Below are 238,621 nucleotides of genomic sequence, written 5' to 3'. Positions count from 1 at the left end.
AACAGTGGTTAGAAAGTAATATACTGGTTATAGAAATTTGTGCTTACCTAGGAGTTAACTAGCACTGTATCTTGCTTACCCAGCCTGACACATTAAATGCTCAATGTATATGTTTTTTTAAAATGAACCTTGTAGTAACTGTGCCATTTAATGGTTATTAAATCTTGGCCAAACCACTTAATCTCTCTGGGCTTCTGTTTCCTCATTTGTAAAATGGAGTTAATAACAGCATCCCATATATTTTATGATGGTTTCAATCAATGGGCCCTTTTGTTCAAATGCATTGATATCGCTTTCTTCCCAATGGACACATTTTGTAGCTACAGCTTCAAAACCAAAACAAATCGAAAAGGGAGACAGGAAAGTCAGAGGTAGGGGAGATGCTAAAACATTTATCAAGACATGAATACCAAGACCTCTTTAAAAAAAAAAAAAAAAAAAAAAGCGCTACCTTATCTCAGAGCAGTTGAAAGGATTTAACTGCTTTGTAAATTGTAAAACCTCTTGAAAATGTAAATTAGTATCATATACAACCATAAACTTAAAACGTATAATTAATCAGGTTAAATTTAACGTGATCTCAGTTTGCTTTTAGTTATTTGCCTTTTGTCTCTTGGTATAATGGATAGAGGCAGGAGCCCTGGATGAGAAGTCTGGAGATGCAGTTATTGTAGTTGTGGCTGAGTCATTAGCTGTGTGTTCCTTGTTTCAAGTATTTTATCTGTAAAATAAACCAGTTACATTAAATGAGCTCACAGGCCTGTTGTGATACTCTCCTCTGCACTGGGCACTGATTTTGTTCCTCTCCATCTGTTTTCCTTTATTCTTATACTCATTAGTTGCCTGATTTTCTCTACCTAAGGGTAGATTCCAGTCAATTAAAATTTGATTGTCCTAAGACACAATCACCCACACCAAAAAAGGGATGGGAAGGAAACAGAGAAAGTGTAACTGTCAAAAAACAAAAACCAGAAAAGCCCTCTTTAACATACCGGCATTACTAAAACAAAAATCGTCCAAGAACAGTCCCTGAGCAGGAGCCAAGTAAAGAACACTGCAAATCAATAAATCAATAAAACAAAGTAGAAAGAGTGTACTTACATTTTATGAAACCATCTGACCTGATCATCTGTACCAGTCTGGCAGGATGCATTGCACCAAGGAAAACTAACCCAGGCTGATAGAAGCAGAAAAGAATATTGGGTGGGTTAAAGCCTTTCTGGGTGGGATAGAGATACAGGCTTGGAAAATAAGGTGAGCTTAGTAGCAGACGAGCACCTAGCCATGGTCATGCTACCAGAAATAGCCCTTTGCGGATGCAGCTGATCGTGCACAGCCAACGGTGGCACTAGATGCCGCCACTGGGACCACCACTGCTGCTGCATATGGGAAAATGGGCATAGTTGTGCTGCAGTTTTCCTGTCACTGCTGCTTGGCATTACTAGCTCCTGTTGCTAGACCTGGTTTGGATGTGTCTGACTAGTCAAACCTGAATCATATGCTACAAGTCCTGCTGCAAGGGAGTCCTGAACAGCCTGTGTCTGGCTTTTGTTGTTATTGTTGATGATGATGATGATGATGATGATGTTGGCTTCTTAGTGAGAGGTAACCTAGACTCATAAGGTGAGGAATTACCCAAACTCAGGAAGTGCATTTTGAGTTAGGTGGCCAAAAGAATGACAAAGATTCATTTCAGTATTTTATGCAACTTTACTACAATAATTACTTTTACTTAATAGAAACCAGTTAAATAAGCTGTGCTGGGTGATGGATAGCTAATCATTATAACAGCAGTAGAAAATATTTATTAAGGGCTTATCATGTCCTAGACACTGTGTCAAGCCCTTTAAATGCCTTGTTAGTTCTCAAAATGATCCTGTGTGGTAGGTACCATTATTTCCTTTTTAAAGCTGAGGAAATTGAAGCACCAAAAATTTAAGTAACTTCTACAAGGTTTAGTTAAGCGGTGCAGCTGATATTTGAACCCAGGCAGCCTGGCCTGAGCCTCTCAAGATAGTGAGAGAATTACTTTGTCATTTGTCACTTTGGTTTTGAGGCATGGTATCCATCATGCTAATTTCCTCATGTTTCCTGCTTGTCAGCTTCCTCTTTCTCTTCAATATACATTTATCAGGAGCCCCTTTGCACCTGGCATTTTGCTGAGGGTAAAGATGGATGAGGCAAATGTTCTTTCCTTTTGGGAGACAGTAGACAAGCAAATAATCCATTCCTGTATATTGTGATATGTAGATGTTAAGTGAGGTTTGCAAAAGATGCTATCAAAGCACTTAGGAAATAGGACAGCTGTGGTGACTCACTGTAATCCCAGCACTTTGGTGAGGCCAGGGCAGGAGGATTGCTTGAGCCTAGGAGTTGAAGACCAGCCTGGGTAACTGAGCAAGACCATTGTCTCAAGAAAGAAAGAAACAGAGAGAGAGGAAGAAAAAGAAAGAAAGAAAGAGAAAGAGAGAGAGAGGCAGACAGAAAGAAAGAAAGAGAGAGAGAAAGAGAGAGAGAGAAAGAGAGAGAGAGAGAAAGAAAGAAAGAAAAGAAAGAAAGAAAGGAAGGAAGGAAGGAAGGAAGGAGGGAAGGAAGGAAGAGAGAGAAAATGAACAAACTGTTTTAGGAAACAAAGAGCAGCTCTTAAAGAAGAGGGAAGACAAATCTTCAGGGGAAGTCACATAGCAGTGGAATCTTGAAGGCCAAGTTGGGTGGGATTCATTAGGCTGACAGCACATAGCCTGTCCCAGGAAGCAGTTCAGAGCTGCTGGGGCCCAGGATGCATGCGGTCAGATGCGGGGAGCAAAGGCTGAGAGGTTAGACAAAGTCAAGTAACAGAAGGATCTTGGGTGTGCAGCTAAGAAGCTTTACTTTGTGTGGACAATGAAGGAAAGCAGTGGGGGTGGGGGAGGGAGCAGTGCTTAAACTCTCAAGAAGTTTAAGAAAAGGGAGTGATAAAGATCGGATTTACTCTAGAAAATCCAGGAGCGATGTTGGGGATGGATGGAAGGGGTCTTTGAGCCTTGAGGTGATTCAAGAATGTTTCTGCGGTTTAGGTAAGGGCAGGGAATATGTAACAGGAACACCAAGCTTCTTTATGTCTGACCAAGGTGTATGTGTGTGTGGAAGGGAGGCTTGTCTGGAAAGGGATAAAATAATCAGGGAACTTGGCCTACCACTTGTCCAGCTAGATAACCTCTTGCCGTGGTTCTCATGGCGACTCTTTTCTCTACACTACTCCAGTCCAGATGCTGGATGACACTGAGAGACTGGGGTGGAGTCTACTTCTCAACCTCCACCCTGTGCCTCTGCAGGAAGTCCAAAAAGCTTAAATTACTCCTTTACTCAAGATCTCCAGTCATAAAATCCAAACCATACAAAGCGGAGGCTTGGGGAAGGGGCCTGAAAAGATAAGCTGCTGTACTCACTAGCTTTACCAGTGAACTCACACTTACATGTACCACACTGCTGACAGGGTCCTGAAGCCCACGTCTCCACAGTTATTTCCATATGGACATTCCCTGGCTGCTGGATGGGGTCCCAGAGACCCCCATACCCTTCCTCATCATATAGCCTTCCCTTTTCCACTCTTCGGTGAAAATACAAAGGAATAGCAGTTGTGGAAAATAACAAACTCTGCTATTTAGGAGATCTAGTAGGAAATGTCCAGTAGGCTCACAGAAATAGAAATATGGAGCTGAAAAGGGATGCTTGGATTTGGGAGTCAGCAGCGAATAGTAATTAGAAATCACAAGAGTTGATTAATTTGTGGAGGAAGAGTGTGTAGAGGCATAGGGAGAGTAGAAGGTAGAATCACGGTGAACATCAATGAATGGAGGAAAGATGAAAAGGCAGCAAGAGAGGCAGTGAGAGGTAGAAGGAGACACGTGGGAGGGCTGAGGGAGGAATGAGGGTAGGGAAGGGACTGCCAACCTGGTCTTAAGCAGCAGGAAGACCTGAGTGAGAACAGTCCTGGGGTTTGACAGTTAGGGAGTCATTCCTTTTGCAACAGAGAGGATGTGGAGATGAGAACAGACAGTTCTTTGAGGATCAGGAAAGAAGTAGCAATAGCTACAGGAGAATGAGGTTGGAGGGAGGGTTTGTATTTGTGAAAGGAAAATCTTGGGGCCCCAAAATTACTGAGCTAAAGGGAAAAGTCAAGCTGGAAACTGCTCAGGGCAAAACTTTCCTCCCATTCTATTCAAAGTCATCCCTCTGCTCCCTGACATAAATGCATATTCTGATTGCCTCCTTGGGAAAAGCTTATCAGAAACTCAAAAGAAGGCAACCATTTGTCTCTCATTTACCTGTGACCTGGAAGCCCCCACCCTGCTTCAAGTTGTCCCCACCTTTCTGGGTGGAACCAATGTACTTCTTACATATATTGATTGATGTCTCATGCCTCCTTAAAATGTATAAAACCAACCTGTGTCCCGACCACCTTGGGCACATGTCCTCAGGACTTCCTGAGGCTGTGTCACGGGCGCATGTCCTTAACCTTGGCAAAATAAACTTTCTAAATTAACTGAGACCTGTTTCAAATTTTGGGGGTTCACATATTCTTTTTAAAAGCTGGATAAAGGAGCTGGTAGAGGGAGAGAGGCTGACATAGGAAAGCAGTGAGTAGTGGTGAGGCAGGGGTTAGAATCAGGACTAAGCTGTGCGCTGAAGAGTCTCCTTTTCCTTTGTGGTGGGAAGGAGAAGAAAGACCAGATATTGTAGGCATAGATAAGTTTGAAAACCAGAGTGCTTTGTAAGTTTTCACATTCACATAAATGTAGGACTGCTATCTTTAAAACATTTGCTTCCTTAAAAGAAAGGCAACTCTATATTTAACATTTTTATGCTTTTATTTTAGGAAAAACGAAGGTAAGTGAAATTATTTAGGCATATACCAAAACTTCCTTATCTCCTGTAAACAGTTTCTGTAACAGAAAGAAATAAAATAATTATAGTCATGCCCCACACTATGATGTTTCAGTCAACTACCAAACAAATGTACGATGGTGGTCCCATAAGATTGTCGTGGAGCTAAAACATTCCTGTTGTCTAGTGACAGCACAGTCATCATAATATCATGGCACAATTCCTTTATTTTTAAAACAAATTAAGGTAGCCTAAGTGTATAGTGTTTATAAAGCCTACCCTAATACACAGTAATGTCCTAGGCCTTCACATTCATTCACCACTCACTCACTGACTCACCCAGAGCAACTTCCAGTCCTTCAAGCCCCATTCATGGTCAGCACCCTATGCAGGTGTACCATTTTTCAAAATCATTTATATCATATTTTTACTATATCTTTTCTATGTTTAGATATGTTTAGATACAAAAATACCATCGTGTTACCATTGCCTCTAGTATTCAGTACAGTATCATGCTGTACAAGTTTGTAGCCTAGGGGTAATAGCCTATACAGTATCGCCTAGGTGTATAATAGGCTATGCCATCTAGATTTGTGTAAGTGCACTCTATGATGTTCACACAACAATGAAATTGCATAAAGATGAATTTCTCAGAACATATTCCCATCCTGAAGTGATGCATGGCTGTGTATCTGTAAGATCTGTATTATTGCTTACACTACTTAGGTCTACATTTATTCCTCTTTTTTGGCTACTGAGTCTGTTTTGTACTGAAGGTAGTGTCTTGAAGTCTTTTTGTTAGTGTGTTTCTATCAGTGTTTCTTTGCATGTCCTGTAGTTTTTCCTTATAAAGGTTGCTGCCGAGTTATTTGGTGAATAGAATTCATAACTCTAGTATACCCATTGTGAACTGTGGCATGAAAACATGCCCTCCTTTGTCTCATTTAATGCATTTTGGTTTAAACTTTATTTTGACATTAGCATCACAACCCCTGCTTTATTGTTGTTTCCATTTGTCTAGTGTACTTTTGCCCATCCCTTTCGTTTTAGACTTTCTGAATCAGTTTGATTCAGTCATGTCTCTTATTTTCAGCATCTTGCTTTGTGAACAAAATTGAAAATCTCTTTTGCCTTTTTTTTTTTTTTTTAAACAGAGTGTCTCTCTCTGTCACCCAGGTTGGAGTGCAGTGGCATGATCTCGGCTTACTGCAACCTCTGCCTCCTGGGTTCAAGTGATTCTCCTGCCTCAACCTCCTGAGTAGCTGGGATTACAGGCACCCACCATCACACCCGGCTAATTTTTGTATTTTTAGTAGAGACGGAGTTCACCATGTTGACCAGGCTGGTCTCAAACCCCTGACCTCAGGTGATCTGCCTGCCTCGGCCTCTCAAAGTGCTGGGATTATGGGCATGAGCACATCCAACAGAAATCTTTTGCTTTTAATAAATAAGTTAAACTCATTCATACTCATTAATATGACAATTCAACTTATTTTGTTATACATATTTTATACTATAATAATCTTAAAACTGTGTTTTATTTGCTGTGTTTCTTTCTTTGCATGATACTTTCTTTGCTATTTTAATTTTAAAATTTATTTTTGCATTTAAGAAAGCTTACAGTTTATTCTACTGGTTATCTTTGTGCTATACCTTTTTTAAGAAACTTCATTCCCTCTTTTTTATTTAACCTTCGATTATCTGATTTTTAAATTTTAATATTGTCCCTTAATCCCTATCCATAGCCTGTATCACATTTGATAAGCTTATTCTATTTTCCTCTTTCTTGTTCTCTTTTCCCATTTTCAGTTGTGTTATTTCTACTTTGTCAGAATGTACTACACAAAACATATGCATTAGTCTGTTCTCATGCTGCCAATAAAGACATACCCGAGACTGGGTAATTTATAAAATAAACGAGGTTTAATGGACTCACAGCCCCACATGGCCAAAGAGGCCTCACAATCATGGCAGAAGGTGAAGGTAGAGCAAAGGCATGTCTTACATGGTGGAAGGCAAGAAAGCGTGTGTCGGGGAACTGCCCTTTATAAAACCATCAGATCTCATGAGACTTATTCACTATCACAAGAACAACACGGAAAAAACCCACCCCCATGATTCAATTACCTCCCAAGAGGTCCCTCCCATGACACATGGGGATTATGGGAGCTACAATTCAAGATGAGATTTGGGTGGGGACACAGCCAAACCATATCAACATATAACAATATTTTGTTATCTTTGTCCCCACCTTTGTTTAGTCTTAGGTCTACAGTTAAATAGATCACCATCTGCCCTTTTGAGAAAGTTTTGCCACTTGGTTGAGCAGAAATCACCTTTTCAAAGATTCTTCAAGAAGTGTTCATGTATTAAAAATTCCCTAAATTTTTTCATGTTTAAAACTCATCTTTTCTTGGCTTGACATTTAATACTTGAAGAATGGGTTGCCTGGAAGTCCTTGATTTACACTTTTTTCCTTGAGTTTTTTTAAAGCTGCTGTTCCATTGTTGTGTTGCTCATATGTTGTTTTTGAGCAGTCCTGTGCCAGTCTAATTCTCTTGTCCTTGTAATTTCTTGTTTTTTTTTTTTTTCCCTTGGAGATTTCAGGGATTTTTTCTTTATCTTTGAAATCTAATAATTTTACTTGCATATGGTTTAGAGTTGACAATTCTGGGTTAATTTTCCCACATAAATGATGAGTCCTTTTGGTATATAGATTTATATATTCTTTTATATCCTGAAACATCCTTGGATTATGGTCCCATATATTAGTTCTGTTCCTTTGTTGCTTGTGTATATCCCTGCAATAATTTGCATGTTGTTTCTTCTTTGCCTGTCTTCCATTTCAACTACTTCTCTCTGAAGTGTCTTCCATTTCAACCACTTCTTTTCTCTCAAAGCTTTTAGTTTTATATCTTCTTTTCATATCTTGGTTATTCTCCTGTCCCTTATTAAGATTTTGTTTAATTCTCTTTTCCTTTGGAAACTTTGCAATTTGTTCTTCACTTCTGCAGTAATTTGTCTTTTGCTTACATTTCTTTCTTGGATCTAACACACTCTCTTTTATTTCTTCCCATTTTTTGTCCATTTTTACTTTAAAATTTCTGGTTCAAAGTGTTTTTTCATATTCCCAAAAGCTTCTTTGAAGATATTTACTTCACTTTGGAGTTTATGTCAGTTTTCTTCTGCTTTGGATTGTTCTTTTGGTGGGGAGAGGAGAATTTTCATCAGCTGTCATGGTCTTGTTTTCTGTTTTCTTCTTATAATGGTTTTGTATATATTTACTCTGTTTTCACCTGTGGTAGTTAATTTTTTATGTCAACTTGACTGGATCATGGAATGCCCAGCTATCTGGTCGAGTATTATTTCTGGTGACTGTGCGAGTGCTTCTGGAAGCGATTAGCATTTAAACTGGGCGACTCAGAAAGCAGACTGACCTCCCCAGTGTGGGCTGGTACCATGCATTCCATTGAGGGCCTGAACAGAACACAAAGGTAGAGGAAGTGAAAATTTGCTAGGTCTCTGCCTGTGTATTGAGCTGGCATAGCAACCTTCACCTGCCCTCAGGGCTCATGGTTCTCAGGTCTTCACACTCATCCTGGAATTTGTGTAGTCAGTTCTCTGGCTTTCAGGCCTTTGAGCTATGCCACTGGCTTTTCTGGGTCTCCATCTTGCAGAGAGCAGATCATAAGACCTCTCAGCCTTCATATTTGTGTGAGCCAATGCTTTATATTAAATGCATTTTTCTAATCTATATCTGTATATCTATACCTGTATCTACATATACATATGCATATACTAACTATTGGTCCTGTTTCTCTGGAAAACCTTGAATAATAGATCATCTGTTCATTTCAAAGATTTGATATGGCTTATGAGATTTCAAGTTCAAGGGTATTCTCTTCTGCAGTGAAATACAGTTTGTCAGTGGATGGCTTTTGCATATGTACATGCATGCACATGCATGTGTATGTAGCTAAAGACTGCATATTTTTAAAGCTTTGAGGCCCGGTTCGGTGGCTCATGCCTGCAATCCCAGCACTTTGGGAGGCCGAGGCGGGTGGATCACTTGAGGTCAGGAGTTTGAGACCAGCCTAGCCAACATGATGAAACCCCGTCTCTACTAAAAATACAAAAAATTAGCCAGGCATGGTAGTGCACGCCTGTAATCCTAGCTGTTTCACGTGTCCATGTGAAGAGATCACCAAACAGGCTTTGTGTGAGCAACATGGCTGTTTGTTGCACCTGGGTGCAGGCGGGCTAAGTCCAAAACAGGAGTCAGCAAAGGGTGGTGGGATTATCATTGGTTCTTATAGGTTTTGGGATAGGCAGTGAAGTTAAGAGCAATGTTTTGGGGGCAGGGGCTGGATCTCACAAAATACATTCTCAAGGGTGGGGAGAATTATAAAGAACTTTCTAAAGGGTGGGGGAGATTACAAAATACATTGATCAGTTAGGGTGGGGCAGAAACAAATCACAATGGTGGAATGTCATCAGTTAAGGCTATTTTCACTTCTGTGGATCTTCAGTTGCTTCAGGCCATCTGGATGTATATGTGCAGGTCACTGTGGATATGATGGCTTAGCTTGGGCTCAGAGGCCTGACACCAGCTACTTGGGAGGTTGAGACAGGAGAATCCCTTGAACACGGGAGACAGAGGTTGCAGAGAGCTGAGATTGTGCCATTGCACCCCAGCCTGGGCAACAGAGCGAGACTTTGTCTCAAAAAAAAAAAAAAGCTTTGAAACTCATTTGCTTTACTTGGCACTAAAATTTCTTTTTACTTATTTTCCTCTTCACTAAGATTCAAAGGGTGTCTCTCAGTCCTTTTTACCTTCTGTACCTCCAGAAGCAATGCATTTCATAGACTGTTACCATGAATCATGTGCACTTTAAGAAAACATGTATAGCAAATGGTTTTATCTCCTAGGAATCTTTTCCAGTATGTTAGCACATACGATGGACTTTCTCTTTTTTCTGGTTTTCTTAGATCAATCACAGGCCTGTCAACAGCTCTCCTCTTCTCTCTTCTATTCACTTTCTCCAGGCTGCTCTGTATCTCTGTTTCTCAGAACTGTATCTCTGTGAAAGTTTATGGCAAGATCTTGGGACACAGCTAGTAGAGACTGGATGTTTATTTCCTACTTACAGATATACTGAAATTTGAACATTCTCTTTTAGTTATGCAGGTGGCATGCATTTCCTGGAGTTTTGTTTGATCTTTTTATTGTTCTATAGTGTGGTTTTCAGAGAATGAATTGGGAAATTCAGATTTATGCAGCTATAGCTGCTATTGCCTGGCGGCTCAGAAATTGTCCCGTCAGTGTTATCTTGGTGGAACTGCACACTCTGCACCAGGCATTGTAAAAAGAAAAATGTCCCAACTTTGTGAACAAAGAAGCAACCAGACCCTTCATTCTCCCATACCTTGTCCTGGGTTTGAAGGAGTGTGTTTATGGTTTGGGAATCTTTTCCTGGAGGATAGTCGCAAAGTTATGACAAGTACCTATCTTTCCCACCTTAAACAGTGCCAGAAGAGGAGGGCAGTCTCAAGTCTAATTAGGTGTGTGACTCAGGTTCTGAGTTATATACTGCTTTTTTTTCCCGCTTCCCTTCAACCTCCTGTGCCCCAGAGCTAGGATTGTTCTTTCTTTCCAGGAGAGCTGCAGGAGGGAGTAGTCACCCAAGGATTTTCCTGATGCTTCATTTCCACATAAGACCCTCCCTGCCCTCAGTCCACCATACAATTGAAAGCAGTCAGAAAGTGGGGTTATACCAATGCTATTGAGTTAAATATTTGGCCTTTGCTTGAACCTTGCATTAATAGACCATCAGGACTTTTCTCATTATGTCTAGACCCTGTGTTCTATAATCACCCCAGCAGTCCCAATTCCCCAAGTTGTCCACTGTTACCTGGGGCCCTCATCCTCATACTTCTGATATGTCCACTATTATAAGCGTGTTATGCCTAGACCGTTTGTTCCCCAAAGAAGACCACCAGAGTCCAGAGTCAAAGCCAAGCGGCAAGGATCTTTACTGCAAGTTCGAACTTGGTCCCACCATTCCACAGCATACAAGAGGGCCCCGAACAATGAGAGTGCTTGCTTTTTATAGCCCGATGTAAACAGGATATGTAAAGTTACAGGGGAACAAGGTAATTCTCTCGGTTACAGCACATTTAGCATTTTTTATTGGTTCCCGCTGTGTCCTTCTCGGGGATTTCCTAGGTGGTGTTTTTCCAATTTCCCACTCTTCCCATTGCTTCCAAACACCTCCACAGAGCCATTTAAAATTCACTTTTAAATGCTACCATTCTCTCTCTCTCTCTCTTTTTCTTTCTTTCGGATGGAGTCTTGCTCTGTGGAGTGCAGTGGTGTGATCTTGGCTCACTGCAACCTCCATCTCCCAGGGTTCAAGCGATTCTCCTCCCTCAGCCTCCTGGGTAGCTGGGATCACAGGCACCTGCCACCACACCTGGCTAAAATGTTACTATCACTTAAATTTTTTTTTAACTTAAAGTTATCTGTTCTTAGAGGTCCTGCTTCCACTGTAGACTTCTCGGGTGGAGACTACTTTTTCTCCCACTCCCCCCATATTCCAGAATCAGGAGGTGGGGATGGCGTTCTGTTTTCTCTCAATAGTGCTTCCAAACACTTTTCCCTTCTTTGTCTTTCTAAGCCCTAGGTAATTTTAACTGTATGCGTACATCTGGATAGAGGATCTCTCCTTCTTTCCTCAGTGCAGTTTTCTATAACTCTTTTGATCATCAATTATTGGTAACATTGGCTTCCGTTTCATCATCTTTCTCTCTATGCCTACTCATTCTTGTTGACTTTGTATTTATTTATGGTGATAACCCATCTTACAACCTAGCTTGCCATTTCTTTACAATTTTCACCTCCGCTAACTTTGTTTCTACCTCATCTCAGCCCAGAGCCTTGGCATTACATAACCCATCTTACAACCTGGCTTGCCATTTATTTACAATTTTCATCTCTGCTAACTTTGTTTCTACCCCATCTCAGCCCAGAGCCTTGGCATTACATTCATTGCATAACTTCTGGCATCTTGAATTCAAGTATACTTTCTGACCACTGCCTTCGATTCTTCTAGCTCACTTACTCTAGTATCCCTATTTGAATAATCCTTCAACTCCATTGAGATCTCAAATCCATTAATGTCACTACCTTTTCACTATGCATCACCACATTCATATACTTCCCTCCTTACCCATCTTAGAATGGATGATCCATCATGGTAATCAATCCTTGTGTCATACTACCTGGCTAAATCCCGACTCTGGCTGAGCCCAGGGTTATGTACTTTCTCAGCACCTGTACTGAAGCTGCTGAATGTTACTGGATAAAAGTCATATAACTGGGATGACTAGCTTGTCATCCATGTTATAATGATTACAATCCTCAAGTGGACACTCATCCCTTCTTAGCAATCCTACCAAGTTTCTATAGAAAGTTTGCTTTTCAGTTCCCGAGATAAATAATTCATACCTTACGCTCCTTCTTCAAACCTTTTCCACCCCTCATCTCCTTTACTCTCAGCCTCTGACCTTGCTTTAGACTAAATGGAGAATGCAGAAGCCATTTGGTCAGACTTTTCTCATCTCTCCTCTGTGAAATCTACAACTTACTTGAACTTAAATCTGTCTTCTCTGTTTTACCTCCTACCCCTGCTCTTGTCAAATGAAAATTGCTTCATTTGTGCTTTGGATCCAACACCTTTTGCTTTGCCAAGTATTTCATTCCTTCAGTTGTCCCCTCCCTCCCCTTCCTGCCTCACCAATCTCTGCCTATCTACTGAATCATTTCCATTAGCATAACCTGCTGGAACGACTCTCATCCTAAAACTCCTTTTCTTGACTCTTATCCCACCTTCACTACAGCCTCACTTCTCTACTTCTATTTACAGCAAAGTCTTCTCTAAAGGGTTACATCCAGTCTTTCATCTCCCATTCACTCTCCAGCCCATTTTTGGCTGGTTTGCATCCTCACCACCACATTGAAACTGCTCTTGTCAAGGTCACCTAGAACTCCCACAATACCAAATATGACGCCTTGATTTCTCAGTGACATTTGATATGAATGACACTTTGCTCTCTTGGTTCCTGTAACTCTATACACTCCTGATTCCCCTCCTTCCTCTTGGCTCTTCCTTGTAAACCTGACTTTTAAATGCTGAAGTCAATGCTTCATGTTGTCTCTTCTCATTTATCTCCCCTTTCTGCAGATGGTTTCATTTACTCTCATAGCTTTAAGTGCTTATACTTTCCAAATATCCACCTTCAACACAGAATTTTACTCCTGAGCTCCAGATTGACTCAATTGCTAATTGATCTCTCTACCTGCATGTCTGAAAAGCATCTGAATCTTAGTAGTAGTCCAAAACACAGCTTCTGATTTCTTCCCTCAAACCTATTCCTCTCCCATAATTCACCAACTCGGTAAACTCACTATTATCCCATTGTTCAAATTAACAATTTTAGAGATATTCCTACTTTTTCCTCTTTCCCTTAAATCCTATATATGGCAGCCATGAAGAAAATGTACTTCTCAGATCTCCAGTTGCAGGGAGCATTGTTGACTGATGCGTCAGCTGCTGTCCTCTGAAATTTATCACTATGTTCCAGGCTGCACTGCCTATTGACTGCTCCCAACCAGCAACTAAGCAGAGGGATTTAAGGCAGACCCACTCCTGGGAGACACAGAACTCTTCTGATATGGGGGACTTTGGCTTGAAGACTTTCCATTGGCTATGCTGAAACTTTCTCAGAACTGTATCATATCTACAACTTTTCCTACTCTTCCTTTCTTGTTCTCCACAAGGGTTGAAACTGTCTAATGTCTTTCCTAATTCCCCTCAGATGCTTCCCTATTATTACCTCACAGGCATTCCCTTCAATAAATCTCTCACATGTCTAATCTGATACTATTGTTTGCTTCTCAGGGGATCCATATTAACACATTGTATTTGATCCACCAACAAATTTTATGTCATGTCTATCTCCTGAGTACACCTCTTGCATCCATCCACTTCTCTTTATTGCCAACACCACTCAAGAGGAACTATGACATTTCTCCCCTGGATTATTGCAATAGTTATCTACTTCCAGCTCATACCTCTCCAATCTGTTCTCATCTCAGTAGCTGCAGTGATTTTCTTTTTTTAATAGTAAATCAATCGGGTCACTTCCCTGCTTAAAACCTTTCAATAGCTTCTCACTATGCTTAGAGTCGAATTAAACTTCTACCACAGCCACACAATACTTTAGAGCCTGGGCTCTTGCCTCTCTCTTCAACCTCATCCCATCTCATCTTCCCCTTTGTCCTGATGCCCACCAAGGCTCAAACATACTACTAGTAGCCTTTCTCTTCCTACAAATTGCTGAGTCCTTTCCTGCCTGAGGGACTTCCCACTTGCTCTCCCTTCTTCCTAAAATACCCTTCCTCCATCTCTGCAGAAGGTGGACTCATTCTCACTCCTAGCCCTCAACTTAAATTCCCACTGATTTCTTTGCACCTGTTATCACTATCTGTTCCCACTTTGCTTAGTGTCTGTTTCTCCCACTTGAACAAGGGCAGGCAAACTATGGCCCATGGACCACCATTTGTTTTTGTCTGGCCCATGATCTAAGAATGGCTTTTACATATTTAAGTGTTTGAAAAAGCTACATTTTTAAAGAATATTTTATGACACATGAAAATTATGTGAAATTGGAATTTCAGTGTCCATAAAGTTGGAACTAGCAATGCTCATTTGTTTAGGTTTTGCCTATGCCTTCTTTCAGACTACAACTGCCAAGCTGAGTAGTCGTGTATGGCCCACAAAGCCTAAACTATTTACAGAACAAGTTTTCTGCATGGTGTACTGGAATGTAAGGTTGAACGCCCATTATTTGTCTCGTCCAGTCCTTTACTCTGAGTGCTTGCTCCATAGCTAGTGCTTAATAATTATAGGTTGAAAAAACCTTCCCTCTCTCCTAAGACTGTTATATCTAAGGGGATGGGTTGACTTACCTCTCTTTGGCTTATTCTCTTCTAAGAGCCAGTCAGGGAAATTTGGAACCCAAAATTTTTGATTTTGGGGAAGCACCTTGAAAACAGGACTGTTATATTTTTCTTGAAATACCTAGCATAGTACCTTGCATAAGGTAAGATGCTACTAGAAACTGGAAGAACTCTTTTAGGGTTATCGTTAACAGGAAATTAAGTAGTGCATGCAAGCACTTAGCACAGTGTCAGGTGTACAAAAGTGTTGAATAAATGTTTGCTCTCGCCTCAATTTTCCTTGCTATAATGGGAAATAAATATCACCCTTTATATCACTGTCGCACAGACTAAACAAGAATGCTGTGTGTGAAAAAGCTTTGAAAGCTGCAGACACTATCCAGATAGACTTATCCAAGTGCAATATATTAACACACGTTGGCACTGAGCAGCCCTGTTTGGAGGGATGGGCACTGACCTGGGGGTGAGAACACTTAACATCCTAATTCTTGCTACTTATTAAGTGACCTTGGACAATCGCAACTTCTGTGGCTGTTTCTTCTCTTCACCTGTAAAACCAGCCTCTAAACAGACAAGACCGTCCCGCAGGGTTCAGCCCTGGCCTTCTCTGCGGTGCCTTTCCCTTGCCTCCGGGATGGAAGACCCACCCGACTCCGAGGCGGCCGGCAGGGGCGAGACCAGTCTGGGGGCGTGCTATTGAAAGGTTTTAAGCAGGGAAGTGACCCGATTGATTTACTATTAAAAAAAGAAAATCACTGCAGCTACTGAGATGAGAACGGATTGGAGAGGTATGAGCTGGAACACAGTCTGCGGTGTTATTGTAACCAAGTCTTGAGAGGGACAGACCAGTCTGGGGGCGTGGCGTGCCCGGGGCGTGGCCTCCCTCCCTCCCGGACCAGCCGCCGCCGCCGCCGCAGAGCCGGGCCGCACGGGGGCGCCGCTGGCACCGCTCTGCTTACTGAGTTGCCGAGCAGCGGAGAAGGCGTTCACTTCCGCGTCCGCCCAGCAGCGTCAGGCGGCCACGCCGAGGGTCTGGCGGGCCGCAGGTCAGTCTGGGAAGCTGCCGACCCGGCCCACCCTGCCGGTGCGGAAGAGCCGGGCGCGGGATGGGCCGCGGGCCCGGAAGGCGGCGGGGCGCCCTGAGGAAGGGCCCGGGCCGCGCTGGTAACGCGCGCGTCCCAGGCTGCAGGCTCGGTCTTCGGGCCGATTTGGGGGTCTCCAGGCCGCAGAAGACCGTGACGGGGCTTTCTGGCTTCCCAGCTCCTCCCGGCTCTTCCCGCTTCGGAAGAGGAGTGTGAGCCCCTTGAGCGATGTTTCTCAAAGTGGGGTTCGCGGGCAGATCCCCAAATCTTTCTGAGGCAGACTTTCTGAGGAGCTCTGTGCTGTGGCCTGAGTGTCTTCGTTTTCCCAAGCGTCCCTGATGGTTTTGATGCAGGTGATCATAGGACCGCACTCTGGGGGACATTGTCCCCGAGGGCTGGACACTTTCCACATAGCAGGGAGCCTAACTGGGTGCTTTTGAGGATGGGGCCTGCGGAGTACACCCCTGGTGTGGCCTTGGAATGGTGATGTTCTTTTCCTTAGGAGAGACTGCCTGGGGTTTGGGTAGGAGGAGTAGCTCTTAAATCCTGGGGATCGGGTGCTGCTGTGTTATTGTAACCAAGTCTTGAGATGGACAGATGCTTAGAGAGTGAAAGGGCTGGGTCAGGAGCCATAGGGGGGAAACAGTGCTGGAGGAGCCGGCGTGGGATGAAGCAGGAGGAACTTGGGGTCCCTTCTGCCGATCTGGATTGGGACTGGCCCCACAACCTACTAGCAGTCAGCCCTTGTGTGGCCCCTGTACACATCTCTCTCTTTTTTTACCCCAGGGTCCTCATCTGTCAACAGGGACGGTAGTTCCCATCCAACAGAGTTTTTGTGTGAATTAGGTAATGTGTGTCAAGTGTCTCTTACAATGACTGACACATCATAAGCATTCAGTAAATGGGAGTTACTAAGATGACACAGGCCCTGGCTTCCTTGGCCTACAGACCAAAAAGTAGGGATTAAACAAGTGGGGTAAAATGTGGACAGACACACAAAGTGTATTTGTAGAACTGTGCAAGGATTCAAACTTGGGGGTCAGAAGGATATGTGGGACAGTCATCCAAGAAATTAGGTTTGCTGAGGGCCTTGAAGAATAGATAGGATTCCAGGGAGCTAGTAATGAGGCAGAGGGAACTAGTTCCATCCCATGCCTCAGAGGTGGCTCTCACACATGGATCTTTGGAGTGCTGCTCCTGGGACTTCTAGGCAGTGCAAGATGTCACATCCATAAGTGGTTTTGGAAGGCTGGACCTTTGGCCCATAATGGTTTCTGTTGCTGAACGTGTTCTACACACATGGTCTTCCTTAGATTTTAATGGTCTCCTTCCATTTTATTGGAGACTGGCTGGCATCTACAAAACGATCTTAGTTGGTCACTGAAAGTGAATTGACATGGATGTAGTTGAGCCTTTTGGCAGCCATTTTAAACTTGCTATGAAATGTGTGGATACTGCAGATTCTCAATATTGGGAGTACCTTTCTCATCACAGTATTGTTCTAGGTGAGAAAACACCACAGTGTCACCTGTGGTTCTGTGATCTCCAGAATAGATTAAAAAATCCAACCCTTAAACCTTCCCTGGGCCAGGCGCAGTGGCTCACACCTGTAATCTCAGCACTTTGGAAGGCTGAGGTGGGTGGATCACCTGAGGTCAGGAGTTCGAGACCAGACTGACCAACATGGTGAAACGCCATCTCTACTAAAATTATAAAAATTAGCCGGGCATAATGGTGTGCACCTGTAGTCCCAGCTACTCAGGAGGCTGAGGCAGGAGAATCTCTTGAACCCGGGAGTGAGCCAAGATTGCACTACTGTACTCCACCCTGGTCTACAGAGCAAGACTGCATCTCAACAAACAAACAAACAAAACCAAAAACTTCCCTAAAGCTTCATCCATTTCACAGTGAAGAAGCTGGATGATTTGGATATGTTATTTGTAGTTCTAGACTAGTCTGCCTACTGGTATATGTAGAATTCTCATCTCAGGCTGGGTGTGGTGGCTCATGCCTGTAATCTCAGCACTTTGGAAGGCCAAGACAGGAAGATTGCTTGAGCCCAGAAGTTCAAGACTAGCCTGGGCAACACAGTGAGACCTTGTCTCATTAAAAAAAATTTTTTTTAATTAAAAGAACTCTAATCTCAATTGATAAATTATATATTCCTTAGTTACCTAAGAATTACAGTTATCATTGTTAATAATTCCTGCTCCTTTATTTCCTTACGTTTCCAGAGTCAGTATCAAGTCCCTCAGTAGACACTTTATGGTTAAATTTATATCATTATGCATAATATTTATAATTTATTGAATAGTTACTGTGAGCCAGAACTGTTCTAAATGCTCTTTTGCTGTTTTATATGTTCTTTTAATTATTCCTCTGATAGTCCTTTGAGGTAGGCATCATCACTGCCTCCATTTTATAGAAGAGGAAGATAAGTAATTTGCCCAAGATTCTAGAGCTGGTGAGGGGAAGAGCCTAGCAGCTCAATTCCATGCTGTCCACTGATCTCTGCAGTCTAGAGGCTCCCTCAGACTTACCATGGTTAAAAAGATATGTGAATACTGAAGATCATAAGCAGGCCTCACTTTGTTTGCCGTGTGACAGAGAGGGCATTACCATGTTTAAACAGTCATTTCAACAGCGATGATTGCGTTGTTAGTCGTTTATTATATTTTACAAACCCTCTGAGCCAACACTTTCCAACTTCTTAGCATATCTCGAAATTCTCTTATATTATATAAAATCCTTCAATTCAATATTGCCAGTACTGAGGAATTTATTTTCAGTCATGTTTTATTATCTATTTCGTGTCTTGTTGTAAATGGCAGGGATGACTGTCCTTTGTTTTACAGAGGGAGACGGAGACATCATTGTTTTGAAGTTTCTGAAAGTGTTGGGAGGCAAAAATTGAGGTGCCTGGGGGAGAAATGGAAGGCCACAAGGCAGGAGAAGAGGTGCTAGATGTTCTCCGACTGAATGTGGGTGGCTGTATTTACACAGCCCGGCGGGAGTCCTTGTGCCGCTTCAAAGACTCCATGTTGGCATCTATGTTCAGTGGTCGCTTTCCTCTAAAAACAGATGAGTCAGGTAAATGTCTAAAGTCTGAAAGCATGATCTGAATATTTATTAACACAAGAGCCCAGTTTAAATTCCCTTTGATTTTCCTAATTACAACGAAATGTACTAGATGAATATACTAATTACTGAGATCATTAGGACTCTATGGAGATTCATTAAGTACATGGAGAAATTAAATACTTTTTCTGAAAATCTGTGATCATATTGTTAAAAGCTGACAAAGAAGTAAGAGTTCATAAAGGCTGGTCATAACCTAATTACGGGGATTAACTATATTTTGAAACGTGTTACTTTCATGCAGCTTTGAGTGATGATATTGACAGTGATTAAATAGATTTGCTTCTCTCTGTGTTCTTCAAGTTAGAAAATGTGTTTGTCTGGAGAAAGCAGCTGCCCTTATTGCTAGCAGAGCAGCCATCATCATTGCAGAATTAGTGTTGGGCTCGCCACCTAGCCTAGCTGTGTAGTCTTGTTGTGTGGCCGATGTGCATGGCTGAGAAAAAGTCTGTGCAGTGATACCGTCAGGTCTAAGGAGCAGTGGACTGAAAACTGGGTTTCAGAAGAAACTGTAAATCACACAGGTAGGGTTCTGGGACTGCTCTCTGCTTCCAGTGCTCTGGGACTCACTGAACCTACTACTGGTTGTAAAGAAACTTCATCAATACAAATGAGGTTTTTTGCACTGCGTATGAGCCCCAGACCCACTCTTGGTTCTGTGTTAGAGGAGAACGATTGAGGAGTTTTGAACATAAGGGGCTGTTCTACTGTTAATAACCTGGTGTTAGGAGATTGCTTTGCTGGTTAAACGGCAGTTGAAAGACTGGGGGGAAAAAGTCACCAGTGGCTGGTGCCCAGGGCTTGGTATCTACCTGCGCAGAAAGGTTGTTGGGGCAAAGATGGTAAGCAGGGATTGAATTTTCTTCTTTGCCCCTAAATTTTATCTTCTTAATCCCTTCCTCATGCAGAGGTTTTCCTTTTCTTTTCTTTTCTTTTTTAATTCTGCTAAATTATCTAAGAAAAATATTTTATTATAAAGTAGTACCAGCATAGCGTTTCTTCTTTTTTAAAGTTTGGGTTCTCATAGTACAAAAGGACTAACCCAGTGATTCCAATCATCTGGCATGCGTGGAGCGAGGAACCCCGGGTTTGTAGTGTTGCTGACAGGCAAACACTGGACATAGTGATGAGCACCCCACATGCTCTTTTAGTGAGCATCTCCATATACCTGTTCTAGTCCAGCTGAGATAAGGTTGGGGTAAACTTCTGTTTCTACCAGCAGTGTGGGGTGCCCTTAGCTTTTGCAGTGGCCATTGTGGGAATATAGTCATTGCATCCAAAGTTCTAAATGGATCTCGGAATATCTTTTCCCATATGGTAGTGAGAATGCAAAGGTCCACCACTGACTCATTCAGTTTCTTTGTGTACAAGTTAGAAAAGGGTGCCCTTTTATCCCGGAAGATGCAGTTCCATGCCAGGGTGCATGGCTTGGTGGGCAGAGTGTGGGTTTGGTTTTAGCCTCTCTTGGCCGCTTGGCCTAGCATGATATATATAGTACACCAATACAAGCAAACATGGCAACCCTGGTGATACATGTTTGCATTCAAACTTATGTGCAATATTATAGAACTACAGGTGATTTTCCCACACAACTCATTCAGATTCTGTTTTACAATATCACCTATTTGTGAGCAGAGGGTTGCTGGTATATCATATTTGGTGTTTGAATAACCAAAAGTCTAGCTTAGATTACATAAACCTATTTGAACACTAGATGTTAACTTTCATGTGAGAAAGAAACATTTATAACTGTAGAGGTCCGCAGACCTAGTTTGATTTGTTGAAATCTTATTGATTGACAGAATCTCTACAATCGTTTTTGAACTGAATGTTTTCTAGGGGCTTGTGTTATTGACCGTGATGGACGTCTGTTTAAATACCTTTTGGATTACCTTCATGGAGAAGTTCAGATTCCCACAGATGAGCAAACCCGCATCGCCCTACAGGAAGAGGCTGATTACTTTGGCATCCCTTATCCCTACAGCCTGTCTGACCATTTGGCCAATGAAATGGAGACATATTCTTTAAGGTCAAATATAGAACTTAAAAAGGTCTTGGCATTTTTTTTTAAGTTTTTGAATATATATATTTATGATGCACAAAGCAATATGTACTATTTTGCTTAGCCTGTGTTTTCACATTAACCAAACAGGATAGTTTTTATACGCTTTGAAGACATGTTTCTTTACTACTACTTCTCATTTTTTAAGGCCAAAGTTCTTGGAAAGTGTATTGCCACTCAAAAGTTGATTCAGTTTATAAAACCCTCATTGAAGATTTAGCACTTTTTGATGGCTTTTTTATAGAACTCAGGAAATTCTTTTTAAATTAAGAAAAATACTATACTATGTGAGGGCATAGTGGTATTATTTTATTTACTAAAATGATTTTTGAAAAGAATGATCCTGATAAATAATAAAGCATCTTACTTGATTTAGTAAGTGTAGTAGTTTTTTACTAATTTAAAACATTAGTTTGGCTAATTCACTTTGAGATCAGTAAATCTCTTTTTAAGATGCTTCTATTTTAAATTACATTTTAAAGATCTTTACGTGATTTGAAAATCCTAAGTACCTGTTTTTGTCTCATTGAAAGTATTATATGTGTTATTAATTAGCACTTTTGAGCATCTAAGAAAAATATTTTTTCTTAGAAAATTGTTAATAGTGAAAACTGATCTGAACTGGTTTGAGTTCTTTGATCTGGATGTCAGTGTTTAGGAAGAAAGCTGATGGGTGGTTGGTTATTAGGAGTGCAGCATGAAGAGAAAGTTGGTTTGGTTCCAGATCCCCTTTAGGAATTTGCATAGTTATATGGGTTCTGCTACTGAAGTTATTCATGAACTATATTTTCAAACAGTAGTCTTTCCCTGCTGTTGCCACATCTGCAGAATGAGGCCTGACTAGAAGGTTGGGAGGGTTAATGCTCATCTTCAGAAGTCTCAGCTCCATCGTCTTTTATTCCTGGTTTTTATTCAAAAAGGACCCAGCATGCCCACATTCATGCTGTCAGCCAACACATGTTTATTTCAAGTGCCTGTGACATGTTTGGCACTGTACAAGGGGCTGTGTGGAACACCAAGAAATACAACATGCTGTTCTTTGCCCTTGAAGTTTATAGTATAGTTGGGAATTCTTGTAGATGTATGTGTAAGTAAAATTCCAAACTAGTACAGGAGTTAGATAGCAATATTAAATGAAAGTGCAAGACATGGTAGGGCCTCATTTTCATTCACTGAGTCAGTGAATACTAGGCATCTCCTTTGTGTCAGGCACTATTCCAGACACTTGGGATATAACAGTGAACACAACAAAGTACCTGTCCAGAGTACTGACAGCAGTAAAGCTGTTCCTCCCAGGGAAAGCCCTGGCAGCTTCACAGGGTGAAACCCTTCTGCTCTGTGCCCTGGAGCACCGTGTGGTCTCACTGGTGGCGCTTCTTTTTTTTTTTTTTTCTGTGAGATGGAGTTTCGCTCTTGTTGCCCAGGCTGGAGTGCCATTGTGTGATCTTGGCTCACCACAACCTCCGCCTCCCGGGTTCAAGCGATTCTCCTGCCTCAGCCTCCCGAGTAGCTGGGATTACAGGCATGCGCCACCACGCCCAGCTAATTTTGAATTTTTAGTAGAGACAGGGTTTCTCCATGTTGGTCAGGCCGGTCTCAAACTGCCAACCTCAGGTGATCTGCCTGCCTCGGCCTCCCCAGGTGCTGGGGTTACAGGCGTGAGCCACCACACCCAGTCCTGGTGGCACTTCTTACACAGGGTGCTGGCAGCTTGTTCAGTGTCTGTCTTCTGCATTAGCTATAAACTCTAGGAGAGCTGGGACCCTGTCTCACCATTGTTCATCGTTAATATCTTCAGGACCTTAGAGCTCAGCACAGAGCAGGAACTTAATATTCAAATGAATGAATGAATAGGTGGATAAGTGCCAAATGAGTTCAGGCAGCATATATTGAGTTTAGATATTGAGTTTATATATTCATATCTTTCAGTGTAAAAGAAAAATCAATCTGGTTAGTCCATGATTAGAATTTGGAGCTAAAAGTAGGGACCAACTATTGGGTTAGTCAGTAGAAGGTAAATGGAAGATTGTGTCAAATGGGAAATTTTGGGGAAATTACTCTAAAGGGAAAAGAAAAAGGTCTACATTTTAGTTATTATACGAAGATTTCAAAATTAAAAGTGATGTTGGCAGTGGAGGAATGATCTCATAAAGATTATAAAATTAAAAGTGATGTTGGCAGACTAAAGGAGTAAGAAATAAAATGGAATTTCCATGTGGAAAAGGATTCTGTAGATGAAAAGGTGTTCGGTTTTTGGGTGGTACTTTTTGGGATTGTCCTTCCCGCCCCGCTTTAATTCAAAAAAATGTGTGTTTGATTTTCAAAGGTGTAAAGACTAAGCTGAAATTTATAATCTTTTTATTTCCCTTATGACCAGCTAGAATTTCAGCTTTTATATGAAAGTAATGGAGCATATTCATTTTTATTTTACTCTAGAATTAAATTCAAATTTTGTATATACTTTTTGCTTCAGGCTTTAACAGACTTCTGTGATTCATATGGCTTAGTCTGCAATAAACCAACCGTTTGGGTTCTCCACTATCTTAACACATCTGGTGCAAGCTGTGAGAGTAGAATTATTGGTGTATATGCCACAAAAACTGATGGAACAGACGCTATTGATAAGCAGCTGGGAGGAAGAATTCACAGCAAAAGCATTTTTAAAAGGTATGTCCAAATTTAAATGTGAAAAAGAACAAAATAAAGTCTTGGTCTCTTCTAAGAGGTGTTTCTGAATGAAATGTACTTGACTAGAAAAGACCATTAACACCTCTCAGGAGACAGAGTGAGCCATCTTAGCAGTTGAGATAGGCCTGCTTCATGAGGAAATTATAATTAAGATCATTTCACATACAGTATGGATAAGCTGCAGGCCAGCTGCATGATCTAATGCAGTGGTTCTCAATTGGGAGTCTGCTTCAGAATCCCCTACCCCAAGAGGCTTAAAAAGAAAAGAAGAGAAAGAAAAAAGAAAAGCCACATGCCCGGCATCTTCCTAGACCATAGAAGCATTGGCAGAAGAAGTCAGCAGGCCTATTGAGTGACCCAGGGCCAGCCTGCCTTGGTATCTTCTTCTGAGAAATGACGAAGCACTTCCCTGGTCCCTTCCAGCTTTAGAAGTTTATGACTTGAACATGTTAAATTCTTAAGAGTTATTACTTAACATTTTTCCTGTAATCTTATTTACACTGGTTAATTCACTTAGCAATTTTTAAAAAAATTCTCTGGCAGGTGGGATTGGGTCGACTATTAGTGACTAATGCAGGATCATATAAGCTTGCCTTTTTAGATGATTAAATATGTCATCAGTTTCTGAATTCTTTACAGATAGGGATGCTTCTATGTAAGATATGTAAGTGTCTGGCATAATGCTGGTCAAAGGTGAGTAATTTCTAAGTTCATTGGAGTTTACTGATTTTTCTAAAAAACTTGATATTAAAGATGTGTTGATTTGTCTACATGGTGTATATTGTAGAATTAATAAAATACTCTACTATGGTAAAAAGAGATCAAAATGTAGGTTAGTATATTATATAATGTGTACATGTATATCTATGTAAGCATATGTATACTTAAGGATCACAGAACAACTACTGAGTGCCTACGTATTTTTTCCCTTAATTAACAAGCTCTTATTAAATGTATATTAGCTGTATGTATATATATACATCCATACCTAGGTAGTATATTTTCATTATTTTTTGCAATATTTCTAGAGAGGCGGGAAATAATGTTCAGTACATTTGGAGCTATTATTCAGTAGCAGAGTTGAAGAAAATGATGGATGCCTTTGATGCTTGGGAAGGAAAAGGTACAGTGCAATTTTATTTCATGGAAGCAGGTGGACTTTTTACAAAGAAAAAAAAAGACAAAGTAAACTCAAATACTGCATTTCTTTGTTTTAGAAAGTATTCTTTTGAGTGTGTCAATGTATTTGTCATCTCATGGTAACACTGAGGCAGTTTACTTACAAATCTTTAAATCCCATGAGTTGCTAGGTATTATTAATAGTTTATAATTCAGTAACTTTAAGTATGCTTCTGTTAGCTAGGCTTATTTAATTTAATTAAGAGTTCATTTAGTACCTACTGTGCATTGGAAAAATACTTCAAATTAAGCATAAAATATGTAATCAAGGAAAGGGAGAGAAAATAATGCTGGGGAGGATATCTAAAGAGCCCTTATAAAGTAATTACAATAATCTTGAAATGTACACTTTGAAAACTCATCATTTTTCTCAAACTACAGAGTGAGAGTTGGTAATAATAATGCTGTTTTATATCTCCGATAAGTAGTTTACATTCAGTATCTCTTAGTCCTAACACAATCCTGTACACCAGTTACCGTTCCTATTTTATAGATGAGGAAACTGAGTCTCAGAAGGGCTTTGACACTTTCATAAGGATCACAGAAGGGTTACATGTTCTGTTCTATGCCTAAGCATTTTTTTTCTTAATTAACAACCGTGTATAGGTGCAAAGTATCGTAACAAGTCCTAAAATTGGATCCAAAGATAAATAAGACATATTCCATCCTCAGATAATCCTAAAAGCTAATAAAGACTGACTGCCAGTCACATAATGAGTAAAAAAACTGGGCCTGGTGTCATGTACCTATTGTCCCAGCTACTCAGGAGGCTGAGGCAGGAGGATTGCCTGAGCCCAGGAGTTTGAAGGTGCAGTGAGCTATAATCACACCACTCCAGCCTGGGTGACAGAGCAAGACATAAAAGGAGAGGAAGAAGCTTTTAAAAACTGCATTGGCTGGGTGCAGTAGCTCATGCCTATAATCCCAGCACTTTGAGAGGCCAAGGCAGGTGGATCACCTGAGGTCAGGAGTTTGAGACCAGCATCACCAACATGGCGTAACCCTGTCTCTACTAAATACAAAAAATTAGCTGGGCATGGTGGCGCATGCCTGTGATCCCAGCTATTGAGACGCTGAGGTGGGAAAATGGCTTGAACCCGGGAGGCGGAGGTTGCAGTAAGCCGAGATTGTACCATTGCACTCCAGCCTGGGCAACAAGAACGAAACTCCGTCTCGAAAACAAAACGAAACAAAAACTGTATCAGCTGTTCTTCCTTCAGGTGTCGTGCTAGCTCCAGTCCTTCTTCCTTTCCTCAACTTTGCCCCCCTCACTTTCCTTCCTTTTTCCTTCCCAGTCATACCCCTTGAGCAGGCAGGATGACATCTTTCAGCTTTCTATTTTATATTTAATTTACTTTGAGACACTTATGCTTAAGTTGGAGAACAAACTCCATGGTGTTCTCTATGTCTCTGTTTGTGCCTCTGGACTGGCAAGATGTCCAGGAGCCCACTGACTTAGAAAGCTGAAGGAGGGCTGGGCATGGTGACTCATGCCTGTAATCCCAGCACTTTGGGAGGCCAAGGCAGGCAGATCGTGAGGTCAAGAGATTGAGACCATCCTGGTCAACATGGTGAAACCCCATCTTTACTAAAAATACAAAAATTAGCTGGGCGTGGTGGCACGTGCCTGTATTCCCAGGTACTCAGGAGGCTGAGGCAGGAGAATCGCTTGAACCCAGGAGGTGGAGGTTGCAGTGAGCCGAGATCGCATCACTGCACTCCAGCCTGGAGACCGAGTGAGACTCCAATCTCAAAAAAAAAAAAAAAAAAGTTTGAAGCAGAAAACTGGGATCAATACCTTTTAAAAAGCATGCGACCGATTTTATCCATTTTGCAAGCACGTGATGAGGCATCATTGTGATTTAGCAAAGTTCTGGAAGGCCTGTGAAAATCCATAAGATAGGAAACAGAAATTAGAGAAAAAAATATTGGAAAGGAGAAGAAGAGTCATTGTTATTTGTAGATAATGCCTTTTTAGAAAACCCCAAGGAATCAGCTGAAAATATTGTAAGTGCTAAATTTAGTAGGCTAAACTAGCTGGATACAATATCAGTATACATGGATCAGCAGCTTACCTATGATAAATCAATTAAAAATTATAAGGGAAACTCCCATTCACTATAGCAATAAGCGAAATGTAAAATAACTAGGACTGTCCTCGGGACTGACTACCCAAGAAATGCTTAGGTCTTTTCTGAAGAAAACTGCTAAAATGTATTTATCCATTCATAAAAAAGAAGACATGGAGATAATGGTGAGACATACCATGATCCTGAGTGGGAAATCTGAATATTATAAAGATGTCAGTTCTTCTCAGATTAAATTATAGGTCTATCAAAATATCAATGGAACTCTTTTGGAATCTTGAAGAAATGATTCTAAAATTCCTCTGAAAGAATAAATAGGTAAAGTAGCCAATAACATTTTGGGGAGTAGAAGTAATTAGGGGGATGAGTCTAGCTCTGTTTGATAGTAAAACATGCTACAGACCTATAATAATAAAAAGCATGTGCCTCTGATATAAGAATAGAGCAGAGATCAAGGGTAAACACCAGTAAAATTAGTAAAAGTACTATGTGGTAAAAAAGCATTAGATATCAATATTTTAATAAATAGTTGAGAAATATGCTTGGGAGGAAAAACAAAACTGTAACCTCATTATTTATCAAAATAGTCTCAGATGGATTTATGAAAGAAAAAAGAAAATGTAAGCAAATAATTGTTTTCTTAATAGGGAAAGAAATTAAAAGCTCAAAAATCACAAAGACAAAGATTAATAAAGTTAGTTGCATAACATTTAAAGTATTAGGAACTTTAAAACAAAAAAATGCTGGACATGTTGGCTCACACTTAAAATCCCAGCACTTTGGGAGGTCGTGGCAGGAGGGTCACTTGTGGCCAGGAGTTTGAGGCTACAGTGAGCTATGATAGTGCCACTGTACTCCAGGCTATGTGACATAGCAAGACCCTGCCTCTTAACCCATTTATTCCTGAGGTTGCAATGTTTTGAATTTTTGCAATCGGACCTTGGCGATGACCTTGGGCATTAGGATATAAGTAACTCCCACATGCTTAGTGTTCCAGTAATGGAACACTAGGCATAAATGTTAAACACAAAACAAAACAAAAAGCAAGAAACATTAAAAATTATAAATAAAATTTAAAGACTAATAAAAAACAAGGATAAATAATGTTGCATTAACTGGACAAAGTATATCCTTAATAGAGAGAAGGTTTATTAAAATTGATTAGAAAGGCAGCCACTACTACAAAAAAAAAAAAAATTACAAGGTTCATGACCATAAAATTCCCAGAAAAAGAAATAAACATGTAGCAGGAGGTTCAACTTCATTCCTTTTCAATGAAATATACATTTAATAAAAGCTATTTTTATATACCAGATGAGTAAACATCTCTCATTAATTCCTGGTAGGAGTAAAAATTGATGTAACTTTTGGAAAGTAAGTTGTTAGGTCACATCAGTAGCATCAAAATTGTTTATATTCTTTGACCCAGTAATTTTACTTCTTGGAATCTATCTTATCTATGTTAAGGACATAAATGCAGACAAAGGCTTAGGAACAGAAATGTTCTCTGGCATGTTTCATAATAGGGACAAAATGAAAACACTTTAAGTGTCTAATGATTGAAGGTTAAATATATTTTGGCACATCCACAGAATGGAATATAATAAAGCTATTAAAGTTATTTTAAATAACTTTTTACATAGATGAATGCCCATGATAAGAAATGATAAAAAGCAGGAAATAAATGTAAAGTATATCATATGAGTAGAAAAAAGACTGGCATGAAACATATTAGTCTGTCCTGAGCCAATGATTCCTGGTCTTCTGATTAGGAGTGACTTTGATTCCCTTATATATGCTTCTCTATATTTTCCAGGTTTTGTACAAGGGATGTGAATTACTTTATAGGCAGGAAAAAAAAGAAAGTTTTTAAACACATTGTGGTGTGTATCCATACAGTGGAATAGTACTCACCAATAAAAGAAATGATCATTGCTGCATTCAGCAACACGGATGAATCTTAAAGCATCATGCTAAAGAAGCCAGACACAAAAGGTTGCATTTTGTATGATCCCATTTATATGACATTTCAGAAAAGGCAGAACTAAGGATGGAGGGGACATTGATTGCTAAGGGGTATGAGGAAACTTTTTGGGGTGATAGAAGTGGTCTACATCTTGATTATGACTATGGGTACATAACTATATCCATTTGTCAAAACTCATTGGAATGTGTACTGAAAAGGATGAATTTTATTTTATGTAAATTATATCTTAATAAATCTGACTTTTAAAAAAAGCAAACTTAATGGACCAGATTTCAGAATGTTTTTATAGTATGTGTAGGTTTTGGAGTGTGATCAAGTGGTTCCAGAAAGTTAATTGTTTTAAAATGAGGATCATAGAGTTATTTGAGTATCAGATATGTCTGTTATTATAATGATTTATATGCCCAGCTTGCTAAATTGTTATTGTTACCAGAACTTTAATAAGAAGACAACACCAGATCCATTATTGGGACTTAGATTACTCCAAGCAATTTTCATTCAACATAATTGTTTGAGCTTTTTTCATGTGAATATATTTATGCTGCTTTTAAAAAAAAATTGAGATGGAAATTCACATAACAGAATTAATTAAAGCATACATTTCATTGGTATTTACTACATTCACAATCATTACCTCTATCCAGTTTTAAACATTTCATCACCCCAAGAGGAACCCCCTAAGTGGTCACTCCCCACTCCACTGTCTCCCACAGACCCTAGCAACCAGCAGTCTGCTTTCTGTCTCAATGGATTTACCTACTCTTGATATCTCTACAAATGGAACAATACGATATGTGACCTATTATGTTTGGTGTTTTTCACTTAGCATAATGTTTTCGAGGCTTCAAGAATACATGTTTTAGCTTTTAATAAAAAACATAACACATTTAAAAATTAAAATGAATTTGAATGGCATTTTTGCCTAACTCACTAGCTCAGATTCTTGTTGGAAATTGTGGTTATTGGGTGGTGATATCTCATATTTGTACAGTGCTTGTCATTTTCAGAGTAGTTCACAGAGTTCCCCTGATTTGATGTCACAGCAACCCAGTGAAGTAGTCAGGGCAAGTGTTACAACCCACCGCCTATACAATACTTACACTACTCCCTACGACTGTGACTGGGAATAAAGGTACTTGACAGTTTTTGAGTGCTTAGTCCGTGCTGGACCCTGTTCTAAGCACTTTGCATTTATTAACTCATTTAATCCTCACAATGGTCCTTCAAGGTACATAATCTTAATTGTCATCATTTCATAGCTGAGAAAATTCAGGCACAGAAAAGTAACTTTCCCAAGGTGACATGACTAGTGAGTGAGAGATGGAGATTTAGACCCACACAGGTTTTGCTGGAGCCTGAGCCCTCACTCTCAGCTGCCCTGAGTGTGCATAATAACCTGCTGAATCTTCTCAGCTAATCGGTGGCAAAGCTGGTGGCCCGCTCTTCCTGACCCAGGTCGTGAGCTGCGTTGCTCCCTGGCCCTAGCTCCTCGTGTGAGCGCTTCCTGTTCATGTTGTGCATACCTCCCTTTGCCAAATGGGAGGCATGAACCTCAGACTCTGGCAGGTCTCAGTGTTGCTCAGCATTTTGCAGTGGATGGTAGCTGTCTTAATTATCTCTTTTTACCTTCCAGGTGTTAGCTACTGGCGGGTGCCTCATGAGCTGATAGAGTGTTGGACTCTAGAAGAACGGCCTTTACTTGGAAGCCTGCGTCACATGGCTCCAATTCGAAAGAGGTTATCTATGCTGTGTTGATTATTTGTTTTGTTTTTTAATCGCTGACATTTTTACTGCCTTTGTGAAGGGGAAATGAATAATAATTCTTGACCTTACTAAGCTTATTAATCACCTATTTGAATATTGTGTCTTACCATCAAAATATAGATCTTGGTAAATATGAAGTTACCAAAACAATGTAAAAAGTGGGAATAATTCTTTGTAACTGCATGTGTAACATGTTCTTATTGAGAGACTGTGATTCTAAAAATGCTAGTGGACACAGTGGGAATGCTGTGGTAAATATTTTTGCCCCACAGAAGTGAAATCCCAGGCTTTATTGACAATAGTAAAAAAAAAAAAATCTATTTAGACTTAATGCTTGAAATTTCTTGTGGCTTATTCTGAGTTCCTTTCTGTTTCCTATTGCCACAAATAGCACTTTTATTTAATGGTATTTTCCTGTGTTCCATGAAATTATTAGCATTAAATTCACTCCACAGCTGTCTTTCACTGTGTTTTAAATACATTTAAAATCACTTTTTTTTTTTTTTTTTTTTTTTTTACAGTGCCTGGGTTTTATTCATGGCCTTCAGATGTTCTGATTTCTTGATCACATGTTCTACAATTTAATTGAATACCCCTATGGAATTTCAGACTACTTTCTTACGTTTGCCCTCTGGGTCTTTCACTGAAATGCAGAGATGCTTATTCAGTTTTTAGAACTTAACCATCACTTGTCAAAACAGATCTTATTTCTTAAAAGCCGTAATTTTATTATCATTTATTTTGCCTTTTGAGCCTACAATTAGCAAATATATTTTGAGTCAAGAGCAGTGGTTCTCAACTAGGGGTGATTTTGCCTCCCAGAGGATATTTGACAATGTTTGGCAACATTTTTAGTTGACACACTGTGGGGTGGGAGTTGCTACTGGCATTTGGAGGGTGGAGGCCAAGGATGCTGCTAAACATCCATCCTACAGTGCATAGGGCGGCCCCCAGAACAAAGAATGATGTGACCAAAATGGTAATAGTGCTGAGGCTGAGAAACCTCAGTGTGGAGTCTGGTGGAAGATGTAGACGGAAAACAAAGCAGGCAGGAGTGGTTTACGGAGACCCTCCTCTGTGTTGGTTATCTTTCCTCTACAGGTTTACGAAGCATCATTTTTGATGCATCAACAGGATAACGATGACGATGACTGAGAAGCACTTGTAAGGTCCCAAGGAGCCATCTGGTCACCAGAGAAAATGTTCAGTAGGGATTTAGGGTTGAATATATTATATTTGCATTCTTTGCTACAGATGGCAATTTTCAAATAACCATGTTATTATGATCCCATTTCCAAGAACGGGAGTTCACTAAGTTGTAATCGCCTCTAACAACACACTGATGCTATGCAGACTTGTAAGAGAGCTGTGAGAGGACTGCAGTCACCTTTCATGCTCCGGGTGGTCCTTAGGAAGTGAAGCTGAAGGAGCAGGCAAGGTTTTGACAATGATTGACAGTTTTAAGGTCATTTAAAAAAATGTTCCCCCTGTAGGCTTTTTATAATGAATGGTAAACTCAGTTCTGGAATCTTTGAAGGTTTGTCCATGACTATTCTGGTGTCCCCAAAATGGGTTCCAAAGAATGCAAATTTTACTGACCATCAAAGGTTTCACTATAGAATGATTGGGAAATACAGATATCTTTAGTATAGGCTTTTCATAATCTTTAATATGTTAACATGAATTTTAAAACTTCAGGAGGAGAAAAAGATATGCAGCAGTTTATTAGTTTTGCATTGCTATGAAGGAATATCAGGCTGGGTAATTTATAAAGAAAAGAGGTTTATTTTGACTCATGGTTCTGCAGTCTGTACAAGAAGCTTGGGGCCAGCATGTGCTTCTGGTGAGGTCTCAGGAAGCTTACAGTCATGGCAGAAGGTGAAGGGAAGCAGGTGTGTCGCATGGTGAGAGACAGCAAGAAATGCCAGGCTTTTAAACAGCCAGCTCCCACGTGAACGAATAGAGTGAGAACTCACTCCTTACCATGGGAGAGGGCACGAAGCCATTCCTGAGGAATCCTCCCTCATGACCCAAACACCTCTGCCAGGCTCCACCGCCAACATGGGGGATCACATTTCAACATGAGCTTTGGAGGGGACACGCAGCCAAACTATATCAAGCAATATTTTTAATATTTATTTGATTGTGAAATTTTTTTTTTTCTTTACTAAATCTGTTTAAACTGCAGTTCTGGGAAAAACAATTTGTGATATTTCTAGTTATCCTGTAGGTCACATCATGATACTTGGGAACAGGGTGATATATTGTATAATTCTTATGTAACATGCCAAATTTTAATTTGCCGGTATTAATATTATGTGTGAGTTTACATAATTTGTATTCAAATTGAGACCAATCTTTTGTAAACTTGCTTACTGACCTTGGTGGGAGATGAGAGATGAGGTAGGTGCCCATAAACCTCTTGACTCTTTAATTCTTGACCAAAACCTTTCTGTTAACGCTGAAGGTAAACTTTGGAGATGTTTTCATGAATTACTAAAACTGTACATGTGGAAAATGACATGCTTCTGTATTTCTAGGCGACTGATAACGTTCAATGAAGAGGACGAAGGTGTGAACTGTAAGACTGGTCCTAAGCCAGTTAGATTTTTGGGCCCTTCCACAAGTACCCAAATCAAAGTCAAGAACTCGGCCTCCGTCACGGTGTCTCCAGCCAGTGCCGTCCAGACGTCGGCTGGGGCGACAGCATACAGGTTTCAAAGTGGTAGCCGCAGAAAGGCAGCTCAGCGCTCTGCACCTTCTAGAACCACGGCCCTGGAGGGCACAGGGGCACCTGGGCATCCTCAGGCTTCCCTTGGGGCTGCGAGCGCTGAAAATGGAGGCACGCACTTACCTCCAGCTAAGGTGCTACTTTCCGACAAGAAGCCTACACCCCAGCGGGTGATAAAGCTGAAGAGGACACCGCTGTGCGCCACCACGCCTTCCCTGGCCACCCCCACGGCCGCGAGGCAGGCCAACTCCCTCAAGCCGCTTCCCGGCGACGCTGCCCGGGCCTTGGGAGTGCGGACTGAGAACGGGAAGGACAAGGGAAATTGATGAAAGTGGTGGACTTGAAATTTCCCGTTCATCTCCCAAAGCTTTCAACCCATTTGATGCAAAGAAGTGACACTTTCTTAATGCAGTAAAGGGGAAGCTTAGGTTTATGTTTAGGATTCTATTCCTGGAATTGTGTGAGCCAGGAATGGAGAAGGGGAGACTTTCAGTGGTTAAGGCTCCATTTCTCATTTTCCCAACTTTTAAATGATTATTTGTCTATGGACAGTTTGAATTTCTGGTTTTCAGTTTATTTTTTTAATGATTAATTCGTATTAAGGCAACAAGACAGTACAACAAAATAATCTCTAGAGAGGTCCACTTTGTTGCTGAAGTAAACGTTACTTGTTGCAACCCGAGGATGGGCATAAGATTTGGCCTTCGGTATTCCTGTCTGGCAAAATGGAGGGGGTGATATTAGCGGTTCCCTGTACTATATCACAGCCAAGAGAGATTAGAGAGAGAAAATGTAGATCAAGGTGAGCTGCCTACAAATTACTCTGTCTCCAAAGACAACATGAAAAGAAATGATGGGGAGGAAAAAAACCCACAGATTTAATTCGCACTTTGACTCTCACTTAATTGAACTATTTTCTTTCCTAGATTGGCTTTTCTTACTCTTTTCTGTTAGTAGATTTATTTACAAACATCGCAAGAAGATTTCTTGGGACAAGAATTATATAATACGTCTTTGAAGTAAATTGCTAAAATATCCTATTTTAATTTGAATAGTGAAGTTTTGAAAATACTTTGAAAAAGAGAAGTAAAAGTTTAACTTTTTAACTAAAGTTAGTATTTGTTTTTCAGAAATGACCACTGAAGATTCATTCTGATTATACAATATGATTTTTATGCATAAAATTTCCATATAACTTGAATTTAATATTTTTAAACAGAATATTTTGATTAATCCTCTATTTTTTCATAACTATTCAGTTGTGTGTGTTTATTCTTAAATGTTATGTTTTGTAATTGGATCACATATTTCTACTTTCAGTGAGAGTATGCCTTCACTATGTTAAAAAATAAGCTCATAAAACAGGGTACTTTTTATTCAAATGCTTATCATTGTACTTGCATTGCTTTGAAAGAGTAAAGTAAGTATACTCAAAACATTACCTTTTACAAAATCAAATAAAACTTTTCCATAAAAAGTGGCATTTTCTGTGACTGTACTTTTTAAAGCCGTGGAGCCCTTTAGTAGTTTGAAAACTTATTAGTTTATTTAGGTTATCCGTTTTCACTTACAAAATTGCTTTCTTGTGCAGATAAAGCATGACATAACTAAATCAATTTTGGATAACTAGATAGCTTGCTTACTTTGCTAGAAAAAGTGATTACTTAATTGAAGATCCATGACTGTCCTATGGAATACATAAAATATTCAGTCACTTTTGAAAATGCTATTATAGAGAATCCAGGCATTGTGGAAATCAAAGACCAAGTGAATTTTCACAACTACCAATCTGGACATTATTAGTATTGCTTGATTTAGGACATTTTGAGTTGCTAGACAGGAAACATGTTGATGATTAATCATGGGTGATTCTGTTGACATCCTCCATTTCTTTGCATCAAGTAGTTTAAGGGAAATCCATTCAGCACACTTAGTCTTTGTAAGAGGAGTGACTTTGAATATCTACTGAAGGCCGGGACAGCTGCAGTAGGGAAGGGGAAGATGCACCCTTATGGATATCAGGAGTCAAAGTCAAATTCAGCATGCTCGAGTAACATAAACATTACTTGGGTGTGGTTTCCTGGTGGCTAGCTTCACTTTACATGGAAAAACATTTTTCTTAATACCAGACTGTGCAAATACTAAAAGCGTTGGTAATTCATCATAACCCATTGCTCTTCCTAAAAAAAAAAAAAAATGAAAGCTTTATAAATAGTGATTTGAGAAGTAGGTTTATAAAGTTGGATCAGGAGGCACTTAGAAATACTTAATGATTAGTAGGATATTTAAGTATTGTTCATATATTTTAAAAAAGGTTAGTGACTATACCCTTTCACATAATCTGTGTTGCAAACAGGTTTGCCCTGATTAAAACTGGTTAGTTGTGTCATGGATAGCCTAAGGCTGGCAGTGGGGACCTAATGAAGGATTTGTTTTGTTAATAATGCCTTATGTTAGAATTCAGCACGTATTTTCACATATGTGATTTCATTGCTTTTTACATTTCTTTCAAATTTTTCAAATCTTTTTTTTTATAGTGACAGGGTCTTGCTCTGTCACCCAGGTTAGAATGCAGTGGCACAATCTTGGATTACTGCAGCCTTCAACTCCTGGGCTCAAGCAATCCTCCTACCTCAACCTCCGGAGTAACTCGCTGGGACTACAGGCATGTACTCCATACCCGGCCAATTAAAAAACCTTTTTTTGTAAAGATGAGGTCTCACTATGTTGCCCACGGTACTCTCAAACTCCTGGCCTCAAGCCATCCTCCCACCTTGGTCTCCCAAAGTGTTGAGATTAAAGACAAAGAAAATGAGTTTCAGAAAAGTTAAGGCTACACAATAGGGAGTGTACACATTTTAGCCCCATTATCTGATTTCTGCAGAACCACACTGCATCACTGAAAAGCTAGAGGGAGGAAGTAAAAGTGTGAATTTCCTCAATATTTGAAGTTTTTGAGCAGGAAAATATTAGATTATGTGACTGTCTTCTACTAAACAGGGACTGTTGTTTCTGTCCCTCTAGAGTCTGGTACACAGTAGGCCTTTAATACATTTCTGAACAGTTGAGGGCCACCTCCTATCTCCAAATTATTTTAGAAAATGTATCTGATAGCAATCTTCAGAGGGTATGGAAACTGCTTTTTGACCTTGCAGTTCCCCTCTGTTCCCCTTACTGTCAGGGTAACAAAGGAGGTGCTTTTGAAAATTCCTTGAGACAGTGAATATTGCTAATGACCACAATTACTATTGGTAATGACCATAACAGTTACGTAACTTTTCGCGTTGTTTGAAGTAATTTAGAGACATGCATCATCAGATCCGTGGCTGATGCTTCCTGACTTTCCAGAGAGGAAAGCAGAGGTCTGGCCTCCCTGCTCCTAATTCAGTGCATCTCCCGTGCTGATGTAAGTTCTTTTTCATTCACAGACTGAATCCCATTGCTTCCTTAGCAAGTGCTAACATTAAAAAAAAAATTGTTGATTCACTTTCCAGTCCATGGTTAAATACAGTATAATGACTGACCAGCTATACCTTGACTTTTACAGCAGGAATTAACATACAAGCATGTTCGGCTTTACTTGAGAAATTGTTCATAGAAAACCTTTGATTTAAATGCATTTTGAATGTGCACAAGGCCTGTGGTGGCAAGTTGTTCGGTAAAGGGAAGAATGCCGACATTTATATGAGTATGAGATCACCTTAGATAGGATTATGTTACATCTGCAGGCCCTTTCAATAGCTTTGATCTATATTTGGTAGGATGTTGGTTGGAGACTAAATAGAAAGTATGAACTTGGTAAAACATAGGGAAAGAGCTTCTATTATAGCAAATGAAAAGTATTTTCAAATGACTTACATGTGTGTTTTTGAAAGTTAAACAGGAACTTTTTAATTATGAAAAATTCTGTCTTTTCCATATGTTGAAACTCTCTCTTGAAAACTATCAACAAGTTACTGATTCCCCAGTCAGGAGACAGTGAGTAGATGAGTGGTTCTTTGTTGAGGGCCGCAGTTAGTATGCAGGGTTTCAAACGTGTAGGACGGCCAAAAACAGAAACATCATAAATAGCTAACAGGAAAAAAAAATTGCTTTCCAGCTGTTTCCAGAATTTCATATTTCAATTTGGTTGGTGGTGCAGTCTCAAAGCAGCCATTTTCACTTATATTCTTCTCAGCCTCATAAGAGACATATGGTTTACATTGTTAGAGAAAAGCTAATTTTTCTTTGTTCACATGTGTTGCCTCAGACAGCCCATACATGTTTTATATTTGCTAGCTAAATGGCTTCTGATGTAGGCTGTGGCTAAGACAAATAGAATTTTATAGTAACTGTCAGTCAGTATTCTGTCCTGCTTGTTTATTTAACAGCTTTTCATTTTATAACGTTGTTTCTCATGCTTTTCATTTGCTTCTTCCACCCTAAAACCCTCATTGCCTTAGTAAAATTCTGCTGAGCTCCAGGTATGAACTGGGGGGCCTGGGGCTTAGAAGAGAGACTTGTTTCAAACAGAGAGCCTGTCATGGAAAGAAAAAGGTAGAATATTTACTAATGATGAGAAAAGGCAAACTGCCTTCTGCCAAGATTTCTTAAGGTTTTGAATAGTTTTGTTTCAATAGCAGCTCTTTCAAGAATCTATTCCCTCATTTCCTGGTGTGGAAGACCTGGGCATTCGGTTTCTATGTAGATGACACTAGTAGTCCAGGGACATCAGAAATTGTACATTTAGACCCAGCTATAGGTCAGACAGTCTGGAGCTGGTCACCGAGGCTGAACGAGCCAAGAACCCAGCATAGCTGGAGGAATCAAGGAAACATGTCCTGGCTCATCTACTCAACTTCTGTCTCCTTTCTTCAAACCCCTGTACCCTCTAGATCAGGGTTTCTCAACAGTGGCTTGATTGACATTTTAGACCAAATAATTCTTTATTGTTAGGATTATACTGTGCATTATAGGATGTTTAGCTGCATCCCTGGCTAGCACTCCTGCCCCAGTCGTGACAATAAAAAATATCTCCAGACTTTTCCAAATGTCTCCTGGGGTCGGGGGGTGCATCTGTTATCCCCAGTTGAGAACCATTGCTCTAACTGGGTGACTTAACTTGAGCAGATTAACTGCCTCTCCTAATCAGGGGCTGTGGATCAGCAAGAAAACATCGGAGCTGTCAATCATAGGCATGAGTAGAGCCATGGGAATTGACGGGGAGGATGATACAGAAGGAAGGATGTCTCGTTTTTAAAAACTCCATCCTTTAAGCTCCCAATTACATTTCTGGTTTTGGCATAAAATTTGGAACATTTTCACTTGCTGTTCTGACCAAGCAACTACCTAATAAAAGGTAAGATGTACTCTTCTAATTCTTTATAAACTTATTTAATATGCTAACCCTATGATGCAGGTGGGCATTATTATCATCCCCATCTTACAGATGGAGAAACGGAAGCACAGAGGGGTTAAGTGAGCTGTCCAGCTGCTAGCAGAAGGCAAAGCTAGGATTCACATCCATGTCATCTTACTCCAGAGTCCGGGCCCCTAAGCACAACGCTAGGTCTGCTCTTATAGGAGCTTGCTACTCCTATTCCCAGAGATGAACTAGATAGGACTCAAGTCTTCTGTATGCTGCATAGCTATTTATTCTATTGATCAAACACTTTTTTTTTTTTTTTGAGACAGTCTCACTCTGTTGCCCAGGCTGGAGTGCAGTGGCACAATCTTGGCTCACTGAAACCTCCACCTCCTGGATTCAAGTGATTCTCCTACCTCAGCCTCCCACATAGCTGGGATTACTGGGGCCCACCACCGAGCCCAGCTAATTTTTGTAGTTTTAGTAGAGATGGGGTTTTGCCATGCTGGCCAGGCTGATCTTGAACTTCTGACCTCAGGTGATCCACCTGCCTCATCCTCCCAAAGTGCTGGGATTACAGACATGAGCCACTGCACCTGGCCTGGTCAAATATTCTTATAGAGCTTACTAAGGATATGTTGGTTATCAATTCATCGCCTCTTGTTTCCAAATCCACTTTTTATTGTGCTCCTTGTGATACTAGAGCTGGACCCTGTAAACACTTCTCTCTCACCAGCTGGCATGATGTTAAGCTTTGTCATTGGTGGGACACTGCAGAAGGGCCCTTTTCTTCCAGGTTCAGGGTGCATCCCGGGTCTGGCTGCTGCAGTGCTTGGTTCCAGTGTGGGATATTCAGTGGCTTTCACCCTCAGCAAGCACTGCCTCGTGCAGCTTCCTTTTGAGTGGGCCTCCCTGCTGGCTCCACAGACAATTCAACAACACTCCTGTGTGTGGTTTCCAGGTGAGTTTTGCTGGTGTTCCAGCTGCAGTCCCAGCAGGTTTAATGGCACCCCTGCAGGTGGATTCCTGGTGAATCTGAGTGGCTTCCAGCTTGCCAGCTCCAGCCTGCAACACCTCAGCAAGCTGCTCCATCCTCCAGTGGCCACAGCTGCGCCCTCTCCAACAAGGCCCAGTGTCAGCCTTGAGGGTGGGGGAAAGCTCTTTCAAGCTTATTCGTTTCTTGGGTACTCTGTCTCGCCTCTAGTAGTGACTAGTCCCTGTATCAGCGATTCCTGTTGTCTTCAGAGTTCTTACCCTTTAGTAGCTAATCTCCTGTTACCAGTTATTTCTGTCGATCTATCTTCCCCATATACATTGATAAAGCTTCCCTAGCAAATTATTCTGTGGTTACTGTCTCCTGCCTGGGATCTATATAAAGTGCCAGGCATTATTCCTAATGCTTTGCAAATATTAACTATTCAATCTTCATAACAACTCTGTGAGGTAGTTCCAGTTACTTGCCCCATTCACCTGTGGACAAACTAAGGTAAGGAGATGTTTACAAACGTGCCCAGGTTTACACAGCCAGGAGGTGGTGGAGACAGTGCTGGAATCCAGACAGGTGACTTTGAGGGTCGGTTACTTCAGCTGCTCTGCTCTCTTCTCCTGTTTGCTCTAGGATTGTTTTACTGGGTTACTCTGCACAAGTCATTTAGACTCCAGAATTTTCTGGAGGTATTGGAGTTGGTTACCTATTCATATCTTCTCTCTCTTCTAATCAGTGTTCCTTGAGTGCCTACTATATGTCAGGTGTTGGCAGAGGAGTAATGATGTTATTGGCTGACTTGTTACACAATGATGGTAACTTACAGAAAGCGGGTTCTTTCAGAGGACTAGGAACAATTAAATTGAATTCAAATCTAAGTATCTGAAGTTAAAAACAGGATAGCTGGGCATGATGGTTCAAACCTGTAATCCCAGAACTTTGGGAGGCCAAGGTGGGCAGATTGCCTGAGCTCAGGAGTTCAAGACCAGCCTGGGCAGCATGGCGAAACCCCATCTCTACTAAAAATACGAGAATTAGTCAGGTGTGGTGGCACGTGTTTCTGGTCCCAGCTACTTGGGAGGCTGAGGCTGGAGAATCGCTTGAGCCCAGGAGGTGGAGGCTGCAGTGAGCTGTGATTGCACCACTGCACTCCAGCCTGGGCTACAGAATAAAACCCTATCAAAAAAAAAAAAAAAAAAAAAAAAAAAAAAAAAAAGAATAAGAAATGGATATCTTTTTTTTTTACACTGCTATTTTTTTGTAGAAGTTCTTTGGCCATTGTCTCACAGACATGCTTCTGAATTTTTTTTTTTTTTTTTTTTTTTTTGCCAGAAGTCTACATAATTTCTCAGACAAATTTGCTTTAGAATATACTCATTATTCTGTAAAATTTGTTTGTGGCAATTCTTCCTATGAAACTGGAATTTAGTGGCAGCCCCAGAAGCTCCTCTGAGCTGTGGGAAAAAAGAGTTCTCAGACAAAGGGGCTTCTGATAATTAATCAGTAATGTGTAAGAACCTTGAGTGATGAGAGCAGCATTGTGTATTTCTCAGAAAGACTAGATTCAGACCAGAGAGCCTTTGCCTGCGGGGCTGCTGTAATGAGATTAAACACTGGTCCGCCAGTGGAGCAGCCTCCCAGGACTGGGGACCTGGTTCTTTGAAACTAAGAATAAACAGAAAACTTTGTTAGAATGTATTAAAGAAGCAAAAAGGTTTTTTAAATCCTCATAATGGATTGTAAAGAATAGTATTTAAATTATGCTTCAAATTCTTAGCTAAGTAACAAGAGAATCACTAGTACTTCGCAACTCTTCATAATTTTCTCACAAAAGCAGAGCCATTGAGATGGGTCAGTACTTTCAAGGAAATGCTGGAACAATGTATTAGGTGAATTGCTTTTTTTCCTTTTTTTTTTTTTTGGTCTTTTGCTATTTTATAGTTTGCGTAAGAAATTTAAGAACAAGTGACTGGGGTCGGGGGGCGGTGGCTCACGCCTGTAATCCCAACACTTTGGGAGGCCGAGGCGGGTGGATCACGAGGTCAACAGATGGAGACCATCCTGGCTAACACGGTGAAACCCCGTCTCTACTAAAAATACAAAAAATTAGCCGGGCATGGTGGTGGGCGCCTGTAGTCCCAACTACTCGGGAGGCTGAGGCAGGAGAATGGCGTGAACCAGGGAGGTGGAGCTTGTAGTGAGCTGAGATCCGGCCACTGCACTCCAGCCTGGGCCACAGAGCCAGACTCCGTCTCAAAAAACAAGTACGGCAAAAAAGGGTGCCGTTACGTAGGTCATTGGATGCTATCACTGTAATGTCTGTTGAGAAATAAACATTTTACCATCTGTAGACACATGAGGGCGCTTTAAGCAGGCAGCGTGGGATGCAGCCTGCAGAGGGAGGGAGGGAGGGAGGGAGGGAGAAAGCTTTGTCAAAGGTAGCCTGAAATCAGGCATCTCCCTATCTGGTTGCGGACCTGTGCCTGCGAGGGGGTGGGGAGCACCGAACTGGTCTAGGAAAAGAACTGCGCAGGCCCTTGATCCCCACTTCTTACGGTGAAATCAAGTTTGAGGTTCAAATCAAGGCTTTCAGAGAGTCAGAATTTCCAAATGTTACTTTGGCAAAAAACTGCTTTTAATCTGGTAACGTTTCCCATTAACCTCATTTGATGTCCTTCCCTAAGAATGTTTAATTAGAGTCTCTTTTTGAAGCCAGCAGAATTGGACTGCTTGTGAACTGAGCTTTAAATTGGACATGTTGTGTTTCTAGTCCTCCATTGAGGGTGAATTTTGCAGTAATTTGCGTTTAACTTTGTGTCTTGCTGCATTAAGCACTTCTAGACAGAGCTGGAGTATGCAGAGATTCTCAAAAGAAATGTAAATTTGGAATGTAATTGGGAACCCAACAGGGAAGTGTGGATTTCACAGATGAAGTCTTGGTGGAAGATCTATGTGCTACAATGTGAGTTTGAAGTTATTCGATTTTCATGAGTATTAAACTATTTTAACCTCTACTAAGCAAATGTTTAAGAGAGAAGAATCTATTCTTTTGACTCCTGTGCATTAAGTAGAGAGATTAGAATTTAAAACACTTTAAATGAATGGCAGAATAGGACTCAGTTCTCTAGGATCACACCAATAGTTCCACCAGACAGATGAAGATATGTAATATAGTGTTTAAGTGGCCTGACACTGGCACTAAAATATTGAAATTACTGTTTCAAAAATGCAAATTAATAAATGCTCACATGCCCAGGGTCTATAAGAAAGGCAAAAACCAGCCAGGTGAGGTGGCTTATACCTGTAATTCTAACACTTTGGGAGGTCAAGGCAGGAAGATCACTGGAGCTCAGGAGTTCAAGACCAGCCTGGGCACCACACTGAGACCTCGTTTCTACTAAAAATTAAAAAAAATTACCTGGGACATTGTGGTGCACACCTGTAGTCCTAGCTACTTGGGAGGCTGAGGATGGCTTGAGCCCAGGAGTTCAAGGCTGTAGTGAGAAATGATCACGCACTCCAGCCTAGGTGATAGAGCAAGACCCTGTCTCAAAAAAAAAAAAAAAAAGGCCAAAATATTGGAAAAAATGTAATCAGGTCTGAGCACTTGTTAGCATTCTTTTGTTTCTTTTCAGTGACATGGGAGTATTTGCTCTGTGCTCAGGAATGTGTTTGGGATTTCTTAACCCTGAGGGAGTGAGTCGAGGTCAAGAGTGGTTGGGTTCGACTCTGACAAAGGCAGGTGCACTCCTGACCTGGCAAATTCATTTTTTTCCCTGTTCGAAGAATTACTTGACTCATCTTTAAAGTGGTCACATTTACAATGATATTTTTCAGTGCAAGCAAAATCTTGCTACATAAAAAACTGTGTAAAATCCTTCTGTCTTGTAATATATAAATTCAGGGCCTCAGATGGGGTAAACAGGGCCTACAGCGCAGAACATTTATCTTTCTTATTTGAACGAACAACTCTTCCTTCCTTCCTGGAATGTGACTTAACATTTAGAATTCCTATTAAATCTCTGGGTACACCCAGAGACCTCGGAAAGCTCGCTACAGAGACAGCAAACATCCTCCTGTACTTGGCAAAAGAAGAAACAGATGCTTGCGTGGCTTGCAGGCTCAGCTGCTCGGGGCTGCTCTGTGGAGGAGAACCAGTGAACCCGGGTTGCCAGAAAAAATGTTAATATTGAGCTGAGAAAAAGCATTTGCACCTGTGAGGAGCCAACAAATCTGTAGGACACATGTGAGTGCAATGGAAGCAGCACCCAAACTGGACTGCCCTGCAGTCAAAGTTAGGGGAACTGGGGCTGTTTGGGGTTTGGGCCACCAGGTATCCATTTTCCCTTTCTGAGAAGTACCCCTTCTCCATCTAGCTCAGGAACTCTGGGAAGATGGCCACACCGCGGCTCCAGGGGTGGGCTCTGATTAGTCTATGCAAATTAGTTCATCCCATTCACTTCTCTCCACTCTTTCATGATTGGTTTAAGAGACAGGCCTACCAGCAATGGTATGCAAGACCTTTGCTGGAATTTCTGAGAAAGACACTTGCTCCATGTAGAAGCTACTAGGATAACTTCTCTCCTCTGGACAGTGTGGAGAATAGACTTGAGTCTCAAGAGTATGGTGGCCCTCTGCCATCATTCTGAATGCAATGTCAACCCAAGGAGGAAAGGAGAGCTAAGATAATCAAGAGATGGGAGCTGGCTGGGTGCGGTGGCTCATGCCTATAATCTCAGCAGTTTGGGAGGCCAAAGGGGGTGGATCACCTGAGGTCAGGGGTTCGAGACCTGCTTGGACAACATGGTGAAACCCTGTCTCTACTAATAATATAAAAATTAGCTGGACGTGGTGGCACACGCCTGTAATCCCAGCTACTCGGAAGGCCGCGTCAGGAGAATGGCTTGAACCTAGGAGGTGGAAGTTGCAGTGAGCCGAGATCTTGCCATTGCACTCCACCTGGGTGACAGAGCGAGACTCTGTCTCAAACAAAAAAAAAAAAAAAAAAAAAAAAAGGAAAAAAAAAGAAAAAGGAAAAATAAAAAAGAGATGAGAGCTGAAACCCTGATCAAACTGGACCAACTGGACTTTTCACTCACTGAACCAATAAATTCTTATTGTTTAAGCTGGGCTCAGCTGAGGTTTGTGGTACTTGCAACCAACGTTTCCAACTGCCCAACTGCCACATGGTGTGTCTAAGACAGTCAGGGTGCACATCCATCTATTTGTGTGTAATCTAATTGAAAAGACATATATATATATATATATATTTTTTTTTTCCTGAAAAAGTACTTGTCTCAAGAGAAACAGTATTTATTACACAGAGCTTTGCGCCACAACCTCTAGTCTCTAAAGTTTTTTTTTGAAAGCACTAAACAGTACATTCAATAACTAGGTGGGTATCAATAAAAGAAACTAGCCAGGTGTCAAATGCAGCATATTTTAATTTGTTTCAAATAAAGCAATATATGTATATATATTTTTTCAGAAAAACACCAGATGTTAAATTCTACAAAAGCGCATGTGTCCTCAGCAGATCATGTTTGTCTGATTATTAAGAATTCTTTTTTGTAACATTAACTCTCTAAAGACAATCAATGGACTGACATCACTGCTACAACATAGGTTGCTAACTGAGCCTCTGATCTTCAGTCACATCTTGATTTTCCTAACAATGAGTAAATACTGCCTGGCTAAAATGCTGCAAAGTCTTGATGAGAGAAAGCATCAACAGATCAAGCAAAGCCATGAAAGTTATGAAGCAAGCTAGAGCTGATTATTAGAATTAGTAAAAATGATTAAGAGAGGATGACACAACCATACAGGATTTGTATATTCTGATTGATTCTCTTTTGGCAGCGAATTGGGTCAGCACCTCGGGCAGGGAACCAAAACTGAATGGAAACTGCTCTTTTTCCTCCTAGCTCAGGCCACCAACGTCACAGCCGGGACTGAGAGAACTGCTGCATCTGTGGAAACTTCTATTCTTGTGGGGCAGAGATTGCACTGTGAAACCCTACCGACACTACCCCGGAAGGGCCTGGCCTCCGCGGTATCTGCAGCGTGCTGCCTTCGCCGGGGCTTTTCAGAATGGGCCGGGGCCTCGGGGGTCTTCATCCCTAAGGAGGCCTCTTGATTTTTGGCACCGCCTTTGTTTTTGGGCCGGAAGCCGTTGTGCGGCTGTCTTCTGTGTTCGTGGCGGTTGTTGCCCTTTCCCAGTGGATCGGCTTCATTCCCACTGCCCTGCGACTTGGCAGGCCCATTTAGCCTGTTGTTATGATACTGTGGATTAAATCTCCGTCTTTGGTTAGAAGATCCGTTCTACCAAAAAAGAAAAGAGATAAGTATCAGATGCCAGCAAGCCACAGATGACACCAGTAGACATCAGGGAAACCAAATCGCTAGCCACAGGTAAGTGTTTTTTTTTTTTTTTTTTAAATACACCAGAAGAATCAGAAAACATGAAGATGAGGTCAAGCAGATAAAATTATTAATCTTAAAAGAACAGTGGACTGTTTTGTAAGTGGAACTGAAAGAGAGGTTACAGAAGCCTAAGACAGACAATTCAAAAACTGGGTCAAATAAAATTCATAAAGATGCTTAAACTATAGCAGAATAAAATAGAAGCCAGGGGAAGAGTAATGATGATCCTGTACTACGCAGATTTCCAAGACATTCTGTAGAGACTGAGAGGGACAGGAGGCACAGAAATTGTAGACAGGAAAAGGGCGGGGTCCCTTGCCAAGCCCCACTCTCAAGCCCAAAGTGAGAACTTTATATTCCTGTTTTCCTGCTCAAATGTTGCCTTTTCCAAAACCACCGCTGGCCCACCCCACCCCACATCCTGTACCCATCAAAATCCCAGGCTCCACTGGCACAGAGCAGAGAAGAGGAGAAGAGGAGAAGCAGCTGCACGTCGGAGACTGCAGTCTGAGCCGGAGAGAAGCAGCTTGACTTTAGCGGGACTGCTTGATGGCAGGACTTCGGAGAAGAGTCCAGTCGGAGACGGCTGGACTTCAGGGGAACAATATGTTCTCACTCCATCGCCATTTTCCAGCTCTCCCTCCTGCTGAAAGCCACTTTCATTGGCAATAAAATCCCCCGTGTTTACAATTTGTTCATATGACCTGATTTTTCATGGATGCTGGACAAGAGCTCAGGATACAGGAAAGTGTCACACTGACCCTCTGCCTTCATGAAAAAGTAGGTTTATTGAGCTGTTAAACACTCAAGCCATCCTTGAACTGAAAAGCTAAAAGAGCATTGTAACGCATGCCTCTGGGCTCCAGGGGTCACGGGTACCACCCTAGGCGCTGCTGTGGGACTGCATGGAGTTTTGATCCTGCCAGCGCCCAAAAGTGCTTGCTCTAGCTCCTGCACCTGCTCACCTGCATGCTCTCCCTCCCTCAAGGGGTTGAGAGCTTCAGGCTGAGTAAGTGAGGCATCCCTGTTGCGAGGCCTGTGAAGGGGTCAAGGAAAATTTCCTGTTGAAAACCATGCATAGGAATTCTAATTACATAAGTGAAGAAAAAGTAAAATTCTGTAACTTTTCTTCTCTAAAGTAGCTTTTCTAATTTATTTCAAAACAAATATCTTTATAGTTCAGAAATATTATCTTAGACAAATATAGGGGTGAAGTGCATCTGGCAGGTCTTGGTGGCATGAAGAAATAAGGTGTATTTTCACAGAGGTAATTCGTTGTTTTTCTAAACTTTCTGCAGTCATAAGCAAATAAATTTTGAAGCCTCTATTAAAAAATCATTCCTTCAACAAATCAGTGGCCAGGAACATAAATGGATGAGTAGTAAGGATGCAATGGATTAAGCTCCTGTGCAAGGGAAAGATTTCTGAACTCCTCGAGGTCAGTAATAGCCAACACTCACTGAGTGCTTACCAGGCACTGAATGGGGTTCCTCACCATGCACTACCTCATTTAACATCAGAATCACCCTCTAAGATAGTTGCTATTATGTGCTTCATTTTATAGATGAGGATAAGGAGTTTCAGGGACTTGCCCAAGGTCTATCTATAGTTGGGAAATGGCGGAGCTGTTCCTACTTTATATACTGTCTCCTGACAAGACTCTTAAGTTGTAACATAAACATAAACCTTTTTTGAAAATCAAGCCTCTTACGAAAACATGAAATTTTATGAGTTACAAATATATAAGGTTCTTAATTTGTGCACTGTGACTGGATGGTATAGGTTTATGGCAGACCAACCCCCACTAATTCAGAGCCTAGAGCAAGAGTACAAATGTAGGTCCATACATCTGTTAAAGGAAAATAAATCTTGGGGCCCCCAAATCACTAAGCTAAAGGGAAACGTCAGGCTGGGAACTGCTTAGGGCCAACCTGGCTTCCATTCTCTTCAAAGTCACCCCTCTGCTCACTGAGATAAATGCGTATCTGACTGTCTCATTTGGAGAGGCTAATCAGAAACTCAAAAGAATACAACCATCTGTCTTTCATCTACCTAAGACCTGGAAGCCCCCTCCTCGCTTCCAGTTGTCCGCCTTTGCCTCCAGGAGTCCCACCTTTCCGGACTGAACCGATGTTCACCTTACACAAATGGATTGATGTCTCCTGCCTCCCTAAAATGTACAAAACCAAGCCGTGCCCCACCACCTTGGGCACATGTCATCAGGACCTTCTGAGGCTGTGTCATGGGTGCATGCCCTCAACCTTGGCAAAATAAACTTTCTAAGTTATCTGAGACCCGTCTCACATTTTCGGGGTTCACACACCATATGTCTGAATACTGTCTTTTCCTGCCTCTGGCTCCATCCCACATTGTAAGGGGGCCTTGGGCACACAAATGCAGACATTCCAGCCTGCACACCTAAGCATCGCCTCCACTCCCACCCTTTGGGCGGATGGGTGTGAAAACTGGCTATGTTGTTTGTCTTCAAGATGATGTATACAGGAAAGTGGTCCAGGCAGATCCTGTGAGCAGGCTTGGGCCCACGTGGGAAGAGAAACCCAGGATCTCGAGTACTGACTGGCAGCATGCTTCAGAACAAAGAGTGTAATTTCCAGTGGCCCTGTTTCCTTGCTCTCTCTGACTCCTTATTCTGCAGAGAGGGCCATGGCTGCAGGAGGATCAAGAAGGTTACTTGAAAACACAGTGCCCAGTCCACAGGCCCTTCTTGCCTGGGTCTACAGCGTTCTCACTTAGATATCTGAGTATATTTCAACTTACATGAGCCATTACCTAAAATGCTAAACCAGAGAACTGAAAAAGTATTTATATGGATAGTACTTAATCTGGCCTCCTTTGTTTTTAAACAAATTATGAAAAAGGAAAATAGATTAAATTTTAGACTTGATTATTAGCATCGTCTTTAATAATGAACAGAGGCCCAGGCACGGTGGCTCATGCCTGTAATGTTAGTATTTTGGGAGGCTGAAGCAGCCAGATTGCTTGAGCCCAGGAGTTTGAGAGCAACATGGTAAAACCCCATCTCTACAAAAATTATACAAAAAAAATTAGTCAGGCATGGTGGCACACACCTGTAGTCCCAGCTACCCTGCAGGCTGAGCCTGGTGGACTGTTTGAGCCCAGGAGGTTGAGGCTGCAGTCGGCCGAGATTGTGCCAAAAAAAAAAAAAAAAAGAACAAAAGCTGTGAAGATATATTTAGACTACAAGTGAAAACAGATGTGATTATTATCTTTAACTAATGAGATTATAACATGCGCCTTGTCAAAGTGCTATCTTACAGCTCATGAAGACTTCAGGGCCTGAGAAACACCTGTCAATGTCATTAATAAGAATTCTCAAAGGCCAAGACAACAAAACCCGACAACACACCTGTTAGAAAACCAGCATTTTAAAAGACTTACAAAAAAAAAAAAAAAAAAAAGACTTTTTCTTGGAGATAAAATGTATCTTTATAGCATAGCATGTCCAACTTCTATATCATCAGATCCATTTTTTTTTTTTTTTGAGATGGAATCTCACTCTGTTGCCCGGGCTGGAGTGCAGTGGTATGATCTTGGCTCACTGCAACCTCCACCTCCCAGGTTTAAGTGATTCTCCTGCCTCAGCCTCCTTAGTAACTGGGATTACAGGCATGTGCCACCATGCCTGGCTAATTTTTGTGTTTTTAGTAGAGACAGGGTTTCACCATGTTGGCCAGGCTGGTCTCAAACTCCCGACCTCAAGTGATCTGCCCATCTCGGCCTCCCAAAGTGCTGGGATTACAGGAGTGAGCCATTGCACCCGGCAGATCCCAATTTTTTGTTAATTCTCTAAGGATAAGGGGGAAATCACCTCCAAAAGATATAGTGGAGAAGCAGAAGGAGAGAAGGAAGATTGTTCTTTGGACACTTGTGCTTTTAGACGTCACAGTAGATAAGAATAAAGAATGTCATTTTGAAACGTATTCTCCTTACTGAAACCCCAAGAAAAGACTGCACTAACTTTAGCCTCTTATTGATCAGCTAAACATAAGTGGGGATTAAAATATCTTAAAAAACAAATGCCAGGTTTCCTCTCATTAGTGGTTTCAGTGGCCAGGTTCCAAATCTTGTTCCTGAGTCTCTGTGGGTCCCTTCCACATGTGGGCTGGTTTTGGGGCCCCAGGGATGGTGGCAGTCCTAGTCATGAGAAGAGCCGTGTCACCTGGGTGGACTCTGCTCGTGCGGTCAAGAGTGTAAACAGGCCACTTCCTCCACACGGGAAAGCACCCGGGAGGCATGGACGAGGGCAACCAGGGGAGTTCCCAAGAGGCCAGCTGGGCAGTGCTGCTGGGTGGGGAGTGGCTGAGGGCAGGTGGCGGGAGTCTAAGTGTGACCCCAGGAGGCCCAGAATCTAGTAGCTGCTGTTTCATTCCTCTGGAAACAGGTTCCCCGCCCCGGCACCCTGCACCAGTGTCTGCTTACCTGCTTGTTGGCCGGCATGGCCTGGTGAGAGGGGTCGGTGGTGCTGGGGAGACTGCTCACCATTTTGGGGTTTGCTGCTTTGCCTTCAGAGGGCTTATTGTGAGTGGAGGATTTTCGGGAAAAGTTACTCTGTTTCCCGGAGGTTGCTGCGTGTGCATTCAGCAGAGGCAGCAGGGAGCTGCAGGGCGTTCTTGAGGAATAGTTGTTCTTTGGATGTGTAACTGCAATAAGAAAGTGCTCAGTGTTATGAGCTGCACCTCCAACACTGCTGCCTCAGTAACCCATTACGAAGCGCTAGAAGATGAAGAAACTGGCCAGGAGCTCCACAGAAACATTAAGAAAGTTTTCTTTTGAAAGATGTTATTTGAAAGGGCACCTTGGTGCTTAAGAGAACAACCAAATTTCTCTTGTGGGAATCACTGAACTGTGATTACAGCATAATCATCCAAGTTGGGAGACATTTGTAGGAAATAAGACATATCTGAGCAACTTAAATATTATTCTTTAGGTCAAGAACCACCAAGGGAAAAGAGATAATGAAACTTCAAGGTTCCCTCTCTGGCCCTGTCTGCAAATGCACTCTGCCTCGTAGATCCCCCATTACCAAACCCATTCTTACCTCCCTGATCAGTTCCCTGGACCAATTGGTACTGCAGACACAGAAAGATTGGGAGCTATGTGGACACTCTGGCCTGTCAGATCCATGATGTTCTGAGAGCTTGGGAATGGGGTGATGTTGGATGTTAGGAATTCTGTTACTCTGGGTCAGGCATATCCCCCAAACACAGGGCCAGGCCCGCCAGCCCCTAAGGCATCTTGTATATTTCATTAGTGTTCCATGATCCCACCTTTAATCAACCCTGTTTCCTGCAGCCTCACTGCAGATATGCACCGCTTCCAAGGTTACAGGCAAGGCAGGCTGATTAGGCAGACACCCATCAGAGCTCAGGGCTCAGGGCTCAGGCAGGTCTGCTCAGCGTTTATTATGACCATTTCTGCTGGTTTTGAAAGTGGTGGTTTCTGCTGGGATGATTTCTACATGATTATACTGAATCGGAACTGGAGGGAATCAATTCAAGGATAAAGCCACTACTTCCCTCTCACAGTTCACCAGAATCTGACTGCCAGCTAGACCTTTCTTTGATTCTTAAAACTGTCACCAATTTTTGAAAGCAATTTTGTTTGCTCCCTTTGTTGGATCAGATTTAATCCCAGAGTTCTGCTAGAGGATTAGGCGGGATCAGTAGCGGTCATAATACAAGAGAAATGGAAAGGTCAGGGATGCATCTCCAGTCCCTTCAGTGTATTGGGAAGGTGTGACAGCAAGCTGGGGCTGTCCAAACGTGACCAGGAGATTTCTGTGGCTCCTGTGCTCACCAGATTCAGTTTCAGGGGGTCATTATTGTCTGCAGATCAGGGACCACTATTTCCGGTTCAGCACCTGTGGATTCTCAGTGTGCTCGCAACAAAGCTGGGAAAGAAGGGCCTTTGGATGACTACGGTGTCTTTCAGAATGGACACCTGGAATTTGGTAAGGGACCATTTTCTCCCACTAGATGGCACTTGAAATGCTCAGGAGGAAAGGAGGTGAAGGGGCACCTCTCCATCACCCCTGAGATCGGTGACAGGGCGTCACTCAGCATCACTGTCTTGGCTCATTGAGGGCTGAAGTGGAAAGGTGCGTGGAGCAAAAGCTGGGGATGGAGAATGGCAAATAGGTAGATTTTTTCATAAGGAAGATTACGGGGGGGTATAATTTTTAAAAATGCAGTCAGAAAATCAAATAATTGGCAAGGATGTGTGGACAAGGATGCTCGCAGCAGTGTTAATTAATTAATTCATTATTTTTTTGGAGTGCTCTGTTGCCCAGGCTGCAGTGGTGTGATTTCCACTCACTATGATCTCTGCCTCCTGGGTCCAGGCTCAAGCAATTCTCCTGCCTCAGCCTCCCTAGTAGCTGGGTTTACAGGTGCCTGCCACCACGCCCAGCTAATTTTTGTATTTTTAGTAGAGACAGGGGCTTTACCACATTGGCCAGGCTGGCCTCGAACTCCTGGCCTCAAGTGATCAGCAGTATTATTTTAATGGTGAAAAACTGGAAGCAATCTAAATGCAGCAACCAGAAGACTGGTGACACCAATTATACTTAGATAAATGACTGGTTAAATATATTGATATGAAAAAATGTCTACCATAGATTGTGAAGTGATAAAAGCAAATTGTATTACTATATATGTATGCAGTGTAGTATAGTTAATTATATCATAATAGGCAGTGCAGCCAAATCTTAATTTTTCAGCTGACTGCGAGGCTGTGGGTTTCTGCATCATTCACTAGTCCTCTCCTCCTTGCGGCCATCCTTAAAGCCGCTTCCGTGCTCATTCCCACCTCCCCTTGTGGGTGGGCTGGTGTGGGGGAAAAATATAGCAGCCAATTTTGTTGCACATTAGCTGCTCTAATTAAGGCTTAATAGGGAACAAGACTAAAGCTAATGGCTGAGTGAAGTCTTTCATTATCTGTAGCCTCACTCAGCACAGAGAACTAAGGGCGGAGGCTCAGGGCACTGCTGAGGGGCCCGTGCAACAGCTGGGCCCTGCACAACAATAACTGATTGTTCCCTGACATGTTAGGAAGACTCACGCTCTGCCTAATGAGTTTCTGTAGAACCAGGGCTGTCTGAAATCAGAGAAGCAGTTTAACTGGAAGTGCTTCATAAAAGTTTGCAAAAGGTATAAACTAGTTGACCTGTTCTATTCCACTTAATAAATCCTGGGGAGTTACTGATGGGCAGTGGCATTTGAAGACTCTAAGTTCAAATCTCAACATTTCTGGTGACTTGTGTCATGAGCTTAGACCATTAAATCTCTTTAGACCTCACGTTAGTCCCCTGGGGGGACTGCACACCTGACATTTCCAATAGCAACTCCAGATAGCACCAAGGTTACTCACACAGAATTATTTAGCAAGTATGCAAAACTCACTTTCTCCGCAGAGCATGATTTGGGCCTTCAGCTGTTCGATGTCACAGGAGAACCGGGCAGCTTTCCCGAGCTCTTCATCATATTTACGCTCGCTGACAAAGTGCTGGAGGAAAGAGATGGAAAGCAGGAACCCCATGATTACAGAAATGACTGAAGCACCCTGTGGATGCGTTCACTCTGCTCTTCCGGTGTCACGGCAGTGCTGACCTGGTGGGGATCTTTCCAGCCCTGCTGCTGGGAGGCTCCACGCTCAGTCTTAGTCCTGACCCGGCTAGGGAATGATCATCTTCCTGCCTGGGGAATATGTGAGGGGCCTGTGTTTCTCGTTTGGGCCTACATGGAATGTGTGTCTGACTCATCTATTTAAGCTTTTAGCACCCCTCGCCCTCCTAGTAATTTTCTGAATTGCGTTCTGGCAGGGTCTTCTGAGTTTGGCCAAGTGCCTGCTAAGGTATTAACCATCAAGAGAAAACATGTCCTCCTTCCTAGACCCCCATCCCTATTTTAATAGGGAACTGGGAAGTCCACAAAGCCTTTAGTGTCTGGAAGATATTATTTTAAATGGCAGGATTTCAAGTGGTGTGAAAGAAGTGAGAAAGATTATTTTTCAATTCCTTTAAAATTAAGATCTATGTGTAGAAGACAACGGTGAGAAATACAGAAATAACTGACTCAGTCTCTTCCTGAGTTTACCAGGGAGTTTAGCAATGGCAAGGAAAACAGATACCATTAACTACAGTACAAGGTGGAATGTGGTTGGTGCTTTAGGAATATAAAAGAAGAAGAAATTATTTCCTACTGAGGTCTATGGGGAAAGAGTTATGTAAGAGGGAACATTGAAAAAATCATTGAACACTTACCAGGCACTGGCCAAATTCTTACCAGATAATCTCATTTCATCTGATCACAGTATTACGAAGTCAGTACTATTATTACCTCTGTTTTACAGATGGGGGAATTGAGGTTCTAAGAATCTAAGAGAACACATAACTTATCCAAGGTCACAGAAATAGAAAATTTTGCAGCTGGACTGCTTCACTCCAAAGCCTGTGCTACTAACCATTTTATGATGGGTGGGATTTTGATAGGCAGAAATGAAACTCAGAAGATGAGTTGATTTCAATAGACCAGGAAGCTGGCAATTTTATATTTCTTACTTGATGTTCTAACAAGCTGGGATTTTTGTAGAGAGAGATGGAGGTCGGAATATATATTGAAGTCCAGTTGTGAATTTCTTTCTGAGGGGAAGGAGATAACTGCTTTGGGAGTTTAAGGCTGCAAGGAGACAGTGTAGGCAGAGACTAGTGAGGAGGCCACTGCAATTGGCTGGGTGAGAGGCCACAAAGGCCAGAACAGAGAAGGTGGAAAGGCCACTGACACCCTCAGCACCCTTGGGTGAGGTCCTCTTCCCCATGGGGCCCGCTTTCATGCCCAACCAGGAGGCAGAGAGTTGAAAAGTCACCTGCCACTGTCTATCATCGCCAAGCAGTTTTATGCCCCAATTTGCAATTTTACTTTCAAAGGTAGCAGCAGCTGTGTCTTGCAACCACTCTAGTTTCCTGGAAGTGGGTATGAAGCCGGAAGGCGTGTGTGTGTGTGTGTGTGTGTGTGTGTGTGTGTGTGTGTGTGGTATACTGGGTGAAAAAGAGGATAAGGGGAATTTTAAAATTTCTTCCTATTTTGTTGTAAACACTTACACTTGCCCTCCTGGTAACCATTTCCCCTTCTGGTAACTGTACCCTGATGCAGTTTCAAAGATCCATAGTCTTGGTGGGTCTGGCAATCAAGATGTCACACCCTCTCTGGGCCAAATGATGGACGTGACCCAAGTAGAGGCCAATCAGAGCCTCTCTCTTAGGGATCTGAGCCAAGTGGGGTGGTACAGGGCTGATGGTCCCATGACAGCGTGTCTAGTGATTATTTATTTTACCGGAACCACCCCAGTTCCTACCTAATTGTTGACCTGAGCTTTCAGATAGTGCTCTGCTTTGGTGAGCTATACTCACATCCTTTCAAATTCTACTTGTCCTTGAGGTTAGCCAGGGTCAGTTTCTGTTGCTTGTCAATGAAGGAATCTAATAAATACGTATTTATGGATAGTATTCTTAATACGAATGCAACTAAACTAGAAAAGAATATTAGGAAAGAAATCTCCACAGTCCACATGCTTTCTAATCTTCACCGTTACACTACGTTCATGCTTCGCGTGTGTGTATACATCTCTGGATGTGTTTATATGCATACCTATAAATCACAATGTGTGAAAATAACATCCCCCATCCCAGCTATAATTCATGGTCAAGTTACTTTATTTGGGTCAGTCTCTACTGACTGACAAAATAGCTTGTACCTCTCCTTTGGATTTACACATTTCTTCAAAGCACATTACACTTAAACACAGTGATTATGGGGGTCGTCCCCCTTCTGTGTTCTCTATTTCCACCCTGTGGAAGAGAGCTGGGTGTAGATGTTAGATCCTCAGAGAGCAGAACTCTGTGGATGCAAAACAAACATAATGGGGATCAGCTCTCTGGCTCAGGGTTCAGGCTGTGATATTTTAGAACTGACCTTAATTTCTGCCCTGAGTTCAGCCAGCTGCATCTCTGCCATCTGACTGGCGAGGTCAGTGAGTCTCTTCAGTTCTTCTGCTTTCTTCTGACGAGCAGTCAGGATTTCCACTGCCAAATAAGGAGGAGTCATACATTAGGGCCAGAGATTGAAACATATTAAATAACCTAATTTCTTGGAATCAGTTCTCGCTCCACAGACTGATTGCTTTGTTGGACCATGACTGTGTTTTCTGAGTTGGTCACGGAGGCGGGTTCACCCTCTGTGCCTATTACCAACAACCCAGTTCCTCCTGTCCTCCTCCACCAATCCCCAAGCCAAACACAGTCCCTTCTGATTCACTGTACATTCCCACTCTACATTTTCTCCACTGGTGTAGGACCTCACTTACGGAATTTAGACTTTTGAAGTTTGTTACTCTGAACAACGATCTCTGAAAAACAACACTTATTAAAATCCTCTCCGAGTGATACTGCAAAGACAAGAAGTCCACTAAGCAGAAATCATTCTATATGTGCTGCACTATTAAACTTTAACAGCAGCAGCCCTCTTGAACTTTAACACATACTCACTTAGGGTCACTAGTTATGTTATTGGAATCTGACATAAAACTCTAACTTTATTAGATTTTTTGTGAGCCAAAAATGTCTCTGCTTTTGATACTCTGCAGATATGTTTCCATTCAGCAAAGAAACAGAAGTTCTACCCCAGAGTGTCTTAGGTCTGTCTATAAGTGTCCCCAATGGAAAAATTTCGAGAGTGAGTTAGGCCAGCTAGAACTAGATTCGTGTGAATTTTTTAGCACCTGCACACGTAGAGAAGACACTGGGGACTACTCTGGTTCCAACATTTTCCCACATCTTCAGATGAACTAAAGGTTCAAATAGATGTAGTAGCTTATCAGTTAGTGTCTGTGTGTGTATACCTGTGTTTCCCAAAAGATTATGGTGCTCAGAAGCAATCAATACAAACACACAGGATGAGATTTAAATATGAAGTTGGATCTTTCAATAGATAGACTTGTGGCTAATTTGACTCATATGAATTGCCTTCATTTCTTCGGGACAAGCATTTTGAGTTATAAGAAAAAACGTGTTCATCTAAGATGACATGCATGTCGGAATCACATTCTATGCTTGGCTGAACAAGGATCAACTGCTTTATTAGACCAGATTCACAGCACACATGCAGGGCCAAACAATATGATTTCTGATTTTAACAGTTCTTATTATACAAAATATCAAAAGATAGTCACCGCAAAAGCCCAAAAAGAAGTACAGAATCCATCAAGAGTTAAGATTCCCTGCAAATCAGAAACCATTCTTTAGACAGACTCAAAGGCATTTCTTTCTTTTTTTTTTTTTGAGACGGAGTCTTGCTCTGTTGCCTAGGCTGGAGTGCAGTGGTGTGGTCTCAGCTCACTGCAAGCTCTGCCTCCCAGGTTCATGCCATTCTCCTGCCTCAGCCTCCTGAGTAGCTGGGACTACAGGCGCCCACCACCATGCCTGGCTAATTTTTTGTATTTTTAGTAGAGATGGGGTTTCACCGTGTTAGCCAGGATGGTCTCAATCTCCTGACCTCATGATCTGCCTGCCTTGGCCTCCCAAAGTGCTGGGATTACAGGCGTGAGCCACTGTGCCCAGCCCCAAGAGATTATCTTTTTATGCTGATATCAATATTGAGATGTTAATAATTAGTCTATAACTCATACAGCTTTATCATCTGCCAAACTATGCTAATCATGCTTTGATTATTTAACTGGGGCTCCTCCTGGCCCCCATTTACAATACCATGTGGCTGGGCAGACAGATCTGTGCCTAATAGTCTTTCTGAATACAGAGGAGCTAGTGAAAAACTTGTCTGGATGATGAGAGTGAAAGAAAGTTTCATCTCAATGTAGACAACATATTGCTAAATGATGTCTCAGGACACCCAGTTGGACCAAAGGTCACAAAAAGGTGGCTCACTATCATTTTCAGCCAGAGTACATATGTCTTGTTTGGTCCACACATTACATTTACAAATTCATTGCCCACATTTAAAAATCAGAAGATTCCATTTGAAAGCTGGCTCTCTGGCATTTCTTAAAGTACTGGAATTTCTGGCCATAGTTGGTCAACATTCTTACATGGTGACAAGTGGCTGAAGCCAAGAAGCCGCTGCCCTCTTTAGATGGAGTTGGGTGCCCAGTGTGCCACGGTTTCTCCCTGCCCCATTTAGCAAATTAATGTTACCCATCTGTTTCCTGCGAGCATCTCCAATCACTCTCGGGACTACGGTGTGAACTGCACTATGTAGTTCTTTGTGTCCATGGCACCTACTGCCTGCTCGGTACACAAGAGGTATGCAGTATGCTTGCTGAGTGAAGAATTCAATGAATGAATTAATCTATTACTTAAAGGGAATATCTAAAGAAGGATGGAAGTTCCTTTTCCACAGGGGTCACTTAAGACTGTTTAGGATCCATACCTTTGATTGGTTATGTTATTTGTTTGCCATTATAATTCAACATATGGATGGGACTAACATCTGCAGCATGAGAAAACAATTCAAGTAGGAAGATGAAATGAGGTACGTTCTTCTTGCAAACTAAAATAAAAAAATTAATTTTGTGCCAGGCGCAGTGGCTCACACCTGTTATCTTAGCACTTTGGGAGGCTGAGGCAGGAGGATTGCTTGACTTAGGAGTTTAAGACTTGCCTGGGCAAAAAAGCAAGACCCCATCTCATCAAAATAATAATAATAATAATAATAATAATAATAATAAAAATCTGAAGGCCCAGACTTGAAAAGGGGTCATTAGACCCTCAGTGATGACAGTCCAACAGATCTGACTTTTCTTCATGATCAGTCGTGACACTGGTGACAATTAGGGGTCATTGTTCTTTTTGATTAAGTAAAACTTGGGCATTCATACCAAACAAAAGATTTTGTAGACATAGATATAAATGGGCCCTAAAATAGGAATGCAGGTGCAAGATCACCAATAAATTCTAAGTTTACACTCACGCAAATGTGCATGGAAACGAATACTTTGCATCAGCAAGTGTTGAAATGCGTTTTACATATAGTCTCATTAACATTTCAAAGTCTTTCATTATGAACAAAGCCTTAAAACTTGAGATCTAAAGCTAATATTCTTTGGCTGGAGGGGGTGAACATTTTCACCTCAAAAACATCAATCACACAAACAAGAAACAAAAACAGATCAGATCTTAAGCTTCATTGATCCTGTAATTTACAATAGAATAATAAGTATGTTTTGGAAGCACCATCCTTTCAGAAATCTGTAGAGGGAGACAATTGTGTACAGCTTAGGTTTTCACTGCATTCAAGACTTAATTAATATTACGTATGTATAAACAGTATCTGGTATGCTGAAATCCATTTTCTCAATAGGATTTATAAACGCCTTCAAGTTTTTGAAACACATTGGAAGCTTGCTCATATTATCTGAACCATAGAAAATCTTAAGGCTGGCCGGGCACGGTGGCTCACGCCTGTAATCCCAGCACTTTGGGAGGCCAAGGAAGGCAGATCACGAGGTCAGGAGATCGAGATCATACTGGCTAACATGGTGAAACCCTGTCTCTACTAAAAATACAAAAAAATTAGCCGGGCGTGGTGGCAGGTGCCTGTAGTCCCAGCTACTCTGGAGGCTGAGGCAGGAGAATGGCATGAACCCGGGAGGCAGAGCTTGCAGTGAGCCGATATCGCACCACTGCACTCCAGCCTGGGCGACAGAGACAGACTCCATCTCAAAAAAAAAAAAAAAAAAAAAAAAAAAACTTTTTTTTTTTTTTTTGGCGGAGTCTCACTCTGTTGCCCAGGCTGGAGTGCAGTGGCCGGATCTCAGCTCACTGCAAGCTCCACCTTTTGGGTTCACGCCATTCTCCTGCCTCAGCTTCTCGAGTAGCTGGGACTATAGGCGCCTGCCACCTCGCCCGGCTAGTTTTTTGTATTTTTTAGTAGAGACGGGGTTTCACCAGGTTAGACAGGATGGTCTCGATCTCCTGACCTTGTGATCCGCCCATCTCGGCCTCCCAAAGTGCTGGGATTACAGGCTTGAGCCACCGCGCCCAGCCAAAGAAAATCTTAAGGCTTCTCAAAACAGTAACCCTAAGCAGAAAATATGCTCAAAATCCCAAGGTGGGGGCCAGGAGCCAGAGAAGTGGCTCTTCAAGCACAAAGTATTTTTTGAAATACTTTTTATTCCTTAAAAATTCTCGTGAATTTTGCATTCTAATTCATAGTTTGTTTGTGTTACTACAAATTTACAAAGTCACGTTTTCTTGCCATATCTCTAGTGAAATTGACACCTGTGCTTACCTGTGTATAAACATGAAGTTTGAGACCCTAGCACTACAACACGCTTGGTTTCTTGTATTGTAAAATCTGTGTAGGAATTGATCACATATTGTAGGGTTATTGTGGAAATATATGGAATAACATACGTGAGGTGTTTAGTATAGTACACTCAAAATGCGAACTCTGAATATTATTGATAAAGTGAGATCTCTTCATCTAGAATATACTTCCTCTTTTTTGCAATTACATGAATGTTCACTAATATCGGTTCCCACAGTCTATAGATACTGATTTATTTACAATAACTCATTTAACAAGTACTTATGAAGTACCTGCAGTATTCTCAGCACTGGGTTAGGTGCCATGAGGGATTTAGGAGCTTCTGTTATAATTGGGGAAATATGGTTTATAACGTCTACAGGAAATGTAAAGTGTGAAAAATACTCTTGAGACCACAGAGAACCAAGTTAAAGTCGGTGGTTGTAAAGACAGTACTGTAGTTAGTGGGGAGAAATTCCATGGTTCCTTCTATCTGTGGAGAAGACATAATGTGGATATAGGCTTGTCATTTGAGAGGTGCAATAGAACCCCTGACCTCCATTTTTTGATTGTAATATGGGGGGTTGGGGTAATTTACTAATAAGAGCTCTTCTCTTTTTGCACACATATTGCGTCAGGCCCTGTGCTAAGTGCCTGACATGTATTTTTTCATTTTATCTTTACAATAACTACTTGAGATGGATATTATTATTATTGTTGTTGTTGTTGTTATTATTATTTTTAATACAGGGTCTCTCTCTGTTACCCAGGCTGGAGTGTAATGGCATGATCCTGGCTTGCTGCAGCTTAAACTCCTGAGCTCAAGTGATTCTCCCCTCTCACCCTCTAGAATAGCTAGAACTATGGGCACATGCCACCACACGTGGCTAATTTATTTTTTTAGAGATAGGGTCTTACTATGTTGCCCAGGCTAGTCTCAAACTCTTGGCCTCAAGCAATCCTCCTGCCTTGGTCTTCCAAAGGGTGTGGGGTTATATGTGTGAGCCATTGCCAGGGCCTAAGGAATATTAGACTTTGAGAAGTCAACAACATGGTTCAGGGACACATAGCCAGTTAGAGATGGAGGCTGGACTTGAACTCAGTTCTGCCTGCCTCAAAGGCATACAAATGGGCTTCCCCTGGGCTGAGGGTAGTTAAAAAACCAGGACCTGCTGTGCCAATTACTGAAGTTATGTGAACCCTGTCAGCCAATCTAGCAGTTTCAGCTAGCCTGAAAGCTTGGTGAGTGCAGGCTCTACATTTGTCTGTTTGCTGTTTATCCTGGACACAAGGAAGCCCGTGTATTTACTGATTGAATAAGTTTTTAAAATGAATGCTCTCCAGAGATGCTCCAAATTCCACAGGTCTTGGCATCAAACACTATCATATCTCAAGAAGGAAAAATGAGTATATGAAACCCGAGGTCTTTTGTTGACCTCTAAGAAAAGTGATGATGTGCTAGTGACTTTCTATTTTGGTTCAAGAAGATCATTTGTGTCTGTGTTGGTTGTTAGCATTTTTATCATTAGGACATGCAACTGAAGTAAGCTATACTTGAGAAGTAGGGAAAATCCCAAGTAGTGTATATTATCTACTTTTACTGAAGATATCAACAAATTTCATAAGAATAAAATAATTTCACAATCAAAGAGATTGTTTAAGTACCTAAATAGTCCATAGCTTCACCCTGGATCACATTAGTTTCATTTAACAAAGCTTGATGTGTTTCACGATTCTAAAATGTTGCTTACAATTACTTAGATGCCTGACTAAAGGAGGTCTGAAATGAATACCAAAATAATTTAGAAAACTGTGTAACAAAAATAACGATAGCTATTTTCCATAAAGTGACACTTGAATTATGGCTTAGGTCCAGACAAGAAAAATAGAAAAGAATGAAGAATCTGGTCTGATCTTTCGTTCTGGCAAAAGAAAGACATCACATCAAAGGTAAAGGGATTTCACTGAAATCTGGTTAGGGGCACAGACTGCCATTTATCCAATTCATCTTTGGGTAAAGATGAGGAATTTAAAATGCCCAGGAGACAAGGATTGTAAAACTAAATCCCAGCTGAAAAATATGGTCTTAGGGGCCCCATTAACACAGCAAACTAAATTCAATAATAAGAGAGGGCCTTGCACATTCACTTGTGGTTTGATGTTGAATCTGACTGAGTAATCTTGTCTTTGTTGAAATTTCCAACTCATGAGCCTCAGTCTATTTAAGATGGTAATTCTTCTCTACTATTCAAGTAACTTTATCACAGTGGAAAAGTTTAGAAATCAGCATAAAGAAAATAAAACAAGTCAAACCCAGAATGTTAATATTTTATGTTAAATTTAGGATTAAGTTTTGCAATGATCAAGATAATCTGAGCATGTTCATTATTTAAACAGAGAATTTGGTACATTAAGCAAAGTGATTTGTGATTTTCAATTTAAAATATGGAATTGATTTTCTTTTGCAGTTTTAAGTTGGCAGGTGTCAGTGTATTTGATGAAGTTCATGAACAGAACTGGAGTATTTTAAGACAACTGTGTTTAGTGTATCTTTAATTTTGAATTATTAATCTTATAAGAGTTGCTTAAAAGCTTAGGAACACTTTGCTTGTTAGGTTTGTGAGTTTGCCTCGTCTGACGAGTGAAGTGCTTAAGACAAATCAGATATATTAAATTTATATATGTAATTAAAAATGTTGGGGGGAATTTAAGTAATTAAGTTTCAAATGGGACTACTTTTCTAGGAAAATTTAATATGATAAACTTAATTGAACCTAAAAAAGAACTAGTAAAAATGATGATGAGATTTATAAGTTTTAAAGAGTTAAAATTGTCTTAAAATCTAACACTAAATTCAATGTCATTTTAAATCCAATTAACTATAAGTTCTTTATGTGCACAAACATCCCTTTGGACTTTAGAAAACTCAGCTGACACCTATTATGTACTGAGTGTCCATCCTGCCATGCACTCACCTGTATGAGGCGAGTGTTACAACTATATCCTTTTGCCAGATGATGTAAATGAGGCTTCCAGGGGCTAAGTGACATGCCTAAAGTTACAGAGTTCATGAGCCAAAATTTCAGTATAAATTTTAGGACCCTGCTCAGAATCTGGTGTCATTGTCAGTCTGACCTATGGATTGCTTCTGATTGGGAAGCTCCTAATCAAATAACCATGTGTCGTCTACTTACTGGCTTCTTCTTTAACTTTATCCATTTCTGCCATTAATGAAACTTCTTTGTCAATGATGCTGGGGAAAAACAAACACAAAAACAAAAGCAAAGAATGCTTAATCAAAGATAAACTTTTAGTAAGCACTGAAAGCAAAAGAAAAATTATTTTCATTAAACAAAATACAAAATTACCATAAATATTTCTATGCTACAATGCCAGCAGTACGCTCTGCCTCTCCAAAATATGAGGCAACATGGAAGGGATGTTCCCAAGGATTACATAGTGACATCTGCTGATTAAATCATTGTCAACGAACCTAAAAAGAAGTCTTTTAGACTTTCAGAATTGTGCTGCTTTGAATTTAAATTTGGGAATATTTTTGTCCTATGCATTCCAAAGTTCCAAAACAATATAATAAGTATTTGAAAAGCTGGCACTTAGGTCCTTAAGAACTGTAGTTCCCAGTGTCTCTGTGCTCCACCCTGAGAGATTCTGGCTGGGAGGGAAGGAGATGGGCCCAGTTCTGCTGCAGATGGTCCTGGGACCATACTTTGAGAAATACGATCGGGGCCAATCCATCCACATGCTCAACAACATGAGTCTCTGCCTTTCTCATTCTCCCGAGTAAGCATCTCAAGGTTCTAATGAACTTTTTCTCATATTTCATTTATTTTTTGGTTAGTCGTTTGAAAAGTTATTATCTGCATAAAGCTAACAATGATCTGTCCCAAAGTTTGCTTCTCTCCTATCCCATCCCAACTCCCAGTTCTCTAGTTCCCCTCCCAGAAGTAATGCATCATGACAAATTCCTTATATGTCCTTTTACAGATTTTTATGTAGGAAGGAGTAAAGAGAGGTTTCAGCAAAAAGGCAGGGAGCTGTGCAGGGTGAAAAGCCTGGGGAAACCCCCCATGGTGGGTGAGCACAGATGTCAGATTCTCTTTATATTTTTAGTGTAGTCATAAATATTTAAATATATATCTTTAAAATATAAGGACTTTTGGGGACCACAATCATTTACTATAACACCTATACAACATTCACAATAATTTAATGTTTTCAGATATCTACCTAGTATTCAAATTTCCCCAACCGTCCCGTAATTTTTTTTTTTTTAAATAGTGTGTTAAAACCAGGATCTAAACAAGCCCTGTTCATTCCAATTGGTTGACTGACTCTTAAATCTGTTCTAATCCAGAGGTTCCCTCTCATCTGTTTTCTCATCCCCTTTGCAATTTATTTGTTGAAGAACTTAGGTTGTTTGTCCTGAAGAGTTGTGCAAAGTCTGAATTTTGCTGATTACACCTCCATGGTGTTATTTAGCCTGTTCTTTTGTATTTCCTATAAATTTGTTATTAGATGTAGACATTTGATTAGATTCAGGTTTTATTTTCTTAGGAGGAACACTTGATAAGTGTATTGTGTCATTATGTGTGTGCTGATGGAAGTATAGGATATGAACTACTCCACTTGAAAAAAAATCACACTGAATTTCATCAAATTTCTACATCTAAAATGGCAAGTTTATAGGAAATACAAAAGACATCTCTCTTTTTTATGATCTTAGCAGCCACTGTTGATCATTGCCTAGATTTATAGGGTTTGCAAAATTGAGATATTCACGTTCTATCACTCCTTCTTCATTTATTTCCTGGAATTCCTCCATAAAGAGAAACTTTATCAATTATTTGGTTATCCTGAAGTACAGTTTGTATAGGTAAGGCAGGATGAATGCTTGATTCTCCCCTTTTATTTGTTTTCAAAATGATAGTTGGTTCCTTAGCATCCTTCAAACGTAATCAAGAAGTTTTTTTTGCTTGTTTGCATATTTTAATTATACATATTAATTATAAACTCATATTTAATGTGCTTCAATACACTGTTATCATCTTTATTACTCTCAGATTGTTCCATCACATGGACTGTTTCTTCTCCATCAGATGTACTTTTGCAATTTAAAGTGTGTTGAAAACTTATTTCCTCTGAAAAATTTTGCAGTTATTTGTCAAGGTAAGAAGTGACTTCTGGGATATATCTATAGCAGTTTGGGGGCTCCTCAACTAGATTGTGCAACCTAAATGCTTGAAGAGTAAAGGACTGTGTGCTGAGGAACTCAGCTCTTCCCAGCCAGGAAACCCTAGTGGAAAGGACTAATTGCACAGTGCATGGCATGTGCTCCAGAACTGGGCTCTAAGCCTAGTCCCTCAACTGTAGACAGCATCAGTCAGCCCCATGACACACATGGCTTACGGTCACTGGATATGATTACTTTGGTGTAACGAACGTATCAGGATGCCTGTCCGTTATCTATTGACATTACATAGGTATGTCAATGTGTTTTAAATATAGGCAATGCACAATAGAAAAGGTGTACGGTGAGAAGGAACTCTTTATCCCATCTCTGCCCCAACTTATTCAGTTCCCCTCCCTGGAGGTCTCCAATGTGACGAATTCTTGCATTTCCAGAGACTGTCTATGTAATCAACCAGCATATATTCAGTAATTGTATGAAATGACAGGTTGAGTCAATAGGCTTTGTGCTCCTGTGATTATGAGCTTCTCTGCCAAGTTCACAAACATAGCCATGACATAGGCAACTGTGTGTGTGTTTTCGTTATTTACAACCTTCTTAGAGAGGGGCACTTCTACCTTACTTTAGAGAAACAAAGACTGTTCAAGACATGCTGCTGGGGAGATATGGGGAGAATCTACAGATGCGGAGCCACAAGCCCAAACTACAAATATATGGTTAAGCTACTCTGCTTGAGGACATGTTTTGAATTTTTATCCCTTACAGAAAGGGAAGAGAGAACAGAGAAAAGTCAGCACGACGATATTCTTTGTGGGATTGCTGAGATGGATGTGAGAGGACCTGCCAGGACTTACTGGGGAAATAGTGAAAAGCAGATAGAGAGGAAAGAAGACGACGATGGCAAGAAGAAGAAATTAAGATTCCCTTCCCTGAATCAACTAGAAGGCTTTATAGAGTCCCTGGGTTTCGACAGCATGCCTAGGACACACTAAGGGAAATAGCTGCATGTGACACAAGACTGGCATGTCCTCAGATGCCCAGTGGAGGGGAGAGGAGGAGAATGCAGGCAAAGCAGAGGCCCTGGAGGCTTGGGAATCCTCCCGCCTGTGTGTGAGGTTGGAGGAATGGTGTGGGCAAGGGCCTTTGCTAATTTCTTTATCAGCTACAAGACCATCGTAACACTCTTGCTGATCAAATCTGTTAACATAACTTTGTGCCCAGAGAATTTACAAGATGGACATCTGGGGTATAATACATGTCCCCAGGTCTAACACATATTAAACAAAGCTGGGTATTTATATACAATGGTTAGTTCAGGCCTTCTGGGCTAGCAACAGGAGGGAAGAGGGTTTACACAATAAATTGTTAATCTGCTTAATGCACACCCTTGAGGATGTGAAAGAGCCTGTGAAGTTGGCATCAAACCAGGCTTCCATTCCTCTGGGTATTTCCACAGAAGATCGTCCTTAAGCATCGTAGTAATTCAAGCTCTGCTATCTATGGGTGGCTGCTTTCAAAACTCATGGGCACAAAGGCAAGCCAGTGATCTCTGCTGACTCAGGACCCAGCTTGGAGCTGATGAACTGATGCAAACCAAGATCAGGGGCTAGCCCGGGGCAGATAAACCCAGCCTGCCCTTGAGAATCTCAATGTGTAGACCTGAGGGTTCCTTAGGTTTTGCTTTCTAGGCAGTAGGCTTGTCAAGGGAAGAATAATGGTGGGAAGTGGATGTGGAGGAAGTAGTAAAGCCAGCCTGTCCTTTGGCAGGCTGTCAGACAGCGAGGAGCCAGCCTCACATCAAGCGAGTGCCAGACTAAAAGAAGGTCAAAGAGGAAAGACCGTGCCTAAATCCTTCTAAATGCCCACAGAGCCTATGGTGTCTGGGTGTGTCACATCCAGTTTTGGGAGTAATTTCATCAGTGCCATTTCCATGATCTGTGGAATCTTCTTAGAGGTACCAGGACAGAGATAGACATGTGTGGACAGTCAAGTGCGGCTTGACAACTCTGCAGGCTGGGTAAGGACAGAGGGCACTTGGCAAAGCCCTGGTTTGGAGTTACCAGATATAGAGGGAGGAGCGAGTTCCTTGGAGAGCAATGACATTAAGGAGTTGATGAGTCACAGAAGAATCACAGACAGTATCATGAACCACATTCCTACTGTGGAAGCTGCAAGGTCACACACTTGCTTTCGAGGTACACCTCTGCAGACACATATCAGCCCTCAGTTGCCTCAAAATGTGAGCTGATCGCAAGGAACACTTTCTGAGTGCAGATGATAGGCCAGGCACATTAGGTAGAGTGCCAGTGCCTTCCTGGAATGATCTCATCTAAGCTTCCTGACATCCCAGGAGGAGTGAGCCTGGCTTTCTCCTTGCCACAGGGGCTTGAAACAAACCCTTCCCTCTGCCTTGAAGACAACTCTTCTGCTTAACCTTGTTTCTCTTCATTTAATCAGCTCTGATCCTCCTTCAGGTCTTTGCTTAATCGTCACTTCCTTAGAGAGTTCTGACTGAGTTTTTAAAAACTTCTGTTCAATTTCATGATCTTAGACTATTATGGGTTGCTCAACAAAAATTTCTTGATAGTGATGAATATAAGGGAAGACAACATATTCATTTTTCTATGGCGTAACAATAATGAAACTTACTAACTAGTGCATTGTGGTGCCTGCACATACATCACATTTATGCAAAACTTTATATAATTTTGGTCACTGAAAGAATTTAATCATTTGAGACACAAGCTTATGAGTAAAGGTTTCATGATACTCACCAAACACACAAAGTTTGGCTGAGTCAAAACAGACAGTTTGCAAACTGTGATGGTTTAATTACTGAAATTTGTTCTCCCACCACTGATCATCTGAAATGCTAAGTTCTGAATGTTTTTGCTTTTCAACAGTGATCCTGAGTACTTGACAGAAATACATAACTCTTTAATTGGCTTTCCACTGGCCACTAAAAGTTTTCTAAATGGTTGGGTAAAGCCCTCTGGAGGGCACCAGGCACATCGAACGTGTTCTACATAAACAGAGCTCCCATAAAATCCACGCGGACCTCACATGTTTCAGATACACCCTTTCTCCTTCTAAAAACACATCTTCTCATTTTAGCCAAACTGCCTGGATAGTAAAATTTTATTTTGTTGCCATAAAAAAGCTTTTATTATCAAAGCAATAAGGTGTAAGGAGGAGATTACCATGGTAAAAGACTTTACAGTTTATTATATAGTTAATCACAGAGATAAAGTGTCATTTTATAAAAATGTTTCCACTGTCTTGATTCTTTTCTATAGAGGACTGATAATAACAATAATGAAAAGAATCAGAAAGCCTCTTTAGTAGTAATAGATTTATCATTTTCTGCCCTGTGAAAGGCTCTTTAAATTTGGAGATGGAGGCATTGAGTGACAAAACTGATTCATTTGGAAGCTTGGGTGAGTCATGTCGGGCCCAATGTTCTTCAAAAATAAAGACGCCACCATAGAGAGGCAGCCACAGGACCATCAATGTGGTTGATAAACTGTAGAGCAGAACCTGCTGGTAGATACTGAGGAATGAAAGCAGAATTTCAAAGGGGAGGTGAAGAACTCAATCTGTAACAACAGCCAGAGTTAGATGTTAAAGAGTTAAAACCAGGCCACATTCCATCTTCCATGCATTTGCCTCAGGGAGACTAGAGTGAGAGGAATTGCTGGGGACCATCTGATCCCAGACACTTGCTGCAGAACCTTCTTGTGGGGAAAGTACTTCAGCTGGAGCTTCCTTAACTCATCATCTGCCAAGCTGACAATTGCAGGATGGGAGCATGAGGAGGGAGGCAGGCCCAACAGGAGGGGCATGCCGTAGAAAGAGAAGGCAGGAACTGCTGGGGAGAAAGGATGCTAATGAATGCTAATGAATATTTCAGCCTTCCTGGCCTCTACCAAATAGCATAAAGCATGCCAAAGACTGATAAGCCCTACCGCCAGGCTTCTCTACATAAAGAATTTCCATTTCTTTCACTAAAAAGAAAAGAGTGCTATAAAATCATCTCTCTCCACTATGGGCTCTGTTCCTTCTTAATGCAAAGGAATAAGAACTGTGACCAATAGTTCTAACATCCCCTGAGAGGGACATCAGCTGGGCTGATAGCCTAGTAGTGCCCACTGACCACCACGTGGGCCTTGAGCTGGGAAGCTACAGTTGCCCCATACTAGCTAAAAATGAGCATCTGTACCCCTTCCCTTGCCCACTAGTTGCAAGACAGGAAAACTTCCTTTATACGTTTAAGGCATAATGTACTGTTCCCATGAGTACCATTTCTAGTCCAACTCCCCAAGTATTACCAGCAATTCTTGGGCCCAGGGCAAAGCTAGTCAGGGGTTTCAGCTCACCAATTTCTCAACTGTTGCAGCTGTCAACAAAGACGCTTCCCTGGCTTGACAGTCACAAATGCAGCAAGACTGTATGGTTCTTTATTCCCAGGGTCAGGAGGCCTGGCAGCCCTAACTGCAAAGGGCACTCACGCTCTTGCACACTGCCAATTACCGGCTCTTCCTTGCTGTTCTGCTCCCCATCCTGTCCTCTCTCCTGTACCCTCTATGCTGGTTACTGGTGTCATCTCTCACCCAGTGTCCATGGCTCCTCTTCCTTCACTTCCCACATGGTTACATCCTCTGAAGTCTACCCCAGAAATGTCTGTCTGTCCCATGCACCTCTCCACTTCCACTGACTCTTATTTAACCCTGAGCACATTATCAAGTCCTTGGCTATTTGTTGTTGTTTATTGTTACACTGCTGGAATTCCCGGGTCTGTCACCTTCCACTCTGTATATATTTGCATTTAGGTTTTACAGCAACCTGAATTCTTTTCAAAACTGGAAAATAATAATAGATTTTTTTTTCTTAAATGCAGCACTGGTGACAGATTGGTCCTTCTAAAGATTTCTAGGATTTAACAGTGTTATTTGGTAAACATATAAAACCCAACATACATGTCCACAGCATGTGGACTGGGGTTTAGCACACAACCCTTTGAAAGACTGCCTACTAATCATGCCCATCCAGGAAATACAGTGGGGGTGCCTCAAGCATGAACCACACTCAATGTACAAAGCAAAGTCAAAATCCATCTGACTGTCAATGAACATCAATGACTACACCCAATTGCCAATCAGGCTGACATTTTATTTCTACTTCTTTTATGAGAGGCAATACAATGTGTTAATATTGCTTAGTCTGCATATTTTATGTTGGAATCATACAATGATTTGAAATCATGGTTAATAAATTGTTCATCGTACTGTCTGAGGTGCATTTCTGGAATGAGACACACAGATTTAGTATAAAGACTAATTCTCAACATTAATAATATTTTGGAGTTCTTCAAAAAGGACATAATTAATTTAAAAAAATACACAGGGATTTCTTTTTCTTATTGGAATTTTTAAAATGACAGAATAGCATAATGCCATAGTATGGAAATCCCACAACATCAAATGTTCAACTAAAAATCTATATTCCTCTGTTTAGAAATTATATATGACTTTGATGAACAATAGAAATTTTTATCTTTGCTAATTACTTATTAGTTCATTTTTTTTTCATGGAGATCCCTATTCAGGGAAAGTAACTTGACTGTATTTCAGTTTCTTTGACTATAAAAATGCTGACTCCCCCGCTTCCCCTTTTGAAGTTACATCTGCTGGGCGCAGTGGCTCACGTCTATAATCCCAGCACTTTGGGAGGCTGAGGCGGGCAGATCACCTCAGGTTAGGAGTTCAAGATCAGCCTGGCCAACATGATGAAACCCCATCTCTACTAAAAAAACTGGAAAATATTAGAAACAGGATAAAATGAAACAAATTTCAAAATAAAACAAAATAAAGCAAAATGCCCCTTTGTCTCAAGCACAAAATAGAGCCAACCACTCTGATCACTGTTGTATTTCCTTCCAAAAAAAAAAAAAAAAAAAAACCACACACACACAGTGGGGGCAAGGGGAAGGGCATTTATGTAGATGTCATCATGGTTGCTGAACATAAATAACAGGAACAGAAACTGGAAGAAACTGATATGGTACAAGAAGTGCCAGAAATGCTGGCCCACATTCAACCCAAGGCAGCCAGGCCTAGCCTCCTCTGCTCCTGGCCTCCAGGCAGGCTCTCATGTGAAAAGGGGAGAGGAGGGGCTCTTCTTGTTTTTGACCTAGAAGGCTCTTCCCCACAATCGCAAGTGCTGTTACTGCCCATGGTAAGGCCCTACTCTAGTCCAGGCTTCCAAAGTGGAGCACGAATACAATATTAATTTTTATGTACTCACTTTTTATTCTAAGTAGGCTTTCCTAATCTTTAGTATACAGATTAACAGTAGTACACATGTATAATTTATAAAGAAACTTTCTGATTCGAGAGGGATGTGCTCAAAATTCATTTATTGATGGAGTGAGACCACCATCATTATTTTTATTAATTTTTTTTTTTTGAGACAGGGTCTGGCTCTGTTGCCTAGGTTGGAGTGCAGTGGTGTGGGTGTGATGTTGGCTCACTGCAATCTCCGCCTCCTGGGCTCAGGTGATCCTTCCACCTAAGCCTCCTGAGTAGCTGGGACCACAGATCTACACCACCACACCCAGCTAATTTTTGTATTTTTTTGGTAGAGACAGGTTTTTTCCATGTTGTCCGGTTGATCTTGAACTCCTGGCCTCAAGCAATCCTCCCACCTTAGCCTCCCAAAGTGCTGGAATAACAGGTATGAGCCACCGTGCCCAGCTGAGACCATCATTATTGATGGAAGGAGGGTACCTCTCCCTGAGCACATTACGTTCTTTCGTGCCTCTGGTTCTTTGTGTTGCTTCTTCTGCATGGAATCTTCTTTCTTCCTTCTCCATCTGGCAAATTTCTAGTCTTCCTTCAAGATCCTGCTCAAAGGTCACCTCTGCAATGGAACCTATCCTAATGAGCCAGGCAGAGCTGATTTTCCCTTCCCCCAGCTCCATTTCAGCATGTTTACATCTGCAGCCACCAGTGCATGAGCTTTTTTAGGAAAAAGACTTGTCTTTATCCCTCAGTCTTTCTAGACATGCTCCTTCAAGTGTGGTCTGCAGACCACTTACATTTGTACTCACTGCACTCACTGAATGGAAGATTCTTGGGTGCCACCCAACATCCACAGAATCAGAATATCTGGGAATGGGGCCCTGATGCTCCTCGTGCACTCAAATGTTTGAGAAGTAGGGGCTTGACACACATTCATCTATTAAGTGGATGAATGAAGAAAGGGGAAGAGAGAGGTAGAGAAGGTGTGGCAAGACGAGAAAGGGGAAGGGGAGCTGTTCTGGTAGCAAATGTGACATTCAGAACTGGGAGTCCCTTTGTCTTACTTCTCTCTTCATCAAGTAGTAAAAAGTAAAAGTGGTGATGAACCATTCCTATCCCATAGCTGGAATCCACTGCATGCTAAATAAACAGAAAGTTGGGAGGGATAACTTATTGCCAGTGTCTTGGTGTAGAGGAAAGGAAATTTCCCAAATGCTACTCTGGAAGAGAATCAACCTTAACTGAACATCTCTTATGGGCCAGGCTAGTGACGTTCTAGAATGATGTGATAAATGCATTACTTGTATATGAATTTTCACAAAACCCCTAGAAAGTGGTAACAGTACTTCTGTTTTATAGCTGTGAAGGAGTTAAAAAAATTCAACCAGGTTCAGAGCTAGAATACGTAGAGGTGAGATTTAAACCTTATTCTAACTCTACATCCCATGCCTCCTAATTAAGTGGCTAATAAACCTTGGAAAATGTGTCTTTTGTTAGAATATGGCCTGGTAAGAATCAAGAGTTTATAGTCACTAGAAGCAGCATGTAGTATACACATAAGGAATTCTGTTTTATCGGCTTCATGTACAGTCTTTCTATATGATTTGTTGCTGACTTAGCTGACGAACTGCCCAAAATAACTCCTTAGTCTCACTGTACCAGTCCAAAAAAACAGAAATAAGCTCCAAGAAGCAGTTTGAAATTGTAATTTAGGACTCACTTTTCAGTATTATAATGTATTTTATATTTATACTAATATATAAGAACAAATTCATCTTCTTTTTTCTAGTGAAAATAGACCATATGGCATATATTTTTTAAAAAAGAATCCTATGTATCCTATGGGAATATGTAGATAGAACAATTTGCTTATTTCCTCTTTATTTTTCTATTTTATGATGAAAACAAACAATTCCTCTTCAGAAGTACATTCCTGGGCTGGTTGATTGGTAAGCTTTCATCTGCTGAAAAGATTCAGAAATCTCCGATTTCAGGCTGAAATTAGAATCAATTTCTTGTCTTCCAGCTCTTATTGCGGGCCTTGATTCTGCAAAGAAGGCTGCAGTGCCAGCAGAGCTGACCGCCAGTGCCAAGTGTGTGGCTGACATAACGTATGGAGGTAATCCACACATGGAGCTCAGGAAGGCTATTAATACAAGGTGCTATTTATGCTGGTTTCCTGGGGACTGTACCTAAACTGAAAAGGCCAGTTCAGTACTTTTTGTCTTTATCAACCTGCTCTTCCTTCATGTCAACTGATTCATTCAGTCCTTGCAAAGGCCCTGGGGAAACATCTATTGTAGAGAAAAACCTCAGGGAGGAAAGAAAATAGGAAAAGAGAAGCGTTCACCTCCAAAGAGTGAGCTACACCTATTTAGAAAGACACATATTCACAAACGAGGCAAAATATGAACTATACTGCACCACAGGGACTTGCTTTAGTCACAAAGTCATGGGAACCTTGAGTTTCTCCATGTAATATGGGTATTTGCCCTTTTCACAATTTCAGAATAGATCCTGGAGCTTATTTCGGTTTATTGGACTGGTGCAGAGTGAGGAAAAGGAGTCATTTTGGGCAATTTGTCAGCTAGAGAGCAACAGAAACCATACACATGGCTCTCTTGAGGCATAAATATATTTATTAGCCTCTTCCATTATTGTCTCTTGGTGTCCCTTGCAAGTAAATGTTCACCCCCATACTCTCTGTTCCTTTAACTTCTGGCATAATATTGAATATTGGGTGTGGGGAGAAAAACGTTTGTTTAATTTTCTTTCTGTGGTGCTTTGTGCAAGTCACAAGCAGGTGAACACTTAGAAAAACTACTTGATGAGAAGGAAAGGGATTAGTCAGAAAGTCTGGTTTATATAGATTTTGATCAATGAAAGGATTGTATTCATTTCCAGAGCAGAAAGAGATACAGCCCTTTTATTACATGTCTTTTAAAACAAAACATTAAAAAACACAATAGAAACTCTTGATTTTATTAGAAAACAAAACCAAAACACACTGAACTCTTATGATTTTTGTTGTTGTTGTTGTTTTGTTTTTGTTGTTTAAACAGTCTTGTTCTGTCACCCAGGCTGGAGTGCGGTGGTGTGATCTCAGCTCACTGCAACCTCTGCCTCCCAGGTTCAAGTGATTCTCCTGCCTCAGCTTCCTGAGTAGCTGGGATTACAGGCATGTGCCACCACATTCGGCTAATTTTTGTATATTTAGTAGAGACAGGGTTTAGCCATGTTGTGTCTCGAACTCCCGACCTCAAGTGATCTACCCACCTCAGCCTCCCAAAGTGCTGGGATTACAGGTGTGGGCCACCGTGCCCACCCATTGGTTTGTTTTTGAGACAGGGTCTTTCTCTGTCGCCCAGCCTGCAGTGTAATGGCATGATCACGGCTTACACAGCCTCAACCTGGGGCCTCAAATTATCCTCCCACCTCAGCCTCCTGAGTAGCTGGGACTACAGGACCATACCACCACATCTGGCTAGTTTTAAATTTTTTTGTAGAGATGAGGTATCCCGATGTTGCTCTAGCTGGCCAAACTCTTGATTTTTGTCTTCACTAATCGTTTAATCTAAGGAACTGGCAAAATTTAGTAATGTTTAACACATTCCTGATAATTAAAAATGGAATTGAAAGCTTTTAAAAATTATTATGTAACAATGCTAAGTGGCTGAAAAGGCTCCTAAAGGCAGCTTTCCTACTGGCAATCCTTTTATAAACATGCCGTGTTGAACGGCACAGAGAAAAGCGTCATCTTATTACCGTACAACTACACTATCCTACCCCAGATACTCTCAGCGTACACCAGGAGTGTTTACTATCAATATTTCAGCCACGTTGGTTTAATAATGGAATCTTGACTCATTCCTCATACTTGTATCAACATCTTCCATGTGACTGAACTCAAAACCCAAATTTGCTTGTTGCCACAGCATCTATTCTGTGACAGAGATGTGATTCTAGGACCTGTTTCGCCTAATACATATTTTTCCTATGCCCACCTGTTAAAGTATATATAGTGCCACAATTCCAGTGATTCTCCTAATTAAGAGTAATGAAATGGCCAATAAGTATTTGTTCAACCACTACGGCACTGTAAGATATGTAAAAGACCTGCTTCATTTGGCTTAAAGAACACAATGGCTGGCACATCTGGGTATGTCACCGGTATTAGAGTAGTTGGATATATGCCAGGTATGCCCAGAAACACCAAGTAATATTGCTGCCTGGCTGAAGCCAAAGAAGAATAACCCCCAAGTAGACATTTAATGGAACAATTCCTTACTGTATTTATCTTTACATGTCTCAGATCTTCATCCTAATCCTGGTCCCCACTGCGATATTTGGTTTTATTGCAAAAAGAGAAAAAGACTCAGGTAGAAACAGAATGGCTAATGAAAGTGACTGCTTATCATTAGCTACAACCTTCGGTTCTTAATTTTTCCATTTTCTTCTAAGGACTGAGTAGAATTCTATAATGAAAAACAGACGATAAAGCAAAGCCTTCAATTTTCTACACTTCAGTATAATTGTTTTTCTGATCTCAAGGAGACAAAAATGTAATTTGACCTTTAAAATGTGTAGTGAGAGGGTTTACATTTCAGGCACTATGGAAAAAATATTTCCTGCTGCACTGATATGAAATGAGAAGACAAATATAGTATGTTTCTTTGGGTTTGTAAGTGATTGGAAAGTCCCTCTTTCGTATCTCCAGTGGTGGCTTAGGAGGGCAGCTGGGGGCAGACAGATGCTCAGGGATGTTTCAGAGGGAAGAGTCTCCATCCTTCCCTCAAGGAGCTCCAGCAGAAGCGAGATGGCAGGACGAATGAGATACTCTTCCTCTCACTTTCCTCTCACTCAGGCTTTCCCAGCACTACAGACATTTTGGGTCAGGTAATTCTTTGTTGTGGGAGCGGTGGGAGAGATGGCTAGCAGCATCCCTAGCCTCTACCTAATAGATGCCAGTGGCACTCTCTCCCTGTGGCTGTGACAACCAAAAATATTTCCAAATCGACGGTCTCCTGGCGGCAAAATCGTCCTATTGAGAACCACTGCTGTGGCCCTAGATATATCACTCCCTTTGCAAGACTCTTGACCAGCAAATGTCAATTTTCAACCACAGATGTCAAGAGAATGATCTGTTTTTGGTTTTTATTGAGACAGGGTCTCACTCTGTCATCCAGGCTGGAGTGCAGTGGCATGAATATGGCTCACAGCAGCCTTGAATTCCTGGGCTTAAGTGATCCTCCCACCTCAGCCTCCTGAATAGCTGGGACCACAGGCATACACCATTACGCCCAGCTAATCAAAAAATTGTAGAGATGAGGTCTCTCCATGTTGTCTAGGCTGGTCTCCAACTCCTGGGCTCAAGCAATCCTCCTGCCTCGGCCTTCCAAGGTGTTGGGATTGCAGGCATGAGCCACCGTTCCTGGCCCTTTTGTTGTTGTTGTTGTTTTTGAGGCAGTCTCACTCTGTTGCCCAGGCTGGAGTGCAGTGGAGCGATCTTGGCTCACTGCAACCTCCACCTCCCAGGTTCAAGTGATTTTCCTGCCTCAGCCTTCTGAGTAGCTGGGATTACAGGTATATGCCACCATGCCTGGCTAATTTTTTGTATTTTTAGTAGACACGGGGTTTCACCACATTGGCCAGGCTAGTCTTGAACTCCTGACCTCAGGTGATCCACCTGCCTCAGCCTCCCAAAGTGCTGGGATTGCAGGCGTGAGCCACCGTGCCCGGCCTGTTGTTTTTAAAAGCCTGGTACCGTCAGTATCTCTGGGGGTGGCACTTAGGCAAGGGAGGACTATAAAGCTCTGACTTTTTATTTATAGTGTACACACATATACTTTGGTATGCAAAGAAGTAGATACTAATATATAGACATCATCTTTTAATGTTAAGTTGTTCACAAAGAGAACACATAAAAAACCCAAAGAAAAGCCAGGGTTTATCATTGTTTGGAAAGCCAGGAGTCACACGAAAGCAGCTAAAATTTGGAGAATAAGGGCAGGGGAAAAAAAACAAAAACAACCAATCAACATGGCAAGAATCAGCTGTGAAAAACCTGCAAAAGTGATGGCCTTACTTGGACTCAGACTAAAGGGGCTTCAAGGATATATGTTTCAACAACTTAAAATTGTCCGGATATCCGAGGAGAGCAAACTGGGAATATGGGACATATGGTTACATAGGTGGTTCTGATACTCAACAGTGCCACTGGCAATTTCCCATATGGGAGACTTCAAGATCACATCCTGGGAAAAATGCACAATATTTAAAGTGTCAATGGTGACATCTGGTTTGTATGTGGGGCCACCTGTTGACCACATTGATAATCTGTGTGTGATTTTGCTTGGCTATTAACAGGGCTTCAGTAGCAGATGAGAAGGATTTGAGGGATGAGAAAGATAAACATATTTCAAAATAGCTTTTTCTTCTGCCTAAAAGTCCCACTTTTATTTTATTATTACTTTTTGAGGCAGGGTCTCACTCTGTTGCCCAAGCTGGAGTGCAGTGGCATGATCTCGGCTCACTACAGCCTCGACTTCCTAGACTCCAGTGATCCTCCCACCTCTCAGCCTCCCGAGTAGCTGGGACTACAGACAAACCACCACACCCAGCTACTTTTTTTTCTTTTTGTAGAGACGGGGTCTCCCTGTGTTGCCCAGATTGGTCTCAAACTCCTGCCTCAGCCTCCCAAAGTGCTAGGATTACAGGTGTGTGCCACCTTCCCCTGCCACGTTCTCACTTTTAGAGTTATTCTTTTGGCTGGGTTAGAGAGTCTCAACAGAGCATTTGTTAGCATGCAAATGTATCACTTTGAGAGGAAGGATACATGATTATCAAAGGAATGAGTTTAGTAGTTACATAAGATAATTGAGTTTTCATAGTTAAAAAAAGAGAAAAGGGAAATGGAGACACCACTCTAAACACCTATCTTGATTGAGGTGAGGAGCCCTGGCCTGTAGGGGGCGGCAGGAGGTTCACCCTGTCTGTTGGGAAGGAGAAAACTTTAAGATGCAGGAAAATTGGCAGAGGAAGGGTAAGTGGGCCAGGGCTCAGGGTGCGGGCAGCTGAGACTCCTGACCTACTTTGAAATTCTGCTTGGGCCAGACCTGGCATTGCTTTGGGAAAAGTAAACACAAAGCATAGGAACATTTCTGGCCCATTGGTACAGAACACATGCTTTCACAGATTTCCCTTTCCTCTTGGAAAACAAAGCTGCTAAAAGGACTGCTCCCTCTAGCCCCCATTCTCTGCAGCCTCTTTACGCCTCCCCACGCCTAGCACACACGCTACCCCATTGGCTCATTCCTGTCTTCCATTTTCTTAGAGTGCTTTTAATTAGATGTTAAATTGACAATAGTACCTAACAGAATTTTTACAGCTCTATTTTGGAACACTTTTTCCCCTAGCATATGGTGGAACTATCAAGTATTATTCTCCTTCCTCAATGGTTTTTTTTTTTTTTTTTTTTGAATTTAATGTTGTATTGCTCATTTTAAGCCTTCACAATCAACTTGGACACACACAGATTTGTGATGAGAAGCTAGAGTAGTTTGCATATAAAGCAATTAAATCTGGCAGCTATGATTCCAAAGGATGAATATTTTCCAGTTGTGGTAGGAGGCCAATCATATAGAAAAGAAACCAGCTGTTTCATGTTAGTTCCTGATGTGACTTTTCACACAGATGCTCATATCGCAAAATTTATTTTCTGTTAAGATGTATTGTGAGGGCATTGTGTCATCTCTGTTCCCCTCGCAAATCCCTAATTCTTCCTGGGAAAATGAGAATGTTCTGTTACGGTAATGTAGCCTACGTAACTGCATCCTGCTTAAAGGACAACTTGATTTTACATTTTAGCTAGTTAGTGGTTTTCTTCAGTAACTGTACTGAACAAAATATTCTTCACAGCTCGGTTGGAAGAGAGATCATTTTGTTCATTTTACCTTGATGTGTGCTTGCTTGGTATTGAGGATGTGCAAACAACAGCTTGCTCCCAGCCTCTCAAAATCATCATTCTCATGAATTCCAGCAGTACTTTTCAGGGAATTTAGTCAAGCAGGACTCAGGTCCTTATGCTGGCACTTTTTGGTAGCAAAGTGAACATTTAGAATTTCTGACCTGAGTGTCCGGTTCTAAACTACACGACATGCTTATTAAGTACATTGTGGTTAGGATAACTGGGTGGCCCAAAGCAAGCAGAGCAGAAGAGGAACTGGAAATGGAAGGTAACATCTATGTCGCTTGTGCACTATAAGCAGTGACATCTCTCTCAGAACTGGCACTCTTTCTGGAAATCACTAGAGGACTTGTCCCCATGTTCTCCAAATCTAGATATGCCTCATGATGTAATCCTGAGGCTACAACCGCATTAAAATGGGTATATTCTAATACACCTACAGTTCACTCAAAGTTTTCTATAATGCTTAGAATGCAGGAGTTCACCATCAATAGGAAAATTTCATTAAAAAAAAATTTCTAAGCTGCCGTCTTCAATTTTGTGACCTGATATTTCAAGAGCACCACAAACCCTAAAATTCATTTTCTTCTCCTTAGAAAACAAGAGGGAGGCTTTATTCAAGTACGTCACCATGTTTGCTGGGCTGCAAGCTCATTTGGAACAGAGGCAAGCTTTTTCTGTTTGGCAGACATGCACAGTCGATTTTAAAAAGCACTTTGGTTTTATTTTTAAGTTAACATTTATGCAATTATTGTGGGATCATTTTTATTAAAGATTAGATCAGAAAATAAGTGCTGGTGTTTACTCATTTTATAGCAATGGCATACCAAAAATGGTTGATCTAAATGTCTTCTTTGGTTTGCAGAAAAAGTGCCATTTTGTTAAGTAGGTGGCTTTTAAACAGCAGTACTACTTGGCAGCACTCATTCAGAAGTGATTCTTTCCATCAGTTTAAAACACAACATGAATTACAAGCAGAGAAAAAATATACAATTTCCTCGGGTGCTGACTTTCCTGGCCCCACGCTTTCAGCTCTTGAGGAGTAAAACTCTCACAGAATCTGTTATAAATCTCAAGATGTCTCATGACCCATGTGATGTTCATTTTACTAAGAAATAAAATAAAATAAGAAGTACTCAGAGCAGCTGGAGAAGAGGGAAGTAATTTGAGGGCATTGTTACACTTTGTCAATTAGTGTATGAGTCACTCAGATGGAAGGTATCACACAGAGGGCTCAGAGGAAGAGTTTATTCGAAAAGGCCACACTAAAGAGTAAGATGGAGTGGTCTTCTCTGAACAGCTAACTAATGCCTCTAGACAGGGGTTGACAAACTATGACCCCCATGAGCCAAATCTGGCCCACAGCCTTTTTGATTATCTAGGGCTGCCGTTGAGCAGCAACAGCAGAGCTGGGTAGCGCACAGACACCTTACGGCCATAATGCTTAGGATAGTTACTAGTTGGCCCCATGTCTCTAGACCCTGGCTCTAGAGAACAGCCCTGGAAGCTGGGTGTACTTCTAAGTGTTAAGGTAACTTACCTAAAGATAGATTGGAAAGTTATAAAACTATAAAATAATAGTAATAACAATTTTCATTTGTATAGCATCTTTAATTTCTCTAAGTACTCAAACATATTCTTGGAGTTGCTTTGAACAATATGATCAAACAGAGAAGACTTACGGTGACATCCAGATGCCACGACTGGGGATGGGGGAAGGCAGATGAATCCTCCCCTCAGAGGGCCTCTGAGAGGCTGAATGATAACTGAAGGAGAAAGTTTTCTTTCAAGTTCCTGGTGTCTTCTGTACCCTTAGGATCTTATATGATACATAGCAGATGGTTTAAAATTCATGCATTTTAGATTAGTGTTAAGCTTAATTCTTAGTTTTACACAACTCCATAGTTTCTGCTAAAAAGCACATCAATGTCAAAGCAAGGACTTGGAATAGGAAAAACATGCAGAAGTAGTGATCAAATTCTAGAATCACGGGAGGCCAATGAGAGATAGGGAATATGTTACATGAACTTGGGCATGATGGATATGTGCCAACCCTTGGACTTTTGCTATTTCAGACCAAGCCGTCTCTCAGATCATCAGAGGGGCTAAGGATTATGTAATCTGGCAGCTGTGAGGGGGTCCTCTTTGCTGCCACAAGGAGAGATGGTGCCTAAGAAAAAAGCCAAGAATGGAGAGAGCTAGGAGACTCTGGGAGGCACCAGGAGAGACAGGAAGGAGAGAGGGTGAGACAGACTGAGTCCTGATAACATAATGAGGAGTTAGAGCCAAATTTGTCTGGAGGAACCTTCTGAAATTTTCATGTATATCAGCCAATAAATTCTCTTTTGTCTTTAACTAGTGTGACTTGATTTCTGCCACTCCAAAATGAAAGAGACCTAACTGATACGCTGAGAACATTTTTCTACTGATAATAACTAAACCTTTATTAACAGATGTATCATTTCAATTGTGGACATGAGCAAATACACAGGGTTCAAACATTTTCCATCAAAATCAGTAGCAGGGAAGGGCAAGGCAGGACCAAAACCATATTGATGTACCATGTTTAAATTCTAGTCTTAAAGTTACCCAAGAATGGGATTCTGTCGCTAAGCTTATATGAGATGTTTCTGAATTTCATTAAGGGAATTCTTATTTTATAATTATAATGCTGGAAAATATTTTGTCTTCCTAGTAGTATTCATGATATTAGCCTTCCAGGGATTTGTCAAAAATATTATTTTTTGAGGTTTTATTCTTTGTTGAGGTTTTGTTCTACATCATTCATATAGTTTTGGGCCAACTTCAAACTCCAGTGAATTATGTCTATCAGGTTTCTTTTTATTCAAATACTTTATCTTCTTTTTTATTCCCAAGATACATGCTACTGCCTGCAGGGCTTAACAAAATCTGCTGGAGAGTTATTCTGTGATGTTTATGTACTAAATAAACAACGTATTCCATCTGATACTTTTACCTGTTGGAACAGCTCAAGCAGCACAAATTTATAGTTCCTACATTGAATCACTCACCAGTTGTGTAATTCAGCAAAGGCAGCTTTGATCTTCTTCACAGAACTATCCACTTCTTCCTTGATCATGACGCGATATCTAGTTAGAGAAACGGTGCAGCGTTGCAAATCCTTCACTGATTTCTCAATATTTGGGCCTAAAATTGATGTCAAAAAATATTATTAACTTGAGCATTTTATCCTCTGTTTGTAAGCTAAATGACAAAACAAAGCAATTAGCCCACCAAGAAAAATGGACTCATCTTTCATCTAGTAAAAGTTCCATCAGGAGAATGTTTGTAACCCAGTGTGGGTGGTTTGCGTGGCACCTGAGGCTGTTATGGTTTCACCAGTGGGGTCTCTGGCTGGGCCATCTGGGGTACGCTTGTCTCCTGCACTCTTTGGAAGGAGGCTGTGATCATTATGTTCTATCACAAATTGCAGCGCCTTAGAATCTGATATGTCTAAAGACCATTTGTGCTGCTGGCTCTCTCTATAAACACCACTTTGCATGGTTAAAAGCCAGCAGGGCTTTTGGAAGAGGAAATTGACACAGAGACTGGGAGAGGTACAAATGAGCTAGAGAGAGGATGGGGCATCAGTGCCAGGTACACTGGCACTGGCGCCATCATCTGAAGCCAGGTCTGTAATTAGAGCAGCAGCACTGAAAATAGCTCTATGGGTGCCCATCTCGCCTGATTTCCTGAAACTGTCACCAGGGTCTACAGATAGTGTATCACAAACAGGCAGATTGTACTTATCACAATCAGGCCATGTTTCATAGAAGAAAGAAATCCCCCTCAAGAAAAGTGAGAAAGCAGATCAAACTAAAGCCAAGGAAATCAGATACAACTGAGGCTGAATGAAAAGAATAGTATTTAATCTTCTGGGAATCAGAAAGGAAGTGATTTTCATTTTTAATACCAGTCATGTATCAAGTATATCCAAGCTCAGAAAAATCATAAAAATCCAGCATGTCAAATATAAAACCCTCTTTCAATGTTACATTGTGTGTAATTTCTAACACAGAACTGAATTTACATTGGGAAGACCATATCTGAAGAACATATACCAGCCTCCAGACTCATCTTTGTTCAATGCAAGTCACGCAATTGCGTATCAGGGAAACATGAATCCCTTTCAGCAGTTACATTTTTAAAAGAGCTCCTGCATGAGCACTTGCTTTATAAGATATTAGGATGGAAGGTATTTGTGGTGCAAGTTTATCCATGCCTACAAGAAGGATGGTCTCAGAGGGGCAGAGAAAGGAGATGTAATTCCATTTAAATATTCAAGACCTTTGATTACATGGGAGGAATCACATCTGCCTTTCCATCTATGTGGGTCACAGAAAAAAAAATGCAATTTCATGTGCATCTGTCTTCACTAAGCAGCATCTTTTGGAAAGTTCTGTCACTCTGGCACTTTTCTGTATGTGCAAAATATGTTGAATCATTTGTGCAAAAGAAATCACTTTACCTCTTTTCTTTGCCAACTCATCTGGCTTTATTTCAAGATGAGCTGCAGGGGTATTGGACTTAACAGGAGATGTTTTTGCCTTAGGCTTGCTTGGGTTACAAGGCTGCTCAGCTGACCACTGTAGGCCATCTGACCTCTCTGTTGTTCCATGTATAGGTTTGGGGTTCCCATCTAAGGATAGTTTCTGTTGCAGTAGTCTGTTGCCTTCTGTAAGAAAACACCAAATAATGACTGTGAAGTGATAAACTAAAAACACTGATGATAAAGTGATGGAGGATGCCAAGACTTTTGTTTTTGTTTACAAGTTGGCAATAATGCCTTTCATTGCAAACAGCCAAGAAACTGTTTTAAAATAATCCCCAGAAGATTAGAGGGTGTACTGGAAGAGCCTTGTATTTTGAGTAGGAAGACTTGGGCATGTTTTGGCTCTGGTAATTACTTGTAGAGTGACCCTGGGCATCTCTGAGCCCTAGTTTCCTCATCCATAACCATCCAGGAAGGTTACTAAGAGGGCTGTAGAAGATGAGCAGTGCCTCTTCCCCCCTGCTATTTCAGTAAAGGCTTATGAGTCTTTAAGTACAATTTCATATTGAGGCTATAAAAATGTAGCCCTCCTATCTCCAAGTGCTACATTAATGTCTTGTGATATTTTATTCGGAATTAATGAAGGCAGAAGAGTGATTGGAGATAGAGCAAAAATGAAGTGACAACAGATACTATAATCATTGCATCTAATTTATGGAGGGCTTAAATCAGAAAACGTCATCATAATATCTCAACTATATTTAAAATCTAGGGAGTCAGATTCTCTCTGGAGATGTAACAGATGTGGCAATAAATTAGCAGGATGTTGCTTTCGGCATCTTTTAAAGGTAGGCTCCTATTTAGTTATTGCTGGAGTGAATTAAATGGCACGTTAGTGGCCTGAAAAGGAAATGTATCACCCTTAACATCTTGCTTACTACCAGAGAAAGTTTTGGGTGTGAGAAAAGGGAAGCCAGTGTGCTTTTGAAGGCCAGGTTCTTGTAGAAAGCTTGATGAGTGCAGTTTGGATCTAGGAAAACCAAGTTCTGGTATTCCTTATGTCCTGGATGACCTTGTGGGAATGTCTTCACTTGTCTGGCTGACTGGCTTGCACTCAAACAGAACACAGTCATCTTTGTAATGCTCAGCCTTTTCAGATAGTCACCCTTGCGCTGCTACTCTCTACTCTCATGGTGCTTTGCTTTACTTAAAACCATGGTACCATGGTTTTATGTTTTAACACAAGGCTTCTGTATCTGCCCCTCACCCCTGCCTTGCAGGGGCTGCAACCTTTCCAAGGGCCAACACTGAGTCCAGTTCTGTTTTGAAGCCCTGGTACTTGTGTCTGGCTCAATGGCTTTCTGTAGAATTATGATTGAATTAAAGTACATTCGAAACAATTTCATAGAAAAAAGTAAAATACAATGAAAATCTTACCTGACACAGTCACAGAGACTACACTTGAAAAAATACAAAGGAACATGATCTAGGTCCTAGTCAATTTGATTTTAGACATTAGTCCATTCATGATCAATATAATTAGACTTCAGTTGAATCCATCATTCATAACTTATGTATCAAGAAAGCACAACATACTTTTTATGAGCTGAATGAATACCCTTAAAAGTTTACTCACAGTACACAAAGTGTTCAGCAAAGGTAGTAAACAAAGTATATAAGTACTGAAAACAGCATTTCCTCCAGTAATAAAACAGATTCAAATGGTAGTATGCAATTTTATCCTTAGTTATATTAAAGTAGAACTTCACTATAAGGCACTGGCTGTCAAACTTCAGTGTGAAATGAGTTTCCTTTGGTACATATTACACATGCAAGTTCCCAAACACCATTTCTAGAGATTCCAGTTCAGTCGTGGGCCCAGGCTTCTCCTCCCCAGGTGATTCTGTTGGAGTGGAGATGGGTGGTACCAGCCACCCTGAGAAACCCTACTGTAAAAGATAAAAGACTAATTTTATGTTGAGTCTATAAACATTTGTGTTAAAACAATGATATGTCCAAACTGGTTCCAAGTCACTACCTCTCTAAATCTCAGTTGAGAGGCAGTCTTGATGAGATACTATAAATTGAGAATTCTGGGATAGGCTGTTTTTGCACTGCTGTAAGGGAATACTTGAGCCTGGGCAATTTTTAAAGAAAAAGAGGTTTATTTGGTTCATGATTCTGTACGCTGTACAAGAAGCATGATGCCAACATCTGCTCAGCTTCTGGTGAGGGCCTAAGGAAGCTCACAATCATGGTAGAAGATGACTGGGAGCCAGCATATCACATGGTGAGAATGGGAGCAAAAGAGTGAGGGGAGAGGTGCTACATACTTTTAAACAACCAGATCTCACATGAAGTAACTGAGCAAGAACTCGCTTATCACCAAGGGGATGCTGTTAAACCATTCATGAGGCATCTGCCCCCACGATCCAATCACCTCCCACTGGGCCTTACCTCTGACATTGGGAATCGCATTTCAACATGAGATCTGGAGGGGACAAACATTCAAACCATATCAAATTTAAAACACAGATCTTTGTGTATAGTGTCGTAAAGAGATCATAGAGATCATATTCCTGAAAATAAGCGGATTTATACTCTAACTTAATGGAAACAATGACCCTAGAGCAGAGGGAAAAAATTATTGTAATGAAATGCAAAAGAATTTTAAATGGAAGCCAAGCATGCAAATGAGCATGGGCTCATTAACTTAGAGCTGAAAACATTTTGTCTGTGTATCAGAGAACTGATATGTGGTCTACTGGTTCGTTTCAACATTCCCCAAACAAATATCAATTGAGAAATGTGAGTAGAGATATTTTTTTAGGTCCTGAAAAGCTGTCTCATTGCTAGTGGAATCACTGAACATTAAAATCTTCAAGACCACTTGTACATATTTGCATATATGTATGACATGCATGTATGTCTTGTTCATCATTACTGTATGTGTTTGGTATCTTGTAGATACATAATAAATACTGAATGAATGAATCAGCATTACTTCAGTACAGACTTGTCTTCAAATATAGTAAAACTCTGGGACTCTTGCAGATGAAAACTGGTGGAGGGTTATAGAGCTTTAACAGAAAGTCACTGTATCTAGTGACTTTCCTCTAACATTATAGTGAGAAATACCATCAGCTCTCCATCTATCTGGAGTCCACTTGTAAACTCCAACAGGTTATAGCTCAATGGAGGCTGATTCACACATAAGCCTCAGTGTCCAGTAAGGCAGCTACTGGCACATGTGGCTACTGAACACTGGAAATGTGGCTTGTCCAAATTGAGATGTGCTGTAAGTGTAACATATATGCTGAAATTTGAAGATTTAGTACGAAATAAAAAAATTAAAATATTTCTTTAATAATTTAAAAAATATTGACATGTAGAAATGATATTTTTGATACATTAAGTTAAATAAAATATATTACCCAATTTAATTCACCTGTTTACACTTTTTAAATGTGGCTACCAGAAAATATAAAATTATATACATAGTATGTGTTAAATTTCTATTGGATAACACTAATAGGACACACAAGGAGTGTGAGAGTGTTGCTCTTCAGTGTGTAATCACTACTAATTTATATTTTAGAAAAGGATATTTGTTTTAACGAAGACTTAAAATATCCTCTGCAATTTCTATATGAGAAAAGTGGTGACAGGGTGATGTATGTCTTGTTCATCATTACTGTACGTGCTTGGTATCTCGTAGATACATAATAAATACTGAATGAATGAATCAGTGTTACTTTAGTGCTATGCATGCTTACGGCCCTTCCAGTTGTAGGGAGCCTAGTCTGATGAGTCTCTGGCTGTGTCTTTATCTAATATTCATCAAATACTTGAAGCACAGTAGCTGTATCATGGAAAGAAAAGTTATCTCTGGAAACATCCCATCTGCCTAGATTTCAATACAAATTGTATACATTTTAATTTAATCCTTGTCCATGTATCTAAAAATGGCTCCTAGAAGTTTGTGTCTTTGAATTTAATGATTACTTGAGCCTTCCTTTTATTAAAAACACCAAATCCCAATTTTGTATATATACACAAATGGTGTATAATGTCATGAGTATCACATTGGTTTCTGATTCAAGGATTCAACAGACACATATGGAGAGCACACAATGTATCAGCTCTGGTTTATTTATAGGCAATAAATGAGAAACAGACTGACCTTAATAACTAGTATGTAAAATGTGAAAAAATAATGTAAGAGGATAGCAGAGTAAATCTTAATTGACCTTTCCCATTGAATTGTCTTGGTACCTTTGTTAAAAATTAATTGACTATATGCATGACTATTTCTGGACTGTATTCCATTCCACAGACCTAGCTGCCAGTTCTCACACCACCATCACACTGTCCTGGTTACTATAACTATTAATACACAATGAGTCTTAATATCAGGTAATAAATGTCCAGCTTTGCTCTTCTTTTTCAAGACTGTTTTGACTATCTTAGGTCCTTCGCATTTTAATATACATTTAAGAATCAATTTGCCTATTTCAACAAAAAATATGATGAGATTTTCATTGGTCTTGTGTTGAATCTATAAAGCAATTTGGGGGTAAGTGGTATCTTAACAATACTGAGACTTTTGACCCTCAACATGACATACTATGCCATTTATTTAGATTCTAAGTTTGCTTCAGCATCATTTTATAGTTCTTAGAGTCTTGTGCATCTACAGTCAAATTTATTCCTAGGTATTTTAGACTTTTTATGTAATTGTTTATAGTATTTTTAAAAACTTCAATTCCAAAATGTTGGTTGCTAGAGTTCAGGAATACAAATGCTTCTTAATATATTGAACTTGTATCTAGCAACCTGGCTAATTTCCTTATTAGTTCTGGCAGCTTTATTTATTTATTTTTTGATAGGTTTCTTAAGATTTTCTTTCTACAAACACAATGATGACAGTGATGATGAAGTCTAACTTCTTCTTTTCCAATCATTCCTTACCTTATTTCCTTGTCTTATTAATCCTAACTACAAAGCAGAATGAGCATCCCTGCATTATTCTGGATCTCAGGGAAACTGCATTCAGTATTTTGTCAGGTATCACACAGCTGTAGAGTTTCCATATATTTATTAGACTTTAGAAGTTCTCTTGTATTCCTTCTTTGCTGAAAGTTTTTATTTTGTCAAGTGAATTTATTTTATACACTGAGATGATCATATTATTGTTCTCTTTTATTAATAATATTATGTTGATTGTTTTTTAATGTTAAATCAATGTTGAGTTCCTGACATTAACCACGCCCACTTGGTCATGGTGTATTATCCTTCTATATATTGTTTACTTCACTTGTTAATGTTTTGTTGAGGATTTTTACTTCTTTATTCATTAACAATATTCTGTAATTTTCTTTTCTTGTAATGACTTTGTCAGGTTTTGGTATGAGTTATGCTGGCCTCATAAAATGAGTTGGGAAGTATTCCTTCTTTCTATTTTCTGAAACTGTTTAAGATTGCAGTCATATTTATTCCTCAAATGCTCATGGAAATTCACTAATGAAGTCATCTGGGCCTGGCAATTTTAATTATGAATTTCCTTGATAAGTATAGTGTTATTCAGATTTTCTATTTCTTCTTGTGTGTTTTGGTAGGGTGTGTTTTTTAAGAATTTGTCCATTTCATTTAAGTTGTTGGATTGGCATAAAGTTGTTTATAATATCCTGTTGTTAGCTTTTAAATGAATGAATTTAATTTTATTCCTGATATTGGAAATTGGTTTATTATATTTTCATTATGATTCAGTTCAAAATTTTTCTCACATCTCTTGTGAAATTTTCTTTTTGACTAACGGATTGTTTAGAAGATTAATTTTTAAACGTTCAGAGATTTTCTAGTTATCTTATTGCTATTGTTAATTCAATTATGTGTTCAGACACCACACTCTTAAGATGGTACTTTAAAATTTGAAACTTATTTTATGGTCCAGCAACTGGCCTTTTTAAAAGTAACTGCCATATTCTCTTGAAATTGTTGGGTGTGTTGTCCTATAGATATCAATTGGTTCAAGTTGTTTGATAGTATTGTTCAAATCGTCTATGTTCTTACTAATTTTTAATCTATATGTTCTATCAGGTATTAATAATATGATATTAAGGTCTACAATTGCTGTGGATTTGGATTTGTCACTTTCTTTAGTTCTATATATTGCTGCTTCATGGATCTGGAATCATTAGATGCACATATATTTAGAGGTGTTATGTCTTTTTGATCAATCAAACAATGTATTACTATGAAATGAACCTTGGATATGAGGCTTGTTGTTTTTCATCAAATTTGGATAAACTGTGTCCATCATTTCTTCATGGCTTCCTCCTTTTCTCCCTGCCAAATTTCCTCTTTGCTCTTCTTCTGAAACTCCAATTACACCTTCGTGAGACTGCCTGATACTATGCCTTAAGTCACCGAGGCTCTGGCTTTGTTTGTTTTATTCTTTTACTTTTTTTTCTCTCTGTTCTTCAGTTTGCATAGTTTCTTTTGACTTGTTTTTAAGTTCACTCATCCTTTCTTCTTCATTGTCTGAACTGTTGCTAAGCACATCTGATGACTTAAATCTTCTTTCTCTTCATCCATCATATCCATCGTTTCTTTCTGTAAAATTCTCAACATATTTTTAATTAGCAATCCTTGTCTGCTAATTCCAACTTCTGTGTTGTCAATGGGTCTGTTTCTAATAATTAACCTTTCTCTTCATTATAGGTCACATTTTCCTGCTCCTTCCCATGTCTAGTAATTTTTAAAATTGGACACTGACCATTTGGGATGACACACTGAGAAACTCTAGATCTTCTTCTTTTCCTTTAAAGGGTTTCGACTTTTGTTTTAACAGGTGATTAATATACTTGCAGATCACTGTCCACTCTCTTCCTCCCTTTTTGCCTTGAGGATAAATGTTATGCAGCTAAAAGAACAAGTTGGGGGATGGAACAGATGGTAAGGGGATAGTGGGCTGTTCCTTAAAATACTTTCATTTAATTCCTCTGCTTTATACTCCTCTTCTTGAGTGTGCCTTCCATCCCATGTGCTGACTCTGAACCCAGGGCTCCCCCAGTTTCTGCAGGGCAATCATCTTCCTCCCCACCAAAGCTCCTCCCTCTGTATTCTATGCTGCAGCATCTGATTCATCAATAAAGCCCCTTCCATCTACTTCCCTTCTTGTAGAAACGGATACCCTTTTGTCATTTTCTTCAGTAATGTGGATTTCTACATTTAAAAATTTATTTACTACAATTTAAGGGAATTTGTTACGAAGACAACACAAATTCATACCTTTCTTTCTCTTGTTCTTGATATGCTTTATCAAATTATTTTTCAGTCAAGTTGTACCATTTACTCTCAGCTGCAGTGCCTGCAATTGTTCTCACATTTAACTCTTGCCAGCAGTGAAAACTATCAACTTACTGGTTACTAAATCTTAGTATCAACTTATATACTTTACTTGTCCTTAATTTGATTTATTTTATACAATAAATGAACTGTGCTGGTTGTTTTTGTTAGCAGTGCCAAAGAAAACAAACCCTCCTCTTGGGGGAAATATATAAACTTGGATTCAAAAGTTTTCATTATGTATGTACAGCCATGTATGTATTCAAATTTGAAAGTTTCTGAAAATATGTATTTTTTTCTCTTTAGCTTTTACTTTTTAGTGAAAGCTTGATGTACTTATAAAGTAGACTGAAGAAAGAATTCAAATCTAACTTTAAGAACTCAAACCTGGCCGGGCGCGGTGGCTCACGCCTGTAATCCCAGCACTTTGGGAGGCCGAGGTGGGCGGATCACGAGGTCAGGAGATCGAGACCATCCTGGCTAACACGGTGAAACCCCGTCTCTACTAAAAATACAAAAAAACTAGCCGGGCGTGGTGGCGGGCGCCTGTAGTCCCAGCTACTCAGGAGGCTGAGGCAGGAGAATGGCGTGAACCTGGGAGGTGGAGCTTGCAGTGAGCTGAGATCGCGCCACTGCACTCCAGCTTGGGCAACAGAGTGAGACTCCGTCTCAAAAAAAAAAAAAAAAAAAGAATTCAAACCTAACTGAAAGGAATGTATTAAACATAAAATAGTTCTAAAATAATTATTTTAACCCTTTGAGTTAAGATGGTTTCATTGTCTCCTATACACAGGTAATTGCAACAAAGCACATCATCTGATCTTGAGTAAGTATTGTAAAGTAGTTCTATTTGGAAAAAATTGATAAAGAAACCAAGCATAACTTTGTTGTTGTAAAATTATGTCTAAAATTGCTAATGTCTATGTTACTTCAAGCATGCTACCATTCTTGAAAAAGTACTTATGTGAATGTGATGGTGTTTTATAATACTTGATACCTGATAATACAATTGGTAGTTCTTTGGTAATTGATCTTTGTGTTCTTAAATATTTACAAAAGAAGAAATATAAATGGAAAATAAACTTCTTAAAAAGTTCCATCCCCCTACCAATCAGTTTTAAAAGTAATAACAATGAGATCACTACAACCTTTCTGGACGGTAGTAAACTAATAACTTAAACACTATTCATACTCTTTGAACCCAGTAATTCTACTTCTAAGAATATATGCTAAGGAAATAATCATGGTTGTTCACACAAATCTATATACAAGAGATATTCACTATAATATTGTTTATAAAATCAAACAATGGAGGCCGGGTGTGATGGCTGATGCCTGTAATCCCAGCACTTTGGGAGGCCAAGGCGGGCAGATCACCTGAGGTCAGGAGTTCGAGAACAGCCTGGCCAAAATGGTGAAACTCCATCTCTACTAAAAATACAAAAATTGGCTGGAAGTGGTGGCAGGTGCCTGTAATCCTAGCTACTTGGGAAGCTGAGGCATGAGAATCACTTGAACCTGGGAGGCAGAGGTTGTAGTGAGCTGAGATCATGTCACTGCACTCCAGCCTGAGTGACAGAGAGAGACTCTGTCTCAAAAAAAAAAAAAAAAAAAAAAAAAAAGGAACAATTCGCACGGACAACAGTTTGGGAACAATTAAAAGAAATATGGCACATTCATAAAAATACAATGCAGATATTTAAATCATGTTTTTAAATAACATTTAATGATATGAAGTAACGTTGATAATCTCATGTTAAGTAAAAAAATACAAAGGTTCACAGGCTATTTAATATCATTTTTTAAAAAAATCTACATATCTGTGCATTTAAAACATTCTGAAATAAAATTTAACAGTGGTTGTTTCTGGGAGGTAGGATTGTTTCCTTTTTTTCCCCTCAAATCTTACTGAATTTTCAAATTTCCTCAATTAGTATAAAGTCTTTTTAAATCCATAAACACAAAATCCATGATTATCTTTAAAAAGCAACATAGCAACTTACAAAAATTTAATTATCTTTAAAAAGCAACATAGCAACTTACAAAAATTTAATTAACCTATACTTCTCCATGTATTTTATCATTAATAATTCAATAGAGATCATGAGAAAGGATTGTGTGAGTGCCCATCTTTGTTCCAGGTCCCAGAAATACAATGGTAATGAAAGACAGATGTGGTCTCTGTCTTCACAGAACTTGCAGTTTAATAGGAAGATGTATAAATCAAACTACCATACAAACAAATGAAAAATTGCAACTGTGTGTTAGGAAAGAAAAGCATATAGTGTTCTGAAATCTGTAACTGGCGTATTTGACCTGGGGATATCAAGAAAGAATTCCCCAAGGAAAACACCTAAGCTGAGATCTGAATGATCTCATCTGAAATCACATGAAATAATTAGTTGAAAAGGGTGGGAAATTGTATTGCAAGCAGTGACTACATTTGTAGGGGAGAAAGCATTGTGTACCAGTTATCAAGTTATAGTGTCTCTTGGCTCCAGATCTACTCTTCTTGCCCTACTTTTTGATGCTGGAGCTGGACTCTGTAAGCAATTCTCTTTTGCCAGCTAGTAGAATGTTAACTTTGATGTCAGCAGATGGCAATAAAGTGACCCTGCAAGGCTATAAGAACAGGAGTATACCTCTCTTCGGGGTTCTGGACCTCTATTATTATTAATTATTAGTATTCACAGGAATCCAGCAGCCAAGCAAAGGAGCTCCAACCTACATCCTCATGTCATGTTCCTTTCCCCATCTCCTGCCACCGTCAGTGGCTTTCAGCAGCTCCAATCCATCTACACCCTCTAGCAATGGCAGCCTCTTAACAGAAGAACTCAGTCCATGCCCTTTGACAAGTTTTTTCACCACCACAAGGCTGCACGTTCCTCTGGTAGCCATACACCTTCTTTAATCAGATCAGAATCTTAGTCTTGGCTTGGGGGCCTCCCCTAGTCCTTAGTTCCTTTATTGTCGGATTTTCTTCAGTATAGATAGAGTAATTGCTCTCATGCTAAATGTAGACACCTTATGGTCCTCATTTATCCCTTCCAGTAGTTAGTAACCTCCTACTGTTTTAATTAACAATGCTTTACATTACATTTCTCCTATTCAAACAACCAGCATGGTTCCTATATCCTGACTTGATCTTGACTGATACACATGGCCAATATGAGGGCCCAAACAGAGATCTATGAGATCCCGAACAGAGACCAGCATGGCTAAGGTAGAGAGAGAGCAAGAAGGAATGTGCCATGCAAGGAGGGTGGAGTGGGACACAGGAGCCAGACTATGCTGGACTTGCAGGACAGGGTAAGTCTTCTTGTCTTTATCGTAAGAGGTCAGATTTGTGTTTTGAAAAGATTACAGGATAGAGAATGATTTACAAAGGAACAAGGGTAAGTGCTAGGAGATTAATGAGTGGACTATTGCTGCAGGGCAGGCAAGTGAGGATGGTAGTTTTGGTGGGAAGGCAGGGGAAGAAACTGAGCTATGAATGAATTCTAGAAATACATGGAAATGAAAACCAACAGGGAATGGGGATAGACTGGAAATGGGGAGTGAGAAAGAGGGAGATGTCATGATTGATGACTAGATTTCTACTTTGCATAATTGGATAGATGGTGCATTAGGATCAGGAACACTAAAAGAGAGCCATGACTGGGAAGGGAGATGATGAGTTTGTTTTGAGCATGTTGTTGAAATGCTTTGAAATATCAAAGTGAAAAAGCAAAAGAAGAGTCTGGAGTTCAGTGTAGCCGGAACTAGGAAGATGAGTTTGTGAGCCATCTTACATAATTAAAGCTAGAGTATGGCTGAAATAATCTAAGGAGAGTGTGTAGCTTTATATGATGAAGGACCTGAGATCAAACAAGCCCTGGGGAGCTTCAGCAATTTAACAGCCAGGTAAAGAAGAATGACCTCCAAAGGGAACAGAGAGGAAGCAGTAAAGACAGAGGGACACAATCAGGAGAGTGTCATGTCATAGAAACCACAGGGAAAGGATAGAGTTGTTAAGGATAGAGTGGTCAACAATGCTGAATACTGCTAAAAGGAAAAAATAAAGATGAAAAAACAATGGCTAGATTCAATAACATGGAGGCCATTGCTAAACTTACCTAAAACAGCTTACCTAGAGCAGTTTATTTGGAGAGATGGGACTGAAAACCATAACAATGAGGTGACGAGTGAGAGGGAGGTGAAGAGTGGAGACAGGGAGTAAAGGTAACTCTCTGAAGATGTTACAGAATAATGGTCTAGTGATGAAGCCTCAAGAAAACTCCTTTTTTTTTTTTTTTTTTGAGACACAGTCTTGCTCTGTCACCTAGGCTGGAGTGCTGTGGTGTGATCATGATTCACTGTAGCCTCGACCCCCAGCTCAAGTGTTCCTCCCACCTTAGCCTCCCTAGCAGCTGGGACTACAGGCATTTGCTAACATGCTCAGCTAATTTTTGTATTTTTTGTAGAGATGGGGTTTGCCATGTTGCCCAGGCTAAGAAAACCATTCTCCCATAATTATTATATACTGTGATTTGCAAGTTTCATCATTCTTCTATCTTTACATGACAGGGTAATTAACAAAAATTTGGGGAAACAATAACTTTGGAACAGAGACCAAAATAGACAGGTTTGTGCAGCAGACACAATGTCAGTTCTGCCTTCTCATAGTGTCTTTATCAAATACAGATAGACTTTATTATTTCATTCAAATCCTATGAAGCTTGATCAGCTCAGAGGGCATAAAGGTGGTAACTTTTCGATTGGAATAACATATTTAGTTTTATTTACATTCACTGTCTTTACAAGATCTCATATGTCATTAATACCTTAATAGGTTTAATGTATATGTATATTATTATATGTAATAATATATACATAAATATGAAAAGGTAATAAAGTCAATGGACTAATTTGTCAATGACACAAGGTAGGCCAGTTAACTTGATTTTTTCCACTGTCTTATTTCTCTGCAAAACAGGTTTAATTCTTATTGCATTAAAAAAACTTTTCTTAATTTTTAATTTTTGTGGGTACATAGTAGGTTTATGTATTTATGAGGTGCTTGAGATATTTCGATATAGGTATACAATGCATAATAATCACATCAGAGGAAATGGAGTTTCCATCTTACTGCATTTTAATAGAAACAGTTAAATCTTTGTTCAAAAATCTTTAAAAATTTTTTTGAAAGCCTTTTGATCTTTGTAAGTGGTACATTCCATTTAATTAAGTCCATTTGTAACTGAAATCACCATAACAAGGAGAGGGTGGGAAGTTATAAAGGTATCAGCTATTCAAAGATGAGTAGTTTTGTGTTTCTGCTGTACGGTTGCGGCAAAAATACTTTTGAAAGAGAAAGAGAAGAGAGCGGGCTTTGGTTTCACTCTGCCCAGGTGACTGAAAAATACCTGAGGGATTTTATGTTTCCTGTGCCCTCATATCACTACATCCTGTGTCTATCTCTGTTTCTTTCTGCTTTATCATACATAAAGAAAGGAAGAAGGGCTCTAAGTCACTGCAAATGCTATCTAAGATACCAAGTTACTTGAAGCTGAGGTTGAGACTGAATAACACAACTATAAATGGGAATTAATACCAAGTATTTGAATGCTAAAACAATAATTAAAGATGAATGACAACAGTAATTATGTGCTTTAAACTATAAACTTTATTTTTATTTTTTATTTTTTGAGGCAGGGTCTTGCTTTGTTGCACAGGCTGAAGTATGGTGGTGTGATCATGGCTTACTGCAGCCTTGACCTCTTGGGCTCAAGTGATCCTCTCACCTCAGCCCTGCAAGTAGCTGGGAGTATAGGCATGGACCACCACGCCCTGCTAATTTTTAAGTTGTTTTTAGAACAAACTCTCACGATGTTGCCCAGTCTGATCTTGAACTCCTGGGCTCAAATGATCCTCCTGCCTTGGCCTCCCAAAGTGCTGGGATTACAGGCATGAGCCACTGTGCCTGACCAAAATATAAACTGCAGAAATCCATGTTCATATGATAGTACTTAACATCAGCTATATATATGTTAATACAGTATTAGATCTTTAATAAAAAAAAATAGTAAAGGCCAAGGTGGGTGGATCACGAGGTCAGGAGATGGAGATCATCCTGGCTAACACGGTGAAACCCTGTCTCTACTGAAAATACAAAAAATTAGCCGGGTGTGGTGGCATGCGCCTGTAGTCCCAGCTACTAAGGAGGCTGAGGCAGGAGAATCGCTTGAACCCGGGAGGCAGAGGTTGCAGTGAGCTGAGATCGTGCCACTGCACTCCAGCCTGGGTGACAGAGTGAGACTCCATCTCAAAAAAAAAAAAAAAAAAAAAAAAGTTAAAACCTATAGCTATAATCCAACAAGGGCATCAGCTAAGGTACTTAACAAAAATTTAAATGAAACACTGGCTGTTCAGACCATTGGAAGCTGGCATGAGACAGCCTGAATTGAAGCACTGGGATCTTAGCTTCAATGTCTCCAGACACGTCACAGCAAGACCTATGGAATCGCGGCACACACGCACTCCCCAGCTGCCCTTCCTCATGCTGCCTTTATAACATTTATTACAATCTAGAATTATGTTGGTAACTTAGTTGTCTTCTGGTTTATTATCTATCTCTTCTCCTCATCCCCCCAACCCAAAGAACGTCAACTCTGCAAGAGCAAAACCTTTGTTGTTTTGTCCACTTCCTGTAGAATTCCTGACACACGTTGGATGCTTAAAAATATTTACTCAATGGATAAATGAATGATAAGAGGAAAGGTTTACCCTGTTCCAGATGCTGAGCTCATCACTTTATACATCTCGTTTACTGCTCACCACAATATTGTAAAGTGGAGGAATGTTCTTTATTTTGCAGACGAGGAAAGTGAGATGCAGAGTGGTTAACATGTCCAGGGTCACACACCTCATAAGTGATGACGCCAAGATTTGAAACCAAACATGTCCAACGCTAAAGCCCTGGTTCTTAGCTGTGATATTATGTTGCTTCCATTTGAGAGCTGGCACTGCTGAAATCCTAGAATATACACATTTGACTTTTACTATTAAAGTTCTAAGCTGCTGCTTTCTTTTTGTTGATCTTTGCTAATCCTCTGTCCAATATAGGGCTTAGAGAAGCAGGGGAGGTAATCTAGAGGCCAGGACCAACAGCAACATAAAAAAATCTGCTTCAACAACCTGTGGGGAACCACCTACCACAACAATACTGTGAAATGGTGGTGGGTTGTTTTTGTTGTTTGTTACAGGAAGCACAAATTGGGGGGGAGCAACTCGCATTCTAAAGGCACATGACCCTTTCTTTCACATTTGGTTCAGTTCACTTGAGGATGAGAAAGCAGCTCTGTGCAGATGCTGCTCCCAAGCACAGAAGCTGCATTGCAAAGGTAACAACGACAGGGTTGTTCCTGCTCTGTGGTACAGGGCAGGCTGTACGGTCCAGTTCGTGAAGGTCAGCAACCATGGCATGGAGCCTTCTGTTCCGAGGAACAGGGACTGAAGACTTGGCTTTCCAGGATGCTTTACACGAGGAGGCAACATAAAGGATGGCTGCTGGGTCAGCAAGAGGAGCTCAAGAGAGGGAAAGCCCTGCCCCAGAGTTTATCTCTGGGACGCTGCTGATGGCCCACAGTCCTGCTCCTTTCCTATTCAATGGGAATTATGTCCAGTGGGATAAAGACAAGAGAGGAATCTGAATTCCTATTCCAGCCTAAGTGGAGACAAGTAAATGCTACACATTTTAGCTTATGAGCCTCAGGAAACATAGGGCAGGAGGAACATTTGGGAAAATTAGATCCTAAGGTCAAAATAAGCTTTAGACATTTAGATAGGGTCTTAGAAAAAAGTACTATCCTTGGCACTACTTTTAGTAAAATAATTTTTGTTTGTTTGTTTTTGTTTTTGAGATAGGGATTTGCCCTGTACCCCAGGCTAGAGTGTAGTGGCGCAATCATAGCTCACTGCAGCCTCAAACTCCCGGGCTCAAAGGATTTTCCCGCCTCAACCTCCTAAGCAGCTGGGACTACAGGTATGAACCACCGTACCAAGCTAATTTTTCTCTTTATTTAAAGAGATAAGAGCTTGCTATGTTGTTCAGGCTGGTCTCAAACTCCTGGCCTCAAGTAATCTTCCCACCTCAACCTCTGAAAGTGCTAGGATTACAGGTGGGAGCCACTGCGCCTGCTCGGCAAAAACAAATCTTGATCTACTCTTTGCCTGATTTTGTATGTGAGCCCAGGGTGATTTTGATTGGATTATATAAAAGATCCAATTTGAGCTGTTATTAAAAATTCTGAGATACAGAAAAAAACTACTCTCAGGCTTAAAACATACTCCTAAACTTCTAAGCTATCTGCTGACACACAGCATTGTCCCACTTGACAGTGCTATATTTACAGCCTGAAATGATGATGCTTTTGGTGGTGATTTTTCATGTAGGAAGTCACACTAACACCCCTGAGCCACCTGCACATATCTTAAAGCTAACTTTTCCCCTACCAAAAAATGATTCTGTTTAAGACTTTTAAAAAGAGAGATCCTGAATGTCAAGGTGTTATAAAAAGATAAAACACGCATCCCACATGTTCACAGCCTCCTGCCCAGTGGGGCACTCTGGGCAGGCTTTGTTGAGCTACTTCCATTATTTGAGGTCTTGATAAACGCCCCACTATAGTAGCCTGGAGATTTCTTTTAGGCTTATGCTGTGAACTCACTCAAGCACAGAATATCATTATGTGGCTTTGTTATTGTGACTTTTTTCTAATTTTTCAATTACACATTTTTTTTAGGAGTTAGGGAACCCATGGTTTTAGCAGTAACTCTCTACTACATGACAAAATTGCATGGATTTGAGTCAGCCTTTTGCAAACTACAGAGAGTTCAAAAGGGTTATCCTCTCAGCTTCTCAACCCAGGAGCCTTGGTTTCTTCAGTTATAAAGTGGGGAGCCAGGATTAAAGTTTCACTCTCATCCTTTCTAGTTCCAACATTCTACTCAAAATGGGGTGCAGAGTGTCTACAACCTAACACTCATCTGCAGATGAGTTAGAGCTCTTGCGATTGCCAGTAGATTGAGCAAATATATTAAAGCCATTAGATAGTTTTGGCATCAACTTTCTGATGAACCTTCATAATTTGAAGGCAGGAAAATCTGACTACAATAGTCCTCCCTTATTCACGGTTTCAGTAAACCATGGTGAACTGCGGTCCAAACATAGCAAACAGAAAATTCCAGAAATAAACAACTCATTAAGTTTTCAGTTTCATACTGTTCTGAGTAGTATGATGAAATCTTGTGCCATCTCACTCTGTCCTGCCCAGGATATGATCATGCCTTCGTCCAGAGTATCCATGCCATACACGATACCTGCCCACTCGTCACTCTAGTGACTGTCTTGGTGATCAGATTGGGTGTCATCGCATCTCATCATGCAGGCATTTTATCACCTCACATCATCACAATAAGGATGTTTATAGTGCAATAAGATATTTTGAGAGAGAGAGAGAGAGAGAGAGAGCGAGCAAGAAAGAGACCAGTATATTGCTATAATTGTTCTATTTATTCTTGGTTATTTTTAATCTCTTACTGTGCCTAATTTATAAATTAAATTGTAGCACAGTATAGTATAATACAGGAAAAAAACAGTGCACATGATTTCAGGCATCTACTAGGGGTCCTGGAACCTATCTTCCAAGGGTAACGGCAGATTACTGTAGCTAAAAACTCATTTTAAATTTTACAATCATAACAAGTGGGCTGCTAATGAAGTTAAGGGCTAAGAAGAATTTGCTTCCTTTTGGAAGAACATCTACTAACGTTCAATTACCATCATTTCTTCTTCTTCTTTTTTTTTTGAGGGGTCTCACTCTGCTGTCCAGGCTGGTGTGCAGTGGTACGATCACAGTTCACTGCACAGTTCACTCCCGGGCTCAGGTGATTCTCCCACTTAAGCCTCCCAGGTAGCTGGGAGTACAGGCATGCACCACCAGGCCCAGCTAATTTTTGTATTATTTATAGAGCAGGGGTTTTGCCATGTTGTCCAGGCTGGTCTTGGACTCCTGGACTCAAACAATCCTCCCGCCTCAGCCTTCCAAAGTGCTGGGATGACAAGCGTGAGTCATCATGCCTGGCTTATTTATTAACAGAAAAATTTGTTGCACAGGCATTTGTTGCACAGGCATTTGTAATGAACCAGTGACTGTATTAACAAATAATACTAACACATCTCAATGCCTTCATGCTATACTTAAAAAACAGAAAGGAGAATGGGATCACTGTGCAAGAAAGAATTCTTCACAGAAAGTTTCACGTTAGGGTTTCCAAAAGCCCCCTTGTACCCACTCCCCTGGGGGGTACTTAACTTTCAAGGAAGCTGTCCACTGGGAAGGAGACACTTCTAAATTGCATTTACTTTAATGTCATATACTTGATAGAGTTACAGACATTGTTTTACAAAGAAGGTATAAATTAAAAGTAAATGAAAATATATACATGCTAAGCTTCTATTCTATGATTGATATCAAAATGGCAACTTGAGTAATTAGATTTTGAAAGTAATTCATGTGAAAGCAATAACAAGTAAAGCTGGGAATCTGCCACTCGATTATTTAATTTCTTTCTCTTGCTCTGACTATAAATCAAAACAATCTTAAAATTGTGGGCACAGTGAAAATTGAATTGAAAAATTCCTGGAGAATTCAGATTCAAAATGAAATAGGTTATTTTTGTTGTTGTCACTGTTTGGTTTTAGGAAACCATCATGAAGTAAATAAGGATGATATGAGTTTCAGCACTATTAGTGGAGTTGCTACGAAATGTGTTTCTGGAAGAAAATTTGTGCTTTGTGAGCAATTTAAGAACTTACTAGTGTATTATGGAGTGTGCCAGTTATTTAATGCCTTCTCACTGCCACCCTGATTTGGTACATGTCACCATTTGCTTTTCTGTTTGCACCTCCATCTCTTCTGGTAGACTGAACTTTTCTTAGGCACGGATGGGTCTTATTCATCTTTGGTTTGTCAGAGGACAGCAGTATGTCATATACAGCAGGTGTGCAATACCTGAGGGCACTCAGTAAAGTTCTCCTTACTTCTCTCTAACCCTCCAAATCCTTTTTACCACCTCAGTTCTATCGGTCCTTTAATACCCAATGCTCCCAGGAAATCTCCCAGGATCACTCAGTTGGATACTGCACCTCTCTTCCCCAAACCTTAAACTCACCAGTGAATCTACAGCCTTCTCTTCAAAGATATCAGAATGTGATTCCATCAGGGCCTAGACCATATCATATCCTTCTCTGAATCTACTGTGGCATCCAGCACAGTGCTCTGAATATAACAAGAGTTTAAAACACCACTGATTCAACAAACTCAGGATTTTAGAACTAGAAGGACTTTGGGGGTCAACTAGTGTAGTGGTTCTCATCAAGGGATCTACCATCTTTTAGGAGACATTCTGAAAAACTGAGGGGGCATTTTTAAAAATTAGCAAAATGATTGTGTGTGTATGTTGGGGATGGGGTTGGGGGGCAGGATGTTAGATGACTTGCAATCCTCGGAATGTCCTACACAACAAAGAATTATCCTGCGTCCTGAACTTTCTCATGTTCTCCTGGACATTCATGATTGTGTGTGTGTGTGTGTGTATATATATATGTGTGTGTGTGTGTGTGTATATATATATTCATGATTGTGTGTATGTATATATATATAAAATTATGTGATTCTAGACAGTTTTACTATGGATTTCCAACATTTGCTTGGATTTCCAAGATTCAACTATTGTGTAAATTAAAGTAAGATGGTACTTCATGATGTTTAGAACTTGACTGAGAATTTTTGGCCATGTGGAAAACCACATCAGCAGTCATGATATTAGAGTTGACACCCATTCCCCTAAATCGGACTGCATTTGTAGCATGTGCATTCACAGTGATTCCATGTTATATACAAATATACTTATTGAGCTCTTACTGTACATGTCAAATGTAAGAACACAGTATCCACAACATCCAGCTGACTACTGCCTTACTTCATTTAATTGCAAAGTGATTCATTATAAGTGGGTGTAAAAATCTGGCCTCTCTATTGAGCTTTCTGTTTTAGTTTTTCCTGAATTTCTTATATTTTTATTTATTGAAATTCTGTTTCTAGGTAGGTTATATTATGTATGAAATCTATTTTAGTTATTCCTGAATTTCTCATATTTTTATTTACTGAAATTCTGTTTCTAGGTAGGTTATATTATGTATGAAATCTATTTTAGTTATTCCTGAATTTCTCATATTTTTATTTACTGAAATTCTGTTTCTAGGTAGGTTATATTATGCATGAGTTTTATTTTAGGATTTGTTCTAAAAATGGGGCATTGGGTCAGATGGTATTGAGAAGCACTGATCTAGTAGATTCCAATGCAGTTTCCTTATTTTTCAGAAAGGAAATGGGACCCTAGAGAAGATGACGTGCCCAAAGTCAAACAGTGGATTAGGAAGTAGCCTTTTGAAGATTAATAAATATATAGCTAGAGCACAAATAATTAATGTTCCAGATTCTAACACCCTGGAAGATTATGTTCTGTCACATCATATAAAAAATACCAGCAGTTAAAATAATTTGATCTGCCCTTTCTAAAAGAAAACATTTAATAACATTTCTTTTTGTCATCAATTATTCCTTCTACCCCAGGTGAATTCTAGCAAAGGTGTCTATACAGAATATTTCTTTAAACTAGAACTTCCATTAAGAAAGACCTCTGACTGGCTAAGTGTGGTGGCTCATGTCTGTAATACCAGCACTTTGGGATGCCAAGGCAGGATTGCTTGAGTCCAGCAGTTCAAGGCTGCAGCTGCAGTGAGCTACGACCATACCACTGCACTCTAGCCTTGCACAGCAAGACCCTGACTCAAAAACCTTGGAAAAACAAAAAAAAAAAAAGAGAGAGAGAGAGAAAATCCTCTGACTTTGTGTAGAGCTAGATTGAGCATTTATTCTCTGCCCTGTTACATTCCCCTTCACCCCCCATCCTGGCTTCAGGAAGGCTGAACTGTACACACTGCAGAAAAACAACCTTCCATTGTCAACAATATCAACAGTAGCCCCAATGAGCTCCCTTTGTGCTCTTTACATCTGTGTCTTCCTAAGCAATTTTACTTAAGCATTACTGACCTGTGACCCCACGAAGTGCCTTTGAAGGTTCCTCAGGTATTGAGATCTTTTTCTCACGAGGGACAAGGGCTGGTTTTTCGTTAGCAGAATCCGTGGACGAGCTGTCCTTCTCGCAGCCATTCATGGGGCCGTTTTGAATCTGAGGTGGCTGTGGCTGCAGGGGCCCTGCCTCGGGCCTCTCCACCTTGTCTTTAGCATCTTTGTTGCCTTGATGCTGCTTGGACTTGCTTCTTTTTCTTTTATTGTTCTAGAATGAGAAACACATGAGAACATAATATTCAACTCAGACTCTTGAAATATAAGGTGAATCTGAGAGATGAAAATAAGATACGTTATCTTTTTTGGTTCCTGGCTCTTCTTACAGACTGGATGAATATTTACGTCTTTATTAAACCCAAGTTAATTTAAGTATCTTTTCTCTTATAGTAAGTTGTATAAACTTTCACCTCATAAACACAATTAAAAAGGTTCCAATAAAAGGAAGAAAAAACCAACAAGGAATGGCTTAAATAACTGACATTATTATTTGGGCAACTTGAGGCTCTACAGTAAAATCTTGTGATAACCATCCTGAAAAAACTTGATTTCAGTTATCCTGCCATTGGGGATTAGCTCTCATCTCAAAGTGGTGAATGCTGGAGAGGCAAGGAGGCCACTAAGGTTCCCATCTGCTGGGCAGAAGGAGAGGTATAGGGGAGGACTACTAGGGAAAAGGCAGGCAACTTCTTCTTGTAAAATGAGGGCACAGAAGGTAGGTCCTTAAAGTCCAGGTTGGGTCTCTGAAACAGAAACCAGTTAACCAGGAGATTCCTGGAATTGCTGTCATTGTCTAGTGAGCCCCAGGTAGCCACAGGATCCATAATCATCCCCATGATTATTTATTTATTTATTTATTTTAACAAGGTCTCACTCTGGCTCTGTTGCCCAGGCTGGAATGCAGTTGCGTGATCACAGCTCACTGCAGCTTCACCCTCCTGGGCGTAAGCGATCCTCCCACCTCAGCCTCCTGAGTAGCTGTTACTACAGGCATGCATCACCACATGCAGCTATTTTTAAAAATTTTTTGTAGATACAGGGTCTCCCTATGTTGCTCAGGCTGGTCTCGAACTTCTGGGCTCAAGTGATTCTCCTGCTTCTGCCTCCCAAAGTGCTGAGATTACAGGCATGAGCCACTGCGCCCTGCCATCCCATGAATATTTCAGCTGGAGCAGACAACAGCTTCAAGGTAATGCCAAACTGATATAAGTCCCCCTTTTCCTGTGAGAAAGCCCCTGGACCTCTCGGCTGCTAGCTGAATAGCATTACAAGGCTTCATTTTATTTCCTTTGAAATAACACCACCCTGCATTTTATACAACTGAAATTGTTTAGACCCCCCGATATCACAAGAGTCTAAAATACAGAGTTTTACTATATCTCTCTTAAAATGTTCTAATGGCGAATACCTAAGAATATCAAGAAAATTAAGAAGATGTTGTTCCTAATTATGTTATATGCTTGACTTGATGTTGCTTTGTACCCAGCTGATATTCAGTGTACTCAACAAACAGTATGGTACCAGCCCCGCCAATCGGAACAGACGCCTGAACCATAAGAACGACCCTGTCCCACCTGCTGAATGAGTGAGTGCCAGGTGAGCATCAGCCTGGCTTTGTTCTTCAACACATTTACAAAAGAAGAAGAAACTGTTTCCTCTTCTCAGTTCTCCTCCCTGTTCTCTTTTCCTTTCGAACCACAATCATGCCCCAGTAAGTGCTTTCCTAGGTGAGAGGTGTGTGTCCCAGGGTCAAGGCAAGGCCAGTGGCACTTATTCCCACAAAACACCCACAGCAGCTTCTGGCTCTCAAGCCTCACATCTACTTGGCTGGGAGACCATTTTCCTTTTCAACCTCCAGGAGGGAGACTCAGTAATGAGTTGGGTCTGCAGCTGCTATCTGCTCTTTTTTTCACATCAGAAAAATCTAATACCCAAACCACACATTTGAAATTTTTCTATGTAAGTCTAAATACTGCCTTTCAATCACTTGCAAATCATGTTCATCTCACACAGAGGCCTGGGAAGCTATGATTAAAGATTAAGCAGAGATTGTCAAAGATGGTGGCATACAAAGGTTAAAAAAAAAAAAACTCACAATTTTCCTATTCTACATGAAACCAGGAGGAGAAAAACAGAAAGGATGATTCCTGTAATTTCAGTAATCTTCAGGTTTTATGAAAGTAATACTGTGTTATTGTTTGTTCAGAACCTGTTTTGCAGGCCTGTGATCTTCCCCCATGGGGAAGGGTAGACTGGCGTACGATATCCTGGGAAAACCGAAACACAAGGCCTTGCTGTGTCATAGCGGGAATGAGTGGAACAGTTACTTTGAAAGGAGCGGCACACTTTTGCTAGTGTGTATGCACAGATGCATCTCACGAGCTCCCAGAAATCCCAGGCCCTTTGTGACTTGACAAGAAAGCATACCAATTTGAATGGGACACAGTAAAATCCCCTTCCCTTTGTTCTCAAAGAGCAGTACACCAGTGTTCAAGAAGGTCCCTTACTTATTATGGTTCTAAGGCACTTTCTTTTCTTCTTCTTTTATTAATGATCTACCTTAGAATTCAGCCAAAAAAGCATCTCAGGGCAGCCTTGGACAGTTTCTTTCAGGTGGAAAAACATGCGAAAATATATTTAGAGTTTTCAAGTATCTTTAAAATACTCCTTAATTTTTTTCTTTGTGCTACAGGATACGTTCAGGCAAGTTAATGTTTTGAATCCTTTGAATTCTCCAGCTGGGCTCCCCTTTATACTTAAAAAAGAGAACAACTCTGGGACTTCTTAAGCACACCTGGTTGTTAAAAACACTGAGCAGAAAATTAGGGCATTACTAGTGAGAGTATCTGGTAATTTACGAGAGTCATGAATTTGGAAGCTTTCTGGGTGTATATATTAACATATTTGAAGGAAGCCAAAAACTGGCAACCTTGTTAAAATGATAACAACCATGAAGGTTTTGATTGAAGACGTTACCAATTTACAATCAATATTAATCTTACCTTCTTTTTTCCTGTCATATTCCATTCTTTTAGAACTTGAATTGCACTGCCTAGATAAAGACAAAGAATCTTCAACAAATATTCACATCATAAAACACCACACAAAATTCATCTCTGCCTTTCCATCTTGGTAGCAGCTTTTTTTTTTTTTTTTGGCTTTTTCATTTGTTTTGATACATCCTATCTTAATAAAAATGCCAGTTTCATTTTTTATTTCCCAGATTTTCATTTAATTCACTGTATGATCTTGGTTTTATCAAAATATTAAGCCTTACTACATGAAGCTTACTTTTTTATCATTATATTGTCTTAGGGAAAATGAAATATATCTTGAGAATTTTCTAGCAGCTTTGTTGCCATAGGTAGAATTAAAATTATTCTGTTTGATATATGAATAAAAATACCTATAATCTTCTGAACCAAATATGGGATTCTGAATATTATTAACAATGTGAATCGCAGCTTTCTATTTGGCTACTCCTTCTCTTTTTCTGTCCCTATTCATATGTTCACATCTTGCAGGGGGATGAGGAAGACATATTATAATGATATTAGTTTCTCTGGAGTTAGCATGGATAGAGATGGGATGTGGTCTTTACAAGACTTCTACCTTGAAACCAAAAAAAGTTCATTAAGTGAAAAGTTGGGCCCCAGGTTCTATCCATCCCATTCACATATGTAGGTAGAACTGCACTGACTCAGAGAAGATACCTAATTAAATTATATTCAAATTATATTAAATTATATATAAATTAAATGCCTAATTAAATTACAAGACATTAAAAAAATGTTTTATCGCTGGCCAGCTGCAACCCATGTTTCCACATAGTCGAACAAAGTTGATTCATTCATTCCAATTGTGCTGAAGGTAGTTTCAATAACAAGTTATTGGTAATGAGGACATCAGTTGTTTTCAGATAAATAGGCACAGTATTTCTAAAAGAGAGTAGCTCTTTTAAGTGTATTCTTTTAACAATTTTAAGCATTCTCTAAATATACTAATAGCTCTAATCTAAATATACTAATAGCTCTCTACAAGGAGTATGTTGGCTAAACAAAGATAAATTTCAGGCTGGTCTTTATAATATTATATTTCAAATTAGTAGGCTCCCAATTATTGAGTCTACTGTCACTGTCAGATAAGCAGAAGGCCACATGGCTTTGACTAATGTTTAGACAGGCTAATTATTCCTATCTATTTAAAGTTTCCAACTCAATGCCGCTCTTAGACTTGTCTGAGTTGCACGTACTTGAAATAATAAGACTGCGCCTAAAAGTAAGCTATAATTCAGCCTTTTCATTAACTGGGTTGGTCTTCCTCTAATTTGTCCAGAGAATTAATGTTTCACAGCATTTTCCTTTTGAAGAAATTTAGAAAGTCCCTTTCGTTAGGTTTCTTGGTAAGTCTTGGTTAATAATAATTAGGGCAGTTCTTACTTAGAGCTATGCTTCAGTTTTCTAAATAAAACTAAAATTTAAAAATGCTAAATACTGTTCATTTTAATCAGAAGGTGGTGTTGAGTTGTTTACTGTTTTCACAACTGCCATATTCAATTAGTCCTCTAATTGTCATGTTTTGATATACATTCTATTTGTAATTTGGACAATGAGCTTTAGGGACTAATTTTGAAGAAGAAATAGCCATATTTACAGAGGATTTTGAAACTGTTATTATTAAATTTTAATTATACTGAAACGGCTTCGAGTTTTTCAGCCACTCAGAGTGCTTTCTGTATGCCTCATAAATGACTCCTAACAAATATTTTTGACTGTCAGTTGTTTGGCTTTTTTTTTTTTTTTTTTTTTTTGAGACAAGGTCTCACACCGTTGCCCGGGCTGGAGTGCAGTGGTGTAAATATGGCTCACTGCAGCCTGGGTCCAGCCAATCCTCCTGCCTCAGCCTCCAGAGTAGCTGGGACTACAGGCATGTGTCACCACTCTAGACTAACTAAAAAAAAATTGTACAGACAGTGTCTCACCATGTTGTCCAGGCTGGTCTCAAACTCCTGGCAGTCCTTCTGCCTTGACCTCCCAAAGTGCTGGGGTTACAGGTATGAGCCACCTTCCTGGCACCCAGTATTTTTAAATCAAGTTTTCCTACTGCTCCCCAACCAAAATGACTTCTCATGGGGCTTCTCAGCAATCAAAGAGTTTTATTAATGAGATCTCAACATTGACAAGGTGAAAATTTCAAGAAGGACAAGCAAGGTGCTCTGTTTAAATACAAACAGATTTGATGACAGTCCATCAGTTACTGTGCATCTGTGCATCTCATCAAGATCATGCTGCAATAAAAACTTTCATGATGAGGAACGTGGGGGGCCTCAATCTAAGTGGGGGTAGCAAGGAATGGGGATAATAGCCTTTTTCCTTTCCTAAAGCTTTTTTTCCATGCAGGCAATGTTGGCAAGTAAAATCTGAAAAGAGAATGTATCTGATCCAGGATGTGCTTCTTTCCAGATATTTCTTGAGACAAACTGCACCTAATGCTGCAAAGTTAGATTAATATTGCATTCTCTACTATTTGCTTCTCGTGACTAAAAATTATACATCTCTTAGTATATGAAGCAGGGAAAAACAGTGAGAAAAGTTGTGCACCATGGATTTGCTTCTAGGTCTACTGAATGATAACCATTTGCTAATTCAATTAGGACCCTAAACCTTGACTGCTGATATCAGAATGTGAGCATATTGCTTGGTTCCAAGACCTTGCCCTGAAATGCAATTATACTTTTAGAAACTCAAGAAGGTTATTCTACTCCTAGGAAAATAAGTAAATCAAACTGTCCTTGACAAACTGTAAATAGGATACAACTGAGAAATGTGCTGGCAGGTCTTCCTTGACCTTATTTGACAGATTATGTGTAGCTTGCCCATATTTACAAAATAGAAACTAATGCCAGGACAGAAGACATATGATAACTAAGGACAAGTAAGAGATCTTTGTTCAAAACTGGAACTTGTTTAATTTGATTAGGAGAGGAGAATTTTCCCATAATTTACAGGAAATCCAAAGCATTACATTGTAAATTTATAGGATAAACATATTCCTGAGACTTTAGATTTTGTAACATCTCTGGCAATGGATTACCTAAACAACAAATTTTTTTAAATAAAGCAAAAAGATTTTAGAGGTAAGATTAACTGATATTCTGATTAATTTGGCAATCTAAAAATCATAAACTAAAGACATTAAAGAATAAACCAGTCCTCTTAGACTACATAAGCATCAAGTTTAAGAATTCCAGTCATACAGCCAAGTAGAATTATGCCGATTGGAGAAGTGAGAAGACTTTCCAGATAAGGACCAAAATACATTATCCTCCATTCATAAGAATGACATCAAATAAAGGACACATTTATTTATTTCTTTATCTATTGAGACAGAGTCTCACTCTGTCGTCCAGGCTGGAGTGCAATGGTGCGATCTCAGCTTACTGCAACCTCTGCCTCCCGGGCTCAAGCCATTCTCCCACCTCAGCCTCCAAGAAGCTAGGTAGGACTATAGGCATACACTACCAAGCCTGGCTAATTTTTATATATTTTTAAATAAAGACAGGGTTTCAGCATGTTTCCCAGGCTGGTCTCGAACTCCTGGCCTCAAGTGATCTGCCCACCTTGGCTTCCCAAAGTGCTGGGACTATCGACGTGAGTCACTGCTGGCCAAGGACACATTTAATATCAAATTGGAATGACTGGTAGGCAAGGAAATTAGTAGCATTATAATCAATATCCTTTGAAAACTATCTAGAGTCTGTTTTTCCTTAAATGAGAGATAAAGAACTTCCAAATTCTATTCTTATTGAGTATGTCTATGTGTTTGTAAAATCTAGCACTTCTTTTTTTTTTTTTTTTTTGAGACAGGGTCTCACTCTGTCACCTAGGCTGGAGTGCAGTGGTGCGATCATGTGAAGCCTAGCACATTTTTATGAGACCTAAAGTACTCATAATGAATTGACACTCAGTTCATTTAAGGAAAAAAATATGGAATATCTGGAATATTTAGGTCTAACATCTTCAGCTGCAAGGCACAGGTATACCTACCATCCACAAAGGCTTGCACGGCTTTATCCACATTAAAATCAAACTGTTGTAGCACCAGGACTATTTCATTATTGCTTTTGTTGGGAACAACTGATCTAACTGCATAGATCTGTAAAGAAAAAAAAAAAGAAAGAAATAGAAAGGTGAACACTTTAAATATTTTTCATCTATGAATTGCCCACTGGATAGAATTATAACTATTAGAAAGGCCTTGAAAAGCCAACTAATCTACCTTCTTGCCATCAAGCATACTCAAGGCATTCCAGACTAGTGAAAATTCATCCTGGTAATCACCTTGATACCCACTTTATTTGTGTACACATTTTTACAAAGACCTCCTTGTAGGAGTGTAGGAGCATGTGTGAAAAGCCACCTCTGGTTTTTCAATCTACCCTCCCCCAAGACTACAGATGCATACAAGATGTGTTCTCAGTGAGGACACAGAGTCTTTTTCCGTCTCAGGCTTCCTTTCCACTGGCTCAGGGAGTATCTTTAGAAAATGTACAGAAATAGCCTCATGCCTCAGCTTCTCTATCTGCACAGTGGAAACAGTCATCTTGAGGGTCACAGAAGTGTGTTGTGAAATTCCATTAATGTTTAAAGATACAAAAATGTGGAGCATTGTATTTTTGAAATGGTAATCTTATAGTCCAAAAAATGTTCGTGAACACACTTCTGAAAATCAAACATTGAAAATAGTAAAAGTAAATACATATATCCACTAAGGATTTCAATAGGTTAAAGTTTATATTCAATGTTTAATGACATATATGCATTTCTTAGTCAAATTTAGCATATATTCTTTCTTCTTGCCTATTAGAATTAATTGACCTTTATCTCACAGCATTTGCAATAACTACAGAATGTTCTATTGATTTTAGTAAAACCTGGTTCACCCAATTTTCTATCACAGGGATTAATGCAGCTGCTACTGACAAATACTAGAGTACTGCACGGTGCAAAGGTAAGTGATCATTAAAGCACTGTACGGTCTTCGAACGTTTTCATCAGCAGTTAAATTATGACCAGTGGGTTTCAGAGTTAAATGCAGTTTAGTATAATTGGATTCACAGAATATGGATTAAATGGGTATGGTATGTGTAATGTGATGCTATTGACCAGAACATTTCATTGAACAGGAGAGCCTATTTCCTGATTATGTTAGAAAACAGATCACCTATTCCATACAGATCTGCATGTAAGAGTATTTAGGTTGTAATGAGATAACAGCACAAGCTACTGTCATGTACCCACCCAGCACAAGCATAGGTGGGTATATGACTTGTAAAGGTGCTGACACTATAGATTAGAAAGCTGGTTTTGAATCTTGACATTTTATAAGTGCTAAATATTTGAGTTTTACTGAGGACTCTAATATTTTATATATATATATATTTATATATTTGTATGTGTGTGACTCATACAATCAATAGATCAAAACAATCAATAGATTGTTTTCTATTCTCACATTTCATTGTTCTTAGTTTTCCTAGCATCCATTAAAAAAATGAACGTCTTCAAATCTAAGTTCTTTCTCACGTATTCTCTGTGTCTTCTTTAAAAATCCAATTGTGTGAGTATTTTTTGAACACCTACTATGTGACAAGCCATCGAACTTCCTGGAACTTAGAGACTAGAGGAGGATTTACACATTGACCAAATAACTGCATAAATATATGCCTAAAAATTCCATTTAAGTGGTATAAAATCATATGACAGGGAGACTCGACTTACATGACTTTATCCACTGAGACCTGGATGGAGGATGAATGAGAAGAGATGGGTGGGAGGGGAAGGGGAAAAGCATTTTGGGCATAGGGAACAGCATGAGTGAGAAGCAAGGCATGGATGAGGAGGGAGGAGCTGGACGTGATTAGGGAGGGAGGCAGAGGGTAGGCTTCTAGAGCACAAGAGGAAATCAGAACCGGGCAGGGACCAGATCGTACAGGGCCTACAAGGCTGTGCAAAGGATTCTCATCTTGTGAGCATCCCTCAACTATCCTTTTGTTGAGCTTTTTTTGTTTTTGTTTTTGTTTTTGAGAGAGGCCAAGGTGGGGAGGAAAAAAACCACAAAAAAATCCCTCCATCCAGCCCAGGAAGGTCATTAACAGAATGTGTCCAACAATACATAATATTTGCCGCATTCCAATATAGCTGTTTTAAATAAAATCTAGCATTTATTTCAAGCCACTATGGCTTAGTTCACATTACATAAAATTTCTTAATAATCACCATCATTATTACCACATCAGGCACATCTAAATAATATAATTAATATAACAGCAATTATATTAACTACATTATAGTTATATTAGACAAAGGTTTTCAATCCACCTACATAGCTGTGTGAACTGCAAAAACCTAGAATTATGGAATAAACATAAAAAATGGCTTTCTCTGCCTCCAGTCTCTCCCCTGCAAAATACAATGTTGTATTATGTTAAGGCAAAACACAAAATAAACCACTACTTGTAGAGATACTTCCTTTTTAGATGTTTATACTACTCTTGCCTATCCTCCTTTAAAAGAAAAAAATACATGGTAAGATGTGCACAGAAAACATTTTCTATCCTTGTCATTTTGTATATCCTAGCACTGACTGTATCCTTAGAAAACTGTCAATAACTGAGTGCTGATATCAAATCTAACTGACTATCAGATGCAATTCCTGGAGGAAGACATTTAATTAGGACAGGTATTCCAAGTTTTACAGAAAAAAGGGGAAAAAATAGTTTCTGCTTATACTTGGATATCACATAGCAATGTTGAATTCTAGTAAATTTCTGGGCCAACCTCTGTTTCTGCTTTAATCACTTGACTTGGCTAATGTGGAGAGAGCGGCATTGTTTCTCAGCCTGTTGTTTATAAATTCACTATGTTTATTTTCCTATGGAAATGTCTTCGAGAAAGATGGAGAAATTGTGTGAACTCATATGTGCACATAAAAATAAAGGAACCTCACTGTGTCACTACTCATAATTCAGTGGTATCAAAAAGGGTTTAAGCATTTTAATCTAAAAAAAAGCCGTCATTATGAAGAGCTTTAAATATAAGGCGTGGATGACCAAGGAAGAGTTATGGTGAGGCTGTACTGAAAGGCTTGCCTTTGCAGTTGGAAACCAAGCTTCCGAGGACGGATGCTCCTGGAGGAATGGATCAATCAATGCGTGACTAATGGTAGTTTGCATACGGAGAACTCGTAAAATTCACGCCCGCAGCGGCTGTTTTGCAGAGGCTGTTTTTGGCGCAGCTTCACACACAGCCTTTTACTTCATTGTCACAGCCCAGGCTAACACCTAAGCCACTGTTTGAAGCTGCACTTGGCTGCACCCCTAAAGGGCTCTCATGCCATAAACAAAGTGGTCCCACCAGGTGGCCGCTGTTGGGTGACAGTCAAGATGGCTAGTTAGTGGTTCATTTAGCAACTGTTTTACCTTCCCAAAATTATGTTCCCCTATTTTGCTTCTGCTAATTTCACTCTGGTTTGGCAAAGTCAATGTGCTATCTAGAAACAGCACGATGTTTTGATGCCACCTCTTGAGCGTTTTAGTCATGATCCTTCCTCTCTCTGGGGCTTCCCTATCTGACTCTGCAGGCTCTGCCCCATTGAGCCTCAGGCCCGCCCTGCTGGCCTTCTGCCTGCACTAACTGGGCAGTGAGGCAGTGTGACTTTCATGGACGTTGTTTGGTTTCAGTTTCCCAAACTAACTTCCCTTCTCAGTCCCTGAGATGTCTGGTTAAGAGCTGTTAATGGATTTCCTCATTCATACTGTGCATCTTTTGAGCCTGGCTGTGATGACCCTTAGAAATTCTTCTTGGCTTCCTGATGAGTCACTAAAACTATGTCTGAGTTTCAAAAGTGGCTCTGACCAAAGTTTTCAATCCACCCACACAGCTGTGTGATCAGCAAAGACCCGGCATTATCAAATAAACATAAAATAACTGCTCTCTCTGCTTCCAGTCTCTCCCCTGCAATTCAGTCCCAGGCAGCTGCTCTTCCTGGAGTATATTCATGACCATTTTACCCTCTTCCTTAAGAACTTAAGAATAAAGTTCATTATCTGCAACCTGGCATTCAAGGCCAGCAACAATTGGGCTCCAACTTGCTTTCTAAATGCCCAACTTTACCCCTTCACAGACAAGCTCCCCATGCCCAGTTGTGAGCCCCCACCCCCAGGCTGGGTTTTTTTAAGATGTGTCTGAATTGTACATTCCAGGTGAAATGCCATGTGTTCCACGAAATCCTTCTCCATACTCCCTGCCAGAGGTCATCGTTGCTTCAACTCCTGTAGCCCCTGGTCAGCAAGTGTCTTAGCCCCTTTCCTTTATAGCTCCAGTATTTGTGTGTGTGTCGTATCTCCCAGATGGCAGGCAACGTGAGGGCAGAATCCTCATCTTGGCCATTTTTGGATAATCACCATGCCCATTCACAAGCAACTAATATGGTGTATGTAGTAGGCATTTAATACATACATGTGGAGTGAGAGAATGCCAACTTGTAGCTACACCAGGCGGCTGCTCGGAGTCAAAAGAAGACTCCATTGGTGTGTGTGTGGACCATCCCAGCACTCTGCATCTACCACCCATGATAACAGTGGGCAGGTCTCACTTGATTGATGTCATTAAGCATAATATGGGTAGGGAGAATATATATGTGTTCTTCAAATTTCAATAACAGAGACTGGAGGAATATTTATGAGATTTTTACATTCTTACAATTTTACTTCTGTAGAATAAGGTACTCATGGTATTTTGTGGAGTTTTAAAAATATGAAAAAGCACAGTAACTCCCTGTCTATCCTTCCCAGGCTCACCTTAGCAAACAGACGTTGGTTGAGCCCCCATTAAATGACAGGAGTTGAGGATACAAAGGAAAACCAGATATAGTTCTGCTGTAAGGAGGCATAGTTTAGCAGTGGAGCCAGAAATGTCTACAATAAAAGTAGGTAATAAGTGCTGTACTGTCCTTATGAACAGGGCACTGTGCTGCTACAGAGAAGGAATTAAGTTTGCCCGAGTAAGGGAGAGTACTTTATAGAGAGCCAAATGTCATGGAAAGAGCACTGGAGTTAGACAGACCTATGTTCTAATCTTGGCTCTGCTACATTCTAGCTCTATGACCTTGGGTGAACTAATTAAATTTTTGAAACTTGGTTCTGTAGCTGTAAAATGAGGATATTATCTTCTAGAGTCTGTGTAAAAATGGAAAGGGATGATGCCTGTAAAGTGTTTCCTATAGAATTTGGCATATATTAGCTACTCAATAGATTTTAAAAAGAAAAAAGTGGGAGCATTTGCATTAAGGGGTCCCTCCAGGTGTGGCTTTGAAGTGGAAAGACCATGTGGCTTGAATGTTGGTCGAGACGTATTTGGGGGAAGACTACCCTGTCTACCCTTTTTCTTAGAGAACCTCCTCCCTCCACAGACTTGCTAAGGGGTCCGTGGACCCAAGACTCTGTCCCTACTTTTCCCTTCTCTATGGTGTAACTGGTACAATGAGGAAGTCTAAGTCTATCTTTAGGGTGGTTAATGTGATATTATCCCCCTCCTCTTCTTTCATTTAATTATTTACTAAACATCTACTATGATCAGGCACTGCACTAGTGGCTGGATACAGCCATAACAAAACAGATATGGTCACTGCCAAAACTAGAGAGGGAAATGGATATAAACATAGAAATTAAAATATATCACTGCAACTTGTGCTAAGTGAGTGCTATGAAGGAAGCAATCAGAACACAGTGACAATGAATTACAGTGGTCAGGAAGTGGCCTGGCTAGAAAAGACAAAGTGAGCCAATTAGACCCTCTGCCTTGAAGGTCGGAGCTATTCAACACAAAGGGAGAGAAGCTGGAGGGCAGATGAAGAGAGGCTGGACTTACAGCTGCCTCACTTTCTGGCATTCCTGTTCCTTTAACTTTTCCTGAAGTCTCATGAGACGCTGCCAGAGCTTTATAATAATAACCTCTCTCTCTCTCTTTTTTTTTTTTTTTAACTTGTGCTAGTTTGAGAGGGTTTCATTTTCTAGAGCAAGTATGGTATGCCTGGAGGCAACATTAATAGCCAGGGCTGGAAATAAAAATAATAAAGCTAAATAATTAATCCCGATTGGCAAAGGTGAGAAACGGAAGATTTCAAAGATAAGTCCCATTAGAATGTACATGGCAGCTGGGAGAAGAGAGGCCTGAGACCTTTGCTCACACACTTCTTCCAACACTGACGTTGCCACCATTATTTACTTACGTGACTTCTTGTTCTACTGAGTGACAGGGAGCATATCTTTATATCCACAGGGTCTAGAGCAACGGGTGGCATTCAGTAGATGATTCATAAATGTTTGTAGAATGGATGGCTGACTGAATGAGTAAAAGGAAGCAGGGAGTCCACTAAGATGGTTACTGACATATTCTAGTTTTACTTAGTCATTTTTAAGTGCATCTCTAATTAAGAATTAAGTATTACACACTATTAAAAAGCTTAATGGATTCAAGCCCAAAATGTATGGAGTGCCTCCTGGGTGCCAGGCACAGCATATGGCTGGCTCATTCCTTAAGAAGCCTGCAATCTTGGAGGTGAGCTTAACCTTATCCCCTATGATAAGGACAGCAATCAAGCAGCCAGCAACCTCCTCCTCACACCAATGGGAACTGGAGTTATTTATGGGTTTGCCGTTCCTGCAACTTTGAAAGCTTTGGTCACATTTCTCAAATGCTGAGCCATTCAGAGACGCCTTAAAAACAGCTCATCTGTGTACGCTTTGCTTCACTTGCTGGGCCACTAATATCTACACAGTAATGGAGGTAGTTTTCCTATGAATTTTCTTGGGGAAGAAAATACTCTTTGCAGACCAGTACCTTTGCATCATGGATAATTCCATAATTTAATTGCCTTTTCTAACATCTACTTCCTGCCAGCAAAAAATATGCATGAGGTGTTGTCATGTTCTACTTGGCTGACTTTTGGGGAATTAACACCAGAGGTACAAATCAAAATTAACTTTTTTTTTTTTTTTTTTTTTTTGGCAGGAAACCAGGAGGAGAAAGAATAATGCAGATTTGAAGATGGAAAAAAGAAACAGTTTTTATAGAATTATGGGAAGTAAAAGTGGGGAGGATCTTAGAGACGGTCTAGTTGTGGCTTCTCGAACTTTAAAATACATTCTGATCACCTGGGGATTTGATTGGGATGAAGATTCTGATTCAGAGGCTTGGGGTGGGTCCTGAATTCTACATTTCTAATCAGCTCCCAGTTGATGTAAATGCTGCTTGTCCAGGGATGTGGTAGGCAGAATAATGGCCCCCTAGACATCCATGGCCTTATCCTCCTGGAACGTGTGAACATGTTAGGTTACGTGGCAAACTGAATTTGCAGATGGAATTGAGGTTGCTAATTAGCTGACCTTCAAATGGGGAGATCATCCTGGATTATCTCAGTGGGTCCTTATAATTTGAGAGAGATGGAAGACAGTCAGTGTGACAGTGATGCAATGAGAGAAAGGCTTGGCCAGCCTCTCCGGGTTTGAAGACGAAAGGGGGCCACGGACCAAGGAATGCAGGCAGCTTCTAACAGCTAGAAAAGGCAAGGAAGATTATTTTTCCCAGGGTTCCAGAAATGATACCTTGAGTTCAGCCCAGTGAGACCCATTCGGACTTCTGACCTCCAGAACTAGAAGATAATCAACGTGTGTTGTTTTAAGCTGCTGAAGTTGTGGCAGTTTGTTACAGCAGCAACCGGAAATGAATGCAATGGACCACACTTTGAGAAACAAAGGCCTACTCTTCTCTTCCTCCCTCCTTATAAGAAGATGTCTTTCCCTATCCCACCAACTATCACCTCTTAAAAAAATATACCTTCCAGATGGCAACCCTCTCCACAAAGGTTTGGGGGGATTGTAGCCATTCACTCATTCAAGCCACATTTTGTGAGGGAAAGTGAAATGAATCTGACACAATCTTTGCATCCAACGAGCTGACAAAAGAGTAAGGAAAATAAGGCAAAGTCATAAATAACTAGCACATCATTCTGGTAACAATGTCCCTTCAGAATCTTACCTGCTCTCTATTCTTTCTTTCATTAATCTGGACAGGCTCCCCTGTCTTTCACCTGGACTCTGGAAAAGGCCTCCTAATGGGATTCTCTGGCTTAGTTTCTCCTCTCTCCAATCCATCTTAAAATAGTCATTGCACAATTAATCTCCCCAAAGTGCATGAGCATGTTCACTGATGGAGGGAATGAGATGGCAGTGAGAAAGAATTAGAAGAGGAGAGGAGAGGAGATAAATTATGAAATGAGTTTCCACCAGAAATAAGAGAAACATCATCAAAACCCATGTGGAATGGAAGGGAGGTTCTTCTGTTTTACTAAGAATTCAGAGAAAGGAGAAAAGGAGAAGAAGGGAGAGTGAAGACATAATAAAAATTTCAGATTGTGAAGGGGAAAATTTATGGAAACCATTCCTCTGCATAAGAGTTTTAGAATTCACTTTGGGGCTTAAAAAGTGGAGAAAGGTTTAGAGCTGCCTTTACTGGAATGAGATAGGAAATGAACTTGATGAATGACGGACTGCTGAGCAGGCCTGTGAGTCCATGGTGCTGGACTGCACAGATCTGTTACGGTGCCGATCGGCATGGCTTTCCCCAACAATTCTCAACAAGCCAGAAGCAGGAGCAAAGGAACGATCCATGGTTACAAACTGTAAGAAATGTAGTGGTAGATTTTAGGGCTCTGAAACACAGGGGCTGCGTATCACTAAGGTGACTGATGAAGGCATCTGTGGTCTATAAAGCGGGGGGAATGAATTGGAAGACTAGAGAGAGGCTAAGGGATGAGAAAGAACAGATGTTAAAGACAGTTAGACGATGAGAAAGGTTGATGATAAGGACATGCTCAGAGAAAGGATGTTAGACATTGCCAGTCTGTGGTCCCAGTCCTGCCTGCTGGTGTGTAAGTATAACCCCTTTTCTGCAGTCCAGCCCTTTGCTTTTTAAAAAGAACTAAAGTGTTCTCCACAATTCCATCTTTATAGAGTAAACATGCTCTTTTGCAATTTTTCATAAGCTGTGCTTCCCAAGTTTTTACTATCTGATCAAGCTCTTCTGAGCATATCCTGTTAAAATATGGTGCTATAAGAGAAGTACATTGCTCCAGAAGTGGTTGGATTAGAGCAGAGGACTGTGAGACCTGCACCTGCCTTGGCTGGACGCCGTTTATCCATTAAAGGAGTCTAAGGTGACATCTGCAATTTTAGGAGCCACATTAATTAATCACTAGGTCAAATGCAGGTTACTTGCTACTAACTCTCCTTCCATTGAGTTTGAGACAAGTGTCCCCTGGCCTTGTGCAATGACTAGAACACAAAGGTAGGATTTTATATTCATCTTTCTTATATTTCAGTATGTAAATTCTGACTCATCACTCCAGCCAGCTGTTATGTTTTGGAACCTTGAATTTTGTCCCATCATAAACAGGAATGTTTCAGCCATTCCTTCCAATTTTGTATCATTTTAAAAATTAGTCAACATCCTCTATATCTTAGATTTGTTTATCTGAATTTTGTATAGGCCATGGCCAAGTATAGAGGCCAGAGTATTATCATAAAAACTTCCCTCAAAGTTGAAATTAATCTTTTAATACTTGTTCATTCATTTCTTCAGTCAGTCACAATGCACAGACTCAGAAGCTGGACTGCAGCAGTGACAGATGTATTGGGGTTTATAGTCTAGGAAGGCAAATGTTTGATGAGTGCTATAGAAGAAGCAGTAAGGATGCTCTGGCATCTATAACAGGGGACCTGTCTTAGTCTAGAGAGTAAGGGAAGCCCCCCAAGGACTGAAGTTAGCTTAAACCAAGAACGATGGGTTAGTAGCACTATAGTTAGGTGAGGGGAATGGGAGGGAAGGTGGAGCATTCCCGGAAGAGGGCACAACGTCTATGAACAGATAGGATTGAGTGACTGGAAGAGCATGCTCAAAGGAATGAAGGTCAAAGATTGCTGGAGCATTAAGTATGAAAAGGAGGGGATTGTGGGTGACGCTGGAGAAGAAAAGCACAAGGCAAAAGTGGGCAAGGCCCTGGAAGCCTTATAATTTTGAGGCTTATTCTAAGGGCAAGCCATTGAAGGGCTTTACTCAGGAGAGGAACATGACACTTGCATATTAAAGGTCATTCCAGTTTCTTTGTGAATGTGTTGGAGGAGATCAAATGGATGCCTGTTAGGATTCCAACAGCGTCCAGGAGAGGAGAGAAATGGACCAAGATGGGGCAGTGTAGAAAAAGACTCAACAAATTTCTTGGGAGGAAGTGATTGATTTGCGATTAACTAGATGCAGGGAATGGGGAAGATGAAGGAACATGGGTGACTCCTTGGTTTCTGGCTCGACTGTCTATGTGGCTGGTGGGATCATTTCCTGAGAAGGGACCAGTGGTGGTAGCTTTACTCTTTCAGGAGCCTGTGAGACATCCATGTCCAGATATCTAACAGGCAGCTGAATCTGTAAATCTGGAGCTCCAGAAAAGAACTGAGCCAGGGATAGAGATTTTGGCACCATCAGCATCAAAGTGAGTCTCAACCCTGGCTGCAAACTGAAATTATTTGGTGATTTTTCAAAATATAGCTAAACCTGAGCCCCACTCCAGATTATCAAATCCGGGACTTGGCATTCCTTTTTAAAAAAAGTTTTCCCAGGGACTCTAATATCCATCCAGAATTGAGAACCGTGAGTGAGAAATCACAAAAGTCATAGATAGGTAAGGGACACTGGATGAGACAAAGGAGAGAAGGTGGCACAGGACAGATCTCTTTTTAGGTATAACTGCTCACCTGTCAACTCATTTACCTGAGTGTACTAACTACACACCCACACCTCTCCATTATTTATATAACATTATAATTTCAAAAATAGCAGTTCTAGTTTAGAACAGTTTTACTTTCTGTAAAGCAAAACTCTTCGAGCGCGCACTCTCTCTGTAAGAGGGTATCCCAGGTATCCACTGTTGCATAACAAGTGTCCAAAATTTTGTGGCTCAGAACAACAACCTATTTTTCACTATTTCTGTGGCTTAGGAATTAGGGAGGAATTTGGCGGAGTAGTCTGCCCCGAGGTCTCTCATGGAGACGGATGGTGGGGGAGAGGGATGCTGGTACAGATGGGGTGTGTCTGAGCCTCTCTGTCTTTGTGCAGTCTCAAGGTTTCTCCAAGTGGTCTGTGTTGATGGGCTAGTCTGGGCTTGCTTGAAGCACGGTGGAACAGTCAGACTGTTCACATGGCAGACCAGAGAGCCACTGCAATATCCCACCTGGTGAAGAAGCAGCAGAATCACCTGGCTTTGGAAAAGTCTTTTCCTTCCTACTTTACTGGTCAACCAGCTACAAAAGTCTGCCCAGTTTTAAGGGGAAAGGCAGGCTCCATCTTTTAATGCAGGAAGATACTATTGTTGTCTCTTTGAAAAACATGGTTGGCTTCAAATAGTTAAAGATAATGAAATCAACAACCCAGATTTCTTTCTACCAATTCTTCATCTGTACTTTGTCCAGTCACTGAACATTTGGAATAAAAGCAAATTTATTTAAGTTATAATAGTACTAAATGAAAACCGATAGTTTATGTTAGATACAACTTCTTTAATTCCTAGAAATGAGCTGATGACTTATAGAGTAAGAGATATTCAAATGGACTTTTCTCCTATCTAAAGAAATAGTAAAATTGGAGACTGATTTGAGTCATAATAAAAGTTCAGTCTCCCACACACAAAAAAGTAAAATTAAAATGAACTAAAGTTCTTAAATCTTTAAATTTAGTCCATGATCAACTTTTTATATCAGAATTTTGATTTTTAATCTGATACTGGGAAGTTTAAATATATACATATAACTATAAAATCATTGTTAGCAACAGTCTCTTTGATCTACATTTAAACAAGCAATGAGCTTAATATATATCTCATTTTACCCATTTATCTAGCATATATTCAGTATATACCTACATGTTTTCTATAATTGTTCTTGATTCTTCTCATATTTTCCCGGAACTACCAGTTAGACTTGCACATAATTTTAGGGTACACTGAGTCCTTGAGTCCACTGGAAGTCTGTTTTCAGCCAGCTGGTTATACCTACATTGTATTAGGACTTAGGTAAATATTCTGTCTGGCCACTATCGCTCATGAATTCTATATTTGAATTTATTACTGAGGACAAAAAAATGTTATCTTCATTCAAGGCATTTTGTTTCTGGTATTTTAATCAGAGTAGAAACTAAGACACTTTAATCTTCTGCTTCTAACTTAGAATATTCAGTAAAATCTTTCTTCTCATTTTCTTTGCAATTTAAAGTCTCCACTTGGGGGCGGGGGTGGGGGGGAAATGGTAATTATTGACATTCACTCTCCCTGAGGGATTTTTTTTTTTTCCTGCTGATTCACAGAACTTTTCAGATAAAGAGTACCATAAAGGCATAAGTCACTATTACCCTTTAATCAATACCAGAATAAAGGAGTTAATTACCTTTTAGTCAACACCAGAATAAGGGAGTTGGGTTAATCTCTAAATTATATTAACCTTGGATATTTCTTCGCTGTGGTGTGGAGGAAGCTGATGATTTAAACACCATGGAAACTAGAAGCACACACTCTCTCTCTTTGAGGGGAGTTTATTTGTTCACCTACATTTTTTATTTTAACAGGTTTGATCAATTAAAAAAGAGCATGATGATTTGAACACCAGTCAAAATTATCATCTGATTGGCCAGATCTTGTTTTCCCAATGATTTTATGAGTTTATTTCTTTGCTTTTCCTCTAAAGGCAGTAAAAAAGAATTAAAACCAGTCAGCATTTGCCAAATTCCTAAAATTACAATTTGAGCCACTAAGAAATTTAAAAACCACAGTTGTCCATTGGAAGATGAGTGGATAAAGAAAATGTAGTATATATACACAGTGGAATATTATCTAGCCTTACAAAAGGAAACCTTGCAATGTGCGACAACACTGATGAATCTTGAAGATGCTATGCTAAGTGGAATCAGCCTGGCACAGGACAAATACTGCATGACTCCTTCATATGAAGCACGTAAAATAGTCAAACTCATAGAAGCAGGGACTAGGATGGTGGTTTCCAGGGCCTGGAAGGAGGAGGAAATGGAGAATTGCTGTTCAATGGGTATAAGATTTCAGTTATGCAAGATGAGTAAGCTCTAGAGGCACTGTGCCTATGGCTAACAATACTGTACTGGCATTTAAAAACACAATAAGAGGGTAAATTTCATGTTAAATGTGCTTAGCATAGTATTTTTAAAAAGAAAGAAAAACATTAAGTTATATAATTGATCCTAAATCGTCATTTCAATATATTTTTGATAATTACCTTCAAGGATTGAGAAGCAGAGTTCCAAAGCATCCCTAAGACAAGAGAGCATCAGAAATGTTATGCCAGTGAACCATACATGGACTTTTAAGATGGTTCAATCAGGTTCGTTTATTTTATAAGAAACTGACGTACTGAGAGGTTATGTGCTAAGTTCAACCTGAGGCAACCAGTTTGTATCAGGACTCAGGCTGGTGCCCATGCTCTCTGATCCGCAGCACAGTCTCCCTTTTGGTCTTTCACAGTGCCAGTGCGTAGGAGGTGGGAAAGACCACAGGTTCATCCAATGATAGAGTTGCCAAGGATTTTGGAGTTCATCTAGGTGAACTCCCATCGTTTAGCAGATTAAAACATGGAAGCCAAGAGAATAAATACAATGTATACACATTGTACACAAAGGACACAGGTTTTCAGTATAATGATGTTCCTTTGTTACTTTACATGTGGTTTGAAACAAAGTATACTTTTAATGGACAATAAGATTACTGAATCACTGTTTGCCCTAGAAGTCGAGAAGACTCCCCATACTAGTGGCAGTATGACTTGGTTTGCTAAAGGATGGGAAATTCTAGAGTTTGCATTTTAATTTACTAATTACTTTAGAATGATGGTTCTCAAACTTTTAATTTATTCTTTTCAATAAACATAAAAATATCAAGCTTTTCTCATGTAACTGAATTCCAAAATAGGTATTCCAATTTCCTTTTTAAATATATATATGTATTTGATATACATATATATATATTTTGTTACACTCTGAGGTATTGTGGCAGCTACAGAAATCAATACAGTTGACTGATAGCCTCTGCCACTCCTCTGGGTCCCCTAGTGCATTTACACCCCAGCCACACTCCCCCCAGAAGGCTGCTAGTTAACAGCTGAGGAGGCTGGGGACTAGTGAAAGCTCATTTCTGAACATTCCTCCAGTGGGCAACATTGGCCTAAACACTCCTCATCAGCCTGCCGAAATTCAATACTGCATTGTAAGTTTGAGACGTTCTCTGCTCGATTTTCCTTTCTTCTCCCTCTTCTTTCAAGCTATCAGATTTGTATGGAAGTCTAAAGCCTCTCCCTGCCTGCTCTGGCTGCCTACCATCTTCCCCATCTCTTCTAATCCCATCTTATCTTGGCATCTGTCTCTTGGAGGACTCAAAAGAAAACAAGTATGTGGGTTTTTTTCTAATTATACCTATTTTTTCCCCCACTGACATTTTAATACTTGCCCTAGACCCAGGAAGCATGTCCCACTTCCTTCTTCCTCCCTGTAAGTTGAGAATTACCATTAGACAATAGTGGCTAAATTATTTAACACTGATTAATTAGCCAATATTTGGGGGGCACAAAGTCTATGATATTATTATTATAGGAGCTATTAAGTACACAAATAAATCAAAAGTCCATCAGGAGCTTATAATCAAGTTAAGGAGCAATGACTTACAGAGAAAATGTGGTTTTAACAATAATACAAGCAATAACAATTTTAAGGTCCGAGTCTATTTATCTATCTGTCTGTCTACCTGTCTGTCTAATCTATCTGAACAGATTCCCAGTGTGCAAGGTTAGGAGAGAAGGAACTATTGTTACAGCATTCCAACATTGTCATTTTCTTCTCTGTAAAAACTGAATAATTTAATACAAAGGATCATGGAGAGAAATAACTAGAATGTTGGTAAAGTACCTATAAATCCCAAGGGATTGTGAACAGAGTTACTGTTTCCTGCTGCCAAAGGGTTTCATTTTTGACATGCTCTTGTATTCTTTAGCATTAACCATCTATCTTATATATACCTCTCAGCCACAGTGCACAGGGGCTACCAGGAAAGACTGGAAGGAGTGGGGGTGGGGAGGCAGGAGAAGCAGGGAGAGAAACACTGTGAATTCCAATCATGTAGCCTGGAAAAAGCAATGCGATGCTAATCCTACAATAGTAAATTTCTTCTTATCCCCTGAAACTGATGCTGACATTTCCATTTATTCATTCAGTTCCTTTAGACTCCTTGTCTAATCTCTTCTAGTTGCCAAGCAACAGTAACAGCAGTTCTGTAAGTAAGCATTAGGCAACAACTATTGTCAATGTTTCTCCTTTCTGTGAACGGGAAATTTAATGACCCTTTCCTATGAGAAAATGATGACAAGAACCTGTTCCATGGTGAAATCTGAAAGCTGTGTGGCTTGTGTTCTTGTTTGAATCCAAGGGTTGGACTAAATTGACTTCAACACTCTTGCAAAATTTTCCCAAAAGCTTGCATGGTTTGCACTTTCAAAACAACTACTTAGCATTAAAACTTGTCTCAAATCCCATGAAGCGAGTTATCTATTAAATGGAGTTAATGTTTAAAAGATGCATAACGATGGGTTTCTTCTGTACCAAATGCTTGGATTTTTCTGACCACACTCCACCCCACATAAAGATTTGAACTATACTTCACTACTTTGTAAAATGCAAATCAAGAGAGTTACAAGAAAAAAATAATAAAATAGTATATATTTATTCAAAAATAATTAAAAATTATTTTTTTAATAATAATTAACACAGACACCAGGACACACAGACATGAACACTTTCTATTCCCATTACCTGAAGAGATATTGAATATGTCACCTCTCTGGACAACAGACTGTTCTCCTTTTTCCTATTCCTCCTTTTTTATTTTAATGATTCTATACAATTATTGTTTATAAACCAATTTAACTCTATAACTTTAACAGCTCTAAAAGCTATTGCCAGTGAGTGGTGCAGCTCAGCAATGGCATTATAGTCTGAGCTGTTCCCCATTTCTATATCATCATCATATTGTCTAGTCTTGCTTACTTTTTGTAGGCTTAGCAATAGCTATAAAAGTTTGAAAAAGTCAAGTCCACTTTTATGTTCTTTCTTTTTACTTTTTCTTTCTAATCTTGGTTCTATGGGAATTTATATTTTGAGTTTCAAACTGTTTTTTTTTTTTTAAGACCGAGTCTCACTCTGTCGCCCAGGCTGGAGTGAAGTGGCATGCTCTCGGCTCACTGCAACCTCTGTCCCCTGGGTTCAAGTGATTCTCCTGCCTCAGCCTCCTGAGGAGTTGGGATTACAGGTGCCCGCCACTACACCCAGCTAATTTTTGTATTTTTAGTAGAGACAGGGTTTCGCCATGTTGGCCAGGCTAGTCTCGATCTCCTGACCTCAGGTGATCCGCCTGCCTCGGCCTCCCAAAGTGCAGGTGTGAGCCACCGTGCCTGGCCTCAAACAAAAATGTGAATTAACTAGAGCTCCTTTTCCATTTTCTAATTGTGAAATAAACAGATAAGCTCCCCCAGATGCTTTCTAGTTTATATTGTTAAGAGCTCATAAAGCAGCTCTACATTTATTACTGTACTTGATGACTTTGTGAGGCAGATTTTATTATCATGTCCAATTTACAGATTAGGAAATTGAGGCCCAGAAAAGTTAAGTGGCTTATTTCAGGATGCTCAACTAATAATCTCTGACTTCTGTCTCCAAACTCCACACTCTTTCCACAGCCTTACCTTGTTGGATGTCACCTCCCAAGTATACTGCGTCTTCCAGTGTGGCTTAGGGACCACTCATTGGAATTAGTTATCCGTGCATAATTGGACACTTTGCAACTATTAACCCCATTCGCAAGGAACTTCTTTACTTTCCACCATCAAGTTTTACTGCTGAATTGTATTCTATTTAAACTGATTTATAAGAATGCATTAAAAATATCTGACTAAAATTTCTATTTTGTCTATACCAGTTCTAATAATCCTTTCTTATTCAGTTAAAATTACATTTAAACATTTGTAAATCTAATTTACCTTGGTACCCACATATTTTACACAGAAATAATCTAACGGTGACTATTAAGCCCTACACTGAAATCATCTATAAATTTCTAGTGTTCAATTTCTTTAAAAACACATTATTTGGAAAAGAAACTATTAAAAATGAATATGCCCTATATATAAGATCAGATTAGCCCAAAGATTTTGTTCTGATATCTCACCTTCTCAAAGTGACATTTGGGGAATTTTTTTCTCTCTTTACTTTTTTATTTCGTGCAGCGGGATATGACCGGTTACTCAGCAAAGGACCTCATTCGGTATTGTGAAGCCTACCTGAGACCACCTGTATGATTATGTAAACATACAACTTTTCTGAAGAACCACAGGTAGTCAACATAAGTAACCCAAGTTTCTGTTTTTAGAAGAAATTTAAAACATGCTTTATTTAATAGCAAAAAGAGTACTAAAATGAGATGACATTTCCATTAACCTACATTTCATTTTTCAAGAAGACTTGAGATTTTGCAAAACATCGTAAATGGGATATGAAGTCTCTAAAGAACTTAACAATTCAAGCAGGCATGTTCATTCATTCATTATTCATTCATTTATCTAACTCTATCTGGGGGGTCAACTATGTATCAAACCCAAGAATAAGTAATAGTAAGAACCATTCACCGCCTCCAAGAAGCACATAGTCTCACACGGTGAGACGGAGCCACAGCCGACAATTACACTCCCTGGAATAACAGCTGCAGCGGAGAATGCAGAGAACCCCACAGAAGTACAAGGTGAATGACAGAAGAAGGGTGAATCATTCAGGCAGGGCAGGAGAAAGGAGAGAGTTGAGTCCCTGAGAAGGACATCCCAGACAGAGGAAACAGCCTTTGCAAAGGAGGCAGACATATTTAAGGTCAGGGTGGCGACTGAGAGATGCATGGAGATGTGGCAGTGGATAAAGGTGTAAAAGGTGGATGGAGTCCACTCATGCAGGGGATGTATGTAATGCTCAAGAGACCAGACTCTGATTGCAACCATATTTTCAATTTAATTCCTTATTGCTATAATCCAACAAGATAGAGATATTTTTAAATGAAACAGTTAAAATGATTGTCAATTTTAACTTTCAGTTGTCTTGAATATTAAACCTGAAATTATTAGCTACCTGCTCCTTTGGACTAAAAGCTGCATGAAGGCAGGAATCATTTCCTCACCAAAGCACCTACTCGAATTCATCCAATAGAGGACCCACTAGAGACAACTGATGAACTCATTTGATTCCAACACTTCTTATGAAGTAATTAATTTCTCACAGTGCTTGACTAGATAATGCATCAACGGCACTACATAGATGTTTTATCTGATCTCTACAATCTTGTACTCTAAGACATAACAGTTGTTATTATTATTAATTTTCATAATTAAAATGTCATTGCTCTGTGTGACAGATTGAGAAACAAACTAATCATAAAAAGGCCATGAAAGCTAATAACTAAAGACAGTAAGTATACTAAAATAAATCAATGTAAAATTATAAACGATCAGAATTTTCAGTTGTTTATTATGGTTTATTTTACTGAGTTGAGAAATCGATTAACCTTTTGACATGGGAAGATGGAATTCATTAAATAAGTTACAGAAGCACTACTTCCATTTTCATCACCCTCTTTCAAAATAGTGCCAACACTTTGATAAGTTATGGAAATGCAGTGGGAAAACACTACTGTCAACTGTCACGTGGACATCTGACACTGCTCATGAGGAGTGGAATGACTGTGGCTCTTAAGCCTATGCATGGAGCATTCACACTGAACCTCCATGATCTGTGCGCTGACAGATCAGCCTATTTTCCCTCATTGGCATGATGCCACCTCTGTTTTGAATAAGACACTCTAACACTCTAATGTTGGCTGCTGAGCCTACCATATTGGTCTGTCCACCAGCCATGCTTTGCAGGGATCAATTGCTATGAGTCTGATTCTTTAAAGTGCTTTTCCTTTCCATGGTCCAACTCTAGGAGCTGTTCTATCTCAGCAGATATTAGGAAAGGGGCTGCCGATCCTTGGTCAGCACCATGGTGCCCAACCCAGCTTCTCAAATTGGGGAATACATATTCTCACTTGAATATATGACTGTGAGTTCAGACATTATATGAAGAAGCTACGATATAAAAGGGCCATCTTGCTGCTATTTTTTACTCAATGGCCAATAAGTTTGTAAAGATATAGGAAAAAACAAACTCAGCTTCTCCTCCTATACTCTCACAATGCAGAATACTTCTGGGGACCTCTGGTCACCCATATGTGTGGGGGACTTCTCTCCACCAAGCAATCCTTCAGCAGTGGATTCTTCAGCAGACATCAGCTGGGTGTTCTCCCACTTAGTTCTCCTAGTGTTAATTCTGACATTGTCTACCTGGAGATAGCATCAGATTCCACAGATTGAGAGCTCAGTTCCACAAGACCACCCCCCACTTCAGATTCCAGCACAAGTACAGTTGGCCCTCCATGTCCGCAGGCTCCATATCTGTGGATTCAACCAATCACAGAACAAAAATATTTTGGGGAAAAAAAACAGTAAAAAATATCAGGAGTGTACTGAGTACCTATGGCTTTTGGAATCATAAAATCAAAATATCTTAAGTCAAACCACCATAAATCAGGGACTGTCTATAATTTGCTAGAGTGACTCACAGAACTTAGGGAACACATTTACTGGTTTATTACAAAGGATATTATTAAGGTTACTGATGAACACGAGACAGAAGAGATACACAGGGCAAGGTATGTGGGAAGGGGTTCAAAGCTAACATGCCCTCTCTGGGTTCACCACGCCAAACCTCCAAGTATTTAGCTCAGCCCTTTTGGGTTTTTATGGAGGCTTCGTTACATAGGCATGACTGCTTACATCATTGGCCACCAGTGATCAACTTAACCTTCAGCTTCTCTCCCCTCCTGCCAGATTGGTGGAGGGAAAATTCCAACCCTCTAATCACCCGGTTGGTTCCCTGGGCAACCAGCCCCCATTGGATGATATCCAAGGGCCCTCAGCCAAAGATCAGCTCATTAGCATACAAAAAGACACTTATCATTTGAAGATACCAAGGATTTTAGGAATGGTATATATATTTCATAATAAGTATCACAAAGTTACAATGATTTTATACTGAAATAATGTGTGGAATATATTATTAAATACAATGGATAAAAATTTTGCATCAATTTTTAAGACAACACGTAATAATACTTCAAGGAAATTGTGTGTTGTCAGAAGTTAGTTTTGACTATGTGCCCAGAGACTTGGGGTAACACATTAGTCCTGTGTCTTGGGGGCATTTTGATGGAAAACCCTGAGAAGCAGTAATATGTGGAAAGGGTATAGGCTTTAGAACCAGACACAGCTGAGTTTGAATCCTTGTTCCTCCACATTTCTTGAGAGTTTGACTTTGACCAAGACAAGTCTGACCTCAAGCCTCAGTGTCCTCATCAAACAGAAAGGTTATTTAATATGAAGATTTATAAAATATGTAGCACAGTCAGTGATGGAGCCACGTGAGATTTTTAGAAGATGTAAGATCAAGTCATACTCCAGCTTAAAACCTTCCAGCAGTTTCTTTCTGCTCTCTGAATAATGCCCTACATGGAGGTATCAAGGTTCCAAACCTTTCAGGACATGGACCTCCTTTGGCAGTCTGGTGAAGACTATGGGGTCTTTCTCAAAACAACATTTTAAAATTCATGAAATAAACTGCATGTGATTACAAAGGAAACTACTTACATTGAAATATACTTAGAATATTCATAAAAACAAACATGCTACAGTAATATATGTACTTCTCTATTAACACATCAAATAACATCATATAGTAACAGGGTTCTGTAACTATAGTAAGTTTGAAGTAGTGATGAACAAACATTTCAGGATATCTGCAACAAATATAATTGAATATGAAAATGTCTGTGATTTTTAATTGTGAAAGTCACAGGCACTGCTGCTCTACTGTGGGTTTTTTGTTTGTTTGTTTGTTTTTTGAGATGAAATCTTGCTCTGTTACCCAGTCTGGAGTGCAGTGGCGCGATCTTGGCTCACCGCAACCTCCGCCTCCAGGGTATAAGTGATTCCCCTGCCTCAGCCTCCTGAGTAGCTGGGATTACATGTGCCTGGCACCACACCCAGATAATTTTGTATTTTTAGTAGAGACAGTGTTTCTCCAGGTTGGTCAGGCTGTCTTGAACTCCAACTTCAGGTGATCCACCCGCCTCAGCCTCCCAAAGTGCTGGGATTACAGGTGTGAGCCACCACACCCAGCCCTACTCTGTTTTTTTTTTTTTTCCCTTTGCCTACATTCATGACTGGAGGAACTAGTAAATTTCATTTAGATATTAGTGAAGATAAAAATGTATTTGTTCTCATCTACATTCATGGACCCATAGATTGTAACCACGATCCCTTGGAGATCCACGGACCTGGACAGAGAGCCGGCATTCTAAGCAGTATTCTTTGACTTCATCTCCCATCATCAATCACCTTTGTCCGCCACACTTGGACCACACTGACCACTTGGCTCGTCAAACACATTCAACTTAGTCCACCTTAGGCATCTGCTTTGCTTTTCTCTCTGTCTGGAATTCTCTGTCCTCACATCTTTGCATGGTTGTTTCTTTCCCCATCTTTATCTCAATCAAATGTCACCTCCTCCAAAGGGCTTCCCTGACCACCCCACATAGAGCAGCCACCTCCCCTTGCCTCCCCCTTCATCACACCACCCTGCTGTTTTCTCCACAGTCGTTATCACTGCCTGAAACAATTGTGTTCATTTAGATATTCTTGTGTTTATTCTCTGCTTCCCTGCCCTAAAATATGAGCTCCATGGGAGCAGGAACTTCATCCACATGTTCAGCGCCATACCCCTGGCATCTAGAGTGGTGTTTGGGTCTATTACCCCGTTGCTAAGTGAAAGAAGAATAGTAAGAGCTTCACAAATGTCACTGCTCTCATCCTTCACTCTGCATTTTTGGTATGGTGAGGATACAAAGAGACAAAAAACAAACCCCTGCCCTCACATGGTTTACAGTCCAGAGAAGGCTGTGGGGTGACGCTGTGGAAGGTGCACCAGCACTGTGGTGGCTTGGGCTCCTGTCTAGGCTCTCCCACATGCCTGTAAAACCACTGGCAAACCAGTGTTAGGGCCTCAGTTCCTATGGTGTCAGACAAATGGGTTGGACAAATTTATCTTCATGGTCTACAGTTTATGATCCTTAAGAGCTAACAGTGCAAGGCAGCATATGTGGCAAGTGAGGGATTCTGACCTTCAGTGGAGGACGCAGCATAGACTTGGAAAGAGCTCTGAAGTGGAATCAGTCTCCAACAAATCATGAGAAGTGGGGATTTTCAGAGTCATGAACTCTCAGCATTGAAAGAAACGTCAAAGGCTGCCCAGCATGACCACCAGGTGATACACTGGATGTCTCTCTGAGTCCCTTTCTGAAGAGATAATATAATACCCTTGCTCTTAGGTGTAACCCAGCGTGGGGGTGAAGAGTATGAACTGTGGAACGGCACACTGCCTGGGTTCAAATCCCAGTTCTGCTGTTTACCAGCTACGTGAACTTAGCCAAATTACTTAACTTCTCTGTTTCTCAACTTCCACCTCTGTAAAATGGAAATAACAACAGTATCTTCTTTATGGGGTTATGGTCAAGGGTAAATGAAAAAATGAGCGTCATATGCTTAACATGCTTTCAGTAGACATTACTTATGATTCTTTCTGCTCAACAGTTCACTGGTGTGGCAAACTTACTACATATCCCCCAAAACTATTTTCCTTTTCTCCATTGTAACTGAGTTTTTACCAGCTAGGGACTGTATTACCCAGTTTGGAGTTTCTGTGAGCCAATATATAACTTGATCTTACCTTTTCCTTGACATTCACATGAGTATTGAGTTCAGCCATCTTGCTTCTAGTGGAATAGGCTCTACAAAGAAGGAAAAAAGATTAAGTTTTAAAATTGATTTCTCAATGTGTTATTTTTTTACTCTCTTCCAACATAGTAAACAACTTCATTCGGTCATAATCATAAATATCATTTTATAATGTAAAAATACTTTCAGGCTAGGCATCTGACTTAGATATGTTCTAAAAGCATGTTACAATAACTCTAGAAGACAAAGTAAAATCTTTTATTCATACTGCATTGACATGAAAAATGACAAAGACAGATGGGAATTTATCTAAATTGTGTTTCTTCCTATTATGTAGAAGAAAGGTGGTCAAAAATAGAGAGAAGGGAAATTGTACCTATTTTAACTAAGTATTGTCATCACAGTCCTCACTGTCTCAAAGCTTTTATCGGCTCCTAGGTAATCTAACAAACATTTATTGAATATATCTCTCCTATATGTACATAACAATACCAAGCACTGCAGGAAGAAACAGGAGGAAACTACTCCAGGTTTAAACATAAGAATCCACCCCCCAACTTCTTTTCTTGTCTTTTTTTCCCCCAACTTTTCTCTCTATCTGGAATGCTCTAATTTCAGATCTTTGCAGGGTTGTTCCTTTCCTGTAGTCTTTTTTTGGGGGCCGGCCTCAAAACCTTTTTTTTGAGCTTGTCTCAAAACAAATCTAAAGGAAAACCTACCTGTTGCCAGACTGGAATGCAGTGGTGTGATCGCAGTTCACTGCAGCCTCGATCTCCTCAACTCAAGCGATCCTGCCGCCTCAGCCTCCCAAGTAGGTGGAGCTGCAGGTATGCACCACCGCCCTCAGCTAATTTTTGTATTTTTTGTAGAGACAAGGGTCTCACTTTGTTGCCCAGGCTGGTCTCAAACTTCTGGGCTCAAGTGATCCTCCCCCTTCGGCCTTCCAAAGCACTGGGATTATAGGTGTGAGCCACTGTGCCTGTCCTCTGCAGTCTTCATCTTAGCTCGAGTATCACCTCCTCCAAGAGGGCTTCACTGACCACCATATCTAAAGCTGCCACCTCTCCTGCCTTACTCTCCAACAGAATATAACCGTTTTAAATTTGTTTTTTCACTTACCAACATATCATGAGCAACATTCCAGATCAATACATATGTATCTTCACCATAATTTTTATTGTCTATAATTTCTTAAACTCCATTTTCAAATGGACCCTTAAAACGTCCCATAATCCTTCTGTTTCTTCAAAATCTTCAGGGTTTCTGCCTTTGGTGTCCAATCTCCTTTGTAAAGTGCCCCCCTCTGAGAAGATCTGTGTTCCCAAAATCAGGCTGTTGTGTTTTCTTTTCCCTAATCTGGTCAAAATCTTTCACCATTATAATGGAAGACAGATCTTAAGATTTTAATGGATTCAATCTTTTTGAAATAGAGAATAAATGACTTAAATGCACAAACAGATTGGTTCAGAAATTAGCAGCCAGTCAGGCCAAGATATCAACATATACCACCTATTTGCATGTTGAATGGTTTTTGCCAATCAAGAACCACTGAAACACTTTCTTATATTCTTTTGCTTTTGTTATAAAGAGTGTCCCCACTTCCATAGTAGACACATGCTAGGAATAACTTGCAAAAATTCTCTGATTCTTCCCCACTATTTTATTTTACACCTACATCTTAAATAGAGCATAAATTCAGATCCATTATCTTTTGCTGATTTTAGGATGAAAGCTTGGTAATACGCAATGTTAACTCTATTACTACTCAAATTATTCTCAACTAGGAATCCAGAGAGACAAATTATCAAATATTAGAAACAGTAAGATTTTATTTTTATAAGTTTCCAAATAACACTGCCACTGACACAAGCATTTGGACATGCTAGCAGGAGAGACCCTGCATACTTGCTTCCAGTAAAGCAGCACTTTCCCAAATGCTCCACAAAAGTGCCCAGTCTATTGAAACACCCTACAAATGGTAAGTTCTATATCCCTTGACTTGGCATATAGGAGAATCAGTTGGTGCAAAAGTAATTGTGATTTTTGCCATTGAAAGTAATGGCTAACGCATCACCAAGACAGTCCTAAGCCAAAAGAACAAAGCTGGAGGCATCATGCTACCTGAATTCAAACTATACTACAAGGCGACAGTAACCAAAACAGCATGGTACTGGTACCAAAACAGAGATACAGACCAATGGAACAGAACAGAGCCCTCAGAAATAATACCACACATCTACAACCATCTGATCTTTGACAAACCTGACAAAAACAAGAAATGGGGAAAGGATTCCCTATTTAATAAATGATGCTGGGGAAACTGGCTAGCCACAAGTAGAGAGCTGAAACTGGATCCCTTCCTTACACCTTATACAAAAATTAATTCAAGATGGAAGAGAGACTTAAATGTGAGACCTAAAACCATAAAAACCCTAGAAGAAAACCTAGGCAATACCATTCAGGACATAGGCATGGGCAAGGACGTCATGTCTAAAACACAAAAAGCAATGGCAACAAAAGCCAAAATTGACAAATGGGATCTAATTAAACTAAAGAGCTTCTGCACAGCAAAAGAAACTACCATCAGAGTGAGCAGACAACCTACAGAATGGGAGAAATTTTTTGCAATCTACTCATCTGACAAAGGGCTAATATCCAGAACCTACAAAGAACTCAAACAAATTTACAAGAAAAAAACAAATGACCCCATCAAAAAGTGGGCAAAGGATATGAACAAACACTTCTCAAAAGAAGATATTTATACAGCCAACAGATACATGAAAAAACGCTCATCACCACTAGCCATCAGAAAAATGCAAATCAAAACCACAATGAGATATCATCTCACACCAGTTAGAATGGCCATCATTAAAAAGTCAGGAAACAACAGGTGCTGGAGAGGATGTGGAGAAAGAGGAACACTTTGACACTGTTGGTGGGACTGTAAACTAGTTCAACCATTGTGGAAGACAGTGTGGCGATTCCTCAGGGATCTAGAACTAGAAATACCATTTGACCCAGCTATGCTATTACTGGGTATATACCCAAAGGATTATAAATCATGCTGCTATAAAGACACATGCACACGTATGTTTATTGCAGCACTATACACAATAGCAAAGACTTGGAATCAACCCAAATGTCTGTCAGTGACAGACTGGATTAAGAAAATGTGGTACATATACACCATGGAATACTATGCAGCCATAAAAAAGGATGAGTTCATGTCCTCTGTAGGGACATGGATGCAGCTGGAAACCATCACTCTCAGCAAACTATCACAAGAACAGAAAACCAAACACCGCATGTTCTCACTCACAGGTGGGAATTGAACAATGAGAACACTTGGACACAGGAAGGGGAACATCACACACTGGGGCCTGTTGTGGGGTGGGTGGAGCAGAGAGGGATAGCATTAGGAGATATACCTAATGTAAATGATGAGTTAATGGGTGCAGCACACCAACATGACACATGCATACATATGTAACAAACCTGCACGTTGTGCACATGTACCCTAGAACTTAAAGTGTAATAAAAAAGAAAAAGAAAAAAAGAAAACAAAGAAACAAACAAACAAAAAAAGAAGTCATTTTGTGATATCTGAAGACTTCCTATTTCCTTTACGTATTTGGGTTTTTGTCCATAATAAAAACTATAGTATGAAAAAAAAAAAGAAAGTAATGGCTAAGGTCACAAATACTTTTGCACCAACCTAATAGTTGGCAAATAACACTTGAATTTTATTTTCACTTATTCCTGCCCCTGAAAGTTACTCACTTGTAAATAAAGGATTCTTTTCTGATTATTTCTAACAGTGAACATGAATGATGTGTGAAGTACAAGAACAAATAATTAGGTGCTTCTGTTTACAAGCCACGGATGGAAAGCGAAGCCTTTCGTTGATCATTACTAGCCTGCAAGATGGTCTGCAATCATTATATTGGAAGACTTCTGGATGGCTGACTTTCTTATTCAAATGAAAGTTTTGGTATTATGTAAACAGACACTGTATATATATGAATTTTTCAGTGTGTGATGGTGTAAGAATGTGTATATGGGGGGGTGGGGGGGGAGGAGAGAGAGAGGCATACCTAAGAACTATGAAGAACTGAATGGTGACAGCTGAATTTGGTGCCATTAAGAATGAATCTGTGAGCCACGATGCCTTTCAATAGAACAGATCAGCTGATTCTTCTGGACACATCTAATTTTGCCATTACAGATATGTGAAATCTAATAGAAGCTTTTGCTTTGTTTTGCATTTGGGCTTTGATGTCTAGGGTTTGGATATGCAGCATTTTCTAAAGCTGAAATGTTATAATCCGCAGGGGAATCAGGGAGGAATTCCATTGAAGACAGAAAATTCGTGAGATCTGAAGACATAGTGACAATGGATCGTAAGCTATATTCATAAGAACACATACACGCACACACACTCACAACTTCCTTGGCAATTCTTTCTCTCTTTGACCTCAAAGTCTAACTCAAGGAAGACTCTTCTTTGAGACTGATGCTAGTAAGATTAATTACAATTTTATTCAAATCATAATTTTATTTTTTTGTGGAAGGAAAATGCTGGCCGTGAGGGTAGAATGGGGCTATTTTAAGTTTTTCAGATGGGAAGATAAGATAAAAATAATTATAGGGACCCATTTCTTGTCCATTTTACTCTCAATTATTTTTCCCATGTGGAAGGCTGCTTCTACAGACTCTACCTTCCAGGTGGGTTCCAATACGCTCTCCACATCACAGTAAAATAAAATCTTACTGTTTCTAATATCACAGCTTTCTGCCAGCTGGTGCATAACAAGAGGCAATGGGAAACTAGTTAAAAGGTTTTAATCTAAACAGACCATAAATTTGGTTTGCCTTAAAGAATTGTAAGTTTAAGTGACCAGATAGTCAAGTTGGGTTCTACTGCTAAGCACAAACACTAGGGAAACTGTGGGAGAGGCAAGGTTATTCTCAGTGTGTCCTGAAGGTCCTTGTTGAGTGTCTGCACCCTCCCATTGGCACTAGTCCCTCCAGAATGTCCAGAAGCCCACCTTGCCCCTGCATAACATCATGTGCTCATTACCTTTACTGAGCTGACCCTCCCTGCTATGAAAATGAAACTGGGCTGTGTCCCTATTTTGAGATTCTCTTTTCTGCTATGAACTATATCTGCCCAGTCAGCTCAATTTCATCTGAATCTTAATTGTTTAAAGTAGTCAAGGAACTTTTCAATATATTTTCACCTCATTTCACATGACAGGCCCAGAGTTTAGCAACGTGAAGCCTCAGTCCTCCAAGGTGCAGACATCTAGGTAAGCCCAAGAAGCCTCTAATGCTGTGATTTTTAGGACCTACAGTGAGTAACAGGTGTCTAGGCACAATAGACCTTCTCCCTAACATCTTGGTCATCATGCTTGGTAGTGTATCACTGCCAAACATAACCGAATACTCATACCTTAACATGCATCGACCACAAGAGCTTTTAAATCTATAAGAAAGGTACAGGGATCTTTGACTTCTTGAGAAGAACCTGGTTTCTCCTCGTTATTATCATTTGAAATTGTTATTGGAACAGACCAATTACTGAGGGCTATTCAAGTCCATGGATACATGTTCTGTACATACCAATGAATCAATACAAAATTAAGATACTCAGAAATATAAGTCCTGATATTGGTGCAACATTTCAACAACTTAGACATTTTTTAAAACTTTTTTCCCTAAAATTGCAATTTAGATTTCAGGAATACCATTACAAACATATATAGATACAATCATCTAATTTTTACGTATGTCTTAAAGAAAAATAGGGATCAAGGAAATTGTTAAAACTTATTAGGGAAACATATTAGTCATAAAGAAAAGATTTTCACCATTTTAATACATCATCTGTATATACTTTTCTAGGATAAAATTTATGAACCACAAATATGGTTACCACCAATCACTTCAAACACAAAAGTATATTGAACTGATCACTGAGCAAAAATCTTACAGAATATGCATTAACAGTAGCCAGAAAATCTATTAGCTTAGAACAAAGATAAACATTTTTTTATGAAAAATAAACCCAAATAATAGAAATTCTGGCAAATATGTTTGTCTCAGTATTTCCAACTGATACAATTTAACAAAGTTTAATATGTATGACCGTCTGTAAAGTTTTAAAAATACATATTTATGTTTCTAATGCAATCACATAAAACATGGAAAGTTCTAGCAACGTACTGAGCTATCAAATCGCTTTCTGACTTGCTTGTCTCCTTTCTCCCTCCTGTTTGATTGTATAGGCAGTAATAAAGTTTCACTTTTGTTTCTCTGAAACCCATTAATGCTCTTAGGTTTACTTTCCTGTTCTCGGGTATTACATCACTTTCCTTGAACTGGATTTAAGAAACCATAGGAAGTACATAAGAAAACATTTTAAGTAATGATTTTAACAAAACTTTCAAGGTTATTAACGCAAAATTTCCCATGAGTTATAAAAACATAATAATCATACTGCATATTTGGGGCCGTTAATAGGGTATTTCATAAATTATCATAATGTAAGCTGGAGTGGGTAAATGCCAAATGTCATAACATATCGCTTAGAGAGGGAAAATGACCAAGTTGGTAGAGATTGGAGCAAGTTGAGTTTCCAGCTAATCAAAAGATTTAACCAGGGAGCTCTGAAAAAGTGAGATTTCTGGGCCTCAAGGTCAGTTGGTGTGGGGAAGTTGTGATGAAAAACAGCTACTCCCAGGTCATTTTCATGCAAAGCCAGATTTGAATGTGGCTAGTCTAAAGTGAAATGTGCTGGAAGGGTTTAATAGAGGCCGAATTTCAAAGACTGAGTACTAAAAAAGGAATATAAGCTGTCTCATTAATACTTTTTATATTGATTATATGTTGAAATGGTAGTATTTGATAGATTGGATTAAACAAAATACAATATTAAAATTAATTTCATCCACTTCTTTTCACTTTTTCAATGTGACTGCTAGAAAATGTACGATTGCATGTGTGGCTTACGTTATATTTCTATTGGAAAGTACTGTCCCAGAGCAGAGGTTCTTAAAGTGTGGTTCCCAGATGAGTAGCATCAGCATCACCTGGGAACTTGTTAAAGATGCAAATACTCTGCTCCTCACCAGACAGAAAGAGAAGCTCTGGAGGGCAGGGGCAGCACAGCAATCAGTGCTTAACAAGCCGTGCACTAGCAAAACCGTGAGAACCACTAGTGTCTCCATCCTGGAACATAAAGAAAGAGCCTCTTCCTTAATCCCAAATATTACACACAAGAAACAGATTCTCATGGAAGCCTAGAGAGATAAGGAGAAGACGAGTTTCCTCCAAATTATGTTGTTAAGGAATAATCTTTTCACAAATACATTATTAATAATAATTAGCACACTTCTGGAGAACTTATAACGTACCAGACACTCTGCTAAGTGCTTGACATACATTTTTTTTCATTTTACCATCACAACTCTACAAATAGAAATTAAGATTATCCCCATATTTGCCGGGCGCGGTGGCTCACACCTGTAATCCCAGCACTTTGGGAGGCTGAGGCGGGCGGATCACCTGAGGTCAGGAGTTCGAGACCAGACTGGCCAACATGGTGAAACCCCATCTCTACTTAAAATACAAAAAATTAGCTGTGTGTGGTGGTACACACCTGTAATCCCAGCTACTCGGGAGGCCGAGGCAGGAGAATTGCTTGAACCCAGGAGGCGGAGGTTGCAGTGAGCCAAGATCGCGCCACTGCACTCCAGCCTGGGGGACATGAGAGAGACTTCGTCTCAAAAAAAAAAAGATTATCCCTATTTTTACATACGTGGAAACTGAAGCACTTTTAAAGAGATCTAGTAACTGCTCAAGGTCCCATAGTAATTGGCAGGGCCAGGACTCAAACCTAAGGCAGTCCAACTCAGCAAGCCCATGGCCATTGGGCTAACACACCTCAAAACCATCATAAATGAGTCACGAGGCTCACTGTCTATGAAATACAGTAAGAACTCCGCCAGGGGAATAAAACTGTTCTCCGGGACCTGCCTTCTCAGGCCAGACAAGCCCACAATAATGCCTTGTGCATGTGCAGGACGCACAAACTGCAGCGCGAAATCACTCCACTCACACAGGAATGGGCATAAATTAACTTGTTTTAAAGAAATGGCTATTTTTGGCTGGGCGCGATGGCTTACTCCTGTAATCCCAGCACTTTGGGAGGCTGAGGTGGGTGGATCACCTGAGGTCAAGAGTTCGAGACCAGCCTGACCAGTATGACAAAACCTCGTCTCTCCTAAAAATACAAAAATTAGCTGGGCGTGATGGCGTGTGCTTGTAGTCCCAGGTACTTGGGGGGTAAGGTGGGGGGGAGGGGCTGAGACAGGAGAATTGCTTGAACCCAGGAGGTGGGGCGGAAGTTGCAGTGAGCTGAGATCACGTCACTGCACTCCAGTCTGGGTGACAGAGTGAGACTCCATTCGCCACAACACCCCCACCAGAAAAAGGCTGTTTTCCTGCAGCTTCCTACCTCAGGTGAAGTTGCAGTTAGTGGGCCCTCAGCCAACAAATTGTTTCTTGTGAGCTGTGATGTTGCCAGTGGCTCTGTGACATTCTGGGGTCTAAAGGTGTAACTAATTGAATTACTAACTTAAATTATTAAGTTAGAGTAATTAAAGTGTCTGTGTACCTGACTTTGGTATGGCCTAGACAATGCTATTGAAAATCCTGCATCACTATGATCATGTAGATCCTAAGACATTTTCTCACGGCTGCTCAGAGGGGAAGAATCAGCACTGATCTTGTGTGTAGGAAGTCAATTATGCCATGTGATTTGAGAAGCAGCAAAAATCTCTCAGGCAAAACAGCATCCAACAGTATCTCTGAGTATGAGCTTCTTAAGAGACATACGCATTTCTACTTAGTTGAAGGCATGTTATTACCTCTGGAAGAAGGTGCACTATCACAGATTAATTTATTTCATTCTCCTACTGCCATCAATTGGCCCTTAGCAGAGAGCAGTGCTCTGAGAGGATGGGAAACAGGACAGGTAAGTTTCAATAGGGAGAGCTGGAAGGACTTCACATCTGTCTATAAAGGGCACCATTCCTCCTGATGGGCCACAGTGTGGCACGAGGGTCTCAGGCCTCCAGGTTGTGGTCTCTTTTGGCTCTCTTGTACTACAGGTCTGTACGGGCACTAGGAGTTGATGGAAACACTTACAAAGGCGTGGGCACCGTCTCCAATGATGTACAGTAGTAGGCTATTTCTCTGTGCAGGTCACTTTTAAACGAGAGACTCACCATCCAGTGCCCTAAGCACAATCAGGGGCACTTGCATGCCAGCTAAAGAGGGAAACTGTTCCTTCTACGAAACTGAGATTTGGTCTAAATTTAGTAGTAGGTATGTTTTCTGTCGCCTAACTGTTCAATTGCCTAATTTCTCTTCCATTTTGCCCCCTCCTTCTTTTCCCTCCATCCTTTGCTACTCCTTATCTGGCACGGTAACAACTGAGGTCTCTTATATTTCAAGTGTTTTTGCTCTTTGTTTCTGTGGTTTAATTTCCATAGTTTAATAAAAGTTCTTGTTCCTCAAAGGAAAGTCGCTTTAATTATTAGGACTGAGAAACACAAAAAATGAAACACAGTGGTGACTGAAATATGAATTTCATATGAAGATACTTAGACTGGTATTTTTTGTTTAATTTGGAGAAAAAAACTCAAGGTTGCATTTTCATTCAAAGACATTTCAATGTACTCAACCCACTGTTAGAACAACTTCACTGAAAAACATTTTAAGGGCAAATGTCAGACAAAATTTCACATTTAAAAGCTCTGGCTTGGCCTTTTTTGAAAAGCAGGGTTAGCCTTTGGTTTAGAAATGTCACTGCCTACTAAGTTCTTTGTGGGGGGAAGAAAGAAAATTGAATGTTTTATTTAAACAGGTCATTAACAGTCAATACTGATGTGAAAAAGCCTGCTTTCAGAGGCAGATAAAAGCTTCCAATCTCTTAGAATATCACTTGAACAGATCTAGGGCAAGGTGTGCTGATGCAAGTTTGAGACCTTCATGGGAGAACATCTTCACTCAACAGCCCCGAGTGCTGAGTGCTCATACGGCAGGCAGCGTCATCTGTGTGGCGCACACTGTTGTATATGCTGCACGTACACGGCAGAGAGGAACACAAAGCGCACTTTATGGCAGTCCCAGCTTTGAATTTTCCATTTCAGTACTGGCAAATGCTTATGAATGAAGATTAACCATTTTTGCATAAAGTGCCAAACCACCTCCCCACAGCAGCAGAATGCAAATGGGCACAAAAGAGCAAAGGACAGCTAAAATAAATGCGGCAGATCTAAGGCAGTGCAAGCACAGAGGGAGGAGGACGCATGGCAGGCTTTATTAGCATTCACCTACGGCATGGTTTTTCTATTTAATTTGAAATTATTTCATTTCATAGGTCTCTGCTGACTTGAGAATATGAATAAATGGCTTTTTCTAAAAGTGACCCAACGCTGGCTCCTATAAGGATCTGCTTCTGATTGCTGGGCTTTAAAGCAAACATGTGTTTCCATAGAGATGTGGGCGACCCGGACCTGGTGAAAGTACCTACTTGTATCAGCAACTCAATTATACTCCGTTCTTTTAACATGCGATGATGTAAGCTCAAGTCTTTAAAATATGCCCATCCTCAGAGACGTCTCAGGAAAGGTGAAGTGGCCAACATTATGTGAAGCAGAGAAGAGGTTCAGCAGAATAAATGCCACCCTCTTCAAGCACACTGTAATTGGTTCTCTCCCTGCAGAGCACACTGCTTTGCTCCCCCATCCCCGCAACCGCCCGCTGGCAAATCCCAAATCCCAGAGGGGTTTGGACAAAAGATCAAACATAGTTCTTTATACTCCAGAGCCCCAAGTACTTTACCACAAACTCCCCAATGTTGAAAAAGAAATATCATGTGTTCCCTTTCTTTCTTTCCTTTCCCCATCTCTTCAGCTCTGGGCAATTCCTACAGAAAGGGCAATGTTTTTTCTTATAATTTGACAAACATTCATTAAACACCGACAATGCGCCAGGGTCTGTGGGGAATGCTGGCAGTGGTTAAAGCTACACTTACTGAACCCTTACCGTATACCCAGCACTGCTCTAAGCACGTTCCATGTATTAACTCCTTTTATTCTCAGAATCGCCCTAAGCAGTGTATACTTCTATTTTTGTTATCACCATTTTGTAGAAAAATAAACGTGAGCACAGAGAGGTAAGCTACTCACTAAGTCACAGAGTTATTCAGTACCTGGTTGAGCTAAGATTTGAACTTACATCTCCTGGCTCCAGAGCTCTTGGCCCCAAAGGAGCTTACAGATCAATGATGAAGACAGATATGTACACACAAACACAGGAGAATGCCAGGCAAGGAAGTGGGGAAGGAAATGACATTGAGAACTAAAAGAATTAGAGTTGGAATTCAGCTGGCTCAAGGTTCTGGGCACAGCAACACTGGGGCTGTGGTCTGTCCAGCTCAAAAGTCCCATCCCAGAGAGTCGGGTGCAAAAGTATGCAAGGCACGCTTGCCGTTAGTGGGACTGGGGATGGGGCTGTATGCTTTTTAAACTTTTAATGGCATCTTTATAAGGACAACACTGCATATTCATGTCCAAAGAAAACATGGATTATGGTTCTGCAATATAACTCCGGACCGGCAAAGAGAACCCCTAACTAAACCTGGCAAACAAAAGCTCTGTGTTTATAGCTAACTCTGGGAAGCTGGCTCGGTTGTCATGGAATAAAAATGCGGAAAAGGAACCCATCATCTCTTCACAGCACATTCTGGTTTCAAAAACCTCTGTTCCAACGAACTCACAGTATTCTAATTCATTGAGTCAGAACTCTCCTAGTAAACATTTAATAATTTTCTCTAAGTGGCAGAGAAAGTCAGGTTCTTCCTAGTTCCTTGAAATGTTACTGGCACTAGCTGAACAAAAACAGTATATGATGTACCGCCTTAAACACACTGGCACTTGGTGGGAAAGAAATACTGGGGAGTGAAGGCAGGGCTTAGACTTCCAGCTGGAAAGCGTCCCCAGGCAGCCACCCCCTTTCCCACCCCATTACTGCTCTTCTTACGGCTTCCCAGAAAATGTAACCTCAACTCACTTTTTAAGGTTTCCTCGTGCTCCAAATCAGGGCTCTCAGTCCAGTTTCCAGCGACTGGCTTTCTCAGGAGGCAGATAAGCTCTGTTCCCCCACTGGCCACCTTTATCAACTTGCTTTTACCGTGACCAGTAAGTCATCTCAGTAGTGACGAATGTGGAGGCAGAAACCAGGGTAGTAGCAGGATCTTGGGCGTGTCTGAGTAATCAGCAGTGGGCTGGTGGCCTTGGCCACCTGATCAACAGGAAGACTCACCTTCAGAAAGACTGCTTGTTCCCTTTTTGTGAAACTGCCCAGTGTTTTTGCCTTCAGGCACCTGTTAGTGAATGCCAACTCTTCATCATTCTTATCTTAGGGAAGGTATAGCTCTAAGACTGAACTTGCAGCCTTTACACTGACTGCCCCTGAGGCTGAGAACGTTTAGGCTAGGACTGCAGTCATCATTCCAAAGGTCAGTTTCTGGACATGATTATCTGCTAAGGGCTTCTTATCTTCCGGGAGACACCAGGACAGGCATATCAATCAATTAGTACACATTCTAGCACTGCACCCTGAAACCAGTTCCTGGTTCTACACCTAATTGAAAACATCTGTTAGCTAATTTTGCATTAAATGGAAAATGTACAAACCATGTCCAGGGGTATACATTTTATTAAGGGGCATGTGTTCACACAAGGAAGTGAAGTTCTTGCCTGATGTTTATTCAGTTTAACAGCAAAAAGCCAGGGTGAGACGCATGTGGTAGAGTACATTTGTTGGCAGAGCGGAGAAGGGTTTCTTACCTGTCAGACCTGCTCCATCTATACACACATTAGTCCTATATATGTTACCTGTTCACTTGTTTGAGTTTTAGAAATCTAACACATACATTCTACATGTTCTTAGAAAGGCTCACTTCCCTCTTGGATCAGGCCCCACCATCAGAGCCCATCTAGCTGACCACACGCAGGCAGTTGGCCTAGAAAGTTGCTACCACCAGCCCTGTGCCTCTGTCACCAAGCACAGGATCTTGGGCCCTTAAATATTCTCAAAGAGTAAACACTGCCTATTTTCTGCAATACAGATTATTTCTTATGTGCTTATGACCAAAAACAAGCAATTACAATTCACCAAGATTGAATCCCAGCTCAGCCTCTTACTAGTTTTGGGATTTGGGCAAGTACCTTGATCTAGGCCATGTTTCCTCATCAGTAAAATGGGGATAATAATAGTAACTACGGCATAGGGTGGTAAGAAGGATGAAATGAGTTCACGTTTGTAAAGTGATTACAACAGTGCCTGGCACACAGCAAGTGCTATAGAAGTGCTATAAAATAATATAAATAGATTCCCTCATAGCTCATGTGGTGGTTTTCCCACTGTCCTCATTTTACAGGTGAGAATCTAAGGATTATGAGGTTACCAACACGCATCCAGCCAGTAACGGAGCCAGCCCTTGAAACCTGACCTTCTGACCACAAATTGTCCTGGTGTGGCTACACCCGTCCCTTTTCCAACTCACACTGTCACCTGATGGGAGAGGTGGGGTGACTCGAGAGAGGAGAGGGTGGCAGCCCGAGGCTAGGGGCCTGACTGCAGCCCTGTGAAGGGAATATGAACTCTCAGGGCTCTGTCTGTGTCCACAGGGTCATTTGTTTTCCATGCTTTTAAAACAGCTGCACTGGCAGAAGCAAATCCATTACTACAATATCACTTCCCCATAGAGTGGATCGGAAACCCATGTCAGGTCACGGTTTCCTGCCTTGTAGCTATCAGCTGTGCTCAGTGCTTTCGTGACCAAATTCACAGCTTAAGGTACTTGTCTTCAGAGGACAATAAACAGTTATAACATAGAAAGAGCAAAGTTCAAATAAAGCCTTGGAGCTAATAAGGGAACAATCTAAAAATTACTAAACCTCTTTCCATACATGACTTCAAGTAATTGCATCAACATGAATAAAAGAAAGAATTCATATGATTTTAATTCCCTTTAGTTTATTCTAATGCAGTCACAGATAATAAAAACTCATTTTGATCATTTAGTATACGCTCAAGATTCTAGGGGGTCATATTTACTATCTTAGTGAACTTTCAATTTCTAGCTGTAATACAAAATAGAAATTTGTCACCTGAAAGATGTTGTAATGGGAAATTAATAAATACTTTTAAAGTGCTTCAAGTATACAAGACTTTAACAGATTTAATATATTACAAAAAAATTCCTTCCTTTTAAAAAGACTGCTTCTGACAAATTCTACTTTGCCTTTCTCTCTTCCAAAGTTCCAAATACAATGCCTTTGACAAGCTAAATGTTCAATGAAGACACATGGAAAGAAAGGAATAAATGTCCTCTCATTTTTATTCTTCTTGTCTTGCTTGCAATGAATTTTTAATAATTTTTTCTCCAGTTTTTAACCCCTCATACTAAGTTATCACTTTAAATGCCACCCTTTTAAAACCAGCATTGTCAGGCTGGGCACGGTCACTCACGCTTGTAATCCCAGCACTTTGGGAGGTTGAGGTGGGTGGATCCCTTGAGTTCAGGAGTTCGAGAGCAGCCTGGGCAACGTGGTAAAACCCTATCTCTACTAAAAATACTAAAATTAGCCAGGCGTGGTTGCATGTGCCTGTAGTCCCAGCTACTAGGGAAGCTGAAGTGGGAGGATCACTTGAGCCCAGGAGGTCGAGGCTACAGTGAGCTGTGATCATGCCACTGGCACTCCAGCCTGGGTGACACAGTGAGACCCTATCTCAAAAAACAAAAAACCCAGTATTGTCCAATATTGTTTTAGCCATATCACTTCACACACCTTCCAATCCACTCTGCTCTTCCTCCCAGCATACCTCCAACCTTGCAATATCTTTTAGTCATTATCAGAGTCAAGGTCTAATCATGAGCACCCAAACTCTCTATATCTTCCTTATTGGGCCCCATGTATCCCCTTTAACCTGGTAACTTGCCCAGCATCTTTTACTGATTTTATTTCTTCTTAATGTAGAGCCTTATACCCAGGAAAAAGTCACTAGACTATAGCTCTCTAGTTCCTCTCCATCAAAGCCAACACTTTTGTCCAAAAACGAAAGACTGAAATTCACCTTTTCTATGGAGTATGAAAAAAAAATTCATTTTCACCCAATGCTAAACACATTTAACCATTAGCCTCACTCCTATATACCCATGTAACTCCAGCATAGATAGGATTTTCATTGCTGTTGGCACCTACATGCACTTAACGGACCCTTCATAAACTATCTTATGGTCTGCCTTGGCCACACTTAGTTTGTAGCATAAAAGGCTGGAGAGCAGATACTCATCCTCTCCACTTTGCACGGAGCTCTGGCCTGCCCTATGGCTCAACTCATGCTGCGGGAAGTTCAGAAAGTACCAGATGCTTCCAATGGTGTACAAGCATTAGCAATACATCGTTTAGTCTCTTCCAAATCATTTTTCTAAAGATTGAATGAATCAAAACTTTTAATACAGTGGCTCAAATAATGCACAGTCCTCTCAGCTAAATATAATACTACATATTATTTACCTTTGGAAGACTTTGGTAGTTATTCGATCTACCTAACACCAATTTTGAGGTGTGAATGTATTAGGTTTTGATCACCTGTTTGGTGAAGTAGACACATCTCTCACAGCTTTGATTCCATTTATACCCATTCTTGGCTGATTTGTAGAGACAAATAATTAGGAATGTCTGTTTTATTTTACTAGTGCTAACAATTTTATTATCTAACTGTGGAACATGTCCTTTGAGTGTGCTTCCCCTGGGCCAGACCCTACATGTAGAGGGTGTCTGTGTGCGTGTATCCCTATGAGAACTGAGACTCAATGCCCATTCTTGGTGGGGGTGTATATTGTCATGCATGGGGGTATTAAAACCAAGAGAAATAAGAATGTTTAACAAAATAGTAAACAAATCATTCTGAAATGATTATAACCATGTACATAAAGTGGCTTCTGGAGGAATGAGATGGCTTTAGTTTAGGTGAGCTTAATCAAAGAGGGCTTCAGAGAGGGAGTGCTCTTTTGCACTACTTTGAGGCAATACTGGCAATGATGGGAATGGCACTGCAGGTATGACGAAGAGCGAAAGTGAAACTTTGCTTGCAGAAACAGTGACTAATGTGTAAAGCCAGAAAGAAAACCTACCTGCTTAGCACACATAAGTCAATTAATAAATATTTACTGGGAGTCCACGATTTGTCTCTGCTAGATGCAATGTGTTTAGTTAACTATGATGCAGTGTAATTTTCAGATTGGCTCCTGCAGGGAGATAAGATTAGCAGGCAGTAAGCAATGAGATGACATTAGAAGGCAGTATTTGGAGGAGGTGTCTAGGTGGTGTGGTTTACATTTGTTCTGTTCGTAATGCAGCTAGAGGTAATATCCTTGTTTCATTATTCTTTTAGTAAATGGGAAAGTTCCTTCTCATCCTCTCCCAGCCCAATTCTCCCTCCCACCCCACTGTCATTTTTGGTTACATGGTTCTGAATCTAGACTTTATGCATTTTCTCTGTTATTCTTGAAATGCTGAATTGAAAACAGGATCTTTTAAAATAACTTCCAATTGGTGCAAGCTGACTTTCTGTACTTTTAGTTTTGTAAAAATATATGCCTTAATCTGACAAATATTAAAGGGCTCCAAAACAAATAAAACTATATAGGTGAGTCATACTTACCTCTAGGAAAGTAACTCAAACTGTATTTAAGATTCCATTTGGTTTTATTTTTACCTGATTTTACATCCTGTGAGATGAGTAACACCAAATATTATATAACTTACCAAACTACTCAGCCTGGAAAAAGAGATAACCAGATACTGAAAAGACACTCTTGTTTGTTTTACTAAATGTTCTCTTAAAAATGTGAGGAGGTAGTAGAAAGGGAAAATGTGTAAAAACTTAATCTACATTTGTATCTATTTCTGAATGGATACCAGCCAGTCTTTAAGTCTTGGTTTCATTTTTCGTTCCAAGCTTTCGAATGATACTTGACTAGACAGAATGAGACCACGCTAGATGTCTCATAGAGAACATAGGGTTAGGATTGAGGAAAGACTCTAATGGTCACAGTATTAGTCAGTTTTCTTCTTCTTTTTTTTTTTTTTTTTTTTTTCTGGCAGTCAAATTTAGCACAGGGGGATTAAGCGCCAACTTTAGTGACACTAATGTTAATAAGTTCTGATAACCCACTACCATCAGACCTACCTAGTCAGTTTTTGAAGAATCCTAAAGCCATGCTGTATAGTGGGGAAAAATTAATTTAGCTTACGACAAAGCGTTCTCCTTCAAGCCTCCGAATAATCAGCCTCTTGCTTTACAAAGACTTCTTCGGTCTGACAGCTCTGCCATGCCTTTAGCAATAGCTGTCATTTACTGACCACAGTCATTCATTCATTCAGTGTTCATTTTAGCACTTAGTGGCCACCTGCTCTGAGCCAGGTACCATCCTAGGTGCTGGGGATACAACAGTGAACAAACCAAACAAAACCCTCTTCAGGCACCACACTGAATGATTCTGTTTCACTGAGGCCTCACAACGTACCTGCATGTAGGTATTATTATCTCCATTTTAGAGATGAGGGAACTAAGGCTTATATGTTAAGGCCCAGGTCCCAGGGCTAGTCAATAGCAAGGCTAAGACTGAAACCTCTCAAACTAACTCCCAAGCTGGTCCTCATTCCACTAGTCTGGTGCCATTGTTTTGGTTCGATACGAATAAAAGGAATATGTAGCTTAAAAATTATTTAGAGGGTTCATTCCAGTTGCAACAACTTAGTACCCACAAAACTTAGAATCATAGACGTAAAGCCGGCTTGGCAAAAATGCCAAAGGGGGAAGGAAAATTATCAGTGGGAGGAACAACATTTTCTCAGTGCTTTAAATTTTGCTCTCCACTTCCCACTGAGGACAAATCATCATGGAATACCCTTTCCCGGGCCACCTGCCACATTCTTTCTCACCCATTCCTTAACTTACTATCTCCTTATGTTCCTTTCCCTTTACTCCTGTTACATTTGGTGTCATTAAAGGGCAGGTGAAGCTGTCCTGGGAGGTAGTGAGACTCCTGTCACAGAATCTGTTCAAGCCGAAGCTGGCTGGCCACTGAATGAGAATGATGGAAAGGGAATTCACTTACAGTTCGGGAAGATGGAGCACCTCTGCCTTGTAACTCCAGAATTCCAAAGGGAGAAACAATGTTGTTTTTGCAGTCTCTTCCCCTGAATTTACCATGAGGCATCTAGAATGGTCTCGTTCTGTCTTAGTTATGTGTTGTCTGAAAGCTTGAAGCAAAAATTGAAGCCAAGTCAAGTCCAGCTGATACCTACAAGGTACACTCTCAGAAGTCAATTATTTCCTTTGGGTTTTTATGCCTGGGAGTCTGAGATGTCATGGAAAGACCTTTCTTTCTGCAGGCAGGGCCAGAAATGCCTCAAATCTACGGCTTTGTTAGAAAACATGGTATGACTTACCATTCGAAGCAAAATCTAAAGAAGCTGTTGGATGACACAAACAAATACCTTCTAACAGATTTTTCATGTTTGGTTTGGTTTGTAACTCAACCCAACTTTCACGAGAAGCATCCCCTGGTCCTAATGTACCCACAATCTGCAAGCTGGTGAAGCTTCAACACTGAACTCAACATCCAGTAACTGTTTACTCTTCTGGAGTCCTGGGACTCTACGTATAAGGGAATTTATACATTCCTAAATTAATTTGTAGGTAAGACATTTTGTCTTGGCAGATCTTGAGAACTTTATTCTTGAGAGTGCACTTATTCCTCATTTGACACAGTCTGGAGTCTTCATACATACACCTGAGCTATAAGTTAATCCCCCAGTCAACATCCTCATTAAATAGCCCTCCAGACCTTGCTCAAACATATTCTACAATGGGGATCCATGCCTCCTAAAAGAGCTTTGCCTGTACAAGTCTACTTGTGACTAAACCCTTGGCTAAGATGGAATCAACTGCCTTCCATGAATGTGCTAGCTTTGCCTTCAGACACTCCTTCATCTGGTCACTCTTCCAAAACTCCCAGATTCATCTTACATATGCTTTCCTCTATCCTAGTACAGAATTGTTCATTGAATTGAAGGATGTCAATGTTGGAAAGAACTTTATATAATACATTCCTAAACAAATTTGTGGATAAGACATTTTGTCTTATCAGAACTTGAGAACTTTATTCTTCCCACCCTGTGATACATATATATACTCAGTGGTTTTATTCATTTTTTAAAATGTAGCTTAAGATTGCATTTTCTTGATAATCACATCATGGTATACACTGATTATAATGAGTCTCAACCCTGTCTCTACTAAAAATACAAAAATTCGTCAGGCATGGTGGTGTACACCTGTAATCCTAGCTACCCGGAGGCTAAGGCAGGAAAACTGCCTGAATCCAGGAGACTGAGGTTGCAGTGAGCTGAGATGACACCACTCCACTCCAGCCTGGGTGACAGTGCGAGACTCCGTCTCAAAATATAAATAAATAAAATGAATAAATAAATGTTCTTTTATATCATGAGTTAATTTGAACATGCCCTTTCGGCCATAACTCTCTCTTTTTTTTTTTTTTAAGAACTATCAAATCTCTAATTCTAATCATTCAAACACTTATGGACTGTTAGACTTGGAGTACGTGTGTGTGTGAGACAGAATGTGTACATTATCTTTGATAATTTGGAAACATAATCATGATTATATTATCACAATTTCACTGTTTATTCTTTCATTTTTTACATATGCACACACATTTTACATATGTGTATGTAAAACTTACTGGGTATCAGCTATGTGCCAAGTACTGTTTGAGGAGCTTTAGGAGTACCAAGAAAGAGCCCTAATTTGAATGTAGAGGTGGGCTTCCCATCTCTTCAGTTATCTTCTCTTTTAGAGTCTTAGGCTATAGAACCGTATCTTCTTCTTCTCTGCACTATCTGGGAGTTCCCCTGAAGTCTGTAATACATGTCTGCCATATCCACCATCTGCTCCTTAGCGCAAAATCTTAAACATCGTGGTCACAATCCTCCAAGTGCTGGCCCACTGCAGACACTCAATATGTATTTATCGAATACATTGATAAAGGTTCCTTCTACTTTTATCTTATCAACCAATCTTTTCTTGGTTAAAATTAGGTCCAATATAGCAGTTCCCTTCATTTCCGTTACTTCCCTAGAGAGAAAATGGCAGTGAAGCAAATTAGTATCTGAGACCCCATTTTCATTTAAACATGAATAAGACTTCGAGCAGATGCCCAAATAGCTTAAGTCTCTCATCGCTCTTATTACCTCAGTGTCATTTTTGTACATTATAGCAGAACTAAATTATACCAATGCCCAATATGACTGAATGGTCTAAGTTCATTTAGTCAACTGAACTATGTATTGTCCACCACATGTGAGGAACTGTTCTGGACACTGCATTTTTTTCTTCTTCCTTTTAACTTCACCAAGTATGCATCTTCTTTCGGGTTTTTGGATTCTCACACCTCTGCCTCCCTAAGAAGTTCGGGATTCCTGCTCCACGGAAACAACTTCTGTTTCTGTTCTGTTACAAATCCTGCCATTCATCAACTTTTTTTTTAGGGCAGATTAGTTAAAGCCAGGTTTCTCAACTTTTTCTTAACGAAAACTTTCTTAATTTCTTATAATACTGTTTTAAATACCAAATTAAGTATAGTAATTTAAAAATCAGAACCATGAGACAAAATACTACACTGTTTATAAACTACAACTCTTACCACTAGCATACCAATTAGGAACCATTTATCCGAATCTGAAAATAAATAACATTTTTAAAGAATATAGCCAAATTTATAATGTGATTCAGTTGATCATCAACATGATCAGTAACTTTTAGGAGTCAAACTTCCATTTACACATCCATTTACTCTATATGTAGCATAAAAATTGGAATTCACTTTCAATACTAGGATATGTAAATATGGGCATTCCTTTCCTAACTTCTTCAATCCACTTTTTAGAAAGTAATTTAAGTAATCTATAATCAAATGCAAACACTGCACTCAAACAAACCACATAATTTATTTTCTATATGAAATAAAGATATACTCTTATTTTCTTGAAAAGTATAGATTTTCATCTGGGCTTCTGTATCAAGATTTTGAGTCATCAGATCATTTTCATTGACTATGATTTGAGTACAGAATAACTTGTGTGCACAGAAACAACAAATCAATTTGTCTTTGCTGTTTTCCTGGTGTGTTGCTGAAAGACTGTGTTCTGTCCACACAAGGTCATGGCCCTGACCTGGAAGTGGGCTTTGCTGAGTAAGCAGGTCAGAGATTATCATGATTGCAAAATAAGCAAGAAGGCATGAAAGTAATGAAGAAAGACAGAGTTGGGGGAAAAACCCAACTTAATATTAATTAGCCTATAAGCTAAGCTAAACACAGTTTTTGCCCAAAGATAAAAGAAATTCTGTATAGGGCAAGAAAATGTTTAATGAAATACAGACTAAAATTTATCTGTAGTTAGTTTACTTAGAATACTGATGTTTTATCCTCTTAGGTATATCTTTTCAATAACATTAAGACTTTGCAGTAAGGTTAAGAAGTAATTTCTGAAAAGCGTTTAGTCTGTTTTTGAGTCTTCAGTTAGTGACAGTCACCAGCAAATGTTGAGCAAATTTTGGAAAAATTAATTGCACCTATAGAAAGTCTTAGTACATTACTGCTTTGGTTTATTACATACTATATATTAATAAAACATTTAAATGTGTTTAATTTACTAGCAAGAAGTACCTGAGACATGGTGAGATTTTGATTTCTATGGTAATAAGCTTTAGGAATGTAGAAAACAACATCTTATAATCTGTAAGCCTCCAATACAATCTTGCAGTGTGACATGGATTCCTCCATTACTTAGGAGTTAGCTGAGCAGACATCACATGTGAGCTACTGCAATTATTTACAATTAATACTGCACATTTTTACTGCTGGCATGTTAGTTTGCATTTTCCTTTTATTTTCATATCAAATATTTCACACAGTCATGGTATTATACCGATTACCAACTCAAGTCCATCAATAATCATCAATATTTGCAGACTTTTTTCTTATTTGATACTGCTGTTTTTACATACTAGTTTATTTAATTATATTCACTTGAAATTCTTACTTAGTATAACAGAAGATTTCATTAACTCTCTCTAGGTAAAAAAATAAACGGATATAAGAATAAGAAAGCAGACATAAGCAGAATTTATTTTTTTCAGGCTCAAAAGCCTCCTTTTGAGTGTGCCAATCAGTCTAAATGAAGAGGATATTCTATGATAAGTAAGCCCTTGGGATCAAGGATAGAAATATCAGCACAAAATAGGTATGAATGTGTTTACTGTTAATGTATGTAAGTGGATAGGGTGAAATAATTAATCCATGTTCAAGAAGTCCAGGCAATCCTCCTAACTTGCACTTTGCAAGATATGATTGTTGATTTATGGTTCTGGGACAGCTAATGAGTTGCATTAGAATCCCAGTATGTTCATGTTTGAAAAGAACTCCCTAGCATCTCAACAAAATTTCCCTTTTTATAAATGAGGAAACTGAGGCTGTATGGACAGAAGGAACTTGATGAAAGTCACACTACTAGAAAGTAGCAGGGCCAGGACTTAAAACACAGGTCTTCCATTCTTTTTAAGAAAATTTTATTGAGCATCTCCTATGTACATAGGCTTGTGCTGAGTCCCAGTTAGAAGAACAGTACATGAAGTACAATCCCTGGCCTCAAGGAACTTTGATTTTAGTGAGGGTTACCAGACAAGTGAACAGAAAACAATACAATACGAGTTATTCTAGGGGAAGCACAAAGTTTTATTAGACCACTTTGAGTTGGGGGTGGTATGAGGGCAAACAACAAAAATTAGGAGGGTCAAGGAAAGCTTCCAGGTGGATGTCAGGTTTAAGCTGGGCCCTGAAGTAGCTAGGTGAATGGGGCACAGTGAAGAAGAAAGAAAAAGGAAGAACATGATCCTTAGAAAAAAAGAAATACCCTAAGAATAAGGCCATAATGTTTCTGGCTAATCCATTATCCATATTAACACTTTGTTAGCCTGAGTATATCACAATAGAGTCTGATCATCTCTGAGTTCACAGAGTCCAATGTATAGACTTTGAAGACTGAAAACCAGGCTTTGAAACGTGGCCTCAACTGAGAAGTCCTGCGTAGGCGACCAGCCAGTGGCAGCCCCACAGTGGTCGTATTGCTGTCCCAGCCAAGCGGGTACAGCTGTCATCCTCCTTGAGCCCCATGATCTTTGGCTGTAAACAGGCGTAATTGCTGTCTATTTTTCTATTTCATAGCGATGTTGTGATGATGCTCCCCTTCCTCAGTGGGAAACAGAATAATATGTATTTCACAGTGATTTTGTGAGCATTAAAAGATAACATAAGTAAACCCACATAATATTAGCACTTGGGTAGTAGGAATACAATTCTGTTGGTTTCTTGTCCTGTGATAATGCAAAAGCAGTTCTCTGGGAATCTGACTCACCCAGCAAAGATAGAGGAAAACCTGTGGCCTTCACTTTATTCACTTACACCAGGATCTACCCAACTGACTTAACTGACCTGAAGGACGTCAATGAATGTCAGATTGTGAAGATTCTCCTTTTTAGAGAGACTTTCTTAATCATTAAAACAAAACAAAAATAAGAAAACAATACACGGAGTTTATTCCTCCAGCCCAGTCATCCCTGAACTGGAATGCCTCACTCTAGAATGCCCACCCCACCTGGGACTGCCCTGCACTCACTGGGATGACTGGCAACTGCTTCTCTGCTCCCTGCTGGGAGCTTCCCTCCCCTACCTCTCCACAGACACCCAACAAGCCTTCAGACATTCCTGCAGTACAGGCAGAAAGGAGAAAGAAAATACAGGGAGAATTACTTTGGGGAAGGACCTACGAGTGGGTGGTACCTGGATGGCACTAGAATAAATTTCCCATAACTTGGCAACAAGTGAAATAAAAACATCGTCTGAGAGTTGATATATAAAATCAATAAATGATGAATCCTAGGAAAGACTTTAAAGTCCCCTTAAAGTGACCAGGCCAGTACAAGACTTGACTGTCGCCACTGACATAAAGAAAGAAGTCCATTGGCAACCTAAACATGGGAACAGGGCACTCAGAGGGAAATCTTACCCATCTGAACACTGGCAAGGCTGAGATACATCACTATGTTCCCTATGCCAAGTATTTCTCACAAATTATTTTATTTAGCAATTACAACAAACCAGTGACATAGCTCATTCTGTTCTTCTTAAAAACAGGAGAGGAAACAGCGTGTTTCCTAGTGCTGCTGTAACACATTAGCACACATTTAGTGGCTTAAAATAACATAAATTTATTACTTTACAGTTTTGTAAGTCAGAAGTCTGACAAGGATCCTTTTTGGAAGCTCTAGAGGAGGATCTGTTTCCTTGCCCTTTCTAGATTCTAGAGGCCACCCACCTTCTTTAGCTCATGTCTCCTTCCCCCATCTTCAAAGCCTGCAGCGTCCCATCTTTCTGACCATTCTTCCATAGTAACATCTCCCTCTGACTCTGAGCTCAGCCATAATATCTGATTTTTTTTTTCACTCTCCAAGAACAATTTTCACACCCTTGAGGGCAATACTGCCCCTGCTGAGAATTCATGATTTATTCAAACAGAAATATTAATACTGAAGTGAGTGCCTGTTGTTGATCTTCCACCACAACCTCCCCAATTTTCCTTCCTCTGGTATGCGCCAGCCATGCAGTTGGAGACTGATCCAAGGCTTTAAGCTTTGACCACAGAGATTGATGCAGAAAAGGTACATACTAAAGCACTCAGCCAATGAGACTTCACTATTTTGTTTTCTCTACAACAGACAGTAGAAATGCTAACATTTGTATATCAAACAAATGACCAGCTATGAAACATATTTTCAATGTAATTTTTAATATCCTCTGTACACTTAAATTAATCCAATTCTTAGGAAGAGCTATGTATTTATTTCTTGGTCCTAGTTAAAATAATGAATGTCCTTGATCTAATTCTGCCATGGTTTTTATTACTTTTCTCAATAACAAAAGCCAGAAACAAAATTTGATTTTGCTTCTAGCTGTTTAAATAGATAAAAATTAGCATGACTATCAAAATCCAGGTTCGTCCTGTCAGGTTGAGAGGAAAACCAGGGTTACAACTGAAGAAGATGAATATGCACACTAACAGGAAAAAGTGCTTGGCTAGTCAAGTAAACAAATAAGAAATGCAAGTCCCCAATAGAGTAGGTATAGCACTGCACTATAATAAGCAAACTGTCTCTTTATGATCATTTTCCTAGAGAAGATATTGCTAAAGTAATGCAGATTTTCTAATGAGGTGGTAGCAGTAGTATAATTATTAAAAAACTTTAAATTTTCATTCATTAGCATTTTAAAAGTTTAATTTTCATCATTAAAGGCCTCAAATATACATTACTGCCCCTTTCAGAGACATGTAGCGATAACTGAGACTAATAGAAGGATCTGAATCAAGGGGCAATGGCAGTATGGCTTCTGTGGCCTAAAATCATAGTGATCATGCATGTGATCTTGGTTTTATACGGAACCTCTCTGGCCTGAAAACTGTATCTAGAAAATTTATTTTAATTCAATTGTACAGTAGCAAAATATATTCTTGGCAGTTAAGCTTCAAATTATTTTCCAGCAGGAGGAGAGGTATATCTCATCATTGAACTGGAGCCCTGAGAGCCACAAAGTTGCAACACCAACCTTCTACCGCAGAGCGACATTTTCTCCTTCATTATATCCTCAGGTATTTTTTACTTCGCTTGCTAGTCCCCTAGCTGAACTCGGGGTCAAAACACGCTGCTCAGGTTGGCGCTACAAAGCCACAGGCAAAGCAAACTGTTGTCCCCCAAATCCATTACTTCCTTCCACCTGGGTGCACAGTCACCCATCTAAAGGTCATAATTTCCATCCTCCCTTGCAATTAAGTATCTTCATGTAGCTAAGTCCTGGCCAATGGAATGTGAATGGAAGTAATAAGCAAAACTTCCAGGTTGTACCTTTAAAAGGAAGGGGTGTGCTTCCTACTTCCTTTTGTCCCCTTCTTGCCAGCTGAAGTGTGACAAGAACTTGAAATGGAAGCCATAAAGTAAGGACGACAGGACAACCTGCCAGGAAGACTGTGCAGCTCTCCCACCAGCCTGTATGCCTAGACTGTGAAATGAGGGAGAAACAGACTTTTGTGTTTCTAAGCCAGTGTTGTTTGCCTTTATCTCAGCAGCCAAATTGGCAACAAAACTAATATTTAATCCAGAAATTTCCTGCACTCCAGCATTCACAACTCTTCTTTTTTCAAGACAAGGTGTGTCTCTGTTGTCCAGGCTGGAGTGCAGTGGCTCCATCACAGCTACTTGCAGCCTCAACTTCCCAGGCTCAAGCAATCCTCTTGCCTCAGTCTCCCGCGGAGCTGGCATTACAGGTATGTGCCACCATGCATAGATTTTTTTTTCTTTCATTTTTTGTAGAGACAAGGTCTGGTTATGTTGCTCAGGCTGGTCTTGAACTCCTGGGCTCAAAGATCTTCCTGACTTGGTCTCCCGAAGTGCTGGGATTACAAGCGTGAGCCACCACATCTGGCCCTGCATTCACACCTTTGGGTTAAGAAGGTTTCAATATCCTCAAGACTTGTATATAAATGTCCTAATACTCTGAACAAATCACAATGGACAGGTAAAGAACTGATTCTGAATTAACATTACAGTTTTTCTTTTAAGCTGAATACTGGGGATAAATACACAGAAGCACACAGAAACCAGCAAATGATCCTTTTATTTAGTTCCCACAACTAAAGTGGGACGTGAAAAACTGAAGAGGATGTAGAAAAGTGCATGCACACAAACAGGTGCACGATGGCAAAGGATTGGCCTATTCAGTTGTAAATCTAGCAGTCAACTTAATATCCCTGTTTCAGACAAAGGATGGTAATGAACTGAGCCTTCCACAATGGAAAAAAAACCATTTTAAACTACAAGAAAGACTTAACGATTTGGAGAAACGTATTCTCTTAGCCTGTAGTTAATCATTTTAGTTACTGAGGAAAGTTTTGAAATCTTTTTCCCTGCAGATATTTTTTTAATTGGATAGATTTTAATTTTCTAGAATGTCATGTTAGAATTCTGCCCTAGGAGGACAAGAAGGAGGGAGTGAGGATGGAGATTATCTCAACAAGGTCCTTCATCCAGGGACCAGGGCTTCCAATCCTTCCTCCTCCCCCGAGTCCCTTTCCCTTCTTTCTCCTTTTTCTTCTCTCTTTCTCTCATGACACTAAGTTGGTTTGTGCTTACAAGAGAAGCAACAAGCTTTGTTTCTCCTTGCTTTATTTCTCATGACCACATGCTTTGACCTATGTCCATTCTATAATGTGCCACAGATTGCAAAATTTAATGGTAGGAACAGTGTGAATGTGTATGTAGGTGTGTGTATCTGTGTAGGGATGTGGGCATGTGGGGCGGGGGGTGGGGAATAGTGGGTGGAGCTAGAAAAGGAGTTTCACAATGGATCCAGAAGCAATTCACAGACACACACACGCAGCCCTGTTCTGCTCTGCTCTATCCTACCGTTGGGAATTCAGATGAGGAACTCTAGTTTTGGGGGTGAGGGGGCAGTGTCATACAATGGCATCAAGCCTCAGGCCTCAGTACAGATCCATCTTCAAGGACACAATTCTACTCATCCCCTCAATGGGTCATGTACCATGCTAGTCCTTTTGGTAAAAAAAGAAAGTGCTTCTTTTCAGGTAGATACATTTGAAACAAAACAAGAGCTTATTACAAGGTGATGAAAGCCAAAATAACAGTACTTTATTTATTTGGAGGAAATCCCATATTGTGAGGACATTGCTGACCACCTGCCACCTGCTTCCCCTCCCCCAAGGAGGAGCGGCTTATCTCATTGGTTCATTTGAAAGAATAAACCCACTCCCCACTCTGATAGGATCCTTCTGTTTGCCTGCAAAGAGGGTACCTTCCCACCTGCTCTTGGCCATGCAATAAGCTTTGGGCACAGGCCCTGCCCCTGGTTGGGGAGGACAGAGGTAGAGAAGGGACGTGTAATGTCCCACTCTGCCTGTACTGGGTCTCCTTACTGCAAGGGCGAAGTATTAGCAAACCATCCTGGCCCTGATCTAAAGCCACATTTTCCAGTGAGCTTTTATCAGAAAGAAAACTGACATTTTACTCTCCCCTTGCCTGACTGCTCTCTCTCTCAACATTACCTGGCACACTGTAGGAAACTAGTAAACAGTTTTTGAAGGAGAGAATAAATGGACTTGGGTGGACCAGTTAGCTGACCTCCTAAAACCCCAGCGAAATGGTTCTGAACTTGAGGCACTATGTATTTTTTATCACTCACCCCGTAGTTACAGTGCTTGCACATGGACCATATATGTTATTTATTTATAAAGGTTAAACATGTGGCTCTCTATTAATATATCGCATACTTCATAGAAATACTCTAAAATAGAAATTTGAAAAGATATGGAAAAAATGTTAATATAAGCTCCAATATATTCTTACACCCCCTGAGGATTATTTTGAGCACTCCACTTTGGAGCCCACTGGTCTAGACTTTCAGTACTACAGAAGTTCAGAAGAGAAGGACTTAGAAGTCTGGAGTAGTCCAGACAGACTCAGCTGGACTGGAAAGGCCCTGGTTCATAGCTTTGCACTCCTTGACACATGCTGTAAGATGACTTTCAATTTGGAGAAGATGCTCAATGTATATGTGTTAAAAACTGGAAGGAGAAGGTGAGGACTGAGTTAACAGTTGCTGAATGGGCAGGATTTACAGAGCTAGAAGGAAAATGGGAGGGGCATGCCAAGTGAGACTTCTCTGGGAATACTTTATTCTAAGAACAGGTTTATCACAGAAATGGGATAGAAGTTGGCTTTCATCACACTGACTTGAGCGCCAACGTATTGCAGAATAACAGGAAATAATGTCAGTCATTGGAAGACAGAGAAGAGTGAAAGTGACGGGTTACCTTGAACAATGAAGGTACAGAAATCTTGATTTGATTTGCTGTAGAATAAAATATGGAACCATTCAACATTTTAAAGATACAAACATCATCATGATATCTATGTTTTGTGAAGATTACTCTGAGGTTAGGGTGCAAACCGGATGGGAAAAAAATTGGATTTGGTTAGAGCAGCTCAGAAGAGTCTGGAGTGAGACTATTAGAATTTGATTAGAGTGATAAAGGTGGTAATAATGAAGAAAGTATGAAACCGAACATCAATTAGAAAGAATATGACCAAGTCTCAGTAAAATATGGAAGAAAAAAGAGAAGAAACCAAATACTCCTAGAAATGAGTCCACCATTTAAAAACTAAACAACCCTAATTGATTTCTTCAAGTTGTTTTTTTTTTTTTTTTGAGACGGAGTCTCGCTCTGTCACCCAGGCTGGAGTGCAGTGGCCGGATCTCAGCTCACTGCAAGCTCTGCCTCCTGGGTTTACGCCATTCTCCTGCCTCAGCCTCCCGAGTAGCTGGGACTACAGGCGCCCGTCACCTCGCCCGGCTAGTTTTTTTGTATTTTTCAGTAGAGACGGGGTTTCACCGCGTTAGCCAGGATGGTCTCGATCTCCTGACCTCGTGATCCGCCCGTCTCGGCCTCCCAAAGTGCTGGGATTACAGGCTTGAGCCACCGCGCCCTGCCTGATTTCTTGAAGTTTTTTATCCTGTTTTGCTAGAGTAAGTAACAGCAGTGTGAGTTGATATTTCCTTACTCCTGTTTAAAAGCTTGGGGCTCAGCCTCTAACCTCAAAGAAAATTTGTGTGTGTGTGTATTTTTTTTTTAAGAGGCAGGGTCTCATTCTCTCATGTTGTCCAGGCTGGAGTGCAGTGGTATAATCATGGCTCACTGTAACTTTGAACTCCTGGGCTCAAGGGATCCTCCCCTTCAGTCTCCCAAGTAGCTAGGACCACAGGTGTGCACTGCCACGCCTGGCTAATTTTAAATTTTGTTTTAAGATAGAGATGGGGTCTCACTATGTTGCCTGGTCTCAAACTCAGTTGCCTGGTCTCAAACTCCTGGCCTCAAGTGATCCTCCTGCCTTGACCTCCCAAGGTGCTGGGATTACAGGTATGGCCCACTGCATCCAACTAAAAAATTCTTAAACATGGAAGATGGACTAAATTTTCAAGAGCCCATGATATTACTAAATTTGCTAGAAGATGCAACTTAGGAATGGCACCCTGCCTTGGAAAAAAAAAAAGGAAATATCACCTTTGTGTGTATGTAGTAAACAACTCCTGATTTTCTGCATGTGAGTGAGCAGAGCAATCTGGTCAACCAAAAGGTGAAGACTAGTATTAAATTCATGTACCTTTGCGCCAGGTTTTTCCTATATGTGAACTCCACTGTATTTCTAGCCATAGAGTTTAGTTCTAAGATAATTTAGCCAAATGAATACTAAAAGACATGGAATAGAGGTGTAGGCCATGAAAATGCTGGAAGAAAAAGAAATCCAAGCATTTTCATCAACTAGTGCTAATTCTGTGAACAGGTCATATGATGTGCCTGCATCTGTATAGTTCATTTTTTGAAACCTGTGTGCTAGATCCCTCAATGACTTATTCTGAAAATGGTCTCCTAAGATGGTAAGAAATGACCAAAAATTACATAAAGCTCACTTTCCAAACAGAGTTATGCAGAAAATAATCTGCCATCTGGCTTTCTGGCTAACTTCACTTCTTTCCTTTTAGGCAGATATTATTTTATCCAGACCACACAGTTTGTTCGTCTAGTTGGTTCACGAAAATTTCAGAACATGACTCTGTAGCAGGAATGTTTGACAAGTGACAGAACATTAGCTCTTTAACATCAGGCCAGTTTCCTTGTCTCGGTGGTTAAGCAAGTCTCTCCCAGGCCACGTGTGCTTGGGTGCCTTCAGCTATAAATTCAAACTGATGATCTGGTGATATCTTTGATATCTCTCAAAGATCATGTCTCCAATGCACTTTGAGACATGTATTGCTCATGTACATATACTGGTGCTCAGAAATTAACTACGAAGATTTTAAAACTCAGTGCTACTTCATGAGAAACATTATGATAGTCTACTTGAATGCAGACCGATCTAAACCAAGTCACTGTACTTGTCATTTCATGTGAAATGGGAATAAAGTTTCCCTATTCTTGTTACATAAAAAACAACCTGTGCTTTAAAATTTAGCCAAGGTGTACTGCAGTATCGGAAAAGTAATTTGGTCTAGGTTGGCTTTTCAAAACCCATTTAAACCAAAAAAAGAGGCATTTGATTTTTTAAAAATCAGATCAGTTGTACAGTTATTTTTTCCCCTCTCTATGTTTTTCGAAAGGCAGGAATCAATGGTCTTTGTAACCACCTACCTGTCTCCAAAGAAAGTGACAGGCTGAGCTGAAAGTTAGAGCCTCCAACCTTCTGACAATGTAAGGGAAGAAGGCTTTTAATGACTCTGTGGGCTTGGCATTATTTCTCAGTGGCCTCACTTTGCCAGCAATGCTAAGGGCTGCAGCAGAGCCTAAAGCATAATTCTACAGACACTGACAATGAAAGGACCTTCAGGAATGTAGTAACCAAGCCTACAGAAGCAGTTTAGTAGGGAAAACACATGTCCAAAAATATCTGGCCCCAAATAAAGGTGGAATGAACAGAATTCAACATCTGTGAAGAATGTTGGATGATGACATCATAGTTCTCAAGAAAATATTCAGTGAGAACGTCACACAATTTTAATAAGCAAAGCTTATCTAGATCCTTGAAAATAACAATTTCATTGCTATGGTTCGAATGCATCCCTCAAAGTTCGTGGGTTGGAAACTTAATCCCCAATGCAACAGTGCTGGGGGGTGATTAGGTCATGAAGGCTCTGCCCTCATAAATGATTAATGTCCTTACTGCAGGAACAGGTTAGTTATCTGGAGAGTGGCTTTGCTGTAAGAGCAAGGTGAGCCCCATCTTGCTCTCTTGCCAGTCATGAGATGAAGCAGCACAAAGGCCCTCCCTTCACCAGACACCAGTGCCATACTTCCTAGCCTCCAGAACCATGAGCCAAATCGACTTCTGTTCACAAATTACACATTCTAGAGTACTCTGTTACACAAAATAGGCTACGACATCCATGATTCCTAAAGCTTTATTAGTCATTTACCAAGCCATCCTCAGATTTTTATTTCCTATTGAATCTAGTTGATAAGTTATATTGTTCATTTGCATAATTCCATTTCCTCCACTATGTCTTTGATCCCGAGTATGACATCATGGAGTCAGAGAATGGAAAATGTTTCTATATTTTGGGAGAAAAAAAAAGCAATGTTTGTGATAACCCATTTTTTCCCCTCCTTCTAAGCTAAACACTTATAATTCTTAACATGTTTTTTTCTTGGAACCATTTTTTTACTTCTGGCTTTATGTAAAATGTGAGAATTTTCTATCTCAGAAAATGGCACTAGTTCATCTCTTATGATGTCCCCATTGTATGTTCATTGCCAGGGAGACAATCTGTTTAGCACCATCATTATTATTACTATAAACAGACGGTATAATGTGCTTTTATGCATGTTTATCACTTTCAGTTTCAGAACTGTGTTATTTAGGCCTTGATCAGAAAGGTTTTCATATGAATAATGAGCCTGACTTTCTGGTCTGAAATTCCAATACACTTTATAGATACAAATAATACCCATTTACCAAGAGTGGACTGACTTGTAATTCAAATAAGAAATTCAAAACCACAGAGGTAAATGTACTATTAGTGTTGGGCTTAGACCTGTAAACAGGAATATAATTCATGAATTTCATTAATTATTTAGCCAACCATTACACAGATATTTCTCAGTCAAGTTGTAAAATCTTAACATTGAGGTTTTAAGTGTATTTTACAGGTACACACGATAATCTTAATCTCTAAAGACTTGGAAATAAGGAAACAACCTTCTTTATTTCCTTACGAAATAAGACTCAGTCATCTAATTTTCACCTTCCAGGTGTAAGGATCTTATCAAATAGCTGAATACTGAAGTCAGAGACAGTCTGAAATTGTCTGAATTATATTCTGTCTGCTAATTACCTGCAAATGTGTTTGCTTCACTGTTTAAAAAGGCATAGATGTATGTGTCTGCATAAACATATTTGTATACACAATGGAATATGGAATGGAAGGAGAACTCAATTCAGAATTTAAATTTGTAACTTCTAGTCTTGCTTTCAGTAGCTCAAATGTATCAAGTTCTCTGAGTCCCAGTCTCACCATCTGTAAAGCAGCTGTGAAGACCAAACGTGTGTGGAAACCTTTTGTAAATAGTGAAACAGAAATCACTAAATGCACATGAGGTTTGTCTGTTTGTGTGTGTGGTTGCTATACCTTGACCCAATTCACATGAACATGACAATGAATGGGGCTTGTCCTCCTTATCTGTCTCACAGACATCCAGATTTTTAAAAAGGATACTTGTAAATCCAAACCAATCAAAGTAAATGAAGGTAAAAAGAATCACACCACATTAGAGAAAATACTGAGGAGCCCACCAGATCCAGCCCAGCAGGTGTTTGGGGTGAGACCCCCTAACTGTGTCTTTTGCACAGCTTCTCCTTCCATTCCAGAAACCACGATTTTTCCAGAAGGACCAAGTTTTTCCACAGGCGGTCTCCACAGCAGTGCCGCAGTGGCTCTGGCATCGAGGGGGACAGACAGCAGGAGGGTGAAGGGCAAAGAGGGGAAACAAAAGAGATGCCTGAAAAGGGAGAGATGGAGGAAGGGCAGCCTTTTATGTCTACGGGAAACCTGTTTGTCAAGTTCTTGTAAGTCAGGGATTGTACGTATATCCAACCATACTTTACTACAATTAAAATAAAAGTCATTCACAGTTGACATTTCCTAAATGTCATGTATAGCTACGAAACACAACCCTGGCAAGATGTCAAAGGTACTGCCTTTGTTGCTAAAATCTGGTTTGTTCAGGCACAGCAAATAACTAACAAACTCATGGCCATTTTCTCTTAAATTGAAAAATATTTTCTGATGCATCCCAGAAAGCACTTTTAAAATACATCTACAGACAGTTAAAAGCTATTTGTATTTTCTACAAACTATCCCTCCAAATGGGAAGAAAGGAGAGGAATAAGAATCCTTGGCAACAGCTAGCCTCCCGCAATGGTGAGGGTTTGAGAGGCACGAGAATGAAGTAGGTAAGTTTAAGTGGGAAGAAAAGACTGAACTCCATTCTTTTTTATTTATTTATTTATTTTGAGATGCAATCTCACTCTGTCGCTCAGGGTGGAGTGCAATGGTACAATCTCGGCTCACTGCAACCTCCACCTCCTGGGTTCAAGTGATTCTCCTGCCTTAGCCTCCTGAATAGCTGGGATTACAGGTGCCAGCCACCACACTCAGCTAATTTTTGTATTTTTAGTAGAGATGGGATTTTACCATGTTGCCAAACTGGTCTCAAACTCTTGGCTTCAAGCAGTCCTCCCGCCTCAGCCTTCCAAAGTGCCAGGATTACAGGTGTGAGCCACCGTGCCTGGCCTGAACTTGATTCTTTACTAGGGCAGGCTACACTGCCCAAGACCTATGGCTCCACTTCCAGGATCACAGGGTAAAGTTAAAGTCATCTCATTGTATGAGAGTGAGGAACATCAACATCCTTCTCTATTAAGAGCAGAGAGCCTTTGCTAAATTCCATGGTCTTGGCTATGCCTCTTTCCCTCTTTGGGATAAATGACAGGGTCTGAGCTAAAAATTCACACTATTAAAATTATAGACCGAGGCAAATAATTATTCACAGTTAGTTAAGCTTAAGTTTGCTCCAACATGCCTTCCTGAAGTGATTCCTGTCAAAAACAAACATACTTGGGAAATGTTTAACTTCATTAAGCCCTCACTGACATCAAGGTATATTTCCAATGGACACTACCATGCGAAATATGGATCGGACAACTTAACGGAAGGCCCACTTTGCTATTTATGGAATGTTCTCTTCTCACTGTAAAGAGAGGACCCGAGTTCTGCCAAGAAAATGTAAAAGCTGTAGTTTCCTATAATAGTGGTGCATATTTCTGTTTTAGACCATAGCACAGTACTTGTAGAAGTCATTGCTTCAGTAAGAATTGATTATGTGTTCATTTCTCAAGGACAATGGGTCTGAGTGGCAAATACCTTCAGAATTTTTTTTTTTTTTTTTTTTTGGGATAAGCTAAACTAAGTCAGATTTCTTTGTGAAAATAGGGGATGTGGCAAAACAAAGGGCAGTTAGATTCAAAGTTTGAAATTTTGGGGTATCATAGCTATAGGTGGTAGGGAATGGTGAAAGGTTAGAAGAGGGTGGAAATATCCAGAGACCACATCCATTTGCTCTTCTTGTTTTCCGCTTCAGGGGTAGTGACTTCTTTTGAAAAATGAAAGGTTTATTTTCACAACAGGCAGTGAGGAATAGTTAGGCAGATGTGTGTGGGTTGGTTCTGGCCCTTGATTAGCAGACGGGAATGATACTGCCTTTAAGTTTCACCAAATATATCCGTCAAAACACATACAAGGGACCTCCACTTGGATTGCACAATCAAGATCCCAAATTTCAATGCAGCGATCATGCTGTTTTAGGAAAGTTTAAATGAAGCCAAATTTCCATTTCCAGAACTGTTCTCAGATGTGGTTAACAGATTACATGGACTTTTTCATCTCCTCTTCTTTGCTCCTCTAGGTTGAAAAGTCTAAAATCAAGGCATTTTTGAAAAATTTTCTGTGTTCTGATCAAGGAAGTACTTGATACAGGCCAGATGTCATTCTGCTACCAGAGCATCCTTTCTCAGAACCACAGCAAGAATGTTCCCAAACCTTTTAAAGAAAGTACGTGCCATGTACACGTAGATGCTGTTGTCAGAGTAGTTCAGACTTTGGGCAGCTAAAATTGGAATGTGCCTTTGAGAACACTACAAAGTTCACTGTGTGGCTGTGCATGTGTGTCAGTGTAGGTGTTCCCCTCTCCTGCTTCCTCATTTTTTCCCCCTCATACGTGCAGGTTTTTGTGCTGTTAATCCTCTTGGAATGTAGCTCTTATCAGCACCTAGAGGAATTCATTACCCCTTCACCTTCGCTGTTCTCCAGCCCATGAGGCTAAGGAACAAGAGAGCAATTGTCTGGGGAGCTGAACCCTGAATTCAGGTGTGCTGGCACTGAGTTACTGTCTACCTGATTTTTCCTATAATCAAAAGGGAAGGGGAGAAATTAATAATGCTTCTCTCTCCAAGGGAGCAGGAGGAAAAGAGCCTTCAGGAATAGAGGCCAAGGCCCCCTGCCATTAAATCCAGCTATTTTAAAGCTAAGGGTTAAAAAAGAAAAAAGAAAAAAAAGCAGCAGGTTAGCAGATTGAAAAGGGATTCTAAGCTGTGTCTGCATAACAGAGCAAACGATCAATACAGTGGGGGTAAAAACTAGTTAAGCCAGTTATTTGGGATAATGTTTAAAAGAGAGAAAATCATGCTTGTTTACCTATATACATATATATATAAACTGCTGCTGGTTATATAGTAGACTCAAAACCAAAATATTTTGTATTTTATATAAAGCCTGCAAAAACTCATTTTATGTTCTTTAAGTATATGCCCTTCTCTATCACCCTTAAATTGCCAGTTTTGTTCACACAAGAAAATAAACTTACGATACAAATATAGCACCACCTCTTTTGGTTGTAAACCATGAGGCTTTGCCACACTGTCAGGCATTTACAAAAAGTAAAAGGCAAGACACAAACACCCATCAGTCTCTGGCTCTTTCTTCAAGCACGTAAACCGAGATGTACACTGAAATGGGAAACTACCCAAGCCAGAAAGGTAGCCAAATAGACTGGAAAAGAGATATAGCAACATTCTTAGAATCCATTAAAAGGCAACAGAAAGCAACCATTAATTGAACAACACTCAACTAGATTGACAAGATAGAACTGAAATGGCACAGGGGGCTTCCACCCTCTTAAGAGCCATGTCAAGGAGCAGGGGATTTATAACCAAAACCTCAGATATTTCTAGAAGCCAACAGGGAAATATAACCTCAGATATTTCTAGAAGCCAACAGGGAAACCTTATACCAAAGACTACATCACTGTTAGCTATGTTTTTACAAGGTTGATTTATAGCTGCATAAAAAAAAAAAATCTCGATCTATAACTCCTCACTACTGAAGGCAGAAGTGAATAAAAAAATTTTTATGTCCCATCCTTCAGTTTAAGGCTATGTAAATCAGTCATCAATTCTGAATATTGTATTAGATGAATCCCTTTGTTAACAATTATGCATGTCAGAACACCAGGAATAATGTAGTATTAACTAAAATACATCAGGTGTTGGAGAAAAGTTACTGACAAGGTAATATATTTATTTTTTTAATGGGAAAGTTTAGTTCTTGGCAAAACAAAATATGTGTCATTAATTTAATTTTAATTTCTCAGGATTTTGAAAAGCATCTCAACCTCAAATGTTTTTACTGCAAATATGTTGCTATAGTCACACAATCTTCTACTATACATTAAGTTTATTCACTTAGCAAACATTATTCCTCTGTATTCCTGGTACTTACACACTTGGAGAAAAGCTTGCTATTGCTGGTTAGTGCATCTAAAAACACAAACACTGAGATGTCTGGCACTCCCTCCCAGCAAGCGCTCAGCTACAGGAGAAATACACAAATGCACCTCTCCCTCAGAGTTCTCACTGCTTGCCACCCATTGATTTCATAGTGGTGCATTTCATTTTCAAAACACTTCCATAAACATGATTGTGAACCATGCTGTGAGGTTAATTTTTGGTGATAACACAAAACCTGAGATTTGTTTTTCAGAAGGTTCTTGGCAGTGACTGAACATATGGTGTGATCTTTGCGGAGGGTAATTCCTCACTTGCTTCACCCATTCTCTGTATTGCTGAAGCCAAGAGCCTCAACACTCCAAAGGAAACAACAAAAAAAAAAGTGAACCACACTCAGCCCTAGTCAGTCACTATCCACAGGATTTTAGGTCTACTTAAAATTTAAATTTAGGCCAGGCCTGGGGGCTCATGCCTATAATCCCAGCACTTTGGGAGGCTGAGATGGGCAGATCACTTGAGGTCAGGAGCCTGCGACCAGCCTGGCCGACACGGTGAAACCCCGTCTCTACTAAAAATACAAAATAAAAAATAGCTGGGCGGGGTGGCACACACCTGTAGTCCCAGCTACTTGGGAGGAGACACGAGTATTGCTTGAACCTAGGAGGCAGAGGCTGCAGTGAACGATCATGCCACTGCACTCCAGCCTGGGTGGCACAGTGAGACTCCATCTCAAAAAATAAAATGAAATCAAAATATAATATAAATTTAGAAATTTGTATTAAGAGAGAAAAATTTAAATAATACATTTTTTAAAATGGCTATTAACATGGGGTGGGAGTGGTTAACACTGTGCTGATCTCTATTTTCTTCCAAAACCTACTTGGATGGTGAGAAATTAATTTTTAAAGGGTACAAGCCCAAAAGGACAACAAATGAGAAGATGAGACAAAAATGGCTGAGGCATGACACAACCGTTCAGAAAGATGGAAAGCAGACAAAAGAGTGGGAACTCGATCCAGCAGAGGCCGCTAAGATTAAGGGCCCACAGATAAGAATACAGAGAAGCCAGTTGTCTGACGACCAAAGAACCCCTGGAAGGCTGAGAGGGGTAACAGACCCACCTCACTCACAGCAGCCAAGCAACCATCCCCCCAACCCTGTGGGACACATGTGGTTTCCTCTCTAGAAAACTGAACCCAAGAGGCTGAGACCCCAGGCATTATGGAGGGCAGGCTGAGGCTCCAGGTTGAAAACAAGTCTGTCTGGGCACTAACAGTGAGGCCTCCAAGCTGTCTCCCATTCAATAGCCTGGGCAGTGACTACTCTTAGACCCCCAGGCAGGAGATGTGAATTTCAGTCCTGGGTAATGAAATCACCACAGTAGGAAGACATTTAGATGTTGACACTTTGGTGGGAGGACGGAGTAAAAGGTGGCTTGCAACAAACTGAATTTGCTGGAAGGAATGAATTCCTGCCTTTCAGTGCTTGGATGAGAATGGCAATTAATAGGAGATCAGAAGGAGAGGGTTAGAGGATAAACAGGGTAGTCTTTAATTTCCCTGACCTGGGCATTGAGAATCTTGGGTTTCATTTCTGCCTGTGTCTTTGACTCTTTCTCTTTTCTGAGACGAGGTCTCGCTCTGTTGCCCAGGCTAGAGTGCAGTGGCACCATCTCAGCTCACTGCAACCTCCACCTGCTGGGTTCAAGAGATTCTCATGCCTCAGACTTCCGAGTAGCCAGGATTACAGGCATGTGTCACCACACTCGGCTAATTTTTTTTGTACTTTTAGTAGAGACAAGGTTTCACCATGTTGCTCAGTCTTGTCTCAAATTCTTGACCTCGAACGACCCACCTGCCTCGGCCTCCCCAAATGCTGGGATTACAGATGTGAGCCACCATGCCCAGCCTATGTGTGTGTGACTCTTGATGTAGCCTGTGAGTCATTTCTCCTTTCTAGACCTCAGCTTCCTCGTTTGTAAACTGGAGGGTTATGGCCCTGGGGTCCTGCTATTCTCAGATGTTGGAATACTCTCCCAGAAGGTCTAAAATAACAGACGGAATGCTGGTGGTCTCTAACGTGATGCCAACTGCAGGCTTGAGACTTTGCTGACTTCTCAGGGTCCTTCTGCTCCCTCGGCAAGTGGCTGCCATTCTTAGATGTGATGCAATAACACCATTCTTCTTTTTTAAAAAAGGCTGTTTTAAACAAATTTGCACCGAAAGTAGAGGACAAGATCCCAAGATAGTAAAAGCACCTAGGATATGTCAATACTGACTCTTCATTTTTCTACACAAGAAAGTAAAAGCATGATCAGGAAGGAGTAGAGCCAATCCAAATTTAACTTCTTCACATGCACACTTCTTTTTTTTTTTTTTTCTTAATGAAACTCAGGGGAAAAGAGTGAAAAACTCAATGATATTTCCTTTCTTTTCAAGGGCCAGTTCTGAAACGGAGTAATAGTTAACATTTCCTAACACTTAATATAGGCCAGAAGCACTGAGCTAGGAGCTTTCCAGGCCTTTTCTCATTAGATTCTCAGGTGTGCCCATCCTACAAAGGAGGGAAGTGAGGCTCCTAGAGCTTAGTGATCTACTGGTACACATGAAGGTACCAGTGTCAGACGTAGGCCTCTCTGACTGTAGAGCCCACACTCCATCATTCCACTTCACTGCCTCACCTCCACCCAGCCCCACTGTCCTCCGCTCAGATAGCCAGTCCCTGGCTGCTGCAGGAAGACTTCCCGCAGTCTGCTCTCCAATGATGTGTCCTGTGGCTTCAAAGGAATTGACATGATCGGTCCTTCTGCTGAAAAGTTAGAAGGTATTCTGAAAAATCAATACTGGTTTCAGCAAGAAGCAGCCTTGCCCAAAGCTAATTGAAGGCCATCTGAACATCTTCAGAACTGTGGCCATAATCATCTGTCTTGCTGCTTACCATATCTCAACCTGCATCTGCAGTAAATCACTTCAGAATCACTTTTACATGTTCACTCATACCAAAGAGAGGACAACAATATTTTTTGTCACTGCCCTATAACTTCCCCATCTAAACTGAGAACACTAGTATTATGGTTACATAATAGACAGCCTGCTGACATTACTATTTTAAAGCACCACTTTTTCAGGGTTTATCACAAGTCGTTTTAAATTTCATTTAGCTCTAACTTGTTATACAATTTTATGTTCAGAAACAATGTCCTCTGCTATATCAGCAAGCTATACTGGAAAATACAATTGCTGTGATTTGAAAAAAATTTCTTGGCAAGCTTTTGATTCTACCCTTTTAGCGGGCCATATACGGGGTGATAATGGAAAGAGAAGTTATATGACTTACTGTAAGATATTACTCAGGAAAACTAGAGGACATATATTTTGATAGCTAATCCAGATGAATGCTGCAGCCTTGAGCCTTCAATTTTGTTTACTATATATGAATTCAGTGACTAAATTGTTGTTCATGTAACTTTGTAAAACAAGCAATCAGTTTACTAGATCATCAGAGACTAATAACTCAGAGAAGACACTGGCAAATTTGGTGGGGTGGACATCTGTAGTACGATCATTCAGTATCCATCCATTCCCACTTCTCCTAGTCCTACTTTGCTTTAGGGGACTCAGTGAAGCTGCCACCAATCTGAGCCCTGGGGTTGTTATATGACCAGGATGGATCCATCTGCACATTGTATTCTATGTGTCTCAGTTATGGGTTCAAGGCAGCTCAAAATGGGCAATGAGGCCAAGGACATGCAAACCAAGGGCTTTGTTTAAGCTATTAGGAAACTGGACTTTTTTTTGCTGGGCTTGAATGAAGAGGATGATGAGATTAAAGTTGACTTGACCATCCTGTGACCAGGTGGAGCTCAGAAAGGAGCCAGAAGAGGCAGAGTCAAGACATGCACAGGGCAGTGAACTCCCACTGAAAACGTTTCCTGAACACCCACCTAGTGATCTCTGTGTTAGCCACCCCTCACTGCAAACAAGGCTAGGAAATGGCAGTCTTTTAGCTGGGAACATTATCCCTTTGAATAAAATCAGAGTGTGTCACTAAGGAAGAAGAAAAGAATGGGTACTGGGTAGGAAATTAGTGCCCTCTTCTGCGGCCCACTTGGGTTGCATTTTCCATGCTCAGCATAGAAAACAGACAACTATCTGACATACATAAAAGAAGAATGGCATATTTCAGAATCTAAATTAGAGGTAGAATTAAAACACACGAGTCTTTGGTTTGTAAAATCTTTCATTAGGCAACAACCTGTTATTTTGCAGTAGCTTCGTTGAAAATTATTACTCAATTGAAAAATAATGTAACTACTATTAAAAATGCAGGATCTGCAAGCATGGACATCAGCCCAATTTTGCATATTCAACTTAGATACTGAAAAAATGTTGTTAAAAATCCTAATTTCTTCTTACATTATAGGAAAAAATCAAGCTACATATTTATGAGCCCCCTGTCTCCAGGCAAGAATCCTTCAGTTTCAAATTATGCCTTAGACTTCTATAGGTTAGGTTAGAAATGATAACAAATGTAGGAATCTTTGAATTGACATTTAGTTCTCCGGGGATAGCTTTAAAAACTAGAGAATAATGGAAGTAGCTGCTTTTAAGAATTTTTTTCAGTAGTCACAAAGACACATCATACGTTAGAGGATATAAAGAATGCCAAAATGAGATTCTCTCTGAAATTATTTAGTGTTTTATGAGAAAAGGAAGATAAACAAAAAAACAATGGTTTATTGGACCAAGAGAAATAAGTGGCAGGGGAGTCACAGAAATGGAGTGCTAACAGACACTCTGCCTTTGGTCTTGAGTTATGAAGGCAACAATAAATGACCTTTATAGATCATAGTCTCACAACTTCAGAACTGAGAGGAAGGTTGAAAACAACCACATTCAACTCTTTCACTTTCCTGAGGAGAAAAACTTGGACCTAAAAAAACTAGGCGATCTTTCTAATGTTCCCCAAGAAGTTCACAGCAAAGCCAGGATCAAAATATGGGTTTCCTACCTCGTGGAGCTGTAATACTCTTTCCACTAACATCCATTCAGAAGTCATGGAATTAGGAAGTCAGTCTGCCAGATGTTACTGCTAATTTACCTCTACATTTATTGTGAAGTCATTCTGAAATTATATTTTTAAAGGAAGGAGAGAGTGGTTGTAATACTATGACATCTGCCAAGGGTGATTAACGAGGAAAAATATATGACATCTTGCCTCACTGAACTAAACCAGGTCCAGGGTTTGTAGACAGACAGAGGCCTCCTGGATACAAAAGGAAGAGGCTGAGAGGCTGTCAGGGGTTTAACAGCTGGTGGGAATTTTATTTTCTGATGGAAGTGACTTCTTTGTTACAGTTTGCTTCAACTGCTTCCCACCTACAGCTGAAGTTCTCCTGAAACACTGAGCAGCTCTCAGCTATGTAACCCTCACCATAAGCGCTCCAAAAAAGTTAAAAACTAGAGTAATCAACAAGTGATACAAAAACTAGGTCTTCTGAAGGTCTTTCTTCAAAGGAGCAAAAGATCAAGGATAGTATTTCAGAGTAGGTTACTTTGAGTGTACTACAAATGATACAATGAATCCTTCTTAATAATACATTATCATCACTTGGCAGCTAGTAAATAGGAGAAATACAGGGAATCCCCACTCAGCAGTTTCTCTGGGTAAACCTAGAAAGTGTAGACCTGGGATTTGGGAGTAGGAAGAAACCCCAGAGCTGGCCTAATAAATTGAGTTCCTTCATTTTGCAGGGCAGTCTAGGAAGAAAGCTATTAATCTCTGCTAAATCAAATGGACTAAAGAGTAGTAAGTGTTCTCAAAATCACAGCACACATGTTCAGCTGAAATATGTTTACAAACAAATACAGCCAAAAAGCCTCATATGAAGTCTCTCATTTATCCAGAGTCAGTCACTTTCATAAGGTTTGACCTAAATATTTTCCTTTTCTCAATTAAAATAACCTTTGTTGCTGGAATAACTGGCTAGCCATATGCAGAAGATCGAAAGTGGACCACTTTCTTACACCATATATAAAAATCAACTCAAGATGGATTAGACTTAAATGTAAAACCCAAAACTATAAAAATTCCTGAAAGACAACCTAGGCAATCCTCTTATGGACGTAGGGATGGGCAAAGATTTCATGATGAAGATGCCAAAAGCAATCGCAACAAAAGCAAAAACTGACAAATGGTATCTAATTAAACTTAAGAGTTTCTGCACAGCAAAAGAAACCATCAATCAACAGAGCAAACAGACAACCTAAAGAATGGGAGAAAATATTTGCAAACTATGCATCTGACAAAGGTCTAGTATCCAGCATCTATATGGTACTTAAACGAATTTACAGGAAAAAAACAAACAGCCCCATCAAAAAGTGGGCAAAGGATATGAACAGACACTTCTCAAAAGGAGACACACCTGCCAACAAAGCTCAATATCACTGGTTATTACAGAAATGCAAATCAAAACCACAATGAGATACCATCTCACATCAGTCAGAATGCCTATTACTAAAAAGTCAAAAAATAACAGAATAATAGATCCTGGCAAAGTTGGAGAGAAAAAGAACATGTATACACTGTTGGTGGGAGTGTAAATGAGTTCAACCATTGTGGAAAGCAGTGTGCAATTCCTCAAAGAGCTAAAAACAGAACTACCATTTGACCAAGCAACCCTATTACAGGATATATACTCAAAGGAATATAAATCATTCTACCATAAAGACATGCACACAATTGTTCACTGCAGCACTATTCACAATAGCAAAGACATGGAATCAGCCTAAATGCCCATCAATGACAGACTTGATAAAGACAATGTGGTACATATACACCATGGAATACTATGCAGCCATAAAAAAGAACAAAATCATGTCCTTTGTGTAAATGTGGATGGAGCTGGAGGCCATTATCCTTAGCAAACAAACATAGGAACAGAAAAATAAAAATATTGCATGTTCTCACTTGTAAGTGGGAGCTAAATTATGAGAAGTCATGGACACAGAGAGAACAACAGACATTGGGGCCTACTTGAGTGTAGAGGGTGGAAGGAGGGAAAGGATCAGAAAAAATAACTAATGAGTACTATGCTTAGTACCTGGAAGATGACATAATCTGTAAAACAAACTCCCACGACATGAGTTTACCTATGCAACAAACCTGGACATGTATCTTCAAATCTAAAATTTTTAAAAAAATAACCTCTATGGATTCTTTCCTGCTTATTATGAAAGCAGTATATGTTCAGAGTAGGAAAATTAAAAGACATAGATAAAACAGAAGAATGCCCCAAATCTTCCCACCCAGAGAACCACTTTAAAAACTCTTAAATACATTTCCAGAATATTTTCTAAGAATACATACATATATTAATGAAAATATGATCACATTGCATACTTGGCTTTTGTTGACATTTTATTAGCTAACAATGTATCATAAACATCTTTTCATTATCAATATTTATCAACAACAGCACCTACTGTGGCTGAACAGTATTTTATTGTATGACTGTGACATCATATACAGAATATATTTAATCTGTAATTGAAGCAATTTCCTGTTTACCATATTATAAACAATGATGTAATGAACATCTTGGTGGCTAAAACCTTTCCACATATCTTTAATTATTTCCCTAGCACAAATTCCTAGAAATAAAACAGTAAATATATTTTAAAGGATTAAAAACAAGCATAGTGACAAACTGCCCTCTAGAAAGGGCATCATATACTTCAATTTACTTGACTTACTTGCCTATCAAGTGTTATGATCAGCTTAGTACTACATGAGGAGAAACTGAACAGGCACCCTTGGGTTGGTAAAGTATGAGAGATGTGCTTGTATCCATAATTCTGACAAATATTCTGGAAATGTATTTAAGAGTTTTTAAAGTGGTTCTCTGGGTGGGAGGATTTGGGGCATTCTTCTATTTTATCTATGTCTTCTAATTTTCCTACTCTGAACATACACTGCTTTCATAATAAGCAGGAAAGAATCCATAGTTTTTTAATTTTAGATTTGAGGTACATGTCCAGGTTTGTTACATAGGTAAACTCGTGTCGTGGGGGTTTGTTTTACAGATTATGTCATCTTCCAGGCACTAAGCCTAGAATGTTTACTACAGACACCTTAATCAATTAGGTGATTTTATATTATATACTCCCTATTTATATACTTCCAGCCAAGACTGACATACATTCCATTTTGGCTCTTTCTTTGGGACCTGATGCCTTTTCTCCCTCCCCTGTGTTAAGTACTTTTCTTATACACTTACCAACATTCTTAAAAACATTCTAAATGGTCAGTCCCTGACAATATTATTGTAGTGCTGATTACATGCACCAGCTAAAAATCTCCATCCAAGTTATTCTCCCAATTAGATGCCAGATCAGTTTGAAGTCTGACATTTTAATGAAGTGACAAAAAAAATTACATTTGAGGTTTAGGCAAAATCAACAAGTACCTTAAAGAGAGAAAGAAGAATGTATTTTATTGAAATTTTATTTGAAATTTTTTCACATTTTATTTGAAATTTTTTTATTTATTCATTTATATTCCACCTGATTCCACAAAGGACTTACAGCAGCTTTTCCTTTTAGATGTGTTTTCTAAATTGGACATTTCTGCCTCATTGAGACTGCCAACCTCTTTCCTAACATAAGGATATTTTTCTATCATAACCGCTATATTTGGAGACTGAATGACAAGGATATTGTTCTTATCCAGAAAGGAGGAAAATATAACTCATTATGATCACAAACTCTCCTTGGAAGAGCCCCCAAACAGGGTGACCCTGGGTATGTAATACCAGTCCCAGAAAACACCAGGAAAAACTCAAATTTCTAGGGTGCATAAAACCTCCAAAGAATCACAGAAAGTCAGGCCTTTGGCTCTTCACTTCCCCCATGGGACTGTAAGGGCTCAGCTCCCCAACATCCTGACTTGTGTGAACATAATGGAAATGAAGGTACCAGCCCCACAGACACAGAGGAGCTGCACAGCAGGGAAGGCAGGCCCAGCATCAGACAGAAGAGGAAGGCTTCACTCCCCTGTAAAGCAGCTGCAAGAGAACAACCAGCCTCCTGTTAAGCTTGCCTTTCTCAGCGTCCTCTTCCAATACCACCCCGCGGATTCTTCCGCAGCTCTGGTCTCCTGTCCCACATTTTGAAGCACAGTCATTTTGGTCTGCAGCCTTTCTAAGTCTTTATCTTTGGACTTGTTTTCCATCTGTCTTCCATTGGCCTACACCTTGCCCAGTATCTCTTGTGTTTCAGGGCCCTGTGCTGGCAGTACAAGACATGGTCCCAGGTGCAGTATTACACATTGAGTGATAGTTAGTGATAAGTCCATGGTACATGGTAGATAGACACTGGAAAGAAAACTTACTTTGCATGATTTAGAAAAAAGGGAGGGAGTGTCAAGTGCTATATCAAAGGGAGATTAGAGTAAAAGGAAAACAGATATTGAACTTACTTGGCATATTAAAAATGTTATAGTTGGCCGGGCATAGTGGCTCACGCCTGTAATCCCAGCACTTTGGGAGGCTGAGGCAGACGGATCTCGATCAGGAGATCGAGACCATCCCGGCTAACACAGTGAAACCCGGTCTCTACTAAAAATACAAAAAATTAGCCAGGCATGGTGGCAGGTGCCCATAGTCCCAGCTACTCAGGAGGCTGAAGCAGGAGAATTACTTGAACCCGGGAGGCGGAGGTTGCAGTGAGCTGAGATCATACCACTGCACTCCAGCCTGGGCGACAGAGTGAGACTCTGTCTCAAAATAAATAAATAAATAAAAATTTTAAAAATTACGGTTAATTTTGCCTATCCTCTAAATGCTTCCAAATGCCACTGTTTTGGAAAGAAAGGATCACTTTCATTGTGAAACCTGACGTCTTCCTGTGGTTTCAAAACAGCCTTAAGAAAAACACAGTTTTTCATCTGAACCAGCAGAATATCCAAGCAGCAAAGGACAAATTCACCAATGAGACTCCTAACAGAAAACACCATATCAACATTTCCCCCAGACTTCAACCTTATGCTTGAGCACATCACAATTAAGTGCATCCTCTCAAGTAATTATTTTATTTGATCCTCACAATTTAGTCAGGTAAGTGTTACTATTCCCATTTTGGAGATGAGGAAACTTAGGTTCTCAGAGGTTCTATGATGTACTTGAGTCATTGAGTTTAGTTCAGTGGTTAAGAACATAGGTGCTGAAGTCAGACTGCCTAGGTTCAAATCCAGGCCCTGCCCAGGGTTAATCGTGTGACCTTGAGGAAATTACTTAGCTTTACTGTGCCTCTGTGTGTTCATCCATAAAACACAGATAAATGATAACATTAGCCACCTCGCAGGGCTGTTGGAAGAATTGGTTGGGATAATGCATTAAAGCAGTTTTAGAATTAAGAAGTCGGTCTGCCAGTGACACATATGTGCACATACAGAGTAAGCACTTAAGAAATATTAGTAAAACTGAATTCCCAGAGCTAAGTACTTTAGGGCCACAAGAGCTATCCTTATCTTTAACAGTTACATTGCTTCTGTGATTCATAATTTTATCAGCAGAGACATTAGCTGACTGTTTCTCACAAAAGCAAAATGCATGATAAAAGAAAACATTGAATTGGATAAAATGGCTCAAAAAGGAAGAGCAAGGGCAAAAGTTCAAGTGTGCCTTCTGAAAAGCACCGCATTTATTTTTGTTTCCAGAAAAATACTATACATGATTTAAGTATTTTCAGTCATTTTTCGAGCACAATGAAAGGTCAAGCTAAATGGAAGTAATATTTGTGTAACCCATGGTGACTGTCAGGAAGTCTGTTTCCCATGGTCAGGTCCTCAATCCGGACAATGTGGCACTTCTCTGGAGGACCACTCTGAGCAGAAAGGGCCGTGCCTCCCCACAGCCCTCCCCACCTCCCGCTGCACCCCCACCATGTGAGCACTCTGAAAGAGCAGAGAACAAAGATGCAGCTGGCAACACTAGAGAGCTGTGGAAAAGAGCAATTTCATCCAGGGAAGAGGGCAGTGGAAAATCGGCAGAGGAATATTACCAAGATACACTTTCTTGTTTCTGGTTTCTTGTAGCATTGAGGGCAAAAAAAAGAAGCTGAAGTGCAGAGAATGTGTTGTTGGGGGAACAGTAAGGAATAGAGATACCCAGCAGGACAGAGGATCTGCAGAAAAAACTGCTGGTGGCCAGGATAACTACAAAACACATACCAGCCACAAGAAGACACCAAAGCAGCAAGAGTAAAGAGTGCAGGGCACAGAAACTCTGTGAGCACAGCATACGTCAGAAGACCATAACAGAGGCCACCCAATACCAAGGATGAGCGATTGCTCAGCCCTTTTCAAGTGCATGGGCAAAACTGGGGAGATGGCCACAGTGAGGCTCTTAGATTGCAGATGTGATGTGGGTCAAGGTTTCTTTCTATAAATGAGACTTCCAGCTAAAGCATCAGGTGAAGGATCACGTGGAGGCACAAGTGTCATCTGGAGAGTTGAAAAGTCAACTGCAGTGTGAACGATCTCATCTAAGGAACTCAGGGCACCCCCGACACAAGGGTTGCATGTGAAAAAGGAAATCTCACTCTAAACAGAAACATAATCGGCATTTGAACAAAAAATTATGGACTGTCATTCAACCCAGAAGTTCTTCATGTCATAAACGTTAAAAAGTAACAGTAACATAATTACATTTGTATTGCACTTTAAACTTTGTAAAAAATTATAAAGATCTTCTGGCCCACATGGATGTTTTCTGCTTGCCCCAACAAGACATGTTCCTTGTATTATTTCTAAAAGTCCCTAAGAACTGACTTTATGTTATTGCAAGCATGTTTTTAAATCCATAAATACATGCACTGAATTTATCTATGGATACTATACATAAAAAGCAAATGGTGGATTTTAGGTACTGAATCTATTCTAAAATATCTACTTATTTTCCAGAATGACCAATTAAATATAATTAATGTTAACTAAACCAGGTGTAAACATTTCAATACTCTGCATAGACCATTAAACACATCTCATTAAGAAGTTCCTATATTTTCAAACCTTCAGACATTGTAAGGGGGTACTATAGATGAATAATTATTTTCAAAAGGAATGTATTAAAGGATATCCCTTAAGGGTCTTTAAAAACAGGTCTTAAAAGCATAAACAGGAAGCACGCTATAGGGTTATAAAGAATAGTGGAATAAAAATGATTGTGGCCTACTTCCATATAGAAGCATTAAAAAAAGAAAAAAAAAAAGCTAAAATTACTTCCAGCTTGCTGAGTTAAAATGAACTGTTATTTCATGAGGCAAATGTCTTATTTACTCTTTGCCCTATATACAATAATAACATGTGTTGTTGAGAGTCAACAGTTCACATTAGCATTTTTTAATTTAGGAAAAAGGGGAAATTGTAAACCCTAAGGAACAGCTTTCTGGCTGACATCGTTCAGCATGCCTGAAGGATGATGTGTACTTTGTACCCAAATCTTTATTAAGCCTTCTGTCCTTGAGATACAAAGATAACACTTCTGACCCACAGTCAGCAGGGCATTGGCTTTGAGGTTCTTTCTCTTTCTTTCCTTCAGCTTTGATGAGAAATTTGTGCTGATCCACCCTCTTTTGGTCATCTGGTTTCCTAAGCGACTGACAGTGCACATTTGGGAGACAGCTGCCTGGCTTTGAGAGAGAAGTACAGCTTGGAGAAGAAGGGAAGTGAAGTGGAGAGGTAACCCCTTGGCCTTCGCACTGGTGCTAACCAACTGATGTGTTAAAAACAAAATTCTATAAAGTAGACTGACATTCTTAGTATGGTAAGAACTCAGCACTATTTTCATTAAGAAAAGCTGTGATAAGATGAATCTTTTCATTGTACATGCTAATTACTGGAGTAAATTAAGCCTTTGGGAAGGTTGTATCAATTCCTTCTATACCACTGGGCTTTCAGGTTGTTCCAGGCTTTGGTTTCTCCAAGCCCTTACTCTACATCACAGCACTTGCCTTATTCAGGTTTTCTGCAGCTCTCATCACTCACTATAACTATTGGGTTTATTCACTTGATTACATGTTTCCTCATTGTCTGGCCCTCCCACTACAATATAAACTCCATATATTAGAAGATCTCAATCTACTAAAATTAGCTACTGATTCCTTGATTAGAGTTAACCTGGGGCTGGGCACGGTGGCTCACACCTGCAACCCTAATACTTTGGGAGGCCGAGGTGAGTGGATTGCTTGAGCCCAGGAGTTCAATACCAGCCTCGGCAACATGGTGAAACCCCGTTTCTACAAAAAATACAAAAATTAGCCAGAAGTGGTGGCACACACCTGTATTCCCAGCTACTCTGAAGGCTGAGGTGGGAGGCTCACCTGAGCCCAGGAGGTTGAGGCTGCAGTGAGCCATTATTGGACTGCTATACTCCAGCCTGAGCAACTGAGTGAGACCCCATCTCAAAAAACAACAAAAAAAGTTTATTTGTTTCAGAGTATATCTGGTTCAATAAATTAATCACCAATATATAGATCATAGAAGAAAATACCTGAGTATATATGTTCATTCAACAAATAACTAATTGAGTATGTCTTATGTATTAGGCAGTGGACACAGCACAGGGAATACTGGTGAACACAGCAGAACCTAGACAGCTGGCAGTCTATTATGGAGCTAGTTGAATATCTTATGTAATATCTTGCTAAATCTTTGAGCAGAACATAGAGAAAGAAAAAGAAGAGAGGCCATCAGCTTGTGCATCAGGGAGCAAGCGAGCTCTTAGAGGACAAAGTCACATCTCTCTCACGTTTTAAATTGCATCTCCCTAATTCTCCACTGCTCTAGGTAAGCCACACATGCCTTTCAACTGGCTGTCAGAGCCCTCTTCAAGTTCTCTTTTCAGAACGTTTTGCAAACATCTTATAAACAATTTTGCTATCCCAGAAAATGCCCAGGTACCCCTTTGAAAGAAAAGGAAAATTCCTTTGAGATTTTTTTTTTCTCAGTAACCAGGAATGCAATTAGGCCTATACTTGGCACTCTGTCAGTTCCCATAGCCAAGAAATCTCAGGGTTAGGAGAACAAAGCTACAAAGATGCTTTTGCTATTGACTATGGCTGGCCCAGAGTTCAAGGGTTAAAGCCCGAGAATGTTTTACCCCTTTAATTTCCCACATAACTAACTTCCAAATACCAAAGCTTAGAGGACCCAAAATGCAAAATCCTTTCCATTACTTTATTAAAAAATTTTGTATGCTGTGATTTACTGCTAATGCTTGTCTTTCAAAGCATTAGTCAGGACACCTGCAAACCTTCCTGCAGTGGCTGCCAATAGAAGTTTAACATTTCATGGATTAGTACTTAAAATCTGACGAATAATAAATCATCCTTGTAAACAGTGTGAGGCACTGGGTTGATAATGTATTAAGAGCTGGTTAAAAAGATGAACTATGGATTACATTATAACTCAACACTGTGGAAAACCAAGGCTAAGTAAACTAATGATCGTTATTACCATATCTGTCTCTTCAGCGGTCTGCTTTCTCTAAGACAGACATTTTCTTTTAAGAGAAAGAAAATTTCACTAAGTATGAACAATATGAAATTTAGTTGTTTCATATGTATATGTGCTTGAAAAACAAGGAATCAACACTCTTCACAGCTTTAAAATAAATGATCCAAAGGGGACAATACACTAACATTTAGAACTTGCAGGGGCAATACTGAAAGAATCGTTTAACTTGTTTTGGGAGTTATTCATCGGCTTTTCAGACATATGAACATTTGAATCATTTCCATCCTTGAAATATTATAAGTAATTACTTAAGTCCTGGTAGAACAAGTGTTATGTATCGGATACACATTTGGTATGAGGAACAGCAGTACACATCTTTTTTAGAAATGGCTGTGATACAGTCAAATACACTTTAATAGATTCACAAGAGAAAAAAAATTAAGGTCTTTCAATGGTATGATGACCTGCCTGTGATTGTGGTATGCAGACTCTTCCACACATTTTAGCTATGAGCAGTAAGTAGCCTTTGAACTACATGACAGTAGTATCCAAGTTATTTTCAATTCACATGTTTTGTATGTGTCTTTTTTTTTTTTTTTTTTTTACAATTCATATACATGTATTATTGTATCAATATGTTGTATACCTTACAAAACATGGGAAAAGGATGACAGAATGGATACAATATTTGCTAATCATAGTATCTCAAGGCAATACATACAGGACGAAGTTCATGATTAAACACGGTGAATATAAATACCTTAGTTTTCCAGACACCACAAAATTTTGGTGGCCAGCTTCTTGCCAGATTTGATTCAATGGTCACTGTCATTAACTCATAATGTGGCTCACAAAGAGTTCATGCAAAGCTTTGCCATTCTTTTCTTGCTTGCAATATTAAAATTGTCTTCAACTTACGAGAATTATTTCCAGAATCTTTTAAAAATTCTGCTAGTTTGTGAGGTTTTGTTAAAACTAAAATATAGAATTTGTAAATCCAGTTAACTCGGCACAATATATTTCACAATATAACCAAAACAGATGGGACAGTAGGGAAGCCACTGGGAAGCCCCTGAGCTGGGCACTCCCATTCTTTGCTCAGGAGACCTCGCCTATGCCCCAGGCAATACCTAACGACCAGATATGTGGACTCAAGGCCAGTGCCAATGTCAATACAGTTGCCATCAGTTACCATAATGTTTCATGATAACAAAATGAATGTAAATGCAAGTCCTAATCAATTTCTTTTCCCACCCAAATTAATCTTCTCAAGTGCTCCCTGGGGTGCATATCTCACTTTGGAGACCACTTTCCCATGCAATGTTATAATCTAGAAATCTCTAGACCTAAAACCAGGCAGGACAAGGTGTGAACTAAGCCAGGCCAAAGAGATAGTTGCTTTGTTTATCTTCTAAACTTTTAAAATTATTGCTATAACTCATTAACAGAAAAGTAGATTTAAAAATTCATTTATTTTGCCCACGTCACTACCAGCCCCGTCAAAGCACACAATATTGCCAGCGCCCTTGGAAGCCCTCCGGGTCCTTTCTCTTTCCTCTCTTAGAGGTAAGCACTATCTTGGTATCTGATTCTTTCAGTAATAAGTTCCTTGCTTTTCTTTAATGTTTCAGTCACTTGAATATACACACCTTAGCAAAAGAGTTTAGTTTTGTCTGTTTTTTAATAAGACTGTTATGTAATCGTGTGTCTTTTCTCTCTCTCTCTCTTTTTTTTTTTTTTTTTTTTGAGACAGCATCTTGCCCTGTCACCCAGACTGGAGTGCAGTGGTGTGATCATGGCTCACTGCAGCCTTCCCTTCCTGGGCTCAATTGATCCTCCCACCTCAGCCTCCCGAATAGCTGGGGCTACAGACACACACCACCACACCCAGCTAAGGTTTTTTTTTTTTGTATTTTTTGTAGAAAAGGGATTCACACCATGTTGCCCAGGCTGGTCTTGAACTCCTGGGCTCAAACAATCCCCCACCCTTGGCCTCCCAAAGGGCTGGTATTACAGGCATGAACTATCAAACCCACCCCATATCTTCTGTCTTTCAACATGATGTCTGTGGGATACATTATTGTGTATAGCTCTAGTTCATTTCTTTACTGCGGTATAGTAGTCTAGCAGCATAGAATTATACCACAATTTATTCATCTATTCTCCTACTGATACAGAATATTTTACACATGTCTCTGGATGCATATAAGTATATATTTCTCTAGAATGCATAGATATATACATACACACACACACAGACACACACAGGCAGTTAACTTAGTTTTTTAAAAAAAAAAACCTAAAGAATTCCAGCAATTCATTCTTTTGGCAATGAATTAAGAAATTGTAATTAACTCTTATGAAGCTATGAAGAAAGTTCATTATATTACTAGATTTATCTCTTAGTAGACTTTCACTCCTACACAATCACTAAATCTAAGCCATGACAATAAATGCATTTTACTGTATTAAAAAATAGTTTGGGCCAGGCATGGTGGCTCACACCTGTAATCCCACCACTGTGGGAGGCCAGGGTGGGAGGATCACTTAAGCCCAGCAGTTTGAGACCAGGTTGGGCAACAAAGTGAGACACCCCCATCTCTATAAAAAACAAAAAAATTAGCCAGTTGTGGTGGCATGCACCTGTGGTCCCAGCTACACCAGAGGCTCAGGCAAGAGAATTGTGTTAGCCCAGGAGGTTGAACTTTAGTGAGCCGTGTTGGCGCCACTGCGCTCCAACCCAGGTGACAGAGTAATACCCTGTCTCAAAAAAAAAAAAAAAAAAAAAAGAGCTTGAAAATTTCCAGTGAACTTACTAAAGCTGATTCTTCCAAATCTCTCTTTCCTTTCTGTCTCTCCCTTTCCCTCTCCCTCTCTCTCTCACACACACGCACATTTTACATATTATAATAAAATTTTTCCTCTTAATGAAGGCTAATATTGTGCATACCGGAGAACAAAATGTTCATTCAAATTTTAAAGCAATTTTGCACCAAAAGGGTTCCAAGTTAATACTGATCAAGCCTGGAAAGCCAAAAAATGATATTTCTGTAGCCAAACTAAGGAGTACAAGCACAAACTAGAGATTAATTCAAAATTCAGACCATCATAAGTGTTCTCCAAGTGGACTGTAGAAATGGGACATACTTAGATGACAATCCTGTGCTACAAGCAAAATCTGCCTCTGGTCCACCATTGTCTTCCCAATAACAACACAATAACTAACACTTTTTATTGTGCCAGCACTTTCAACATATCAACCTACCTATACTTTACATATACGGGCTTGTTTAATCATCAAAACAACCCAATGAGGTGAATACTCTCATTTGTCCCATTTTACAAGAAGAAACTGAGGCACAGAGAGGGGGACTAACTTGATCAAGGTCCCACTGCTGTAAGTAGCTGAGTTGGGACTCAAAATTATTCCTCCTGGAGCCTCGACCTATATTCCCTACACTGCCTTGCAAAATGTTAGTTTTGTTGTTATTGTCAGCATTGTTATTGTTATTTTGATAACAACAAGAATAGTTACTTAAGATCAGAGCAAAATGTGTGAATCCTAGGGGGAAAAACATCTCTGTACATTTATTTCGATCTATGAGAAATTTGTGAAAATGATTGTAACCAAGCAACTCTCTAATTCTGGGAGAACAAATTAAGAAATGAATTAAGGGATTCGGTGGATGCCCAAATTAGTCATTAGAACTTGAAGATGTGGAATTCTGGTCTAAATCCAGCTTTGGCACTTGCATCCAAAATAAACATGACCAGATAAGTATCACAGTTCACAATTAAAATGGATTTACATGACTTGTGTGTCCACATGGGACAGGCCTCTTCCTAATTGAATTCGGACACCTCTTCAGTTATTGTGGGCTTCATTTACCATCTTCCTAGTCTTTCATAACTGCTGGCAATAGGATTATGCTGAGGGAGAAATCATTTTCAATCAGTGATGTCTGCAGTACAAGCATGAAAAGATAAAAGTAAAGCCTTTGAGCTGTAATTAGAAAATTCCTAAAGTGTGCTCATGTGGCATATGGTTTAGACTACTACCAACTGGCAGGACCAGTTACAGGATGTCTAATGTCACTGTTCTGGGATAAGCAGCCAGTACAAGTAGTGTTCCAACACATGATTAGAGTAATCTTTTGCAGGGTAAAACATTCCTGCTTTCCACCTCTAATATGATTAGTGACAGGCAGCTGGAGGCATCTCATTCTCCTGACAAAAATATGATCAGAATTGTTTTCAATTGGTACATCTTTCCATCAAGCTGTTGCCTTCCAGCAGAATAATCAGAGTTTCTGATTATTTGGTATATGTTTCAAGAAAGCAGGAATTGATTGTGCCCTTGCTTGTCTGATGGGTAGAAGGCTGCCAGGATTTACATAGTAACTCTTCAGCTGCCTAACCAAAGGAAAACTAAGCAGTGTGTGCGCCTGTGCATGCAGACATGTGTATGGAGACAGAGAGACAGAAAATCAACCAGTTGTTTCTATATTAATTCTCTTTGAACAACTGAAAGTGCTTTCATTGTGATTCAAATATGAGGAAGCAAAATATTCAATTCTATTCATGGAAAACAACCAACTCCCACTAATATTTATGGCTCTTTTCAAAAAGTTACAATCATCTTACCACTAAAGTTTTCCATTTATGGAAAAAGAATCAAGTTTATATTAAACATTAATGGAAATATCCAGGAAGCAATAAGACCTCATTAATTTGGACTATTTCAATTTGGAATTTATGATCATTTAACAGGGTCTGGACCAAGGATGATTTTCCCACAAGGAATATATGGCTTGTTAAGTAAATTAATTTAAATAAGACCACTGGAAGGAAAAATTTTAAAAATGATAATAATAAAAATACTTTCAGGGAAAATATGGACCTAAAACAACATGCTTTCTGTTCAGCAAATACTTTTGATATCCCTATTCAAATACCAATACTGATTAACAATAACAGTTACCGTTTTATTGAATATCAATTTTGTGTAAGTTTGCCTTGCATACATGAGCTTGAAAACATCTTGACAATTCTGCAAGATAGGTATAATTATCCTCATCTTAGAGAAGAGGAAACTGAGGCTCAGAAAAGTAAGTGACATGCGAAGAATGCACGATTATTAGGCAGCAGAGGCAGGACACAGAGTTAGGCTGTCTGTCTCATGAGTCTGCGTCCTACTCCCACTCAATGCAGACTGAGCACTGTCAATTCCAAGTCAGACTTCTGCAATCACAGGAGCTCATTCTTCAACAAGAAGGACAACAAGAGCAAAAGTGGCTATCACTGTGAAGACTGAAAGCCAGGCAGTCTGGCTCCAGAGCCCACCACTCTCTAAATCACAAGAATGTCTTTAAAAGCCCTATTTTTTTGTGGTCCTTCAAAGTATTTCATATGCATGAAACTACTCTAAAGATCCACAGACGTGGCAAGGCAGGTGGGGAAGGGGGATGTGGGTGGGGTCTAACTTACATCCACCAGACCTCACTGCCCTATCAGGAGTAACTTCAGTCAACACACTCTAAAAGAGAACTCTGGTGTTGAGCCCTGAGAGGCAGCAGAGGCTGCCAAAGGCTGTGACAAGGCTCCCAGGAATCAGCTGCAGGTGTAGGGACAGCTGGCCATGGCAGCAATAGGAGGTCACAGAGAGGGAAGGGCCATCTCTACTCACCTGGGAATCCACAGCAATGTTCCTGAAAGCAGCCTGGGTTCTGAAGTGCTCTAGGAAAAATGGAAATTTGGGAAGTCAGGCAGGTCTCAAATTAGTAGCCCCACCACCCATTTCCCATCATACTCAAAACCCAAGCACAGGATCTGGAGTCAAGCAGACAGGGAATTCCTACTCACCCATGACTTAATAGCTATGTGACTCTGGGTAGGTGGAGTAACCTCTCTGTGCCTCAGTTTATTCAACTGTAAGATGGGGATAATAATAGTACCTTCCTCACAAAGTTGTGGACTGGATGATATATAACATATGCAATGCATTTAGCAGACTGCCTAGCATATAATAGTGACATTTCAGTAACACCAACAATAGCTAACATTTTTTTTTTTTTTGAGACGGAGTCTGTCTCTGTCGCCCAGGCTGGAGTGCAGTGGCCGGATCTCAGCTCACTGCAAGCTCCGCCTCCCGGGTTCACGCCATTCTCCTGTCTCAGCCTCCCGAGTAGCTGGAACTACAGGCGACCGCCACCTCGCCCGGCTAGTTTTTTGTATATTTTAGTAGAGACGGGGTTTCACCGTGTTAGCCAGGATGGTCTCGATCTCCTGACCTTGTGATCCGCCCGTCTCCGCCTCCCAAAGTGCTGGGATTACAGGCTTGAGCCACCGCGCCCGGCAACAATAGCTAACATTTATTGCCTGCTTAGGAAGTGTCTAGCATTGTTCTAGGGCTTCACACAGGCTAACTCTTCAATACTCTGAGATAGGCCCTGATATCACTGGCACTTTACAGGTGTCAGAAAATGAGGCACCAGAGAGGTCAAATCATCTGTCTCATGAAAATGTAACTGGAAATCAAGTTCCAGAGCCTGGACTATTCACCAAAATATTTTGTCCAATTTAATGTTAGCTATTGTTCTTCTTGTTATAATCCTCTCCTCTCCCAAAGATATCCTATAGAGTACACACAATCCCAAAGAACTCACCATTCAACCAGTGACCACTCAGGCGGAAAGATGGGTGCTAAGGTCGTAAGTCAACCACTCACTCACTCACGCGGTCACCCATCACTTCACGTGTTTCTTAAGAATGCCTATGTCTCTAACACTCTGCTGAGCACGGTGTGGGGATTCAAATGCTCTGCTAACTGGTCCTACCAGACGCAGAAGATTGACCTCCACAAAATGACTGGAGAACAACTGCGAGGGAGGCGCTAGAAAGAAGGGGACGGGGCCTCAGGACACGGGATGCTGTTCCTGGCTCTGGCACCAACTCTCTGGGTGACCTTCTCCAAGCCAGCTGACCTCTCTGGGCTTCACCTTTAAATGAGAGGATTGACCTAAAGGCTTTAAGCCCTGAGATTCTACTTTACAACTTTGACTTTCTTTTGGACTTTTTCTCCCTACCAGTCCAGTTTTGAAAAAATATAACCCTTTATTTAGCCAACAAACATTGACTGAACACAGTGTTAGGCACCATGAATAGTGCCAAAGATATAACACAGGACACAGCCTACACTTTGTAATGACCTCTATAAGCATGGAGAATTCTCATCCTTTGAAATCTTGGCAACCAGAAGACAAGGGAAGAATGCAGCCCTGAGGACAACTGCACACATTTGGTCTGTCCCAATCTGCACCAGTCTAACATCCAGGATGCGCGTGTTCCCAGTGCCCAGCAGTCTGGGAAGGGGTGGGGTGTCACGCTAAGCAAATGAGGAGGGTAAGAATGTCTGTGAAAAATAAGGCAGAAACAAGACAACCAATGCGATGCTTGGGTAGAAGTTAGATTTGTTTTCTAAAAGTTAGTAGTGTTGTATGCAATAAACCAAGGTGACAAGAACTCAGCTGGTACTTAATTAATTGACTTTCTTGACTTCAATAAAGTATACCAATGGCTATTTTGATAGCAATCTTGTGTGTGTGAGTGCCTGCTTCTATGGGAAACATTTACTTCTACACAAATGCAACTGACTTTATATAAAGATCAGTTCATCTCACCTAGATACATTTGCTTTCACAAAAACTCCTCGGAGGGTAATAATTTAGTAAGTGTAATACTTCCATTAAAAAAGGAATTGATTTTAAAATACACTTTTCACACTTTTGACAAAAACAATTTTCTAATTTTCTTTATGCCCCACAAAAGGCAAACGTTGTTGTGTTGACAAAGTAATAAATAACATGAGTTGTCAAATGAGATATTAAACATTTATGGATTAAATTTTTAATAAAGACTTTTAGACATTCCCCAAAATATCCATCAATCTTTGACATGGAAGGAAGCAGCATTTTGGTAAATTCCATCCCCCGCTACAATAGAAGTCAGCACAAGATATTTACGACTCAAGAGAGGGCAATGATAACTTTTTTTTTTTGAGATGGAGTCTCGCTCTGTCACCCAGGCTGGAGTGCAATGGTGCGATCTTGGTGCACTGCAACCTCCGCCTCCTGGGTTCAAGTGATTTTCCTGCCTCAGCCTCTTAGGTAGCTGGAATTACAGGAGCACATCACCACACCCAGCTAATTTTTGTATTTTTAGTAGAGATGGGATTTCACCATGTTGGCCAGGCTGGTCTCAAACTCCTGACCTCAAGTAATCTGCCTGCCTCAGCCTCCCAAAGTGGTGGGATTACAGGTGTGAGTCACCACACCTGGCTCAATGATGGCATTTTTAATAGGATGGTTAAATATTTGCAGCATACGATTTCAGAAGGCACAGGATGGCCAAACAGGGCCAGGCATGGTGGCTCACACCTGCAATCCTAGCACGCTGAGAGGCCGAGGCGGGTGGATCACCTGAGGTCAGGAGTTCATGACCAGCCTGGCCAACATGGCGAAACCCCATCTCTACTAAAAAAAAAACCAAAAAAACAATAATTAGCCAGGCATGGTGGCACACGCCTGTAATACCAGCTACTTGGGAGGCTGAGGCAGGAGAATCGCTTGAACTGGGGAGGCAGAGGCTGCAGATTGCAGTGAGCCGAGATTGTACCATTGCACTCCAGCCTGGGTGACAGAGCAAGACTCCATCTCTGGAAAAAAAAAAAAAAAAAAAAAAGGAATGGTCAAACATATCATGCATTATTTTGATAGGTTTTCAAGTAGCAGATATACTGTCTTTACTATGTTTCTACCAAAGTAACCTGTGCATGGGAGTCTAGAGAAAAGCTGGTTCCTAAACTGGCTCTGAAAGGGATTCCAAAATTATTTTATGCAATGGCAACATTGTCGGAATACATGCATAAACCTCAAAGGGGACAACGTTGAGGAACAATGCTCATTTGGATAAATAGCTTTCTTAAGCCTAGAAAGAAAAAAGACTGAAATTTCAGTAGTGATAATCCCTAGGGTGAAGGATTACAGGCAATTTTTCTTCTTTTTAATAATTTTCTCTGCTTTCTAAACTTTCTATAGTGAGTATGTACTACTCTAACAATTTGAATTTTTTTTTTTCAATCTCAGAATATATTATGGAAAACAGCCTTTAAAAAGTGAAAAGGAGTTACCTGGGAGGCTGAGGCAAGAGGATAGCTTTAGTCCAGAGCTCAAGGCTATTATGCGCTATGATTGCATCTGTGAAGAGCCCAAGACCCCATCTCTAAAAAACGTGAAAAGGCTCTGGAATCAGACAAACTTGGGTTCAAACCTCAGACTATACCCTTTCTACCTCAGTACCCTTTGATAAGTTACTTAGCAGCTGAAGTCTCATGTTTATCTGGAAAATCTAAACAATAGCATGTGCCTTGAGCATCATTTTGCCTGTGAGAGGTGAATTATTTTAAGTGCTTAGCACAGAGTACAAGCCCAATAAATGGTAAGTACTCACCTAGACAACGAACACACGGAAGATAGGTGAGGCTTTTCTGATAACACATAGTAAATAAATGTGTTGGTGTTTATAAACTGATGCATCAGACTAATTTGTTAATAGAAATATTGAGTTTGTAATAGGTGACTTCCAGAAATCATCAAATAGTTAAAACTTCAGAGAAAGAGTAAATAGAAATGCAATTCTACTCCACTCTCCTTCCCATTATTTGATTATTAGATTCCTACAGGCCGGCCAGGGGCAGTGGCTCACGCCTGAAATCCCAGCACTTTGGGAGGCTAAGGCAGGCAGATCACTTGAGGCCAGGAGTTCAAGACCAGCCTAGCCAACATGGTGAAGCTCCATCTCTACTAAAAATACAAAAATTAGCCAGGCATGGTGGTGTGCACCTATAGTCCCAACTACTTGGGAGGCTGAGGCAGGAGAATTACTTGAACACAGGAGGCAGAGGTTGCGGTGAGCCAAGATGGCACCACTGCACTCCAGCCTGGGTAACAGAGTGAGACTCTGTCTAAAAAAATAAACAAATAAAAAGATTCCTACATCCAAGACTCTTGGGTTCAGCTGTACCTGCCACTTTGCTCACATGTACATCCTCAGAAATCCTTTGAATGGGACAGAATTTGGGAGAAGGATTAAAGCAGCTCTATTTGAGGATACAGAAAGAAACCACAGCTATCACAATAAAAAATATTTTCCATGTTGTCATTCCTTATGATTTAGAAAGCAAAATAAATTATGGAATTGCTTAAATGAGGGATAAGGTACAAGATTACAGATTCTCTGGCTTTTCTTTCTTTTTTATGGTAGCTATGTTGATGTTTTCATCCTTTTCCTTTGAAGGTAGTTCAATCAGTTAGGTTTATGATAAAATATATAGCAACAAAATATGGCTGTTGGGGAGATGCTGCCCTTGGATATATGTTGCTGTACCTTGACTACAGCAAGAAATATTGATTTAACTGGCTTTAATATCAAGTCAGGTATTTGTTGACACATGGAAATGAAAAATATCAAAACCATGAAAAGCTTAATATATAGGTCAAATCCCATTTCAGCTCACTCCAAGGGACTCTCTAAAGTCTTCTGCTGTATTGGAATTGTGTTCTACTGATACTTGCCTAAGTTGCTAGATAACAGAGATTTTCATTATAATGGAATTTGCCACATAAATGGATATTAGTATAGATTTTTATGTAGTACAATTTATTGTATAGAAAGTACAACAGAAAAAAATTAATTGCGTCTTCAGCTCTCCCTTCTCTCAACTCTGGAGACACATCTTGCTTCTTACCTAAGGCATGCACATTCTTTCCTTTCAAGACCTGATTCCCCTTTGATCCTCTCACAGTGCCTGGTACAGAGGAGACACTCAGGAAATAGCTGATGAACTCAATGAAAGCTTTGGTACCAAAGCAAAGAAGGGAAATTAAGAATAGTTTCCTGTGTCGAAGGAGAAATAAAATTTAGAAATTGATTCCAAATAAGAATAGCAAGCAGGTTGACCCTCACCACCTGGCATGCTCAGAGAATCCTGGGACCAGTGGGCCTTGGGTGGGCTCCCTACTGCTAAGCAGTCATAGAGGCTTGTCTAAAATGTCCAGCACTTAGCTCATACACTTCCATCCCTCAGGAACTCCACAGAGACATTTCAATCATTAATTGCCTGAAACACCTTCAAGGTCCTACAGTACAGTATAAGCGAGGGTGGTCAATGAGCAAATCCTGTTGTCCTAAGGGACTAAGATAAAGGGCGATTCACCATGACTGGGAGGCCATAAAAGCCAGGCAGGTCAGAACACAGCAGACTAGGAAAAGGGAGTCAGAGCAGCCCCAGGGTTGGGATTTACTCTCTTGCAGTCAGACCCAGAAGCAGTTTCTGGCCCTTCACCTCATCACCAGCACTGGGAGGAAAAACCAAGAGAGACCTCCAAAAAGCTTTGCACGGACACCACCCAGTGTCAAAGTTCCCAAATTTCCCTTCCCTTTCCTTCTCCCCTCCAGCACTGGGATTACTTTAATAATAAAAGAGTTGCCTATAATTTTCTGTAATGTAATCTTCTGAAATATTTTTTCTACCTTATATTCTTTTTCTTTGAGCCTTTCTTATTGAAGGGTAAACTATGCATCGAATACCAGTTTTGTTTCTATTTTAGAACAACACAATAGATCTAAATGCCTATTACTAAAAAGGTCTTCACTGTGATCAAAGGAACCACCTATTGAAGTCAAAAGGCCCCCCTCTCTCATTAGAGGAAAATGACTTGAGTGTGAGCATCCAAACTCTGAGAGACTCTAAGCTAGGCACCAGGGGTTTCCAGGGCAGAAAAAGGGTCTGTCCCATTATTACTGGATAAAGTCTAAGCAAAGAGTTAGAAGGGTCTAGAGAGGTTAGCCCCAGGAGTCATATATTTCTACATATATCTTACAAATATTTCCATGCTTCATTTGAAAATATTTTAAATAGTAAATTGGCTCATGTTTGAGGGGGATGACCTGTAGCCATTAATTAATAACTTAGAAACAAATCATAAGCAAACTTGTGGGTGAACCAATGGTTCGCTCAATACATCTGACCCTCCAAATGAGCTCTGACTATGTAGTAGTCATTATCTCCATTTGAGAGCTGAGGACACTCAGGGATAGGAAAGTTGTTTGCCCAGGGGTAGACAGCTACCACACAACGGAGCCATGCTGTAAATCCAACCTGCAGATCCCATAGCTAATTTTCTGTTCACAGTTCTAACTATTCACTAGTTGCATAGTGAGCTCAAATTTAACTTGCTAGTACCAACATGCCAAGTTGGTGGTCATGTTCTGTCGAGACTGGAAGGCTTTTTGGCCTTGGGGCCATGAGTAACACTGTTTCTCTCTTGCAGAAACTAAAATGACTGAAGGAAAATCAGAATAATCCTAAGACAAAAAAGAGCAAGCTCAAAGGCAGTAAAAATTCAAGATCTCAAAAATCAAAGATAGCTTTCTTGACTAGACAACAGTTGGTTATAAACTCTGCAACAAAGTACCCCTCAGATATGAAATATTACTCCTAGAGCTGGGTTTTTTCCCCCCATTTTTACTAAGAATTGAAACCCACAAAATGACAAACCAGGATTACCCTATTAAAAGACAACTTCAATTGCTCCTTTGTTCTAAGAAACTGTGTGTTAGGTACTGACTGGCAATACCTGTACCTTGATCTTCACATTAATTATGCATTTTTCCTACAAAATTGGCTGCCACAGTACACACTGTAAGTCAGATTTGAGAGCTGCCAAGAGAAATGTTCCGAATGGCTGACTTTTTAAAGACAACTTGTCAGTTCACCAAATAATTCTTTGGGGGCTTATCCTAGTATACTTCATCTCTCATATATCTATACTTATACCTATAGCAATTATTACAGCTCTTTCCTGATGTATCAGCTTACAGCTAAGGCTAAAGAGGTATTTTTTCCATTCAACCCCTAATATACAAGTAATGAAATGTACAATTCCTTTGACAGCATCAATTTACTTTGGCGTTGTTACTGCTTAATTCCTAAACTGACTTACGTGAAATACCCAGATTCCTAGGGAGATAAGTGATTCTGGCTTAGTCCGTACAACTAAAACAAAGAAGAGTTTTATATTATCAGCTCAATAAATATTTTCTTCCTTGAGGTTTCCTTTCATCAAATAATCATATCAATACTTCATTTCCTTTAGTTAACACCTTATTTTAATGAGACTTGATTCCAACACATATAAGAATACACACATGCAAGAGGTACTATATTGAGTAAGTCAAGCATTCCAGCCAAGTATCCTATCTTTCATGTGGCACCAAGTGACATTTTGTAGAAGGCACAATGCTAACTATTCATTCTGCAAGCCTCAAAAAGATAGGCATGAACTACATGCCAGAATGGAAAAAGTGTAAGCTTTGAAATCTGACGCTGGCTTCAAACACCATCTCTACCATCCCTATCTCTCTGTGACCTTGAGCGAACGACTTATCTTCCCTCAGAGCTCTGTCATCTGAAAAATGGGCGTAACAGACTTACCTCAAAGGGGTTGTGAAAGTTAAAAGAGAATTTTGTTGTAAAGAACATAGCATATAACCTGGAACATTAATAGACACTAAAGAATTGTCAGTTTTTTTCTGCCTCTTCATAAAATGTGATTAGTAATTCATTTTGAATTTGTTGTCTATTCACAAAACATAATGTAAAGGATATTAGCTGTGGTGTTCTTTGTGATCACAGTGAATTAAGAATTGTTTATCCATAGAATAACATTAAAGTATATTCATATACTGAAATTTATGCAATCATTCTAAATACTTTTCAAATAATATTTTATGACAAGGAAATTTTTACTCCAGAATTTAAGTGAAGAAAGCAGAAAAGAAAACCTGCATAATAAAAATAGTTCACATTTGCTGAGCATATGCTATGGGCCAAGAACCCTACTATGTACTTTATTTGTATTATCTTATTCATTTTTACAATAAACTTACTAGGTATATAGTATTATCCCCATTTTATAGAAGTAGAAATTAAGGTTTAGAGAGTTTAAGGAATTCATAGTCACTACATAAGTTGTATAGCCAGGGTTGAAATCTCCAAGTGCCTGATTCCAAAGCTCTTTACTAACTATGTCATGCTGATTTTTCAGTACAAACCTCCTGGGTCCACCAAGAGCTAGTTTAAAACACACAAATATACACATGCGCATACACTCAAAACCTCACACAAATGCACATCTGAAAGGGAAACACCAAATGCTAACAGTGAGAATCTCTCAGAGGTGAAATTTTAGTTGACTTGTAATTAATTTTTTATCCATTTCAGTAGTTTCCACATCCAAAGAGTACGTATTATTTTTAACATCAGATTTTTTTTTCAAAAGAAGATGCATGAAAGCACTTTGAAAAATATAAAGTATGACACAAACACTAGTATTTTTATGGAGCAATCATTTATTCCTTGATATATTATAGATTTGTGTTTCTTAAGAATACTATTCTTTTAAATTGCTTTTTTTCCATCTAGTCCAAGGCAGACAACATGTTTTTTAAAAAACTATTTTGTACATGAGTACAATAAAATACAGCACAGAAAGCACCATATGTGTTACTTGACAGATATTTGACATTAATATGAGAGTCAAAGAATTTGTGTGGGAGGAAAAATAAACCTCTTTTCAAATAACAGAATTTTCAGCTTAGTGAAAACACATCCATTAGTGACACAATGCCGTCAGAGCTCTCTCTGTCATGGTCACGTCAGTGATACTGTCATGGAGCCATCTACACAGGCTGGCATGCTGTTTGGACATGCCTCAGCCTGATGACTCTCTGTCCCAGGAGGTGAGAATATCATGATGTGTTGGAGTGACACCTATGGAGTAATTTCCTATCACCCCACCAATTCTTTTTAAGAGTAATGATTCTGTAAAGAGAATAGAATGATGTATTACATAGCAATTCCTTTGAACCAAACAAGTTCATATGAGTTGAAATGATAGGTGAAGTTTGATTTTATTTTACAAAATTATTTTCTCTTAGATACATTAAAAATAAGGTGATTTACATGCTTTTCCCAGAAATTTTTCAAAAGAAAAATTAATGCAATCTAAAAATTACTCTCATGAATCTTATTCTTTATCATAGGGGTTCTACTGAGTGGCAATAAGTGGACCAATAATGATTTCATTACTAAGGCATTTGACTAAGACTTTCCCTGACTCTATGCTCTTGGACAAGAAAGTAAACATAAGTGAAAGACTGTCAAGCTAGTTAAAAAAAAAAAAAATTCACATACTGATGTTAATAATTCTCTTGCAGAATGTCACAGGGCTCTGCCTTTGGCCTATCTTGGTCAAATATCAATGACAAAGTAACATTTCCAAGTGTGCAATTGACAAATATGTAAAAGTCTAACATCACTAATATATTGAATTTAAAAATTTTAGAATTCAAAGCCGTCTTGATAAAGAGGAAAAATAATTTGACAAAAAGAGACAAAATGTAGGATAAATGTATGTAAAGTCCTCTAAGTAGGCACACATGATTCACTGCTCAAGTAAAGAACAAAGGAGACCTGGCTTTGTAGTAGTTGTTAAGAAAAAAAGCTTGGAAGGTTTCTTTAGCTTCGTATATGAACAATGTGCTGCTCCCGATTTACAAGTGAGGCCCACACAGTATTTGACTAGATTAATAAAAGAAGGGTGCCCTGATCAAGGGAGTGAATAGCAGCCTAGTGTTTTCTACCATTCAGAGTACTCAGTCAGGAGTAGGCTGTTGCATTCAAGATGCCTCTTGTTTTTTTGTTTTGTTTTGTTTTGTTTTGAGATGGGGTCTTGCTCTGTCGTCTAAGCCAGAGTGCTGGAGTGCAGTGGTGCAATCTTGGCTCACTGCAACCTCCACCTTCGGGGTTCAAGTGATTTTCCTGCCTCAGCCTCCTGAGTAGCTGGGACTACAGGCATGCGCCACCACGCTCAGCTAATTTTTGTATTTTTAGTAGAGATGGGGTTTTGCCATATTGGCCAGGCTGGTCTCAAACTCCTGACTTCAAGTGATAGCCCCACCTCGGCCTTCAAAGTGTTGGGATTACAGGTGTGAGCCACAACATCTGGCCAGATGCCTCATTTTTAAGATGGCATTGACAGAGTGGTGGGTGCCCAGAGGAATGTTAACAGGATGAGAACTATCAGTTAAGAGAACTAGAACTGCATAGCCCTGAAAGGAGAAGACTTCGAGGAGGAGATACAATAGCTATGGTCAAATATTTGAAGAGCGACCACAGAGAAGGTGCATATTTCTTCTGTGGCATCCAAAGGGCGGATGGAAGACCAATAGGGAAACTGCAGGGAGGCAGGCTTCAGTGCACCACTGGGAAGAGGTTTTACAAATATCTGTGTCCACCTGTGCTTGATGAAGTATTGGTCCAATCACAAATAACACGAAGTCCAAATCGAAAGGGACTTAAGGTCCAGGAGCACTGCAGACTACTGTCATTAGCATTACTTGGCATCATAAAATGTTGACCAAACTCCTCATTCCTGGCTGGTTCAAATGGCAACTGGGATAATGTGGAAAGAATTCCTGCATTTGGTGGGATGTTAGACCACAGTATCCATTTTCTGTTTCCAATGCCTGCTTTCTACACGTCTAATTTCTTATCAGTGAGTTTCATGAAGATACTCCTAGTACATACCTGTAAGTAATATCTAAATATGCCTCACCTTAATAAATGAGGGGGAAAATGTAAATTTAAATGCAATCTAGGAGAGTCCAGAAGGTGAAATTCTACAAAAGTTTGGAAATTATAAATTAGCGTTCCCATGGAAACCTTAGTTGATATCATCCACTGCAACCGAAACAGTTCTTGTTCAGGGAGTACCAGAACAATGAATGAGTTTATATATTCAGTGTCACAAACCAGCATTAAATAACATCTTTAGTGCCATCATTTCTAATTTTTGAGGAAGTAGATTTACATAGTCTCCTTGAGTGTTCATGATTTTGATATGGCACTAAAATCGAGGGTATGGAATTACAGTGGAGTGATCAATTGCATCAAGAGCTGAGCGAGTCACTGGAAGCTCAGTGCATGTACTGAATCCACCATTCAGATTCCACAGATTTCTCGTTATTTAACGAGAAAGGAAAAAGACCTGCCAGATCAGGACATTTGCAGTCACAGTGACTGGCATAACATCTTCCCCTTTTCCCTTAAAAGATTATAGGACGGACCACATTCCTACAATAAACACTTGTCGATCAGGGCAGTATTTGAGATCAGACTATCTGCTGTTTACAGCACTTCAACAAATGGGTTTTCTCGGCTATGTACTGGTAATCACTACAATACATGAAAGTCAGCCCACACTGAGAACAATATTGCCTCCAATCAAAATCATTCTTACCTTAGTATACTAAAGCTTTTTCCCTCTTGTAAGCAACAAAGCTACAACAAAAGAACTTCCCAAACACCCACAGCTAAGGAAAGAATGGCTCCAACAAAATAAGTGTGAAAAATCTGTCCCTGGTGTCCAATTCATATATAAATCTTCTTTTTCAGGATATTTTAGTGGCTTTCTTTATTTGTAATCTATCAGCAAAGAATAGAAACAAAAATTTATTTTGATGGCAGTGCACCTGACTATTCAGAGATTCAAAAACCTGCTTTGTTAATTGTTATGCTATCCTGGCAGAGGATGTAAACATGCCTTTTTTCCAAGGCTTCATGCTATACCTATAATCTCAGATGAACATTTTCACAAATGCAAACCACAGGGAGGATGGGACTTAAGCAAAATGTGAAGGTAACTTCCTTCTGGTCCTTTTTCACCCTTGGCTGGGTAAAATCTGGGCCCCTTGCCCCAGATTTCATATCCTCTTCCTGATCAGTCTCAGGGAAAGGTCTATAAAATTATTCAACATAAGGAGGGTGAATTGAGATACATTGAGATATGAGGGTAAGTTTGACTTACCACCTCCATAGCATTTGCATTTTAGGCCCTGGTGCCAGGCACTTTATATTTTATCTTATTTAGTCATAACAAAATATAACAAAATTGTAGGCATTACTTCACTTCATACATAAGAAAACTGGGGTTCAGAAAGATTAAATAACTTGCTCAAGTTCATATAGCCAGTAATTGCATGACTCAAAATCAGGTCTTTCAAGTGCCAAAGCCTGTCCTCTTTTTCTTCTAAATCATACTGGTCTTAGGAAACTAGAGTTTTTATAATGTAGGCTTTCACATATTGGAGAGCAAAAAAGAGAAACTTGATATTTGAAGTGCCCTTTTCAGCAGTATGGATTCTGAAATCAGAACATAAAGGCAGCCACCTTTCTCATACACACATAAGACCACTAGAGACAAAGACATGAATGTATCATAATTTAAGAAAATTAGTCCTATATCTGTCTTCCCTTCTCCTTCCAAGTTGTACAAATGGGACTCAGAGACCAACGGGACAGCAAACTAGCAAGTAATGTTTGCTGTCAGGGGTCTGGAACCAGGGAAAAGCCAAGCTCTAGGCAAGTTATTCAATTCTAAGTATCTGTTAGGTTTCCTGACCCCTGCTGGTCGTTCTCAGTACTAAAGAGGCCTAGAAAGGAGTAGCAGTGGTCCAGCCCTAGGGACACTACTGTCCCAAGAAGGCTTGGAGAAATGTAACAGGACCCTTACCTAAGACAACTTGGGGTCCCTCCACAAGAACACAAATCCAGGACTTGGGAATGTAGGAGACAAGGTGGAACCCAGTACAAAAGTGAAAACTCATTTACCCAAGAACGAGAGTGAGTTATGGCTACCTGGCTAAACTACCTGGACAAGGCAAACTGCAAGGTCAATCTGCTAAGTCGCTAAGGTTCAGATGAAAGGAAGCTGTATTCCCTGTGGTCCTAGATCCTGCAAATGAGGGAGAAATAATCACATCAAGGTAGTCACCACTCAGGCCATTTTCTTTTCTTTTCTTTTTTTTTTTTTTTGAGACTGAGTCTGGCTCTGTCGCCCAGGCTGGAGTGCAGTGGCCGGATCTCAGCTCACTGCAAGCTCCGCCTCCCGGGTTTACGCCATTCTCCTGCCTCAGCCTCCGGAGTAGCTGGGACCACAGGCGCCCGCCACCTCGCCCGGCTAGTTTTTTTGTATTTTTTAGTAGAGACGGGGTTTCACCGTGTTAGCCAGGATGGTCTCGATCTCCTGACCTTGTGATCCGCCCGTCTCAGCCTCCCAAAGTGCTGGGATTACAGGCTTGAGCCACCGCGCCCGGCTGCCATTTTCTATAATATAGGACTTTCAAACTTTTGTTTTTAGCACAAGAACATTTGCCCCTAACAAAATCTTATACAAAATGCCTACTCATTAAGCAAATAAAAACAGCTGCCCAGGTTGAAACCAACAGAGGAAGTTCTTCTCAGAATTTAAGAGTCCAACAGACTATAGCAGGCAAACCACCACGAAAGAAGACACTGAGTCACACTGCCTATCAGAGTTCACTGGAATCTAATCCTACTGGACTGTCCTCTTGATAGTCACAGTTTCTTCCCATCAAATCTTCCAGGAGGGTTTCCCCTTCCTGATCCAACCTGATAAGATCTGGTTTCCTACCAAAGGTTGGCTTTTGCAACATGAACATATAAAGCTCTGCATATTTTTTTTTTTTCTGAGATAGAGTCTCTCACTGTCGCCCAGACTGCAGTGCAGTGGCGTGATCTCGGCTCACTGCAAGCTCCGTCTCCTGGGTTCACGCCATTCTCTTGCCTCAGCCTCCCGAGTAGCTGGGACTACAGGCACCCACCAACATGCCTGGCTCATTTTTTTTTTTTTTTTTTTTTTTTTGTATTTTTAGTAGAGATGGGGTTTCACTGTGTTAGCCAGAAGCTCTGCATATCTCTTAAGGCAACACGTGCTATCTTCCAGGTCTTTCTGACAGCCCATATGCCCTTCCCTCAAAGCTCTTCGAACCAACTCATCCACAGATTACTGCCCTCAGTGTCTTAAGGCATAACAGATTTCTGTATAGTCCTTATCAGCTTGGGGCACATCATTTTGTTTGACGCACAATGACTGTATAGTGTGCATATTTTTCAGACTCCAGATTCACTGATTCATTAACTTGTTCAGGATCCTACAGCCAGAGAGTAGGGAAGTTGGGACTTAGCCCACTAGGAAGAATCAATGGCAGGATGGGGAATCTCAGAGACCTGGCTCTCAAGGTTTCAGCTGGTTTCTCACAAGTAGGAGGCTTCCAGGGAATGTGACTCCACTTTCCCTTCCCTTGTTCCTCCTGTCTACCTCAAATCCTTCTTCTACCACACCACGAGAATTCCTGCCTCCCACTCCTGATGATGGCTGGGTGGGCCTGCTGAGACAGATGTGCTTTAATAGTGCTTTCCATTGTACATATAACTCCTGGCTGTAGTGTTCAGAATCTGTCTCTCCAATTCTGAATCTTATCCAAACATTTCATACCTCTGGATAGAAAAAAATGAGCAACTGCTACTTCTCTATGCCAATAGGACTGACTTAATCATTCAAAAAGCTCATGGGCTTGGCTCGTACAGGATGCATCTCCTGGGAATGAGATGTTCCCTAACAATGCTGTCCAATAGAACTATAATGTGAGCACACAGGTGGTTTAATTTTCTAGTAATCACATTTTATTTTATTATTTTTTCTTTATGTCACATGTTAACATCCACTAAGTAATCACATTTTAAAAAATAAAAAATATGTGAAATTAATTTTAGTAATATATTTTGTTTAACCCACTATATCAAAACTATTGCTGTTTCAACATGTAGTCAATATTACAATTTGTTAAAGGAGAAATTTTACATTTTTTATATTGTCTCAAATCATGGTGTATTTCACACTTACACACATCTCAACTTGGACTAGCTGTATTTCCAGCGCCCAACAGCCACATGTAGCTAGTGGCTACAGTACTGAACAGCAGGTCTATCATCTCGCCTCTGTTCCCATCCCTCCTATCATTTCTTTCCTTTAGTAGAGATGCTATGGGCAGGGGCAGACAGTAGGGACCAGGATCATTAGAGGAGACTGACACACACCTGAAGGGAAGGACCAGATCACAAAGAAGCTTTCGTGCAATACCAGGGAGCTTAGATTTTAACCTGAAGATGCAGAAACTCTTCTGAAGGATTTTAAGCAGTGGAGTGTCGTAATCAGATTTGCCTTTCAGAAAGGCAGCAGTGTGAGGAACAAACTGGAGACAGGCCAGGCAGAAGCCAGAGAGACCAGTTGTGAGGCTGCTGCAATAATCCTCAAGAGAAGGGATGAGGGCCCGAACCACGGCAGTAATGAAGGTTATGATACATGGAGAAAAGGGCAGATTCAAGAGAGTCTGAAAAGACAGTCTTATATAAAATGTAGGGGTTGAAGAAGGCAAAGAAGTTGTCCTAGGTTTTAAACTTGGTGAAGCAGGTTTCATTCATTGAGATAGAAAACACAGAAGGAGTATGCTGGATTGAAGTTAGGGAAGTGACGTTTTGAACTTGTTGAGTTAAAGATACTTGGAACACATGTCAGATAAGATTTCAAGGCTGGAGATGCAGATTTCCAATGGAATCAATGGCATATAGGTGGCAGTAGAAGAAAACAGAAGATGTGCTGCCATGGGGCAAATGTGGAGAGTGAGCAGAGGGCTGAGGGCTCAACTGTAGGGGATGCTACTGTTTGAGAGGAAGGGAGGACAGTAAAGAGAAGTCCAAATACACAGCAGCTGGACAAGAAAGAAAATTAGGAGAAACGGATAACTCAGAAAACAGGTGGGCAACATTTTAAGAATGTTGTGACTATCAACATTTTAGATAATGGTGGTCCATTATCTAGACAGAGGTGGTCATTAGGAGAGGACAGGAGTGTAGGGGGTTGAAGATGAAAGGAAGGTGGCGAGGTGCAGGATGTGTACGAGGACCTGAACTTGAAGAAGCTGCCTGCTAAGACCAGGAATAAGGAAACATACCTAAACCTAAAAAGAAGCGACCAAAGGCATTCATCATTTTCTGTTTTTATAAAGAACAAGACTTACGTATGTTTGTAGGCTGAAAGAAAAGGATAATTGAGACCCTGAAGAAAAGATAATGAAGCAAGATCCCCGAGGAAGCAAGAGAGATTAGTCTCAGACTGGAATAAGGGAGAGGAAGAAAAGGAGTGGGAAGAGAGCCTGCCATTTATAAGGTACACAGATCACCACTGCAAAACCATTTTTCCTTAATTAGAAACATAAATGTAATATAGTTATCCGTGAAGGCTTTCTCTTTCTTTAATAGTACTACTTATCATGTATAAAATCAAATAAATGCTGAGCATGGGAAGAAGTCACTAGAGCTCTAGACCTGTGGTCTTGGTAGATTACACAGCCTTTCACACACCTTCAAACTACTCCTAAACATCACCTCAGGTGATACTCATCACCTGCAGAGCCACAGGGGTTGTTGACAGCTAGTACCTCTCTGACTTGTTGGTTTCTGTGCAGACTGATAGGTAAATATTTTCAGTGTCACCATGTGTTATCTCACAGGGTGGTATCACAAAAAGCAGGGCCTGGGTTTCAGACACCAGATTCATCTGCCACTTATCAACTCTGCAGACTCAATCAAGTTATGTAACTTTCCTGAGCTTCAGTTTCCCTTTCCAATAAGGATATATAATCCTTACCTTCCAAGATTCCTTTGAGGTTTAAATAACATGATAAGATGATCAGTAAGTGATAACTATGATGATGATGACTATTCACTTTGTTCTGAATCTCTAGGAACTGGGTGCTGATATTGAATTAGTACTTTGCAATAGCTAGCATCTTGATCCCTAAGGTGAATTAAAGAATCAATCCTAGTGTTAGGAAGGAACCTTGAAAATCCATAAGGCCACCTAATGTTTGCATCCTTTCTTCATCTCAGTGCATATGCAGTTTCTGCCCGCAAACTGCCTGGGCTTTATACCTGCTCTACAAATTACTAGCTACTCAACCTTTCTAGGCTTCAGTTTTGCTCTTCAGTAAAACTGGAGTAATAGGAGCATGTACTTCATAGCACTGTTTTGAGAATAAAGGAGAGAATGCATATAATCAAATAAGATATTGCCTGGTATAGGCTATGCTTATACATGTTTAGTGATGGGGGCCTATCACCTCCTGAAATGGCACAATCCATAATGGTGCAACTTCCCATATATTGACCCAAAATCTGTATTCCTCAAACATTCCCACTGGCCCTAGCTTTACAGACCATGGGAGTAGTTCCACAAAATCAGAATGGGGGTTCTACATAACACTGTGTTTACACCTTTACTCAGCTCGGCTAGGTGCACTGCACAGTGTCCCACAGATGGCTGGCTGCTTGGGAACACAATCCAGGGTGGACCTCTCATTATTTACATTACTGTGAAAGTGTCAACCTTCAGTGGCATTTCCATAATGCAGGAGGCCTTTTTGAGCATTCTAAGTGAGCTGGATGCTATCCAGGAACACACTGGTTATATTGCTTCCAAGATTTATTTTTCGCTTTGTGTCATAGTTCAGCACTTGGCACCACACGTAATTATTGCAGGTATCTATATATCCTTTAGGTTCCATTATTGAACACTGTAGCCCACCAATGCTCAGAAGACTCCTAGCTGCGTTCAACTCAGAAGCAGGAGTACTATAAGAGCGCTGATGTAAAGCCAACAAATTGGCCCTGGAATTCACTCACATCACCCTTCCCTCACCCTTATATTCCCAGTAACACTGAAATCTTATCCAGATCTTTTCAGTAATCACCTCAAACAACTGTCATTCTAAGAAGACCCCCTCCACTCACCAACAGAAGAAGATTTTTTTCCCTTCTGTGCTCTGTTAGACCTTTGTTTCTGGGATACGTCTGTTATTTTTCCTTCTAGGCTATATACTCCTTCCCAGCAGAAACAGTGACTTGTACAAAATTCTCACTGAAGAATTAAATTTGGTCCTGAATACAATGGGATGTGGTAGACTCTTCCCTACATCACCTTTCACCCTCAGATGGGTGCCCAGATGTATTTTTTTTAATCTACAAGGATGCTTTTAAATGAAAAACTTGAGCAGCCTGCAATAAATACAGTCTGAAATTTTAGAGCCAATTAGCTGAACTTTTATATAACTGATAACTTTAGCCTAATTGTTTGACGTATAAAATACTGGCATAAAGCCTGAATGCTTTTTTTGCTCAGTACTGGGGCCCATCACTCCACCTTAAAATAACTACAGGCTTCTTAATTCCAACTCACAACTGCCAGACTCCATCATTATCCCAACTCTGGGAAATGCCGAGTCCTCAGAATTCTCACAGCTGATGAATGGAGAAGCTGATTAGAACCACTGAAGAAAAATGGGGAAAAAAACCCTTGACAGACGCCTCCTTCAAATGCCTGTCCCTTTTATCCAATGTCAACATGAATTTCTAAGTTAACAAATATTTACTGAGGTCATGACTATGTGTCAGGCTGTGAGTTAGGCTCTGAGGACCCAATGGTGAACAGTACAGAGTCAATATCAAAGCCCATCATTTAAAAAAAATCACTCTTACATTTATTCATTTTATGGGTGTATTTATCAAGTGCTTCCTATGGCCAGGGCCTGTAGACAGAATAAAAGGCATATCAATGCCCTGAAGGAACTTGCTATCTAGTTGAGAAAGCAAGAATGAAGCATGAAACAGCGTAAAAAAGGATCCGATGGTCTACAGGAACTATGCAAACAAAAGGGCAGAAAGAACCAATGCGAGTAACATGACCAGGGCAGGCTGACTTGAAGAATGTGGTTAGGTCAGAGTAAAAAAGAAAAGAGACATTCTAAAAGGCAGGGCATGAACAAAAAAAGGACACATGAAAATGAGCATGTCATCTTAGAAGGGCAGTGAGATCCAACTAGTAGAAACAGAAGGTTCATGTTGGAAAGAAGTAGAAAATAATTTGGTAAGTTAATTTGGGGCAAGACTGTGAGGTACACTGAAACCAAGTTGAGAGGATGAGCAATGGGGGAGGTCATGGAAAGTATTTGCACTATGGTGCAATACTGAACAATGCTAAAGTATTGTTCCCATGAAACAATCCTTGGAGAAGAGTTCGGAGGGAAGAGTTTTAGGAAGGTTGATATGGTGGAAGTGCGTAGAATGCGGAAAACTCAATTACAGAGAGACCAAGGTGTAGACTATAATCATCCTAGAAACAGTGATGGCTGACGGCCTCCTATCCGATCCGGGAGAGTGAAGAATGAAAAGCTCATGGGCTTGGCTTGTACAGCATGCATCTCCTGGGAATGAGATGTCCCCTAACAATGCTGTCCAGGGGTGGCTCAGAGAAGCCATCAAAAAGGAAGAGTTAACAGGACCTGACACACAGTTTCACAGAGGCAGTAAGAGAGAGAAGTCAGCAATGGTTCCTACATCTCCAGTCTGGGTGATGAAGAGAATGCTAAACAGATCAAGAAGGGAAAGTCTTTTCATCATAAAAGGAACAAGTTTAGAGAGAATACAAAAAGTTTGTTATCAAGCATGTAGTCTTTAGCTTGACAGCAGGACATCCACTATAAAAAGTCTATTAATTAAGCAAGCAGATAAATAGGAATGGAGTTTGGATCAGTACTAGAGACAAAGATTTGTATGATGTAAGGAAGGATAACATCACATTTAAAAATTTTGTATTAGAAAATAAAAACACTAGCTATTAAACAAAAATAATAAAAAATTATATAAGTCGTAGAGAGAAATATATCTTCATAAAACTATTTTTCTCAGCTATGCTACTTAGGGGATCCTACCCATTACCACAACACTGAAGGAATAAGCTTCTGCAGAAATTCAACATATGGCCTATTTACATAACAAGCATCACAACTCCAAATTAGCCATTTTGATGTGTCAAAGAAATAACACCTTCATAGCAAGACTACTTCAAAAAAGAGAAGAAAAAAGAAAGGTTTGTTTTTCTTCTATAATTATGTTTACTGGGTTTTTAACTGTTTGTAACATGAAAATCTTATTTTAATTGTGTGATTACACTTTAAGGCAAAACAGTGATGAAATGGATTAGCTGAATGTTGCACAACCATTCAGAGATCAATAAACAGACCCAATCACTTAAATCTGTCCATATGAGACATCTACTCTCATGTCCTGTCATGCTTGTAAAATCTACTCTTCTGTGCACAGAAATTATAACAAACATATGATTAATTATCACAGTCAAATGACAGTAAAAGTGCTACAGAAGATGGCTAGGAAAGAAGTACTATGAAGCAGTGACGAAGCAGCACCTGTCAAGTGCACATAAAACATACTCCACTCTTGTCATACAGTGGGACAGGTGGTAGGTAGCAGCTTAGATCTTATGAAGAGCAACCTCAACTTTTTCCATCCTATCCAAACTGTAACCAGAAGTTCTTGTCCTGGCTCACCTCACAAAACGCTGATTAAAACGGTATAAAGTAATAGAATGAAGACCACCTATGCTCTTTCAACACACAACCATTCACAAATATTCACTGTGAATGATAGCACAATTCAGCAGACTGAGAAGCTGACAAAAATTAGGACCCAAAGTGAGATATTTCTAAACCTTAACTTCTGATGTAAAAGCTTACCATTTAACGGGTCCATAAAATGCTTCAGATTGGCATGCAATCAAAGACTGCAACGGTGTGGCCTAAGTATTTTCTTTCCCTGATCCTTACTGGTGTGGCAGAGCAGCTTCACAAGCCCACAGATACCTCTCTCCACAATGGCCTCGTGAAAATCAGTGCATGCGGAGAAACTATTTACTGAAGACTTTCATTAGGGGGCTCCCTAAAACAAAATGAATACAAAAGGAGTCTTGATCATTTTGCCTGTCTAAATGAGCACATTAAACTAAGTTAATTCTTAGAAAATCATTTAATATTTTCAGGGATTAAAGAAAGAAAATTGCCAATTAATACAGTCTTTTCCCAGATGTTCAGTTTTTACTAACGTCTTTAGCTATTCTCTGCATTCAAGTGATTGTATTTTTATGCAAATTATCTTTTGGGGCTAGTCTGTAGTTTGTGTGTCTGTGTGTATTTAAAGCCACACAGATACAGAATTTGACATGTTTTCTGCCACACAGATACAGAATTTGACACGTTTTCTGTTCTGCTGCTCCATACAATAGGTTTTAACACAGCTTGAGCTTATTCCAAAACTCTAATTAGAAACGGCAGTATTTGCCTTGTCCAAATAGAAAACCATTCCCAAAGTTGATTTTTCCCCAGTTAAAATTCAACAAAGAATATCATACACAGATATTTTTAAACACGACAGTTACTAGATAAAACTGCCCTAACAACACATTGCTTTCTGGTTAAGCAACACAATTTCATAAGGCCTATCAAATACTTTATCCAGACGGCTACTCTATTTTCAGGGTATCTTTCAAAATAATTGGTTATATTACTTGAAGTCTTTTTTCTTTATTCAGAATGAAGAGATTTCTGACTTCCTGTCCTTTTCCCTGCCATATTACATACATCTGCTTAAACTCTGGAAAACAGTACCAATCAAAGCGGTGATGAATCCTTCCTTTAAGACAAACTAAAACGATGTTAAAAACGTTACACGACCTTACTCTTTCAAGTACTGATATAAAACCACTTTCTCTAAACAGGTTCTAAAATTTCAGAGTTGTTTGTCTTAAAGTCTGTCGGCTTGTGAGGGAGCTGGTACATATTTTAATATTCAAATTAAAAAAATAAGCAAAGAGACTGTGTTTGAAGTTCAAGGGTTTTCACTAGTTCTCAAGCTACAAACCCTGTAATACAGTCAAAAGAAAACGTACAGAAAGAATCTTTCACGCAAGTGTCAGGTCTCCAAAACCCTGACATCTGCTAAAACCAGGATTGAGGGGGGATGAGAAGCTCGTGAAGTTCACAAACACACCAACCCCGCGGGAACGCGAAACCTCCACTCGCAAAGACGCGACGCTTCCGCCGCATCCCCGCGCAGGTGAAGACTCGGCCCTTCAGCCCCGCGTGTGCGGCAGCGTGATATTCAGAGTGCGCCGGAGTCCGGCGGGAACGCCTCCCACGACACCCCCATCTCCCGCTCCGGTCGGCTGCCCGCGGACTCCGGGGTCCCCCCGCCCAGATGCGGCGGCGCGACCGCTTCATCCCGCGGCCAGGGCGCTCGGCGTCTGCTCTCGCCACCCCCGCCCGCCCCCGCGCAGCGCGGACGCCGACGCATCCAGCTCCCGCTGGGTGCCAGGGGCGCGGGGTTCCCTGGGGCCGCGGCCCCCGCACCCGGCTGGGATCCGAGGGCTGGGTGGTCCCAGCTGACGTGGGCTTTGCGGCTCCGGGCCAGAGAGCGTCTTGGGGGGCGGTGGGTCTCCCTCCGGCTTGGGAAGGGACGGGGGCGCCCGAGCGGGAGGAGGGCAGGCGAGGGACCGCGGCCGCGGGCGATTCAGATCCGGGGCGGGCGGGTCCACGTCGGAGCGCGGCGGCCACACGCTCGCCCGGGGAGCGCCACTGTGCGTCCCAGCCGGCGCCTCCTCCCGCTCGCCCGCGCCGGCCGGAGAAAGGAAGGACGGCGACCTTCGCGTCCGGTCCGCGCCACCAGCCCGCGTCGGCGCCGAGCGCGGGCCACACCCAGCGCCCCGGGAGGCGGCGGAGGCTGGGCGGCCCGGGCTGCAGAACGCTCGGCCCGGCCGAGTCTCCGTCCCGGCCGCGCAGGCCCCGCCGCGTCCGCCCGCGCCGTGCATCACCAGCCGGCCCGGCGTGGAGGGGGTCCCGGGCGACGGCGGCCGGGGGTCCCAGGCTTACCTCTGTGCCGAGCGCCGGCCGCTCCGTCCCGGGCCGGGGCAGGGGCCCCGGGGCGCGGTCGCCAGGGGAGGCGCCGCGGCGGTGGCGGCCCCTGCGGCTCGGAGGGCGGGCCGAGCGGGAGCCGCTGCCTGGGCCGCGCGCCGTCCGGAGCTCGCCTCGCGCTGCCGGCGCTCGCAGCGGAGGGCGCAGCCAGCTCGGCCCCCGGACTGGATTCCTTCACTGACACAACTCCGGCTCGGCCGCCCCACGCAGGGACACTCCCGCCCCTTGCAGGCTGCCCCCGCCCGGCGGTCCGCCCGCCCTCCCCTCGGTGTCACTCACCAGGCGCACACACCCTAGCCGGCGCCCCTCGCTCCCGCTCGCACACACAGCGCTGCTCACGCCTCTCTCGGGTTTTGTATCCGCTCACACGCACGTTCTGACACAGATCCCGTCCCTCCACACGCCCTCCCTAGCTCCTTTCCCACCCCACTTTCTAGAAGAATCCCCGTACAGCTTCCGCACTTTGCTTGCGTGCTCCAGAACGACCTCCTCGCCTTTCCCCAAATCTCCACTTCACCGAAACTCCCCGTTATTGAAAGATTTTGTGACAATCCGCACGTGTTGCAGGAGAATCATCTCCTACCCGAGAAAATGAACTTTGCTCCCCCAGCACTGTCTGCAAATACGAGATGTTTCACCATTTAGAAGGTAGTAATGGTTTCTGGAGAGGATCCAAGCTCAAAATGTAAACAAAGATAGCCCATTCGAAAATGACCTGAAAAATCAGGCACGGAAAAAGTACTGGGGCTCGGGTCGGCCCTTGGAAACCCGGCCAACCCGGGGTGTTCCGCTTCCTCCTCTGCGCTGCGGGTCTGCACACTGGGCTCCAAACGTGTGTGTAATAACCAAGTTACACATGGGCACCGTGGGCTTCAGCCTTGGGTTTCTGCCTGGGAGTACAGTAGTCGGGAGAGTAAAAGCAGTTTCTCAATCATTATTCATGATGGAAGCACTTTAGATAACACTCCTTTTCCAGAGGCAGTAGAGTGAAATGCAGGCAGCTCTCCAATTCAGTTTGTTTGTTTGTTTAGAAGGGTGACTTCTTAGCTTCTTTTTTTTTTTTTTTTTTTTTTGGCAATACCAATAAAGGTTTCTGAGCGGCTCCTTGGCTGTCAAGCTCCTTACAAATATCAGACCAGAGTCGATTATGCCTCTCGAGCTCCACACTCTAATGGGCCTCTGAGTGCACTGCAGAATTGTACGTTATCCGATGTTCAGGAATTCATACTTTGAAATAAAATACAAACACCTTTCGGATAAAGTTCAAATCTGCTAACATAATGTGGCCCTGTTGACAACGCACTGCTGAAATAAAGAGAGGAGCTAAAAGGAAAGGAACTTTTCTTGTGTGACTTGGAGTGGTGGTTCTTGCTACCTTATTGTCACCTTCGATTGGTGTGTGGATTATATAATTTATTTAACAAACATTAGCAAGTGCTTTATAAGTACTAGCTCATTTAATCCTTCAAAGAACCCCTTCGGGTTATTTTTGTCCTGTTTTACAGATAAAGAAACTGAGGGCTGGGCCCAGTGGCTCACACCTGTAATCCCAGCACTTTCGAAGGCCGAGCTGGGCGAATCTCTTGAGCCATGGAGTTCAAGACCAGCCTGGGACCATAGTGAAACCCCATCTCTACCAAAACAAACAAACAAATAATAATAATTGGCCGGGCATGGTGGTGCACGCCTGTAGTCCCAGCTACTCAGGAGGCTGAGGTTGCACTGAGCCAGGATCACACTCCTGCGCTGTGGTGTGGGCAACAGAGCCAGAGCCTTTAAAAGAAAAGAAAGAAAGAAACTGAGGCACAGACAGGAGAAATAAGTTGCCTAAGTTTTTAGCTAGTAAGTGGTAAAGGAAGAATTTGAACCTAGACCGTTGAACCCCGCCTGTGCTACAGAGAGGAAAGCTTGCTTCTGGAAGCCATACCACACATAAAGAACAAACATCCTATTGCTTATTAAATTTAGGTGTAATAAGTAACTTGTAACCATTTGACTTGAAATTTGATGCACTTCTTAGGTCCTCTGGCTAAATAATTTATTTATGTTTTTGAGAGGTTTCCTCCATAATTAGAATTCCAAAATTAATAATAAATGACACTTTTCCTAGGAAGGGCTTTGGAAATAACATTGAACTCAAGTCTTCATTCTTTTCTTACACCACTTCATAATCTTCCCATGACTCCAAATCTAACTTGCTTAGTGAAGTCTGACAGAAGAAAATGCTTTCAAGAACTGAATATGACCAGAGGGAAGAAAGGGTTTTAAGAAGACCATATACGGCCTTGATAATCGAAGGCTGCTTCTTACTAAGTACTGTAGGTAGGAGCTATAAGAATAAATGCTGTATGTGTTGAGAGCAAAGATGTTAAAGCAGTGAATCAATGAAAAAACAAACAGAGACTAGGCGGCTAGGAGTAACCACTGTACCACAGACTAGGCTAAAAGTAATTCTCTACTGGGAGTGGAGGCCTAGCCCATGAAAAGACAAGTATAGAATAACTTCGAAGAAAACAATTATATCTTTCAAGAGTTAGCTAAGGGGCCCAGCCAAAAAAAAAAAAAATCTGAGTTTTAAGAGTTTTACAGACAGTGTATTTCAAATGAAACTTGAACCTTTTGCTGTTCAAATTAATTTCTTCTGGAAATAAGAAGAACTTCTGTTAGAGAGGATTTAATATGCTTATTGAAACATCTAAAAGCTTCTTGCACATCATATAACTAACAAAGCATTATTTTTCTGAGTTAGGCATAAATGGAGATGTAAAAGTCTGAAGAAATAAAATATGAATAAGATATATGTTGGTGTTTTCAGCAGATGGTGAAAGTTTATTTGAAAAATTACATTGTTTAACATCTTGATCTGTGTAATGCTAGTTTGACTGTATTGTTCAAAATGATTCTCTGTGATTACAATCCAGAGATTGGATCGCATTTTACTATTTTCTAAACTAAATAGAAACGTGAAGATCTTTTCTTAAGCGAACAAAACAAGAACCATAAGAGCAGATGTTTTCTGAGGGGTGAACAAATGATGTTCGTTTATATTTTTTAGCATTTCCATATAGGTATTTTTAATCTGTGCATACTGCTTTCCTCCACATTGTCACCTACACTCTTTATTCGGAGTGCTTAATTGTAAGCCTGGAGAAACAATGCCATATTCTTCAATAAAGCTGACTCTTTTCTTGCAGTATTGATTTCTGCAAAATGCCATATTCCCGGCTTGCCACCCCTAGATTGTACCAGGCTCCTGATTCTCTAGGCATGATCGTTCAGAGCAGGGCTCACATTCGTGGATATAGCTCAGATCCTGGAAACCTGTTTTAGGCTATGATCAATTGTGACTCTATTAGGATTTTGATATCTGAATAAGTAGTGGGGACAGAGAGGAATTTTAATTGCTAGGCTCCAGATCACTAGGCAATATTCAGACTTATTGGGGAGGGCACCTACCATCTAGGATCTTGGACTTTGTGTGCAGTGACTGAATGGAATCTGGGTTATCTCCCCTAGGGAGGGGATGAAATATGTGTTCTGTGTTTGTTAGTGTGCAATCCAGTAGGGCTGCTCACAAATATTCCAGCTCTGCTGCCTTCGAAGCACATGATGAGATTACATTTCCCCACCTGACTATAGTATAGCCCTGCGAGTTGCTTCAGCCAATGAAAGGTGGCTGGAAGTGATGTGTATCACTTTGGGTCAGAAGTTAAGAGTTGGGACATCAGTCACCACATTCTCTTTTCTTCCTAGTGCTGCAACATCAAGGTGCATGGTGGTGACTGCTTCATCAGACTGGAGTGAATGACAACAATGAGCAGTGCCATCCCTGCTGAGCATTAGTGGACATGTAGTATGATCAAGAAATAAACCTTTGTTGTTCTAAGCAACTGATATTTGATGGTTGTTTGTTTCTGCAGTGCAATCTAGCCTATTCTGATTAAAAATAGGAAGGAAGAAAGAAACGGATAATTGCAGGGTACACCTTGCAGAATATGGCTAATTATTCCCTTTCCTCTTCAGCGCACAATAAATTCACATTTCCTAGCTTCCCAAATTGTTAGGTGAAGCCAGGGACTGAATTCTGGCCAGTGGAATGTAGGTGAAAGTGTTGTACTCCCCTTTCAGGCCGCCTCCATGGAAAGCCTCCCACATGATGTCTCTTTCCCATCTGCCATGTGGAAACTAAGGACCCTGAGACTTCAAAGCAGAAGTCAGCAAACTTTTTCTGTAAAGGGCCAAATAGTAAATACTTTAGCCTTTGTGGATCATATAGTCTCTATCACAATTGCTCAACTCTGCTGTTTTATGGAAAGCAGCCATAGGCACTATGTAAACAAATAGGCATGACTATGTTCCAATAATACTTTATTTACAAAAACAGGCAGTGGACTGCATGTGACCTGTGGGTTGTAATTTGCTGACACCTTATCAAGAGGAGGCTAGGATGGAAGGAGCCTGGGTCTGTGAGTCACCCTGTCACTATTTCTTATAGACACTCACAAATACCTGATATTAAAACATTTAATATAAACACTTAATATACCTGTGTCTGCTTGTTGAACACCCACAGTTGTTATCTGAACACCCACAATTGTTATCTGAGAAAAAAAAAATCCTTCTGTTGAATGAAGCATGACTAATACACTGTCTTAGCTCATATTCCGGAAAAATTCCAGAAGGATTAATAATCTAAACATTAAAAACTGTAAAAGACTAAAAGAAAATATAGGAGACTTTTACAATATTGGTTATCTTTATAATTACTAATTAGAAATATTGTGAAAAAAATTTCAGAAACTGTAACAGAAAAAAATTAAACAGATAAGACTACAAAAATTTTAACATTTCTATCAAACGAAGTGTACCATAAAAAATGTTACCTAAGGGGAGAAAATATATGCAACATGTATACACAACAGGAAAGGGTTAATATGGGTAATACAGACAGCTTCTTGAAAGCAATATGAAAAAAGAGAGGAAGCAAAATAAGAAAATGGACAAAGAAAATAGACAATTCTCAAAAGAAGGACTATGTGCTAATAAGCATCTGAAAACATACCCAACCTCATCAATGATCATAGCATAAATAAAAACAAGATAGCATCTATGATTTGTCAGACTGGCAAAAATATAGTTTACTATCAGGTGCTTGTGTCTATAAGAAATAGGAACTTTCATACTTAGCTGACTGGAGCATGAATTAATAAACATTTTTGGAAAGTAATTTGCAGTACCTATAGATATTAAAAATGCATGTATCCTTTAACCACACTTTTCTACTACAAGTGATTTCATCTACAGAAATATTAAGTGTGCAAAAATATATTTACAGATATGGCGATTGTAATATTATTTGTAAGGGCCAAAAGAATTTGGACCACATTCCACTTTTATAAATAGAGGAATGGTTCATCTATTTCTCTATTTGGGCACATCTACACTGTAGAAAAACAAATAGCTGTTTAAAAATGAGGGAGCTATGTATGTGTTGACATGGAAGAGTGTCCATGATATATTTTTGAGTGATAAGAGCAAGTCAGGACACTGTGTACAGTATGAGCTCTAAACAGCAAGGGGGCAGGGTGGGGAGGATGGAAATTCTTGTCTCTTGAAGGATACTCACACTGTTGACCCTGATAACCCTTTGACCCTTAGGGTGATGGTGAAAGGGGTGAAACTTGCCCTTTTAACTTTGTGCACATTTTTATCATTATAATTTTTTTAAAAGTAAAAAGATGGAAGGCAACAGAAACTAAAAGAAAAACCCATTGTGGACACTGGCCAACGCCAAGCAGTTGAGGGGAAGGATGGATGGGCAGAGAAACAAAGACTTGTTGAAAACCTGCCGGGGCAAATCCAAAGGGGTGACTCACTCCTTTGGTGTTCTGGTGCAGCAGATCAAGTTGTTATGACCTGAGACCAGGGCTCTGCTTGGAAATTTTCCAGAAAAGATGAAGACTTGGGGTGAGAAGAGAAAGTATAACTTTGCTGGCCTGAGGGTAAAACATGTTGGAAAGAAGAAACCCAAACAATGCACTTTGGCTGAACTTGTTCAGTCTATACAGGAGCTAAATATTAGGTTATCTTTTCATTGTTTCAGGCATTTTTTGTGTTCAAACCTTCTCTCCTCAGAAGAGTTGCCTGAAATGAACATGTACCTAATAGGGGGAGTTTTTGTTTGTTTGTTTTAAAGGTTTCATGTCACTGTGTATTCTAGGAAGATAATTTTAGATTCAGATTGTGCCAACAGAAAGACAAATGGAACCAGTGTGTATTCTAAGTGAATAGGCTATCACTCATTCAGGATGCATGCATTTGTTCTCTGATGTGTACAGATGATCCTTGAGCAACATGGATTTGAACTGTGTGGGTCCACTTATATGTGGATTATTTTCAATAACATTTACACCCAGTGTGCCTGCCTCTTCTGCCTCTTCTTTCACTTCCTCCACCTATTCTGCATGTGCCAACCCTGAGAGCAAGACCAGCCCTCCTCTTCCTCCTCCTCCGCAGTCTACTCAATGTGAAGACAGTAAGGATGAAGACCTTTATGATGATCCACTTCCACTTAGTGAATAAAAATATATTTCCTCTTACTTATAATAATTTTCTTAGTAACATTTTTTCTCTACCTTACTTTATTGTAAAAATACAACACATAATACATATCACATAGCTAATCTACTGTTTATGTTATTAGTAAGCCCTACAGTTAACAGTAGGCTACTAATAGTTAAGTTTTGGCAGAGTTGAAAGTTATACCCAGATTTTCAACTGCATGGGGGTCAACTCTTCTAGACCTCGTATTGCTGAAGGGTGAACTGTATTAGCATCTTCCATTTACCAAGAGCAGTTTTTGTCATAAATCTGATTACCAGTGAGATAGAAAATCTTGCATGTTTATTAACCATTTGTTTTAAGTAATGTCATGTTGATCTGTTATTTAACACGAAGTTTTATTTTTATTGAATTTAGCTTATACTCTAAAATTCTCTACAATAGTATATATTACTTACCTTACAAGCAAAGGACTACTGGTGGTGTTTCTGGATGTCACATTGGGGAGGTTTAGTGGGTCTTATCATAGACTCAGATTCAGTATTTAAAGAGAAACCTTTGAATTCATCTGGGTCACAGAGTAAGAACAAGCTGCAGGCAGATGCAGGCATGTTTCTGGTTAGTTGTGCTCTGAGTGCTTTTTGCCCAAATCTTCCCAAACATGGGACTGGCCTTGCCTAGCATGGGATACCTGAAGCATACCCAAAGCATGGGATAGGCTTGTGACACTGCGATGGCATATTAGTTTGCTAGGGCTGTTGTAACAAAAACCCACAAACTGAGTGGCTTAAACAATAGGAATATATTGTCTCACAGTTCCAGAGACTGAAAGTTGTCTCACAATTCTGGAGGCTGAAAGTACAGGCAGGGTTGGTTCGTTCTGAGAGCTGTGAAGGAAAGGTCTCTCATGGCTTATGGATGGTCATGTTCTCTCTGTGTCTGTTCACATCATCTTCCCTCTACATATGTCTGTCTCTATGTCCAAATTTACCCCTTTTCGCAGGACATCAGTTATATTGAACTAGGGCCCACCCTAAGGACCTCATTTTAAAGCCCGTATCTCCAAATAAGGTCATTCTGAAGTACTGGGGGTTAGAACTCCAACAGATCTTTTTTGGGATGGCACAATTCAGCCCTTAACAGATGGCATAATAATTAATTGTAAAAGTGGGATTAGAGCCAGGGCCTCTGACTGGCTCCCTAGCATTCTTGATTAGACTGTATTATCTCTACATTTCAGGGTCTCTTCGCTGCTCTTTTCCCCATGTTCCTATTGATTCCTGTGCATTGCTCTATCACAATAATTAGGTAACTGTATATTGGCCTCCCTTATGAGACTTATGTGCTCCCTGAGCAGGGACTGTGTTCTTTGGTCCTGGTGTCTAGCACGGTGACTGGCCCAGAAAAAGTGAATGAATGGATAGTGATACAATACTTGTGTTTAAAAAATATTCACACTGTCATGTGTCTTCCTGATTGCACAACTAAATGTAAGTGAGTCTAGACTCACCCCTGTGACACAAAATGATATGCAACTTGAAACTTAAAAGAAGAACTTATTAAATACTTATTAAAATACGTATTATATACATTGTAGTGCATTGTAGGCAGCAGCTTCTAAATAAGAAGGTGGAATAAGAAAGTCCAAGACAGAGAGAAAGGATCTTTATATTCAGCTTCTTCATAAATGAAGCAAGTTCAGCCAAAGGATATTGTGCTCTGCTTACACTAGTAATGAACTTTAGATTTAAAGTCTAATTTAAAAATTACTGTTAGAGGAAGTAGAAATACTTTTGTGGAGATTATTCTGTGGCTAACAAATAGCATTCATGGGGAAGGCCTATGGGAGCTGTGTGTTTGTAAAACCTACCGAAGACAAGTCAGGAGGGCAACTTAATAGCAGTTCAAGTGAAAACACAGGGATGTTTATGAGTGAGCTCTTCTGTCTCCACTGAAGACAGAACAAGAATAGTTTATGCTACCACATGCATGGGTTCAGTTGACTATGAAGTAAGAATTTCCCAGTAAAATATTAAATATCAGGATGGCTTGAATTCCAATGCAAGCTGTGGTTTTACATCTTTCTACCATTTAAATGAAATCTCCTAAAAGATATTGAGCCAAACTCTTTCACACTTACTAGCCCAAGACCATGGAAAAGTTACATCATTTCTACTGAGGGTCAGTTTCCTTACTCATAAAATGGGCTTAATGATAAGGTTAGAGGAGATTGCACGTACAGCCTATAGCACAGTTCCTGGTACACTGAAACTGCTACAAAAATAATATCAAGGATGAAAATGAGAGCAAATGTTTATTAATTATTTACTATATGCTAATCACCATTCTGAGCATTTCATGTGTTTTTTCATTTTAGTTTTACAGTCATTGTGTGAGGTAGATGCTTTTACATCCATTTTATAGATGAGAAAACTAAGGCACAGAGAGATTAAGCAATTTGCCCCAAATCCCAGGGCTAGTAAGTGGCAAAGTTCTAATATGACCCAAGCAGTCTGTCTCCACAGCATGTGCTTTAGTCTATAATATTAGCAAATGCTACGTGCTTTTAAACAAAGAAATATTAGCTTCTCAATATAATAAAAAATTGGCATAGTCTAGTGGTTCCCAGGTTTTCATAATCCTTTTTATTCTCTTTCTTCCATGAGTTGAATAATTTTGTTTACTAAAATACTGTAATTATAAGTAATAATTAATTCATTTTTCATTGTTATTAATCAAAGACATACGGAACAGAGGTCCTGATCAATAAGAGGTAATGGCATTATGAGAATTGATACAATTCCTGTCAAAGGCAAAGCATCTTGACATTTTGGTTCGTTCATGCAGCTTGATCATTGCACAGTGTGCACCAGGCTTTCTGAAATACCTGTAATCATTAATTGGTCCTCTTTCACCCAATATTAATTTCACAGAAGTTAATATTCTGTGATGAGTCATCTCTGATGTTGATCAATAAATTCCCTCTACTGAAATACCAGGATGTAGGTTTTTCCCCCACAAATGATTCCTCCATATGATTATATGTGTTCTGAAGGCATACAGATGGACTACATTAGCAGTTCTCAAATAGTCAGGTCAGCAGTTTTGGAAAAGTCTTTTTAGGGTCCAGGATGTATTTTCAAAATATATATTCCATGATGAAATGTTGAATCACTGGCTATAGCTGAGTGTGGAAGGGTTATCTGTAAGCTGGAGACTGAAGATATAAGGATCTCGGATGAGAAGTGTTTGTGCGCACATGAGCGTGCGCATTCAGGAGTCAATGACGGAGAGAAACAAGCAATGGCGTGCTGGTAGACACCTCTTTGGAAAAAAAAGAAAGCCCTAATTAATAGTGTTTGCCAATTTCCATGTTGTACATACTCCTACCATGGCTAATTTCAAGCTACCAACAGTTTAACAAGTTATATTTTTATAATTATTTTGTTTTTAACAATCAGCTCTCCCAAGCCAATACAAGCCTGCTCGAACAAACCACTAGAAGTAAACACACTTGTTTATCATCAGTCTCAGGGTTCAGCCTGGAAATGCTACTAATGAAAATAGGTGTCTGATAGACCAGGTGAAGGAGAAAGTCAAGAAAACATAATTTCAAGAGGACTTTGAAGACTGAAGACTTAACAGCCAGAAAATGATTCTGAGGCAAGAAGTCTACCAAGAGGAGAAATGTATGAAGGTTGCAATCCAGTTATCAAGTTGAGAATGAAAATCTTAAGTACAGGGCGTATTGTAGAAATCATGACTGAATAAACAAGGGAGGAGAAGGGAGGAAGATGCTGCAGTTCAAGCAGGGTAAGGAGCTGTTGCCCAGGACTAGATGTGTTTCAACCAGATGAAACACATCATGGCCCCTTTTCCACATTTACCTCTTGTGCAATATGCTCATCTTCCCTTCCCCAGGGGAACTGTAAGCATCTTTGGCAGTACTGGAAAGTACTGTTTACCAGGAATTAGTAGACAAAGTAATCTGAGCCTGGTGTCAACAACCTGGAAGGTCAATTAGGAGAAATCAAGCAACCGAACAATCATGTCGATAAACATAGCAATAGAAACATTCAAAGCAGACTATATTTGGAGACCCAGGTGAGTGGTCAGCAGGCAGGCAGATGTAGAGAAGTCTATCAGGTGATACCAAGTCAGAGTGATAATACGACACTGGTTCAGGGAAAGAGGGCGGATAATGAGAATGGCAAGTTTCTAAGCCGAGTAATTCTGTTAGGGGCTGCTAGTTCCCTACCCAAAATCTACTGTTTCCTTTTTACTTAGAACCCTGGTTTCATTTTGTTAGCACAGCAAGGTTTGGCCATATGACTAATCTTTAGCCAATGAAATACAAGGATAAGTTTCTAGGTGGAAATCTCTGGAAAGTTCTGTAAAAAGAGGACAAATGACTGCTTTGTGCCTTTTGCCTGCTTTCCCCCTTTCTCCAGTTTTTTCCTTGGAAGACAACCCTGATGGCTGGAGCTTCAACAGACAATTTGGGCCAGGAGGTAAACTTGAAAATGAAAACCAACGCCAGGAGTGGTGGCTTACACCTATAATCCCAGTGCTTTGGGAGACTGAGGCAGAAGGATCACTTGAGGCCAGGTTACAAAAAGTTAAATTAAATTAGTTGGGTATGGTGGTGTGCACCTCCGGTCCTAGCTACTCGGGAGGCTGAGGCAAGAGGATCGCTTGCAGGAGTTTGAGGCTATAATGAGCTGTGATCGCAGCACTACACTCTAGCCTGGGTGACAGAGTGAGACCCTGACAAGAGAGAAAGACAGAAAAAAGGAGGGAGAGAAAGAAAGGAAAGAATGGGAGAAAGGAAGGAAGGGAGGAAGGAAGGAAGGAAGGAAGGAAGGAAGGAAGGAAGGAAGGAAAGAAAGAAAGAAAGAAAGAAAGAAAGAAAGAAAGAAAGAAAGAAAGAAAGAAAGAAAGAAAGAGAAACCAATGCCAAGGCTGGTGTTCCAGTAAGAACCCATCTTGGTCTCGGACTACTGAGAAGCCATCGAACAGTCTGAGACTATCTACTTTTGGATGTTTTTTATGTGACAGAAAAACTTTTATTTAAACCACTGTTACTCCCTAAGTTGGTTACAAGCAGCCAGTTGGAATTCCTGTCTGATGTAGCCAGGTAACAAAACAGGCACTAAGGAATAGGAAGCCGAGAAGGGGATTATGTTTCAAGAATTCTAGTACAAGGCAGGGAAAAAGGAAGAAGCCTAGTTGCTAGGACCAGAACGTAAGATGAAAACCAGACTAGCAACACTCCTCAAAGCCTAGTTCACTGAGAGAGCTACTCAAATCCAAATCCAAAACCCTCCCACCAAGCATTTTCTTTTCCCAATAAGCCACAGGCAGAACAGCCACGACCTACAGAAAACAGCCAAATGCCTGCAGCTGTGAGCAGGTGTAAGACGGCTGTAAGGGCCATCTCACGGGAGGGGACCAGGTAGGTCATTATATCAAAGAGCAAATGAACTGCATCTGCAGCCATGGACAAAAAGAAGCAAAGATTTCAGAGATATTTCAGTGTCATTCTCATTGGGGAAATCTATCAGCATCTGGTTGCTAACAAGCCTGGTGATCATACTCTAGGCCCTGCCTGCTCTGGCACTTTAAACTCCCCCCTCCTATCTGGACCAGATTCCTGGGTGCATAAAGATGGCAGGAGAGGAAAGAGTGTAAAGAAGTGGAGGTGGTGGAGGGGAGAGGTGGAACTGGAAAGGAATAAGGGGGCCAGGGACTTGAGTGAAGGAGAAAAAGGATAATGGAGCAATGACTGCCATACATTTTGATCAAAATTAGGAAACTATGATTGTGTTCACATGGGGGAAAAAAGAGCAGAGAATTGAGAGACAGAAGTCTAGACACATGAACATCATCTTTTTAATGCTCTAGTGTGTTATAATGTCCTGTCTGAGAAGGAATAATTCAAATATCCAACTGTTTCTTTTCTGCCTCCTTTACAAAAACCAACGTGCAAAGCAAGAATATTAGTGTACCAGTGTTTGGCTTCCTCAATGCAGTGACACAAAAAGTGCTCTCACCAAGGCCACTGGAGACATAGTTGCTAAATTCGATTGACACTGTTCACTCCTTATCTTTTGCATCCCCCGAGTCATTTGACACTGTCCTCCTTTTGAGAACGCTCTACTCCTTGTGCTGTCGCTGTGAGTTCTCATCCAAACTCCCTGCTCACTTTCTGTTTGGTCTCAAATTGGCTTATCTTCCCTCTCCTGCCTCTTGAATGTTAGTGTTTCTAGTGTTCTATCCTCAGTTCTTTCCACTTCTCAGTCTAGAACCTATTTCTAGGCATATCTTTCATGCAAGTTATTTCATTAACTCTGTATATCTGGTAACTCCAATGTCTATATTTTCAGATCAAAAATCTGTCCTGAGCTCTAAACTTCTATATCCTAAATCTACACACACACAGCTTCAGTCCCACAAGTCCAAAATTTGAGCCCTCCGAACTCTGAAAGCCTTTGGAGGGTAACAGTTACATCTCATATCTTCTTAAAAAATAGCTTCAGTGCATGGAAGCATTCAGGAAATATTGTCAAATGAAAATATGGCTAGATATTTTCAACAAATATATACTTAAATTTCATTTATTTAATATTTTATAGAGGTATAATTGACTAACAATAAATTGCACATATTTAAAGTGTACAATTGCATAAGTGTTGGCATATATATATATGCCTTTTAAACTTTCATCACAGTCAAGATAGGGAACATAGTCATAACCCCTAAAAGTTTTCTGTTTGTGTCCCATTGTAATCCCATCCTCATTTACTTCCTTCCCCCTCCGGAGACCTCCCCTCACCCAACATTCTGCCAGGTAACCACTGATCTGGTTCCTGTCAGTATAGATTAATTTCCATTTTATATAATTTTATATATATATTATGTATTCTTTTTGGGGAGGGGGCTGGCTTCTTTTACTCTGCATAATTGTTTTAAGAATTGTCCACATTGCTTTAGGTATCGATAGTTCATTCCTTTTTATTGCTAAGTAGTATGCTATTGTAATGGTATACCACAGTTTATTTATTCATTTGCCTGTTGATGGAGACATGTGTTGTTTCCAGTTTTTAGCTATTATCAATAAAGCTGCTGTGAGTATCTGCAGAAAAGTCTTTGTGTGAACATATACTTTACCTTTGCTTGGGTAAATTGAGAACAGAATGATTGGATTATATGGTAGGTATATGTTTAACTTTATAAGAAACTTTTTCCACATTGAACTATTTTACATTCATACGGCAGCCTATGAGCATTTTGTTCCTCTACATCCCCACCGACACTTGATATGGTCAGCAATTTTAATCATTCTAAATAGGTGTAAAGTGGTAACTCATAGAAGCTTTACTTAGCATTTTCCTAGTGACTAATTATTAATTATGCTGAGCATATTTCTATATGCTTAGATGTCTTCCGTATTTAACTCTGAATTGGTACATTAGAGAATCTTCAGGGTTATTCACGAACCATCTTTTCTGCATAAATATCTTCTCTGGTGAAATGTCTGTTCACTTATTTTGCCCATTTAAAAAATGTGTTATTTTCTTATTACTGAGTTTTGAGAGTTTTTAAATATTCAGAATACAAGTTTTCTATCACATATATGATTTACGAATATTTTCTCCCAGTCTGTGGCTTGTCTGTTCATTCTTTTAACTGTGTCTTCTGAAGAGCAGATGTTTTAAATTTTAATGAAGTCAAATTTGTTCTTTTATGGATTGTGCTTTTGGTATCTTATCCAAGAAATCCTTGCCAACCAAAGGTCACAAATACTTTCTTCTATGTTTGTTTCCAGATATTTTATCATTTTAGATTTTATATTTAGGTCTACAATCCATTTTGAGTTATATTTTATATATGGTAGTAGTTATGAAGTATATTGTTTTGTATATGGACATTTAATTGTTGAAACATATATTTTACAAATTATAAGAAAGTCTGTTCTTGTGAATAGGTGGAAACCTTTACTTTAAAATCTTTAAAGATCAATATGCCAACAGCTCAAACGAATTGCTTGCTTAATTCTTCTTTTTTATTTTTGAGATGCAGTCTCGCCTTGTCGCCCAGGCCAGAGTGCAGTGGCGGAGTCTCGGCTCACTGCAAGCTCCTCCTCCCGGGTTCACGCCATTCTCCTGCCTCAGCCTCCCAAGTAGCTGGGATTACAGGCGCCCGCCACCACGTCTGGCTAATTTTTTTTTTTTGTATTTTTAGTAGAGACGGGGTGTCACCATGTTAGCCAGGATGGTCTCGATCTCCTGACCTCGTGATCTGCCCGCCTTGGCCTCCCAAAGTGCTGGAATTACAGGCGTGAGCCACCGCGCCTGGCCGCGTAATTCTTAAAAATACATTCTTTACTTACTCTAATTTTGAAGTGTCTTATTAACTTTCTTATTTTTATAGAGAGGAATAAAGCAACACTTTTGGTTTTCTGCTCCATTGGTTTACTTGCTTATCCAATTTGCGTTCTATAAGCTTGCTTTGATCCAGATAGTTCCTGGGCCTTCAGTAGGGTGGGGATAGGAGGAATGGGAGGCAGGGTAGGTATGAATTATGAATGAACGTGCCTAACTGACACCTTAGAATGCTCCTAACTCTGAATTCATACATTAGGGAAAAATTCAGGGTTATTTCATGAAGCATCTTTTCTGCATAAATTTTGGCCCTAACAAGAATAGAATACCTTTAACAGTATGTGTATATCTGTGCAATTTAGTAGAAAGCGGAAAGAGGATGGGTGATTGCAGATCTTTTTAATTTCAATTTATTAAAGAGAGAATTCCTGGATTAGATTTATGTTCGTTCCTTGGAGTGGCCCACCAGAATTTAAACGAAAATGTCTCAGATAAATAGACTCGTCTGAGAAGTCCTGAAGCCATTGTTAGGCCAGGGATAGCAAACGGACATTCTCAGCCTGCTCAGTTCAGCCCAGAGACACCTTATTATTGGCAGTGGGAAGTGTCCACTTGGCAATATTTTTTGTGGGAGGGTTGTGGGGGCAGGGTCTTGCTCTGTCACCCAGGCTGGAGTGCAGTGGCACAAACACAGTTCATTTGCAGCCTGGACCTCCTGGGCTCAAGCAATCCACCCATCTCAGTCTCCCCAATACCTGGGACTGTAGGCATGAGCCACCATGCCTGGATGATTTTCTGTAGAGATGGGATTTCACCAGGTTGCCCAGACTGGTCTCGAACTCCTAAACTCAAGCAATCCTCCCACCTCAGCCTCCCAAAATGCTGGGATTACAGGCTTGAGCCACCATGCCCGGCCCACACTTGGCAAATTTTTTAATGAGGTACATTTGCCATTAACCTCTCAATTATCTTTTTCTTCACTTCCTTTTCTGGTGGTTTCTTCTTCTTAGGTAGCCAAGCTCTCATGCTTTCACCCTTCCTCAAGTCTGCCCAGGAATGATGATTATGTCTGAATGTATCATCTTAACAGGAATATTGGCATGTTACTGGAGGGCCAAGGCTTACTTTCTCATAGTGGAATGCCATGGCTCAATAAAACAGTGCTTGCAGAGGTCTGTTTTTGGGTAGCTATTTCTGCTAAGTACTGGATATATATGGACATATGTGTTGTCTCTAAGCATCCATTCTCTATCTTGTTCTCTATAGCCTCCAACATCTTTGGGTACCCATGTAGTTTTATAAAAGCTGAGCCCACATTTAGCTTCAGGTGTGGAATATTGACAAATTAGCTCTTTCATTGTTCCTAGCCCCTGAGATGGGTTCATGGATAGGGAATGTGACCTAAATTGGTTCAATGAGAGCGCATCTTAAGACTAGTTCAGCAACTTTCAGAAATTTATTCTCTACTCCTCCAAACAGGGGATTGTAAAATTGTAAGGGCTGAAACTGCTGCCACAAGAGGAAAGCATCTATTTGGAATGAATAGATGTGGAAATGAAGCCAACACTGCAGATGGCAGAAGGGACAGACAGTGAGAAAAGTCCTTGGTGATATCATTGAACTCCCAGGTCAAACTTTGGTGGAATACTTCAAGACCATTCAATTGTGTGATGCAATAAGTTTCCCTTTTTAAAAATGCCTTGTCACTTAACTGAAAGAAACGCCTGGGCTTTTTAAGGTTACGAGGAACTGAGATAGTTTCTGGTCTCCTCAGGTTTATTAGGATGTATCAGAAAGTCTCAGCAAGTCTCATGAAAACTTGAAAATTGGTTCAAGAAACAGCTGAGGGCCAGGCGCCGTGGCTCATGCCTGTAATCCCAGCACTGTGGGAGGCCAAGGCGGGTGAATCGCTTGAGGTCAGGAGTTCAAGATCAGCTGGGCCAACATGCTAAACCCTATCTCTACTAAAAATACAAAAAATTAGCCAGGCATCGTGGTGTATGCCTGTAGTCCAAGTTACTCAGGAGGTTGAGGCAGGAGAGTAACTTGAAGCCAGGAGGCGGAAGTGCCAGTGAGCTGAGATCATGCCACTGCACTCCAGCCTGGGCAACAGAGCTAGACTCTGTCTCAAAAAAAAAAAAAAAAAAAAACAGTTTGAGATTTAGCAAATCTGTTTTGTATTAATCTCTTCAGAAGTTAGCGTCTAATCTTACTCCAGTGCTCTACTATGTTGGCAATTTAACTGCTCTTTTCTCTAAATACTACTAGTTACCTGGCTGTCTTACACTCTCTCACATCCAAATTGTAGTTTAGTCAGTCAGTTAAAATTCCAGGGCAACACATGTGCCTGACAATCCCTCTCAAACCTTGTTGGCAAACATAGATATCTGCGTGCTTAATTCCACTCTGGATATTCCTAGGATAAGAAGATCAATGATAAAAACGCATGGTGATGAGGGATAAGGAAGTCCTCAGCAGCAGGCAATGAGTGTGGAAGTCACTCAAGAGCTTTCTCAGAAGGGAGTCTACTAGGTGCCGTGTATATATCCTGTCCAAGACAGTATGCTTTCTGGAATCCCTAAACTTATAATGAGAAGCATGAGAGACTGAAGGAGCTAGGAAGCTGAGTCAGCAGGGATCTGAACATGTGTCTGTAGGAACTACTGGAATGACCCTGTCGGTAGTTCCTATGTAATCATGTAATAAAAATGCTAAAAGGTGATTTTGGCAAATATAACTTGAGAATCTAAATGCCAAGGTGATGTGTGTGGGGCCCCTACAGTGCCTCCTGCAATCATATCAACCGGCTTCCTTTCCTTTGGCTTCTGGTTGGATTCTATCAAGAGAGAACCCTGGCAAGAAATGGGAGAGATGGAGGAGAATGCTGTTAGACTATTTATTTCCCTGGCTGTCTTCCTACTGGATTGCCTCAGGCTGGCTGACGCAACCTTGATCAGATCACAAGGTTCTGAAGATCACAACCATGCTTGCTACAAAAGTCTCTCCTTCTAGTTTGTGGTAACCTCTCCTTGCCCTCTGCTATTACCAGCTTTGTTCTGACACTATCTGTATTCATTCTCCTGTAACCTGATTACGACCTAATAAACAGTGCCCTTCTTTTTGGCCAAGTCTAATTTATCTTTTTCCCCAAGTCAGTTACTGCTTCTGTGTCCTAAAAAAATGTTGCCATCTCACACCAGTCAGAATGCCTATTACTAAAAAGTCAAAAAATAACAGATGCTGGTGAGGTTGTGGAGAATAAGGAATGCTTGTCCACTGTTAGTGGGAGTGTAAATTAGCTCAACCATTGTGGAAGATAGTGCGGTGATTCCTGAAAGACCTAAAAGCAGAAATACCGTTCCACCCAGCAATCCCATTGCTGGGTATATACCCAACGGAATATAAATCATTCTATTACAAAGACACATGCACATGTATGTTCACTGCAGCACTATTCACAATAGCAAAGACATGGAATCAACCCAAATGCCCATCGATGATAGACCAGATAAAGAAAATGTGCATATACACCATGGAATACTTGCAACCATAAAAAAGAATGGGGTAATGTCCTCTGCAGGGACATGGATGGAACTGGAGGCCATTATCCTTAGTAAACTAATGTAGGAACAGAAAACTAAATACTGCATGTTCTCACTTAGAAGTGGGAGCTAAATGATGAGAACACATGGGCACACAGAGGGGAACAATACACTCTAGGGCCTGTCAGAGGGTGGAGGGTGGAAGGAGGTAGAAGATCAGGAAAAATAACTAATGGGTATAAGGGTTAAGAACTGGGTGATGAAATAATCTGTACAACAAAACCCCATGACACAAGTTTGCCTATGTACCTGCGCATGTACCCCTGAGCTTAAAATAAAAGTTAAAAAAAAGGGATGTTGTTTGTCTCCAAGTCATAAAGCTATTCACCTAAGTTCTCTTCTAAAAGAGTTATGGTTTTAGATTTATATTTAAGTCTCTGTTCATTGCAAATTAATTGTTGTGTACAATGTGAGCTATGGGTCAAAGACTCTTCTCCTCCATATGGATATCCAGTTATTCCAGTGCCGTTTATTGAAAAGATTCCTTTCACTTTTAAATTGATTTTATTGATGTGGTTAGATTTATTTCTACCATTTTGGTATTCTTTTCTGTTTGTCCCCTCTGTTGATTTGTTTATTCTTCTTTTATGCCTTTTTTAGGACCAATTGAATATATTTTAGAATTCCATTTCAGTCTATCAATAGGCCATTAGCCATACCTCTTAGCATCATACATTTTATTAATTGCTCTAGGAATGACAATATCTATCCTTAACTTTTTATGGTCCACTTAGGGTTATTACTTACTATTTTGTGTAAAATGTAGAAAGCTTACATTTATAGAGGTTCATTTACCTCATTTTTCCTTCATGCTATAGTTGCCTTATTTATTGCATCTCCATATATTATAAAGCTAAACTGCATGCTTTTTAAAAGTTGGGGAAAAAAGAGGTTTTAATAATTACCCAGCTCTTTACCATTTTTAATGCTTTTTATCCGTTAAGTTTCCATCTAGTATCATTTCCCTCCAGCCTAAATAATGTTCTATTTCTTTTAGTACAGGTCTTCTGATGATGAATCTTCTTATTAGTTTCTTTTTGAAAAATCTGTATTTAGTCTTTATTTCCTCTTTATTCTTGAAGGGTATTGTCTCTGGCTATACTTTTTTTCTTTCAGCACTTTAAATATGTCATTCCACTGCCCTTTGGCCTCCTTTGTTTCTAATAAGGAGTTAATGATAACTCCTATATAATGAGACGATATATTTTTTTCCCTCAGGCTGCTTTGAAGATTTTTCTTTGTTTTTTTTTTTTTTGTTTTTAGCAGTTTATCATGTGGTAGGCATGGTTTTCTTCATATTCATTACACTTGAGTTTTGCTAAGCCTCTTCAATCTATAAATGTATAACTTTTACCAAATTTAGAAAAATTTTGGTCATAATTTCTCCAAATAATCTTGTCTTCCCCATTCTTTTTTTACTGTTCTTCTGGGACTCCAATCATAAATGTGTTAGGCATTTTGATACTGTCTCTCAGGTTCCTAAGTATCTGTCTTTTAATCAATCTTCCTTTCTCTCTCTCTCTCTCATCTTCTTTTTTTTTTGTAAGGGTTACTCTGTCACCTAGGCTGGAGTGCAGTGGCATGATCATGGCTCACTGCAGTTTCCACCTCCCAGGCTCAAGCAATCCTCCCGCTTCAGCCTTCTGAGTAGCTGGAACTACAGGCATGCACCACCGCACCCAGCTAATTTTTGTTTGTTTGTGTTCTGTAGGGATGGAGTCTCACCATGTTGCCATGGCTGTTCTCGAACTCCTGAGCTCAAGCAGTCCTCCCACCTCAGCCTCCCAAAGTGCTGGGATGTGAGCCACCATGCCCAGCCTGCCTATCCTTTAGATCAGACACTTTCTATTAATCTATCTTAAAATTCTCTCTTTCCTCAGTCGAACTTGTTATGCTTCATTCAGTAAATTTTTTATTTCAAGAATTTTACCTTTCAGTTTTAGAATTTCCATTTGCCCTTTTTATAGTTTCTGCTTTTCTGCTGAAATTTCCTATCTTTTAATTCATTTTGATCATGTTTTCCTGTATCTCACTGACCATTGGTTAAAAGTTGCTTTAAAACTCTCGTCCTCTTGTCTGCTAATTCTAATGTTTAATCACTTTGGGTTTGGTTCATATTGATTGGTGTTTCTCTCCAGAATGGGTCATAATCTACTAGTTTTTATGTGTTGGATATCTTAGATTATACCCTAGACATCATGATTATTATGCTGTAGAAATTGAATTGTGTTAAATTCCTCTGAAGGGTGTTTCTCTTTTCTGGTTTGGATTTAGTCAGGCAATTCATTTGGTTAGACTCAAACTTCACACTTTGTTTCTTGAGTAGTAGTTCAAATCTCAGTCCAGTTCTTTTATCCTTATCGAAACTTCAGGGGTCAGGCAGAGATGTATGCAGTTATTTGGAACTCCATCTCTCTAAATACTTTCTGGGATAATTCTTTTACTTTCTTAAAGCTGAATTCCACCACTCTTTGTCTTCTGCTTCTCCAGGGCAGAACAACTGGATTTTCTATCAGAGTTCTAGCTGCTCTGCATGGTGCCAACTGCAGCCAATCCCTGGGCTAAAGCCATAAAGGTGGGAAACTCACCCCATACCACCTTCTTCTTCCCTGTGCTACACTCTTCCAAAATCTGCCTTTTTTTGTTCACTCTCTAGGCCTTCAGATTGTCATGTTACTATATTTTTCCTAAATTTTATAGTTGTTATCTATGGTTTAACAGGAGCTTATTCAGCCATTCCTAGAAGCAGAACCTCTTGATTCTATAAATTTTTGGAGTGTGTTCTCTCACAGGACAGGCAATATCTGGATTCCTGCTACAAGAACTGGGTCACCATGAAATTTACCCACCTAATGATGTTTTGCATATTCTGTGTTGATCTTCATCATTTCCTCTCAAAGCCGTCCAAGTTTTCTGTTACTGCTTAGTAAAGCCATTTCATTCTCCAAGGTGTACTTCCCAGTTTGCATTTTTATGGGCATCCTATTTATGGCTTTAGAGAATGCTATTCAGTACTTATTGCCTCTGAAATATCTCAAGGGATGCCTTTCCAGTTTGCCCTCTGAGATTTTCATTCTTTCTCTTTTACATTTCTTTTGAGCCCCGTTTGCCTTTTAAGGAGCAGTAATGACTAAAACTTCACCCTGTCTTATTCTTCCATATTTATGAGAAGTTAGACTCTGTTGCATCTCCCTCTCCATATTGGGTAGATTAAATTTGGCCTCCACTATCTCATTTTTCTCTTCATACTTTTCTAGCCTGACCACTAAGATCACATTTCTCCCAAGAAAATTTCTTTCTCCCTCTAGCTTAATCAGTTTGTATTTCTTTATTTTTCTTTTACTCCATTGCTGCTCCTATCCTGCAAGTCAAAAACATATTTTAATATTACATTTTATTTTTGTAAAAGAAATACATGTATATATATCAAACCATCAAACATTACTACAAAGTTTTAACAAACACCAGCTGTTCTTGGCCACCTGTTTCTCCATCCCTATCCCAAAGCCCATCCCCAGAGGCAATCACTTTGTATTGTTTTACCTGATTTTTCTGGCATTATTCTCCATGTTTCCAAATAACATGATTAGGTTGTTATGGATGTTTACTGATT

The 238,621-nt window shown here is 40.2% G+C and overlaps 2 protein-coding genes across 14 annotated transcripts; one reads left to right on the top strand and one right to left on the bottom strand.

The window, feature by feature from the left end:
- Window positions 1–15,849: 15,849 nt before the first annotated feature.
- On the top strand, window positions 15,850–35,086 carry KCTD18 (potassium channel tetramerization domain containing 18). Of its 4 annotated transcripts, none has more exons than XM_025405035.1 (7): window positions 15,850–15,933; window positions 18,825–19,059; window positions 20,947–21,136; window positions 23,643–23,836; window positions 24,886–24,980; window positions 30,744–30,846; window positions 33,415–35,086. In XM_025405035.1, the coding sequence occupies exons 5-7, from the start codon at window positions 24,947–24,949 to the stop codon at window positions 33,929–33,931; spliced, it is 654 nt and encodes a 217-aa protein (XP_025260820.1). In that variant the 5' UTR covers window positions 15,850–15,933; window positions 18,825–19,059; window positions 20,947–21,136; window positions 23,643–23,836; window positions 24,886–24,946; the 3' UTR covers window positions 33,932–35,086. The 4 variants fall into 4 exon arrangements, with proteins under 4 accessions (XP_025260820.1, XP_025260817.1, XP_025260819.1 ...); XM_025405032.1 differs by having other exon boundaries at window positions 20,947–21,158; XM_025405034.1 differs by having other exon boundaries at window positions 15,850–16,322.
- A 10,274-nt stretch (window positions 35,087–45,360) lies between these two features.
- On the bottom strand, window positions 45,361–217,460 carry SPATS2L (spermatogenesis associated serine rich 2 like). Of its 10 annotated transcripts, XM_025404997.1 has the most exons (14): window positions 216,420–216,647; window positions 193,291–193,340; window positions 153,607–153,751; window positions 135,334–135,394; window positions 112,291–112,399; window positions 108,247–108,296; window positions 105,209–105,455; window positions 84,678–84,884; window positions 83,221–83,356; window positions 63,909–63,967; window positions 56,368–56,477; window positions 53,800–53,902; window positions 50,819–51,039; window positions 45,361–46,255 (listed from the first exon to the last, which is right to left on the bottom strand). In XM_025404997.1, the coding sequence occupies exons 3-14, from the start codon at window positions 153,699–153,701 to the stop codon at window positions 45,860–45,862; spliced, it is 1,794 nt and encodes a 597-aa protein (XP_025260782.1). In that variant the 5' UTR covers window positions 153,702–153,751; window positions 193,291–193,340; window positions 216,420–216,647; the 3' UTR covers window positions 45,361–45,859. The 10 variants fall into 10 exon arrangements, with proteins under 10 accessions (XP_025260782.1, XP_025260786.1, XP_025260789.1 ...); XM_025405001.1 differs by lacking the exons at window positions 153,607–153,751; window positions 216,420–216,647 and adding an exon at window positions 217,177–217,351; XM_025405002.1 differs by lacking the exons at window positions 153,607–153,751; window positions 216,420–216,647 and adding an exon at window positions 217,045–217,460 and having other exon boundaries at window positions 45,693–46,255.
- Between the last annotated feature and the right edge of the window lie 21,161 nt (window positions 217,461–238,621).

Source organism: Theropithecus gelada, chromosome 12 (genome assembly GCF_003255815.1).
Source record: "Theropithecus gelada isolate Dixy chromosome 12, Tgel_1.0, whole genome shotgun sequence".
NCBI lineage: Eukaryota > Metazoa > Chordata > Mammalia > Primates > Cercopithecidae > Theropithecus > Theropithecus gelada.
The sequence above is the reverse complement of the archived record's forward strand: the minus strand, read 5'-3'. Positions and strand labels throughout refer to the sequence as shown.

Coding starts and splice junctions, on each gene's coding strand:
- SPATS2L (XM_025404997.1), bottom strand. CDS start 153,701: ATGGTAAATTCAGGGGAAGAGACTGCAAAAACAACATTGTTTCTCCCT. Junction 112,400..135,333: donor ATGTGAATGTCAAGGAAAAG/GTAAGATCAAGT, acceptor TTTTCTTTACAG/ATCTATGCAGTTAGATCAGT. Junction 105,456..108,246: donor ATATGACAGGAAAAAAGAAG/GTAAGATTAATA, acceptor TTCTCATTCTAG/AACAATAAAAGAAAAAGAAG.
- KCTD18 (XM_025405032.1), top strand. CDS start 18,900: ATGGAAGGCCACAAGGCAGGAGAAGAGGTGCTAGATGTTCTCCGACTG. Junction 21,159..23,642: donor CAAATATAGAACTTAAAAAG/GTCTTGGCATTT, acceptor TTTTTGCTTCAG/GCTTTAACAGACTTCTGTGA. Junction 30,847..33,414: donor ATGGCTCCAATTCGAAAGAG/GTTATCTATGCT, acceptor CTGTATTTCTAG/GCGACTGATAACGTTCAATG.